Here is a 257,129-nt window from a genome sequence, read left to right on the forward strand (position 1 = left end):
TTCCCGCACCAGCTACATTGGGGAAGGTCAACAGTGAGGGAGGCCAGGGGACACCATGAAAGCCACACTGCTCTTCATGCTCCCATGAGAAAAACAGCTTGGCTGTTCTAAAGAAACTCAAGTACATATTAATCCACTACAAAAACAAACAAACAAACAAACAGTAGGAAAAAAAATCACAAACGCTTTTTATAAAACGAACCAAAGTCAGCAGAAAATGTCACATACACATTTAGGGAGTCTTGTGCGTTTCCCTGACCTAACTGTTGCACCAGGGTCTCCTCAAGCAGGACGGTAGCTACAAAACACTGGGAACCGACAGTGGGTCTGAGGTCACAGGTAGGGATGCGACTCAAACAGCGACGACTGACCCTGTCAGAAGCTCACCTGCTGGTGTCACTCATGCCTTATTGGGGAGAACATAAAACCGACTTGATACTGAGGAACAAATTTTCCAACGTAGAGGGCAATTTGTGACAAAGCAACGGCGCGTGCAGAACGTGCTTCTCAAAGCAGCCGAGCTAGCACAGCCAGCAGGCCCGCCACCTGCCTCGGGGACACCAGTGCACTCTCGACTTCATCCTACCTGTCCCATGGGGTCCAGTTCTACAATATTTCAGATGAGGCCAAGAAGTCAAGTAGAAACAAGTGCATAATCTGTTTCACAAAGGACAAAAACTAATTCTGGATGGAAACCTTTGTAAGATTGCAGTCAGGCTGTGGGACTCTTAATATTGCATTTAAGCAATGGTGTAAATGAGACGGATGGCCTGTGAGTAGGGAATGAATCAATGAAAAACATAGAACAACACAGGTTTTAATGTCTTAATGTGGTTACAAAATGCTAACAGAGATGGGCTTTCCAGTCTGATTTGGTCCAGGACGAAGTCAGGAAACACTGCCACAGCCGAGCCACAGACACTCACACAACCCATGCTGACGGCGCATCCGACAGCTTCACCCCGTAAGGAAACGTGGTGAGGAATGCAATTAAGTGACAACTCAGTAAAAAAACAAAACAATACGGGGCTGAGGAATCAAAACAGTCCCTTTCAATTCTGAGTGTTAAAAAGATTTAATTTTTCCAAATTAAAGACTTTCCTGGTCAAATACCAGGGATACATAAGAAGGGCTGGCTGTACCTCAATATCGTTTTTATGTGTGTGCTTCACAAAATCCACAGAATGAAAAGGTACAACATGGGCCAAGAATTATGACCCAGGTAAAAACGAAAATATACATCAGTGAAATCCGTCTGCTTGACAGTAACTATCATATATTTTCAATAAGAAGCTAAGCCCCTCAGAGAGAGAATTATTATAATATAGATATAATTCCAAACAGAATACTGGTCTGAGCACACTGCTTCTCACATCTGTGACGCCGCAGAACCCAAACCAAATGTTCAACCTGTCCGTCTTGAGTTTGAGAATTAAGTACACTTGTAAAAGAATGTATTTGGATTCTCAGCTGTGCTAGTGTTACATACACTTTATACAAGGGATCCCGTCACTCCCCACATGCAAAGGACAGGTCTACAGAGATTTAGGGCAGGGGAGAAATAGAACAAAACAAGCATGGCTTCCATCCGCTGACGCAGTCACAAAACCACAAACAGTGGGGATGAGCCAGGAACACACTTCCCATCACTGATTGTCTCGTTTTTCTTGCTGCGACCTGAGCACTTCTAGTCTTTTCTATGTGTGGCCCACTGTTGGCCGTGGGGAAGACAAGGGCCTTCCCCTTCTCTCCTCCTGACGAACCTGCGAGCAGGCAGAGCGTGCAACTCGCTCCTTGCTGGGAACCGCAGCTGCAAAGGTCCTGGGGCCCCAGGCAGGGCAGGGCAGGGCAGGGCAGGGCAGGGCCGACTGCTCAGGGTGAGCTCGTGTCTTATCCCTGCCAGCGGGGATCTGCTGTGGGATGAGGGTGTGCGTATCTGGATGACTGCAGTCCGCCAGCCAGGGCAAGTTCCCCCCATCCCCAGACTGGATGCACATGCCTGCCACTGTTTTTAGAACGCAAGAGGAGGAAAAGGCAGGGATGAAAGGGGGCCACGTATAACCCTGAATGGGAATTATACTTGTCGTCATTCTTACTTCACCTTTCCCACCAGCTCTGTCTGTACTCAGGAATCAGAACTGAATACAAATCAAGGGTTTAATCTGTAAGACCAGTTTGTTTCAGCGTTTTCTGGGTGCTGAGCTGGGCACCCGCAGTCCACACATCCTGGTACGCTAACGACGACCCTGGGAGGGAGGGAGGGATCATTCCAGGAAACTGAGGCTCCCAGGTGACCTGTGCCGGCCACGCCGCCCATAACGTGGTAGAATCGGGAACTGGATTCAGGTGTTTTTAACTGCAGCTTCAATCCAAATCTTGGTTCCACTGTTTAGAAAATACAAAAGGTTTGGTCCCAATCCACATGAGTCCTTTAAGTAAGTTTCTGGGTTTGGTTTCCTATCCTCTTTCAAAATAGTCTTTTTTTGAGGTTTGGAAAAATATGCCATAATAAAAAACTAACATTGGTGTCTAGTTTGGAGTTCAGCAAATCAGTACACGTGTTCTGCTGGGTTCAGCTGGAGTCCCCTCCAGCCGAGCTTCCACATGGCAGGAAGGTGCAACCACCTCAGGAGCTTCCGTTTCCTCCTCCGTGGACGGGCCTCCAGCCCACCCGCGACACGAGCACAAAGGAAGACGTGCTCGTGGCAATGCGACAGGCAAAGGAGTCACGGAGGGTGGGTAATCCTCAAACACATGTACATCCTTCTCGTTTTTCTCCCTTGGTCCTCCCTCCCTCCCTGGGACGCGGGCAGCAAAGAGCTTCCCCGACTGGGGAGAGAAGGACTGGCCAGCCCTGCCCTGTGGGGCCCCAGGGGCGACCTTTCTTTTCTAACCGCCCCTCTTAAAGTTGAGGAAACTGAGGCTGAAGGAGGGAAGAGAATCCCCACATCTGCTAGGACTACCAACCCCAAAGGCAGACGAAATCACACGCCCTTGACCACGAGAAACCGGCAAACATGACTCCCCAAGTCACCACACGTGTGGGAGTCAACAAGCAGGCACCGAGATCAGGAATATTCAACATGATCCAGGAAAGGCAGTTCCCTTCGGTTACCAAGAAACTCCAGCATAGGGCCCCGCATCGGCACGGACACCTTTGACACTTTTCCCCATAAACACTCACTCTGGACAAATGTGCCACCAAAGAGAGAGCCCAAGGCCTTGTTCTAGGCGAAGACAAGTAAGAGAACTTTCCAGGTCTGACACAGGTAGGCTTGGGCACGCTAACTCCTCGGGCAAAGGACCATCCTTGCTCTGGGCCCAGCAGACGGTCGTCCTGTCAGATCTGTCACTGTGGATCACATCTCATCAGGGATCCAGGACAGACGTGCCAGAGATTTTAAAGGAAAAGTTGAGTACATTTCACCTTCACCTCTAATAGCACTTCATGTTGCTGCCATAACCGGCGTTTCTAGAGATTTCTGGCACGGTCAGAACTCACTCAAGGCACCTCTTAAATTTAGGCTGTCACCTTAAAGCCACCACTGCATATGCAGCCTGAGGCGCAGGGCCGGACCTGGCAGTTGGGCACTTAGCGCTAAGGTCAACCAAGTCCCTTTCTTTCCCTCCTAAGGGCCACTCAACTGCCGCGTCCAAGATACAAACACAACCTGAAACAGACACCTGACCCCTCTTCTGTCCAGAAACCTGACAAAATAAAGAAGGAGGGCAAATACAATATTTTTGCTTTTTCACCTCTAACCTTAACTGTCACATCCCAAAGACTCGAGAACGGTCTTTCATGCCATTAATGCCCCTCAAATTCCCTTTAAACATGACGTGCATGTGTCTTGGTTTGGAACGTAGAGTTTGAGGTACTGGAGGTTTAAATTCTGTAAAAATGACAAGGGAAGCCAGGCAAATACTGGGTTTGTGAGCACACTCTCTCATCACTTTGCTGAACAATTTCACAAGACTAAATAGGAAAGGCACATGTCATCACCCCATGAAGGCGGGGTTCACAGCCGACTTCGCTCTTGTGTTTCCACCTATCTCGACTACTCCTGACAAGTACGAAGAGCCCGGGACAGACAGTGGCGCTCAAGGTAAAACAACAAGTAGGGACCCATCACATTTTAATTCTGTGCCATGTGGGCACAGAAATAGCTACAACCCTTTCAAAATAAAAAATAAAATAAAATAAAATAACAGTTATTCAACAGGAAGACTAAGTAGAGACCAGACAATTTAATTATACAAAGGAGAACACTGTCCGCTCCGATATTCCGATTTCAAGTTCACTTGCTGTCAGAAGGAAAGGGTTTTAATATCAGAAAGAACCTCTGTCAATACCCACATGGAAAACAAATCCACCACGGAAGAAATCCCAGAATAGTCCAATTTGGAAAGAATTTAATTAACAAAATAAAGCGGAGAACATAGCCCAGGTGGGCGGGGCTCTGGGAGAGGACCCCTCCACCAGGCCGCTGCCGGCCCAGCCCTGGGGGCCCCGGACCTGTCTGAGCAGAACCAGCCTCCGCAGGCAGACCAGCTCTGCACCGCCATGCGCTCATTATATACAGATTGTAAAAACCAGGCGAACGCAGCGTGTTAGGAAGTGGCTCCTAGCTGTCCTATGCTGCCTTGGCACATTAACGCATGCAAAGCAAGGAGGTTTCAAGGGCTTCACCAAACAGTTAGTTTTGGCAAAAAGAGGAAACAAACGAAAAGCTAAAATTCATAAGCAGAATTAAAAGCCACTGAAGTGAAAACCATGTATTTCTCAACAGTAGGGAATGAGACTACAGCTACAATCTTTTTTTTTTTTCTTTTTAAGTCTCTGCCATCCTCTCCCCCAACTCAGGTCCAAGTTCATAGCAGCATAACACAAAGTCCTCTGTCAAGCCAGTGTTCTCTGCTTTGGGGTCAGAGTTCACAGGTCAAGTCAGTCCGTCCGAAGAATCATGGGAGGGTGCTCGCTGTCCTCCTCCAGCCGCAGGGCGCTGGCTTCATTTTCCAGGCAAGTGCCACCTGCTGCACCCAGCTCATCTGTGTAGGCTGCAAAGAGACAGCGGGTCACCTCAGGGGCTGGGAGCGGAGCAGGCAGTCCGGCAGCCAGGCCAGAGGCTGGACTTGGGGTACACGAGGGTGTTTATAAATGGCAGCCCACACGAACACTCTGAATTTTAATCTCTCTTCTGACTAACAAGCTTTCTGCAGCCTTAGGCAGCTCAAGATGAAGTCATGTATTTTCCAAAATTCCTAAGTGTCAAAAAGCTGCCTGCATGTATACACAGAGGGGCTTCCCGATGGACATGCTGTGAATTCTCCTTAGCGAGCAGGGAGAATGGAGGTACTTCTTGAACTGGTTATGTGGGGTGCTCAAAAACGACACGAGCTGCTCGGTGCTTCATCTAACTCAAAGCGTACCGGCGAGCAAGGACAACGTGACATGTGAGCAACTACAGGACCGCCCACTTGAGGTCAAGCCACTTTTTGGGGGTGGGGGGTGCTCAGAAGGAGGCTGACTGGCCAGCTTCTGCAGCAGGCCCCCTGAATGCCGCAGCCCGCCCCCCTCGCAGGGCCCTGGCCAAGGGTGGCCCCTGCATGCTTGCTGGACGATCAGACACGGGGGAGGGTAAGGACCCAGGACAAACACTGGCAGTGGCGGGGCAGGGTCGGGGCAGGGTCGTATTTTAGCCGAGACGCAGCAAGCCAGCCGGCCTTAGCCACGATTACTCTTCTTCAAAAGGAAGAAGAAAGTAAATCTGGCCGTGAGAGGCCAGGCACAGCCCAACTCACGACAGCTTGCCTCTGCCTGGGCCCTGTCACTCCCCTGCCCAATGGAAAGTGGTGGTGGGCAAGGCGAAGGGTGAAAAGCAGAGCATGAGAAGCAGAGCGGGAGGTTCTGGCATCATTTACCTTCTAGGTTTGTGTCACAGCCCTTACCAAGTCTTGTCGGGGACGCAGGCACGTGAGTACCTTTGGCTACAGCTGTGCTGTAGGTCTGAGTCACCAAGGGGCAGTCGTGAGAGGCGGAGTCTAAGATTTCATTGGTTGTCTCCATACTGCCATCCAGCCTGGGAGAAGCGGAGAAAAACCACAACAGTGAGGACAGCCGGGCGCAGGGACTCACGGGTCTGTAGGGCCAGACCTGCAGCAACAAAGGCCAGAGGCCACTCGTATGCATCTGTAACACTACGGTGACTTTAAATAACTCCTGTGTATCTATCTGTTCACTCGGACTTTTACATGGAAAGTCTAATGGAAAAATGTTATACCTAGGGAGACAATATTTCATTTTTATGTTTGAGGATCATAAATAGAATTCGTTATAAAAACATCACCCCTCATTTCCACCCGGATTATGAGAGTATTGTAGTATCGCTGTTATATAACTTTTGGATAATAAAAAAAGCAAAAACAGAACATTAAACTGCACTACTTCCCAATTAACAAATAATTCCTTCTTTTCAAAGAGACAATCTGTATCTCACAGTGAGACAGCAGGCTCTCAAAACGCGGCACTCGCTGGATGGCACTGGGTGCGTCAGCCCTTTCTTGTAAATGCTAAGCTTCATCCTGAGACAATCCCTAGGGGGAGGGCCTGGACCCTCTCCCCCCACAGGAAGGGCAGGTGTAGCACCCGGCCTCTCCTACATCCACCTCGCCCTATTACTGACTGGGGCCCTGGCAGGGGGTGGGGGAATGGGAGTCTGTGCCCACATCCAGGGGAAGCACAGCTCCTAAATAGCATGGGCCACACTGAAATGCAGACACACAACAGGGGCCCAACCGCAGACTGCCCGCCTGTGGAAGGTCCAGGGAGGGGGCGGCAGGTGGGGGCGACTTACTTGTGCTGCTTCATCAGGGTACACTCGCCCCCCTCCTGGGGGTCCAGGTTGTACATGTACAAATACCCGTCGGAAGCGCCCACCAGCAATCGGGGGATCTTTTGAATCCTAGTGAAAACAAAACACAGCTCCATTCTAGGACCACTCCTTCACACGAAGCTCTTAGGAAGTGAGCAGCCCGGCCTTTGGCACAGCCAGGGAAGACCCCTCCGAACGAGCACACTGCTTCCCGTACTCGACATGGTATGTGGTGTACAGGAGGGTAAAATACTGCCTCAAGGCCAAGGCTGCACGGTGTGACTAAAGCCTGGGCGCGGGCATGGGAGCAGAGCCAGTCCATGGTTTCTGACTGCAAAACTGGAGGTATTTTCATAAAACCTTCTCAGCTACTATGCTAGTTGGATAAAAGGATGGAAGCCACTGTTTCTAACATTCACAGGACCATCCACAGCGCTCTCCCCCTGCAGAGCTAAACTCTGCACGATGCCAGTGCAGTTCACAGAGGCCCGTGTGTCCTGCAGCTGCCGTCCAGGGCTAAGTGCAGAGCCTGGAACTGTGAAACTGCCAGTTCTGTAGGCCCAGTGGGTTAAATACTGCCAATCTCACCTGGTTTTGAGTTAATGCCATTTGTTCACTAATACTCTAAATACTCTCAACAAAAACTGAAAGAGGGAGATGTGTGGAATGAGAGCACTGCAGAAAAAGCATTCAGGTCTACCGACAACGAAGGGGAGCTTTACGCTTCCCTCCATTTCCAGGTAACTGTCACTTAGTCAAAGGTCTAAGTCTGCAGATGAGTCGGGTGAGGAGGAACCGAACGGGACCATACCAGCCACCGTCTCGGATGTATGTGGGGCAGAGCAGAGGGAAGCTGCTGCCACCCTACTCACGTGGCCAGGGAGCAGATGTTTTTGTGGCCGCAGAAAGGCAGGCGGACTGTGGCAAAGGCTCTGCCCTGGTTGAACATTTCTGTCACTTGGGAGGGCAAGTAGCTGGTGGACGCCATGAGCACCTTCCCGAAGTACCCTGTCCAGGTGGTGGGCTCCTCCTGAGGTCTAGAAGGAGGGGAGGCATCAGACACACGCTTCTTCACAGACAAATGGCTACGTCCCACCCGCACAGAGACGAGGATCAGCCCTGAAACTTGAAAGAGAGATTTCCCATACTTGAGGAAAAAAGGGGTGCAGAAAACCATGACCTCCTGAGACCCCGGGGACATTAACAGAGTGTGAAGGGTCAGAGAAAGGGGCCTTCCGGGTCACTGAGCCTGGAAGAGCTGCGCTCCTTCCCAGTGGCCACGTTAGATGACGGCACACAACTGGGAGCAAACGAAGGACGTACCAGGCCAAATCCACGATCCACCCTCATCTTTTTAACAGAAAGTCTCTCAGAACCTTGTAAGCACAAACTTCAAATTGCTGGTACATATTTTTAAGTTACCTTCAATACTCTGAATAAGACAGTATAAACTAAACAATACCAATCCTGGTGGGCTATGTTTTTATATTTTAAGGAAAGGGAAGAAGCACCCCTTCATCATGCATATCCATTACAGTAATACCTAATTTCAATCAACTGCTTTAAAGATGAAAAGCATCGATGGGCAGGTGGGAGACACGTGTGCGCGCCAACGGGCAGTGCTTCAGACACGCTCCTGTGCCTAAGGAGCGTGCTGAGAGGCGGATGTATGTACTAACCGAAAGACCACCACCTTCACCCTCACGCTGCACCTTGCCCTGAGCGCACGCTCCATGCTAGAAGACCATCTGACGGGGATAAATCCCTTCTGCTGCTGAGTCTAAATTTGGTGACATTTATTCTCAAGCCAGTGCCAGGGTCTTCACTGGCAAAAATGTCGGAAGGCAGGACAGTGTCTGTTCACGTTTTCATCCAGTCAGTAAGCAGAGAAAGTGCTTTGTAGTTTCGGAAACAAATGTATCTCTGAACTCACTTTTCTTTCACAGTCTCAAGTTTGAAGATGTGCACAGTCTCAGTGTTGCTGGAGGCGGAGAGGAACATGCCGTCCATGCTGAAGGCCAAGGAGCAGATGCTCACACACCTAGGGGACAGGTGAAGGGGCCCACGTTATGCCATCACCCCGAAACCCTGGAGGACTTGTAACTAAACCACAGAGAGGAAAAGTTCGCACAACAGGCATACTTGCATCATTCTCGTCCCTTTGAAACATCTTCTCAAAAACTTTCTTGAGAGAAATATGTTTGAAAGATAACAAGAGCAATTCTTTAATATTCCTTTATAGCCAATTGAATTTAAATTACAGCCATTCTTAACATGCAAGAGGGTAAACTGGCAACTCTGACAATGTTTAAGAGTAAAGCTTCCCACATTCAGCACGCTCTACAGTATGTCTTAAAGATCACTGTAAAAACCCTAAAGCCATGAAACACACCTGCATTTCCTCCAACCCCAGAAAGGCAGTAGCCTGTCAGCAGGAAGGGTCCCAGTCAATTCAGGCGCTTTACGGAGGCTCCGTGCTCCCAGCCCTGTAAGCTCCGGCACAAGCCCCGGAAGGCTCCTGCTGTTCTGGAGCGCTCAGTGAGGTCTGAGTGCAAGTACTACACTAGTGGCCAACAAAGGGGTGCCAGGGCCACAGAAGCACAGACCAAACGGCTACTTCCACTGGGGGGGTCAGGGAGAAGCCTCCTCAAGGGAGCCGGACGCAGACTCAAAGGATTCAGAAGGTGCTGGGTCACTACCACGACAGCCTAAGCGCAGGAGACAGCATATGCAAGACCCCCGTGGAGACAGAGGACTCTTCTGGGGACTGAATGTATAATATGTCTGGGACTGGGCGCGACAAGGGAAGAGAAATAAAACAGCTGCAAAGGAAGGGCCGGAGGAGCTTGAAGTTAATCTACAGGCAAAAGGACGCAGTGAAGGTTCCAGATGTGCTCTAATTATATTCACATCCTCAAAGAACAGCCTGGGCTGAAGTCTGAAGAAAGGACTAAAGGGGCCAAGGGCAGAGACCAAGGTGAGCGCAAAGTCAGAGGGCGATCTGAATGGGGGGGCGGGAGGGAGGAGCGGGGGGGACGGGACACAAGGGGACAGAGGGTCTGGTGGGACCGACCTGGGAGAGCCGCATGCCTGCTGCCTAAGCAGGTGTCCCTAGGCCCCCTGGCTTGGCCCCGGGTGGAGGGATGGTGGTAATATTTACCGAGACATATGAGCAGATGGGGGCACACTCGGGCTGGTTGTGCCCAGCATCCAGTGGGCAGGAGACACATAGGGAACCTCAGGAAAGCAGCCTGGCTACATGTCCATCAGCACGCAGGCAGACAACATGGTTTAGGAGGATGTGTGGCGATAGGTTTAGAAGGGGTGAGAAGAGGTTCCAGGCAGAAACAGATATAGGAGTAAACGGAGCAGGAGCAGCCAAAGAGGAAAAGTCTAGAAAGGTGTGTTGTCGGGAAAACCAAGGGAGAAAAGGGAAAGAAACATAAGGACGAGGTAAGGGGGAGGGGCTGGGCCTCTGGCTTTGGAGATAGGACATTAAAGCTCATCGCGTATCTGTGGGAATGACCCCACGGAGAGGGAGCAATGACAGTGCAGGGTTGGGGGGACAGGACCTGCACTGGGGGATAGGGATGGGAAATGGGATGGACGCACACAGCTACAAGTTCTGGAATACTTCCCAAGTACCAGCACTTCCTGGTCCAATTCCCGACCTTGGGGAGGTGGTTTCTAGCAGATGCCCAACTGGGGTGGGAATCAGAGCCCCAGAGGTCAAGTCAGCTGAGCAAGGTCACACAGCTACAAGTGGGCCCTTGGAATTTGGCCCCAGAGCCCTGCGACAGAGGGTTCAGGACGAAGAGGACGGCTGCTCCTTCCTCCAGAGCGGGTCATGGGAGGGAGGGTCAAGTGCGACCCAGCAAGGTTTGCAGACGGATGGGGCGTGGAGGGAGCTCCATACTGCGGCTTATTTTTTTAAAGACAACACCAAAGCCATTTGTTGGGGTGAGAGGGGAGATGTGGGAGCTGGTGACAGGTTGTCAGAGGAGAGAATAAGGACAGGCATCAGCTCACCAGGTCACAAGTTCTGAGCCTGCCACCTCAGAGCAGGCCGAGGAGCCGCACAGCACAGGGGCCCGATGCTGTGCGTTCCTCCACGCTCTGGGGCCATCTGGCCATCGCTCTACGTTCAGGTGGGATCACGGACCAATAAAATCCAGTGTGCTGTATAAAAATGTCCCTTTATCTCCCACGACCATCCAGCTGGGCCGGGAAAATGCCTGTCATTTACCGGGATGCCCAGTGTTTACGTCTCCACTTTTTGGTCAGAGAGAATGTGAAACAGAAATCCAAACAGGCTCCAGAATCAATTTGGAGATTTATGTACTTTACCTCTTAACTCCTCTCCGGAACTCAAAGAGTTTCTGTCCCTCTGGAATGGAAAATACCCTAATCACGGTCCCCTGTGACAGGGAAAAAAGGGAAGAAAAGAGAATTTCAGCGGAGTAAAAATAGACTTTTTCTATTTCTTTCCCTTCAGACTATAAATGAAACATAGGGCACGTCGTTCAGTGGCAGCGTGCAGCAGGCCGGTACGCGGTGTCGGAGACCCTCTCCCGGCCCACTGCCCAGCGGCCCTTTGCACAACCACCTTCACACTTTCTGCCACGAGCACACCACAACACCCCATTCGCTCACTACTAAATCTCTACGTCAACTTACTACTTATTCTAAACACTAACAGCCTAGAAGTCAAATGTGGAATATAATCGTTTTTTTTTTCTTTTTTCCTAAGTCATTTGAAGTTTAAATGATTAAATCAAATCCCTTTTAAAGCATGTACCCCACCTTGGGAAGGACTCCCTACCCCGATGGTCTGAAGAAGTGTCAGGCCCCACTGACGTCCTTTCTTGCCACTTTGAGTTACTGATCAAGGGAATTGATTAACTGGAAATGTTACTTAACTGCCTAAAAAGGAATAGGTCCAAACTCACAAAATGGTAAGACCTATAAAACTTGTACTAAGATGAAAGGAAACACGAATAAATGGTAAGCTACAGCACCTCCCTGCTTAGAAATAAAATTTTCTAAGGATGTCAGTTTCCCCACCACCCCTCTATTTCCCACCTCCTCACAGGGGTCTGTGGGTAGACAAGACAGAACCCGAACATCTGGGAGAATAAGAAAGAGAAATCAGCCAAGAAAGTGAAACTCAACAGTGCTTTCACCAAGTAGACATTAAAAGAATACCAGCAAACTATTGTAATAAAATAGCACAAGAAACAGACTGATAGAACATGGGATGAGATCAGGTTGTAGATAACATGGGTCCCGTTTTGAGATGTTTTTTTAAAGATAGCAATTCTCCCTGTATGGAAGGACACCAATTGAGTTTGTAATTCTTGAGAATTAGGGGGCTAAAATAATGCATTCATATATAAAAATAACCATGGCAAAAATGTTGTCTTTTGTAGCCTAAACTTTTATTTATATATACAGAGGTTGCCAAAAAAAATGTATACACATTTTGTGAAAGAAAAAAGCTGTATTAAAATTGTAATATGATGAATGACACTGGCATTCATCTGATTAACGCCATCTTTTGAGCATACGTCACGCTACACATTGCTATGTAATTCAGTTCAACTTCGAAAGTAACACATAGGTAACAGCTCTGAAAATGTGTCTACATTCGGCACCCCTGGTATATTTCCTTACTTAGTGGCACTGCCACTGAGTAGTATTAATTAAGTAGTTGTTGGTCACAGCCTGGCTGCAGGTCCCCGACAGCAGGATTACGCCCCATGCATCGTTGCCTTGCTGTGACCGCAGCACCTAAGCACCTAGTACACAGCAGGGCCAAGGTCACTGCTGGTCTAATCCCCCAAACTAAGAGGATTCTGTTTAAAAGTAAATCAAGAGTTGCTCTTTAGAGCCCAGAAAAACACTTCTATTTTTACTGGCTTTGGTATTCCATAAAGTGCTTTAGCGCCCTTCTAAGACATAATAAAAATCATTAAGATAAGACTTTAATTAATCAAGAGGTAATAGGCCATTTCGATGCTCCCAAGGGAGAAGAACAAGGTGATATCGTCAGAGTCCAGCAGGGTTCAAAAGCAAAGTCGGGCTTCGAGTCCAATCTCTGTTTCTGCCAGGCTGTGTGACCCTGGGCATAACCTCTGAGCTCTCAATATAAAACAGAAAAACATTTACCTCGCTGAGGGGATCAAGTGAGGTAATGAATACAAAGGGTCTAGTATTAATGCATGATGTAAGTGGTCTATAAATGGTAGCATCATCATTATAGAAACTGTGTATGAGAGTCAGTAGTAAAGACCCACGCAGGACAGGTTAAAGCAGGTAGCTAACTTTCCGTATCTTACTTGGTTGGCTGGCTCAATGGAAGAGGCGACTTAGGAGGGGAGGCTATTTCAGGTTTTCAGAGAAAGCATCCAAGTAAAACCAGGCAGCAAGCAACTGAAGGGTAGATACCAGAGCTCAGAGGAGAGGAGCAGAGCAGGAGAACAAGTCAGACCCTCTCCAGCCCCGCCAAGAGAAAGAAGACAGAACAGAATTTTAAGACGAGAGGAACAGCAGAGGAAGAAGCAGCAATAGTCCACACGAGGAAGAGAATGAGGACCCTGAGTGCCATGGAGGCCGAGGAGGTTCAAATGGAAGGGACTGCCTAAGCCATTCTGTCCTACGCAGACAGAGCTTTAGGAAAGGCCACATCCCTTATCCCCGAGATCCTCCTCACTGACTCTTTTCATCATTAGAGACGTGTATAAAAGATGTGCGTATGAATTACATACATTATTAGAGTCTAAATATTAGCTAACACATGTTTATATGTCATTAATATATTATTCTAATATGTTCTAAATATAGAAACAATATCAATGTCCCAAAAGGAAGTTTAAGTAAATCAAAACTGAACACTACACAGCCATTAAAAGTGTTGTAACTCAGAGAAATACAGTATTATGCAGAATGGAAAAAAGGAGAAATCATACATATAGTACGATCACAACCTTGTTCAATAAATAGAAAAGGAATGAAAGGAAATACATTCAAATGTGTTCAGATCAGCTCCGGACACAACTGCCTCTTTGCCTTTCACACTGTTTATCATCTTCTCAGCCCTCCACCCCAGCACACGGCGGTGTCGTCATGTTAAAGCGCACTGGGTGAATGCATGGCTATGACGGCACTTTCGCTCTAATCTGTCTCCTGTCACAACTGTCAGGTGAGAGCCGGCTCCCGGCAGCACATCTCACAGCCCGACAGGTGGGTGTCTGTCAATGTTTCTCTGTGAGCTGGTCGATACAGAAACTGTTTGGTAACTTGACTGTGAACGGAACTGAAAAGTTTGCTGAAACCGCTGAACTAGTCTTCCACTGGGTACAGCAGACTTACCTTTTCGGAAGCGGTGGCAAGCTTGGTTCCACTGGCGTCGAAAGCCAGCGCGGCTAAAGGACTGTCGTGAGCCGGGATCATGTTTGCAGCTCTCTGGAAGGTAAAGCAGGCAAACGTGACTGCCACGCAGCCGGGCTACGCTGTGCTACTGGTCATTGGGCTCAACATGCCAACGAGCAGCCTTCCAGGTAATACCCACACCAAGGCCGCCGACTTACTGGGGGCGGGGCCAAGGGATACTGCTCGGAACCTTAAGCAGAGCAGTTCATCCGAGAGTGTGGGCGCCCCCCCATTCTCCGGCGCACACATTGGGGATGAGCACAGTGCCGTATGTGGGGGCAACTCCCCGAGACCTGCTCTGCCATCAGAAGCAGCAGCGAGAACTGTGCTGCTGGACCAAGGACTGTGGGTGTCAGAGGCCCATGGCACCCACTCGAGAACGAAGCCCCCTGGGGAGAGCCGTGCCGCACAGGAGGAGTCTCACCAAGTTAATGGTGTCGAAGACCTGCACCTCGCCGATGGTGGCGCTGCCGGGGTACGCCAGGTAGCAGTTGTCGTTGTTGATGGACAGTGCACACAGGCCTGCGCGGACACAGGAGGACGCGCAGTGTTAAGCCCGAGGGCTGCCTTCGCAGTCCTTTGCTAACAGAGCATTTACTTAACAGAGAGCATGTCAGTCAGAGAGCTGAGCCACCTCGGGCCCTGCACGGTGGGGTTTCTAGGTTCTCCTTTCCAAACCGCCGCCTCAGGTGACAGCGGAATTGTAGAAACGGATTCAAGGCCTCTGGTGGGAAGTGATTAGCAACCTCCAAACCGGAAGCTGACTAAACCGATGATTTATGTGGTCACAAGACCAGCAACATTAGAAGGAAGGGAGCTTGGTTTAAGGTCAACACGTTTGAAACCTGGCTGTATCTGTGGAACCTATGCAGAGGAAAACCCCAGTCATCTTCAAAAGGCAGAACGAGAAAACCCATTAACTTACCTGCCGGGTTCGGGGGCGTCTCCCTGATGGTGTGCAGAACCTTCATGTCCCGGATGTTGTGTATGTACAGAGACTCCTCCAGGCACACGATGAGCCTCTAGGAGACCCGGGGACAGAGAGAACCAGCATAAAGAAAGAGCCACGCTGTGCACTCATCTTTGCTCAGCACAGCTGCATTAGGCCGTTCAGCCTTCCTTCTAGCTCTACGACACCGTGCAGACGAGACGGGCCACCCGTGGCGGACGCCGCCGGCCATCACAGGCGGCCTTCCCGAGCACCACGCCCCTCATCTGAGCCAGTGTGCCCGAGACTATTTCTGTCGCTTGTTCTAGGACTTCCAACTATTCCATTTAACCCGTATCACAGAAACTGGTCAACCACAGCCAAGAAAAGCGTGTTTTGTTTTTCTTCGGCTCTCACCCTCCCCTTGGTGGGTTTGGTAACTAAAATACTGGTGTTGAATTAGGCATGGCAACATCAAAGTGAAGGCCTAGGCATTTCTGAGACGTGTAAAAGTCCACTGTGCACTCAGCTTCTTTTGCAGGTGTCTAAGTGTCTGCTGCATTTGAAAGATGGATGTAGCTGCAGCTGACGCAGCGAGGGGAGGATTTACGCAGGAAGGACAACTTGGCACGCACACGCTCCACATGAGCTGCTACATGAACGTACACATGTATGTTTTAAGTTTAAAACAGGTCAACATGTTAGGTCTTAGAATTCCCATTTTAACCAATGTTTTCAGTTAACGGACCAATTCCCAGTTTCAGCCCCATGTCAGGATCCGTTCCACGTCTGGCTGCTTTCCCAGCCTTTCCCGTACAGAGTACTTCACTGTAAACACAAGTGCTCAAGGGCCGGAGGACAGTGCTAGACTTGTGAGTGAGCAAAGCACGAGGTTGCTGTGAGGTCAACGCAAGTGCTAGTTAACTGGTCCACTCTGTGAGTTGGGGCAAGGTTTAAAAAGCACTAAGTCCTTCATCCTAAAAAGTTAAATTAAAAGTTTAAAATAGGAAAAAGAAGATGCTAACAGATTTTTAAAAGGAGCATTTATAGAAGCAAAAGAAGCTGTGATTCAACTATTCAACTCTAAGGACGCAGTGAGTCCTCACGTGACATCGCCAACAGGTTCTTGGAAACTGCAACATCACACAAACATCAGACACGAAACCCATTCTACCCCAGGCTATCGGACAGCGACAGGAATTAAGTTCCTACCGCAGCCCACCCACATGAGGCCATGTTCAAGGGCCTGTTGTGCCCTTGAACTCAGGTCTTGGAAGGATGAGCAAAACAATCTGGCACAGAGCAGGGGCATCAGGAACGGAGGGTTAGAGCAACGCTGCTGAGAAAACCGGGTCGGGCAGGGTGGTGGGCTGCGGCGAGCAGCGGCATGGACCAGATGGCTGAGGAACCAGAAATGACAGCTAAAGCCCACTGGCTTTGTCTGAGAGGCACTGGAGGATACTGCGATGGCAGTGACCATCAAAGCCATACTGAAAACCCAAGACATGGGACAGGGCACACTTGACAGTCTGATTCCAATTAAGAGTGTCACTTACCTGCCTGTTCAACTTCACAGCCAGGATCGTGTTGGAGTAGCTATAGTTGCAGATCTCAGTTCCTTTCTTAAAGTGGCAAACTTTTAGCTTCCTAGGAGCTTTGAGGCTGACGATGGCCACGAGGCTGCTTGAGAACAATCTTTCTACGATGCACACGTCTTCAGTATCAGCTGAAAGAAGAAAATATGGATCCAGGTCAATAGGCATAATCTGCTCACACACAAGCACGTGTGTACGTGTAGACATATATAAAGCAGAGCAGTATGGGGCTACGATGGTGGGCGCCTAGTGAGGGGGCTGGGCTACAGGGACAGTCCCAGAGCAGCACAGGAAGTGTGACGATGAGTTCTGGGGCAGACAGACCAGGGTTACACTCATCAGTTAGGAGCCACAGACAACCACTCTCAGCGTCTCCCTGCCAGGAAGGCCCCTGCATTCTTCAGGGGGGCCCACCCTCAGCTCAAATGCCACCTCCTTAGAGGCCCGACCCCCACCCCCCACTCTGCCAAAGAGACGTCTCCCAGCTCCTCTCTCACGTTATCCTGTTCACGTCCTTCCTGGCAATCGCCTGTAGTCGCCTGTGCATCCACCCACTGGTCCTCCTTGTACACACTCTGGAGGGTAAGCTCCATGAGGGCAGAGGCTGTATTTCCTGCCCACAGCCGTCTCCCTGGCCATTTCAACGGTACCTGACATACGATGGGCCCCCACATAGTCTTTGAATGACGCCATCTTTCTAAGTCTCGTTTCCTCATATGTGAAGTGGGGATCAACTACTCTACATGGTACCACCGTATTAAGAGGGAATGGCAGACACCAGCTCAGAGTCGGGGCTGTATCCCCCTTAGCTCCCTGCGCCCCACTTACAGAGGGGACGCTCCCTACTCAAAGACTGGACTAAACACCAAGTGCAGACAGCATCTTACACAGAAAGTAGCAGATACAGTGGATCCTCCACAAATATTACTTCACCCCCATTCCTACTGACTACCCTACACCCCAATCGCTCCTTATTCCTCCTTTGTTTTATCAGTAATTACCTGGGGTAAGTTCAGATCTAGAAGCAAAGAGAATTCTGGAATGTAGTTAAATCGCAGAGCAAGAATCTAGATCGTTTCTATATGCAGCCTGTCTACCCGAGCTACAGGAAGTACAGCTGTGCCAGGTGCTTCAAACATGTATTAGTTAATTCATTCATTCATTCTTCTCTTCAAATTGATCTCTTGATCAATGCAATCCCAAGCATAATCCTAGCCGACTCTTTAAAATCAGACAGCAAAGGATCTAGAATAGAATATCCAAGGCTACCTTGAAAAAGAACAAAGCTGAAGGGCTTATACATGTGACTTCAAAACTTGGTGTATAAAGAAACCTATAGTAAACCAGACAGTGTGTTACTGACAGAAAGACTGACAACCAGTGGAAAACAACAAAGAGCAGAAATAGACCCACACTTATAGGATTGTTTTTAAGCAACAAAGCAATCCAGTGAGGGAAGAATAATTTTTTCGAAAATGGTGGAACAACAGGAATCCATTAAGAAAAAAATTAGCCTTGACTCAGACCTCACACCACACACCAAAATTAATTTCAGATGGATCACTAAACTGAACATAAAAGCTAAAACTATAAAGTTTTCAAAAAAAACCAAAAAAAAACACAGTGGAATATATTTTTGTGACTTCATGATAGGCAAAAGTTTCTCAGAAAGGGCACAGAAAGCAAAACCATAAATGAAAAAAAAAAAAAAAGGATAAATCAGACTTCATCAAAATTCAACATATTTGCTCAAAAGACAGGACAAGCCACAGACAGGGAAAAAAACATTCACAAGACATTATCTGACAAAGGACTGGTTCGTATCCAGTGTATCTAGAACTCTGACAACTCAATAATAGAAGACGAATAGTCAAGTTTAAAAAGGGACAAAAGATACAAACAGGCATCTCACAGAAGACCTACAAACAGCCAGCAAAGACATAAAAGTGCCCAACATTAGTCACCAGGGAAATTCAGATTAAAAGCACCACGAGGGCCAGCCCAGTGGCTCAGGTGGTTGGAGCGCCGTACTCCTAACGCTGAAGTTGTCGGTTCGATTCCCACACAGGCCAGTGAGCTATACCCTCCACAGCTAAGATTGTGAACAATGGCTCTCCCTGGAGCTGGGCTGCCATGAGCAGCTGGAGGCTGGTGTGAGCTTCCACCTGGCAGGCAGCGTGGGCTGCTGTGTGCTGCCAGGAGCGGCCAGTGACCCGCAGCCAGTGTGAGCGGCTGGCAGCCAGCGAGAGCTGCCGTGAGCTGCCGACCACCGACCGACTGCCTCAGCCCAGGGGGAGCGCAAGGCTCATAAGACCAGCATGGGCCAGGGAGCTGTGTCCTACACAACTAGACTGAGAAACAACGGCTTGAACTGGAGTGTGTGTGGTGGGGAGGCGGCAGAAAGGAGGGAATAAGTATAAACAAAAGGTTAAAAATTACAAAAACTGCAATTACTTTAAAAAACAAACAAACAAACAAACAAACAAAAACAATAACAAAAAAACCCACCACGAGGTATCATTATACATACATGCACCAGAACGGCTAATATTAAAAAGACTGACAACACCAAGTGGTGGTGAGGATGGAAAGCAACCAGACTGTCACACAGCATCAGAGGGGACATGAAATGGGATAGCCATTTAGGAGCATCTGGTAATTTCTTTTTTTTTAAATTTTTAAAGAGTTTTGGCTCTGTTGATTCTTTTTTTTTTTTTTTACATTGGGGAATATTGGGGAACAGTGTGTTTTTCCAGGGCCCATCAGCTCCAAGTGGTCCTTCAATCTAGACGTGGAGGGCGCAGCTCAGCTCCAAGTCCAGATGCTGTTTCCAATCTTAGTTGCAGGGGGCACAGCCCACTATCCCATGTGGGAATTGAACCGGCAACCTTGTTGAGAGCTCGCGCTCTAACAAACTGAGCCATCCGTCCTCCCCACTGGTAATTTCTTATAAAATGAAACATGTTCTATCCCTAGGTATTTACCTAGAGAAATGAAAATACGGAGGGTGTCAAAAAAATGTATACACATTTTAAGAAAGGAAAACTGTATTAAAATTGTAATACTCAATATTTACCAATAACAAAAGATGAATACAAGTCACGTTTGACTTCTGCAATTACAAGAGGTACTCAAAGTGGTTCCCATCAGCGTCCAGACACTTCTGATGACGGTGAACTGCTTGAGCAACGTTGACCAGTGTCCATGTGTATACATTTTTTTTGGCACCCCCGGTACATATCCACAAAGAGTTGTACAAGAACGTTCACAGCAGCTTTATTCATACTAACTAAAAACTGGAACAAGCCCAGATGTCCACCAACAGGGAATGGCCAAACTGTCATATATTCATATACATCTGACCCTTGAATGAGGTGCTGATCCACCTCGTCGTTGAAAATCCTCATATTTACTTTTGACTCTCTAAAAACTTAACTACCCTTGGTATCCACGGGGGATTGGCTCCAGGACCCCCCCAAAGTCCTCAGATACTCAAGTCTCCTATATAAAATGGCGAGATCAATGCACATAGTCGGCCCTCTGCATCTGCGGACCCCCAACCGCAGACAGAAAACAGCACAGGTATTTACTGAAAAAAACCTGCGTATACATGGGACCCGCAGAGTTCAAACCCGCATTGTTCAAGGGTCGCCTGCCACATGTAACAATATGGATAAATCTGAAAACCTCACACTGCAAGAAACCTTAGAAAAGAGCGCATGCTGCATTTTGATATGTTCTGGGCCAGGCAGACTCAATCTATAGCAGAGAAAGCCCAGAGAGCTGCTTGCCTCTCAGGGGGTGGAAGGGAGTCAAGGCTGACTGGGGGCTGGTATGACGGAACTTTCTGGAGTGATGGTAAACCCCGATAGAGTTCAGGTTATATAGACGTATGCATTTGTCAAAACCCACGGAATGTTTACTTAAGAGCTGCACATTCCACTGTATGCAAATATTACCTCAAAAGAAAAAACTAAAACCTTGAACTCTAGTTAGCAACAATCATGCTGAAGTATTTAAGGGAGTATCTACTGATGTAAAGCAGAGAACTAATGGGTCAGGGTGTTTGGGTATCTCTCCCACCCAAGTACACGTTTGAAAAAATTTTCTGAAATTTTAACGAAAAAAAGCAGATGAGATCTCTTTTAGAATTTTAAAAACAACAGTAGGTGTGTGTGGAGACAGCAAGGCTATTTTTAACTGCAAATATTCATCAGAGGACCTCCATATACCCACCACCTAAATTTAACAAATACGAACTTTCTGCCTTTTAGCTTCAACTAATTTTTTTGTCTGAGGTTCAAAGAGAAGCTCCTCATCCTGACATTTCACCCACAAGTACGTCAGTTAAGCCCCTCTAAACAAATAAGAACATACGAAAAATATTTTCCAGCCTGTGACTAAAAGCGGAAGATACCTTACATCACAGTAAGTTCCAGGTGAATCAAGTATTTCATGTAAAACACCAAGGAACTAGAAGATGACACAGGAGACTGTCCCGTGCAGGCCAGGGACAGGACGAGCCTTTCTAGTGCTCAGAAGCCTTACAAGAGAAGATAAATACATTTAAACATGCAAAAATTCAAGACTTTAGGAGGACAAAAAAAACATAGGAAGGTCAGAAAGCCAACGACAATCCAGAAGAAATATTTGCAACCCGTGTCAAATGACTAATTTGCTTTAAATTAGTAAGAGACAAATAATTCAATAGAAGAGCAGGCAAAGGAAGGAAACAAGTTGTTAAAAAGCAAATGACTACAGGGGTAGCCGGATGGCTCAGCTGGTTAGAGCACAAGCTCTGAAGAACAGAGTTGCTGGTTCGATTCCCACATGGGCCAGTGAGCTGCGCCCTCCACAACTAGACTGAAGACAATGAACTGTCACTGATCTTCCAGAGGGGCAACCAGATGGCTCAGTTGGTTAGAGCGCGAGCTCTCGACAAGGTTGCTGGTTCAATTCCCGCATGGGATGGTGGGCTGCGCCCCCTGCAACTAAAGATTGAACACGGTGACTGGACTTGGAGCGGAGCTGCGCCCTCCACAACTAGATTGAAGGACGACCTGGAGCTGATGGGCTGTGGAGAAACACTGTACTGCAATATACTCCAATAAAATTAATAAAAAAAAAGAAAGGAAAAAAGCAAATGACTACATTAAAAAAAAGAGTTCCATTTCAGTTATGAGTTAAAAAATGTAAAAAAGGCAACGAACACATTTTTTAAAATCTCACACTGGTCTCGCAAGTATTAAAATGTCTAATAATGCCTAGTGTTGTAGGAAGTAAGGAAGACAGGTGCCCATCCCGTTAATAAAAACAGGTTAGTACTACCTCTTTTAAGGGCCCCTTGGCATTATCTACCACCTTTAAAATGCTTTTCTACCTGTTGCTTCTCTCTCCAACAGCTGTACTCATGTGGGGAAAACAAAGCTGCTCCCCAGCAATCCCACTCCCACAGGCAGCTGTCTACTCAAGGGAAATGGAAACGTGCGTCCACACCGTAACTTGTAGGCGAACGCTCACAGCAGCACTACTCACAATAATGGCCCAAAGTGGAAACAACCCAAATGGTGGTCAACAAAACAATGAAATATTGAGCAATAAAAACAAACGAAATGCTGATACGCGCTCCAACACGGATGGACCCTGAGACGTGCTCAGTGAGAGAAGCCAGTCACATATGGTTCCATTTATCTGCAGTGTCCAGAGCCACAATCTACAATGGCAGAAGGTAGATTAGAGCTTGCCCAGGGCTGAGGCGGGTGGGGAAATGGGGAGTGACTGCTAATGGACTCAGGGCTTCTTTTGGGGAATGACAAATGTGTTTTAATATTAGATTATGGTAGGCTGTGTGTATGACTTCGTAAATATACTAAAACCCACTGACTTGTACACTTTAAACAGGTGATTTTACAGCACATAAAGTATGTCTCAAAAAGCTGCTTAAAAAACCCCCACAGGCAGGTTATTGCAAAAATGTGATGTTAAGAATAGGCAGCAGGGACTTTAAATACCAAGTTGAACCCCTGGGAGAAAATGGGCGACAGACACAGGGGCGGAAGTGAGGTGTCAAGGCAGAGCCTCACGGGACCACGAGGGACCACGCGGCCCTGGATCCTAGACACACACTGGCTTCAAGGGGTCGCTTCAACTGCAACTGCCCAGATTATATACTAGGGGAACCACCTGTGACGTCCATCAGCTTTCCAAAGGAGCCAGGAACCAGAAAAAGGCCAGAGCCATTGTCACCTGCAGCTAACACACTTTTGTCACTACTCAGAAAGTAACAACACAAAAGGATTCCTTCAGAGTTCCCCAGTCTTCCGCACCAATGCGCCGAGATCTTTTTAGGAACACACCTTTCATAAAGCAGCCTGTCTTTACACACTGGTAGCAGCTTAGGTCCATTATCTTTCTACTCATTATTTTAAGCTCTTTCACATTTTTCTTACACCTCACTCCCAAGGGAACTTTTAAACGCATGAACATACATAGAACCCACATTTCCAGAGTAGTCACTTCCCCCTAAAACGAAGGACACACAACTCAGCCCTCCCATGAAAAAATGGTGCACGATGAATCAGGCTGATGACTGCAGGGTACTGGCATCAAATGAAAAGAAAGACAAACGAGGCTGCACACGTGTAATCATTCAAGATAGTCCGTCACCAAGACACTCAGAACGTCTGAATGGAAACTGCAGGGACCTCAAGTGTCCATGGCCTTGCTTTCCCAGCCCATTTGAGGTGGCCTCTGCCAGTTTCTGCAAAACTTTCTTCTAGAGGTTACCTCTTCAATACTGAATTTCAGAAACTAATTACCTGATTTAAGAAAGAAGGTGCTTTGCTTCTGCCAGCACTGTGTAGAGCTGACGATGCTAAAACCTCCATGGCGGGAAGAGGGAAGAACAAAGCTATTAAGCAACTGATACAGCCCACTTCCAACAGAGGCCTATCTATCAGATGCCTGGAGCGCTAAAGAGATCCATGTTAAGAGCCTGATCATCCATTACATCAGATTTAGGCAGAGAGAGGCTACTGGAGTTTCTCCCCTGCGTGACCCATTATGGTAAATCTCACTGAAACTAATATTCCATCCAGTGCATGGTCTGCCAAATCAAAACGATGTCAGAAAGTACCATTTCTCAAACCTTACGATGCAGATGATGGCTTGTAAAGGCAATGGCGGTTAGTTTCTTGATAAAAGGTGCTCTATGTCTATGGAGGCATTTCTATCAGGGAAGTAGGCTCTGGTCACTTTTGCTGAGGCAAGGAAGTGTCCACTTATGTTTAATTTCAGAATTTAGTGCTTCATGAGACATGTTTCCCAGCTCAGAAACTTACAAAATACAAGGCTACACAATGTGGAAATGAAAAAGCCAACTTTTCCCTCTAAGCTTCTGTGATATTTCACCAATAATAAATCTACATCCTTTATTTTGCCTAACAGGGTAGGATTTCATTGCAGTAATACTTCAGGGACAAGAGATCACATATTTACCTATTATTTATCTTCAAACCAACAAAGGACAGACAGAGAAAAAGAGAACGACAAACGGGCACACACAAACAATGGGCAAAGATCCATGGGAGTTCTTGCAACTTTCCCTTAAGTTTGAAATTACAACAATATAGTTAAACAAACAAAAAAGACTTCCACTGCTGCTGGGCAAAGGTTTTTCTGTTTAAATAAACAAAAGAAGAACAAGCAGATGTCAGTCTTGTTTTTCCCACGACCAGCTCTGGCTCATTCTTTCTGTAACAGCAAGTAACTAAGTGCAAAGGTCTGATTTTATGATGGATGGTTGAGTTGTGAGGCATGAGCCAATACTGAGCTTGGGCTCAATGCTGAGGCATAAAGTACTATTCTTTGCTCTACCTGTAGAAAAATGCCAGAAAACAATCTTTTCTCTAGGTCAATACAAGTATGGGAAAGAAAGGTGGATAAAGCTCTAGGAGCAAAAAAAGTTCATAGCTTTGGTTTAAAGTATTAACCCTCAAAAAGTTCTATGTTCAGTTCATGACCTACTTTTTAAGGACCAAAGTTCATGAAGAACAAATAAATCTACATACCACCTCACCATGTTGGTCAGTAAATACCCACCCTTTTAACAATGCTATCAAGACATCACATTTTGTTCCATCAAAACCTGTGAAAAATGAGATGCCAAAAACCAGTACATAAGTTTCAAGGAAACAGCCATTAAATTGATTCAATTGAGGAACAGTAATTGAAGGGGTGTATTCTTATACCCTTTCTAAGCTCTGGATCTCCAAACGGTGTGTGTGTGGGGGATTCTGTGGCTTTCCAAACAGATGACTCTAGCCTCCACAGCAACAACTTCAGAGCACACTCCAGGCCCTCGTCTGGGTGCAGACGTAATAAATGTTCAGTCACTGTAAAAGTCCAGAGACTGGGCTACCCCTCTCTGAAAAAATCCCCTACAGGGAGCAATCCTGTGCAGAGTCAAGTGAAAGCAGCCGGTTTGGAGAATTCCAGAAACACTGACACCCACTTGACGTGAGCGAGCACACTAGTTCACAGCTATTTTATCACCCAGATCACACTAGAACAAAGGCTTTTTTTAGACGAGTTAGCAAGCATCAGGGGCAAGTGTGAGGACCCCAGAGTAACAGCTAAGGCAGCCAGCAGGAACCACCAGTCAGGGACACTGTAAGAATCCTGCCTCCCTGCTGTCTCCCTATAAAGGGCCTGGGTGCCTGCCTTCGGGGGAAGCAGCAAACAAGGGACTTGCTGGGGAAAGCAGACATACTTCCTGATGGCGGTGAGGGGGCACCTGAGGGCTCACCTGGAGAGAGCAGGCCAGGGCCTGGGAGGGAGTATGGAAGCCTGTGATCGCCTTCCTGGTGGGTCACGAGAACTCTACCATTTCAAACAACTGGCACAAAGAATCTACTTTTTTCCGGTTGTCTTCATCTTATGTTAATGGTAGTGGGGTGGGGGCTGGTATTTATGTCTGTGTTTGCTTGTCTTTGTGTCCCCCTGCCTAAGATTGGACACCAATATATTTACTTGTTCTTTGTCGTCCTCCATTTAAATGTGTCAAGAGAGCAGGAACTTTGTCACTACTGCATCTCCACAACCAAAACAGGGCTGGGACACAGCAGGGCCTCAATAAACGTTTATGGAGTGAATGGAGCCAAGAACGGGTATGAGAAGTCTATTCACGTTAAACAAATGTTATGCGTGTGGGAAGAGAGCAGAGTTTTCCATCACATTTTCACTGGGCTGTGGGGGTGGCCCTGCATCTACTCCTATTTATCCAGCAGATACTACGTACATACACAAAAGGAAACCAAAGACAGTGAGGGCCAGAGACGCAGCAATCTAACTAAAGTCACACAGTAAGTGACTGAGCGAGAAGTCAGAGCTGACCCTCTGCAATTCTGCATTGCCCTTGAGATGTCGGTTACTCAAATTCCAGAAAATGACAACCGAAGGAAATAAATCATTCCTACGGGGCTGTAAAAATTTCAATTTTCTGGAAGCCCTTCATGACAGAAACCTAAATGGTTTAAATGGCATTGAAAAGGGGGAGAAATCACAGAGTAATAAACACAGTATGATACCGTGTATTAAAAAAACCACCCATCAAACAAGTATTTCTGTAGGTACACTTGTAAGTATGAAAATAAAAAGACCTGGGAGGACACTCACAAATCATTCAGTTGTCGCCTCTCAGTAGACTAAGGTGAAAGAAGAATATTGGTAAAGGGGCATCTGGGCTTTAATCACAGTGTCGAGTTTAAGGATGCATTTCAATTCAAGTATAACTTGTCTCTTTTTTTTTTTTTTTTAAGAAGGGGGAAAAATAAAGCAAACACTTACTGCATTCATAGATCTGTTCCAGCTTATCCACAGAAGAAAGGGAGAAAAATTTATAACCGGACTTACTACCAACAGCTAGGGACCTGCAAAAAAGCCAAATTCAGAAATAAGAGCTGATACATGTAGACAGTGATAATGCACAAACTAGCTCCATGTTACCAAACAGTAACCATCTTCTCTACAAAAATTAGCACAAATAATTACACGTGTCGTTTGTACCAGGTGAGCGGTGGCTGAGCAGAAAAGAGAAGGTGGCAAGGAAGATGACACACCCCACAGACAGCAAAAGGTGAAGGTCAACAAAATAGACAATATTTTTATTTAAAACTTAAAACTTTAAAGATAAGTTTGACATGTAAATGAAAGTAACCAGCCCTAAATTAATGATCCCTTCAGAAAAAGGGGTTTCTCAGGTGATTTGGTATATGTGCGAGTCCAAAAGTGAGCTCACTTTCTGATTAAACAGATACGTACGTATAAACAGCTACCGTTTCCCTGAAAATAAGACCTAGCCAGACAATCAGCTCTAATGCGTCTTTTGGAGCAAAAATCAATATAAGACCCGGTATTATATTATTTTATTATATATTATATTATGTATTATTTTATATTATAGACCCGGTCTTGTATTACAGTAAAATAAGGCTGTGTCTTGTATTAATTTTTACTCCAAAGACACATCAGAGCTGATTGTCCGGCTACGTCTTATTTTCGGGGAAACACGGTATTTACAGCCTACGTGGATGATGACATCTCTGCGTTTCAGTAAGGCTGTAACACATGCCGCTCAATCATTTAGGCTATGGCTGAGCCATGGGATGGAAATAAAACGGACCAGATCAAAAAGCTAACGGAGGGCCTGGAATCGGGGGACTCCACAGCTGGCCTAGAAGGAGAAAGCAAAGGCTCCGTTTTCAGAGCCTCATCCATAAATTCCGCGTTCACCACTCCACACCAACACTGCAGCTTTTGATAAGAGCTTGGAGGGGCCTCAAGAGCTCTCCAGATCCCCTCGCACAGGAAAGCTGTGGCACGAAACAAAGTATTTCCTCATCAGAAGGTCACTACTCTCCAGAACATGACTGACCAAGGGAGAAAATAAGACGAAAACACAACTTTCAGAAACAGGATGAGACTGAAGGAGGAAGAGGTAGGACATGCAAAGAATCAGATACTGGGATCATTTTTGTATTTCATGTCTGGGAAGGCACGAAAACAGGTGGAGGCAGAAGATAAACCAGAAGACTAGAAATAATGAAGACTGACATTTTCTATCATGAATATTAGCACACCAAGACAAAAATCAGGGCTATTTTAATGACCATTTCATCTATTAAAGACTTGAGATTCTCAACCTCTCTTTCACACATACGTAGAATAGACCGTTGACCCTTGAACAATGTGGGGGTTAGGGGAACCCACCCCTGCACACTCAAAAATCTGTATATAACTTCAGACTCTCCAAAAACTCAGTTGTCCCTCAGTAATGGGGGGGGGGATTGGTTCCAGCTCCACCCCACAGATATCAAAATCCACGATGCTCAAGCCCTGTATATAAAATGGCCTAGAATAACAATGCACATATCCATGGGTGTTTGAGTCCGTGGGTGGGAAATCCAGGGATACAGAGGGCCGAGTGTGTACTTACTGTGTTGAAAAAAATCCGCATAAATGGACCTGCATAGTTCAAACCTGTGTTGTTCAAGGGTCAACTGCATTCCAAGAACAGAGCTGCTATAAGCACCCTTAAATATTTAAATTGCAATTGGTTTATCTTAGAAGTATAAACAGAAACAAAACTCTACCAGCTCATATCATTTTTCTGTGCAAAAATACTTCACTATGTTGAATTAATTATATCAATGAAGTGATTAGGTATTTTTGCTTGTAAATATTTTGAAAAGTAATAAGGGAACCAACAAAAATACAAGAATACCTAGGAAGGCTAAAAATAGAACAAAATCTCAGCGATCCGTAACTTTTGGGAAATTGGTGTTCAGGAAAATGTTTTCCAATTAACTAAGGGTTGCTAGTTTAAGCACCAAAACCTTTCCCCCCACCATTTATGATTAAGAAAAAAATCATTCTTGTATTATATGATATGCTTTCCTGTGTTAACACAAGGGGATGGCAAATTCTTAACATTTTCCTAAACTCGCATCATTCAACAACTTACTATACTATCATAAAACAGTAACCCTCTCAGACCACAAGTTCTGGGTTTTGTGGACCCCTATCAAATGGCTAGGCTGTAGTACTGAGCTTATAAAAGTATTTTGCACCTTTTGTTTTGCTGACAGTTGTCACTTTTCTTTGTGATCCTATCATCAACAGCCCCTCTCCCTTTCTTCTTGCTGACTTCAAAACCAAATCACCAAGCTTATTAGTATGTCTAGAGGGGGCTTCCTCCATGGGCAAAATAATGAGCTTTAATTAATTAATGAGAACCTGGATTCTGATATACCCAGGTTTCAGATGTGCTTCAAAAAGGCAGAATTTGTTAAAACTGGGCTTTGTTGATCAAACATCAGAACTTTGATGTTCTTTCAGATATTCAGAAACTCCTTTAGGATATTAAATACCTTAGCTAGAATTTTAACTGCGTGTTTTACAAAACTGATTGTATACCCCAATCAGTAGGAAATGTAAACAAAAATCTTGCAATTATTTTTGATATGTGTATATGGTAGAGTATGAGTACATATTTTACCAATAAAGGCAGACATTTTTAAAGGGTGATATTAAATATAAACAGGTTTAATAGTCTCAGCTCAAAATCAACAATCAGGTTCACACACCCCTCTTTAGAGACTCTGCTTTTAATAATTTCTCATGATTCGCCTGACCATACAGTGGCATTTTAATGGGAGAGGTACAGTAACAGGTTAAGTATGAGATTCCACTAATAATCTTATTCTCCAACAAATGTTCATGTGGTAAGTTTTTTAAAGATAATACAATGAAAATCTTTTACTAACAAAGGAAAAACTAGCAAACCATAACAGAACAAAGGATACACTTACTTAATCCCTCATTTTACTACCACACTCCTGCCTTCAATGTCCGGGGTCAAAAATGCAGAGACCCTGTCGTACCCTGTGGAGGCAGGCCTAAGTGTTTCCTGGGGTGGCAGAGAGTGACTGCTTCTGAAACGTACCTGGAGCCAATCCTCTTTATTTTCACTGCACACCCCCCTTTATTCCACTGCTAGAGCTTCCCTGGACTGCCAATCCTGAGCCTTCTGGGGACTCTGTGGTTTAAACAAAGTTGGTCAGTCCTGTTTTCTCCACTGGCAATTCAGGATCCACTTCCTTTACCACTTGCTAGTTTCCAAAATTTTGTTGCGTGTCCCTCGTCTTTCTCATCCTCCCATCCTATGGGTTTGAGCCCTTTAAAACATCGTTTTGATATTTTATTGATTAACATTTTATTAGGCTTCTGGGAGGGAGCCAAAGTAAAATGCTTGTGTCTGATCCACCACCTTTAACTGCAAGTCTCTGTCACTGAATTTAAACTGAAGTGTTCAATATCTGAAAGACAGTGATTTCTACTGGGGGGAAAAAAAGCAAAAATGTGAATCAGATCTTTTTAACTCACTTTTCTTTACTCTCTTGCCAATGATCAATCTTAAAGGCTTTTCCCTTTTTATTACCTTCCTCATTAAAGAGGTTAGAAATTGTAGGGTTAAGTGGAGACAGCCACACCCATAAAAACAATCAGCCTGGTAGACCTGGAGTCCTACTTAGTAAGTTCATGGCCACAACAGACCCTTCCCTCCAGCTCACTCATGGCCAACCCAGCTTCCGGGGGGGCCGGGGGGGGTCCCCAGGGCCTTTCACACTCAACTGGTATCCAAACCAGAACTCATCATTTGCCCCTAAACCGAATCCTTCTCTGATCATGGATCCCACGGGTCACACCAAGTCCTGACCACTAACCAGTCTCCTTCCCACTGGCCAAGGCTGTTGCACAACCACCTCCTCAAACACCCGCTACACAGCAGGCACAATGGCCTCAATCTTTAAGGTCGGAAGGTCCTTAAAAACCATCTATTCCCAAACCCCTGAATTTACCGATGAGGAAAAGGAGAGAAGTGACCTTCCCAGAACAATTCCTGTCACCTAGAAGAAACTCAGTTGAAGAAAGCAGTAAATTCAGACAAGTGTCTCTTTATTGTCTCTATACCCATCGCTTTTCTGGACACTCACATCAATTCTACAAACAGAAGTCTTGGAAAATCAAGTCCCTTTCTTTATTCCGTCCCTTTTAGAAACGTAGCTTAAATAGACTTTGCCAAATCACTTCCCATAAGCTGACTGGTATCCACTGGAAAAATTCAGTTCCTGATATTTCCATTTGAGGTGCAAGCAATACGCTGGGACTTATTAGTATGTTACCTTCAATTTCAAAAACACCAAAAATTCCTCCAGTATAAGCCTTCCAAAGTGTTACTTTCAGAAACTAGGATTGGAACTAACCAGGCAAGAGCAAGATGACCGAGATCAGCTGTTCTTGGTGACTTTTTCACTGCTCTAGTTAAAAAAAACAGAACAAAACAAAACAAAAACAAACGGTAAAAAATAAACCTTATTCATACTCTTAGGATTAAGAATCACAGAAAAAAATACGATATTTGAAACCATTACTAGTAAAAAAGAAAAGCAGGACTGAGAGAGTTTGGCACGCAAGGAATATTCTGTTGTTAAGTATGACTGTATAATGTACATGTATGCTATTAACTGAAACGGCTTCAGGCTTTCTCACTTAAGTACAGTGAATGCTGATCCTACACCAATATTCTTTGGCGAAAAACTGTGTTCCTCTACTAAAATAAATTCCGGAGATGGGCAAGGGAGGAAAAGGTGTAAACTGTCAACCCTTTTTCCAGGAACTTCGGTATTTCTTTCAAGTATAGATTTTAAACAAATTATAGTCATTTTAATTAATAAACTTTTAGTGCAATCCTAACTTAGTATTCCTTACAATTTATGTTCATGTTATATCAAGGTCTCTTTGGCAAGTCAAAATTACGACACAGAAATCTTCTCTTGACCTAATAACTTCAGGACTCACAGAGGAGTGGGGAAGCACATGATTTCCAAGTGTGAAAAGGTATTTTTTCCAGGCCAGACAGAGGAACATTCTTCTATTACACAGGGAATTTGGTAGCCCATTTGAAATAACAGCAAAAGAGAATGCTTTCTCATTTGATTTCCTTTCAACTAAATGATGGAAAGTGAAAACCTGAAAGAACGGTAGAAAATGTTTTGGAAATTCTCTAATGTATATGAAACATAAAACCCCATCAAGCTACCATTTCTTACTGGTCTCAAAATACTAAGGGCTTAAAAACTAAATCTCGGTTGGTTTGAAATATGCTATTCTCAGTCTATCCCAATTATGACCAGCTGCAACAGGTTGTCCAAATTGTTGTTGCTGTACCAGCCTTTGTTCACATAGACCACTTATGGTATTTGGTTGATGTAATCTTCAAATCGTACTGCTACAGTATGATTTCTAAGTTCACTTCCCTCAAAATCCTACTCCGTAGGTAGGAGAAACAGCGTGGCAGAGTGGAGAGAATTCAGGAAACAGGTTCTAGTGCTGCCCCACGCCATTAACTGACTGTGAGATCCAGGCACAGCTCTGAACCTTTCTGCAGTTCGCTCTCCTCATCTGCAGTTGGAGTGGGGACCTGCCCTCTTCCAGCGCTGAACACCGTCCCACTGCGGGGCCATCTGCACTGGTCGTCTCACTGTGGGAAGGTGCCACTGAGCTCGCGCTGCTCGCCACCCACCCAGGCTGTGCCGTTCTACACCCAAGTTTTCATTTTGAGACACCTCATTTTTCTGCGGTGCTGATTCCATTTGGCCTGCACCAACTCCACCAACTCCAGTGGGAAGCCAGGGACCCAGGCCGCCTCCTCTGACATCACTTCCTCTTACTCACTTCCCAAGATGGCTCTGCTCCCTTCCAGTCCCACAACTCATCCCTGCTCCAGAAACCTCATCTAGTAACTATCCTCACAGGTCACCAAACCGCCTCTGAAGAGTTGGCTGCAAACTGGTGTTTTGCCAAACTGCGTTCCCAACCCGTGGGGCGGCATCAACGGCCCCTGTGCCCCTAAGGACGGCCCATGCCCCGAAGCACCAAGACTCCTCAGGCATTTCTCTGTCACAGCCCCTTTGGCTCAGTTTCTGACCAGGTCGGAGGCCAGGATTAGTGCTAAGTCTGTTTCTCGTCCAGGGAGGACATCAAAGTTTCCTGACAAAAAGAACAGCAAGACATGAAGAAAGAAAAACGGGGAAAGGGGTCCCCAGGTGATGAGACAGAAGGGCCTTAAGAAAAGACTGGGGTAAGAAAGCTGAGGACGAATGGAGGCAGAACATAAGGCAGAAACCCACTCCCACGGCGCTAGCGGGGCCGCGACAACAGGTCACGCCACAAAGTTCAGGCCAACTTGGTGAGAAGTGGGGTCGGAACCAGAAAGCTTTCCAGTCGGTGGGTGACACGCCTCGTCTCCATCCCTGTCCCCGCCCGGGAGCGTCACTCCAGGGCAGCGCCCAGAGGGTCCCTAGGGAGGGCGCCCCTTCCTCTACGCCCCGGCCCACGCTGGGGACGCGCCCGCCCGCCCTGCTCCCGACCCCGGCCCTCACCCCCGGCCCCGACCCCCGGCCCCGACCCCCGGCCAGGCCTTACGTGATGTCCTGGTTGAAGTTGGCGAAGAGCAGCTGGCCGGCGCCGGCCTCGCCGCTCTGACTCGCCAGGTTCATGGTGGTCGCGCGGCGGGCGGCTGAGCCCGACCTGGGGCTCGCGCGCGGGAAGAGGGTCGCGTGCGCTCAGGGTCGGCGCCGGTTCCCGCTCGCCGCCGGGGCCACCGCAGCTCGCCGCCGGAGGATCAACCGCCGCCTCATCCCGACCCCGCTCTTGTTTATGCTCCGGAGCCGGGGCTCCCCGCGCGCCTGCGCAGCCCACCCCTTCGGCACACGGCCTCTCACGGCGCAGGCGTCCTGCGGAGGTCCCGCCCCTTCACCTCTGGCCCGGACTAGAGTTCCGGTTGCGCACGCGCACGCGTGGGGACGCGCGGGGGCGTGATGGGCAGGGTTTGCGGGCTCGTCAAGCGCCGCGCATGCGCAAGGGAAAGAGTAGGCGCTCGGGGACCCCCCCCCAACATTTTATTAATATTAAAAAGGTCGGCTATGTGCCGAGCATTATTCAAAATACTCACGGGCATTATCTTATTTGATGCTATCGTAAGCCTATGCGGAGAATATTGCACACTAGTTTTACAGATTTGAAAATTGAGGCTCAAATACTACCGAGTGTTAGATCTGAAAAGGGAAACACTGTTTCTCCAAGGCTCACGCTTTCTGGGTCGCTAGGAGAGGAGTCCACCTAACATTTATTCATTTGTTCGCTAATATTTAGGAAGCACCTGCAATGTGAGCAGAATGGGCCTCCTTTCCCTCGGAAGTTACGGTGGTGAGATACTTAAACACAATGACAAAGGCGGGAGACCAGGAGAACATAATGAGATCACTTAACCTAAATGAAGGGACAGGGACTGTGCAGTCAGAGAAGGATATGTGGAGTCTCATATAAATGTATAAATATACAAATGTAAATGCCTGGATAGCCAACCACTGAAATCAAGACACTGGACAAGGGCCGTGTCTTTCGTGATTCTATCCGCTGGCACATGTTCCTATGGACAGTTGTTACTGAGCAGAGGCACACGAAGAGGTGCCTGAGTCAATCCCCTGGGTTCTAAGCACACTCCTTGACTTCCTTTTGAAAAGCCACCCAATTTGCTCTTGTTCATCAGAGTCTATTATTCCGCTAGGATAGTAACTGCTTCTCTCTATTGGTTTAGCAAATGAAGATACCGAAATAGCCAAAGGGTAGACTGAGTTTCCAACTTACCAGACCATGACTCTTCCCTGGCGTAACAGGGTACTAGAATCTCAAAATCCAGTGAACCTAGGGTTGTGTGGATAGAAACAAAAATTTCTTAAGTGGATTATTAGATGTAATATGAAAGGAAAACACTACCACTTCCACTCCTAGTTTGTAGGCATGTACTGTCTATCGTCTAATAACACCCCAACCTCACAGGGTGTGATCTCTTAGCTGGTACCACAACTGAGTCTTCAGCAGGCTGTTCTACCATCTCTATGGGTAACAGAGCATATGCTAAGGATGGCGAATTCCAAGGGCATGAGCCCATTGGCAAACGTCCTTCACCTTAATGTAAATTTTTGGTCAGAAGAGAATTGGTATGGACACCTGGATAACCCTATTGAAAATGGTAACCTCCACACTTCCTCTATCCCTTTTCTTGCTTTATATTTCTACCTATCACCTTCCAATAGACCATATAATGTCCCCTCCCAACTATAACACAAGCTCCATGAAGGGAGGATTTTTGTCTGTTTTCCCATTAACTTGAATGATGAGAACTTGGTGCCTGAAGAACAGAACTCTGGGCCTCCATTCTTGGTGGCCAGATGGACTGGGGCTGAGGCCTGCTGCTGCCCACTCATCCAGTTTTTGTTTCACTGCTTTATTATTAGGGTTTTATTAGAAACCATAGACAAGTGTTGTTGGCGAGTAGGCTGGATTTGTGCCAGAGAACTTGACCTGTGTGTGACTCAGTAATGCATCCTTGTGTCCCAGGCCACCTTGAGGACAATCTGAGCTCATACTCCTGATGGTGTGCGGTGCAGGAAGAATGCTCAGGAGCATTCTTTTATCATCACTTCAGAATTCCTCCACGTGATGGCCTGATGCTAATGCCAGAGAGAAGAGCTTCCCTTCCTCCTTATAACGTCTGAGCAGAGCCATCATTTGCAAGTACTTAGAACATTCCTCAAGCATTCTTCTTATGTACAACATTCAGAGATGAGCAATCCTCCCACAGGCAAATTCCTAAATAAACTCGTGGGATAAATGGCATGGAGGAAGGAACTCAGGACTGGAGCGAAAGGGTGGAGGATTGTACTTTGCATGAGGTGAGGCAGTAGGGGAGAGGTAGGAATACAGGGAACACTGAAATCGGATGGGCTTATTAAGGTTCAAATCCTGGCTCAGATTCTCACAAGGTATGTGTTCTTAGATAAATCCCCTAACCTCTCTGAGCATCAGTTTCCTCCATAATAACAAGGGCTAAAATAACTCACCTCCTGAGAATGAAGATTGAATGGATGGGAGGAAGTACTTCTAGGATAGTGGAGCAAGAATCTCTGAAAACCATTCCTCCATGAAAGCAGAGAACAAGGACAAAAATTATCAAAATCAATTGTGTCAGAACTACGGAAATTAACTAAAGGCTTGCAGCAATCTGAGAAGCAGTTTCCAAGTAAAATAGCTAAATCTCAATAAAAACTGAGCTCTGTGGCATTTTAGTTTGCCCTAATCCCATCACTCTCTTCAAGATCTGTGGTAGCCTTGAAAACCAGCAGCCTTGCATCTGTGATAGATGTGAAAACAAGCAGCCTAGCAGCCACTGGAAGGGGCGTAATGGCCTTGGAGTTTCCCAAAAGCCCCATCCCTAGAGAATGGTCACTATTTGACCTGTCTGGCAGTTTGCTGAAAAACTCTGAAAAGGTGTCTTTATTTGATCTAAGAGTTTCCCAATATCTTTGTGGGTAACCCTATCCCCAAGACATTTGTCCAAAACAATCAGTAGCAATTGTTTAATATTGCAACTGCCTGAGGCAGGCTTACCAGGTGGGGCTAACAAGAAACTCATCAAAACAAAACAAAACAAAACAAAACAAAATCTTAAAAGGACTAACTAGAGAATGAGATAAAAGGACTAGCAATGGAATGAGATAGCCATAAGAGGCTTTGAAAAGTTCCTAGCATATTCCTGAGAATCTAGAGGGCTATGTGTATGTACAAGACTGTGCACCTGCCCAAGAAATTCCTGAGAAGACCCTAAAATCTCACCTCTGGCAGACTTTGAGGCCCTGAATAAGTAGGAAGTGAAGACCAAAGCAGAGTTGCAAAATCCTGCTGGAATGTTGAAGCATACCCCAAAGCATTCCTCCGTCCCGTTATTAGCTGACCACTAAGATGACTGAACAAACACTTCAGTGGTTGCCCACGACAAAGAGTACAGACTTTACAGAATTAGTCCACAAAACTCACTAAACAAACAAAAAATAGGAACATCAAACCCCAGGGTGGGAAGGGGAATCTGATTTCCAAAGCTGCTGTATTATATTATTTTAAATGTCAAGTTTTCAGCAGAAACACATGAGACACACAGAAACAGAAAAGCATGGTTCTAACACAGGAAGGAAAGGAACTACTTTTAAAGGGGACCAGATAGTGGATTAGTGGACAAAAGTTTGAAAGCATCTACTATAAATATGTTAAAAGAACTAAAAAACCATATTTACAGAAAAAAAGGAAGGGTATGATAAGACTGTCTCACCAAAGAGAGAACCTCCACAAAGAGATAGAAATCATAAAGTACCTAACGGATAGCTGGAGGTGAAAGATACAATAACCAAAATGAAAAATTCACTAGATGGGCTCAACAGCACATTTGAGTTGGCAGAAGAAAGAATCAGCAAATTTAAAAACAGGTCAATTGAAAATTTCCAGTCTGAGGAGCAGAGATAAAAATGATCGAAGAAAATGAACAGATGTTCTGAGAGCCATGGGACACATCAGACGTACAAGCTTATGCATAATGATTCCCAGGAGGACAGGACAGAGACAAAGGTGCTGAGAGCTGGGGGAATGCAGGGTCGGGGCTCAAAAGCACAGAAGGCTGCTTTTTCAGATTTAGTCGGTTTTCTTGAATGAATGTTTTTGTTTTCTATTTACTGTATGCCCTTATTGTATGCACTTCCAGAGATTCTGAATGATTGTTTTTGAATATTTTCACCAGTTAAATTGTTTTGCTGGAGAGAGGGACTGCTGAGTTTCCTCCTCCATCAAGAGGAACCCTAAAAGGCAGTGGGATCATGGACTCCCCCCACCCTACTTCCCAATAAAATCCGATTCCTCACCATGGTCTACCAAGGACCTGTTCTGTGCAACCCCTACTCACCTGTTCCATCTCACCTGGGACCACCTGCCCTCTACCACCTCTCTCCAGCCCCTTTATTCTTCCAATCTCTCTTTCCTGCCTTGAAGACTTTCCCTTTGCTTAGCATCTGCTCCCACCCCCACCTCCCATCTTTCAGGTCTTGGTTTGAATGGAACCCCTTGGGACCAAGGCCAACCAACCTCCCTGACTATCAGTCAGCAAAGTCTCCATCCAGCTGTCTTCTTGGTTTCCATTTTAGCACTTAATTTTTTAAATTATATGTATTTTCAAACACACCAAAAGCAGAGACAAAAGCACAAACGTCTCTGCACCCGTCAGCCAGCTTCAGTGGTGGTCAGCATTTTGCTGTTCTTCTTCCAGTCATGCTCCCTGACATCTGGTGGGAATATTTGAGAAGTAAATTCCAGACACCATTTAATATGGCCATAATGCCGTTATTTCACCTCCCAAAATGAACGATTATTCCTCAATATCATCTAATACACCCTCGGGGATTCATTTCTCCTGAGGGTCAGGAAAATCTTTTTACAGTCGATCCCTTTGGACAACAGCTCCGCATTGTATGGGTTGAAAATCTCTTTTTAATCAAGAGTCTCCCTACTCCCTGCTTTTATGCCAGGTATTTGTTAAAGAGGCTAGGTCAGTTGTCCTGCGGGTGGCCCCACGTTCTGGGTTTGGCTAATTACTTTCCTGTGGTTTTATTTAACACGAAGATAAGAATGTTCCTCTTACAGGTAAGAAAGTCAATAATATCGTAATAACTATGTACGGTGACAGATGGTTACTAGATTTATTGTGGTGCTGACTCTGTAAGGTATATGAATGTTAAATCAGTATGTTGCACACTTGAGACTAATACAATATTGTATGTTGTATGTCAACTATAATTAAAAATAAAATTTAAAACAACAACAGAAAAAGAATGTTCCTCTTACCTCTTTTACTTAGAACTAGAGGAAATAGGTTTTGGCAGGACTTCATCTGTGATTCCCAGAGGTGAAGTCGATGAGTCAAAGGGCATATGCATTTAAAATTTTGACAAGTAGGTTATTCTGATTTACATTAATCGCTCTCCCTGCCCCCCATGGACGAGCATGCGGGTTCTCCACCTTCAGCCCCATCAGAACTGACTCCCAGATTATGGTATTTTTAACTTGTGGTAATTCTACTTCTGGCCACAAGAGGCCAGCAAGACCCAGCACATTGGACCCATGGGGACCCTTCAAGGCTGGATCCTGGGCTTCGGTTCCTCTCTTGAGGGTGCCGGGATCAGGGGTGTCCAGTAATCAGGAGGTGGGTACGTGGGGCAAATGGGCAAGGGAGGACGAGGGGCTGGGCCTGTGAGAGAAGGGCTGAATGTCAGAGCTGGTGGAGTATGATTACTCCAACTTTGTTCCTCTTTTGGTATTGTTGTATTTCAATTTTACAATTTTAGAGCTGGCTACCTTCATTTTAGAAATGAAAAACCTGAGGCCCAGTGAGAGAGTGTGAGTTGTCTGAGATAACACAACTGTCAGGCTGGACCAGCCCCAGGCCCTCACCTCCTGCTTCTCTATCCAAGTGCTTCCTGGGTTGGGAAAAATTAAGGATCAGTTGTTCCACAGTCGTAAATGTTGAGAAAATCACACTCTAGAAAAGCATTATCCAGCAGTACCCATCTAGATAAACTTTACATTTTGTGTTTCTTAAACGTATGAAACAAAACCAAAAGTTTTGAAACCTACTTACCATATCACACCAGTTTTTATAAATATTTTGAGCATGATATTTTTGTCTTTGCCCCACGTGAAATTTTAAATAAAAATCTGGAGGATTTTCCCAATGTGAAGAAGTCACCTTATCCTCTGGCAAGATGTTTGGTAGTCTTCTTATGACAAGTCAGGTTCCTACTGATACTACCTGCCTGCTTTTTTGTTTTCGTTTTTTAAATCTAAGCTCCCAAGTGGAGAACCTGGATTTGAACTTGGCTTCATCCTGTAAGAAAGTCTCTCTAGCTCCAATGTCCCCTTTGAGAACGAGACTGTTTTGATCTGAATGTTGTCTGTGGGCACTTGGTGAACGCAGACGTGATACCAGTCTCTCCAGCTCCAGGGTTTGGACAGCAACTCCTGAGCACGCAGTTCTGAAATAAGCGGTGTCTAGAAGACAAAAACCAAAGGACCCACGACCTGACCTCACACACCTCCTCACCCAGTTTACTTCCTGCTCTCTGCTGCTCTGGAAGTTCAGGGTTTGGATTCCCGGCTAAGTGAGGAGAGGAGCAGAGGTGAGAAGGGCCTTTTGTTTGGAGGAGGAGGTGGGAGGCTGGAAAGAGAGTCAAAGGGACCCAGGTAGAGCCGGCCAGGCATTTCAGAGCAGTAAGGTCCACATCAGCGGAAGCTCTGATCAGGAATGATGGGCGTCCCTCTAGACTGTCAGCCCTTCAGTGGATTCCTCGCCTTCCTGGGATCCCATTCCTGCAGCTGAACCACTGACTGATGGAAGGGGATATAAAGGCCCAATTCACTAACCCCTGGGGAACCTTTGAAGTGTCTCCCCAGCTTCAGAACTCCCCTTCAAGACTCATTGAGACCACTGTCAAGAGAGCCCTGGAGCCCAGCCTCTCCCTCTGCCTCTTCCTGCCTTCCCCTTCCCCCCTGCCCCTGCTGTGACCCCAAGAATAGCCCCTTAATAAATCTTCTCATGCTAATCTCATCTCACAGCCTGCTTCCTGGGAACCCAGCCAGTGACAAGCTCCTTCCTGGGAGCTGCTTCTCTCCTTCCTGGGAAGACCTGAAACTGGCTGGGGAGGGGGGTGGGGTGGGTCAAGCCTGGAAGAAGGAAGGAGCCTCCCATGGCTTCCCTGGCTGGGCAGCGACTGGACAAGGCCTGGTCCATCAGGCCAGGACCCAGCACACTGCAGGCTGAGCAAAGCATGAAGCTTTGGAGTCCGGCTCTTGGTGAGGACAGAGGGCAGTGGAGCCTGGTTGGACCACCTCCCCAGCAGTTATATATACACATACATAAAATAAAATCGGGACTACATAGGTCACAAAACCTGGAATATATATGTTATAAAATCTGAGATATATATGTATACATATAAACTATTTTTAACATGTACGTGTGTATATATACATACCCACACATATGTAGATAAGATATAGGTATAGATATAGATACTATTTGAAGGTGCAGGAGAGTGACAGGAGCAGACAGAAACGGGAGTGACTCTTGAAAGACTGACATTTGCAAGTTTGTGGCTCTGTGCATGAGGACATTCCCCAAATCCTATAGCATTTCTGGTTTGGAGTGTCAGAGGTTGAAGTGCTCAGCCACTTCAAAAGCTGACAAAAGATCCAGAAAGTTTTTTTGGTGGGGGGGTGATTTTGGAAGGGAAGGAGCCACAGAAGGGTTGAGCTATAGAACCTGCATATGAAATCCACCTAAACCTTGGCTGACCACTAAACTGAGTAGAGATTTCAACTACTGAGGAGGCAGAGTTTTGAGTCGAGTTAACTTCCTGCTAAAACAAAAAGTCAACTCTCTTCAGAGGACCATAACAAAATTCAGAATGTCTACAATGTAACATTTATAATATCCAGGATCCAATAAAAAAAAAAGTCACTAGGTTTGCAAAGAAATAGGAAAATGTGACCCATTACAAGAAAAAAAAAAAAGTCAATAGAAATCAAACCAAAGTGACCCAGATGTTGCAATCAGCAGACAAGGACTTGAAAACAGTGATTGTAAATGTTCAAGAACTGAAAAAAGTGATTACTGAACAGAAAAGTGACTCAGCAGAGAAATGGAAACACAACAAAGAACCACACAGAAATTTTAGAACTGAAAAGTATAATAACTGGAATCAAGAAGAAATGGATTCGTTCATGTTTTAAGCCTCTATGGTTGGTTGTTCTGAGGGTGGTGGGCCAAGAACCTTTATTTATGCTTATGAAGCTGGAAGTGGTTGTGAGCTTGGGTTCTGAGGGCAGATGATCTGGGTTCAAAGCCCAGCTCCATGTTTATTAGCCATGTGTCCCTGAGTAAGTCAACCAGCCTCTCCAAGCCTTGGTTTCCTTACCTCTAACATTGGCTTTATAATATACTTCAGTGCCTCACTGGGAGCCTAGAAGGCCAATGTAACATGTGGCTAAGATTATCCCTAAAAATCCTTTCAATCACCCACAGAGTACAGCAACACACTCACCCTGTATTGTAATTCTCACACCAACTAAGTATTGAGACCCACTTGGTTAAACTCGAGGTTGAAAGCAAAAGGCCACCTCAGTGTATATATCTGAGCTTTCAAATATGTTTGCATTCAAGATACCTGCCACACCCCTACTGGTGAGAAAGGGTGATGGAGGATTTACACATTGCTCACTCAGGCACACTGTGCAGCCCCACCCTCACCTCCAGGGTGGGTGCCTCAGTGGCTGAGCACTGGCCTCCAGACCCAGACTCCCTTGGTTTGACTCCTGACTTCTCTGTTTGCTGGTTGACTTGAGGTAAGCAATTTTAACCTCTTTAGTACCCTCAGTTTCCTCCTTTTGAACACCAGACAAACCACGTTTCACCCAAAACACCTCGGCAATACATCGGAATGAACTGCTGATACACGCAACAACTTGGCTGGACCTCACAGGCATTCTCCTGAACATCAGAGGATATCAAACCAAAGGCATTGTCTTGATTACAGACCGTCTGGTTCCATTTATAGGAAGTTCTAGAACAGGCAAAACCAATCAGTGGTTGCCTCTGGGAGTGGGGTGGGGACTGACTGGCACAGGGCATGAAGGAACTTTCTGGAGTTCTATATCTTGAAAGGGGTTTGGCTTACACACGTGTAGGCATTTACCAAACATTAGCAAGTGTTTGCTTGAGATTTGTATGACTCACTCTTTGTAAATTTCCCCTCAAAAAAGGACCATAGACATATATTCAACCCTAGTTAATGACAAGCATGCTGAAGTGTCTATCAGGATGTCTGCAAGCTCCTTTGAAATGCATCAGAAGAAAAAAGATGCATTGAGGAATAGACACATGATGGGACAAGAGGTTAGCGGTACGTTCTGGGTGGTGGGTATATATGTTCACTGTACAATTCTCTGAACTTTTCTGCATCCTTGAAGAAGTTCAAAAACATGTTGGCAAAATTAATTGCCAGTAATTTGTGTTTCTTAGAGTATGTAAAAGTGCACCTTATAGTGGATGCTAGCTTCACTTTGATGAATATGGCATTGTTGTGAAGAAGCTGGGGCTCAGCCAGAAACGGGGGCACCGCCCCAATGACTACCCTCCCCCCATTTCCTCCTGAAGACATGTGGGTTCTGCCTCACAGAATTTCTATTCTCTGTTCCCTCAGCTCAGCTGGGTCTCCCTGTTCCTGCCCTAAATGATAGCCCCTCTTCCATGAGTACCAATGTCACATCCTCCTGAGCTGTGGCGTGTACTCACTCACTCCCTTGATTACAACTATTTGCTTCTTCCATCGATGTCTAGACGATAGAGTCCAGACCCCCCCACTCAGGTCTCAGGAACCAGCGGACCTCAGTCCACCCTGCTGCTCCATGCCACTGAGCCTTTCCAGATGCTGTTCCCTCTGCCTGGAAGGCACTTTCTCACTGGGCTGCCTCCTGTCCTCTGGCTAACTTCTAGCCATCTTACAAGCTTCAGCTGAGAAGGCCTCCCTGTCTTCCTCCCATCCCGGTCCCCCAGGCAAAGTGGCTTCCCCTGCCTGCCCCCCGCAAGACCTGGCCTGCCCCTTGGTTGTTGCTTCACCAGGTATGGCCTCCCCCATCCACTTGTGTGCCCCAAGCAAGGAGGCTGAGACACTTAAAGATAAATTCTGGAAAAGAGCAGGGGCTTAGGAGTGAGGTCAGCCTGGGTTCGAGACTCCGCCCCAGCCCTTTCTACCTGTCACCAGCTGCCTCTCCAAGTCTCTGCTTGCTTGTCAGTTGGCCGAATGGGAATAATTTTTCTGGTTGTTGGAAGGATTCATGAAATGATGGATGTGAAGAGTCAGGCATGTGGCATTTACTCAAATTCGCTGAGTGAACGAAAAATGATCTGCAATTGTCTCGTATCCCTTCTGTCATACAGACCCTAAGCTCTAGGTGGCCAGGACTGTGCCTTCTAGGTCCCTTCCAGCTCCGAGACACTGCGAGGCACATAGTAGGTGCCCAGCTCATAGCAACTGATAGGAGGCTAAAGTCACCAAGAGAGAGAGGAGGAGGGGAATCAGGTCAGAGGGTGCAGTGGGGTCCCAGGGATAGACAGGCAGCGGAGGCTGGCCTCGTGGGGCGGAGGCTGGTGACGTGGTCAGGGTTCCAGGGAGGGGGAGAGAAGCCTGGGTGGTGGGGAGCACTAGATCTCACCTGCCTGCTTCCCATTCGGCCCCTCTGCAGAGCCGGGAACTCACTAAGGCTTACTCAGTGTCTGCTCAATAATGCAGGGGCTTCAGGGTTAGACAGACATAGGTGTGATTTCCAGTCCAGCAGTGTGGCTTTCCGGTCATGTTTCCTGGTCTGTAAGTTAAAAACAGCAACACCTACCATGTTATGGAGCAGATTCAAGGGGAAACCATGTTTCAGTAACAATGTCGGGCCTGAGACCACAGAGCTAGCAGGAGGCTGGCTTACACTAAAGGGAGAAATCTTCCAGGACCACTCACAGGGCAAGGGGTTCAGCGGTGAGCAGCGGTGGACTTCTAACCCGGAGGCAGACCTGTGCCCTGTGAAAGCCCCATAGGCGGGAGCCCCAGGCGCCCACTTCATCTCCTCCCACGCACACACAGTCCAACCCTGACTCCAGCCTCAGGAGTCAGGCCCTCGGTTGCCATAACAACTGGATCCCGGCAGTAAAAATAGTAAGTTATTTCTTATTCAACTTCTTAGGCGCTCTCGGAGAAAAAGAAAACCGATTTCTAGGCTTGTGTTTCCTTTCAGGGTCTCCTCTGGAGCCCTGCTGAGCCCACTGCCAGGGCCTGCTTGCAGGTCTATCACAGGCAGGGCCAGGAGCCTGGGGAGGCCCAGTCCCAAACCTGTGCCTCCCTCAGCCTCTGGGAAGCTGTGGTTCCCCATGGACGCCCTGGGAAGAGGGGGCCACTGTACGTCAGGCCTCTGGGGGCTTTCACCTTTGCAAAGCCAGCAGGGACCTTTTCGGGAATTGAGGTTGAGGGCTGAGCAGGAGGCATGGCTGGCACCTGGGCACAGGTATCTCCTGCTGCAGCGCTGACGCTGAGGCCTGAGGTAGGGTGGGAGGTCAGAGCAATGGCTACAGAGGTCAAGGTCAGGGAAGAAGCCATGAAACACAGGCCTTCCCTGCTTCAGTTTCACTTTGACCTGTGGAGTCTGAGAAACCATTAGAACAGGAGTTGTGTGTGGGCCACGGGCTCAGAGCCCTGAAAGCTGGGCTCCAGGGCAGGTCCTGCCCCTCATTTTCCCTCCTCCGTACTAGGGGACATGACTCCCAGTAAGAAATACATTTTCCATCCTAACCAAGCACAAAAGGTACATAAACATCTGAAACAAAAGTTCCTGAATGTGACTGCATGATCTGCTGGTGCAGCGCCGTCCCACAGAACCTCCTGCGATGTTGGAAACAGTCCCATGCGATAGCCACTGGCCGTATGTGGTCATTGAGCACTTGAAATGTGGCTCATGGGACCGAGAAACTGCACTGCAAACTTAATTCCATTTTGCTTAACGTAGAAGGCGCATGAAGCTGGTGGCTGTTGAATTGCAAGTTGCAGCTCTACTAGGTCCAGATGGGCAATTTGAAACCCCTGGCTCGGAGCGATCCTTTCAGCTCAGCCCTTCAGCCCCTGCTCACCGACGGGCTTCTCGTCCTGCCAACCCTCTGGCCCACAACACTCTATCCCTTGGCCTTCCACTTATGCCAACCTCAACCTCAAGTTCACCTGGCCAAAGCCCAAGTCACATCTTCCCTCGCCTCCCAGCTGCTCCTCCTCTAGTCTCGTCCCACTCCCCCAAGTGGCACCAGTACCCACCTGGCAGGGCCAGGGGTCACCTAGCGTCTTCTGTGCTCTTCATCCTTCATTTCTAATCCACCAACAGGGGCTGGTGGATTTTACCTGTAAACATCCCTGGATCCGTTCTCTGGTCTCCACCTCCATCCGGCCCTCCCCCGCCACACCCCCAGCCCTGCAGTGGTCTCTGATTGCATCTATCTGCAACCCCTCTGGTCCTCACCAATAACAGGTGTGTGTGCCCACAGGTGCCCAGCACTTGGCGTGCACAGATGAGTTAAATGGAGTCTCTTTGTCTTTCTCCATCTTGTTCCAGCATTTAGGGCAGAGGGTGTGAGTGGGATGATTTTCTGAATGTGCAGTAGGAGCTCAAATAAAGCGTTGTTATAAAAAGTGGCAGGGAGCTGGGGCTTGGGAACCCACCAGACGGGAGGGGAGAAGGGTGCGGTGCGTTCCTGGAAAGGAGCGGCCTACCCTTCCTTCCACGGTGAAGGCTGTTCTGCCTCTAGCAGCCCCCAACGGTGTCACCCCTTCCCGTAGGTGGCCTCCCACAGCCCAGAATCCCGGCCAAGGTCTCCTAAAGGAGAAAGCTGGATTTTGTAGAGGACACAGAGGGCGTGGGCAGGTACTGGGTACCCTGGAATCCTGCGACCAAATGCGTGTGCCTCTGTCTCGGGGTCCTGATGGTCTCTGGAGTGAGAGGGGGCGTTTCCCAGAGACTGCGGCCAGTCGGGGCGGATCTTTTGGGGCCGTCGCGCCTCAAAGGGACCAGGCAGGCGGCGATGGAGGTGGGGAAGCGCGAGCTACAAGTCCACTCGGGGGCCAGCCACGCAGGGGCCGAGGGCGGGTACGCAGGCAGTGCCCGCTCTCTTCCAGCTCAGGGCCAGCCGCCTTCTCGCTCTAAAACCTACGGGCGGAGGAGACACAGGAGAGAAAGAAGAGGGTAGATTCAGGAGACCTCCCCCCGCCCCCCGCCCGACCCGGGCGAGAGCAGGAGGGGTCCACCCCGCACAGGGAGGGCGCTGGGGCCTCGGGGACCAAGGCGATTGGCCCGGAGCCCCCAGCCCCGCCCCGCCACCATCTGCTCGGGATTTACGTCGGCGGCTCCAGGCGCCTGGGCTCCGGCTCCGGTTCGGGCCCCGCGCCCCCCGCCTACCTGCTGCGTTGGAGCCGGGTGCTCGTCTCCCCGAAGCCCCCGCGGGCGGCCAAGTTCCGGTTGTCTGAACGCCCGCTGGACGCCGATGGAACCAGCGCAATGTTCGCCCCCCGGCTACTCGATTTCCAGAAGACCAAGTACGCGAGGTGAGCAGGAGCGCGGAGGGCGTGGGGGGTGCGTGGGGCGCGCGGCCGCGGCTCTGTTTCTGCCCCCGCCGCCTAGAGCATTCCAGTGGATGAAGGGACCCTAAACCGCCGGCAGAAACCAGAAGCCAGACACCACGGTCTTTGTCAGCGTCTCCGCTCTGGGCTTGCGTCCTGGACCCGAAGAGAGTGGGTTCCGGGCGCCCCTCTCTTAGCGGGGTGCCCTGAGTCGCTTCATTTGTCTGCACCTCAATTTCCAGGTCTGGAGTCGGGGATGAGAATTCCCACCCTTGTGGTCCCCGCGATGATGATCCCTGGAAAGCACTTTGCACGGCGCCTGGAGCAGAGCAACCGCTCAATGTCTGATCTGGAGCTTTCGTTAATGATAATAGGCGTTGGCCCGTCCCCACTCCCCCCGCCCCCCAGCGCGCACTGCCCGTCCCCCCACCACCCTTTACCATCCCTGATCTCCTTCATAGCACGCGGAGGAGTGGGTAGGTGCTCTGTTCAGGTGGGGAAACTGAGGCTTAGGGTCCAGGAAGAACTGCCTGTGCATGTTGGCCTTTTCACAGTGTGAGGTCTGCGATCCCCTGAGTCTCACTTTCTTCTCCTAAAATGGTGATGACAGATACTCCCATGGAGTTGCTGAGCGGGAAGCCAAACTCCTGTTGCTTTGTTTCCTAATTAAAAGGAGACAGGGGAAAGGGGGGTACAATTACTAAGTTCCTCTAAGAATCTGAGGGGTGGGCTTGCTTGAAAGCTGGCGTGAAAACCCTTTCCTGACGTTGCACCTCAGTCCTCAGGGGCCTCAGGGAGGACAGGCTGTCCTGGAGTGCAGCCTGGGCCTCTCCTCCTGCCAGGCAGGGAGGGAGCACCAGGCCTGCCCTGCCCCCCTCACCTCTTACCCTCCCCCTCAAGGCTCTTCTCCCGGGACAGTGGCAGGTGGTGAGTTTGAGCCCATCGGTGTCACCTTTGATATCCACATCCATGTGGCTCATTGTTGAGGGTCCCTGGTGCCCCGAAGTTTCTACAAGTCCTGATCACACTGGACACAGCTGACCCCAGAGGCCCTGACTGAGTGTGGCCTGGCATGAGGGCACTGATGCGGGAGGCAGGACTGGCCCTTCCCTCTCAGGCCCCCTCTCCATTCCGGCAGCGGGGGTCGGGGCATTCTGAGTGTCTTTTTCCTAAAGTTGGGGAGTCCCATGAGGAAAGGGGACACTGGGGGAAGGATGTGAGGATGAGTTTTTGCAGATTTTCTGTTGGTCTGAAGGGGGTGGGGGCTAGCTGCACAAATCCGTGGGGTCTTCTAAGGTGTGGTCACTTGGGCTTTCCAAGTTCTCAAGGGTCGTGTGTGCTGTTTTGAAATGTGAGTTTTTGGAGTGTTCACCCAAAGGGAAGAGAGAAGCCCCGGGCTTATTGCTACAGGTAAGACAGGCAGGGAAGGATCTAAGGAGCCTCTACCAGGAGCTTTTGCCTGCCCACACCAGCTGTGTGATCTTGGGTAGGTGTCTCAATGTCTCTGGACCTCAGCTAGTTGATCTGTAAAGACAGGAGGGTTGATCTAAATGACCTCTAGATGTGGACACTGGTGCTGCCCCCTCTGTAACTGGAATAGGGCTCTCTCCAGCTGGGCTGGGGGCTGTACCATGAGCTCCTTTATTCAAGCTCCTTCTGTGAGTGGGGAGACCAGTGAGAAAATGGAACGCCTTGATGAGAACTACTCCCATCCCCCTCTTTATTGTGGGGCCCGTAAAACCATGCAGATCACAAATTAGGTCCTTGATAAAGGCTTTGTGATTTAGTGAATTTAATAGTATAACCCAGTTCTGTATTTTAACTAGATGGACTAAAGATTTAAAAGTGAAATTAAAAAAACTTGAAAACTTTTAGAACATATAAAAGAATATATTTTGGACTTTATGGTAGGTAAAGATTACTGAAGGCACACAAAATGTAAACCATAAAAGAAACGATGGATAAACTAGACTACATTAAAATTAAGAATTTCCATCCATCAAAAAATGCCATGAAGAAAGTAGAAGAAAAGTCACAGAGTTAAAGGACGTATTTGCAACACATTTAGCCAGTGAGTAATTAATATTCAGAATATATAAAGAAAAAGACAAATAACTCAATAGAAAATGCAAAAAGACAGTCATTTTGCAGAAGAAAGAACACAAATGAGCAGTAAACATGCTTTCATTGGTATCAAGGAAATGCAAAATAAGGGCACAGTGGGATACCATTCTCACATTCACTATATGAGAAGTATAACAATATTATTATAAGTACTTTGGAAAACAGCAATTACGTAAACTTGGACACGTGCACATCCTAAGATATGGCTATTCTCTTCTGGGCGGCTACCCTAGAGAAACTGCACAGGTGTGCAAGGGGAAACAGACAAGGATCTTCTTGAGCTTTGCTCAAGGCAGGCGAGAGCTGGAGACACCCCAGATGTCCGTTATTGCTAGAATGGTGTGTATACACACGACGGAGTAGTATCCCACAATGAAAATGGCCTCCCGTTGCAGACAACCATATGGATACATCTCATAGATGTGTTGAGTGATAGCAAAACATAAAAGAAAGTATGACTCCAATAATGTAACACTCAAAAACGGACAAACCAACTGTATTGTTTAGGAATGCAGAGGAAGGTACGTAAAAAGGTTATTGCAAAATCAGGTTACTGGTTACCTCTGAGGGAGGGAGGGAAGAAGATTGGGAAGGATACATAGGGTGCTTCTGGGACCTGGAAATGTTCTAATTCTTGACTTGGGAGGAAAAACAAGCTGAATTCTATGTGCCCTAGAAGATAGCACAGTCTCACCTTCCCTGGGTGAGACCTACTCGTGTGGCCACACCTCCCTGAAAGGGAGGTTGGGAAGTGTAGTCCAGCCATCTGTGTCCACTAGCTATTGGCATCTGAGTAGGTACCAGTCCAAATCTGTTGAATGAGTACGGGCTGTGTGACTTTGGACAAGTGAGTTAACTTCTAAAGACATTGGTCCCTTCTCTTGCTTAATACAATGTTACTTTAGACAAGGATCATTATAAAACATTATGGTTATAAATGCAGCCCGTGTTCCTTGGAGAACATTTTTTAAATCATGGGAAATAGGTATAAAAATGCAAGAAACAGTCACCACCCTCTTGAAATCACCACTGTTAAATGTGTTGGTCTGTTTTCTTCCTGTCTTCTTCCTATACTCTGTAGGTAGCTCTTTATCCTAATTAAAAAAAAACCTGACCTGCTGTAATCCTGTTTCCCTTGTCTTTCATAATTATTTGCAACGTCAGTTTAATGTGCACCTAATATTCTATCTCATCATTGTACTCTGCTTTATTTTACTATTTCCCACTTTTGGACACTTACTTAGGCTATTTCCCAGATTCCACTTCTGTAACTAACACTGCAGGGACATCAAGACACCAGCATTCAGGGAATTCTCTGTGTGGACACATACCTGATCCTTTGTTGGTTCTGGGCATTGGCCAAGTCCCATGGGTCAAAGGTCCGTGTACCTCTCACTGACTGCCCAGTTTACAAAGACCAGGTCAAAGGGCTCCCACTGGGAATGGCCCCCATAGTGCCTTCTTGCCATGGTGCTTGGAGTTGCTCTTCAGGCCACACAAAGGTTGGGTCCCAGCTCATTCCACGTGGGCGGCAGGCATCCTCGGGAAGTGTCAGTAGCTTGGAGCTTGTGCTTTGATTCTGCCCTCCTCTTTGTTGTGTTCTCTTGGGCGAGTGATGTATTCACCAAGCCGTTTTCCTCCCTGTAAACGAGGCTAATATGGGGGTAGTAATGCACAGACGGCCCTGGTAGTCCTTCTTTCAATTTACGTCCTGTCCTACTACCCGCTGTTCCTGCAACGCCACTCAGAACCAGCCCTACTCTAGCCAGGACTCTGAAATTCTGAAGGTTACATGTTCCGTAAATATTTTTTATTCTTAAAGTGGTTAAGATACTGTGTGTGAGGCATCTAACACAGGTATACAGTTGGCGCTGCAAAGTGGTGGCTGTTAATGTCACAGTTATTGTGATTTATAGTCTGTCTCTTTCCAGAGAGGACTCGAGCAGTCTGTAAAAAGTTAGTTTCTTAAGATGCGTGGGGCTGTCGGAGAAATCCTTCCATCTTGCCAAGGCTTTCTCTGACTTCAGTAGGTCTGTGTGGATGAAGAAGGGATGGTGGGGAGGTGGGGTTCACGGGTGCTTCTGCCTGGCTGGCCTCCTGTGGGCCAGGCCGGCACAGGGCTTCATGGAGTTGGGGGAGATGACCCCAAACCACGCATCAGGCTTTGTGCGAAGCACTTTCCATGCATCATCTCATCTAATCCTTGGCAGGCTGGTGAGTACGGACAGTTATCCCTACTGGGTTTGCTCAAGGCTGTAGAGCAAATGCTGGGATTCACACCTAGGGTTGTCTGGACTCTGCTTTTCTGCCTCCCGCACAACCGTGGGAATAATAATAATCACAGTTACCTACAGGTGCAACCTAAGTGTCTCCCAAACCAGATCTCATGCCATTCTCTGCTCCCCACCGGTCGTGGTGATTAGCATTCTGAGCCGTCCCTGCTGCCCACGCCTCGTAGGGACTGGCAGGGCTCTCAGAACGTGCCATCTGCACCTCAGCATCCTTCATCCAATCACTGGTACGCCCACCCCAAACATTTGTGGGGCCAGAGCAAGTGTCCCAGCCGAAGCCCACATACCACATGTCTGAATATTTAAAGTTAAAAGTCAGGCTAATAAGCTTTCAACAAAATGGGCTCTGTCCTGCTTCTCGACAAATATACTTCTACGGTGACATAACTGAACATGGTAAAATGGCGGCATCATAGAATTCAAGACTGGCAAGTATCAAAGATGGCTGAGTTTAGTTGTTTTTTTACATGTGTCTTGGCACTTGTTGCTGTGACAGCAATGCTTGGATGAGTGATAAAATACGGACATAAGTTATTAATTATTATGTATATCATACAGTTTATTTTTTTGACTTCATTGCAGTGAATCATTAATTATGTTACTTATACTCAAGAGTTTTCACCTAAATTTGGGTTCTGTTAACACTAATAATCTAAAGCTGTATTGTCCAGGACTGCAGCACTAGCCACCTGTGGCTATTTAAATTTAAATTCATTAAAATAAAATAAAATGAAAAAGCTTGTCCCCCGGTCACACTAGCCACATTTCCAGTGCTCAGTAGCCACATATGGCTGGTGGTGACCGCATTGGACAACATAGATATATAACATTTCCATAATTGCAGAAAATTCTCTTAAAGAGCTGTAGTCTAAAGGATGAAAATGAACAATGTAATTTAAAAAACCCCACAAATGTAAATTAAAGCAAATGTAAAAAAATTGGAAAAAATAAAATTATTTGTATTTTAAAATGCCAAAAATTTTCTATTAAATTTAAAAGGCAAAATTCGAATTAAGATGAGTAAGTATAAAATTTAAAGTCAAGAAGTATTTAAGTAAAACCAAATGGTTTTATTTTTATTTGATTTTTTTTGCAAATGTGATTGAATCTTATTTTATGAAAACGAAAGCGCTGGCTGACTTCTAGCGTTTAAAGTCCACCTAGATGCCAACGGAAAGAATAGGAATCATGTCTTATGCAAGGTTGGTCTAGCCCTGCACAAATGCAAGTTCAGGAGCGGTATGAAGTTGTTGACCTTGCAGCGTCCCTCAGCTACACCGCAGAGTGTGTGATGGCTTAGGTCACAGGACGTATGAGTGTGGACAGGCCTCACCCTGGCTAAGGGAAGTCACTCCTTAAACAGCAGAGCACCTGCCCCCCTTACAGAATTTAGACTTTAGTGCGTTTAGGGCTCCGTGGGGCCTGGAGCTGGAGGCTCTGCCCGTGTGGGTTGCCGTTGGCATGCCTCAGTGACTCTGGGTGTTTATCCCATTCTCGCTTTTGCCATCTAACTTCCCCTTTGTCTCTGTTGCTTTTCTCTGCCTCCTTCTTGCGGCCGCCTCATAGTTTCTGCTTTATCAGAACCTCAGTTCCTTCATCTCTGTGGCTTGCCATCTCCATCCTGTTCCACTGTATTTTAATGGCCCCAGTGGCTTGTCCCTCCACAAACCTGGGGGCAGTGGGGAGAACAGGTGTGTCTTCTCTGCATTACCTGGAAGTGGACGGCGCATAACAGATACTTTAGGACTGGGAAGTAGGGTTGCATCGAGTGTGGCTTCTGCTGTCAGACCACCTGGGTTGGCCTCAGCCCCCACGCATTGGCTGTGTGATCTCGGGCATGTTACATGGCCTTTCTGGGCCTTGGTTTCCTCTCCTGGAAAATGGGAAATAATAGTAGTACTAACCTCCCTGGGTTGATTGAATCTCTGAGCCTCAGTTTCCTACTCTGTAAAATGGATGGAATAAAATGGACAGAATAAGAATTGTGTAGAGGATCCAAGTGCTTCGCCCACATCCTGGCATGGTGAGTGCTCCAATAGTGCACTGTCTATCCCGGCCCCTGTGGGGGCACCTTGAGCTAGTTACCTAGCTTCCCTGGACACTGGGTCCTTCCCTTCATTGCTGCATGAGGGATGGACCAGGTTCATGCACTTACCAGAGTGTGGGATGTGTCCCTTTGGCCCACAGGGGGCCTGGTGGTCACAGAATGGACAGTGAAAACTCTGAATGAAGCAGAGTCATTGCAGACCCACTGTCCTTAGGATCATAGCAAGAGAAGGACTTATCTTGGGGCTAAGTCCTTGTGCCCTCAGGTCCCGCTTATCAGGAAACGTCCTGCAGCTCTGTCATGTGGGCAGATCTCACCAATCAATTGGCAGGAGCACTGGAAGTCCAGAGGGGCTTGGAGGATTCTGTGGCTCTGATTTTAATAATTACTGCTTTGGTTGAAGTCATTAGTTGGGACTCAGGCAGGAGAGGGAGAGGAGAGAGGTGGGGGCTGTGGCCAGTGTGCTGTCTGATATCCGTGAGGATAACCAAGCAAACATCCATTCCCTCACCATGGACCCTTGGCTGCTCCAGATTTAAATCCATATTCCATTCGTTCATTAATTCAGTCAATAATGGCCCAGGGTCTGTGATGTGTCCTAGGTGCTGGGAGTACAGTGACCAAGACAAATTTCCTGCCCTCAGGGAGCTTGCATCCTAGTGTGAGAAACAGTCAACAAATGGATAATTATATGATAGGACTTCAGCTGCTGATACGGCCAGGTGAGGGCGTGAGGTGTAGGATTAGGCGAAATGGGGGAAATGATGCTTTCCTTCTAGGATTGTTTGGAGGATGATGTGAGGAAATGCATGTACACTGGCATCCAGTGGGTGCCAATTAAGTGATGGGCTGATCCAGTGCAGGATGGGACACTTGTGGCTGGGCATCCGCGATGCCCTGGGGAGCTGTCCTTTCAGCACCAGGCAGGTCTCAGCTTGTTGCTCTCCTTGACTGCAAACCTGAGCTGACAGATATGCAGGAGAAACAGGACATGAGATTTATACAGAAGCCCCACTTCAGCAGCAGAGCAGAAATGCACCTAGAGAGTCATCCAGACACAGTCCACCCTTCCAGGTTTGTCCCAAGTCCCTGGAGTTGAGCAGGGGCGAGCACGGCAGTTCCTGTATCTTTGCTCACCATTCCCCAGCCAGACCAAAAGCCGTTTGGAGCAGTGGTGGGCTGGGGGCTGTTCAAAGCCTCTGTGTCCCCCGAGGGGCCAACAAGATCGGCATGTGGTAGGCACGCCAGACTTGTCTGCTGGGTGGGCAACCACAGTTGGTTAGTTGGTTCATTCAAAACCTTTGCGGAGAGCCAGGGGCTGCAGTGCCAAAATGAATCATAGGCCGAGCCTGCTCATTCCCCTCTAGCAGCTCAAAGTTTAGGGGAGAACTCAGTTTGTTAATAGCTGAGCCATGGGAACCAATGCATAACTGAGATATCGATAAATATGCTTGAAACATGGGTATGGTTTCTGCTTGTGTGCCTGGGTGAGGAGGGGTTGAGTGAGGGTGCATTGGGGACTCTCAGTTACAAGCCTCAACTTGACCTAGCTTAAAGCAAAAAGAAAGACAGGGAGGGAAAGGACAGGAAGAGGGAGAGGCAAGAAAGAAGGGTGAGAAAAGGAGAGAGAGAGGAGGAGGAGGAGAGGAAAGAAAAGAAGCAGGATGAGGACAAGGAAAGGAAAAAACAATATTGCTGGTGTTCAGACATGAACAGCCTGCGGGTTCAGGTACAGCTGGCTCCAGGGTCTCAAAGAGGACCAGGGCTATCTCTCTCCATCTGGACTGCGCACAGCCCTTGTGGATGGGGTTCCCATGCGGGATCACCACAGTCCTGGAATTACATGCCCATCCTTGGACCTGTGAGCAGTGTCACAGGAAAGACAGCCAGGTCCATCACCACCCCTCCTTTGGAGCTTGGGTTTTGGGAATCAGGCAGCTTGGGCTGGGGGTGGGGTGCAGCTTCGCCTGTACCTAATGGAGTGAGAGGAGGAAAGGGGTGGCCAAAAGTGAAAGTGGATGCTGTTATAAGATTGAGTGGGGGATAGATGCTGGGCAGGCAAAAACCACTGGTACCCACCAAGGACAGGAGAAGCCATGGAGAGGTTAGGCATTTGGATGGGTCCTTCAGGATGAACAGGAGTTCTTCAGGGAGGCTGGTGAGTGTGGGAGAGGGAAGGGCAGAGTGTGGGTGAGGGCTTGGAGGGGGAAGTGCGGGATGCCTAGGAAAGAGTAGGTTAGGCTGGGGCTCAGACTGGGGGTAAGGAGGATGCTGGCTCTGGTCCCTTTGTAATCTCTGGGTACAAAGATTGTGGAAGTGGGGCCCCACCCCAGGGTTTCTGGTTCAGAAGGTCTGGGTTCCTGTGAACCTTCTTAACTTTTAGCTTCCGGTGAGGCTGGGAGGATGGGGTGGCTCCTGCTTTAGAGATGTGGACCCTCATTATCACAGTGAGAAGAGGTGCCCCAGGGAGCCCCAGGGAGGGTGCCGGGCTGAGTTAGTACTACCAGGTGCACACCTCCAGGGGGTGCCTTTCACATGGAGCGCCACGTGCAACATGGCTGGAGGCTGTGTTCTCTCCTGCAGACCATGCCCGCATTCCTCAGACCTGGCACCCCGTCCAGCCTCTGCTCTTCCCACCCCTTGCTCAGTTTCCCCTTCCTGTTCCTGGCTCTGTCTCCCCTGGGATTTTGATCACACAGCCATTCCAAGGTGGCACCAGCCCAAGGACTGTTTTTCCTCCCACTCTGTTTCCCAAAGACTGAGCCAAGACGCTGTCTGCCTTCCAGGAGCCGTGAATTCATGAATGGACACCAAGAGTACCCTGGGGCCAAGCTGGAGATGGGGGAGGCTCTGAGCGCTGGGGCCAGCTCTGTCCGGGCTGTCCTTGCCTCTGTGACACAGACACTAGACCCCCTTTGTCTGCACAACTCTCTTTAGCCCTCTGTCCTGGGGATACAGGGCTGCTGTCACTGCCAGGCACCAGCGGCTGCAGCAGCCTTCCTGGGCCTGGGCTCATCTAGGATAGGCAGCCTGCTTCTCTCTGGGGGCTCCAGATCCTGGCCAGGCCCAAGCCAGAGGAGAGGGAGAAATTGCAGAAGCTCTGAGGCTGGGCCTGGCTGCTCCAGGCTGAAGGAGGGAGTGGGAGGGGAGAGCAGCTGGGGTGCACTGAGCCCAGGCCCAGAGGGAGGCCCAGGGGGTGAGGACAGGGATAGACAGGTGGGGTCAGCAAGGCTGGGCCCTGCTTGGGGCAGAAGTGCTGCAGCGGCTGTCTGTAGGGACCCCAGGGCAGTGCTTTAGAAAACACACCTTTACAGACCCCACCCAGACCTAGGCTGGCAGGAGCCTGGGCCTGCTCCGTCTTTAACCTTTTGCTCCTGTGTAACGTCCAGGAGAGTGTGCCTTTCTGTTATAGCTCTCAAACTCAACACACTTGATGAACCAGAACCCTGATCAAGACACTCGGTGTTGCCATTTCCTAGAAACCCCTGCATGTTTCCTCCAGTCTCTGCCTCCGCTCCCAGGATAGCCACGCTCCTGGCTGGATAACCCATTTCTCAGGAGTCTGTTGACTCCAGAAATTTGGAAGTGTTTAAAAGGCTGGACTGTTCCTTACTTGTTATGTGCAGTCTGAACGACTTAATAAATGCTCCAAGATGATGGATTGTTTGCTTATTTACCAGGCATTACCTGTGGCACACCTGGCTCTGCATTTGTATCAGGAAGATGAAGACGAATGAGGGCCAGTCACCTGGTTTGCAGTCTAGGGGTGGAGGTGGACCCAGAACACCCAAGGACATATCGTGTGTTGTGTGACAGGGGTTACATAGGCTGTGGTGGGAGTCCAAGAGAGGGGACGCTCTCTGCTGAGGAGCACTCCAGGGGAGAAAAGAGGGATGAGATTCCAGCCAGGCCACAGCTGTGCCGTGGCCTAGAGGTGAGAGGAGGCACTTTATGATCCAGTCTGCATGGGGGTGTGAGGGGAGGGAGCAAGGAAGCCTTTCAGAGGAGGGACCTTTTGACCTGGGCTTTGAAGGCTGAATAGGAGTTCTTCAGCTGGAGAAGAGGGAAAAGGGACTTTTAAGCAGGAGAAGAGATGTGTGGAAGGCCCAAAGGCATGATGTCTGTGGGCCTTGGGGAGAGTTTTCCTGGGGTGAGGACAAGTTGCGTCGTCTGAATCGGGTTGGAAGCCGAAGAGGCAGGTCCCCTGGAACACAGGATTGCGTAGCCCGTGCAAAGCTGCAGGGTATTTTTGTTCTTGGCCTCGGCACAGGCACTTGTGCTCTGGGTCTCCCAGGGCTTTGCCTTGGCCTGCGAGACGTGGGATTCTTGGTGTGGACTTTCCAAGGTGGAGGGACTGACTGAGTCAGGGTTCAGGGGGACTAGGATTATGGGCAACTTGTGGTCAGGTCTATGCTGACCGTTGGCCAATGAGGTGGTGATTTCAGGAGCTGGGATAGAGCTCTGTCTCTTCCTTTGCCTCCAGATCCACAACCAGTTCTCCATCCTGGAGCGGATGCCCCGATACACTCGTTATACTATGGTGTAAAAGACTGATGGCAGGGCTTTTCCCGTCAGAACCACGGACAGGGCTGAAGGGGAAGTGGGAACCGTGGGAAGTCTAAACCAGGAGTCAGACGGTCTGGGTTCCAATCTTCGCTGCATCCCTTCCTGGTTTGTGGCTTCACTTCTCTGAACCCCTGTATACAATGACATTCATCGTCTCGGCCCTGCTCACGTTGCAGCGTCGTCGTGAGAGTCTGAGAGGAGGCGGGCAGCGAAAGCTTCTGGGTAACTCTTAAACTGGGGAAGCTTCCTCTTGCCGGCCCAGTGCCCATGGCAGACATTGCAAATTCATCACCGTATTCATTCCCCGACAGGCCTAGATTCACTCACAGGATCCTTTGCAACACAGCACTCCAGGCAGCCTCTACCACCCGATCGAACTGGCATGTGAGTTGAATCCTGTTTGCTGCCCCTGCTGAGCCTGGTGTCTATTTTGGGGTCCTGGGGTCCTGTGGCAAATAATATCCTATTGTCTGGATGGACTATGTTTAGTCAATTCATCCATCTGCTTCCCATGTGATTCTTAATGTGCGACCAAGATTGAGAACCACAGGCCTAACCTCCTGTAGCCTCATCTTCACATTGGAATAATAATATCTACGTTGCAAGGCTGTTTGGCCTTAAAATGGGACGCTCTATGTGAAGTACCTGGATGGGTTAAGCACCAGTAAGAACACGGTACCTGGGTTCTTTGGGGGAGCACTCCGGGGATCGGTGAAAAGAGTGCCCATCCTTTAAGTGCTGCTGTGTGTCACGCACCCCACTGTGGACTTACACAGAAGGAAGCTGCAGCTCAGAGATGTTAAGCAATTTCTTGTAGGTCACACAGCAGGTAACTGACCATGTAGGGATTTTTCCACCCAGTTGTGCCTTGCTCCAAAGCCCCTGCTTTGGGGGTTCACCCTCCTGTCCTTGTCTCCGTGCCACCATCTGGCTCCGGGTCCCAGCTAAGTTTGGGAGCCCTCTGCACGGAGTTGCCCTCCTGCCCCCATCAAATGCTGTGGCCACATGGTCATCTAATAAGCAGAGGCTGGCCATAGAATTGGGATTCTGTTCTCCAGAGAGGAGGCGGAGAGGCCTGTTGGCCCGCTGTTAACCAGCAACGGCCTGCTAGAAATGGCAGCACTTTTAGGAGAAATTTCCCACAGTCTTGAAGGCTGCCTATCTGACTGACAGCTCTGTTTTAGAACATTTTAAATTTCATCTATGCATTTCAGCTGTTAAAAATGACTCCATTGTCCCTCTGCTGGGGACTGGATAAACAGGTCGTTCTATGTCCTCACAATGGGATATTCTGACAATATACAGCACAGATGAACCTCACATGCAGTGTGCCGAGTGAAAGAAGCCAGAGGGCCGCACAGAAAAAAAGAAAAAGAAAGAAAAAAAGACAGAAAGAAAGAGGATGGAAGGCTTGAGAATAATTGCCAAGATTGGTAATGTCACATTTAGGAAGGTCTATTTTCTTCTTGTATAAAACAAGTTTGTCTTCGATACGTTTTGAATAGAAAATAAGAAAATCCCTGTGTGGCATTGAAAGCAGTTTCTTTTCACCTAAGAATGCACTTGGACTTCATACAATAAGTTCTCTTCAGACTTTAGAAAAAGGCTTAGGAGTGCTGTGTGACTCCATTTACTATGTGACATTCTGGAAAAGGCAGAACCATAGGGAAGGAGAACAGCGTGGCTGTGGTGATGGTTACACAACTCTCTCCATTTGCAAAACTCATAAAACTGTAGCAAAAAAGGAATTTTACTATATGTAAATTAAAAGGAAAATGAAAACATAATTAATTCACTGTCCTCTTAAAATGCCTGCATAGAGGTTTGTGAAGAAAGAAATTAGGCCACAAGGAGTTAATGAGAAGCTGTTGGTTCTTGCAGGCTGTGGGAACTCGATTTCTTGGGCGTTTGCCTCTGGCCCCAGGGCCCTGTCTCCCAGTCTTGCTTTCTCTCGCTGGCCTTTGTCTCTCCCGGACGTTCAGTAGCTGCCACCGCATGGGTAAGAGACAAGGAAAGTTTTGTAGAGCCCAGAAATAAATGAACAATTGCCCATCCTGAGTTGCCATGGCAACCGTGATATCACCCTCGAACCCATGTGTCTGGCACTGAGGGTGGCGTATGGTATTTGTTAAAGGAGCAGAAGGAGAGAGGGCAGTCAGACTGAGTCTGGCAATAGTGGAGGGTTCCTGGTCAGAGACTGGGTTCCCACCTTGGAGGAAGGCATTAATTGCATCCCAGCCCAGCTGGCGGGAGCATAGATTGGCAGAGCCGCCCTCCAGGGCTTTGGGGCAGAATCTGAACACTGTGTGTGTACCTGTGCTAGTGTCTCTAGGGCTGTGGTAACAAATGACCACACATACTCAGTGGCCTAACACAACAGAAGTTGAATCTCTCCCAGTCCGGAGGCCGGAGGCCAAGATCAAGGTGTGGGCAGGGCGGCTCCTGCTGGAGGCTCAGGGACAGGTAGCTCCAGGCCTGTCCCACTTCTGGTGGCCGCCAGCAGCCCTGGCGTTCCTTGGCTTGTGGCTGCACCAGTCCAAGATCTGCTTTCTCATCACACAGCCTTCTTCTCTGTGTCTTCCCTTTTCTATAAGGGCCCCAGTCATATTGGATTAGGGCCCATCCCCTCCAGGATGACCTCATCTTCATGAATTACACCTGCAACAACTCTGATTCCACATAAGGCCACATTCTCTGGTTCTGGGGGTTCGGACTTTGACATAAGAATTTTTGGGAGGACACAGCCCAACCCATAACACTATTTTTGTTGTCATAACATATTCTTTAATAAGCCACCAACAACTTCCTCCTGGACCACCTGTGAAGAAGGAGGGAGGATGGGCTGGTTGTTTTGGGCTGCAGGGAGGCTGTGCTTCTGTGAGGTTCCCACCCCCAGAGGTGGGTCCTCCATCTTCTCTGGGATCATCTGCCCCTGTATGGATGCTCAGACCCTGTGGGAGATGGAGCCCTGCTGTCTGAACTCCAAGAGCACTGCCACTACCCAGCACGTGGTAGGGGCTCATAAACGTTCCCTGAAAGAATACTGAAAATGCTCAACAAATTTTCGGTCAACTGTACTGGCATGACACCAGCATACAGAGGCACTCAATAAATGCTCTTGCACTGTATCAACATGGGGCCTGCATACAGAAGGCGCTTAATGAGTGCTCTGTGCACTGTATGGCTTCGAGCCCTTTGCTCAGGACCATGCACTCACTCATTTTTGTAGGTCTTCATGGTAATAATTGGGACCTTGGAGGAGAAAGTTTTTGGTGTTTCAGTGGAGTTTAACCGCATCTGGTGGATGATTCTCGGCAAAGTCCTAGGTGAACTGTCCATGTACCTGATTCTGAGCCAGTGTGATCCTGCCTGCTGGTCCAAGAGCCAGGTGTGTGCTGATCTCACCCGCTGTCTGCCCAGCCAGGCGTACCCTCCCAGCCTGATTTAAATCCCCTGCACAGAGTCCTTCCCATCAGGTGTGGCCGAGTCCGGAACCACTGGGCGGTGTGGGGTCCTCACCTCTGCACTGTAGCTCCCCATCCGTAAAACCAGCGTGGTGATAGCTCCCTGTGCCTGTGGAGCTCCAGTCCATAGGATTAAACGAGAGAATGAGAGAACAGAGGGGATGGGGCTTGGGAGAGTCCCCAAAGACACCAAAGCAACAGGAATGTGTATCGTTAAGACAGTCACTGGCAATTCCAGGTGTGCCTCCACGCTGAGCATAAGTGAGTGTCCATGGTAGCCCTGAGCTGGACCGTCCTCCTCCTGTAGATTGGATGAATGGATTGTGATGTGCTCGCCTGGTAGAATACTATACTCTGATGACAACGACCAATCGCTGCCTCCAACATGAAGGAATCTCACAACAGTCACACCGAGCCAAAGACGCCAGACATGGAAGGGTGTGTGCTGTGTGATCCCATTGACGTGAAGGTCAAGAACTTCTGTGATGCCAGCGTCAGAGGGTGGTTTCCTTGGGGGAAGGTACCCACTGGGAAGGGGCATAAGGGCACTTTCTGGGTGCTGAGAAATGAACTCTGGCTCCCTGGGTGCTGGTCACGTGGATGTGTACATGTATCAAAATTCATCAAGCTGTACCCTTGGGGCACTATACTGTGTGTCAGTGATGTGTAAAGAAAATTAAGAAAAAGGAAATGAAGAGAATGCTACATCCTAATATTTAGCAAAGTTCTGTAACCACACTGGGGATTAGGCACAAAATACTGGATAGTCCAAAAAAACGTATCAGAGAGAGGGAGGGGAGAAGGGAGGGGAGGATCCTTCTCTTCCCACCTGTAGGGGCTGAGGCCTTCAGGACATCTGGGAATTCTGTGACTGAGTTTCCAGGAATTGTGCCTCTTGTTTCAGGTTCATGAACCACCGAGTGCCCGCTCACAAGAGGTACCAGCCCACAGAGTACGAACATGCTGCCAACTGTGCCACCCATGCTGTGAGTTGACTCCTGGGAGCCTGGGAGCTGAGAGGGGGACACTTCAGGTTGGGGCTGGGGGAGGCAGCCTCTTCGCCCTTGGAGAGATTCGTCCCACCACGATGTCCCCGCTGGCCTGTTCTTCAAGTCTTTGGTGGCCCTCGGAAGAGCGAGTGGGCGCCTGAGGGAGGGCCACTGGGGCAAACGACTGTGGTGCTGAGCACGCCTCCCTGTGGGAGTTCTCGGATTCTCGGGAAACAATGGATAAACCAAGGGGTGGGAGGGACGATTTTTTCAGAGGGAACCACACGTGCAGCAAATCAGAGACATGACGCAGCACGGTGTGCCTGGGCACCTCCAGGCCAGGGCTATTGGTGGACATGAAGGGTGGGGGAGTGGCCAGAGCTGCTCCTTGGAGGCAGGGGTCTGGGCTTCCTGTTTTACCCCCACGTTCTCTAGGATGGCATCCGCCAATATGGTAGCCCCTGGCCTCGTGTGGCTGTTGACACTGAAATTGAAATTAGTTAAGATGAGAATTAATGAAAATGTCAAGTGCTCAATAGCCACATGTGCCTCGCGGCTCCCAGATTGGACAACACACTTCAGGACATTCCCACCATGGTGGGAAGTTCTGTTGGATCGCGGGGGTCTGGAGAAAAGGGAGGGCGATGTGCCGGGGAAGCCCAGGGGCTCTGCACTGCCCTGGACCCCACGCCAGAGGCTGGCCCTGCAGCTCCTGGCCCCTCCCTGCTTCCAGCTCTGGATCATTCCCAGCATCCTCGGCAGCTCCAACCTCTACTTCCTATCGGACGATGACTGGGAGACCATTTCTGCCTGGATCTACGGCCTCGGCCTCTGTGGGCTCTTCGTGGTGTCCACCGTGTTTCACACAATCTCCTGGAAGAAGAGCCATCTTAGGTACCTGTTGCCCAGCTCATGGGAGGGGGAGGTGTGCCGGGCGGGGGGACCAGGGCCGAGTGATGAGGCAGGATGCGGAGTTTGCCGCGGAATACTCGGCCAACAGCTAACGTTTGTTGAGCACTTTCTGCCCTGCACTGGGCTGAGTACTAACCCAGTCTGCACAGCGACCCTGTGATACTTGCTGATATCCTCCCCATTTTACAGATGAGGGGACTGAGGCCTAGCGAGGGGAAGGAACTTATTCAGGGTCATCGTCCCTAAGTGTTGGGGCTGGGACTCGAACCCAGGCCTCTGGTTCCAGAGCCTGGACCTGAACCACAATGCCGGAACTCAGCAGGTCTTCAGGGGCACATAGTTTAATAGTTTTTGTACCTTTTTTGGTAGTCACAGAGTTATTTCATCATTTGAAATCTTCTGCAAAGCCCAGTGTATGAAGTAGAAATGCAGAAGAAAGGAGAGGGTGGTCCTCAGTGGGACCTCCGAGGCATTTCCATTAAACCCGTAGAGTGATAGTGGGCTTGGTTTGAAAACCACTGCTCTGGTCACTTACATATGGAGAGACTGAAGCCCGATGGGTCACGGCTGGACAGAGGCGGGTCAGCCCAGTCCCAGGCCCTCCCCAGCTGTGGGAAAGCCGTGTCCCAGGGCCAGCAAGGCCGTAACGCGCCCTCTCTGCCCCAGGATGGTGGAGCATTGCCTGCACATGTTCGACCGCATGGTCATCTACTTCTTCATAGCGGCCTCGTACGCGCCCTGGTGAGTACCCGAGTGGTCCCCAGGCAGGGGCTGGCTTCCCTTCTTTTTGTAATGGGCTGGGTAATACGCTAACTTGGCACAAAAAGACGTCCTCCACTCTTCTCCTTCCTAGAAGCAACTAGCACTTAGTACCAGTTGCTTTTATCTTTCCAGAGTTGTTTTATGCACGAAAGAGCAAATGTGTGTGTGTAAACATATACGTATATGAATATCTATTTGTACATGTGCTTTCTTCCTACATTTAATACAACAGGAAGGATACTATATACCAAGTGTTCTGCAGTTTGCTTTTGTTCTCTCTCTCAGTAGTGTAGCTGGGACATCTTTCCGTGTTAGTCCATTGAAGAGTTCCCCATTCTTTTTTACAGCAGCATAATATCCCGGGCCACCCTGCATTTATGGATATTTATGACACTGGGACACTCCATTCCTTTGCTATCATAAATAGCACCGCTGTGAATATCCATTTATTTATCATTTGGCCCATGTGTGTGGATCTATTGATGAAATTGCTAAGAGGCAGCCTTTTTTAATGGAAACAGCAGCTTCAGAAGGTCGAGCCTGACCTTTGTGGGATAAATTCCAAGATTCATTAGGCTTCTGGGTGGCAGGGAGTGGGCTTTAGTAATTTGGCTAATTGTTGCCAAGTCGCTGTCCGCAGATTGTATCAGTTTAACCTCCCCCAGCAAGTCACTCAGGGTTTTCGAAAGTTCTGAAATGAAACACTAAGCTTCAGGTCACACGCTGAAAGCCTGGGGAGCCTGCACAGCCCTGCAAGGTGTGGAGGACCGTTCCACTCATATTTGTTGACTGTTTACTCACTCCGTGGCTGGGTGGTGCTGGGGGTCGGGATGCTGAGGTTCTGTCAGTGGGTGAGGGTCTGTGACAGGACAGTGATGGCTCGGCGAGACGGGCCTGTGTGCACTCAGTCATGGGAGATGAAGGAGGCACTGCCCTGGTGTGGGGCTTCTGGAGGGCTGCCTGGAGGAGGCGTGCTGCTCTGAGAATCTGCACGCTGGCCTCTGAGGAGTGGGGAGCCACAGAAGGTTTATTTCTTTGCCTAGGGAATTCCGAGTTTTGGCTATTCTAAATGGGGCCTTCCTTTTATTATATCAGCCAATAAATGGGTTTCATTTGTATACGTGAAGGCGATTGCTTTTTAAACACGTTTTGTGGAGGTGTACCATTCCTGGAGAATATGCACAGTCATAAGCGTGACTTTTCTCAGTGACTTTTCACACCCTGCAGCCAGCACCAGGTGGAGCAACAGAGTAGCCTCCTCATGTCCCACACCCCCTCTCCAGTCACCACCCCCAGTGGTAACCACAGTCCTGATGTCTGTCTTCACATTACAGTTTGGCCGACATTGACCTTCGTAGTAATGGCATCGTTCTTTTGGGTCTTGCTTCTTTCATGAAACGTTATGTCTGGTGAGGATCACGGAGTCGTGTTGCAGGAGTTGTCCGTCTATTCTCCTTGCTGGACGGTGTCCTGGGGGAAGGTACCTCAGGCATCCATGCTCCTGTGACAGATGTTGGCATGGTTTCCAGTTGTGGGTGATTATGGATCCATGGTCCGCTGGACATTCTTGTACAGGTGGGAGTTTGTTGGGTCTACACTTAGGAGTGGATGGGATTTGGAGCAGGATATTCACATTGTTTTTGTGGACTGAAGGGTGGCTGCCTGGGAGCAGGGAGGTGTGGAGGAGGCTGATGCAAGAACCCAGGGGAGAAAGGGTAGCCTGGTCCCACTAGTAGCCATGGAGGTCAAGAGGAGAGTTTGTATAGAAAAGATATTTACAGGAAATGGAGTGGACTGTGACTGACTGAAGAAGGGGAATGGCAGGGTCCCCGGGAGATGGTGGCTTTCCCTGGAAATCAGTGACCGCCGGGAAGTCGCCCTGCGCTGTTTGCCTGGGCGTCCTCAGACTGAGCCCAGCCTGGGCTTTGAGCAAAGATGGGACTTGCTGCTCTCCCGAAAACCCGCGTGCTTCATGGTGTCAGATGTCAGGTAGACAGGCATACAGAGTCTTCTAGCATAAGCGTAGGTCCTGGGTGAGGGGTGCAGCTTGAGTGGTAGGTGGGTGGCCATGGAAGGGGCCCACTCCACCAGCCTTTTTTGTTGGCCCCAAGCGCTGCAGGCAGCATGTGCCGCGGTCAGCAGACCGGTAATCTCAGGTTTCTTCCTGGATGTTGACGGGAAGACTCAAGCTAAGTTTTGGACTCAGTGGCAGTAGCTATCTGGACAGATTTCTAGAATAATCTTCTGACTATCTGTCTCCCCTTTGCTGATTTGAAGCCTGGGTTTCTATTCTTTCTTCCTGTCTGTGCCCGAGCAGTGGCTCTGTACCGTCCCCTGCTGGTGTCTGAGGATACGGCCGTAAACACAGGCAGAGGCTCTCCTTACAGGACCTGGAGGTATCACAGGGACCACAGCTATTGACTGTCGCAATGCTGACACGCAGCTGCGGTTAGGGCCATGAAGAGAGGTATGAAGCCGAGACGGGGAGATGTGGCCTGGTGTGTGAGCTCCTTAGGAGGAAGCGTTAGCAGAACTCGGGGCTGATTGTATGTGGGGGGATGACAGACAGACAGAGGAGCTCGGTGGTGGTCAGCTTCCTGGTTGGACGCCTGGGTGCATGGTGAAAAGGGGACATAGGACAAGTGGTATAGATTGATCTTTCTTTGTACTGCTCTGGTTTTCCAGCTGTTTTCTGAAGAGCCTGGAGGGTCCCGGGGACTGGGGAGGGGGCGTGTGGATGACTATGCTCCCCCTCCCTGCCTCAATCAGAAAAGCCCCATTTGTTGGTTTGTGCTTATATTTTTGACTTACATATAAGTTTCCTGCATAAAATCTTGACGTAAAGAAAGGGCGTTGTATGGTTTAAAGGTTGAAAGACTCTGGGACAGTAGAAAAAGACTGTGTATGCACAGAAGGTATTGCTCTGGCTGGGCCCTGGGACTGGAACGGCTGGGTCACCGGAGGTGAGCCCTTCAAAGCTGATAAACTGCCAGACTGCCCTCCTAACAGGCTTACCTCATTAGACTCCTGCTAGTCAGATGCCCCTCCCCTTCGTGCTGGGGCTTTATTGGTTTTGCTAATTTTCCTCTAGTGATTGCTTATTGTGTCTGTTTCTCTTTTTGTCTCTCCATGTGTCTTCCCATGAGAGCCCATGTCCCACCTGTGCAGCCACAGGGGCCAGGGCTTCTCTGGGGTCAATTTCCTGTGACGGAGCAGCCATGGAGGGCTCTGTCCCTGGGGGCCCCTCTCAGGCTGTGCCCTCGGCTCTCTCTCCCAGGCTGAACCTTCGGGAACTAGGCCCCTGGGCCTCCCACATGCGTTGGCTGGTCTGGATCATGGCCTCTGTCGGTACCGTCTATGTCTTCTTCTTCCATGAGCGGTGAGCCAGGGCTGGGGGGCTCAGGTGGGCGGTGTCCTCCCTTCCCCTGGTGAGATGAGGCCCCAGGAGGACCCTGAAGTATGAGGGCACAGCTCTGCCTGGCGTGTCTGTATCGAGGCCCTTGGATGGCCACCAGGTCCACAGCCCATAGGGTCAGTCTAAAGAGATTTTAAAAAAGACCTTGTGGGTTCTTAGACCCACTGAACTGTGTCATGTGTTACCTGCCTTTGTAAGCTTTGTTAGCAGATAAGGGGGAAGGCTCTGAGCCCACTGGCCTGCTGAGTGAGGGGATGGGAATAATTAAGTGGGGAAAGAACAGGGCTATAGAAGCAAAAAGGAATGACAGACTCAGCAATAGATGTCAGTTCATGCGTCCACTCAGATCCATGGAGAATGGCTGCTTGGGCCCTGTGGGCAAAAGTGTTGGGATCGAATAGTCAGGTCTGCCCTGGGCTTGAGCGTGGGGAGTGCCCATACACATGCTGTGCCCAGCATTTGCAATCCTCGAATGTCATTTCACGGATGTGGAAACCGAGTCTCGGAGAGGGAAGGAGACCTGCCCATGGTCACCCAACTTTGCCAGTACCTGTTGGGTGCAGTAGGGTGACCTGTGAGCCCAGGAGTGTTCTCACTCTTCCGGTCAGGGTGTCTTCTGCCCAGAACAAGGAGCTGTCCTGAGGCCAAGGTGGCTTGTCTTCCTGCCAGGTACAAGCTTGTGGAGCTGCTGTGCTACGTCGTCATGGGCTTTTTCCCTGCCCTGGTCATCCTTTCAATGGTAAGTCCCACCCACCTGGCGTGGGGCCTCATTTCTGGCTGGAGAGGACCCACACTGACCCTCGAGATTGTCAAGTCGAACCGTCTCCTCTGAGAGAAGGGGAAACTGAGGCCCAGTGTGTCAGCGTGACTTGCCTAAAAAGGCAGAATAGGCAGGTTAATCCTGAGGGCCTTGCTTCTCTGAGCCTCAGTTGCCTCATCTGTCAAATGGACACAGTAACTCAGTGTCTCCCTAGGCCAGAGAACAGTAGTATTTTTAAATTATTATTATTGGGAGGTGTTACAATTTTATGTATTCAGATCTAACAGGTGTTTTTTTCTTTTAATTTTATGGCTTTTAACTTAAGAGTTATGGTTGGGAAGTTCCCTTTCCCAAGTTTATGTATTTACCTCTATTTTCTCCTGTTTATTTTATGGTTTAACTTCTCATTTTTAACTCTTTATTCCCACTGCAGTTTCTCTTGTATGTGGTGATTCCTCCCCAAATGATTAGCCAGTTATTTCATTTTTCTACCATTTAAAATGCTCCTTTTATCATGTTAAATTCATTTATACGTATAAGATGTGGGTCTGTTTCTGAGATTTCAATTCTGTTTCATCGATTGGTCTGTTTTTATACTACTAGTACCAAACTGTTTTACTTATTGTTGTGTTAATTGAATTTTAATACTTGGCAGTGAAGTCTTGTCCCATTAGTCTTTCCTGCTTAACGTTTTCTCCATGATCTATCTTCATTTTTACAGGTTACCTTTCCCCCCAAGTTTATTTTTAATTAAATATGTGCATTAATTAATATGCATATTAATATGCATATTAATATTTAATTAACACAATTAAATATGTATATTTAAGTTAAATCTATTAAATTATATAATATCCACCAAGTTACATATTCTATTTAAATATTATATATTAATAGTACATATGTGTACTTAAATATTATAAATGTATATTTAAGTACTACTCAGTGCAAAAAATAAGTCACGTCTGAAAGTGTATAAAAGAACAGCAGTTTCCTTCACCCTAATACAATACCTCGGCTGCAACCACCGTTCGTTGTTTGTTGTGTGTCTTTTCCATTCCTTTACTTACATGCAAGTCTATGTGGATGTGCAGACATAGTGACTTGTTGGTTTTTCTTTTACAAAAATGAGATCGCACTCCATGTCCCATTCTGCAACATGCTTGTCCTCACTTTGCATGATGGGTAGGCGTGTTTCCATGACTGTCACTTAGAGTAATACCTGCCTCATAAGGTTGGCATGAAAATGGCCTCAGGTGATTCCTGTAAGGCCCTAACACAGTGCCTGGCACATAGGAAGTGCTAAGGAGTACTAGGTAGTCTTCATTTTATTATCATGTAATTAATATCCACGCATTATACTCCTGAGGACCGATGAAGACAATGAAATACTTTGTAGTTGTTCAAAGGACCAAGGTGGGTCTCCTGGTGGGACTGTGCTCTGAGCTCCATCAGCCCAGCTAGTGGAAGATGAAGTTGCCGGCTATGGCATCGTGTGAACCCACTGGTCTCCAGTGTCAGTTCCAATGCACATGTGCATGTTATATGCATATAGAGGCAACTTCTGGAAGGATACTGTAAAACACTGTTAATGGCGGTTACCTGTAGGAAGTGGGCCCCGGAGATGGGGGGACAGCACAGCAGGTTCTTCTAACTCCTCAGTCCACTTGAGTCCCTTTAATAAACAACCACTCAAGTGGCCCTCATCTCCGAGGGCCAGCACCACTACTTTTTTCTTACTAGTTTTTGTGTTTTTTCTCTAAGATTTTTTTGTCATGGGCACGTATGACTTTTCCAAACTTGTGACAAAATGTACATAAATTTATGATTTTAAGCGTTTTTAAGTGTCCAATCAGTGACATTAAGTATATGCACATTGTGCAATCATCACCACCATCCGTCTCCAGAACTTTCTCACCTTCCCAAATTGAAACTCAGTCCTCATTACACACTAACTCACCATCCTTCTTCCCAGCCCCTCGTAATTTCTATTCTGCTTTCTGTCTCAATGAATTTGACTCTTCTAGGGACCTCATAGAAGTGGAATCACACAGCATTTGTCCAGTTGTGACTGGCTTATTTCACTGAGCATAATGTTCTCACAGTCTATCCATGTAATAGCATGTGTCAGAGTTTCCTTCCTTTTTAAGGCTGAATAATATTCCATTATGAAATAGCAGGAATAACATTTTGTTTATCCATTCATTCGTCCACCGATGGATGCTTGGGTTGCCTCCACTTCGGGCTGTTGTGACTAGCGCTGCTGCAAACCTAGGTAGAGCAGTACTTGTCTGAGTCCCTGCTTTCACTTCTTTTGGGTATAGAACCAGATGGATTGCTTTTTAGAAAAGATAAAAAGCTGTAAAACATTCTTTGCGATTTTGATAGAAATGTGTTATGTGTGAGGATTAATGTGGGGAGAACTGGCAGCATCAGGGTGGTGAGACGCCCGACCCGGGAGTTTGGGCTGGCTCACCATCCATGGGTCTTTTCTTTTGGGGTGGTGGGGGACTGGCCGGACGCTCGTGACTTTACTGGCCACTCCTCTGACCTGTGCCCCACCCTTGTCCTTGCTGACAGCCCAACACCGAGGGCCTCTGGGAGCTGGTGGCCGGCGGGGCCTTCTACTGTTTGGGGACGGTGTTCTTCAAGAGTGACGGGAAGATCCCCTTTGCCCACGCCATCTGGCATCTCTTTGTGGCATTTGGTGCTGGTACCCACTACTATGCCATCTGGAGGTACCTCTATCTTCCCAGCACCCTGCAGGCCAAGGTGTCCAAATGAGGTGGCCCAGACTGCACGGACATTTGGGCTGTTGGAGCAGAGCATCATGGGACGTGTTTCTCTGAACTTTAGCCCAGAGCACAGCGCCCAGGCCTGTCTGCCCTCCCACCGGCAGAGCTTTTGATGGATCCGAGGTTACTTCTGGTGACAGCCAGACCGTCCCTTGGATCCCAGGTGAGAAAGAAAGCATTTGGTCATTGTTACAGAGGAGAAATTAACCCTGTAATGCATTTCTATTCTAGACAAGTGTTTCCTAATACAACCGACATTAACATCTTCAGAAAAGGGAGCGGACATTGTCCTGGCAAAGTGGGGAATGATGGGCCAATACGTGCTTCTTAAGGTCCTGAGAAACCCAGCAAGGAGTCCAGTGAGTTGCTTCTACCATGTGGCCAGGGCCTCCTTCTCTGCGACCAAAGTCCTGGCTGGGGAATGGACCCCTGTTCAGGGAAAGTCACCTGGATTGTAGATCAGGCATGGTGGATATCCGTGACCATGGCCGACATCACCAATCAACTGCTGCATGGGTGGTATCAGAATTCTGAAGCCGGTGCTCTGGGCAGCCACCACCAATCGGCTTAGCACTCCTGATGGCACCTCTTTGCTTCACGTGCGGTGTGCCCTGGGGTGGGAATGTGAGCAGTCGGGTTAAATGCCTCTATGTGAGGGAGCATGTTTATCGCCACTGCCTCTCTCTTGTCCCTTTTGGGGAAGCTCCTGGAATGGCAGAGAGGAGAGAGCAGTGGGGGGTGGGGAAGCTGTTACTTGGCCATTTCCTCTCATGCCAGAAACTCCAGAGAGAGTCTGAGAGCCGTTCATTGCAGGGCAAGCAGATCCTGGGAGCTTGTGTGCCTGACCAGGCATGGGGTTTACGATGCCAACATTCCGCTCTCACTTGGCGCCAGTCACTGGCCCTGAGAGGCTCCTCACATGCTGCCCAGAGGGAAGGCCTCGCTCATTGGATGGGGCCCTGGGCCGTGTCCACAACATCCTGACCTCTGGAGCACCTAGTAGGCCCGGGGCAAGGCTTTTGGGGCCTGTCTTCAGCCCCATCCAGGCTGGGCCGGCACACAGACATTTACAGGGGAAGAACCCAGGCCCAGCTCCCGGGTCCGAACTGGAATCACAGGGTCTCTGGATCAAGGCTCAATCTCAAGTTAGATGAGCCTCAGTCTGTGACTCCCCACCAGAGTCAGTGGGCAAAGACAGGATGCCGTATGCTTAGTTCTGGTACAGTCCAGGATATCTCAGGGCTCAGACCTCTGTTGGGAAGTGGGGGGTGTCCCCACACTGGCTTCCTGCACCACAGGTGCTAAGAGGGCAGGGAGAGGTGAAAGGGCTGGGAGATGGGTATACGTAGTGACTTAGTCAAAAAGGCTCTTGTCAAATTTGCCACAACATACTGTGCACCGAGATGCTGCAGTGCAGGCCCCGGAGACAGCATCATGGGGTCCTGAGAGAGCCCGTGACAATCCCAGCAGCCACCTGCAGGTGAGCACACTGATGCAGGGATACGCACAGGAGTGTAGCAGGTGGGAGGGAAAGGAGCAGGAAGCTGGGGCGGCAGAGGCTCCCGTGTGGAGCTCCTCCCGGGCCTGGTCTCTGTGCTCCTGGCTTGATACACGCTCACTCCATTGATTAGTTCCAGTTTCCATAGGTCCAAGCTTGATTGGCACAGAGGCAGGAGGCCTATTTGTGACATCTCTGTCATGTAGCCTCTGGAAAACTACAGGAAAGACTGAGAGGGAAAAAGACAAATGTCGTAGATTATGAGACCAGTTTGACATCAGGAATGCCTCAGAGGGGTCTTGGGGGTCCCTGGGGGCCCAGACCAAATGTTGCTGAGAACCACTGATCTAGAGTGTTCCCTTCATTTGGTAGCTGGCAACATGCCATTAGCCCATTTGGCCGACCCTGGAAACGTGGGCAGCACACGGAGGTAGGAGGGTGTGAAAGTGTCTGGGGGACACTTTCGATGTTGAGGGCAAGCCCTGTGTCTCTATTGGTCATTGTCAATCCCCAGTGCCCAGCACAGTGCTGGCACTTAGTAGGTGCTCATACAAGTCTGTGGGTGAGCTGAGGAGGGTGGGAAGGCTTGGCCAGGGAGCCTTGTGTAAGGGCTGGCCCCTTTGTATCCGGGTCAAAAGAGGCAAGTTCATAGCCATGGTCTGCGTGGGCACGGCCCTGGCCTTTGCTCTGGGAGACTCTGAACGTTGGAAGACAAGTCAGAGTGCTAACGGAGGCTCCCAGGCTAGATTTTCCCAACTCAGGTTTGTAGTGAACAACCTTGAGTCTGCCCTGAGTGGGTCTGCCAGCCTGGAGTTACAGGACGAAGGAGACAGCGCCCCGGGTGAGACCAACAAGCTCGGGGTGGCGGTGAGTGTCACGGTGACCTCTGAGGAGGGGCCCTGAGACTCAGCAAGGCTCATCTGTGGGTTGAGGGAGAACTCATCCACTGGGACGGGGGTGGGTGGTTGTGTTCTTAAATAGAAAGACATTTTTCATTAATATTTGCTTCTTATAAAAATTTCAGAAAATACTAGGAAGGTAGAAAATACGAAACACAATTTCTCTGCCTCAAAGAACCACTCTTACTCTTTTAGTGGCTTTCTTTCTGTGTCTCCCCTACTCAGTGCACAGTTTTTTACCTTGCTGTTTTCTTCTCTTGCCATACACACTTTCGCATCCTACTGTTTTCACTTTTCAAGTATTTCCCCTCATTATTTCAAACCCCTTGTAAACATTATTTTACAAGTCTACCTTAAGTGGATATACCACAATTTATTTAACCATTCTTTTAATTCACAGGCGAGACATACCTGTGGTGAGGATCTTGCGACATAAACTTTCCCCCCAAATCTCATGCACTTTCTTTAGGCCACATTAAGAAGTTAGATGAAACCTGCCTCATGCGGTCTCTGCCACCGAGTCATGGCTGCCATTCTGCCTGCCGTCGTTGGACTGACCCCATCCCTGGGGGAGTCTGGGCATCCAGGAACCTAATGCCTGGGCACTGCCAAAGAGCTGGTTAATCTGGAAGATTTAGGAAGGCAACCCCAGCTTGAGGCATGAGCTGTAGGGAGGAGGGGCTGTGTGCCTGTTCTACAGGTGGTCTGGTTGGTTGACAGGTAGACAAGCCAGGTGCAGTTGTGGGAGAAACGCTGCTGGAGGCATAGCTGTGAGGGTCTTCTGTGATGACAGGACCTCACCCTGTCTGAGGCTGTCCACTGCGGGTGGGAGATGAGATGTCGATGAGGGTATCTGTGGGCTGTGCACGCTTCTGACATCCTGGAGACCGATCATGAATATTCCAGAACTGGGCAAGTTGTTAAACCACCGGTAGTGTGAGATTGGCCATGGTGGATGTATTTGTCAGTGTTTTCCAAACCTGTTTGATTAATAGCCATCATAGGAAATACACTTTATACTGTGATTCCAGTCTCTATATCCATCACTGAGATAGGACCTACTGTGTGCTGCACTGTGAGATTTCAGCCTGACCCTATCCATCCTATTCTACCTTATCCTATCCTGATCTAGGTCATGTTTTCAAGTTGCTGGTTGCAACCCCTAAATTGATTTTATGACCTGCAGGTGGGTCTGAACCTTCAGTTCTGGAAACTGCTCTTGTATTCTTCTAGGAACCCATGGTCATTGGTACTAGGTGCTTAGTGCCTATTGATTGGCAGAGGTCAGCATGGTGCCATCCCTCATGAGCCTGGGTGCCCTAAAGCCATATGGGGACAGTTGAGAAAGAAGTTCAGAGCTTCTGAGGATCTGTTTACTCAGAACCCTGACCCCGCTGAGAGGAATACAAGACCAGATTTGTACGTCTCTTGTGCTGGTGATGGCCCCATGTTCCGGGGGCCTTGGGGCTGGATGGCCATACTGGCTACCATTCGGGTGGGCTGGGAAGGCAGGAGGGAGAGAGTGGGCCAATTCGAAAAAGGAGCGGGCCCAGTTTTGGGAGGGCTGCTGTGCCTCAATGTGCTTTGTCAGATTTCAGGCTCTGACTGTGCCACGCCAATGGCAGCCAGTCCTGTTCCCACTGCCAGGTCTCACCGGGAATCTGCCCACTCCCACGCACAGGGTGCTTGTGAAGGCCTTTTTCTGGGGGGAAATGGGCTCTGATTGTCTTTCGTATTCACTTTTATAGACCTGTCATGTCTACAATGCTTGAGAATGGCATTTGTGGCATGCGTTTTAAAAAAAATGTCCTGCTGGTATTGGACCCTTTCTGTGTTTGTGAAATTGCTATTTTGTATTAACACAGTATTTGATAAACATTTGTATTAAGAATAGTCCTGCCAGTAAATGTTATTGTCTCCAGTGGAGTAGGAAGAACTTAAATAAATAAAAATTCAAGATGCCTCACTCTTGCTCAGTTGTCTTTTTAAAAATAACACTTGGCAATTCTTTTTATAAAAGCAATCTCTGTTCATTGTAGAAAACTTGGGATATTTAGAAAAGCACAAAGTAAATTAAAACCTTGTCTCCTGCTGTATAACAAATTATCCTAAAATACAGCGATGTAAAACAGCAGTAACCATTGTCTCTCGCAGCTTCTGTTGGTCAGGAATTCAGAGCCTGGGCCTCAGCGGGCGGATGTGAAGCCACGTCCACTCACGTGTCTGGTGGCTGATGCTGGCAGCTGGCTAGGCCCCCCCCCCCGCCCCCCCCGGGGGGGGTTGGCCAAACACCCTATTTTAAAATGTCAATTTTATTGTTCTTCAGGTTTGGTGAGGCCAGCAGATGAGATGATTGCCATTGAAAAGACAGTTTGTTACTCACAGTTCCCAAGAGGAGGGGGCGCGGGTGTCACACGGGGCCACACGGGGAAGCTCCTGGGTCCTTAGGAGGCAGAGGGAGAACAGGGACACGAGCCATTACTGTGGTTTCTGTGGTGGGAGCGGACGAGGCAGGGTGAACAGGCTTAGGACTGGCTGCTTGAATAAGTTCAGTGGGCTCTGGGCACAGGGGCTGTTCCTAGTTGTCTGGCATCCTGCCCTGGGTGACAACGGCAGGGTGTTAGTGGCCTAGAGTATAAGAGCCCACAGAGGTGGGGAGGGATGGTCTCCAGATTGGTTGGTTTGCATATGATGGGTGAGCTCACAGGTGCATTGTTTACCCTTTGCAAGAATTGGCTGACCCTGGGAGGGGCAGTCTCCCCATGCTTGGTAAGGCCCCAGATGACAAAACATCAGAAGAAAAGACGGGCTTAAAACACACCCACACGTGACTTCCCCATGTGGCATTGGCTTCCTTACAACATGGTGGCTGGGTCCCAAGAGAAACAGAGAACCAGGCAGGAGACACAGAAGTCATGCATCATCACTTCTGCCACATTGTGATGTTCAACACAGCTAAAGAGGTCCTCCCAAGGTCAAGGAGAGGGCGTGCAGACGTCCTCCCCACCTGATGGAAGGGAGACTGTGTGACAGTGGGAGAAGAGCGTGTGGGATGGAACATGTATTGATGTGGCTATTTTTGGAAATTGTAATCTGCCAAGAACTCCATCACTCAGAAATAATCACTGTTAATATTCTTTATCTATGCTGCTTGCACATCTTTCTAAATGTGGTTTTACAAAAGAGGTAATCTGTCATTAAGGACATTCTGTGATCATGGGCAAGACACCGGGTTAAACTAGGGGCTCTCACACATTCCTTTCTTTTCAAACTAGAAAGAAGATCTCCAGCTGGACAAAGCCTTTCACCCCAAATTTGAAAAATGGCCACTTGTTCCCAATTCTCAGTTTTAAAAAAAAGTTAATACATAGTATTTTCTCAATCTTTATTATTTTTCTCATATATACATCATACACCAAATGGTACTGACAAATGCTCACAGGCAACAAATCAGTAAACAAATAAAAAAATTAATAGTAACGGCAATGTCAGACCCACCCAAGGATATTTGGTTCTTCAACTGTATGTTTTCCTGAGGCCATGTGTTCCTGTTTGGGACTTTATGTTGTGACCATATCACACAGTCATATTTTAGGCCGATGAAGTTGATCCTCATTCCTACAAGGGTTGAAATACAACTTTTCAACATGTTCCCAGTCCCGAGAGCACTACAATTTCCAGAGGCTTCAGCACACAAATAGTTTAATGACCAGCGGGTTAGGTAATTTCTTAAGTCCCACGCAGCCTACAGATTTGACAGTTAAGTAAATATGGCTCAAATTTCTTTAGAACGGACCAAATACTCAAGAGTACAGTAATTTCACGTGCTCTATTTTAATGGTATTGAAACCTTTGTTTCTTTCTTTCAATTGAACAAGTCCACTTCCCCAGCTTCATTTCCTGTCTACATGCGAGTAATGGCTTTGAATTAGTCTTTTCCAGTGAAATGTCTCACCTGAACTCCAGATCCCTACAGCCCATTTCCTACTGGGTATCTACAGAACAGAAACGTCAGACTGAAGGATGTCAGATATCATCACTGTCGTCCTGCTGGTCTCACTCTGGTCCCCACACGTTACCAGCACCAGGAAGTACTAAATTGTTGACTGAAAGTTGCTCAGCATATGGTGCAGGAAGAAAAATAACAATTGCTGTTTTTGGCTGATAAGTCCACACGGAACAACCAAACCCAAAGCACTGCTATTTATAGGCTGTGCTGAGTTCATCCAGAATGGAATCCTGAGGATTAAATCACTTGTTTTGCCAGCCCCTTCTAATGATGCAGATGTAACAATCTCTAAAAGAAAGGCTAGGATCTAAAGCTGTCCCTGTGCCTGCCACCACCCGCCCTTCCTCTCTTTTGGCCCCCCAAAGCCCCATCTTTCTGCCCTTGGACCAGCCATCCCTTGGGAACCTGCACTTTGACCTTATGGAGATGCTTTTCCTGTGGGCTCATTTGGGCCTTTCCGTTATTGAATCTCAGGACTCTGCCGCCCTCTGGTGGCCACAGAGGGTAGCTCAACACTCCACCTTTGCCCCGCGTATTTCCAAAGATACTCAACCCAGAAGTTCAAAAACTTGTTTTGCTTCTGCCCATGAGCCAGGTGTTGGATACCAAGATGCATACAATTCACTTCTTGCCCTTGAGAAGCTTCCAGTTGAGAGAGAGGGTGAGAGGTGAGATGGGTGGAAATCTATTCCTTTGTTTACTCATTGAACAAATATTTACCGAGCACCGGCTTGGTACCAAGCACAACAGTGAAGAAAGCAGATGAGGCGCCTGCCTTTATGGAACACAAACCCTTGTTAAAAACACAAACGGTGATAAATGCCTATCAGTAAATAAAACAGGTAATGAGATAGGGAATGACTGCTGGGGTGACCGTCCAGATAATGGTCCGGAGACAGTAGTGGGCTGTTTTAATGAGAGGAAGATGCCACATGCAAACACGACAGGAAGAGCATTTTAGGAAGAGGAGACAGTAAGGGGAATGGTTTCAGAGGAAGGGATGAGCTTAGAAAGTTTGAAAACAGAAGTCCAGGGGCTGGAGATCCATGGTAGAGGCAGAGAGCAGTTGGAGCGGTCAGCAGGGGCCAGATGGGATAGGGTTTTGCAAGCTCTACTTTATTCTGAGTGCAAACGGGGGTTGTTAGAGGATTATAGGTGAGGGGTGACAACATCTGCTTTGTATTGAAGGAACATAGTTTGCTGTAATGTAGACTTGGTTCAATAAAAAGATAAAAGGCTGTGGCAGCCCATGGGAGAGGTGTGGAGCCAAGTCTGGAGTCAGGGAGAACTTCCTGGATAAGGTGTATTAGCTATCGTTGGATAACAAACCACCCCCAAACGTAGTGGCCTAGATGAGTAAAGAACATGGCTGGCTTGCAGGGATGGCCAGTTGGTGCTGGCTGTTGGCGGGAGGCTTTGCTTTCTCTCTGGGGGTGAGTAGATTCTCCCAGAGCTAGCCATCCAACAGAGAGCAAGGGCGAAGCTATGTCTTTTATAATTTAGCTCTAGAAGTCACACTGTCTTTTGGCAACATCTTATTGGTTGCATAGATCAGCCCTATTTAACATGGGAGGGGACCCCACAGGTGCATGAAAACCAGAAGGTGTGTACCATGGGGACCACCTTCGAGGTTGCCTACCACGTAAGTAACACTTAATCTGAGTCTTACAGGATGAGTAAAAATTGGCCAGATGATGAAGTTGGTGTGATGGGCTGAACTGTGTCTACCTAAAATTCGTATGTCGAAGTCCTAACCCCTCGGACCTCGGAATGTGACTTTTTTTGGAGATAGGGCCTTTAAAGAGAGAATTAAGTTAAAACTGAGGTCACTGGGATAGCCCTAATCCAATATAACTTGTGTCCTTATAAGAAGAGGAGGTTAGGGCACAGGTATGCACAGAGGGACGGCCATGCAAGGACACAGGGAGAAGATGGACATCTACAAGACAAGGAGAAAGGCCTAAGAAGAAACCAAACCTGCTGGCACCTTGATCTTGAACTTCTAGCTTCCAAGACTGTGAAACACTAAATTTCTGTTGTTTAAGCCACCCAGTCTGTGGAATTTTGTTACGGCAGCCTGAACAGACTAATACAGTTGGGAAAGGAGTTTCAGGGCAAGGCACTGGCTGGGCAAAGGCGTAGAGGTGTGAAACAGTGTGGTGGCACCAAATAGTTGGCATTCCCAGATCCTGAAGAGGGGGGCCCGCAAAGTTTGTCTGTAAAGGGCCTAATAGTAAATATTTTAAGCTTTTTGGGCTGTCAGGTCTCTGTTGTATGAAAAAAGTTATAGACAATGTGTAAACAAATAGATGTAGCTGTGCTCCAATAAAACTTTATAAAAACAGCAGATCAGATTTGGCCGAAAGGCTGTAGTTTGCCAACCCCTGCTAAAGAGGGGAGTGGGAAGGAGTGGGAAATACCTTACAAAAAAAACATAGGCCTAAACCCAGGCTCTCCTTCTGGCCCTGATATTTGGCTCTTCAGGGTCAAGGTGAGGGGAGGTTGTATATAGCTATGGGGAGCCCTGTAAAGGTTCCTATGTGTATGTGGGGTGTCCTATAAAAAGAATTATTTAATCACACAGTCCCGGCCTCTAGCTCTAGCTTTCTGACCTCTCTGAGCCTCTATATTTCCTCATTCGAAAAGTGGTAGTAATATCTACCTCGCAAGAGTTGATGTGAACTGTAAATGAGATGACCTAGGTAGAGCTCCTAGCACAGGGTCTGGCATGTAGTAAGTGATCCGTAAATGTCTGTTCCCTCTTCCCATTGGCAAATATGGGGTTCATACTGCAATAGCTATCAACCAACAGGTTCACTCCCAGGGTCAGAATTCTGCATCTTTATATCCGAGGCCATGTGACTCCCCCAGGTCTAGATGTGAACTGTGTGATACAAAGGGACCTACCTGTCTGTGAGAAGCCTTTCTCCAAGGTGAAACCCCAGCCGGGGGACTGGTGCCAAACTGAGCTCTAAGCTTCTTTTAAAACATGTTATCCAAGGAAGGCGGTTAGGCCCGAGCTCCAGAGCTGACCTGGCCCGGTTTTGCATCGTTTTAACAAGAAGAGTGCCATGATCTGATATGTCACTTAAAACTCTGGCTGCTGGGTGGGCAACAGATTGTAGGGGAATTGAAACCTGCCATCCTCATCCCCTTTCCATGTCTCAGATGTTCATATGTCTGGTCTCCCACTTCCAGTAAGCGCTTGCTTGAGCCTGCTCCCTTCTTTCCTTAGTCCTGTCCACTGTAGAACTAATAGGTGGAGACAAAACACAGCTCACTTGTCCCCCAGAGCCTGAGGCCAGCACTTGGTACCCTAGTTTAGCACTGGACCCGCCCCTCCTGCCGAGGCCCCGCCCCTTGAGCTGCGCTGGGGGAGTGCTGCTTAGCTCTGCCTCTCTGCCACCAGCCCCGCCCCAGCCCTGGAGCGCACCCCCTGACTTCAAGGCCACACCCACATCTATTAATTGGCCAGCAGGGGTCGCCGGCACTCAGCCCAACCCGTCACCGGCTCCGCCCTTTCCCTTGAGGCCCCGCCCACTCGAGTCTGGGCCCTGTCCATTGGGTGGCCTGCAGGAAGAACCGGCGCCCTGCCCTCCTCTTTTCGCCGCCTGCCCTCCAAGAGGCTGTGCCCACCTAAGCCCCGCCCCCTGGAGGTCCCGCCCCATCCGTTAAGCTGCCGGCAGGAGGCGCCGCAGAGCTCGGCGCTCGCGGGTCATCTGCTGGGGCTCAGGCTAACGGCGGGTGTCGGAGGCGCGCGAACGCTGCTGTGGCGGCGGCGGCGGCGGTGGGAGCGACGACGGCGGCGGGCTGGGCTGGAGGTGAGTTCAGGGTGCGCGAGGAGAGGCGGCGGAGGCGGGGGCTGCTCGGCGGTGGCCGGGGCTCCGGGGCGTGGAGGCCGCAGGACGCGCGCTCGGACAGCGGGGCCCTCACGGGGCATCACCCGGGCTGCCCAGGCCAGGTTATTCTGGTTGCCATGGAAACCGGCCAGCTTTAGGGGCCCCGACGTGGCCCTGGGGGGGCGGAACCCGAAGGGTAGCCACGCGAGCGAGGGCAACCCAGCCTTCGCGTTCCAGGGTGTCGAGTGCGGCCACTGTCTCCTGCGACCCTTGGACCTTGGCCCTCCAATCCAGGGGATCCCCGGGCCTTAGACTCCCTGGTGTTCCCCTTGGACGGTGTCTGGCAGCGGGGGCGCCGCGGGAAAGCAGTGCGCAGGGGTCCACACCCTCCTTCCAGTGTCGGCGTGACATCCCCCCACCCCGCCCACAGCCCGTCCGGGTTTTCCTGTTCACACAGCAGCTCCTTCCCCACTCATGCCAGCTGAAAAGCATTGTCTCCCAGCTATTTCTGTACCACTTCCAGCCCCTAGACAAATACTGCATCTAAGAAAACAGATGCTCAGCTGGAGCTCCTGGGGAGTCGGAGCAAGAAACTGGCTTATTTCCCATCAGGGAGCCGGTTGGTGGGGCCCTTTGGAGCTGCAGACCCGCTGGCACAGGCCCCAGCACCCTGCCAAGTGTTTGGTTAATCTGAATTGCCGAAAAGAATTTTCCAAGTCGCCAGTGATTACAGGTGTCTCCTGTTAGCACGGGCCACCTCTTGTGCATTCCAGAGAGGAGCCAGTCCTTAATCCCATTGGCAGAAAAAGTCAGTCCCCTCTCAAGAAGCTGGCATGTCAGAATTAAGTCTGATTAAATTATTTTGTATTTAAAAGCATGGCTCTGGCTGGAGCTATCAAGATAGGATGGAATAAAGCAGAGCCTGTGAGTCTACCCTCTTCCTTTCCTGTCCTGGTGGAAACTCGAATGGATTCCACATTGCAGTGCTGGAATGGCCATGTCCTCCGCCCATTTTGTCAGCCTCACACTGACCTCACTCACTGCACTCACTGGTGTGACTTGAGCTTGTTTTCATCAGAACTTGGACTCTTCCCTGAGAACAAGAGAAAAACATTCTCTAAGAGAAGCAACAGCCAGCGTCCTACACCCTTGGGACCGTGTTCCCCCAAATATTTGTGTGAAAGAGGAGAGAACTGAGCAGAAAAGGGAAAGGCGGGTCCTGCCTCCTCCAAACCAGGTCTGGTTACCCAGGGCATGCCCCGCTCTGTAGGATAGTCCTGCACGCTTGCCCATTCTAAAAACGAGTCTGTCCCATTTTGACAAACAGGCTGTACTCTGCCTTGTGAAGGAAGGTGACGAGTGAACAAGTGACTGTCAGTGGTTACCCTCTCAAAATGGTCACAGAGAGAATGACCATAAGGAGAAAAAAAGCTTCCTGGTGAAACAGATCAGGGTCAGTGTTTACTGGGACTTCTTGGGACTTAAGAAGGCACAAATCACGTTATTCCCCCCTTGTTTTCTGCCCTCCTGTTGACGTTGCTAACTTTGCCTCAATCCAACACCAGGGACTGCTGGCGAGGACGGAGGGGAACTCACTGCTCAGGCCCTGGGAGGGGACTAGCAGTTGTGCATTTGTAATTTTTTTTTATTAGAGCCGAGTTGTATAAGCTTCAGACCTTACAGACCTGGACTCACCCTGGGTGCAAAATAGCAATTCACTTCCCAATGTATCTGGGGCATTTTAGGCCCCTGTGTTTGCTTCATGGCTTTTCTGTGACATGGGGTTTTTCTGCTTAGATACGGATTCCGCAGTTTTCCACGTCGTATTTAAATTTGCATTCAGACATCATCTTGAAAGGCAGAGGCTTCTGAGCCACAGCTGCCTGCCACTTTGGGTTTGGGTCGGGACCCTGGGGCTCTGCTTGAAGGAGGCAAGGTAAGGGGAGCATTTATGGTGGGGCGGGTCCTCTGAGCGAGGGGTGTCCTGAGAGGCACATGTTGGCAGTTTCAGAGGAAGGCTGTGTGCCTTTCAGAAGGCTCGGGTTGGAACTGGCAGTGGTTTGAAGCGGCTGGTGTGGTGTGCGAGGCCTGCACTTGTCATGGGCCTACTCTCTGAAATGCTTTGCTGTAAATTAAATCGAGGCCTTTCTGTCCAAGGCCCACCAGGGGAAGCCATAGCCAGCTCTGGCCTCCCTAGGATTTGACACGGAGACTTGTCACACATGCCTCAGTGGTGGAGAAATGAAGTCTTTGACATATTAACTCCTTTACAGTTTCCCTCACTTGAGGCCAAAGAGAGCCTCGTTCTGCTTAGGACACTTCAGGTCTCCAGAAAGCCAGTTGACAATAAAGGCTTTGCAGTGGTAAGGCATGAGCAGTCGGAACAGGGGGGATGTCCCCACCCCCAAAAAGGCAAAGGTCAGTGTTCAGAACCCAGTCTGGTGCGTGAAGCTATCAGAAGCGTTTGGAAGAGTTTAGGGTCCTCTGACAGACGAGAGCTGGTTCTAGAGGAATTGAAGGGCGGGTCTGCTTTTCAAGCTTCGGTCATGACAGCCTTGGAGGGAGTGAGAGACTTGAGAGGATACGACTAGGCCTGGGTAGATTTCTAGAAGGAAACACAGGTCAGTGTCAGTGCGGGCAGCCTGGATGATTTCACTGTTTGGGTGCCTTGGGTTCAGTGTGGGCCCTATTCTCTGGGGGCTCCCTAATTGCCTTCTCCTGCCTTCAGCAGTCACCTTCACTCCCCAGAAAGCCTTTTTCAGTGCCTGCGGAGCCACAAGGGAGTCGCGACTGAAAGTGTTGACGTCAGCTGAGTTTAGTGCTGACATTTGTCACAGTGGCAGGTGTCCAGTGCTGCCAGGTCCTCACTGGGACCTGGGCACTGTTTCCAGAGGCTTCTAAAAAATGGGCTTGTCTTCTTTGGTCTGTCTGCTTTTGTCTCTGGTGAAGACGCAAGCATAGAAGTGGGGTGCCATAGGCAATGTGTGCAGTTTTTAGCCCTCAGTCAACTTGGTGTAGAGTTTCTGTGTTTAAGAAGCAGAGACACCTTCCCTTGGCCATGCCCTCCTGCTCCCACAGAATCTGGGGGTGCCTGATAAACTGTCTCTTTAGAATCTGGGTGCTCGGAGCACCAAGAGCACTAGAATGATGATTGTATGACACCCTGAAGCGTCTGGGAGCTGTTCCCTAATTTCCCCACCAAGACGGCGTCTGTGGCCTGGACAGGGCCCGAATACCAGGCAGGACGCGGTGGGCGGAATGCATACATTCCAGTCATGCCTCCCCGGTTCTGGAAGAGCCCTGTTGTGTCCACTATGGTTGTGTGGACACTGTAGTGCTGCCGTCCGAGGGACACAGCTCCTCCAAGCCAGGCTCGGTGACCTAGGAGCAGAGTGCTGGGGGTTTCTGTTTGGAATGTCTGGCCGCTTTTCACTGTTCATGGGGCTGCAACTTGGCCCGCTTTCCTCGTTCCACTTGTTTGCGCTGAATTTCCCGTGTCACAGGCTGTGGTGCAGAAGCGATTGCGGTCAGGGAGATTGGCACGTTGTACTCTCCATTGTTTGTTACTTTTCTTTGGGTGCGATGTGGCGAAGGAGCCTACAAGTCCCGCCCTGCAAGTGCAGCTCGTGCCCACGGGCCGCCACTGTTTGTCTCTTGGCTGCCCACCGCGGCCTGCCTGTGCCCAGCGCTTCCCACACGTCGGAACCCTGCAGTAGAGTGTGTCTTACCTTTTGGTGACTGCATCATGTTTCCTAGTGGTGGCTTTCCTTGAAGGGCACTTTAGCCCATTCACACCTGCTTTGTCCTCTGTGGTCCCCACCGGCTTCAGCCATATCCTCACTCAGGTGCTCTGTGGGGACTCAGCAGAGGGTGGCATGCCTGCTGCCTCTGTTGGGGCACTGGCCCTAGATGGTCTATGAAGTCTGCTAACGGTCATGTGCGCCTCATTGGCGCTGGCGGCTCCTGATGGCCAGTGCTGATCCACCTGCCATTTCCTCTCAGGAGACGGCCTTTTCCTCACCGCTGGCTGAGCCTGCAGTCCTCGCCCATGAAGACTGGCCCACCATGTTTTATGGGACCCACTTCGTCATGTCTCCACCCACCAAGAGCAAGCTGAAGCGGCAGAGCCAGCTGCTGTCCAGCGTGCTGTCCCGGACGCTGAGCCACAAGTACCGTGACCTGGACACCACCTTCGCCAACCTGGGCGCCAGCGACGACCCTGCGGAGCTCTCCACCCAGCTCTCAGCACCTGGGGTCCTGAAGGTGTTTGGGGACAGCGTCTGCACGGGCACCCACTACAAGAGTGTCCTGGCTACCGGCACGTCCAGCGCCCACGAGCTGGTGAAAGAGGCCCTGGAACGCTATGCTCTGAGCCCCGAGTGCGCCAGCCAGTACGTGCTGTGCGACGTGGTGGGCCAGGCCAGTGGCCACGGGCAGCAGTGGCAGGCCGAATGCTTTCGGGTGTTTGGGGACAACGAGAAACCCCTTTTGATCCAGGAATTATGGAAACCCCGAGAAGGCTTGTCCCGGAGATTTGAGCTGAGAAAGAGGTCGGACGTGGAAGAGCTGGCAGCCAAGGACGTGGACACTATGACGGCAGGTGAGGAGGGGGGCGATGAGGAGAAGCAGGGGGCGGGCTAGCGAGAGACGATGGAAAGGCAAGAGGCAGGCTCTTCCCGGGGGACAAATGGGAAGGTGTGTTTGCTCTGGAGGAGGACAGGCATAGCCTCTGGCACACGTCTGAGGACTTCCTCTTAAATCCACCCCTTTCACTGTGGCCGTCTTCAGACTGCAGGACGCCTGCCGGCTTCTCTGTGGCTCCTGGGCAGTCGCACAGTGTTGGGATGACAGAGTCTTCCTTTTGTGTGAGGACCGTTGTCCACGTCTCTGGCCATCGTGTCATTAGCTGCAGAGAGCAATGTGTCCAGTGCAGGCGCAGGCGCATTACGGGAGCCCCGCGTGCCCGAGGCGCGATGCACTGGAGAGGTGAAGGAAGCTGTGTCTGCAGAGGTGCAGGTGTGTTTGGGGATGCACAGGCTGGGGGCTCTGGGCAGCGGGAGGCCATGCTGGTGACAGCCCCGCCGAGAAGGTTATTGTCCACCTGAGGACTGCCAGGAGCAGCGGGCAGCTCCGAGCCCCTGCCCTAGGGCTGGGGGCTCCGTGGCCTGTGGGACACTGCTCTGTGGTTGCCTATGATTCAATTGGTGGGAAGAACTGATTATCTTAATAGGCAAGTGAAACAAAACATAAGTTTTTTCTAAATGTCAAAAGACTTAAATGTAGCTCAGAAGATCATATTTGACTTTATCATAGTTTCCTGTAGAAAACCGTGGCTTTACATGAACTTTACATGGCTTTACATGGCTTTACATGAACTTTATCTTATGTGGCCCAGGGTGGGAGGGGCCTTGGAGCCCTTGCAGATGAGTTGTGTGCATCCCCGGGGAGCCCACCTTGCACCTTTGGTGTGTGAAGTAGGTGGTTTCGGGGGAGGGGTGGAACTCCCAGGCGTTGGGGTCCCTTGGGCCTGAGCGGGACCGCCATGTCTCACAGTGACAGTGGTGTCAAGGTGGGGATTGGGCGGCAGCAAACCTCTGTTGCTTTAGGCAAATTGCTTCAGCTCTTTGGGCTTCAGTTCCCACATCTGGAGAACGGGGGCACGACTCTCCCAGTCACGGGGGTTCAGGACATGATGTGTACGCCGCACTTAGCACAGAGCTGGCACGGTGCTCAGGAAATCCCGGCTGTGCGGTATTATTATTACGATGACCACTTCCTGTACATGAGCAGCCAGGGGTGCGCCCAGGACGGGGTGCGGAGCGTCCTTGGACATGGAGCTGGGTTTGTCACTCACGTTGTTAGGGCTGGAACCTGGGGCAACAAAAAGCAGGCCAATGTGTAGTGAAGTTGCTGTTGTTGAGTCTCCTCGGCCCAGCGCCCCTGCGTCCCCCACTCCCCGGCCCCGCTTCAGGGCTTTGGTGTCTCCTCCTGACCCTCCTGGCCATGCCCCAGGGGACTCTGGGCCCTTCCTCTCCTCGTTCTAGAAGATGTCCCTGAGGCCAGGCCCACTTGTAAGGGGCCCGGGTGTGGGTGAAGCTTAAGGCTTTTGTTCTGTTCATTGTTTTCTTTGCTGAATGGGAGCAAAAAGCACTTGGGCTGGGGGCCAGCCCTGCCTGTCCTGAAGGTCCCTGAGCCCTGGAAAGCCTGCTCTGTGTCGCACCGGTGATGCCTGGAGGGGGACCGTGGGGGCCAGATGCCACCTATGGGAAGTGAGACTGTCTTCTGTTTACCAGCCCCTTTTAGACCCGTTGCTTTTACAGTAGTTGAGGCAAGAGAAGGCCCGTTGTGCACAGCCTATTCAACTTGGTGGAGGTTTTGCGAAATCTTCCCAATAAAGAGCCTATTGAACCAGCTGGTCTCACTGACACACTTCTCTGGCGGGAAGTGGCTTGTGTTACCTGCCCGGAGCAGGCTTCCCGGACCCCAGGGAGGCAGCCTTCCTTGCAGGCCTCCCACTTTGGGTGAGGTTTGAGCACTCTGTGCCCCCGGCCTTGTTGTCTGCCTCACTGGCGACACTGACCATCATGACGGCGTCCCAGGCAGGCACACTTGCTTCTGTTGTTAGAAACATGAAGGGGCCAGCTGAGGGCGGCCCGGGGACAGACGCACACGGCTCGGAGAGGCCTGCTCCAAAGCTGACCAGAGACCAGAACCTTTGAGTTAGCGTCTTGGCTTGGTCATTCTGATGACGCATGGGTCTGTGGACACAGAAGTGTATGCACACTCCCACACGCGCACACACTGAGCTGCTCGCCTGTGCAGACTGCTGCGTGTCTGTGGACCTGCAGGTGGCCTCCCTCACAGCCCTTTACCCCACTTCTGAGATCGTCTCACCACCTCTCCTCAGTGTGACCTGTCCACGCTTCCTGAGACCTGCTTGGTGGCCGACGAAGTGGCCCAGAGTCTCCCCTGCTGTCCTCACCAACAGTGGGAACCATGGAGAGACTCAAAGGGGCTGGGACTCAGAAGTGAGGAAGGAAGGGGTGTCGGTCGATGGTTGGTGACTGCACGTTAAGTTTGATGAGAGGATCCTGGGGTCATCTGTCTGCCCTCTGCTCACGTCCACTGCCTCACATACCTCCAGGGAGGGGAAGGAGGCTCCTTACCGCCTTCCTGTGATGAGGTCCCAGGATGCTGATGGTGCCACAGTGCCTGCCTGTCCTCTAGAAAGGGGCGCCCAGCACCGGCCTGTGTGTCACCGTGAGGCTGTGCAGTGGCTTTTGCTGTGGTGGAACCAATGGCTGTGGAGGTGGGGGCTTCAGTGTTGAGAGCGCTGAGTACGTAACCTGCTCCAGGCACCCAAGTCCCTTCATTCTTTCCCCAAAGAACAGGTGGGGTCGTCCTCCTCCCTCAGTGAGCACACAGTCTACATCTTCTGGAAAAAGTGGTGGGAAAGGGAAGGGACTGCCTGTGTGTGTGCATGGAATTAATGCTGGCCTTCCCGGGCGTCAGGCTCCTGAACACCATCCCAGGGATGTCCACGCGCCCAGTTATTCACCGCACAGTGAAAGACTCACCTGCTTGCTAGTGAGTTGGGCTCCCTGGCTGTGACGGTTTCAGAGTGAGCCCTTACCCAGAGCCACAGCGCACATCTGCTGGGCGTGGGCATGCGTGCTGGGAGCTCACCCCAGGCTGGTCTCCTGCACATTCACTGGGATTCCCCAGGGACTCAAGTAGGGACAGTAGGTGTGCCAGACGCTTCCCTGAGGGTACTGAAATCAGAATCCACCCCTCCTTCTTCACTACTGGGCCACTGTCACGCACCCATAGTAATGTGCTCGGGCACTCTGGCGTTTTGTTTTCCATAAATACTGCCTTTCACAGCTGCCAGCTTCCCCCTGATTTCCAGAGTATCAAAATATTGCGTATCAGTTCTGGGAGCGAGGCGGCTGGTGTAGGTGGGGCTGCAAAGCGGCTCTCGCTGTATTTTGCCAGCAGGCTGGTATTTAGGACCAGTGCCACGTGGAGAGGGCTCTGGGTCCTGTCACTGAGATAGAGACAATAATCACTTATGCTCCCTTTGGGGAGGGCTGCTGCCGGGCCATGTGGTTTTTGTCAACGGCTTGGGAAAGGCAAGAGAAAGGTTTGTTTGTGTTTCCAGGATGGAAAAGTGGATTCAGCTGATTTCTCAACCTCAGTTCCATGGACATTTTGGGCCGATAGTGGTATAGGGTATTTAGCAGCGTCCTGGACTTCCACCTACTAGATGTTAGTCGCACCCCTACCAGCTGTGGTAACCAGAAGTGTCTGTGGGCACTGCCAGTGCCCTGGGGGCAAACTGGCCCTGGATTGGGAACCACGGAATGGACTTAGCAGCCTGGACTCAGTTTGGTTGAGCTCAGTTTATCAGTCACAGCCAGCACCTCACTGTTGGGACCAGTGGCTGTGTGCCCTGTGACTATTAGGTGACATTGCCTCTCCTGGGGCATTCTGAGGGACTTGAGATACCACGAAAAGCCAGTGTCTTGAGGAGGGTGACGAGTGGAGCTTCCTTTTGGGCCTGTGGACGCCTTTCTATGTGGCCTTCGTGGCCCTCAGAGGCGAGGCACAGTCTGCTCCTGGGAAGCAGGGCCTGCTTTGCTTTGGGTCCCCTCTTTAGAGAAGGGGCAGCTTAGAGCATTTCTAAAGCCATTTTTAAAGCCACTGCAACTTCTGGTTCTCGCTGCAGGCCAGGCAGAGACCTCTCTGCATGAGCCATTGGGCTGTGACTCACTGCCCTTCAAGTGTCTGTGCGGCATCTGGCATACAGTAGGTGCTCGTTAAATGTCTGGTGAGGGACTGATGCAGGTTAGAGGAGTAAGCTCCTCTGTATGTCCCGGCTTCCCTGTCATGCAGGACTCCAGAGCTGCAGTCCATTTTCTTTGCAGAGGGAATGGGGACAGGGAGGTGGGAGGGTGGTATGCCGACGGCACACTGTCTACTTGTGCAAGTGGTGGCTTCAGCGATTAGGAATGCGCGGCTCTGCTACCTGCCAGCGCGACGTGCCAGCTCCTCCTCTCCTCCAAGCCCAGCTGGAGTGGCCAGCAGTGGCAGATGCGTTATCTCTGAGCACCCCAGGCTGTGTGTCGTCTTCCCACCTTGTCGCCCATGGACAGGCAGACGGGGCCTGAACACCTGGTGACAGAGGGATGATCGGGCTCCACCTGCAAGTTGTGTGACTCAAATCCTGGCCTCACGTCCTTTAACCTCGCTGTGGTCGTTTTCTTTTGGCATTGTTTTCTTCCACTATGAATCTGATTTTTAATAACTCTTATCTCAGGATGGAGGAGGAGATCTGGGTTTTTATCTGGATTGTAACTGCCTCCTGAGTCTTGAGTGAGACTTCCTTTGAGCATATTCTCAATGATAGAATCATTGTGGGATATGTTTATTTTATGTAGTTTGGTAAAAGGTAAAACAACCCCAACTATTTTTCATCAGTCTAAAACTAGAAAATTGAACTGAAAATGAATTTTTGAGGATTTTTAATTCAAAGAGGACAAAGTTGAATGATTAGTTGCTCACAGCCAGTTTCATCCTTTGACTCACTGCTTAGATTGAAAAAAAAAATAGCCTATTCTCTTGAGCTGGTGGTGCCCACCTGCGGCCTCCCTACTCCTGGGAGACTTCCGGTCATGGTATATAAAGGAGCCTCTGAAGGGAGATGCTCAGTGCTTAACACAGAAAACACAGGGAGAGAGCGTAACTGGAGGCATTTTCTGGTCTTTGTAACCAAGAAACTTAAGTTTAAGTTTCTGCCCAAGAAAGAGACATAGAGCCTTGGACCTGTAGAGGTAGGAAGTTGGAACTGAGACCCACTTCCCCCAAATATAGTTGGAACTCTTGAAGTGTGATGCATTGAATGAAAAGATGGAATCTGCCACCTGGTAAAAGGAGCTGACAAAGACTTATCTTTCTTTACCTGGGCTCTGCTGGGGAAAACTAAAGACTCTTGCTTAGAATTGAAAACCACTCATCCTCTCATGTGTTTGGGGTTGAAAACTGCACTACTTATATGGTCTGGATAGTCCCTGGATAAGACATTACAGTGTACATAATTTGACAGTGTCCAAGGACAACTGAGAGAAACAAAACAAATCCTCTTTGGAAGGACACGCCCTTCACACATGCATCCCAAGCCTTACCAGAGATGAGCTCACAACCCAAAATTACAAGACACATGAAGTGATGCCACTCTAAATGAGCCAGTAGGAAACAAGATGTAGAATCAGATCCTCAAGAACATTAGGAATTAAGACCATTTGTTATAGAATGTTGAGTAAATATGTTTAAAATGTTTAAAGCAATATAAAAGGCAGAAAGAAAACAGGTAAGAACAGAATGTCATCCAAAAAGGCAGGGAAGATTTGGAAAAGAACAAGATAATGCTTCTAGTATAATAATAAAAATATAAGCATTTCAATGGACACTTTAGTGATGGCTTAGACAGCAGACTGAATGCCAGTGAAGAGAGAATTAGAGAACTGAGAGGTGGATCTGTCATCACCTAGAAAGAAACAAGGTTTGAGACACGGAGAACAGAATGAGAAGGTCTATCACATGTCTACATGAAGAGAATCGAGAGAATGGTGGGGAACACATATTGCAAGAATATGCCTGAGAATGAAATATGCATTTCATTCTTCTGGAAGTCATGAAATGAAAAGCATGAGATTTAGGAATCACAGGGTATCCTGTGTAAGATAAAAAGGAATTTACCCCTAGCTACCTAGTGGTGGTATTGCAGGTGTGAAAATAAAGGAAAGCTCATTTAAAATGGAGTTGGGAAGCCCTGAAGTGGGCTCTACCCCACTACCACTCACCATATTTTACAGCCTACAACAGAAAGAAGCTTCCCTTACACATCTGGACAGCAAGAAGCTTACTTTGCTACTCCAGCAGGGCGAAGGAAGATTTTTCTCCTTGGCTAGCAACAGACCCAGCCAATGAGAAACTGCCATGACTCAGCCAATGGGAAGCCACTACACTTCCAGCTCCTGAACTCCTTCCTGGTTTCCTCCAGTGGACATTTTGCTTATAACATTCCCTCCCAACTCGCTCCTTTTTCTCTCCTAAAGTTCCCCTTCTTTGTTCTCCAGATTTGCGTGTGGTTTGCCATAGCTTGCATGTCCGGAATTGTAATTCCTCTGCCATTCCTGAATGAACTCATTGTTGCTGGTAAAATAACTGGCTATTTTATTTTTAATGTTGATACAGGACACTAGGACAGACATGATTTTTACAGCTGCCAAAAAGGAAAGACAGGCAAGCAGCAGGTTAGCCTGACTGAAGACTTCTTAACAGGAACCGTAGAAACCAGCACACAGCAAACAGGCCCTTTAAAGTATTAAGAAAACAGAACCGTCAGCCTGGAGTTGCAGTCCTGACTAAAGCATCATCCAGGCACTGGGCCACGAAGGACCCAGCGGGCGCTGCTTCCCACCGCAGACCCTTACTGTAAAGGGATTTTTAAAGAATGGGTCTTAGGTGGAAGGCCACCTGAAGATGCCCCTGGAGAGGAAGTAGATCTGAGATGTAAGAAGAAATGGCGAGCAAGGAAACAGATGGTAAGTCAGGGTAAACGTATACAACAGTGAAAAACAAGGCCCCAAACCAAGGCCCACACCTACCAGCCTGAAGCCCGCAGTGGACGCCTGGAAACTACAATCCCCGTGAGGCTCTGCGCAGCGCGCATGCGCCCTGACGTGTGCGGCGCGCGTGGTTCTAGAACGTCAGCGCCAGGGCCTGGGCGCCATGTTGGGGCCCAGGGGACAGTGGAGAGGCGCTTGAAGCGGCGGGAGAGACGCGGGAAAGGGTCAGACCTGGGCTGGTAGGAGCCCCGCCCCTCCCACCTCAGCGGATCATGACCTGGGCGGTGGTCACGGAGGTCGCGGTGGCGGGGTACGTGGCTTGGCGGGGCCAGCGCTAGAGATGATGCCATTGCCGGTGACAACCCCAGGAACACAACAGACCCCGTCGCCACCCAAGCACTGTGGCATCTCCTCCTCTATCAGTTTAGCAGCCCCCAAGGAGACAGACTGCATACTTACTCAGAAATTAATTGAAACCCTGAAGCCCTTTGGGGTTTTGGAAGAGGAAGAACTGCAGCGCAGGATTTTAATTTTGGAAAAATTAAATAATCTGGTAAAGGAATGGATACGAGAAATCAGTGAAAGCAAGAGTCTTCCACCAGCTGTAATTGAAAATGTTGGAGGCAAAATCTTTACATTCGGCTCTTACAGGTTAGGCGTGCACACGAAAGGTACGGACATAGATGCCTTGTGCGTTGCACCAAGACACGTCGACCGAAGCGACTTTTTCACCTCCTTCTATGAAAAACTGAAACTACATGAAGAAGTAAAAGATTTAAGGGCTGTTGAGGAGGCATTTGTACCAGTTATCAAACTGTGTTTTGGGGGTATAGAGATTGATATTTTGTTTGCAAGATTAGCACTGCAGACTATTCCAGAAGATTTGGACCTAAGAGATGACAGTCTGCTTAAAAATTTAGATATTAGATGCATAAGAAGCCTTAACGGTTGCCGGGTAACCGATGAAATCTTACATCTAGTACCAAACATTGACAACTTCAGGTTAACTCTCAGAGCTATCAGATTGTGGGCTAAGTGCCACAATATCTATTCCAATATATTAGGTTTCCTAGGAGGTGTTTCCTGGGCTATGCTAGTAGCAAGAACTTGCCAGCTTTATCCAAATGCAGTTGCGTCAACTCTTGTACGTAAGTTTTTCTTGGTATTTTCTGAATGGGAATGGCCAAATCCAGTACTACTGAAAGAGCCTGAAGAACGAAACCTTAATTTGCCTGTATGGGACCCAAGAGTAAATCCCAGTGATAGATACCATCTTATGCCTATAATTACACCAGCATACCCACAGCAGAACTCCACCTACAACGTGTCTGTCTCAACAAGGATGGTCATGATCGAGGAGTTTAAACAAGGGCTTGCTATCACACATGAGATTTTGCTGAGTAAGGCAGAGTGGCCCAAACTTTTTGAAGCTCCAAGCTTCTTTCAAAAATACAAGCATTATATTGTACTTCTAGCAAGTGCACCAACAGAAAAACAACATCTGGAATGGGTAGGCTTGGTGGAATCAAAAATCCGAATCCTGGTCGGAAGCTTGGAGAAGAATGAATTTATTACACTGGCACATGTGAATCCTCAGTCATTTCCAGCACCCAGAGAGAATCCTGACAAGGAAGAATTTTGTACAATGTGGGTCATTGGGTTAGTGTTAAAAAAGCCAGAAGATTCTGAAGTTCTCAGTATTGATCTCACCTATGATATCCAGTCTTTCAAAGATACAGTTTATAGGCAAGCAATAAATAGTAAGATGTTTGAGATGGACATGAAAATTGCTGCAGTGCATTTAAGAAGAAAGGAACTTCATCAGCTACTACCTAATCATGTGCTTCAGACAAAGAAAACACATTCAACAGAGGATGTCAGATTGACAACTTTGAATGATGGCAGCCTCGACTTGTCTGCAGACATTGAAAATGGCATGTCTGTGCCTTCACCTGCTAGGGCTGTGAAGACTGGCCCAGTGACTGGCAACGCTCAGGGCAGAAACAGTCCTGCCCCAGCTGTAATGGCAGCATCTGTGACCAACGTGCAGATTACTGAAGTTTCCTCACAACAAGTGAACCCCGGTGAAAGCTCAGGGGGTGCGTCAAGGGAAAGCATCTCTCAGACTGTCTCACAGCCAGCCAAGTCTCTGCCACCAAAGCCCACCATCACCAGAGTTGTTTCTTCAACACTTTTGGTAAATCATCCACCCAGGCCTTCAGGGAGCACAGCAACAAACATAGCTAATCCTATAGTAGGAGTCTAGAGGACAATTGTCACCTCATACAGAAGAAGGGACCAAGGAAGCCAAAACAGAAGAGGAACAGACAACCTCAAAAGAGACGGGTACAACTCAGGAACTAGTCAGACAGCAGCTTCTCTGTTGGCCTCACGGAAACATCCAGTGCAGACCTTTCCAATATCCCTGCTCTCCCTGGAAATCCTATTCCTGTTATCAAGAATTCAATAAAACAGATTGACTTGATAAAAACAAACTTAAGGGTCCATAAATAATGTCTGCCAACTCAGTCTGTTGTCGTCAGATGCTAAAGGAGGAGAATAAAGGTACCAAACGAGATACAACTCAAAATACGTAGGCTTATTTGGTAACGTCTTTTACTGGGCTAATCTTGAACAGAAGTCCAGGTTAGTACAAGAGGCTAGAAGTACTGTTATTCATATCAGATTATTAATGTCCACAACCACTGTATTAAGTATTTCAAAGGATGACTTACAGAGAAAACGGGAGAAAAAAGCCTCCCATTATATTGGTACCCATGACTCACATCTGGACTGGAGTTATGTTTGATGCACTATTGGGGGAAATTGGCAGCACAAATTGGTATCAGATCTCCTTATATTGATGCTGCACTTTATGTGTAGTATTATTATTAGAAAAGTAGAACTCATTTTAGAGTTTCCAGCTTGATGAATTTTGTTTTTTTTCCTGAAGCGTTTTCTTCATTATTAAGCTTCAAATTGGATACCATTGTGCAGTGGTGCACTCTACTTCAGAAAAAGCATAAAAGTACACCTAGCTCAGTCCCCGTGAGGTAGCCATAACTCTTCAAAATGAAATGTCAACTCATTGAAACAATAATTAGTAATCCTTTGGTTTTGATGGGACGTGATTAAGAAATGGCATATGGTTTTATCGGTAGAATGTTTTATAGTGCATACGATCACGATCAAACAGCAGACATTGTCTTGGAGCTAACAAAGCTCCATATTCTCATGTTCTTAATCATTTGTCCTAAAACAAAAAAGCTTTTTGTCTCCCCACCTCTTCTCTTTGCTTGTATGCACAAGGTATATGCGTGTTTCTTAAAATGTGAATGCTAATGTTTTCTTAACCATGATGTAAATGAATGAAAAAGTCTTTTTAAATCTGGACACAGCAAACCTAACAGGTTTTCCAGTTAGTGGGGTTCTGATTCCTCCCCTCCCCCAACTGTGTTCCTTTCTACCACATGTGCATTTTTCATGCTAAACTATAATTTCTTAAATCCCTTCTCTATACTTCCAGATTAATTTCCCCAAAGTTGGAATATAACCATTTTCCTTTGGGGCTATGCAGTAATTGACTTTTCCATCATTACTTTCTGATGTCTAGTACACAAGTTCCTGTTTCCCACATCTTTTCCCTGTGCAATCACCTTACCCTTCCACCACAGTCATAAATCAGGTGACGTGTACACAGTACCTGTGAATCTCCAGTAGCTGTGGTGTCAGGTTGAAATTGCCAGGCATAAATTTAGTCTTGTCATTGGGGAAAATTAGTTTATTAAATGTTTTGTGTTACTGTACTTGTTTTACTAAGCTGGAAACTTGGAACTTTTTAATTCTAGTTTTTATTACCTGAATATCAGAATTTTTTTCACATGATGTATGAAGTGTCTCCTGAATGGAGCTTGCTTTGTTTTGTAATATCTGTACTCTGTATTTTTCAAACACTATTTTGAAAACATATGTATTTCTCCACTAAAAACACAATAAAAACAAACAGTAAAGAAGTAAGCAAAGGGATTTAAATCTGACATTAACAGTTCAGATGTTCTTCCATTGTTCTGGAGGAGGGTAAAGACACTGATGAACTTTTTGACTTTGTTAAATTTAGAATTCATGTTACATTAGGAGAAAATGTGAAAGGTTGAAACTTCAAATCAATAAAGGTAAAACAGTGGAGTTAAAAAATCTAATCCAAAAGAAGGCAGGAAAGAAAGAAGGGAGGGTAAAGCATAGAAAATACCATGTAAAAGAAAATACAATCTAAGATGGTGGAAATGAAACCAAATATATCTGTCACTATATATAATAAATGGACCAAACTTCCTGACTAAAAGACAGAGATTGTCAGATTCCATAGAAAAACTAAGTCCAGCTGTATGCTATTTTATTTATGAGAGACACACTCAAAATGTAAGACATAAAAGAACGGAAAAAAGATACACTAATGAAAGGAAGCTGTTATGTAACAAGATCATCCAAACAGATTTCAAAGCAAAAATAATTTCTAGGAACGAAAGGGACCACTGCAATACTAATTGAAGAAATAATGCACCAGGAAAATGAAACAATTTAAAACTGGTTTGCACCTAGTCTCAACATAAAATAACAAAGCAAAGATGAAAAGAAATTGCCCAAATTGTCATTGTCGTAGAAGAGTTTAAAACAGCTTTTTCATTCATGATACCAAAAAGACAAAAAATAGAAGGGAAACAGTTTGGAGCACAACAGGGGTTGGCAGACTGTTTCTATAAAGGGCCAGATAGTGAATACTTTCTGCTTTGTGAGGCTATAGCGTCTCTGTCTTTACTACTTAAGTGCCCTTGTGGAGTGAAAGCAGCCCTAGACAATACGGAAACAGATGGCCAGGGTTGGATTTGTCACCCATCCCTCCCAGCTGGTGTTTGTCAGCCCTGACGTGTTAGACATTTATTGTAGAACCCTTCACCCAGCAATTAGAAAATGTGTATTTTCTTAAATAAGCATTGGGCATGTACACAAATTAACCCCATGGTGGGTCAGAAAGTAAGACAACATGTCGAAGTATCCGGTGCATAGAGCATGTTCTCTGACTACGGAACAGTGAGTTAGAAATCAGTAACAAATAGCATAGGGAAGAATTGCCTAAAGAAGATACAAAGAAGCCCAAACCATAGAGAGAGATTGATGGACAAAAGCGCTTAATTGTATTAAATAATGCATAGTGAAAGGTGAAAATGGAAAACAGGTCGTAAGTGGGGAGAAGATTTCATAACACGTAAAACTGACATGACTGCTCTCCAGACTATGTTAAGGGTGACAAAAGCAGCCTGTGTAGAAAGATCACACACCCAACACAAAATGGGAAAAAGAAGGGCATTTCACAGCAGAGGAACTAGGAATGGGCAACGAACAGGAAAAGACGCTCGACCTCGTTAGTAGTACGGAGACTAGGAATTAAGGCCGCAGAGGTATTTTTTTCAAAAATAAAGTATAACAATAATCAGGTCGGGAGGATGGGAGCGCTAATACAGAGCCGTTTAGAGTGCACACTGTTTTGGTCCCTTTGGGAGACAGTTCGGTCTTTTCTAGCAATGTTGACATGCCCACACCGTGTGTTCATTTATTCTACTTGCAGGTCTCTGCCACCATGCTGTGGGGCAGTGATGTGCTTGATGTAATTGGTTGCTTTATCCCTCCAGGTGGCCAGAGTCTGTGGGTCACCTATACAGCCGTGTGCAGAACGCCACACACCTTCTAGTTTATGTCCAGTGCCATGTCATTATCATAATTCTCTCTATATGTCATTGTGTCAGAAAAGTCAGGAAGAGACTTTGTTCCTTGGGTCACCAGGAGACAAGTACATCGATGTTTGTAGCAGTGTTCTGTAATAGCCTAAAGCTCGAAGTGAGCCACATATCCGTAAATGGGGGAACGGATAGATCGTGGTGTGTTCATGCAGTAAATAATACGAAGCTGTGAGATTAAATGGACCATAGCTACGTGCATCAATGTAGATCCATCTTGTAATGTTGAGGGAACAAGAAAATGGCAGAGAACCACACAGTGTGATATAATTTATGTAGGGTTTAAGAACAAGCAAAGTAGGACAGTATAATTGAGGGTTATAAAAATGAGTCGTATAACTGAAAGTGAAAAACAAGGGGATGTGAAACACAGAATCCAGAATAGCATTTCCCTTTGGTGGGGTGGGTGGGGGGTAGGGGGCGGGAGGGTGGCTGTGAGAACGCAGCGAGACTGGAAATAACCCACTTTTTTCAGGTTGGGTGGTAGATGAAACGGTGGTCGTGTTATCCTTAGTCTGAGTTCCAAGTGGTTCATATGTGTGAAATACTTTATAATTAAACAACTCAACACCAAAGTGATATCTTAAAAACCCGTTTATCAGTTAGGAATCACATTTGGCCAGGATACAATACAGGCAAATTTTCTTTCACATTACAGAGGTAGTAAGGTCAGGCTGATAGGGTGGCCTTCCTGGTCCCCAGGGACCCAGGCTGCTTCCACCTGCAGCCCCATCATTCTAGTTCATGCCTTCCATTTTCAAGGTCACCTCAAGGTGCAGGATGATTGTGGGGCCACTGCCATCACATCTCCATTTAAGGCAGGAAGAAGGGAGGAAGGGAGAGGAAGGGGGAGGAAAGGTATCCCTGCAAACTATGTCGTCCTTCCCTGGAGCTTTCTTAGAAGTCCCAGCAGTGACATTCCCTCATCTTTCACTGACCGGAACTTAGTCATGTGACTGTGAGACTGGCAAATGCACTTTTTAATCAGCTGGATACATTACATCATTCCTCACCATCATGCCATTAGGAAGAAGGAGAGAATGGATATTGAAAGGCAGTGACAGCAGTGTCTTAACACAGCACTCATATTTACATGTTCACACATTTCCAAATAACTCAGGGGTCAAAAAAGAGACTTTAATGAGGTGAATCAGAACAGAACAGTAATGAAAATGCAACGTGTGTGTGTGTGTTTGTGGGGAGAGAGGTGCAGCTAATGTGGAATTAGGAGGAGGGTCATAACTTTAAATGTGTGTCCTAGAAAATAATAAAGACTGGAAATCAGTGAGCTACCTGTCTACATAATTAGGTAAAAAAAGAATACAATAAATCCAACGACAGAAGAAAAGAAATAATATAGTTCAGGAAGTAAAGAAATGGAAAATAAATGTGCAGTAGAGAGGAGCAATAAGGGGAAGAGGAGGGTCTTTGAAGAGACTAATAAAATAGTCAAAACTGGGAAGATTGTTGAGGGAAAATAAAGATGGTACATAGACAATTAGGAATTTAAAAGGGGATATAGCTGCAAATACAGTAGAGATTTTTTAAAAGGATCTTATAGATAGCTTGATGCCAGTAAATTTGAAAACTTAGATATCGACTGGCCACTCCAGATAATCCACCAAAAGAAAACAGTTTATTTGGGAAAACAAAAAGAAACAGAACGACCAAGGAGTGCGTGCACACTTGCCAGCCCGTCTGCCCACTGGCCACCCACGTGGGAAAAAGGTTAAAAGCCCAACATGGCACCCCCTTTATTCACATCCCTTCCCTGGAGGTCACCACAGAGTTCAATAGGAAGTCAACACTAGAGAGTTAGCAAGGTGCCCAGCTCCACCTATAATCCTCCCAGCTCTATGGTTAAGCATCGTAAGATGCCAGTTCACTTTTATCAATGAAATGGATAATCTCCTAGAAAAAGATAACCTCCCAAAACTCACTCAAGAATTGAATAGACTTATAACCTTGAAAGAAAGTGCATGAGTAGGTTGAAAATGTACCCACCAAAACCAAAGTAAAACCACAAACACATAGACTAAGAAGGTTGTATGGGCCAATTCTTTCTAATATTCTAGGACATGATTATTCCATTATTACACATCAGACTGTTCCAGAGAACAGAAAAAGAAGACACATCTTAGGAAACAAATATAATCTTAATACCAGAACCAGAGAGGGGAAGTATAATAAAGAATCATCAGCCAAATTCACTTATGAATGCAGGTATGAAAACCAAACCAGAAATGTATGTAGGCCACCTCACGACCAGGCTGGAGGAATCCCTGGAATGCTAGCGTGCTTTATCACCTGAGATGTTGGCTGGCAAGCAAGTTGGGTGCTGGCAGGAGGCCTCAGCTCCCCTCCTGAGGGCTGGCTGAGTGTGCTCACGACGTGGCTGCCGGCTGCACCCTGGGATAGCAAAGCGCCAGCCACAACGTCTTTCCTGACTAACCATGGACGTCACGCATCACCCTTCCCATGATGTTCTTGTGGTTAAACTGGCTCCATTCACTGGGGGGAGTGTGGGGGAGACTATACAGGGGCTTGACAACCAGGACATGGGGTCATTAGGGGCCAACCTGGAGACTGACTTCCTCATCGATCAACAGGAAAAATGGGTACATTTTAACATATTACGATGCAATACCATACAGCCGTGAAAAGGGATGAGCCAGAGAAACACATAGCAAATGGGTGGATCCCACTAATGTGATGCTGAGGGAAAAAAGCAAGCCAGATAAGGATACATATCACGTGCAACCATGTCATTAAAGTTTTAAAACAATTGCAAAATGAAAAGATATTTTTCAGAGATACTTAATGTGTGGATATACTAGCCATCCTTACCATATGATAAAAATATAAATAGATGGGGAATTAGGACCCCAAATCAGCATCACTGTTTTTTTCTGGGTAGGAGACAGTGCTCATCCATATCTGTAAAATTTTCTTACTTCCCCGGCTGGGGAGTGGGTACATTCACACTCATTATTTTGTCTGGTTTGTACCCTTGTATGTGCCCGGAATGTCTCATAGCTATACTGAAGGGTGAGCAGGAGCCAAGAGGGTCAGAAGTATGTGGACAGACAATTTTTCAGGAAGTGTAGCTGCTGAGGAGAGTTGGAGGGGGAGCCTGGAGCTCATGGACTGGGATCAAGGCAGGGCTGGGGACACTGTCACTAGAGAGAATTCACGGCGGAAGCCGGGGACAGCTCTGCCGCCCACACCAGAATAGCGTTGTCACTCTCTCTCCTGGTTATATAACAATATATGTTCATCTTAAGGAACTTGAACCACACATAAAAATAGAGAGAAAAGAGGTCACTGAAATCCCATCTCGCATTAGACCACAACAAACCATTTCCCTGTTTGTAGAATAGGGTATAACATGTATATGAACGTTGATCAAACCGGGACAGAGCAAACCCCTGAGGAATGCCACTGGGCCCAGAGGACGCACAACCAGCCGGCCAGAAGCCCCTCTGCCGTCATCCCTGTCTCTCTTCCAGAGCTAAGCCGACATCCTGACCGTAACAACGTGCCTGCTGTTCTCCATACGATGGATGCACGCACTCTCCCCTCCCCCACTGTGGTTGGTGCCAAAGCAGCTCTTCCCACAGCCCCTGGGGTGGGGGTGGGGCTACGTCTGCTTCACATTCTCTTCTGCGCTTTCCTCTCTGTGTGGCGAGGGTCTCCTTTAGCTTCTCCAACGTGGGGAAGCCCAGGGCTTGACTTCTGTCAACACCACTATTTTTCCCCAGAACCAGCCAACGTTTTCAGGCCAGAAATGCTCAACATACTCCTACCTCTGGGGTCTTTGTCTTGACTGTGGCCTAACAGTTTCGTTCTCTGTTGTTCATGCCTCCCCCCAACCAGTTTCAGTTGTCATCAGTGAGCTTGGCCTTGTCCAAAGTCGACTGATTAGTCCTGGCTGGACCACCATGTCTTAGGGATGGGCCACCTCTCTCCCTGCTGACACTGAATGAACATAAATGGGTTCCCATGATAGGAACTCAGTTATCACGGAATCCTCCTGCCTCCCACATCAGTGCTGACTCCTCCTCCTCCGTGCCTGCATTAGTTCTCTGTTGCTACATAACCAACTAGCACAAATTTAGCCGCTTAAAAGCACATCCATTAACTTACAGTTCTGCGCGTCAGAAGTCCGGCGTGTTGTGGCTGGAATCTCAGGGTCTCACGGGGTTGAAACCAAGATGTCAGCCAGGCCGAGTTCTAGTCAGGAGGCGCTGGGGAAGGATCCAGGTCCCTGCTCACCCTTGCTGTTGGCAGACTGCAGTTCCTTGCGGTCATAGGACTTAGGTTCCGGTCCCCTGCTGGCTGCCGTCTTGGGGCTACTGCTCCCCTTCCTTCTCGTGGCCCCTGCACCTCCAGGCCGGCAGCGCTGCGTCACTACGCACTGGTGCTTAGAATCAGACTTCCTGTTTGTTCGTCTGTTTAGATTAGGCCCACCTGGATAGTGGCGAGCCCAAAGTGCGCCGATGAGTAAAATTAATTACATCTGCAAGAGCCCCTTTGCCATATAACAGAACACAATCACGGCGAGGGCTCTCACACCCATTCCCAGGGCCCACGTGCACTCCGGGAGGGGACTGTACGAGGGCCAGGTCACCGGGGCATCTTAGAACCCCGGCCCCGCACAGCACAGCCCGCTCTCCGGGCCCATGGGTCACAGCTGCACCCACATGCAAAATGCGCTAACCTGTCTGCAGGTTCCCGAGTCTCATCCCATTGGAGGGTCAGTTCAAGTCCAAAACCTCGTCGTCCAAATCATGTAGGTCAGGTGTGGAGGGGCCCCTGAGTCTGTGCAGCTCCACAGTGGAGGGCACAGTCCTCTCCTCCACCTGTGGGCCGCCGACCCAGGGACAGCATGTCTGCCCAGCTCCCAGCATGCAGTGGTGGGCAGCACAGATGACGGTCACAGACATTCTGGTCGAAAGGGGAAACAGGTGGTGAGAAGGAGTCGCTGGGCCAAGGCTACTTTCAACTCCAGCCAGACTCACCCGGGTGGGCCTCTGGTTAAGTTTCAGGCCCAGGGAACACACTCCCGGCGGGCGCCCTCGGGCTCTGAGCCTCCCTTATGTTAATTTTTGCTCCACAAGATGCATTAGAGCTGATTGTCCGGCTAGGTCTTATTTTCGGGGACACAGGGTAGGTACTGCATCCCACTGCAGGCAGCAAGAAACCAGGCAGCTGCTCAGTGCTCTCCCCAGCTGAGTCCAGGTTCATCCTGAAGGGGCTGCAGGGCGCCTCCAGTGAGCGGTCTGCCCCACAAGCAGCACCCTCCTCCCCCAGCCTCCAACAGGCGTCCCTCATTCCCCTGTATTGGAGTTGTGCGCGTAAAAAGGTAAGTATGAGTGAAAAAAATCAAAGTCTAATTCTTCTCATCTCGGAGCCGTCAGTTTGGACAACTCACACCATTGTTTTCTGTGCCCTCAAGAACACCTGTGATGCAGCATTTCTAAAAGGAGCGTTCCACTGTCATCTCTGGGATTTTCTTCCACGCTGCTGGCATGAAATTCTGCAAGTTTGCACACAAAAACCAGAACTCACATTCATCTTCAAATGGTCCTTAAATGACTGAAATATTGCAGAATCTTCCCCCCACTCTCCCTGCCGCCCCAATAACAGCCAACGTCTCACATCTCAGCTGCTGCCTGGCTGACATTCTACATGAATATAAGATGCTTTCCAGTTTCAAATCTGTTAAAATGTGAAAAATAGTGTGTCTAAGATTGATGAAATATACACCACAAATGTGTGCTTTCATTCATTCATTCAGTAGATTGAAAAGTGTGTACATTTAAAAACTAACTTATTTTCACCAAAGTTATATATGTGCACAGGCAAAGCTATATTTTCTTAACGCTAATTAAAAGCAAAAACAAACAAAGCACAAACCCTGGCTCCCTGCGTCAGCCTTCCCTCTTCCCGATTTTGTACTCCCCAGAGGAAATCACTTTCAATTGTGAACTGTTTCTTTTTTGGCATTTCATTCCACATCTTAAAATAACATTTATCCTGCCAGTACTTGCTTTTTCAAATTTCAGGCATTATCTAGTGATGTCCTTCCATGAAGTTGAGGATGTAGTAGCTCTTTTCACCGTCCCTCCCTCTTTTAAAACGCCCAGCCCCCATTGCCCTGTCCTCCCAGTGGTCATAGTTTTGGTAAGGTTACATTTTTATGACCGGGGATAGCTTTTCACAACTCAAGACTAGTATATACAAAGGTTACACTTCTTGTCCAACTTTCAGTTTCTTTGAAATTAATTCTTGTCAGATTATTTGCTCACTCTTTTTCTTGGCACTTTTCACTAATTCAGTATTCCCCAACTCTCTGCCAATTATCTTACCTCTTTTCAAGAGATACATGGTGTCTTTTATCAACTTCAGTGTTTTGGAGCCTTCTGCCTGCTTCCGTCAGCTGGCTGCTCTCAAAGCTGCTCTTAGCTGTCATTCCCTTTGAATCGCCCTGAGTAGTCCCCCATTTCTCGCTCTTGTTCCCTCTTTCTTGTTCCAGGTTATGCCCTCATTTTGGTGGAGTATCTCCTCCACGGGCTTCCTGAGAAAGTGTACCTGAGAGCTAAAATTGCTTAAAGTACTGTGTGTCTAAAAAGATATGGATTCTACTTGAACGCTGGATTAGTCATTTAGCTGGGTATTCGAATGAAAAGAATTTTCTTTCCTAGAATTTTGAAGGCGTGGATCCATTTCTTGTAACTTCCAGCACCCCTGTGAGAACTTGCAACGCATTCTGTCTGTCCTGTTTGTACTAAATCTCTTTCTTCTCTGGAAACACACCTGGCTTCTTCACTCTTTTTCCTCCCCGCCTCATTCTGAAAATTCACGATATGTGTCTTGGTGTGTTTTCACCCTAGTGTTAGGCTTTCACTTTTTTATTAAAAAAATTATGGTTGTATCCATTAATGTATTTATGTTTTCCATAATTCTATTTTATTGCGGTCATTAAAATATATCCATTTGCATAGTTACACCCTTTATGCATTTTTAACCTCTATGGTGTGTTAGACTTTTAATGGACCATTTTATTCTGAAACTCTTGTTTTTCAGTTCTGAAAAATTGTTATTATTCCTTTGATGATTTCTCCGGGCTCTTTTTGACTGACCACATGGTGTCTGATTTTTCTGTCTCCTAGTTTCTCTTTTTTGTCTTTTTGCTCTACTTCCAAGGCAATTTCCTCAACTCTCCCTCCTGACCTGAGATGGGCGTGGGGCGCTCCTCTCAGAACAGTGGGATGTGAACTGTGGTGTAAGCGTCGTCAGGATGTCGTCTGGATGCAGAGGCAGCACAGGGCAGGGGTGGGCGGGGAGCCAAGCCACCTACGAAAAGGTGGAGAATCGGTGGGCTCTGGGACAGAGGAGCTGGTTCTCCCACTGGGTCCAGGGAACGCACATCTGGTGGCGTCAGCGATGAAAACGGTCCTCGTGGTGATAGGTGGTTAGTGTCTGTAGGAGCGCCACCAGGCCTGTTAGTTGTTACTGTGTTTCCATGATCCTCTGTGAGAAAGGGTTTAGAGTCATCTCAGGGATCAGACATGGCCTTCGGTTTCAGCTACAGAGAATTCCTGCTTATGCCACACTGCTCTCTCTCTGGCACAGCTCTGGAAGGCTCCATTTCCACTGTGGCTAACAAATGGCTTAAGCATTTTATCTACTCAGTTACCCATTATCTTAATTAGGTTATTACCTAGTTCCTTCTAGAGAGGGGATGCGATTCCCTGATCAAGCCTCTAATTAGTATGAGAAGTCCCAAGTTTTACCATGGAAAAATACTCGTATTTTTTTTCTTTAAATTTTTAAAAATTAAAATATGGCTAACATACAATATTATATTAGTTTCAAATGTACACCATAGTTATTCAGCCTTTATATACCTAAAGAAGTGCTCACCATAAGTCCAGCAACCATCTGACACCGTCCCACTGTCACAATATTATTGACTATGTTCCCTGTGCTGTACGTACATCCCCATGGCTTACTTGTATATCTGGCAATTTGGACCTTTTATTCCCCTTCACATTTTTTTTTTTTGGCTCCTTGGTACTTTAAAATGTAATTTCTCCCCACGTTAAATAACAAGACCTATCCGTTGTTGAAAAGTTGGAAAATAAGGGAAAGTATAAAGAAGAGAATAAAAATCATCTGCAAAGGCCCTGCCTAGTGCCTTTTATTCCACTCTCTTCTCAGTATTGCGTTTATTTTCTTAAGTAATTTAAATCAACCTACCAATGTACATAGTTATATATCCTCTGTTTTTTAACTTATTGCTTATCTCCTCATATTGTGAGGAATGTCGTTTGTAGTGCCAGTGGGTGACTCCGTGCCTAACCGTGTCCCTGTTGGATTTTTAGACGGTTTCCCCTTTTCTGTTTGTAAGTAATGCTTATATAAACATTCTTGTACTGAAATGTTTGATTCCTTTCTGATTATTTCTGCAGGATAGCTACTTAAAAGTGGAATTCCTTTGTGGAAGGATGGACACAGTTTTAGACATAGACATATTTATATCTAATTTGATGTGGTTGGCAATATCTGGATAGCTATTTTTAAAATTTGGGAGGATCAGGGCCAGTTTATATTCCCACCAGCAGTTTCTGAGAACGTTTGTCTCTCCTTAGCCTTGCTATCATATGATACTGTCATTAAAAATCTGATAATTTGGGGTGACCGGTTAGCTCAGTTGGTTAGAGCATCGTACTAATAACACCAAGGTTGCCGGTTCGATACCCACATGGTATCTGTGACCTGCGCCGCTGTGACCTGCGCCCTCTTTAAAAAACACACAAACATCTGACCATTTGACAGGGGAGAAACATATCTCTTTGCTTTAGTTTGTGTCTCCTTCAGTGTTTGTGAGGCTAAACAGCTTCATCGCTCCCCTCTGTGCCTGTCTCTCACTGCTTCCTCGTCTTCATTTCGAAACGCATCAAGCCCAGCAAAAGCAGAAACTGGGTGTCTGCCTTTTCCACATGGATTCTGATGGTCCTGCAAACATCTCTTTGCACTTTGCTGTTCGCCTTTACGTTCTTTTGCAGAGAAGTTTCTAATATAATTACTGTGTCCATCAGGGCCCAGCCCCATGAGGGTCCTGTGGCGGGTTCGGAGACCGCCTTGCACAAATGTCCATGCTTGTGTGAGGGTCCACCTGGACGTACTGCCAAGCGCGTGTGCATGGGGTCGTGTCTGCTCGACTATGTGGATTGCTCTGTACACTGGCCATGCTGACCTTGGGGGTCCAGGGCCGTGGTCAGGAGCTGTTGCTGCTTCACCCCTGGCAGCGCAGGGAGCCAGAGCTCCCCAGCCCCGGCCTTTCACACTGGCACAGGGGCCGTCTCGGGGTCTGTGGCTGCCTGGGAGACCCAGGACTTCTGGAAGTTGGTTCTGAGGCACACCCTCTCCTGCAGTCCCGTCCTAGAGGGAGGAAAAGCTCGGGCGCTAGAACGTCATTTTGGACTGGTTTTTAACATTTTCTTCTTTCAGGTGTGGTCCCACGTTTGTGCAATGATGTCACAAGCCCTGGGGTCTGGCATTCATAGGAGAGTGGAAGTGGGACAGGGCTGCCCCTACCTGCTCCCCCGGCCCCCACCTACTCCTCCTGTGCCCTCCTCCTGCCTGCTCCCCCTGCCCCTCCTGCCCACCCCCTTCCCTGTGCCCTCCTGCCCAGGCCTGCTCCCTTCCTGCCAGTCGCTGGCTTAGCTCTGCTGCTGTCGGGAGCGCTGACAGCCTCGCACTGCGCAGTGGCTGGGCTTGGCTCTGCAGCCTTGCCTCCCCTCCCCTCCCGTCCTCTCCCCTCCCCTCCCGTCCTCTCCCCTCCCCTCCTGCAGCCCCGGCCCCCTGCGGGCTGCGGAGGAGCAGGCTTCCTTCTGGAAGGGCAGGGCGGTCAGTACGCTTGGCTTCAGCTCCGGTAAGAAAGCGCCCTTGGCCCCAGCTCGCTCCCCCACCTGCCACACTTCCGCTGGCTTTGTCTGGTTTGGTTTGGAGTGGTTTTTGGAAGGGTTGCTGCGTATGGGGGCTGATGGAGGGGGCTCAGGAAGAAAGTGCTGGGATTGGCAGGGGCCCTGGTGATAGGAGACTGGTGTGTCCGGGTTCCATGTGGCTTCTCAGCTTATCGACAGCATTAGTTTAAAAGGGCCCTTTCTGGATGTGTAAGACTGTTTGTGTGCACATGTAGGTGTGTGTGTGTGTGTGTGTGTGTGTGTGTGTGTACGTGCACGCTCTGACCTGGGGTGTGGGAGCAGACTGGGGAAGGAGCAGCCATGCTGTCCTAGGAGACCAGCTGGCCCAGAGGGTTGGGTGATGTGGGCAAGTTGGCTGTTTCCTGCTTGTAAATTTGGGGGGAAGATGAGCGGTTCCCATCTCTTCAGTCAGCACACATGCACGCACAGGTGGGCTGGCAGGACAGGACAGGTGGATGGCAGAGCTTTGGAGTGGGGAGGTGCCCCACAGGACCCCCTTGGTGACTCCAGGTGGGTTTGGCCTCCTGAGGGGAGGCCCCGGAGGTGCCTGGCCTGGCGAGGATGTGGTCAGTGGGCGGAGTCCTTAGCCTCCTCCAGATGGTCCTGCAGCGCAGGGGCCGGTGTTAGGAGCAGTGGTTCGTGAGAAGGGCCTGGAGGGGCCTCCACGGCGCTGCCTGGTTACCCTGTGTGGCTTCTGTTTCAGGGATAAACGCCCAAGCCCGGAGGCTGCAGCGGAACCGCGCCAAGGGGACCCCAGCCCTGGCCTCGGGGGGCTCCTGGAGCCCCCCCCCAGCCCGGCTGCGCCGCACAGTGAGCGAGACCAGCCTGAGCCCTGCTGCCACCCAGGGCCCTGAGGAGCCGGGCCGCAACGCCATGCGCTGCTCCCTCTACGAGTCCCCGCACCTGCTGCTTCTGCAGGGCTACAGCCAGCAGCACGTGAGCCGCCAGCCCCGCGGGCTGCCCTGCCGTTAGCTAAGTCAGCCGTCAGTCCTGCGACTGCAGTCGCGCCGACCGTGACAGGGCTGTAGGAATGGGGTGGGTGGGTAGGGACCACCACATTGGACCCATCCTAGACTCTGGGGGTGGGTGAGGCCCCCTGTCCTCTGCTTCCAGGGCATTCTCTGCCCAGGTTACAGGAGGAGCAGCAGGGGAGAGGGCCCTGCGAGGAGGGTCGCCCAGCTCCTCACTTACTGACCCCAGTGTGGTACCAGGTGCCCAGCACGGGACTGTCTACCAGCTTTCAGACTGCGTCTCAGGCCTCTTCCTGCCCTGGCTTTGGGGAAGGACACAGGCAGGTGACCAGGGCACAGGTGCGCAGTGTCCTCCAGGTGATGGCAGAGGCCTGGTGAACGGCTCACATGGCCTCCATGTGCTGCAGGGGTGCATTCTCTGGGTGACACAGCGAAAGGCTGCCTGTCGCCCCCACCCCGCAGAGCCAGCATTTCCCACCACTTCTGTTGCCCAGTACAGCATTCCCGCCCACACTCTTAGGGACCATGGACAGGGACACTGCGCTGGCCCCTGAGGTCTGGCGTTTGCGTTTCAGGACAGCTTGGTATACGTGCTCAACAGGGAGCGGCACACGGTGGGCCAGAGGACGCCCTCCAGCAAGCCCAGCATCAGCCTGTCGGCCCCCGACATCCTGCCCCTGCACTGCACCCTCCGCCAGTGCCAGCCCTCGGGCCCAGAGCGGGCGGGCAGTCGGCTGGTCCTGGAGCCAATCCCTGGGGCGCCCGTCGCGGTCAACTTCTCAGAGGTGGGGGGCCGGACTGTGGTGCTGCGTCATGGGGACCTGCTGTCCCTGGGCCTCTACTACTTGCTGCTGTTCAAGGACCCAGCACAGGCCCAGCCCCTGCCTGCCCAGGCCCTGGCTCGCCTGCGGGCCGTGCCGCACAGCTGCAGGTTGTGTGGGGCCCTGCTCCCGGCGGCCCGGGGCACCGCCGCCTCCACAGCCGCCGCCCTCCCCCGGCCGCGCCCGCTCTACCTGGAGTTCGAGCCTGCCGTGGAGGACACACTGCTGCAGCGTATCATGACGCTGATCGAGCCGGGCGGCGATGACCACAAGCTGACCCCCGCCTTCCTCCTCTGCCTCTGTGTCCAGCACTCGGCCACCCGCCTGGAGCCAGGCTCGTTCGGGCAGCTCCTGCTCAAGATGGCCAGGATAATCCGTGACACAGTCTGGGTCAGTCTCTGCCAGCCAGGAGCTTGGCTGTCTGGGCCCTGGGGCCGTGGTGGAGCTTGGGGGCGCTGTGGCCACAGGGTGGAAGTCCTGGGTACCTCCTCAGGCCGAAGGCCAGCCTTCTCTGCCCGTCCACACCGCCCAGCCTGGCGCATCCGCTGTGGCACTTCACCCTCGTGGGGACGGTCATGTCTCATGAGCTCTGGTCCTGTGTCCTCCCCTCGGCCCAGCCCTGCTACAGGCCTGGGAATGTGGTGCCTGTAGCCCCAAGCCTGCGTGTCCTGTGTCCCACCCGCCCAGCGAGTTGAGCCCCTGCCAACACCCACTGCAGAGCCCTTGTCAACTTGGTGGTGGGGACACAGGACCGGTCAACTTAGGTACATGGAAAACCCCTCCGGGACTGAGTCCCTAGACCATGGCACCAAGCATGTTTGGCAGAATTCTGAGCCATGGGGCTGACCTGGGCACTGCAGGATGTCCAGAGGCATCCCTGCCCCCTTGTCCCCCCGACACTTCATGCCGCTAGCACCCTCCCCAAAAAAGTCCCAGTGGGGAAGTTTAAATACATTGTAAATACTTGAGCACCTTCATCTGTTTATCATCACGATGTGGCTGACATTTAAAAGTGTACATATTAAGCTTAACAAGAAGAGTGTTAGAACTTTGTTCTGGTGTTTGTGGGACATGTGGCCTGTCTTTACTCCTTCTGAAATGGCCAGTTGTTATGGAAGCTGGATGGGTGTGAAATATTTCCGATGTAGGAAGTATGCAGTTCATATTCAATAATGGACTGGGAAGCGACCAAACCAAATGGAAAAATGTCCTTTCCCACATAGCTTGGAGTGGCTCGTCAGCAGAGTGCGGCATGTCTGCATCAGCGACGGCACGTGTTTACCTAGGTGGTGTCACATGTGTTTGGTCGTGTTGTCATTGAACACATGCCTGGTATCCTGTTTTCCTCATGCTTGTTTGTTTTCCTTTATAATTGTAGGAGAAAACCAAAGAACTGGCAGAGCAGCAGACGCACCTGTAAGTATTTCTGTCATTGTACCCGCCCCTGGGCAGCTAGTTCCCCAGAGACCTCCACTTCCCGTGGCAGCGGGACCCAAGGGGGCCCCCCAACGCCTCTGGGGTCAGCTCTGTGCTTCCGTCAAACAGTCCTTACAGCTCAGAGTGGCTGTTTTTATTTCTTTAATCACCACCCTGGGAAGCTCTGTGGAAGATTTCTAGAACGCTGTCCACAGAGTGAGAGGGCAAGACCCTCGGATGCCTTCTCCTGCCTCCCACTCTGTCGGAGCGAGCTGACTTCTCTAGGAAAACGTACAGAGGGCAGCACGTCTCCAATGTCCAACGTCAGCCTCCACAGAGAGCGCCATTTCCACACGTGCACAGCACCAGGGGCTGGGAGCTCGATCCTGCAGGGATTGTCCTCCTGCAGGGGCTCATTGCGGTTACTGGCATCGTGTCTTCAGGGTTTGTCCCTGTTGTCGAGTATTGCAGGATTTCCTTGTGGTTTTAAGACTGAATAATACTGCACTGTATCCTATGCCAGACTTGCTTCATCCAGTCACCTGTGGATGGACGTTTAGTTTGATTCCTCCTCTTGGCTGTTGTGAATAGTGCTGCAGTGAACATGGGGTGCTTATATCTCTTGAAGCTCTTGATTTCAATTCTTTTGGATAAATACCCATAAATGGGATAGCTGGATCATATGGTAGTTTTATTTTTAATTTTTGAGGCCCCTCCATACTGATTTCCACAGCAGTTGCGCCAGTTCACATTCCCACCAGCAGGGCATGAGGGCTCCCTTTTCTCCACGTCCTCACCAGCACTTGGTACCCTTGTCTTGATGGTCTTCCTTCTGACAGGTGACATCGCATCGTGGTTTTGATTTGCATTTCCCTGGTGATTAGTGGTGCTGAGCACCTTTTCACATCCCGGGAGCCATCTGTGTGTCCTCTTTGGAGACGTCTACTCAGGTCCTCTGCCCATTGTTTTTTCCCCTGCCCATTTTTGAATTGGGTTATTCGTTTTTTTTGCTTTTGAGTTGTAGGAGTTCCTTTATGTTTTGGAAATGAACCCCTTATCTGCTATGTGGTTTGCAAATCCTTTTGCTGCTCCATAAGTGCCTTTCCACTCTGCTGTTCCCTTTGCCGAGCAGAAGCTTTCAGTCTGCGTAGTCCCCCTTGTCTGGTTTTGCTTTTGCGGCCTGTGCCTTTGGTGTCAGACCCATGAAATTATGTCCCCACTCCGTGCTCACCTGCACCTTGTTTGTGCCCCACAGTGTGTGGCCGGGGCTGCACTCATGTTGACCTCGCTGGGATTGACCCCGAAACTCCAGCTGGCAATCCTGGTGGTTTAGTTTTCAGGAGAGGCCTATCTGTGCCTTTGAGTTCTGGGTGAAATTGAGAAGGGCAATAAATGTTGAAAACAAAATGGAATTAGACTCTAAAGAGCCAAATGAATCCTTTGTTAATGACATGAACTCTTGATGCTGTGTGCACATACGTGTGTCATTCAAACCAGAAGGGACGGAAAGGAGCAGGACTTTGAGGTACGCAAGACAAGCGCAGGCCTGCGCAGCCGTAAACACAGGAGACGGGTCTGAAGCCGGTCCCTTCACTCCCCAGGAGGAGGACAGAAGGTCACACTGTGGACAAAAGTGAAGTGACAGCAGAGAGAGCAAAACTGCCAGCACAAGAGGAACGTGGGGAAGGGAGCCTGAGGTCGCCCTTCAGCCCACGTTGGCTGCTCAGCAGGGACAGACATGGAGGAAGACAGCCTCAGCTCTCCCCCGACACTTCCCCAGGGGCCCTGTCACAGATACGGCCCCAGTGGCTTTCCCGTGGGCCTGATTCTCCAGGACCGCTGGGTCACGCTGATACCCGCGAGTCCCTGAGCTGCTCTGGGTACAACAGGCAGAATTAAAGACCATCTCCCCCGGCCCCAGGCACACAGACACACATACACACACACACTGACATTCACAGCTACCTAACTGTCTAATTCCAAAGGAGAAGATAGGAAAATGGTTTATTTACCAGAGTCCTTTACCAACGGCTGTGGTCACTGGCTTCCTACTGAGGTTTGTAGATGTGCGTCTGGCTGTCAAGTGTCAAACAGGTTATGTATTTATATCTCATTTCCCAGCCTGACCTTGGGAGGTTGACAAATCATAGTTTTTGTTAGTGTCCCATTGAAACGAACGTCTGTATGTGCAGTGATGGTCCAAGTGTCATTCTCCGTCTTTCTGTCTTGGTAGCCAGGAGCCCATCTCCTCAGCCAGCAGTACCCTGGCCAGCCTGCTTCCCGGCCTGCAGCACCTTCTTTTCTGGATGTCCAACTCCATCGAGCTGCTGTACTTTATCCAGCAGAAGTGCCCACTGTACATGCAGAGCTTGGAAGAGGAGCTGGATGTCACAGGTAGGGTTCGTGCTGGCGCTCCCAGGCCAGGTGAGCGTGGTCAGCGTGGTGTCACTGTGCTGTCTCCACGTAGGGCTGGCCACTAGAACAGAGACGGATCCCCTGAGATGGAAGGGACGCTAACAGCTGGCCTAATCTGGCACCTCTCGTCCACGGCACGTTGGCACACTGCCCTCGTCGTTTCATGTGTTGTCCCGCTGTGTTCTGCCTGGGGAAGGCCCAGGGGGATACAGGGCACTCAGCATGCACAGGTGGAAGGACTGCAGTACACGGGCCCCAAGCCATCGTCCCTTACGAGATGCTCCACTATTTCAGAAGTGAGGCATGTCGCCAGTGACAGTTGTAGAATTGTATAATGCACGTCAATTTCAGAGACTGAAATGTGGGACAATGTGCATCTTAGCATTTGTGTAAAGTGCAGAAAACACTAACTGAGAGAGCGACTCTGACGGGGCAGTCTGGGAAGGCTTCATGGGGGAGGTGGCATTTGGCTGCACCCTGAGGCCGGCGTGGGATTCCAGCTGGTGTATGTCTGACGAGGACTATGTGGGGCCTGGAGAGGCATGATGGGTCCTGGGATGGAGCAGAGAAGGAGCAGCAGGACCGTACTTTGCTGGACAGGATGTGACAGCTGGGCACCCAGGGGCTGAGGAGACAGCCTCATGTGGATGAGCTTGGTTTAGCCTGCAGAGCTGTGTTGAAAACAAAGCCGCTCAGGTCCGGTCTGTAGGATTTTGGCCTGTTCCCGGACTGTTCCAGAAGCTGCAGGGGTCCGGAGCAGGCCTGGCTGGCAGCCTCTGGGGCCCAGGCTGCAGTAGTGGGAGGTGCGCTAGGAGGTGGGAGGGGGCCCGGCAGGCAGGACGTGGTCTGGCAGGGTCTGCCGGATGCTGTACGTCTCCATGTGCGCAGCCATGTCTCCTGGGAGGGGCCGTGGGCTCCACGGGAAAGAGCCTGAATAAATACCCTGGACCTCACCCGGTGAGGTGCCAACTGTCCCACTCTGTGCTTCGTGAGGCCTGTGTGGAGGCGGCGGCCAGGAGCTGGGCTGTGGACATGGGCTGGCCTGAGAGCCGCGGCTGGGAAGCCTGGCCAGGCCCATCGCGTGGAGGGGCCGGGCTCCCAGGGCCTCGGCGTCTGGGCTTCCATGGGTATGTGGAGGGAAGTGCTGGATCCATGTGCATCCCAGAGGGCATTCCGGGGCTGCGGCCTGCTGCCTCCGTGCCTTAGTCCCCTTGGGTGGACACTGTTAGACCTCCCAGGACGGGCCGCTGCCCTCTCTGTCCACAGACCTGGCCCTGTCTTGCCTGCAAGGCTTGTGGTCACCTCTCCCCCCAAGCCCCACTAGTCTCCTCGGAGGCTTCTGGCCGCCCAGGACCACAGTGGGATCTGAGTGGGGAGGCTCTACTGGGCTTGGTGTTGGCCAGCAAGCATCTGGGCCTCTGGCCTGTCTCCAAGCGCACGTTGTCCTTCTGTGCGATTCCAGGAGCTGGGGTGTGTTCACAGGGAGCCCCATTTATTCTGGCTCTAGCAGAAGGAGTCAGCTGGGACAGCCCCCCGCCCCCCTGACCTTTAGGCACAGCGTTCAGTGACAAGTCCCACTGATGCCTTCTTGTCGCCTTATTGAGGCTGCAGTTCCGGGGGCCCCTCTGGGCCGGCCCCGCCCAGGCTGGGAGGGACCTGCGTCTGGCTGGTTTTCACAGGAAAAGCTGCTTGGGGGCGACCGGAGCACCTCTGCCTCGCTGCTTCCTCGCTGCTGGAAGGTAGTTTTGGTTGGGGCCTGGATGTTGTGTAGTGGGTGTGAGCACGTGGGCGGCCCAAAGCCCTGCCTCTGCCGGGGAAGCCACAGCAAAACCAGAGACAGTGTCCTGGGCGGTGCAGGCGCTGGAGAGCTCAGAGGAAAAACAGCATCAGCAGAGGTTACAGCCGGTGCCTCGGCCTCCTGACCTTTGGCAGAAGGATCTGTGGGAAGAATTCTAACAACAGAGATGTCATGTCCTGAAAGCTGGAAAAATTGCCTTTTCATCCCCCAAACAGTCTTTATTGTCTGAAGCTCTTATCCAGGCGGCCTCATCTGCACAGGCAGATGAAAGAGTAGCCCCTCGAGGGGGGTGGCGTTATTTTATTCATGTAAAACGGTCCTGTGAGTCTTGTGGCTCTGCCTCAGTGCCCATAGACTGCGGGTGGGGAGGGTTCTTCGGTGCCCAGAGGACGGCCTCTGTCCTGGGCCTCCAGGAAGCCTTGTGTGCTTCTGTAGGCCTGGAGCCTTCTGGAAGAAAGCTGTGTTGCAGCTGGCAGCCTGTTAAGAGCCTCTTGCTCCCCTAGACGTAGGGCCCCAGTGAGGCTTCAGGGAGCATCCAGACTCTGCCAGGAGACCCCGCAGCCAGGCCCTGGGTGGCTGTGTGGCAGACCTCTGGTTCCTGGGAGGTGAGCCCTTGGGGGCTCTGTGGGCCGAGGGGCAGGAGAGCCAGGCACTTGAAGGAGAAGCACCATGAGCAGCAAAACCTCAGTGACAGCAGCGTCCAGATGTGGCAGGGGGGGTGGGCCTCTGATGGCCGGCACGCTGCTTCCCGCCATGTCCAGCAGCAGGACGGCCCCATCCCTGTGCTCCTGGGAGGCCAGCTTCATGCTGGGGGTGATTCTTGGCTCCAGTAGACCGGTGACACCCTCCAGCCCTGGCAGAGACTTCCGGCAGTGGGGCCCCGCTGTGTGGTAATCGGGTAATCAGAGGGCCACTGTGGGTGACCGGGCAGTGAGGAGAGCCGCTGGGCTGGCTAGGCTGTGGCTCGGTCCCGTTGGCACTGGACACAACACCATAGCCGCTGGCCTGCAGCTCCTCATACAGAAGTGAGGATCGCAGAGAGTGCAGGACAGATGGGGGTCCAGTGTCTATTTGCCCCAAATGCTGGTAGAACACAGGTGCTGTGACACCACATGCCTCCCCACATTCTGGAAGGTTCCTGTTAGGAACCCCTGTTAGGGCCTCTGGTTTTGGGGACCCTGTCGCCAGTTTGGCCTCTTGCCTTTCCAGGAACCCCTCCCCAGAAGGAAGGAATCCCCTGGCATCCGCTGGCACCCTCTCTGCCCCTGCAGGGCAGGTCCCCTGCCCAGGCCCCCGCTACTGCCCCCGCCTGGGGAGGCCTACCCAGGGGTGGTTCCAAGTGCCTCGCTCTCCCTCCCTGAGGATAAAGACACCAGTGTCTTCCCTGTGGCCCCTCCCGCATCTGGGGACCCCTTGGGGCTGTGGGGAGGGGTGGCAGGCAGGGCTAAGGTTGGCCTGGCTGCCTCTGTGCCTTTGGCTTATCACATTTTCCAAACCTAAGATGGGAGCGTTGGGCAAGTGCACTCAGGAGGAAGGCGGACGTCTGAAGTCGCTGCCATTCTGGAAGGTTCCTGCACATGCGCTGAGGCCCAGCCGTCCCTACTCAGTCACCCCTGCACTGCTATGTCACTGCAGGCTCGAAGGAGTCACTGTTCTCCTGTGCGCTCTCGGCCAGCGAGGAGGCCATGGCAGTCCTGGAGGAGGTCATCCTGTACGTGTTCCAGCAGTGTGTGTACTATGTCTCCAAGGTGAGCCCGCAGCGCCCGCAGGGGGAGCGCTGCGTCCTCCGGCTCTCCGAGCGGCTATTTCGGGGAACCTGAAAGGAATTGTCTGCTTTTCCCACCTGTCATGGGAAAATGCTTAGAGCCCAAGCATTTTGAGCTCTAACTGGCAGCCACTCCCAACCTGAGTGCCAGCTTCCAGTTCCTCTCCCTCCTCGCTCAGTGTCACTCTTGTCCCATGAACCATCCAGGCCCAACTCTGGAGGCCAGCAGTGCAGTGTGGGAGGCAGAGGGGCGGCCGCTCTGGGGAAACCATTTGAAAGGTGGAATGGGTGTGCGGTGGTGCCAGGCTGCAGGGGCCCTGGCTCCTCCCCGGACACGCTGTCCCAGCAGTCTGAGGGGTGGTCAGCAGCTTGTGGCCCCAGACCAGTCTGCCCATTGCCCCGGCGTCAGGAGTCTCCAAGCTGAGCAGAGGTCAGTCCTGGATGCGAGCCAGGCACGTCTGGTGCCTCTGCAGCCTCCTGACCTTGGCTTTGGCCTTTCTGAGGCCTGGTTCCCTCGGGACAACAGGGTTCTGCTGTGTCCTTGGCCAAGCAGGTTGAGGGTCCACGGGATGCAGTCCAGTGGCCCAGAGCACACGTCCACCAGTTCAGCCATCACTAGGGAGCGCCTGCTTGTCCAGTCTATTCAGGGGCCAAATGGGACTGTTACCCTACATTCTAAAGAGAGTCCCCCAATTGTGGGAACCCCCTTCAGGTGGCCCTACCTGCCACTCTTCCATCCAGTGAAACTTTTGATAAAACAAGAGGGCTGAGCTTTTGCCCCCTCAAGACCCTCAGGGTTGCTGGAGCCCCTGGGTGCCTCCCAGTGCCGTCGGCACCTTTAACAGGAGCTTGTACTGACCCCCGCACCCCCAGGCAGCCCCTGTGGGAGACCATTACTCACTGCCCAGCTGAAACCCCCCGGGCTGTACGTCACAAGGGCCGTCTGCCGAGGCAGGAGCTCGTTAGGCCAGGGGCCCCTGCCAACGGCTGTGGTGTCTTCCTCTCGCCCCCAGTCCCTATACGTCTGCCTGCCGGCCCTGCTGGAGTGCCCCCCTTTCCAGACGGAGTGCCGGGACAGCTGGTGCTCGGCCCCCCAGCTGCCCGAGGAGCTGCGCCGCGTGGTGTCTGTGTACCAGGCCGCCCTGGACCTGCTGCGGCAGTCCCAGGTGCACCCTGAGATTGCTGCCCAGGTGCTGGCCTACCTCTTCTTCTTCTCCAGCACTCTGCTCTTCAATCAGCTCCTGGACAAGGGTGAGGGGCCGGGCTGGGCCCTGGAGACGGCTCCTGAGGACGTTGTGCCACGGTCGGGGCGTCTTGATCCATGGGGGTCCAGGCTGGTGCTGTGGGGGCGGCAGGTAGAAGCTCAGGAGAGTAGGAGATGTTACAGAGCGTGTCCCCATAGGAGCAGGAGCCTGTCAGTGGCTGCAGAGAGGCCCCGGGAAAAGGGGGTTGTGGCCTGCACAGGCCCCTCAGGCCTTTCCTGGTTCCCTTTATTCCCACACAGGGCCACAGCCTCTGTGACAGAGGGAACAGGCTCAGGGAAGTGATGTGACCTTTGATCCTGCCTCCCTGCTACCCAAACTCCTCACTGCAGACGTTCCTCTGTCACCCTGCCCAGGGCTCAGGGGCACTGCTGGGACACAGGGACATGAGCACAGGGACGAGTCCCCAGCACACGGGTGTCACCAGTGTGGATTTCCCAGGCTGGTGTGGGGTCCAAAAGGCAGGATTGGGGTTGGGAGCAAGGGGTCTCACTGTACGTCCCTTTGTACTTGGGATTCAGTGGCTGTCACAGCCCATCCCTGCTCACCCTAGCCCCTCCCAGAGAGGGGCCCACAAGCAGGTTAGTTGCCTTGGAAACCGGTATAAGGTCTTACCTCTGTCCTCTGAAGCCTGGAGTGGGGCAAGGACAGACACAGGGGGCCAGCTGGGGCCTGACTCCCCTGGGGAGGGAGGGCCCGGGGCCTCACCTTTCCTCCCTCCCTCCCCAGGCCCCTCTCTGAGTTGCTTCCACTGGCCCAGAGGCGTCCAGGCCTGTGCCCGCCTGCAGCAGCTCCTGGAGTGGACGCGGAGCGCCGGCTTTGGGGAGGCCGGAGAACGCTTCTTCCGGAAGCTTTCCTGCACACTCAACCTGCTGGCCACTCCCCGTGCCCAGCTCATCCAGGTAGGAGGGGTGGGGTGGGGACCATGTGTTGTCACTCTTGGGTCACCGACAACAGACCAAGCCGAGGGCCACGGACCTGGCAGAGTTGCTTCAGTTCCACAACTGTTCCCACCTGTAGGCAGGCTAATGGCCCCAAAGATGTCTGTGTCTGGTCCCTGGCTGGCAACTATGTGACCCCATATGGCAGAGGGGGCTCTGCAGAGGTGATTAAGGCTAAGGACTCTACGATGGGGAGATTGCCCTGCGTTATCCTGTGGCCCAATCTAATCACATGAGTCCTTCACAGTGGGAGAGAGAGGTGGAAGAGAGGGTCAGAGAGACAGGACAGAATGGAAAAGAGGGACTCGACCCGCCATTGCTGGCTCTGAAGATCGAGGGAGGGGCCACGGGCCAAGCAGTGCAGAGGCCTCCAGGAGCCCAGGACTGCCCTCACCCAAGGCCAGCACGGAAACGGGGACCTCGGCCCTACACCTGCAAGGAAGCGAATTCTGACAACTCAGATGAGCAAGGAGACGGACCCTGGCCTGGAGCCTCCAGAAGGAAACAGCCCTACTGACACCTGGATCTTAGCTTAGTGCGACTGCTCGATGTCTGACCCCTGATCTGTAAGAGTGGACATTGTGTTGCTCTGCTGTGTGTGTGGTCATCTGTTACAACAACAACCAGAGACTAATACACCACCTCCCCCTTCCTTCCCCAGCTGCCTGACAGTTGTCACAGATAATCAGTGAAAGCAGACCAATGGTGCTCCCTTCCTGCCTGGCATAAACCCCGAAGGTGCCCCAGCAATGATGGCGAGAGTCGCCAGGGCAGTCTGGGGAGGGAACTGTTTGCACCAAGTGGGTAATGTGGCTGCTTTGTCATCTCCAGGCAAAGCCCTGAGCTGACTCCAGCATAGACAGTGTAGCATGATGCTCGTGAGGGGACAGTGGACCTTTCAGTTTGATATTAAAAAAGGAGCAATCCACGTCTACCCAAGGATAAAAACCCAGAAAATCTCATGTGTGCATCCGTCACCACTGTTACTAGCTGCTGCCTGTTGAGAGCATCTGTGAAGTGTGGACGGCTGTGCATGTGCCCCTCATTTATGCCATTTATGCCGGCCTCGCAGCACACCTCTGCAGGAGGCCTGGCTGTGACTGCTTCATGAGGCCAGGCTGAGGTCACACAGCCAGTACATCATCGAGCCGAGACTCCATGCCAGTTCTGGGGGCCACTGATCATTCACCAGATACTGAGAACCTCCCACATTAGGAACTGTATGTCTTAAGAATCTTTTCTAAAAGTTATTTAATTCTTTTATTATAAAAGTGAAGCATAGATTCACTTGAGAAAATTCAGAAAACGGGGATATCTGGGTATGGATTGCAGATTGAACATGTGAATTTAGTTTCTTTCCTCCCAAAATATCACTGAACAAAAGCCAAGCGATGCTTTTCAATGGCCTAAGCCCATAAAGAGAAAGAAAATGTAGAGGAGATGAAAACATTTTGGAAGCAGGAAAGCGGAAGGTGAGTAGCAACCACCTTAGCAGAGCTGAGAAAGCTGACTCCTGAGAAGCAATCCAGTTCACCATGAAGCCATCAACAGGCTCTGAAACTGCTGGCACCAGTGCCTCTGGAAGCTGAGTAAAGATGGAGGAAGAACAGCATGGTCTGTCCAGTGGATGCAGTAGCTTGGGGTAAGCCTACCTTGTGCTGAGAACAACACACAAAAGCATCTGTTTAAAGGCACCAGAGAGCTCCTGAAGCAATGCGGACTGAGGGAAAACAGATCCACAGAGGGGGAACCCCAGAACTGTTCCACTGCAGCTTTTCCTCTGGGGGCATTTGCCTCATCTGGGAGCAGGATCTGTGTAAAGCCAAGAGTCCAGGCTTCATCCAGGCAGGGGGCCAGAGCTGGGAAGAGTGACTCAAACAGCCTCGGCCATCTCACAGGCTAGGGAGACAAACATAAGATACTTGAGGGGCCTGACATACTTGGTGTTTTCCCCCTCATGACATTTGACAAAATCCTGAAGCTTCAGGATGTGGGATGGGAAGGGCTTTAAAACTAAGCAAAAAGCTCTGAAAAGCAGAGTGGAATTGATGGAAGTTTGACCCCCACTAGGTCAGGATGGTCAGTGACAATGAAAATACACAAAGCAAACCCGTGGATGCAGTTAAAGCAGTGCTAAGGGGCAAAGTTATAGCTTTAAGTGTATATGTTAGAAAACAAGGGAAGCTGAGAATGATTGTGAAGCAAGGAAAAGAACAGCAAATCAAACCCAAAGAAAGTGGAAGGAAGGGAATACTAGAGATGAGCCAAAATCAATGGAACAGTAGGTACGCATGTAATAAGAAAAGCAAAAAGTCAAGACTTCGTTCTTTGAAAAGTTATTTGAACAGTTGAATAAATGTTTAATAAAACCAAAAGCAATAGGGTGAGGAATTGATTCTTTGAAAAGTTTAATGAAAGTGGGGAAATGCAAATTGACAACATAAAAAATGAATAGGATAGCACCAGTCAGATAACACATTAAAATTGATAGTAATAATATCTCAGTAAAACTGGGGAGATTTTTAAAAGATGAATAGTAAGAGGCTATTATAACCAACTTTATGTTGATAAATTTGACAACGCGAGAAAGAAATACAGGAAAAAGAAAAATTAAAGGACCAATGTCCAAACGGGAGTCCAGAAAGAGCAGGGAAAACAGCAGGGGAGTAAAGATAAACCAAGACAACACCCAGATCCCACGGCGGTGAGTTTCTAGACTGAAAGTGTGGCCAGCAGATAAAACAGCACAGTGCTGAAGCAGCCTCACACCCAGACCCACAGAACAGTGGGCACAGACAAACCAAGAGGAATGAAAATGACACACGCGAAGACTGGTCCCCAGAGTGCTTTCCAATGTCTCAAGAGCAGCGCGGGCAGCTAGAGGACAGCGGAGCCACAGAGCAGCCAAACTACTATCGTGTGAAAGTACAGGAAAGACACTTGCCGCTGGGCCAGGCCAACCATGTTTCCCCAGTGCAGCCTTTTTTGGGAGCTACGAGAAGATCTGTCTCAGAAACGACGGGTAGCCGGGCGAGCAGAGGAAAGGGGTTCCAGGAACCAGGAAAGGAGAGGGGCTCCACAATGAAGGGGACAAAGGGCTTATGGGGAGTGCGAAGGTTGTTTCGTGAGACGAATCCAGCCCTGTCCTCTGGGCCTGTGCCGTTTGTCTTGTTTAAGGGAGCTTGCCCTACCCGAGCTCATAAAGCTGGTCTCGTGTGTCACTTGAATGATGTCGCTTGGGCTTTTATGCCTGTCTTTCTCCTGCTTGAATTCTTTTATGTCGTATGACACAGGGACCCTATTTCATTTTCCCGTTTCCCAGTGATCGTGTGATGATGGGCATGTTCAGTGGACCAGGCACGGGCCTCTCTGGGAATGGCCACCCACTCGGCTCTCAGCCTGGGTGCCCACGAGGCAGCTTGGGGTGAGCTGCCCACTGTGGGGCGGCCATGCTGCGCCGGCCTGTGACCCTGCCCCCACTGACCTCGCCATCCCGCATGGACAGCGGGGGTCTGCGTGCTGGCTTGGGACGTGTGGCCAGGAGCCCTGGCCCTCTGCCTCTGCCCCCAGAGCACTCAGAAGGCAGACCCTCCCTGGGGATGGGCTGTGCAATCCTGCGGCCTTGACCTTGAGCTTGTTCTTGTCACCCAGATGAGCTGGGCGAACCTGCGGGCCGCCTTCCCCGCCCTGAGCCCCGCGCAGCTGCACCGGCTGCTGACTCAGTACCAGCTGGCCTCGGCCATTGGCCCCATGAGTGCCTGGGAGCCGGTCGCCCAGGACTGCCCTGACGCCTTCAAGTCAGGTAAGCACCGTCCCTGGGCAGGTCTGAGGGGCCCTGTGGGCTGTGCTGGGGGCAGGGGAGCTCCTGGGAGGGCCTTCCCTGGAGGAGCCTGCACAGCATCTGGCACCTCCACCCTGGGCCGTCTTCTTCCTCGGTACCCTGCCCTGTGCACCCCTGGGGACCTCCACAGTTGGGAGTCAAGGAGCCCACGGTCAATGGCCAAGTTCCAAGCTTCGGGCGCAAGTCAGATCCGCCCTGGCCCTCAGGGAGCCTGAGGATGGGGTCTTGGCTGGTGCACAGCCCACCAGGCAGAGAGCAGGGACTCCACGCTGGGCGCCACTGTGCTGCCTGTTGGGCACACCCGTGCCATGTATGTACACGCATGTGCACACACAACATACATACGGATATGTACGCACGCAAGTACGTACCTTTTATAGATCAGACAGCACGTATAACAAACAAAATCAGAAATCTGTGTCCTCATACAGATACAGTAGGGCTTTCAACACCATCCGCCCACGCCCTTGTCACCTAGGGGCTAGGCCTGGACAGAGACCAGCTCTGAGCAGGACTCCAGGCTGCAAATGGACAGCATTTGCCCCTCCCACTTACTTGCTCACTGCTGCGGTCTCAGAGGGCGGGCTCTGTGTGGGGAGTGGAGCCTCCCTGCCGACTGCAAGGTGCTCATCATGTTCTAGACCAACACGCAAACGGGCCGTCAGGGTCCCGGGTGCCATGGGAGGCATCAGCTCAGGGCTGCAGACTTGGGCTGACCAGGCTCAGCTCCCAGTGTGGGCAGGCAGTGGGCGCAGGCAGGCGCTGGGGGTGGGGACAGCTCCTGCCCTCTTCTCCATCCTGGGTGGTCACAGGGATCTAAAAGGGACCAGAGTGCAGTTTGGGCTGGTCAACCTGGCCTGGCTCCACCCTCTCCATTGTCCCTGGCAGGTCAGTCTGCTTGTCCCTGGGTCCCCCAGTGTCGGGAGGGGCGGGCAGCCTCCTCCTGGCCAGGAGGTCAAGCAGTCCTTGCCCCGCCCGCAGAGGACGTCCTGGAGTCCTACGAGAACCCCCCACCCATCGTTTTGCCAAGTGAGGGCTTCCAAGTGGACTTGGAGGCAGACGGCCTCGATGACAGCATCTACCAGCACCTTCTCTACGTGCGCCACTTCCTGTGGGGCCTGCGGAGCAAGCCCAGCCCTAGTGGTGGCCCCCCCCAGCCTGAGGGCCTCGAGGTACCTGCGAGTCACTGGTCCGTGGCTCTGGCTTTGACAGCGGGGTGGATACAGCGCCTGGCTGCTGGCCCTGGGGAAGAGTGGGAGTGAGAGCTGGGCCCCCCTTGGTTCTCCCACCGCGGCAGGAGCTTGGTGCCTGAGCGCTTTCTCTCTCCTCCAGGGCCCAAACCACCCCACCCCTGAGGGACACCCCGAGGGCCAGAGCTGTCCCCTGGCTCCCAGGGACCCCAGCAGGGGAATTCGTGAAGCTGGCCCAGCACACGCTCTTCCTTCCGCGGGGGCTCCCCGGGCACTGGGCCCTTCAGGAAGGCAGGCTGGCCGCGGGAGCCGCGGGGGCCCCCAGGCCGGCTCTCTGCACACAGACTCCTCCTGCCTGCTCACCCCTCCCAGCACCCCCCTCGAGCCCACTGTTCCTGACTGGCCCGACCCTGGCGGGCCCTGTGGGAAAGCATTCCTGGAAGGGAAGAGGAATGGACCAAGTGGCCCCCGGGGGGCAACTCCAGAAGGTGAGGCCTGTTCACGCCTGCACCTCAGCCCCCAGGCCCCGCTGGTACCTGGGCAGGTCCCTTTGGGTCATTCCACCTACAGGGACCTGGGCTTTCAGGACCTGCCCATGAACGCCTGCAGGCTCCAGGGGCAGACGGGGAGGGCCAAGGCACAGGGCAGCCGGGCCAGGGGTAGCCTTCTGGGGGACTAAGAGAGTCACATAGGAAGGGGTGGCTCAGGTGATGTGTGCTCAGCAGCAGGGATCGGAGGACGGGGAGGAGGGGGGAGGGGGGCAGGGAGGCAAGGCGTGTGTGTGGGGGTGTGTGCACCTGGATGCACGTGACTGGACGGGCTGGAAGGGCAGAGCGGCCCCAGCCCGGCCCCAGGCGGGAGCTCAGCAGTGCCGACCTGAGTCCTCAGTCTCCTGTGGAGTATGGAGTGTGCCTTGAGGGCAGGGGTCCCCTGGGCCCCTGCTGTTCCTGAGGCCAGTCACCTGTGTGTGGGGGGAACAGGTGGGCACCACAACTGACCTCGTGGAGAAAGCACGGGACCCTCAGGGTGGGGAGGGGAGGCTGCAAAGATGAGAAGAACCCTAGCTCTGGAGGGGGGCAGGCTCCCTGGGGACCTCGTGCTGGGCTGGGCCCCAGGAGCAGGGAGCCGTCCATTAGCAGGGTCAGATGCTTGGGAGGGACAGAGGTAGTCACCACTTAGAGGCGCAGTGGGAGAGGAAAGGGGGCTCAGGGGGGTCCTGTGGAGTGAGGAGGGAGGGCTGAGGGAGAGGGGACTTGGGCATGAGCCTGAGCAGAGCGCCCTTCTCAGTGCCCTGGAACAGCCGGCCAGTGTCCTGGGGCAGCCACGGGGAGGCCCCAGGTGCCCCTTCCGGGCACACGGGGGTGTCGAACACAGATGGGCCCAGATCTCTGTCTTCCTGGAGGAGGTTGGGCACTTACTGTTCATGGTCTTTCCAAACGGCATCTCGCTGGAGCTCCGGGAGCACTTGTCCTCTGGAGAAGCAGCCGAGCCAACATCCCTGGGTCCTGGACTCTGGAGACAGGTACTTGCACCTTCTCTTGCCCTCCTAGGAGACTGTGTGGCCCCGGAGGACCAGCCCCCTCCGGCCCCCTCCAGCCAAAGCTCCAGCACTGACGACTTCTGCTATGTCTTCCTGGTGGAACTGGAACGAGGCCCCTCTGGGCTGGGGATGGGCCTGATCGATGGGATGGTGAGTGGCCCCTGGGCAACTTCTGTTCAGTGCCAGTGTCCTGTTTACCAAAGATGGGCCCACAGTACAGCGTGTGTGGTCACTGGGGGAAGAGGTCGGGTTGGCCCAGCAAGGGCTTAGGCCAAGGGGCTTGGTGGGGGCATGTCTGGAATTTGAGAGAAATGAAAGGGCCTCGTACAGGAGCCACCTCCCCGACCTGCTGTCATTTCTGTCCTCAGACTTGGGGCATCTGTCCTGGGCCTGTGGGGACAGTGTTGGTATCTACTGCTGTCCTCGCAGACACAATGATGACCTGGGCCAGGCCGGGCATCTTGGCTGAGGGTGGTGCTGAGGTGGCCTTTGCTAGGGCCACCTGAGTGTTGCGGCCCACAGAGCCCTGAGGCCTCTGCGTCCCCCCTCCCCCCAGCACACACCCCTGGGCACCCCTGGCCTCTACATCCAGACCCTGCTCCCCGGCAGCCCTGCAGCGGCTGACGGCCGGCTGTCGTTAGGAGACCAAATCCTGGAGGTGAACGGCAGCAGTCTGCTGGGCGTCAGCTACCTGAGGTACCCCATCCCCCGCACCCCCAAACACACACACACCCCTGCCTGTGTGAGCCAGGCCCACCTGCAGGACAAGCCTCGCTCACGCCGATCCTCTGACCGACCAGGTCCTGTCATCAGCCCACTTTAGAGATGAGGAAGTGGAGGCTCAGCCCCTCAGCCCAGCTGCCTGTGGTCACCTCCACCCTACCCTCCCTCGTGTGACCTCTGATGACCACCAGCCCCACCAGGGGTTGAGCACCTCCAGGGTGGGGTGGGTAGCGTGAGCCCAGGTGCTGCCTCATAGCCAGGCCATCACACAGCCCCGTCCATTGGGGGAGCCCTGGGGGTGAAGGCTTGGGCCCCCCTCCTGGGCACCTCCTGGAAGCCCCGCCCACCCTATGGATGGGTGGCAGTGAGTCGTCACCGTCACTGTGCAAGCTGGTCATGCCGTCCTCACCCCCCGCCTGGGTTTCAGAGCCGTGGACCTAATCCGACATGGGGGAAAGAAGATGCGGTTTCTGGTTGCCAAGTCTGACGTGGAAACAGCCAAGAAGATCCGCTTCCGCTCGCCCCCTCCCTAGGAGGCGGGAAGGATGCCGGGGACCTAGCCCTGAGGTTGGCCACACTGCTCCCAGGACACTGGCCACACCTCCCCCTGTGGATAATGTACTTAGTGTATATTTTATTTATGACAGATAACACTAAGCTGTGATGTTTGTTACAGAGCTTTTATGTTTGAAGATTTGAATGGAGACGTATAGATTCAGTAAACTATCTTTCGTATTCTTGGAGAGTGGAAGTGTGTGGAGTCAGGGTAGGCGCCGTTCTAGGCTCCCCCGGGACCCAGGGGGCTGCTGGGAGCTCCACAGGACCCAATGCCCCCCTCCCCACCAGTGTGAGAGACCCTGAGGGGATGGGGCGGGGGTGAATGGTGATGGTGGAATGGTTTTAACTAACTCTTGGACTGCCCTCCACCCTGCCCAGAAACAAGGAGTGACGGGCACGCGGGGCAGCCCTCACCCCCAGGGAAAGGCTAGAGCCGCCAATCAGAGCAGGTTGCTCCTGGTCACCACATGCTCAGCATAACCCCCAAGAAAGGGTCTAGGCCCCCCAGAAGGTGATACAGTGAGTTGACCCACCCTGGTACCCGGGCCTGTACCCCAGGGACCCAGGTCCCACCGGATTTCTGTTCTGATCACTAAAGCCTGGGCTTGGCCCTAATACCAGGCTCTTAATCTGCGCCCCGGCTGGTGGCCACCTGGTCACTGTCCCTTCACCCTGGAAGGAGGCCCGCCTCCTGCTCCACCAGCCGACTGACCATGCACAGTGCCAGGAGCAGGGCGTTGTGGTGTAGGGGGGCTGGGACACCTCCACACGGCTGGCCATCTTCAGCAGCTTGGTAGCTGTGTCCTCACAGTGCAGGGAACCCATAGCCAGGCTCTGGACCAGGGTCCTCATCGTTAACAGGAACAGAGAGACCATGGGGACAAGGGGACCCGGCCAGTCAGCTGCAGACACAGCCCTCACGTGGAAAGGGGTCCGATGGAGGGGGCCGCAAGAACCCAAGAACGGTGTCCTTGGTAGGTCCCAAGCCGTGGGCCTCGTTCGCTCTACGCCGCCCCCTGGCGAACGCAGGAGAGAAGCGCAGGTGCAGCTGGCCCGGCCTCGCGGCTGCAAGACCCATCTGCCAGCCTGAAGACGGCAGCCCACCGCCCGCTCCCCAAATGCGGGATCAATGGGCGTGGCCGGAACCGCCGAGGAGGGACGGGGCGGCCTCCAGGTTCGCGGAGCAGCAGCGTCACCTGGTGGCCCGGGAGCTGGTCCATAGGCCAGGCTGCTGAGTTCAACAGAATGGTGGGAAGTGCTGGGGCTGGGGGACGTTTCTTGCCCCACCACACTCCCTGCTTGGGATAAGGCTCCCGGCAGCAGGTGTCAGGGTCACTGGGCGCCCTGCTGCTGGGAGACCCCACCTTGGAGGGCACTGCTCTCCCCTGTAATGGCAAGAGGCTGCAGGCCTGTAAAGGCGACAGCACCTCCAGCCCACCCGGCAGAGGCCTGGGCGCCCCAGCCTCAGCATCTTTAAGTGATTCAGGAGCATAAGAAGATGCACTGGAAACGCACCCAGACCAAACGCGTTTCTCCAGGGGCTGCTACCACCTCTGGAAGCGTCGCACCTCTTCCTTCCTGACTGCGTGTATCTGATGTTATCCTGGGGCACCTGTGACATTGGAGCTGAGTAGCACTTGGCCCTTACACATTGGGAAGAAGTGGGAAGGAACAGCCCAGGTGCCTGGCCCGGCCAGGTGGGGCCCTTCCATCCCCAGGGCCAGCTCTCCCAGCCCAGCAGCACTGGAAAGTGCCCTTGGGCTCAGAAGCAGGGCTCCCTGTACATGATCCTCTTCCCTGCGTGCACGGAAAGGGAACAACCCTGCCTTGTTCACGCAGAAACTTTCAACGGAAGTTTATTTTTGCTGAATCTCTTCTTGCCCCAAACTACCCCCAAAAAGGAACAGCAGGGCACTGACCAAGCAGCTCCGATCCAGCCCCCAAGGGGGCTAGAGGCACAAATCAGAGCTGCTTCACCATGCACCTCAGGATGGTCACGGGGAGGGGGTTTAGAGACAAGCCCCGCAGGGTGGGACTGCGACAGCCCTGACCAGCCCTGAGAGACCGAGACCCACCGGGACCCCCCTCCCAGGAGCCAGGCCCCTCCTGATGTCCGTTCTGACCTCTAAAGCCTGGGCTTGGCCCTAATACCAGGCTCTTAATCTGCGCCCCGGCTGGCGTCCACCTGGTCACTGTCCCTTCACCCTGGCAGGAGGCCCGCCTCTTTCTCCACCAGCCGACTGACCATGCACAGTGCCAGGGGCAGGGCCGTGTTGGTGTCGCGGTGATAGCGGGGCTCGGACACGTCCACGCTGGGTGTGAACACAAACTGGGCCACGCTGGGCATCTTTAACAGGTGCAGCAGCTCGGTGGCCCGCCTGCGCACGGCTCCCACGCCCTCCTCACAGTGCACGGAGCTCGCGGCTGGGCTCAGGGCCAGGGTCCTCATCTTTGACAGGAACAGAGAGACCCTGGGGACAAGGGGACCTGGCCAGTCAGCTGCAGACACAGGCCTCACATGGCCAGGAGCCTAGGGGAGGCGACTCAGCCAGAGTCACCCAGCTAGTGTGGCTGTAGCTCGGAGAAGTGGTGTCAGCTGCCATATTGCATACCGCCTGCAGCGACCCAAACCCTCGTGCTGCTGTCGCTGTGTCCCGGCCTCCAAAGCCCCTTTCCTTCCTCCCCGCTGCCCCTCAGGTCCCCTCTGCCCACTCCTACCCAGTACCTGGGGATCAGGTCTTGGCTCCGGGAGGCCAGCTTGGTCAGTGTGGTCATCAGTGTGGTGACGACCTGAGGAGGGCACTTGGGAAGCGTGGCAGAGGGGCGGGACTGCGCGAGCTCGAACAGCAGGGCTTCCAGGGCTTCGAAGAGCTTGTTGATCTGTTCCACGGTGCAGCGCCGGTCCCAGCACACTGACAGGTACTCGCCGACGGCCCACACCTAGGCGGGGACAGCGCCTCAGCGCACGCCCAGGCTCCCCCACGCCAGCAGGGGGACGGGCACGGCCTGGCTTACCACGGAGCTGAGCATACGTGCACCGCTGCGTAAGCCGCCGGTGCCGCCCAGGAATTCCAGGAGCTCTTTCGCCAGCTCGACCACCAGGGAGGGGTGCCGCGCGCACAGGGCCAGGAACTCGGAGCTCAGCACCCTGCTCGGAAAGGACGCTCGCAGGCTGCTGCACGCCCCTCGCGACCCCAGACCCACAGTCCCCATCCCGAACAAGGGCCAGGAGGCGGACAGGAGAGCGCTGAGCACCAGGTGGACCTGTCGCCCCACTGGGGAGGACGCTGGGACCGGCTCTGTCCTCGGGCCTGGGCTTGGGAGTGGAGTGCGGCCAAGCCTGCAAGTATCAGGCCTTCAGACAGGGGACAAGGACAGATGGTCTGGAAGGCCCTGCGCAAGAGGGACTTGGGCCAGCGCTAAAGATAACAGGCTCGCGGAAGGGGAGGACGTGGGAACATTCTGGATTTGGGATGGAGGGGTCTGTGCAGCACCTGGGCTGGGCCTGAGGATGATGACGGCAGTGGCAGTGCTGGAGCAGCCAGGGCGGTAAGTGGGGGATGGCAGCTGTGACAAGCTAAGTGTAAGGGGTCAGTGAAACCAGGAGGGGTGAAGCCTCACAGGTGACCGACAGGAAGGACCCACCTGTGCACGCTGGCTTCGTACCCTGGGACCTGGTAAAGCGAGTCACTTCTCTCTAGGAGCAGCAGTGCCAGCTGGTTGGTCAGCGCCTTGTCGGTAAACTGGGGGTCAAGTGCAAGAGACAGACTCAGTCCCACCTCCCAAGCTGTTTCTGTGGCCTGGGGGCCACTCGAGTGTCCTCTGTCCTGGGGAGGACGGGCTGGGTGGGAGGGACAGCACCCTGGCTGGGGCTAGAAGTGCTGGCCTTTCCTCTATGACACACTGATCCTCAGCTGAAGCTCTGCAAAGGGCAAGGGCAGGCCATTGTCCAGGCCAGCCTGTGCCCTGGGTGCGTGAGGCCCATGGCAGTGGGGACCCGGGCAGCAGGCTCACCTGGCTCACTGCTGAGAAGAACACCCGGAGCAGGGTGGGCACAGCCTCGGCGCACTGGACCACCCGGGCGCAGCTGGCCATGGGCTGCAGCAGCTGGTGGAGTGGTGCCAACCTAGGGGACACACGGCGTGGCCCACTGAGTGCTGCCCGCACCCCCACCCTACCTGGGGCCCGAAGACACGCCTTATAACCCCACAGACCAACGCCTGTGAGAAGAGAGGAGGGTCCGAGTGCTGTGGCCTTAACCAAGTTCTGAAACCACCTGCACTGCCCTCATCAAAGGAGGTCACTGTCACCCTGTCACCATGCACATCTGTGCTCTCAAGTCCCACTCCTGTCAGACACTCACTCCTCAGGATGGCCCTGCTCCCACGGAATCCAGGGAGGGCTGGTGTGGGGCTGGGTCAAGGTGTCTGGGGTGAGGAGGTCTCGTTCTAGTCCTGGGCCTCCTGCTCCTAGGGGGTGCTAAGCCTCAGTTTCTCCATCTGTAGAATGGAGTCACCACAGTGCCTACCTCGCAGGGTTACGAGGACTGACTTGCAGACCTGAAGGAGCCGAGCACTGGGTGCCGTGGCTGGTGCCTGCTGTGGTGGGGGTGATGGCAGCTACCTCTTCAGGTCAGAAGGTGCTAGGCCTGGGGGTGGCCGCCAGGGCCCAGCTGCCCTGGGACTGGGCTGCTGCCACACATAGCCCTGCCCCAGTGGCTCCCCAGCCTGAGGGACCCCTACCTCTCTGTGGTTCCGCTGGCTTTGGCACGCAGCAGGTACTGGAAGAGACCCTGGAACTGCGGGTCCCGGAAGGCCTCCAGGCAGCTGGGGGTCCGGAGGGAGGTGTCCCAGAGCGGTCTCTCGGATGCAGCTGGCGATGACCTGTGTGTGGTCACCCGCCCAAGGCCGGGCTCAGACATGGGCTCTGGGCACAGGCTAATCGAGACCCGACAGCCCCAGCCCTCACAGGCACCCACTGGTCAGGGAGACATCACAGTGTCCTGGCTGTGATGAGCCTCAGGGTGAACAGAAAGGGCCTGGCGGCCCGGCATGTGCAGGGGGCGCAGCGGCCCTGGCGGGAGCAGGGGCAGCTCCAGGGCTGAGTGGAAGGTAGGCTGAGGGCCCTGGGCTGCCATCAGTGTGTGTGTGGCCGGAGCACAGAAGGAGCTGTGCCTCACAGGCAGCTCACTTTGCAGAGCACAGGGCAGTCAGGGAAGAATGGACCCCAGAGGAGGGTCCCATGCTGGAGGGACAGGGGCACGGTGGGGACCGCAAGGAGACGGGCCGGGCATGCGTGACCAGGTGGCACCCCTCAGGCTTACCTGAGCTGCAGGTCCAAGGCCGCGGTCAGACACGGCAGGTCCAACAGTGCATGGAGCATCTCCACGGCCGTGCTGGCATCGACCAGCGACGGGAGGAACGCCACAAACTCAGAGGTCAGGGGCGGGCTGTTCCAGGCCAGGAACTGCAGGGACAAGCAGGGCAGCTCAGACGGGAACCAGGAAGCTGCGTGTGGGTCTCGAAGCCTAGTAGTGGGGCCAGCGGCTGGGAGCCCACAGGGCACCACAAAGCAGGCCAGGACCTCGTCACTGCTGCCACTGATGTGCTGCCATTGGGCAGGGCTGTCTGCATTGGTCCCCTCACCTTCCCATACATCACTGTGACCCAGAGCTCTGAAAACTCCCTCCAACTTTTCTCTCACTATTCTTTTTTCTTCTACATTCACTTTTGTACCAACAATTAAACCACTTGCCACTTGTCACGTTGTCTTTTTCTCTAATTAAAGGCCTAAGTCTCCAGCTGACTTTGAAAAGGCCATGCAGTGACTGCCAGTTACAGAAGACACATCCAAAGGCAATGGCACCAAAGGACTGAACACACCAGGCAAGGCTGCCAGGATGGAGGCGAAGATCTGTACAAATTATGTGAAAACCACAAAACCACACAGTCAGGCCTTCCCAAGAGGGTCAGAACAAGGCTTTGCCTGACAGTGAAGCTGTTTATCTGTGGCATGTGGAAACCCCAGGACACCCCACCTCGCCCTCTGCCCTGCACCCCAGGCCACCGGCCCCGAGCCCTGTGATCACGGCCAGGACGCGCCCAAGGGCCCCATGGCAGAAGGGAGAGCCTGGGGACTCTGTGCCGCCCTGCTCAGGCACCCAGCCCCCCACTCTGGCCCAGGCACCAGCGAGCATGCCTTAAAGAGGTTGGGGAAGCTCAATTTGAGAACGCTGAGGTTTCTGCCAAACTGGGGGAGGTTGTCTCTGCAGAACTGGATGAACTCGAAGGCCAGTGTCGGGCTGTGGAAGAGCTCAGAAGGGGTCCTGGTGAACAGGTGCTGGCACACGGCTTCCGAGTCCACTGCAACTGCCTCCCCTGAAAGGTACGAGGTCCGTGAGGGCTGACGGCCAGCAGAAGCGTCTACACCTCATTGTGGGAACACCTCTGTTGCGGGCTAGGGCCCCTCAGAGTCTCAGACTAAGTCCCCATGGCCACACGGGTCCCGAGGACACCAAAGGCTCTGGGCTATCCATTGTGCACAAGGAAAACTGGCTGAGCTGTATTCAGCTCTTCCCAAGTGGCTCTGGCCACAGACCAAGCCCGCTGAGTAACTGAGGTGGAACATTCTTTGGAAGCTGCTGATTTCAGGGCACCTTCCATGAAGCTCTCATAAATGCTCAGGGCAAAGGGAGTTCTAAGAGCGACAGCAAGTCGGGAACATTTTAATTTCCTATGTAAATCTGTTACAAACTACCGCCATCTAGTGCTCATAGTCCATTGGCGCAATGACATCATTCAAGCAAAGAAGGAGGGCAGCAGGAAGAGCAAAGCCCTTGACCAGGAAGGGACTGCTCTCCCTCAGGGCCCCACTGAGCACCCGCAGCCCTGGAGACCATGTGTGAGATGGAGCTCACCGTGGTTCAGGAAGAACTGGGCGAGGGGCAGCAGCGCTCGCACGCTGGTGGGGTCCCCGCACAGCCGTGCATGCAGGCCCTTCAGGCAGGAGAGGGTGCGGTACAGGAAGGAGGGGTCCTGCCTGCAGAGCACGTCCAGCACCAGCACGGCCTCCACCAGGCACTGTGGAGACCCAAGGCGCGCTCAGATGGAGAACGTGAGCCCCCAGCTGCCCCCCCGGCCCCGCCGGGCACTCACAGCTTTCTGCAGGTCTGCGTCCCCCTTCCTCAGGGCTCCTGGGGAAGGAAGGCAGTCAGCTGGTCTCTGTGCCAGCATCAAGACAGCCAAACGAGAAGGCGCACTGTGTTCTGGAAGCTCAAGGAGTGGGCGGAGGGACAGGGCAGAGCTTGGCAGAGAGCTGCCCCCCAGGGCAGACGTGAGGTGGGGACTGAGGCTGGCACACGCAGCCCTGAAGAGCCTGGGGTAGGTTCTGTCAGTGCTCAGCTCCCTGGGGGTGATGCCTGAAAACCAAAAGCCCCCTGGGAAAAAGGAGCAGCCCGAGGCATGACACTGCGGGAGGGGGCCAGCGCCCAGGGCACTCACGCCGGTTACTCTGCTCGATGAGGCGCTGGCAGTACTCGAAGGCCTTGTCCCTCAGCCGCTCCTGGGGGGGCAGCAGGCGGCTGGTGGAGGTGGCGGCAGAGAGCACAGACAGGGTGGAGCCCTCCAGCTCTGATCTGTCATCTGGAAGAGAGGACGGATGGGCGCAATGGGACGAGTCGACTCCATATGTGGCTGCTGTCTGTCCAGAGGGTGTGAAGAGCCGCCACTGCAGACGCCCAAGGCCCTGGGCCAGATGCCCAGTCTCGCCCCAGCCACCTTCCCCCTCACTGGCCACCCTCAGTGTACTTGGTTCTCCCCGGGAAGTCCTCAGTGTGCCGAGGACAAGTTCAGTGAGGAGGCCTGGACAATCCTGCAGCCGTGTGCCCCAGTGTCTGGGAAGGGCCTGCGGGTGTCACCGAGGCTCAGCCAAGGCGGCCAAGTCTCCCAGGGCACAGCACGTCCCACCATGTCCCACCTGTGTCCGCGGGGCCTGTGCCCTCGGGGCTGCTGTGCAGCAGCCACGCCCGAAGCATGGAGAAGGCCTGCACGTTCAGCCATTGGTCCTCTGTGAAGTGCTGGCCCGTGGACAGCACTGTGAAGAAGTCTGTGGCCATAGCCCCGTCCACCTCGGTGACAGGACCTGGCTGTGGGAGGCAAGGAAGGACAGGCAGCTCTGCAGGGTCCGCGGGGCTGTGGAGGGTGGGGGCTGGCACTGGGAAAGGCCAACGGGCTCATCCACACTCTTCTAGAACTAGAGGGGCCCACCCTTCGTCAGATGTATAAACACTGGCACTGGAGGTAAGAACACGGCCCTTCACCAGATGAGTAACCCCCAGCAGGTTCTGGGGGCACAGAGCGTCACGGGCTGAGTGTTCATGACCCAAAGTTTCCCTCCCCACCACCGAGTGGAGACAGGAAAGAGGGATCATTATGGAAGCAGAGCAGGCGGGAGGACAGGAAGACACAACGGGACCCTGCAGGCAAGGCTGGTCGAGGTGGCCCAGACACAGGGAGGTTCTGCGAGTCTGTCCAGCCTCACCTGCCGGGCCCTGGGCGTGGAGAAGAAGCCTCCGGAAGAATGTACAAGGCCCTGCTGGACACTGGCGTAGCGGAGCCAGTCCACCAGCCTCTTATTGAGCACGTTGGTCTGGTCTGCAGAGGGGGTGGGGACAACGCTGTGGGAAACGAGTTAAACCCCACACTCAGGCTGCACAGGGCACTGGTGGGTCTTTCTGGAAAATAAGCAGCTCCCGACAGCCCCAGGCTCTCAGGCCACCTGACACCCACACAGACGCAGCGACGTCCTGTCCCACCTTCTTCCCAGGGTGGGCTCATCTCTATTCTGTGCTGGCGGCACAGGCCTCTCAGGAAGGGTGGGTACCTTGGTGGAGGGTGCCCGGGGCGAGGCTGGTGACCTTGGACAGGACTGGGAGGAGGGGCCGCAGGCTGGGCCCCTCGGGCTGCCGGCTCTCAAGGACTTTGAAGACACGCAGGCCCACATTTCTGACCTCTTGCTTTTTGTCACCCTGCAAATCAAACACAAGTCACAAGTGGAACATGAAAGCTGACTTGCCCAAGTGCCTGACGACAAGTCATTTTGTCTGAAGACATCTGGAAAGGGGACTGTCAAATTCTGAAGGCTGCCACTCTTTTAGCACCATTGATTCCATCGTGCCACCGCTTATGGGCACCTAGGAATGTCGCCAGAGCAGCCCGAGCCCTGCAGCCTAATTAGCCTGCACGGAGTCCTGGCTACTTCCTTAGGAACAGGGGGAAGAAGGGAAGATGGGGAGAGGCAGGGGGCAGGTGTTTCTGCCCGCTCCAGATGCATCCAAGTGCTGGCACACCTGAGGCAGCCATAGAAACTGGTGCATGGAGGGAAGCCAAGCTGAGCCTGCGCTCAGGGACTGCACGCCGGCCTGCTGCTTCTCTCGGGGCCCCAGGGGCACTAAGGGCAGGGTGGCCAACCTGAGTGGTGACAGTTGTGCTACCTGGGCCAAGAGCACAGAGGCCACCAGGCTCAGCTGCCGCGTATTCTGGATGTGGTCACAGCAGAGGCTCAGGCTGTCACAGGGTGACATCTCTCTCAGGATGGCGGCACAGAGAAGCTGGAGCTGCTCAGGGCACGTGGGCAGACACAGGGTTGTCTGTAGCAGGTCCACACACGTCTTCTCCAGCCTGGGACGGCAAGACCACAGCGGGTGGGTGGCATGTCAGGCCGCCACAAGAGTGCCTGGCTCCCAGAGCTCGGTCACTCGCCTCCCACCCCAGAGAGGTGGCCCGGGTCCCTTGGGCAAGTGGACAGAACTTTTATATTTGAGGACCTTTAGCACTGGTTTAAGTGGACACAGGTCAAACGCCAAAGGTTTTGTACCTGTGGGGGCCCGGCCCCGGCCTGCCATACCCAAAGCTGACTTCACTCACTTCCTGTTATATTTTGTGGCCGAGACGATGAGGAAAAGCCGCCGGAGGGTGTCGGCGGCATCGGGCCCTAAGTCCTCCTTCTGCAGCAGCTTACTGACCCGGAAACAGAACTTTTTCAGTTCCTCGTCCTGTATCTCCCTAAACAAAGAAGACGTTGTCAGCAGCCTGGCATCGACAGACCTTGTCAAGGGACCCAGAAATGCTGCCCTGAGCTGGGAGCTGCAACAGGATGACTCGTGCAGATGCAGGGACACTCCCGACTGAGCAGAGAACCCTGGGTCTCAAGGGAAGAAGGTGATTACACCACCCACGATGCGCCTCTCGTGACAAATCAGCTGGACCTGGTTCTTCTCCTCGGGACTCAGCAATCCACAGGCGGTGGTACTCCTCATCCCAGATGAACCCCTTCCCATATATTCTCCACATCACAGGATTCTTTCCAAAAGGCCAATCTGCTCAGACCTTTCCCTAGCTCCCCAGTGCTGTCACACCCAAACTCCTACAGACGTGAACAGTGCACACAGGCCCTAACCCCGCCCTGCTCCCCCAGAGCCTTGAGTCGTTTTCTCTTGCTCCTGACCCCTCGCACAGGCCCTCTACCTGAAAGACTCTTGACTTCTTCCCTTGCTGGTTAACTCCTCACTCACTCTGAGCTGCTGATCAGGTGTCTTGTTCTTCTGCTTCCCTGACCTTGCTGCACCCACCCATCCATCCACCCCCCCGTCCGAATCCCACTTTCTTCACCTCTTCTTCAGCTTACAAGAGAAGTCTTTGATAACTTTTTTCACTCTTGCTTTCCATTTCTGAAAAATTTGAAAAGTAAAATTCACTCCAAATCCTGACTCCCAACTCTTAGCAATATAAAGTGCCACCAAAAATCACAGTGTTAATTAAAGTAAAACATATAGTGAAAGTTAGCACGACCTCACTGATAGTTATTCACTTTCCTCAAATTCTAGCCGCGAGGAATTGTACAACTCACACATTTTACTTACGGCTATTTCAGCATACATTGCCCTCAATCCTCCCGCCCACCCAAGACAGAGAGATGGAGAAACATGAACTTAAATAGTGAGGGCTATTCCTTCTGCTGTTCAGTCCACGAATTAATGACCTTAAGTATAAGGTGAGTTGCAGAGGTAAACCAACGACGTTCTGAGTGGGTCTCACCTCTGCCATGTCTCTCAGCAAGACCTTCAGGGTGAACATGTTGAGTGAAATGCTACTATTTAAAGATATCTATTATCATTTAGTACAGCCCCTAAATTCAAGTGAACTTGAATTAGAATATTAGAACTTGAATGAGGATATTGGGATATCTGTCCAATATTGAAGGAAATACAGGCTCTTCTGGACTTATTGGGAGATGGTGCTGCAAACCCATGAAGCACTGCCTTGTAGATTTTCAAGGGTTATTTTGACCATCTATTTTTGTCCTGTTCACAGGCGTTAGAACCTAACCTGCACTCAAGGTCACGCTTCACCTTAATCACAGCAGCCTCAACCACCCTAATCTTTCCCAAGTGGCCCAGCTCAGATTCCAGGTTTTCGTTTTTTTAAGTTTACCATGAGCTTGTGGTTCGGATTGCGTTTTCTTCTTTTAAACACGTAGCATCGAGTCTTAGACTACCTGACGGACGGTGGGGTTTCAGTCCCGGCCTACATTCTGCTTTCTCCCATGACTGGTTAGCTGGTGAGGAAGGGGCTACCGACCACTTAGTGGGAGTCCAGAGCCCGTTTGAGGCCAGAAGACGGTGGGTAATTTCTCAACCCACCCAATCACGTAGGAGGTACCATCTTTCTAAATCACAACATGCAGGCTGCCCCACGTCCTCAGACGCATCCACTCCCGAGTCGCCATGGCTCACCCGATACCAACAGGCTGTCTGGCCTCTGTGGCTTTGCGCTCTTGACCCTGGAGCAACTGACAGCTTCTGGCCACCCCCCTCCGGCCGGCCGTGGGGGTCTCACCGCCAAGCCTTTGGCCACACAGGCAGCGGGGGCCCATCCCACGTTCCACTCATCCTCCTCCGTGGACCAGCTCCACTCTCCCCGGGCCTGGCGGCGTGGCCTCCCCGTCCCCCCGCCTCTAACGCGGGTCTAGACCGGCTCCGCCAAGCCGCCGGCCCAGGCCCCGCGCTGAGCCCCACCACCGGGCCCTCGGAAGCAAAGGCGCGGGCACCTGGCCTGGCGGAGCAGCCTCTCCGCCCCCGCCGAGAACATCCCGCCGCCGGCGCGCGCCAGGCGCTCGCACCTCCGGGCAGCCCAGGTCCGCGGCACCGCCGGCTTCCGGGTCGCGTCACGTGCCGCGTCACGCAGGGACCGCCGACCAATGAGCTTTGGCGGAGCTTCTGGGGGCGGAGCCGTCTGCGTTGGAGCCGCGGGTCCGGATCGGCTCCCGGGCGCCTTCGCGGGCTGGGGAGCCCGGGATTTGGCACCTCGGCCTCCCGGGACCCGGGACCCGGGCGCCGCGGCGCCGTTGCTCTAGTTCAGGGTTGTTTCATAAACACAACGCCGTTGGATGTGTGTCCAGCGGTTGGCAAGAAACAGCTGCGGTTCTTGGCAGTTTTTTTCTTTTTTAAGCTTCCATTTGTTTAGCACCTATCATAGGCTGTACGTGCAGATGTTAAACATCTTCTTCAATCCCCACCATAACCACAGGCTGTCGGTATCTCTATTTTACAGATGAGACAACAGGCTCAGAGAGAAAGTCAATTTCTAGTCATTCTAAAGGCTGTTTCGGCCAGTGTTTCCACCCTGCAGACTGCGTGGGGCACAGTCCCGGCAGTGACGATCCAGGGTGACAAATGCCGAGACAGCCTAAACTCGGCAGGTCCTATAGAAGGGAGGCTTCTGGAGCCTAAGACGAGCCCAGAGCGTGTCAGACCAAGGCGAGCGAGCGGAAGGACCAGCTGCAGGTGCTGACGGTGTCCTGTGGCTTGAACCTGAGGTCTGGCAGCAGGATGCGAATGGATGGTGAAGAGGGGTTGGGGGAAGGCGGAGAAGACACTGGCTGTGCAGTCAGTGGTCCAGGAGAGACGGAGGTTGTCTGAGCTGGTAAAGGCCACGAGGATGGAGAAGTGGGTAATTCAGTAACCACTCAGGGGTAGGATTTCTAGGACCTGGGGATTGATGGATTTGGAGGCGGGAGGAGGGACAGGGAAAAATCAAAGGCAACGGCAGGGTTCTGGTTTACCAAGTGTTGCCCTTCACTTGGCATTGGGGCAGGAGGGGACGAGGCCGTTTGTGGACTCATTCATGCAACGAACAAACAATGATTGAGTCCCCAGGTTGTGTCAGGCAGCGTTTTTGGTTCTGGGGAATAGTGAACGGGAGAGGCCAAGTCCCTGCCCTCATGGAATTTACAGCCAACAAAGACAATCATCAAATATACAAACATATACATATGTCTGGTAGTGAGAAATGCTAGGAATGGGAAGATGAAACAGACAGATAATTGTGCAGTGGGAAAGTTGGATGTCCTTTGCATAGGGTGGGTCAGGGAGGCCTGGGAGGGATAAGCAGTGACAAGACACCTCAATGGAGGGACAGAAGCGCATGGACTAGGCTTTCATGTGTGTGAATTCTGAACTTGGTGGTTTTGAGATGCCCTTATGGTGTCCATGTGGAGATGCTGAGGGCGACTGGTGCTGAGGATGAGGAGGTGGGAGCCAGTGGGGGGGGGCAGAGTGTTACCCAGGGAGCACAGTGAGTGAGTGGGCACCCCCAGACCCCTGAGCAGCCACTGGAAGGAAGCAAGCAAAGGCAGCCCAGTTCCAGGCAGTCTTTATAGAAAGCCTGCTGCGTGCTGAGCTCTGGACATCAGTGGTCTCAGCTAACCTGAGGGACAACTCTGAGGAGTGTCAGTGCCACTATGTGAAGGATGAGTGTCTGAAGCTGAAAAACTGGTTAGGGTGCCCAAGGGCACACCCTGTACATGGAGGAGGGATCTGATCCCACAGGTGGATTGCAGGTCAATGTCTGTAGCTACGCCGTCCACTGCCAGCTGAGGACTGGCCAGAGAAGTGGGAAGAAACCTAAGAAGGTGGTGTCTCAGACAGAGACGCAGAGGTTAAGTTTCAAGCCCTGCTGAGAACCTTGGCAAATGGTGTATTTGTGACACTCATTTTTATTAAATCCCAAATCAGAGGTAGTCTGCAGGAAAAACACTCAAGCATCTTACAGTGATTTAATTGTGAATCTGGCAGGCACTGAAAAGAGGCTGATTTCACTGCAGCTGACATGCACTATGTCACTGAATCCACAGAACATTCTGTGAGGTGAGGGTGCCCATTCTGCACGTGAAATGGAGCTTCTCGCCCTCCACTAACCACCCCATCTGCCCATGCGTCTGTCTGTCCCGCAGCAGCCACTCATCTACAAGGACCAGAAAGAGTCCTGGTGTCATTTCTTTAATATATAATTTTATTTCTGGTTATAGAAACAAATGCTAAGAGGAGAAACAAAACTTCCCCATCCACATACAACAATTTAATAGATAAAAGGACAGTTAAAATAAATGAAAAAACAAAAAGTAGAAATTTTAAACTTTGTTATAGCTTTAAAACATTAACGTCTGATACAATTAGAAATCACATTCAGATCTCAAACTTTTAAAAAAAAGTATGGCTCCTTATTAAAAAAATACTGTATCCCATTTGAAATGGAAACGCAGGTCGGCCCTGCTGCTGTGGGTCTCGCCTTCCTACCACCAGGCCGGGGTGTCTGCAAGCCTTCCTGGGTTTCCCACACTACATTTTACTTATAGGTGGTGAAACACTGCAATATGACCTCCATTTCACATCCAAGGCTCTAGAACCTAAATTTCCACTTTGTAGGATACCACTGCTTTTTAAAGCACTGATTATGGAACATATTGTAAAAAACACTTTAGACAGCCACTGTAAAAAAAATTCCACACTCGCTCACACACACATACATACACACACCCCCAACAGCACCCACCCACCCCCAATTATCTTTACAGGAGAATCATGGGTCAGATAAGAAAAAAAAACTCTCAGTATTGGGTTCAATCCTCCCTCATGTGCACTGAGCCGCTAGGTCTGAACTCTGCTGATCTGAGTGAGAATCTGGGAGAGGATCTGTCCACCCCTCCCCTCACCCCCACCTTCCATCCTGACAGAACCTGAGCATGTAAATTAAGGTGTACCAGGAAGAAGGGAAGGGCAAGGCTTAAAATGTTTGACTTTCAATCCCATTTTTACTGATTAAAAACAAATATCTAGACCAGTTAACCCCTAAACGTAGAACGTAAGAGGCCACAGGCTCAGTTTAATATCCTTTAGGCCATGTTAGGGGACAAAATCCACTGCAGAGCCACAGACCTCATTCCGGCTTAGCCACATGGTTCAGGGGACAGGCCATGACTCTGGGAACCACTTAAACACCGACTGGGCCATGCTGAAGGGCTAAGTGGCCACGCTCCTCTCGAGCCTGGCCTCCCCAACACTTTATTGTTCCTGACACAGAGTAAACCAATGAACATTTGGATGCGCCAAATCAGCAAACTATTCCAGAACAAGATTCCCGCATAAAGAATGAGCCAGAATTCTTCCAATTCTCTTTGGGCAGAGAGGTGACAGTAACCCTTCTCACCCTTGGAGGCAACTGGGTGACTAAAACCTGGAGAATGTGACCTGAAGACGCCAGTTAAGGGGGTCTGGCGGGGGCTGTCAGGGTCCAGGGCAGCCAGCATTCACCTGGTCAACCAAAGAAACATGTTTGCTCCTTCCCGCTGGCCCCAGAAGTTTTCTTCTCATTTTCCCAGTTGCTACCAGGACAAGCAGGTGGCCAAGAATGAATGAAATCCTTTGAGAGGGGTTTCTCCCTGGGGAGAAAAATGCCCAGAACTAAAGCGACCGCTCCCTTAACTCTCTTCTAAAACCATGAACAGACCAAACCAGCCACTCGGATGACACCCCCCGCCCACGGCTCGTGAATTCAGACCTTCATTTCAGTCCTGTGTAAAAGTGCTATGCAGACGCTTGCCCCTGGTGAATGCTTAGCCCTTCCTGATAACGTCCCCCTGCAGAAGGGCCTCCTGTCATGGACCTGCTGGGGCTGGATATCCTGGGGACATTTTCCACCCAGGAGCTTGGCCTCCCACAAGAAGCTGCTACAGACGTTCACTGATAGGACGGAGGCATGCTGAGGTTCGTCAGACTTAATGAATCCTGCTGCCCTCTCACCTATTGAGTTACCTTGCGCCCCCCAACCTTCTCACCACCCCTGGAGGAAGCCAGCACAACCCCACAGCAGGCAGCACCTTGGGTTATGCACGGTGACTGCACTCAGCTGGCTTGGCCAGTCAGGTGGCAGCCTGGCTCCTGGCCCCTCCATGCTGACCTTCTTCCAGACATGGTTCTGCAGGCAGATGGAGGAGGAATGGCCTCCAGCAGCAGAGCTGAGCTGGGGCCCGAACCTGGGAGACGGGGGCTAGGACTGGCCCGGAAAGACACCCCCAAACAGGCCTGCAAAGCCTGCAGGATAAGGACAGCTCAGCAAGTGACCTTCCTCTCTTTTTAACATAAAACTATTTTCCCTCACCACAGTCAGTGAAATGGGCTTATTTCTTAGTTTGGAGGAAACGCTCAGGGTTGTATCCCCAAATCCCACGCTATGCAGCAGCTGTAACTCCCAGGGTCGGGTGACAGGGATGACAGAGGAAACAGCAGTTCCGAGCAGGACGGCGGTGCTCTGGACCCTCACGCAAACCGAATGCCCGCACAACCAGGCAGACCCCAACCCATAGGCCAAGGGGGACAGTGCGGCTTGACACCACGCAGGGGCTGCAGTGCCACCAAGACGTGCCACAAGCACCGATTCCAGGCCCTCTCTTGGATACTGAAGGTAGCAGCTTTTGGTGTGAAAAGGCAAGTAGCAGAAGTGCAGCACTAACCTTGGGGCTGTGAGCATGCGGGTGGAAAGCCGCGTCCTGAGCGCTTTTAAAACCCTAACGTGGAAAACAAGACCTCAAGAAAGGAATTTATAAAATGAAAGGATTTTGGAAAACATAGGAACATGATCTGAAAATAACGGACAGAAACTGAGCAAGAGACCATCGTTGTGGGTAAATCCTGCCCTTGCCTCAGAGCTGCCGTCATGTCGGCCCGTCTGAAGGTCAATCCCATCTTCATAGCAGCACATGTGAATAATTTAAGTTATTCTATTAAATAACATTGCTTCTGGGCAGAGGTATCGTGAAGGAGGCAGAGAGGCTGCGGGCCACCGGGAGCACGCCAGCCGCTCGGCGGCCCAGACGAGGGCCCTGACCCTGACCTGTGGCCGATGTGCAGCCAGGAGTGGACAGGGCTCTCTTTACAGACAGAGCCTCACCGTCGTTTTTGGCAAATGATTCTAGAACAAGTAGTGCAGTCTACCCAGCATGGAAACAGAGGCAGCAAGTGTGCAGGGTGCCCAGGCGCCCTCCCCGGGTGCTGTGTTCTCTCAGGCTGGGCAGCGGTGTGGACCCCGAGACCGTGACAGTCCATTGCTGACGTCGCTCCAGGGCAAGCAGAATTTGAGGGTTTTGGAGAAAAACAGGTCACTCGCCTGCATCCACTGTATTTATTTCTACACTAAAAGCTCTGGGAAAAATCCTTTCTTCGTCTCTGACACATTCTCACATTCCACTTTGTTTACATTTTTTAAGTTAGGATGGCTCTTTTTCTCTAGAAAGTAAGACACTGACCCCAAAGCCAAAGAAAAGCTTTCGCCTCTGTTTGGACTCTGCATTACCAACAAGGGGTTTCGGTCCACACAGATCTCACAGCAGGCCCTCTGCAGACCTTTTTTTTTTAGGGGAAATAAGAGCATCAGCTGAACGATACCTGTGATCTCAAACCAATCTTTCTCCAGGACCAGGGAGGTAGAGAAAAGGGACCAGGAGCCGAGTGGCCGATACACAGGTGGCTTGGGGGGCAGGGAGGCCTCCACCCTCTGGCCACGGCAAAGCTCCAGCAAACCCATTTCTTCCCAGCTGAGAATCCTGAAGCCTCATTTTGGCGACTCAGAAATCTGTTCTCACCTTTTTCATTTGGCTTGGTTCTTACACAGAGGAAAAAGAAAACACAAATAAACAGCAAATCCCAAACATGAACAAGCCAGACTCCGGGAGGCAATCTGCAGGCAGGACCATGGGTGCCCGAGCGGCCCGCCAGAAGGGGAAAAGGGGTGGTGTGAGTCTCAGAGGAGCTGTGCTGCAGACTGTCTGCCTTTAACTGTGGCCAAACACTACCAACTACCAACCGTTAGCTGGGAGAGCTTTGGTGTGGAGGAAGCTGCAGAGCTCGTGGCGGTGGCAGGAGCTGTGCCCCCTGCGTGCGTGGTATCGGCGGTCCTAGGAGGGGTGAGCTCTCGGCACAACGCTTCTCATTTCCAACGTTATACTAAACTGTCTTGGTGGAAAACGCTCAACTACTGAAAAATAGTTATTTTTGTGACTTCCTTCCCATGCAGATAGTGTGGTTTCTGCACTGGGTGCTGGTAAGTGTGAGGACAGGTTAGGCAGGGCACGGATGGAGGGAGCTGTAACAGCAGGGCCCATGGGCCTTGCCCAAAGCCAGTGCCCCTTCGGCCTGGTTCACCTCTTTAGGTGGACTCAAGACCCCAGGGGACAAAAATAAAAAGGTTCTCGGACCCCTGAGGCTGCAGTGACACCAGGATCATGCCAGAATTGACTTATTTTCGCTTTCCCCAACCTTGCTTGGGTTGGCCCACCCTCTACAATCCAGGCTGTGGCGGGTCACCAGCTGCCAGACTGAGGACCACCGTTCACCAGCCACTTCCAGCCTGGCACTCCTGATTCCAGGGACGAGTCTGGGGAATACCATTGCTTGGTCAGCTCTGAGGGTACCGGGGGACCTTTCCAGCTGCAACGTGCACCTCCCGGGGAGGCTGGCTCTCCTCGGCCTCTGGCTACCAGTCCTAAGCCAAGGGCTGGCATGGGGCCGGCATGCAGCCTGGCCAGTGACCGAAAGCCCATCCAGAACTGTCTGTGAGCCCAGTGGCAGTCCCCCAAGGCCCCGCCCTCCTCTCCCGGCCCTGCCTGGAGTCTCAGCTGACCCCGCAGGGTCCCTTCTTCTCAGTTCCAGCAGGAGCTAAAAAGGCACGAGCTCTCTAGGTGGCAGAATGTCACTGATTAACCTTCTGTCCTCTCCCGCTCCCTGTTCCAGTCTCCACTCCCTTCTCCTTGACCCTCAGCCCGTGTGGTGGGATCATCACTGAAAACGGACAGAAAACCGAAACACCTCCAAAGTCAGGAGAAGGGTCTGAGCAGGACCCATCAGATTGGGTAAAACCTGACAGCATCCTGTGGCCAACTGTCCTGTCTGGGCAGACGCCGCCGCTTTCCCAAGGGGCAGCCTGTGCGGTCATGCTGGGCCACGAGCAAACGCTCCTCCTCTGGAGCATAGCACACGATAATGAAGGAAGGGAAAGAAGCAACACGTGACCTCAAAAGTCCCTCGTTACAGACCCTCGATGGTGAGGCCTGGGGGTAGGAGACGTGAGACCTGCCTCAGCCCAGCTCGCTCACTCACTCCCACCCATGCACACACCAGACACTTTGTAAAGACCAAGTTCACATAAAATAACAATGTCTATGTGGAATGCAGTGTGATTTCTCATCACTGACGGCGACTGCATCTGAGGACGGCACACCTGCTGCTTTCGTCCCACCCCTTCCTGTGAAATCTCCCCGAAGGCAAGAGGTGCGGACTTCACAAAGAGCTTATTTCCCATTTAACGTTTAGTGCCATAAAAACAACCAGTTTGGGGCTTAGAGAACATAGAACAGGTACTTCCCCAGTCCAGGCAGGAGGAGAGGGGCTGGAGGAGGCTCTGCACTTGTCCCCAGTGACTGACGAGGATGGCTGCGCGTGGGGACAGTGGTAGCAGTGAGACGGAGCTGGTCACTTCCACGCTGCCCTCCAGCCAGCTCAGCTCAGCATGTAAGCCAACCTTGCCTGCACTGCCTCAGAATCACATCCCACGTTTCCCCTTCTTTCTGAGCCAGCTCCTGTCCAGCCAGGTCCCAGGCCTGGAAGACGGCCGCTCTTGCTCTCGCTGACCACAGAAGCTGTGAGTCTCTTGGTGGCACTGCCATCAGGGCTCAGGGAAGAGCAGGCAGCTTTGCTTCTGAAGGACTAATGCTGAGGATAGGCTGCGTGTGGGGAAAAACCGTTTTGGCAGGGCCTGTGCAGCTCCATGCAGTTGGTTGTTTCCAGCTGTCCACCACCAGAAGAACCAACACCGGGGGTCTAGAGGACTTCAAAAGTCACTTTGCACAGGGACGCGCTTACCGTTTCCTGAGACTGTTCTCTAAGAGAAGCTGAAGGACTACAGTCTGACCCCACACCGGGCTGGGATAGGGCAGGCAGCTCAGGCTCACTTCCTGCTCCAGTGACAGCTCCAAGCTGGTGCAGGGTGTCTGCAAGTACAGGGGTCCCTCTCAGGGGAGCCGGTGCCACCTGCTGGAGCGTACTGCCCTCGGCACTCACCGTGTCACACACAAGACTAACCGAGTCAGCAAGAGCTGGGCCCAGTGGCTGAGTGAACCCACAGTTCCTACAGGTGTGGGCAGAAGAGACAGTTCCGATTTAGAAGAGCAGCTAAGCCTTGGGGTGGAGCGAGAACTCGGTGAAGAAGCACTGAGTGGCTATACTCAGTGCTGCATGTGCCGCTGGGTGCCGGGGCATCAGAACCACAGAGAAACAGGGCTCGCCACTGGTTTTTGGAGCAACATGTCCGTGAACGTCCATCTGTCCAGTTGGTGACCTCCTTCCACCTGGAGCCCCAGCTGCCCCGATTTTTCCAGGCCCTGCGAGGCAGGTGCAGCCAGCAGCATGGGCAGGACGCTGCAGTCCACTGGCTCTGACCTGTCACCCACACAGCTTTATGCCTCCAAAACCAATCCAGGAAGCCGACGGCCTCTCCTGAAGGTAGAGATGTGGTGGCAGGTTTCCTCTTCCAGGGGCTGCAATTGTGACACCATCTACAGATGAAACCTCACAGATGATCCTCTTGTGTCTGTCTCAGATTTATGATTAAGCCGGAATTCCACGTTTCAACAAAACAGGAACTATTTGGGATCCAAAGCCAAACCGGACCCCTCCCCTCCCCAATTAATGCCACTCTTGTACTTTCTGTGTCACCACTGTACGGAGAAAACATCATCGCACAGTCCACAATGTGGCAGTTCTTGCCTCTCTCTTGACTATTCCCAATGGACGACAAGCAGGAATGCATCCGTCCTCGTCCCGTCCCTCGGAAGGCCTGTGTCCTAGGCTGCGTTTCTGTCCAGTCCTCCCGGGCATGAAGGCTGCTCTGGGAGCCTGGTTTTTGCTCATGGCCGGGTCTGCCTGGGATCCAGTCCTTGAGACGCTGGGCCACAACCTTCTCTCTCGTGCCCTTGACAAAAGGCCTGGGGAGAAAAGATGGTGCAAAGGAAGAAGGAAATAAAAACAAACAATTCCCGGAATCTTACAGTCAGCTGTCTGAGCCTGTTGACGTGTGTCTGTCTTAACGAAAGCAGGGGCGGGAGGTAAAGGACAAGCAGGATGAGCGTGTCCAGGCGCAGGCAGATGCTGTCCTGTCCGTTTGGCACCGCGCTTCGCTCAGCGTGAAGCTTTGTCATCGCGGCCCGAGTGGCGGCGATGCCAGCGCCGAGTTCCCTTCGGTGTGCGTTCCACTCCACCTCCACGCGGGCGACTTCACTCCCCGGTTCCAGGCCCCTGTGGGCCGGCTGCTGTGATCACCCCGGCCTGCGTGGTGACAGTCCCACTGGGCTCCTCCAACCGGGACCTTTTGACTTCGGGCTCCCCAGTGGAAGAGGCAGAGGTGGCAGCAGGGGCAGCGGTGGCTGGGGTGGCAGTGCTGGTGGCTGCTGCTGGCTCCTCGGGCCCCACCTCGCACAGCCGGGTGACCACCACTGGAGTGGACGAGCTAGCCTGGGCGGCGAGGAGCTGCAGGGGGCTCGTGAGGGCTGGGAGTGGAGGAAGAGAGATTGACATTGGAAACTGATCAGGACCAGCAGGACCAAGTCGCTCTGCCAGGACTAAGTAATCACACAGGAACCAACCCCCACACCCTTGGTACCTCTGACAAAAGCAACCAGCAGCCCTGGGGTGCCAGTCCCCGCCAGCCCCTACCTCAGCCAGCTTTCTCTCCCCGGCTGGACTCCCGTGAGCCATTCCCTCTCTGACTCTGTCCCCTCTCCACCCAAGGGGCATACTGTCCCTGGTCCCTTTCAGCGTCCTCCACTCATTCTTACTGCTCAGTGTGGAACCTTCTAAATAGCCCGAAGCCTCATGCCCTCACCTCCAGTAACAAGTGCCACCTGCCCTGAACCATCTGGCTGAAAATTGAAACCACCCCCAGCCCTGCCCCCGATAGGTGCTGTCTGCCTGACGTCCCGCCTGGACCTCTGTCTCGCCCAGCAGCGTATGAGCTCTGTGACGTGGGGACTCCATTCCTTAGTGTCATCACAGTGCCTGAGCATAACAGATGCTCAAAAAACTGACTACACCGACTGGCCGACTGGACTAACTGGAAAAACGTTCTCTGGATGCACTGACTATAGACTAAACCACGAGCTTAAGACAGGGGCTCGGAGGTCGGCAGGGCTGACTCACCGTAAGCACTGCTGGCTAAGCTATTGGTGGGAACCGCGTGCTTTCCATTCTGAGTGACGGCCCGGACAGGAAGGTGGTGCTGCCCAATGGTCACCGGGGTGGCTGGCTGCAGGATGGTGACCGTGTGTCCGGGGACCCCTGGGGCCATTTGGCTGGCCACCGTCTGGATGACCCGGCTAGCAGCAGGGATGGTGGCAAATGCAATGGTGGGCTTCTCTTCCAAGCCTGCGGGAAGAAAGTACGTGAGCACCCACGTCGCCATCCGTTTTCATGTCTGCCGCAGCAGGACAGCCACTACTGGGGAAAGTGCATTGTGGTTTTGAGGCACTGACACTGAGGAAAAAAGTGGTTCTCAAAAGAAAAATCCTACTGATGAGGTAAGATTTGAAACAAAAGAAAAACAATTAACAGGGTTTTAGAAAAAAATGTAAATGCCTTGAACTTTAACCAACCCCAACGTAATCTAAGAAGGAAAATGGATTCCCTGAAATGAAGTGATTTGCATGCGGAGCCGTAACTTAGCATTCTTTATCAGGTGCGTCTGTCACGTGACAGTGCTAGGAACAGTGCCGCTGAGATCACCTGTATGAGGTCGGGGGACGCTGCCTCGCCCCCAGTGACACCTGCAAGGGCCTTTCCAGGTCCCGGCTGCATCCTCACTATTTGCCCCATCAGTTCCCAGGTTTCTAACCCAGAACATTGTCACTACTTTTTACTTTAAGTGACTTCCAAGGGGTCCTCCCTGGGGGCTTGAGTGCACTTGTCCTCCAGGTTCCAGTTTCGGGCAGCCCCGGGGCTCCGTGCACCCCAAGGCAGTGTCACATGAGGACGAACACATTCTGGAGAACGACTAGAGTTGATTTAGAAGGACATACTCCCTGAAAATCACATGGAGGGGAGAGGAGCAGCTGCCTGCGAGCCCCCCCCCAACACTGGGGCCCAGGTCCCAAGGCCCAGGCTGCCGGCTAGACCTGCTGGAGACTTAGCAAGTGACCACATGGCTACGTTACCTCTTGCTTCACTGCCCAGGTCCAACACAGCTGTGCCCGCCGCTTCGTGGGCGCCCCCTGCTGAGGCCTGGCTGGCGAGGATGTACCCGTTGGCAGAGCTGGCGGAGGAGGTGACCACCCTGAGCATGGTGACAGGGGGAGCCTGCTGTACGACGTGGATTGCGTGGCCGGAGGGCTGCTGTGCCGTCACTATGGATGCTGGCATGTAGGCCACGGGCTTGGCCACTAAACTGGGAGGTCGGGAAGGCACGGCCATGATCACGGGCTGGGCACTGACAGGGGAGCCTGCACAGACAGGGGACACGAGGTCAGCACGCACGCCGGACACGCCCCACCGGGGCCTGATTCTGGTGCTGCCACAGCAGACGAAGGACAAACCTGCTCTTACCGGGTGCACTTTGGGAATACCGGTACTCGGGAACAGAAGCTAACTTTGAACCAAAGTCAGGGTCGTGTGGAATGGGGGAGCCCTCCCGAGACAGGCACTCTGGAGTCTGCAGTCCGCTGGAACGAGGGGACATGAGCCCCGGGTGAGTGGGTGAAGCTGGAGCACTCCTAGAAACAGGGGAGAGGGGACCGCGGTGGTAAGCAAGCAAACACGATGAGACAGGACAGGCTCCTCAGCAAAGCATGACACGGGCACACCCCCACCCACGTCTGCCCGGGCCCAGCTTCTCAGCTCACAGGCATTTCCAACACTAACACTCCTGCAGTGACAACCTGCCACCTGACAGTCGTGACAGCAGCCCGGCACCAAAAGCCCAGCACATGGAGGGGTTTCCAGCTCCAGCAAAAGCCTAATCCATAAGAGACGAGCTGGTCTCCTGGGACCATGGCTCTCTCTTCTGCTATAAACATCAGCTTTGTGAGACAGGCACAAATTCCCCAGCAGAACACGTCTACAATGGACAGAACAAAGCACGCTGCCCCAGGAGGAGCTCCCGGTGGAAGCCTGCCGCCCCGGCACTGCTCGTCCTCGCCCGCTCCCACCAGCTGGCGCTTGCCCAGGACAAGCTGTGCAGCATTGGGCCTTTCTGCTCAGGGAACTGTCAGATAAGCACGAGTAACACAAGGGCACATGGGTCCCCTGTGCCCCCGAACACGCATGGGAGCAATACAAACCCACAGAGGAAGGAAGCTGGGGCTCCCTAGACGTGCCCGGGGGAACGGCTTTCATTTTGCATCTATGACCCGTGTATACACACCCCTGTCTTCCCAATGACAAGGGGGTACTGCGTCTTCACGGTCCCCACAGGCAGAGACCCAGCTCCCTCTCTCTCCTCCAGTCCAGCCCGTTGCTTTTCCCACCTCCCTCAGCTCGCTGGTCTGTGCTCCACCCAGGAGTGGGGTCCTTGTCTGAGGATTCCCACGCTCAGGCTGGGAGTGACCGGGTCACTCCCTCCCTCGAGTCTGTGATGGCACTCATTGTTACAAACTCCTGTTGGGTCCCTCTGATTGGCCTTTCCTCCACCAAGCTAATCCCGTTTCCTGCCAGCCCTCTGCCGTCAACACACATCTAGGCCACAGCCCCCACCAAAGCTTCTGTTGCCCCATCCTCCTGCACCAAAGGTCCCCCTCCTCGATTCCCTGTGCAAGTCCTACATGAGCTCGGGGGTCCCCAGCGTGCAGTGTGACCTCGATGACGGGTCCACCTGGATAGATGCTCCTTATACAGGGTTTCCTGAGCAGTGCCAGGCACACAAAGAAGCCCCAGGAAGGATTCCCCTAGCTGGTCATGGGCTGATCTACAAGGGAAAAACTGCCAGCACTGCTATGGTTTGAACTGTCCCCCAAAAGATATGTGGGGGTCCTAACCTCTAGTGCCTCGGAAGGGGGCCTTCCTGGAGACAGGGGTTTTACAGGGGCTCCTCACAGAGGTGATCAGGTTAGCTGAGGTCCGGAGGGTGGGCCCTAATCCAGTGACCAGAGTCCCCATCCAAAGGGGAACACGATGTGAGGATGAAGGCAGAGGTCGGGGTGATGCGCCCTCAGCCACAGAACACCACAGATGGCCAGCAAACCCCCAGGAGCTGGGCAGGCCCGGAGCAGGACCCCCTCCCAGCCTCAGAGGGAACCAGCCCTGCCCACACCTGACCTCACACCTCAGCCTCCAGACCTGGGAGAGATTAAATTTCTGCTGTTTAAGCTGTCAGATTTGTGGTACTTTGTTGTGGCAGCCCCAGGAAACTAACAGGTAAAATTCTCCACATTCCTAGCTAGTTAAGCAATGTGGTGCTTTGGAAAATCTGAGCTCAGCTGAAACATCCCAAATGTTATTAAAATACTTTTTTGAATCCCTACCTTACCTATATGACCAACTCACCTTTGTCCAATTTCTACTTTGATAAGACAAGTGAAAATGATGACAGACCCTGTACCAGAAATTAATTTCTGAATATTGAAGCAGTTTTCCGTATACTCATGTTTGAAATACAATCTTGAAATGGAAAGCATCAGATGATAATATTTCCTTCCATGTGAGAATTTCTGTGAGCCTCTCCATCTCTGCCCACACTTTTCCCGGACTGGTGATCACTGCAAGATCATGGGCCTGTCTACACCAGCCTGTGCCCCTCTGGACCGTGCTGGCCACGCACAGGTGCAGCAGGACATGCCTGGGCCTGGGGACAGGCCGAGGGAGACAGGGGCCCCAACCTTACATCTGCTTTCCTGCTGACAGTCTGCTTGAGCTCTGCTTCCGTCTGTCCTTCTTAGGACGCAGCGCTCCGTCCATCAGTGAAGAGGGTGGTGGTTCACTGTTTCCCTCCAACAGAAAAGCCGAGCACCACTGCAGCCCCCCCCCCCCCCGCCATTTTCAGATGCCATTCCCACCGCTGTGCACAGCTCAGCTTCTGAGAACTGACACATTACATGTGCAATGAGCAGTTCAGTGACTTTAAAACAGGTTTCACTGGCCCGAGATATTCTCTCTCAGAAAAAGAACACGTGATGGTTTTCAAGTGCCCCAAATACCAATGTGAACATGAACCCCTGGGGAAGCTGGGCTCCCGACACAGCAAAGCAGAGGCTCACCTGGACGACAGAGGCCCAAAGGGGGTGCGGAAGCAGGAGACGCCCCTTTGCCTCCGTTTCCGGAAGGCCTGTTCCACGAGCTTGGCTTCCGAGGCAGGGTCTATTCGCCAAAAAGAGCCCTTCCCAGGCTCCTCCTGGGAACGCGGGACTTTGATGAAGTAGCGGTTCAGGGAGAGGTTGTGCCGGATGGAGTTCTGCAGGCAGAGCAGAGAGTCGGCCTCAGCAGTGGGTCAGGAAACGGGCCCCGACCTGCCCACCTGAGAACCGACACACGCGAGACCACAGCTGACAGCAGCCTGGTAACTGTTTCATAGGGAAGGCATGAAACATGTGCAAAGAAAGGCACAGGGAGTTTTTCCCATGAAAATTCAGCACAGTGTCATGACTGTGCTTTATAGAAAAAGCAAGACAGAAAGGTAAGCCGGGGTCAACACTCGTACTGAATCCACTAGCAAACGGGAAAGACAACTATGGAGAAATATAAAGAAGTGTGACATGGTGGTCATGCCCAGTGTAGACAAAGCTCTTATGGTCCCACACAAAGAAAAACACACAATTTATACACATGGATGGCTGTTAAGTAACGTGTACGGTATCGTTCCAAGTTAGCACAGGACTGTAATGCATACAGCACACAAATAACGGCAGATGCACCGATCTCCACGTGTCTGGACCTCAGAGGGAGGGAAGCCTGTCCTGGACTCACTGGGGTGCGAGTCTTGTCGCTACACTGCGGGTCCCCAAGGACAGCATCCCTGTCCCCTCCTGCTTCTCTGGAAGAGTTCCGGTTCTGAGAAAGCTGGCTCAGGCCTCACCTGCCAGCCCTTGTCGGCCGTCCGGTAGTACGGATAATGCTTGGTGATGTGGGCGTAGATGCCGCTGAGCGTCAGCTGCCTGTCCTGCGCAGAGGAGATGGCTTGCACGATGAGCTGGGCATAGGAATACGGCGGCTTCGACTCATCCTGAGGGAAAGAGACAGCATGGGGTGAGCCCGAGGAGTGTTCCCAAGTCCAACTGACGCACCTGTCACCTCGGAGTGGAGAGGACCTTCTGGAAGGGACAGGAGGTCGACAGCGTGTCTCCTGGGACCAGCCCCAGAAACCTGAGCCTATTCCACCAACGTGCTTGCTTCAGTCTAGGAAGAGCCTTTCCCACCTCAGGGAAGGAAAAATTAGGTTTTCCTCATCATTTACCCTGGAATTTCTTACCTCCTCTACAAATTGATGTTAAAAGTTATCAGATGGGAATGAACTAACATGTAATGTTGTAGGGCAAAAAAACCCTGTTGTTTTTCTCAGACTGTTCCGTCAACATTGGGTGGGACAGGAAACGGGAGGGAGCGCGGTCCGTGGCGCCAGCACATGAGCAAAGTGCACGACGTGGGCCGCGAAGGGCAGTGGCCCCCACAGCGTCACTGAGCCCCCGCCCCGCGCCCCGCCCGCTGAGACCTTGGGGCTGTCCCCTCCGGACGCGTCGGCCTGCTGCTCCGAGGCGGCCTTCGCAGCAAACTCTGCCGCCAGCTGCAGGTCCGAGGTCACGTTCTGCACAAAGCGGTAGCCGGAGGACCCAGCTCCGCGGGGGCTGGCTGGGCAGGAGTTGGGGACACTGTGGAGAGAAAGGACACGTCCTAAGTTCACGATCCTCAGGAGGACTTCATGTAGGAAACAGGACTTGGCACCTCCCTGGATGACTGGGGCGGGGGTACAGAAATTCGCGACACTATGTTACCATGACACGGCACCAACACTTGAGAAAGGACAGCCAAGTGCAGCCAGTCACACTACCGTGTCCACGACCAGGACTGCCGGCAGAGGGCGCTGCGGGCCCGGCAGGCAGGCGTATGACCGCAGGACGGCCCACACGATGGCGCTGTGAGCAGGGGCAGGGAACCCTGACTTCAGCGGAGGCGCCGGGACGTGTACCTGCTGGATGAAAGCCTCCCGGGCCCTCCGGGACCCTCGGGGCCACAGGACTCTCTCCCAGGCTGCAGTGACAAAGTAGGTGGAAAGTGCAACCAAACACGTGGCTGGAAACCTGTTGGGCTCCCCCTCCGAGGCCGTGCCCATCTGGAGCCCAGTCCTGGCACCCCTGCAGCCAGCCCGCCCGTTTCGCTCCCCAGCCACAGGCTTAGGGCTATTTCTTCTTAGTTACACCGTGGATTTTGCTTATCAAACCACGCCAAAATATTGATTCGGAAAATTCTGTTACAAAATATTCAGAGAAAACCAATGAACTCACTAAAAGTGGGTAACAAACCCAGGTAAAAAGTGCCCCTGCTGGGAGCTGGCCAGAGTCCCACGGTCACCTGCCTCCATGGAACCACAGGTCCCCCTCCTCCCACTTATCAATCATGGGGCCAGGAGGCCCTGCCTACACAAATGTCCCCAAGGCCAGTGCCCCACCCAGGGCACGGCCCATGCGCTTGTGTGCCCTCCGTGTCTGCCCCCCAACATGTCCAAACAAGATACTGCCCAACCCCCCACAGCTGCAGCTTAAATGTTACCCCCGCCCTCTTTCCGGGACGCTGGAACCTTCCTCCTCTCACAGGTCCAAGGTGACCCCGGTTTACATATGTGCCTCTCTCAGGGGGGGAGGGGGCTGTCTGGCACATGGCAGGTGGGAGAGCTCAAGAAATCGCTACTGAGGGAGGAAGGGTGAACAAAAGAATAAAACGCTGCGACTGAGAACTGCTTGGCGACTGATATGACGATAAATTCAAGTACGGTCAGTATCCCCACCTGGTAATGAATCTGCCAGGTAAGCCAAATACAATTGTAAGGACCCTTATTTGGAGATTCTTGGTCTCTTCTCTACCGGAGTCCCCAAATATGGCAGAGACAGGCACGTGCTGTGAGGACAGAAACTTTACCCAACAACAGTGAATGAGCTTTTTAGAGGCAGGAAGCAAGGATAAAGGCAGTTTTTGAATTTAATTCTGAACCAAACACACAAAACCCAAGCTTATAAAGTTAGGCAGGAGGGGGAAAGAAAGGATCGTACTAGTGATATCACACACTCAAAACCAGGCTTTTCAAATGTGTCCACCTGGGAACCAAGCGCTTGGTGGACACGCAGCCTGACGTGGGGGCTTTTCCTGAAGATTCTCTGGGCTGCCTTCTGCCAGGCACTGCGGACTGCTCCCTTGCTCCCAAACATGAGGCCTTACTCTGGACCACGGGGCGGAGAACTGTCAGAAACACACCACCCTCCTGGAGAGAGACTTGTGTCCAACCTGGTGGCAGGCAGCTGTGACCCTGCGTGAGATGGACAGGGCACCCTTACCAGTGGAGGGGACACAGCAACTCCTGGGCTTAGGCACGTGGGCCATGCTGCCTGTTGCAGATACTAGTTTATAAAGGATCACAGGGAAGTTACATCTAACCTCAGAGGCAAAACCCAGAGCGGTGGCTGTGCTTCCCCACAGAACGACTTCAAATGGAGTGACAGGCAGTCAAAGCTGTCACTCATAGGAACAGGCCAGCCTCTGCCCCACACTGGACTGCTGCGCGGCTTGTGCTGACAGACCGTCTCTGGCGAAGCTTTTGTAAACAGGGACAGCTGGGCAGTTCCTGCCCGATCCCCAGAGCCCGCCCAGCAGGCCGAGCCGGGGGAACGTGCGTTTGCACACACGGCCTTTCCGGCCTCAGAGCCGCTAGCGTCTCAATGAGCCCCATTCAGCTGTCCCCACAGGCTGGCCTCCCCCAAGGGCTGCGCCTGGTACCCGGGCACCCTGACATCACAGCTCCTGAGGGGGAGGGACAGGCGAAGTGCCACGTAAGGGGAGCGAGGCAGGGCTGTAAAATGCTCAGTTCAGAGCTGGCCTCAGGGGAGATGGGCCAAGGGATGGGGGCACTGGGCTCTGGGGACACTGACCAAGACAGTCAGTGTCCAACATGAGAACTTGATCCTACTCCACTGAAAAGCTCCCTGTCAATTAGCAAAACCTGACAACAATTATCTTAAAGTACAAACACACACGTGTATTTCTTGAGGGGATGGGAGAGAGAAGACATGCTGGGCCTCCCTGGGACGCCAGGCTTAGGCAAAGACCCGCTCACTTCATTGGCTCCCCCAATAGCCCAGGTGTGTGGGAAGTCTGAATTCGGGGTACGGTAAAGCATCACCAGATGTCACCTGACAGAGCGCCTGTCTCCCAACTTCAGACTAAAGGTGGACATGGAGCTGAACAAGCACTTCAGATTGTCAGTCACCGAGTCCCCTTTGATGGAAAACAATTCCGAACTGAATTTCCATTTCAGGTAGAGTTAGAGTGGTGACTCCTCGAGGTTGGCCTGTCATGCCAGCAGCTGCTCTGGACTTGGGCCACTGTCTCGCCAGGACAAACCCACACTGGCCCCGTGACAACCCAGGTCTAACACGTGACTTCTGTGACCATATGAGACAAACCTGGCAATGTTTACATCCTTTGTTTACAATATTGGAAAAAAATGGACAGCATGACAGGAGAAAGTGTTTCCAGGTCTTACTATGGTGATAAGAATTCAAGCTGAGAAAAGCAAATTTGACAAAAGGCCCAAAGCCACTGCTGGGACCAGCCAACAGATGTCCACCCCTGGAACCAGCAATGAACCTTCTCTGTGGTACCCCAATTCTCAACAGGCCCACGACATGGACTCACACACCTGCTGGCTCTGCCTGGAACTGTGAGCTGGAGCTGGAAAGCACCCGGGAGCTGCAGGAAAACTGTGCAGGTGGCAGGTCCTCCCAGGCCAGCCTCCTGGGATATGGACCTCTGTGGGGACAGAGCCGAGTGCAGTTTCCAGGCTCTCACCCTCATGTGGAAAGGTGCTGGCTCAGGTAGTAAATGGCCATCAACTGTGATCGGATGGCCATCAGCTGTGGCTAGTTGGCCGTCAGCTGTAACCAGTGAGCCATTGGCCACTAATACAACTGCCTTGGCTACGCTAGGAGAAAATGGGGGCTAGCGAGAAGATGGTGGCTGAGCTAGCAAGAGCAGCGGATTGCAGTTAGCAGGGCGGATTGCAGCTAGCTAGCGAGGTTTGTTGGCAGAGACAAATGGACTGTGGGTAGCGGATTGTGTGGCTCCTGCTTCCTGTGTCTCCAACCCAGCCGCCAGCGAGAGTATAGTGGTGTGACTCCCCTATCTATGGCTCCATGGGTGTTCCTTTTTGGCCTCACCATATCCTGGTTCTTATGTGGGGAGTGGGAGCAGAGACCCCGCAGGCTGCCCCGCACGACAACCTCACAGCTCTGAAACTCTCATGGGAATGTGGGGCCGCCCAGCTGTGGGTGCAGTGTTGCCAGAGAGAAAAGTCCAGGCTGAAGACTGTCAGACGCACCCAGGTCCGCTCCGCCCTGCACATCAGGATGGAGGGGGCCTGCGGACTCCTGGGGAGGGAGGTGCTACGGGAACAGGCCAAGGCCAAGTCTACACCCTGAACTACACCCTAAACATCTACCCGGAAGGCGGTGTGGGGGCGGGGTCTCTGTGCTCCACGACTCCCATCCCTGCCCCCCAAAGTCGTCCTGGCAGGATCCACAGGAGGGGCCACTCAGACTCCCGGAGCCCAGGCCCACATTAACATTTCAGACACCCTCCAAGCAGCTTTCTAGCACCTCAGCTGGTTGGTTTTTTTTGAAGGGTACAGAGATTTTAGGTTATTAATTTTTAGTTTAAAAATATAATTAGCTCCTTGATAGGACAGCCGTTGAGCTGATAGAGACTTCTCAGGTGGAAGGTCACACTTTTAATGAATACAGCGGTAAGTGGTAATTCTGCTTTTCATTAATGCCTTTTGAAGATTTTTGAAAATTAGGAATTTTTTAATTCTAGAAAACAGATGCTTCAACTAAAGTATACAGGATTTCTTATTCAAAACACCAATTAAGTAAACTTACAGGTTCACCCCCTAACTCTTTCCAGCTTCCTGGAGGTGTATAGTTGCTCATCCTGAGTAGTAACAGCTGGCCGAGGGACACCTGCTGTGTGAGGGGCTGGGCTACCAGACAGGACACAGAGCCCAAGAAGACACGGAGAAGGGCTCCGGAGACAGGAGACAGGACGGGCCAGGGCGAAGATGGCAAAGCAGAAGAGAACAGGGTTAACACCCCAGAGAAGGAGGAAGACTGTGCAGGAGATGGTGAGGACACTACTAGAAGCACATTCAGAGAACCAGGAAATACATGCTCTTCAGCTTTATTTAAAAAGAGGACAAATAAAAGTTTAATGAAGGGTGGAAGGAGAGACACGAGGAAATCGCCCTGAAAGCGGGTAAAAGAGAGAACAGGAGAGAAAAGGGGACAAAAGAACAAGGACATGCAGGGGAAAAAATGACACAAGTAGTGAAAACATTTCCTAGAGTTGTAGGAATGAGTCTTCACGTTAAAAGGCCCCACTACACATCCAGCCCAGCGGATGGAAACAAGCCCTCGCGAGCAGTGGGCTGCAGACACGCGGAGAGCCAAGCACGTCCGGGGACACCGTGCGTGAAAGGACAGAGTCAGAAGCGCGTTAACAGCAACGCTCCAAGCGATTAGGAGCAGTAATAAAACGGAAACTTACTGCTATACACGCCAGGACTGTGCTGAGGCTGGATACACAGTATCCTTCAACCTCTGCAACAGAAATTCGGGGAAAAGATGTTTCCAATCTAGACTTCTATGCACAGTGAAACCATCTGGTGTAAATGGAGAACAATAATTTTCAGGCATGGGAGACTTTTTTGTTATTAATTTACGGCTCCTGTCCCCTCTTCCAGGAAGTGACTAGAGGACATCTCGCCACTAAAATGAAGCAGGAGATGGGGAAAGGGAGACAGTCAGGGAAGAGGGACTTCCCAGGATGACGGGAAGATCACGTCAGAGTCAGAGGTGCCCCGACCTGGGTTGGTGGGGGGGGTGGAGGTGGGACTGGGCTCCAGAGCAAGGTCTTTCAGTGAAGGTGTGAGCGACGGACACTGACACTGGGCTGAGGGTGGGATGGGCGCCGATCCCGGGTACATGGAGATCCAAGCAAGCTCAGAAAGGGCACCATACAAGTCCTGGGGAGGACCAGCGAGAGAAAGCACCAGAAGGGAAAAGGCTGTAACTATTAGAACGTTACTGAGGAAATGTAACAGTAATTAAACCAACAGTTCCTGCTACACTGTTACACTGAGGAAAACGCAACAGTAACTAAACCAACAGTTCTTAGTACACTAGACAGTTATGCTGAGGAAAATGCAACTTGAATTAAAGCAACACTTCTGATGGAATCTTACTGGGAGGCTGGGGTAGGGAGGAAAGGTTAAATCCTTAACTTCCGCAATGGAAGTCAATCTACAACATGTCCAAACCGGAGAAACTGAGAGTTGTGTAAGAAATCGAGACAGGGGGACTGTCTTGGGCGGGCCGTGACTGACAGGGACGTGGCCAGGGCGCTGCTATTCTACCGTCAGGACCGTCTGAATTCTTACACCATGTGCACGTATTGCTTTGATAAAAATAAGCTTTTACAAAACATGAATGAAATAAATCAGTACTGCCAGGATCCCTGCGGGCACCACCTAAACAGCACTCCACCATTCTGCAGTCTGCTGGCAGTCTTATTCTCTGGGTGCCTCAGTTTCCTCATCTGTAAAGTGGGGACGGCAATGCCCACGCCTCGCAGGGTGAATGCAGAGCTTAAAGGATGTGCTGTGCTTCCAGTCTCAATACGGGCCTGGCATGTACTGCAGTAACGGTTTTCATTTTTATGATTGTTCTGAAATTCCTGTGGCCTGACGTAAAGAGCATATTTTTAACGATATAACAAAATCTGAACATTCAGTAGCCTCGGTAGAAAATATTTAGACGTTTCTGAAAGGCATTTCAGACAACTGACGTGCCACTGACCTGTGAGAAGGTGATCACAGCACTGTGACAGGAGGATCTGGGAGTGGCCACACGTCCCTCAGTAGGACCCACATTACGGCACAGCCGTGAGATAGGCCATTCTGCAGCCACTGAGATGCAGTGACGCGGGAAGGTGCCAAGACAGTGTGAAAGGAGGGAACTATGAGGCTGCGGGACCACGGGAACACCACAGGTCTTTTGCGGGGTGGATAACAGATAATGACACCTGTTGATAAGCTCTGCAGAATGTTGAGAGGAAGATGCACCCCATGGACTTATCTCTGAGAATGTCACTGTGGGAACAGTTCATGTTCTGAAATGTTTGAATTCTGTATAATGCATATATAGTATTTCTGTGATCTGAAAAAAAATAAGGAGAGAACATTCACAGAGGCCAGTTTCTTGTCTTAAAGAAAGTTTGTGTTCCCTGCAGGTAAAGTCAATGCTGTGAAAGCCTGGGAAGCGATTTTAAAAGACGGACTAGTTTCTGACATGTGTTTTGCAACAGTGAAAACCAATCAGCAAGCAGCCCATCTACCTTCAGCCCAGACGCAACCAAGCTCACGCTCACTCTGCGGAGCGGCCCACCCTTGTGCAGATGGGGGGTGGTGGTGGTGGGGGTGGCTCGTGTCCCCCTCAGCTCCTGCCCTCCAGGTTCTTCCTGCTTCCCAAATCCCAGAGGGTGGAATCTGGGCAGGGCTCTGTGGCCACCATGTACCCACACGGGCCGGGTGTTGCCCAGCAGGCACACCTAAGAAAATATTAACCATGATCCTTCAAAGGGCCCCCTGAGATATACCAGAGAACCAGGAAAGGCCACTCCCAGCAGCTCTCCAACAGAGACAGGAACTTAGGTACAAGCTTCATTCAACTTTCTCTCATCAGTTGAGAGCCAAAAAACTCCCTGGTAGGGATTTGAGCAGAAGGGACCATATGCAGCGTGTTCCTCCTTCCTGTGTGAATGAACCAATTTTATTCCTCCAAGGTTTTCAGAATAGGAAAGGGACCAGGTGGGTGTGGGTGGGGCAAGGGGGTGCGGAAAAGGAAAATGGGCCTCTAGGTGACCCACAAGTGGTAAGTCTCCTGCAGCAGCCAGCAAGGAGCCCTGCTGTGCGTAGTTTAAAGCCCCAAAGAACCACACTGCTCTGGAGATCAGGCTGAGAACGGAGGAAAGGCTGCAGCTAGACACCTGAAGCAGGATAAATCACTCTTAAGGAAAGATCCAGAGTTCGTCAGAAAAACAAAAGCACTTCTAATGTAAACCTGATAACCTCCCAAACTGAGAGCTATCTAACATCGCAGAACCAAACAAACAGCTGGGGCTGAATTTTATCTAGCAATAACACTGCTTGAAGGTCACGATTAAGAGTGGTTTAGATTTTGAAGTCAGTTGCTTTTTGTTTTATATCACGTTCTGCTAACCTCTGCCAAACTTCAGTAAACAAATTACTTTCGTTTTTGATCTTTGTATTAGAAAATCAAGAAAAGCCTTCCTAAAGAAATAGCTTCTAAAGTCTTGCTCTTAAGAGTAAAATTTAGTTATTCTGTACTGTGTCTTTTTCTGGTTTAATTTTGGCAGTTTTCTTAAAACTAACTCAAAGCAGCACTTTTTAGACTGTTTTTGCAATACCCGGAAAATGATTAACCAATTTCTTCTTTCCTAAAAACACCACTTCTTTGCAAAACAAAACAAACAAAAACTCAACAAAATACTGCTTAAGATAGCAAAATTTATTTCAAAGAGTGTTCATTCATTTTCTGGGTGGAGTACTTCAGGGTGGAAAAAAAGAAGAAAAAAAACACCCCAAACACACACACATACACACGCACACATCCTGGTAAGCACACACCCTAGTAACGCAGGGGAAGCGAAAAAGGCAAAACAGGCAGCCGGGTCAGGAGGGCAGGGTAGGGGCTGTTTACTGGGGAGAAGGTTCCTACAGGTACAGCCACTCCCAAAATCTCGCAGAGGGCAGGGGCTCAGGGCAAGGTGCAGGAGAAACCCGGTTCCAGGGAGAAAAATCAATCCAACCAAGGTCTCGGAACTGCAGGGACCGAGCTGGCCAATGGGGCCAGCCGGGCGCAGTCACACCAAATTAGGAAAACAGACGGAAGGAGGGAGGGCGCCCTGGGCTCAGCCTGCATTCTTAGAAAGGGCCCCGGCTGCCAGGGTGCCAGGGCCCTCCCCCAGGGCCAGCTTCTCTGGGAAGCCGCTCCGTTCCGCTCCACTCCCACACCACGCGAGAGGGGCGCAGCCTGCCTCGGTCTCTTGGGGAGGGTCCCAGGGAGGAGAGAGAGGGCGGGCCAGGGCTGTTTGTAAATAGGCGGGCTCCTCCCCTACAACGACAAGGATCTTGGCAGCAAAACCTCAATGGCGTCTAAAACACCCCGCTGCATTCCACAGCACTAAGATAAACGGATGTAAACAGAAACCCTTTTGGTGACAAAGGCCAAAAAGTGAGAAAGCCTGTCCCAAAGTTATTACTTTCTCCGCAAATATTTCACCAAATTAAAACAAGAAGCTGTCCCTCCTGGGCAGCCCTCAAATAAAAGGACAGAGAGGGGACAGAGCCACCCCCACCTGACCGACTCCAGCCCCAAGAGCAAGTTAAATATAAACGAGGCTGAGCGGCTGCCTCAGCAGTCACACCACTGCCTGACTCTCAGAGCAATAGCTTAATTCTGCTTTCTTAAAAATATCTCCTTAACTCCTTTAAGAACCACGGCCTCCCTTCTAACACAGCAGCAACTTCAATACCCAGAGCTCTGCTTCAATATCTTAACCAGTTGGTTACTATTTTGATTTGGAATATGACTGGGAAATAAATATATTTACATTATGAAGCCCTCCAGGTACAAGCCCAAACATTTTTCCCCTTCAAAAGTGTCTACTTGGTTGGGTTACAAACTGATTATTAATAATCCAGTGCTGGGGCCGGCCCAGTGGCTCAGGCGGTTGGAGCTCTGTGCTCCTAACTCCGAAGGCTGCCGGTTCGATTCCCACATGGGCCAGTGGGCTCTCAGCTGCAAGGTTGCTGGTTCAACTCCTCGAGTCCCACAAGGGATGGTGGGCTCCGCCCCCTGCAACTAAGATTGAACACGGCACCTTGAGCTGAGCTGCCTCCCAGATGGCTCAGTTGGTGGGAGCACGTCCTCTCAACCACAAGGTTGCCAGTTCAATTCCTCGACTCCTGTAAGGGATGGTGGGGAGCGCCTCCTGCAACTAAAATTGAACATGGCACCTTGAGCTGAGCTGCCACTGAGCTCCCGGATGGCTCAGTTGGTTGGAGTGCGTCCTCTCAACCACAAGGTTGCCGGTTCGACTCCCGCAAGGGATGGTGGGCTGTGCCCCCTGCAACTAGCAACGGCTATAGAACCTGGAGCTAAGCTGCGCCCTCCACAACTAAGACTGAAAGGACAACAACTTGACTTGGAAAAAAGGCCCGGAAGTACACACTGTTACCCAATAAAGTCCTGTTCCCCTTCCTCAATAAAAATCTTAAAAGAATTTGTAAATAAATAAATAAATAAATAAATAAATAAATAAATAAATAAATAACCAACCAACCCAGTGCTTTCCGCTGGATGTGGAAGGAAGGCCCTTCACTGCCCAACCGACAGAACACAGCGCATGTTTCTCACAAGCCCTCGGCTCCCAGCAGCTGCTCCCAGCAGCACGGGAAACACTGTTGAATGTTCCTGCAGCAGCTTTAAGGTGCTACTGGATAAAGTGTCAGTACGTGTTTTTATCAGCTTCACTGAGATAGAATTCATGTGGTACACCATGCACCCCTTTCGATTGCACAACTCAGTGGTTTTTAGTGTATTCACAGAGTTGTGGAACCATCACCAGGTGTCTAATTCCAGAACACTGTCAGCACCCCAGAGAAACCTGCTAACAGTCAGCAGTCACGCCCTTTTCTCACCCCAGCCCCAGCAGCCACTCACCCACTTTCTTTCTCTACAGACGTGCCTGTTCTGCACATTCCATATGGAGGAAATCCTACAATGTGTGGTCTTTTGTGCCTTAGCTTCTTCCATTCAGCAAGTTTTCAAGGACCATCCATATTGAAGCAGGTATCAGTACATTCATGCCTTTTTATGGCCGAGCAGGATTCCATTGTAAGAGCCCACATGAGCTGACAGACATGACTTGTTTCCACTTGTGGCCATTATGAATAGCGTAACGTTGATGAACCCCTGTGTACGTGAGTCGCATGGACCTTAGGACCAGTGAGCTGCCGGCTCCTGTGGTAACCCTCTGTTTAATCTTTGGAGGAACTGCCAGACTACTTTCCAAAGTGGCTACATCCTTTTAGTGCATTTAACTTTTTTTTACCTATGTATAAGTTATACACGTATAAGTAAATGTAAGAGCATTTTCATAGCACAACTTAATCGTGAACTCAAATGGAGTTCTCATGTTTTACATGAGATTCAAGTTAGGTGTCTGAAAAACCAATGAGATCGCAAGCTAAATTTTGGGTTTTAGAACGGCTACTGCTAGAAATCTGAACTGAGCTTAAGAAAAGAGTCCATCTCGTAAAGCTGCAGAGACCGAGTCAAGTCACGTGTGCACTGACACACGAGGTTTTCAGCACTTAGGACTCATCGTCATCGTCACAGACAACGGCGATGCAATGATGAGTGTTGGCCACAGAGAAACAGAGCGCGGGCTTCACCGACGAGGAAACAAGGCCCAGGGAGGCTGCAGGGACCTGCCCCCTGGGTAGCTCTCCCAGCACCAGCACTTAGGCCCCGACTGGTGTCCTAGGCCATGCCACTGTGACTGCTGTCGTGTCCCCACTCTGCAGGACAAAGACGCAGCCATCACTGGCTCTGGAGAAGCCGACTCCAAGCAACTCAACGCAAACAATTCCCATGTGTAACCAGCGTGTCCGGGAGGAAACAAAGGGCACGGCGACGCCCTGGTTATTACACAGGGAGCAACCAGCACTTGACTCCACAGGGGAACCTCTAAGGGAGAGACATGGGCCACCAAGGGTGGGCGGGAGCAAGACGAGGGCATGTGCCTGGTGACAGGGAGGGGCTGCAAAACTCCAGCTGTTAGAGCAGTGGGTTTTCCGAGTGGGGTTCACAGAAGTGCCCAAGAACCCCCGAGACCCTTTCATGGGGTGTGTGAGATCGAAGCCATTTTCACAGCCATAGTAAGACCCGGTTTGCTTTCTCCACCGGGCTGACCTGGGCACGACAATGCACAACCCGATGCTACGGCAGCAACCGAGACTCCAGCACCGAATGCACTCGCGGTCACAGCCCCTTGAGGTCACACACGCAGGAAAGGGAGACAGCCAGCTTCATTTTGAAACATCCTTAGTGAAGCAGTAAACTGTTTTTAAAAAGTATTAAATCATGACCCTCCAACAGGTCTTTTCACTATGCTTTATGACAAAATGGGAAGAAGACAGAAGGACAATGGCTGTCACAAGAAATACCTGTGGCACTGAGAAAGCTGACAGCTCAACGTGTCACCCTTTACACGGACCTCTGGTTACAGGTTTCCCCCTGCAACCTTCCCCCATGTCTGTAATATGCCAAGGATGAGAAAGTTTAGGGATTTTCCTTTCTTCAAAATCTAGATTAATTTCTAAAACTTTGCAAAGAATTTCCACAAAGTTTAGAAAAACAAAGTTCACCAAATCCTGGTATACAAAAATATTTCTTTAAAATATTTTCGATGTCTTAAAAAACAACAACAACCATGCCTGTGCTTGCTTTAAAAGGCTCTCGTATACAAACTTTCAAACTGGCAAAGTGATGAATCAGGGGAGGACGCTTCCCTTTACAGGAGAAGTCTCCAGAGACTCACTTAAGGAGTCAGGTCCCCTGACGCTCTCAAAACAGTTTCAAAATTTCCATTCACATGCAATTTTCCAGAAGCATAGGTAATACTGTACACAACGCAGAACATCTGTGCCATTTTCCTCTGTCAGACACACTGCTAGAGCACAGGGACCCAGTTTTGGAGCGGCTCCCTGTGGCGAGCACGCCTAGTGGGCGGGGCCAGGGCTGCATACCTGATGGTGCCGGTGGGGGAAGGGACAGGGCTGACCAAGCCCCGGAGGTCCGGCTCCGGAATGTGGATCCTCAGCGGGGAGATCTGTGGGTAGAGCGGCCGGAGGGGCGATGCCGGGGCCTCTTCTTGGTGGTACAGCGACGTGAACTGGATCTTGATAGCCGTGCTGGGGAACCGAAAAGTGCACCTGCAATAGGAGGAGAGCAGGATGTGAGGCACGGGAAGCAATGAGGGCAGAAAGCCAGGCCTCAGTCTGGAATGTTCCCGTCCATCCAAGGAACAGTAACTTCCGTCACTCGTCTCTCGTCATCACTCCATGGTTCACGTGCTCCAATCGTATTTCTTATGCTTTCGTCAGGACATGAGCACTGACATCAGTTTTCTTTCTACTGCGCATGTGAACAGAAGAGACAGAAATAGCCCCAGACAAATACCTATGATGTCATCTCCAACAGAGGCTCCAGACAGACAGAGCCACTTCCTGTCTGCTGTGATCACGGCTGTCACTCTGTGGGACTCTCTGCCCCACAGAGAGCGCTCGTTGGGAAACTGACACCATGAACACCATTTGTGTAGCGAGTTTAAAGACTGAGAAGATCTGGAGCAAATGGTGCATGACCAGCTAGCAGCAATGCCACCCATCAGCACGCCCAGGAGCTTGAGAGTGATGGCACGAGGGGCACAGTTTAACGGGCTGGCTTCACAATTAGTTCTGGGCTTATGAGCCGAGACCTGCCCTTTGCTGCCGGCAGATGGTCGCACACGCACAAACCCAGCGCACATATCACGTGTGTATGTGAACCCAAGGGCATCTACCGCTAAGAAACTTGTACCTACAAAATCTAGGCCTTATTTATTCAGCACACCTTCCAGAAGTCTGAATTGACATATTACCAACCAGCTGCTAACTGCATGACTTAGTTCAAGACAAGAACCCAGATTTGAAAGCAGGCTGCCCACAGAGATGAGCGACACAGCGTACCTGTAGCAACTGCTTAGAAAAGGCTCTTTGTAAAAACTACCGTACGTAAACATCCACGTTCAGCGCACTTTTAATGGTTTCAGAAAGGCGTTCAGATCATGCCAAGTGATTTAACACGAGAAGCACTGTAGCCTTTCACAGTGTCAGGCTGCTTGGTCCACGTCTGCCCGCTTTTTAAATTCAGTGGCAATGTTTAAACAGCCAGTCTACCGCCAGCCTCCCATGGACACGGCAAACACCCCCTTCATCTGAATTCTCTTTCTTAGTAAAATCGTATTTAAAAAACAAGATTTAAGAATAGGTCACATAGGTTCTGAGATCAGGAAAGGTGGACAACGGGCGCCCTGCCAGCCTCCGGGCACCCCTGCGCCTTCCCACCAGGGAGACCCACTTCTCGCGACACGACTCAGCACTATATGCACCTGCTCTGAAAGCCACCTGTGTCTCAGTGAAGGGCAGTAACTCAAACTGGCTCCACTGGCCAGTACTGATTCTTCCCGATACCACGCAGAGGGGCTGCCATGTTGTCACAAAGGTGGAGCCCGGCAGTGGGCGTGGAGCAGCAGGATGGAGTTTGACCTACGGGCCCTCGCTTTATATTTCCAAACCTAAAATCAGAACAAAGGGATCTTGATACTGTTTTCCGAAACTGCGGTCTTGACTTGGGGAGACGGGAGAAGGGGGGGTAGCTGTAGTGTGCAGTCCCCATCACCCTATGGTTCCGCTAAAAGGGCTACCCAAAGCTATCCAAAAGGATTCCGCAATTTTCTTCTCGTAAGGCATAGTGAAACGACTGATGTCCTTTCCACTTTCCTCAGTTTCCCCACAACCCAACAGAACTTTTCTCCATCAGTATTTGGGCTAGAAAGTTACATCACACATTTTCCTAAGACGCTTTCTGTGGCCCATGGTCTCTCCAGGCCTGAAGGCCTGTCAGCTTTGGGTAAGTCACGGAGCCACCACCCATCCCAGCTCATGTCCAAGGATGGGCCAGGAGTCCCCACACCGGAGAAGGAAGGAGAGTTTGGAGCCAGGAATCTGGCTGGGGGCACCACACAGGTGAGCTGAGACAGGCCAAGGTGAGCTCCGCTTCTGCACGACAGGACGGAATGAACAGTGGGGGTGTACGCGCACATACACACCTCTGCTACAGTGTTAGACATGAAGGCAGTGATAATGACAAGTACTTAAAGACAGTTTCTATTGCTCTTTACCATTTGTCTCTCCTTCAGCTGCTGCAAATGAACGAAACAAGCCTCATTTTACCAACTGCCCAAAGGGCCACAGTTCCAGTCCCTGTGTTACTATGAGATCATTCCCTACCACTATCATCCAGGCCCCTCGAAAGAGGATGTGGCTTTGAGCCTATGCCACAGGCCACCAGGCAGACAGGGAATCTTAGAAAATGGTTTAGGGTGAAGACAAGACGCGCAGCATCCAGACGGAAGTGCTGCAGCCCAGGCACCTGCAAATCCAGTTCGTCACAGCCTGTGTGACCTTGCGCGACGTGGGGAGAGAAGCCGGGGAGCTCGCCATCTGAGACTGTCTCTAGTCCCTGCCCTGCACGGCTTAGCCTGACCTCTGCCTTCAAGTCCTAGCTAAGAGCCCCCCACTTGTGAGTGCAGTGAGGCGTGGGGACGCGCTCCCCACTCAGGCAGCTATCATGAAGGAACCTCCTCGCGGGTCTGCGGTCTTAGCTGACAAAAGGGGGTGCTCTGAACAGAAGAGACCCTCTCTAAGGTCCATTCCAGTTCCCTAAACTAAGGCCGTAGATAACACACGCCCACAGGTTAGAGCTTTCAGTCAAATCAAGCAGCATTAGGTCAGGGCTGTGGGCACAGACCACCAGGAAAATCCAATACCACCAATCACGGGTACTAGCGGGACCAGTTCCTACTACTATATAACAGTAATTTTCCAATTAAGGCTCAACAATGAACGTTGTCATATTATTTATTGCAATAGCTATTTCAAAAGCATCTCCTGACTCACTCTTCCAAAATTATCCTGAGGCAGGCTTTCTCCTACCTAGGAGGAGGAGAAAACGCCAGGAAGCTACTTAATTTTGAATAGGTGTCTCCCCAGGGTGCCGGCAGCCTTTGCCAATTATTCTCCCTGTAAGACTTTCATTCTGGTTTGGGGCCCTCGCTGCAGTTTTAATGAGCATGTTTTGCAATTGCAGCTGTTCTCTTGAAGGTGCTCCATATTCGCCCTAACCCCAGCCACGCACCTGCCTTCACCGTAGAATCCCTGTGTGGCGGGCAGAGTGCATACGCTGGGGGCCGCCCTGCACCGGGAGGCACAAGCGGGGCCCTCAGAAGGCCATCCCGTCAGCTCTCTATGGAGTTCTCGGCCTGATTTCCAGGCAGAAAGTCGTTGGTGGTTGTATGGGCTGGGGCTGGCAGGGAGGGGGCGGCTGGGGGGTGCAGACCCACTGAGCGCCGACGGGTGCGGGGTTTCTTTCGGGGGTGACGCACGGTCTCCAATCGACTGTGGTGACTGCACAACTCCAAGAATAGTCTAAAAACCACTGGCTCGAACGATGCAGACGGGTTAGTTGTAGGGTATGTGAATCATATCTCAGGTAAGCTGTTTTTAAAGAACATTCTCACCCTAAAGCTGCCACGCTGGGGTCTGCTCCAGGCTTGGACATTTCCCAAAGGCTCCTGGAAGTGGGGCCGAACTGGTACAGCCTCGGGCAGTGTGGGGCTGCGGTGTTCAGCCCCGGGTCAGAGGTCACCACATGAAAGGCTGGGTCTGGCCCTGCTCAGCCAGTAAGGAGACTAAGGGGCTCGGGCGCACATCCCTTCCCTTCCATCTCGTCCTTAAATACTGATCCCACCCCTTGCCTTACCAGCTGGGAAGCTGTCAGAGAATGAAACAGCTCATTCATTCCTCACTGATATAAATACAAACGCAAAAGGAACCACTTCATCCTTGTCATTTTGACCTTTGTTATAAACCCAGACCCGAATCCTAACTCTAAACTGCTAAAGAGCTCCCTGCGGGGAATGAACTATGGTGCATACTCCAATGGAGGCACATTATACGGCCATTTAAAAGGACACTTCTCAGCGCTGTGTATCTTTGGGCAAATCTCTTAATGCATCAGCCCTGTTTTCCTCCTCAGGACAATTGGGGTAATTACAGTAGATGCTTCACAGGTTTCCTGTGAGTATTCAATGAAACAGTCAAAGCGAAGACACTAGAAGCACACACAGTATCGGTATCTAACACACTAAATGCTCACTAAACTGGTCCATGGAGGAACGTGAAAAATGATGGCGCAGTGACACATGAAAATGGCAGAGACCAGATGGGCCGGGTCGCAGCAAAAGGCGCAGGATTTGAAGTCAGACAGCTGTGGTCTGAGAATGCGTTGCAGGGACAGCACGGGGAGGGGAGGTGGGGCCTGCGGCAAGTCACTGAGTCTCAGGCCCCTGGCTGGCTTCCGTGCAGCAGGAGCCCAGAGGCAGTGACAGCAGACTGAGCGCAGGCCTGACACACAGCAAGTGGCAATGGCATGTGTTCCAGTTGTTCATGTTATTAAGCAACACAGGACGAGGAAATGAAAATAGCCCCAGGGTCTGGGCAGTGTTACCGGAGACCTCTCTTTTTCCCAAAATGTTCTTTAAATGTTGTTACCATGTCCTTTAAGACATGAAAGACTCAAGAATAGAAAAAAAAAAAGTAGTTATATCTTACGGGGTGCGTCTTTTAGAACCCCCGTAAGTGTTAAACCTGGCCCAGTTCTGCTGTGCGGCCCGGCTCCAAGGGAGGGAGAAAGCCCATGGGGCCCAGTCCCAACCTAAGTGGTAGAAAATGCTCCCCAGGCCTCTAAGATGCTGAAGGAAAGGCTGGGGAGCCAGCGAGCATGACTCACAGACGGCCAGCAGAGTCCTTCACGGCCCTCCCTTCCTGCCGCCCTCCAGCGGCCTGCGATCAAGCGGCTTTCCTGGGGTGGGCCCTGGGCCACAGGCAGCTCTCACGTATGTAAGGTCTGAACTTAAAAACGCCTGGAGGCACTAGCGACTCCGATTTTGTAAGAACTCCAAAGACAAATAAGACTGTTCAGGAAATGGTTTTGAAAAGAAAACTTTTACATATCAAATCCCCAAATCAAAGGATTCTTAAATGTTTTAACCTAAAACTTCTATTTCTATTAAAAATTAATATATTTTTCTAGAACACGTAAAGAAATGAGCAAAGGAGGCTGCCGCTGTGGAGGGGTCTGTTATAGTGCAGAGACGACACTTCACCAGCTAAGAAGTGGTGCAAAACAGCGAGGGGACGCAAGTCCAGATGACCGACACAGCAAGAAGGTTTGAGGAGGACCCGTGGTCACCTCTACAGTGTCACTGGGAGGATTCGAGGTCACCACCCCGGTGTCACTCAGCCGAGGCTAAGAGACCGTGAGTCATCGGGACTGGGGAAGACTCGGATTGGGGACTTTAGTGAGCACTCACCAAGAGAAGCTTACCCCGGAAAGCCTTGCTCTCAGGCGCCATGTGGGAAGCTGCCAAAGACCCTCATAAGTTCAAGGTGAAGGGCCAGCCGTCCTGGCACACCTGCTCTGCTCACCGGCCCCAGAAGGAACGATTGTAAAATGAGCCCCCCACCCCATGTGCCACTGTGGTTCCTCCAGCAGCGGTATCTGTCTCACCATAATGAAGGAAGCCAGCCCAGGGCCTGGACCGTGGACACTGAGCGTCCCTGAAGAGCTGCAGGCCACTCAGGGGCAGGGACCACAGGACACCACCCCCCCCAAAGCCATCTTCCCAGGGACATTTTTATCCTTCTGTGGGGACGCAGCAGATTTAAAACAAACCAAAAAAAAAAAAAAAAAAGTGTACGTCAAGCTCCCAAATTTTACAGTTTGGAAAATCAAATAGGGAAGAAAGTCTTATACATGTGGAAAAGCAAATACTTTCCAGATTTGCCTGAAAAACACCCAAGATCATCCAGCTGCGTGAGTAGAGGAGCTACAAAGGTCAGAATGACCATTCCAAATGCCCTGGCTTCCTAAAGTGCAATGCCTGTGAGCAGGCAAGCCCCTCAGGGGGCCTGCCCGCACTGGGCGCTTACATGTGGACGGCAAGGCTGGACCCTCTACAGACGGAGGTCACAGAAACAACACGATGGCTCTTTGGGACAGACGCAGGGCAGAGAGGAGCTCGCACGAGACGAGCAATTCCAGCTGTCTTTCATCTTTTCCCTCCATGCTGATTTAAAGAAACGACAGAGTCCAGGTGGCTGAATGTGCAGACCTTACAGTGTAGTCCACAGTAACAGTCACCACTCGTCACCAGGTACCTGACTGACACGAAGTACAAGACACAGCCTTGTACCAGTGGACGTAAGTTCTCCCACATTCGGTTCCCAAAGGCCCCTTCTCCAGGCAGCCTTCCTTGAATCCCCTTGTTCGTCCCCCGTGTGGAGCTCAGGGTTACCGTGTGGGGCAGGTTTTGTCCTCCAGACTGCAAGCTCCTTAAGGGTAAAGGTCCCTCCTGCTGCTGGTCTGTTCTCCCCACACAGACTGGCGGGCAGTCCACACACATGGCACATGCGTGTTTGTGCACATGAATAAGAGGTCACTACATGTATTTCCTTCTATCACTTACAAAGTCTATCAGGAGGTAAACGCATATAGACCAGTGAACGGGTATGAGGCAGAATGAGAGAAATTCTAGCTAGGGGCGTGGCAACATGCCATGGCAACACGGAGGGGTGAGGGCCTCTGTGGAGCTTCCCAAACCACAGACACATTATTACACTTCTCTGATCCTCCGTGTTTAGGAGAATCAATCAGGCAAAGAATGGAGGGCGCTCAGCAGGCAGGAAAGTGCCACTGCTGTCACACAGAGAGGGCCAGGTGCTGCAGGTCTAATCGCTCAAATCCACGTCCCAGTTTTTAAAAGAGAGACTCATGTGAAAATGGAAATGTCTGAGCTGGGCCCAACTGTCTCTTTCCACCTGCAGAACCGCGGTAGTCCTCTGCTGTCCTGTGGGCCAGGCTGCCACGAGGTCAAGGTGTCATTAAAATGGAGGCGGGGGGGGGGGGTTGGAGTAGTCTGTGCAGTGACCAATCTGTTCTAACACTGAAGAAGACTGCTGGGAAGCCCAGGACAGAATCTGGGGTGGCAAGAAGGGACATGAGTATAAAATAGGTAGTAATCACATTTACACTTAAAAACCCTATCAGAGAGCACTGGTAATGTACTTCCTCAGGTCACGGACCCCACCCCACCCAGAGGATGTGCACGTGACATTGATGAGTCAGGACTGGTCGGGAAGAACACTGTCAGCTGCTGGGACACGGTTCCAAGGGGAGACATTCCGCTTCAGAGCAATTTGTAAAATCAAGAGAGTATTAATTAACATGAAATTCAGTAATAACAACATAATAATAGTTAAAAACTAGTACCTGTTATTACTGTGTGTGCCAGGTAACCGTGCCCTGAGCACGCGAGGCTCATTAACCACCTGAAAGACCTTGTCTCCCTGGGCTGTTAAGTGATATTCAAATACAGTGAGTCCTCGCTTAGTGTTGGCAATAGGTTCTGTGACTGTAAGTGAAATGACATATAACAAAACCAGTTTTACCCTAGGCTAACGGATATAAACAAGACTTAAGTTCCTGCCGCATCTCATCAACGTCATCACAAAATGACACTGAACAAAACATTACAGGAGGCCTTGCTGTGTGTGTATTTTGAGGCTATTACAGAAAAGGCTCTGTTATCACCCCCCCTATAAACAGAGGGGCACAAAGAGAAGACCTCGGGACACAGCAGCTGCTGAACCGCAGGGGGAGGAGAAACAAAAGAAAACAAAGCAGAAATCAGCTCCATCAGAGATTTCCTGGGTTCTGGTGATTCAAAAAGGCCCAGGTTCAATTTTGTTCAACTTGGCTGAGGAAATGCTTTCGGAAGTGGAGGGCAGAGCCCGGAAAGAGCCGCCAGAAAGGTGGACACGCGTCACCAGCACAACCGCCCAAACGGAGGGCCTGGAGCAAGTCTCATCCTTTCCAAATGGAAGCGTGAGTCTGCCAGGAACAGGTTAGCCCAGGAGCAGCTCCGGCCCCCACCCCGCACGCACAGCTGTCCGAACCCTAAGTTATGTTTCCAGACCCGGCTTTGGTGCCATCTCAGGGGAGCTCCCAATACATACCTCACTAAACCTCCATAAAGCACATACAGTCTAGTTTCTGCTGTTAAACAAAAAAAGTTCTGTTTGTCAAAACAGAACAGGGACAGTGTGTGAATGCTTTGACCAATCGCATCTCTGCTGGGTCACTGAGCCGAGCCGAGCTCAGCTCAGCTTACCTTCCTCATTTGGAAACTCCAACCAGACTCAAACCGAAACCTGGACGGAACGCCCCACTGCAGTCAGAGGCCAGGGAGGGCAGGGCACGTGGCACCCCTGTACCTGAGAACCACACGTGGCACCCAGCCCACTTTCCTGAAGAACTGAAACCCCGAGAGAGCCCAGGAAGTGATCACAGTTGACAGAGGTTGGGAAAACCTTTGCAAACTAAAGGACACCGACCACCAGCCTGGGGGCAGTGGAGGCTGGGCGTGCTGGCCACCAAGTGACTGCTCCCAGTGCCCTGCACGCACCCAGAGGGGACAGGACGGGACACGTCGGAACCTAACTGCACTGCCCGAGAGTGAAAGAGAAAGCGAAGCCCTGGTCCTCCCTGCCCTCTCTCATCAGGGCGGCTGGTCTCCTGGGGTAACTGAGTCGGGCTTCCCTGAGCACAGCCGTGAAAGCATCCGGAGCCCAGTCCGTCACAACCTTACAGCCGCACCCTGAGTTGATGTAAGGAACGTCTGCTGCCACGCTCTCTCTTCCCTGCTCTGCTACCGCAGATGGAAAGGGGGGGTCTCCTCAGGGTGTTTCTGCCGGTGGGCAGGAGCTGGGGAATATTATTTAAAAGCAGCAGCCCTCGCCTTACAAAGGAATCCCAGCTTTAAATGGGGGGAAGTCGATTCACAGAGCCGAGGCCCACGGGAAAAGATAGTGAATGGTGCTCCCGGAGGAGTCCAGGTGAAGGGGACACTGGGCAGTGGGCATGCACGTGAGGGTGGGCCTGGGCAAGCTTCCGCTGGGGAAGAAGTACCGCAGGCAGGCGCCCACCCAGAACCCACTCCCCTTCCCCCTCCCTCCATGTCCCCAGCTAAAAGACACCATTTCCCAGCCTCCCCGGCAGTCGGGGATGAACAATGAAAAGTGAGCGGAACTTCACGGGCAGGCCTGGAAGGCAGTCCCTGAAGAGGTGGATGGACAGCTAACAAGTGAGTATTACTGCCCGTCATGCCTTCCTCCCACTTCTCGCCTGGAGCTGAAATGTGAGGACTGGTGCAGCAGCAGCCACTCTGCACAAGGAGGTCACCTTGAGGGTGGAAGCCCCATGCTAAGAATGGTGGGACAGAGAAACAAAGCAGCCTAGAGAGCGCGCACACACACACACACACACACAGCCACCCACCCAAGGCGCAGAACTCTTATCCTTTACACATTTTGGACAAAACAAAACTGTTTGGCTTTAGAAAGGAAAATAAGTTGGAGATAAGTTTATTTCGGTTGAAGGAAAAACAAAGCACCAGCACAGCCCCACTCGCTCGGCACCCGGGGAGCACCCTGGCAATGCCATCATCATTTTCACTCACACAAATTAACAATTCAAAATATCTAAGGCCCTCAACAAATTAAGAATCTGAAAATCAAGCTCACTATGTTTCTTAAAAATTAATGGTAATTATTTTGAACATCTGTTTGAAAGAAAGAACAGGAGAAAGAAGATGCTTCCTGCTTCCTACAGGAACTCACTGTGTGCTGTCCCCATGGTGACGTGGCCATGGCAGCAAGGCCTGGTCTGCAGGGAGCAGGGGCAGATTCACAGACACTGGACAGGGAACAACAGGCCACCGTCGCCTACAGGTGTTACCATCTCTAGCGTGTTTCTAACTGGCAAGATTATTCAAAGACGGTCCTTGAAAAGAGTCAGCTCTGCACATGCAAAAAACCAAAACCAGAACAGCTTGGAGAAGACAAATGAAGCTGACGATCAACGTTGGCTCTTCCACGGAACCTGGGTGGGGCAGCACCGACGTCCTGTCCGAATCGGGCTCACGTGCTTCAGCCCCAGCTCGCTGGCTTTCCACAGCACCGCCGCCATACAGACCCCACTGTGACCGCCTTTCTCCTGATAGATGAGGAAACGAGGCTGAGAGAGAGTATGGTTTTATTCAGCATCAGCAGGCTGAGAAGCAGGGGTGAGGGGTGTGCACCCAGAGCTCCTCTTGCCGACACCGCACGGTCTCAGGGGGCCTGTGCCTGCCACCCCTCTGGGGTCCTTCACGCAAAGACTGCCATGCTTCCGACCACACGACCTCCGGTAGAGAGCTGTACGCAAAGCAAAGGGACAAGGCGCAGGGACAATGGAGCGCTAGGCTGAGGGCTTGTGGCCAGCGGGCAGAGGGACGGGGTCCCTAAGCCGGGCGAACCACGTTCCCCGCCCATTCTTGTCCACCGCGTTTTGGAGGCAGCCCACAGAAAACCTCCGGAATGTGCAGGAGGGCACACCGCTGTGCAATAAGCGAGCCCAGGGCAGTGTCTGCGGACCCCACAGAACAGCCAGTCTGCCCACAGCCGGGACGGGGTGCCGCTCACCCAGCACGGCATTCCGCACCTCCTCCGGCCAAGACCTCAGGGGAAACCTAGTACAGAACTCCAGCTAAGGAAATGCCACCAACAAACACCAGAGGCTAAAAGGACAACCTGGGCACATCCTTTGAGAGATTCTAGAACAGATTCTGGACGGTCGCTGGAGCAGGGACACTTGGGAAGCTGAGAGGAAACAGAGCGCAGCCCCTTCTCACTGGTGTTTGTCTTCAGGCAGCAATGGAAGTGACATCAAACAGTCATCAAGACACACACCCCTCCTATTCTCTCATCCACTCAATCAGGGCCGGGCACGCCAACCCCCCAAACCCGGGGCCTAGCCCAAGCCACCTTGTCATCAAGGTCCCCACAGGCAAGGACGGGGACTCTGCACAGGATGGGGCACAGGGGCAGAGCAGGGCCTCTCCCGAACTCAGGGCGGTCACCCTGCTCAGAGACAGCTCATCTGTCCCGGGGAGGGGCCCGGGGCACAGGGGCTCCTGCAGGATAAAGGGCTGCATTGAAATGTAAGGCTAACTTTGAAATGAAAACTGTGCGGACATCTCATATTCCTTGCTTTTTATTTGTTCCACACTTTGCTGGGCTCCTTCACTAACAATCCTGGGGATCACCTAGTCCGTTTCTCCCACACAGGCTGTGATGCGCTGTGTTGCCTTTTAAACTCAATTACCTTTATTACATTGAGCTTCCGTCACTAATCAGAGAAAAAGGAAACAACAAATGACACCAAGAAGCATTCTAGCTTGGGCACAGACGCAGGAGTGACGGAGGAAAGTCACCCTGCAAAGGTTTCACAACACTCGAAGATAGTGCTGAGTACGTTTTTTTCTCTTTTTTTCAGGGCTAATTTAGGGAACATGTAAATATTTACAGGCTTTTTTTGTTTTAGTCCAACCCCCCTCCAGTCATGGGCTGCTGGGCTGCAGCATGCAGTCTGCCTGTGGGTCAAGATTTCGCGCCACTAGACATCTTAGCATCAGGTATATTCGCTCATTTATTTACAAATTACGTACATGCGCTCCAGTAACACACACGTGATAAAGCATGACAAACACGCTTTAAAGGGAGAAGACCAAAAATAAAAAATAAGCAAGGGGAGTTCTCGTGTCTCTTGCACCCCACAGGCTCTGCCCCCGGGGGTGACTAGATAGTCCCCAGGGCGCCCTGTGGCCACTCCATCCCCACGCCAGCAGGACAGTCTCTGTGACAAATCAGGTCCTTCTTCTGCTCAAAAATGGTCCACAACTTCTAGAAGAAAATGCAAACTTCCGAGCCCTGCGTGACCGCCCCACCATGCCCTCCTGCTCTCGCCCGTGGCCCCCTGGCCCCAGGGCTGCCCCACTGGGAATGCTGTCGCCCACCTCTGCTCTGTCAAGGCCCACTCGGCATCAGTGTGACACCCTGACAGGTCTGCCTCCTCGACCGCGGTCCCTCGCCCAGCACCTCGGTCTCCCTGAGGCACGTGGTGGGGCATCTTTTTCACCTCTGCCTGGCCTACTGGATGGCCACCTCCAAGGGCAGGCACCAGGCCTTTCCTTTCACTGTCACACCCCAGGGCCTGGCACAGGAGAGACACAGCAGCCCCGGGGAGACGGCAAGACGAGGAGCTGCCCTGGAGCCGTCGCTGTGGATTTCACGGGGGGGAGGGCTGGGACTACCCTCACTTGCCACGTTTCAGAAAAATCTTGATGTAATTCAGATGAATGACTGCAGACAGCTCAAGTTAGGAGTACGGCCCTTTTCTAGAACCACCACCTGCCTACAGGAAACAGGCCTGGCTGTCACAGGGAATGCCACCTTCTCATCAAGTCTGTTGGAGGGGGTTATACCATTGTCAGAGGCCACAAAGCCACAGGGGCTGGCCGGCTGGGGAATTCTGGTGGGGTTTTCCATCCAGTTTAACTGTAACGCACAATACAAAGCCTGCACCACACCCAGGGTCCCGCTTCCTAATACCCACAACTGGCTGTGGCAGAACCCTACCTCCCGGCAGCAGTGAACAGCACCTGGCGTTTCCTAGCAAAGGTTAGTAAGTAAATGGAAAACTCTAACAGCAATGATGACAATAGAGAAAAAGAAAGTCCCAGAGATATTCAAGACCTTTAAGGAGAAAAACTATAAAATGTAATTGAAGGACAAAAAAGACCTACCTGAATGGGAAGATATGCCACACAGTTTATCAGACAGACCTGATCAGATACTCAGGTAGCATTTGGCTGTTGAGGGAAGAAGGACACTGAAACAAGTGACAGGGTGAGACGGCACGACGGACAGCAAGGCTGGAGATCCACAAGGCCTCGTCTGCTGGGCCTGAGAATCAGCCACGGCCCCGCGGTGGAACCAGCCCCTGCAAAACACACCACGCGCAGCAAGGACCAGGGGGTTCACACCATCCCCATCAAACACCAGGGGGCACAAGCTGTTCCCACACTCCGGACAGTGCAGTTGCCCGTGTGTCCCCAGTCCTAGGCCGGCCTGGGTGGGAGCAACGGGTGTGCGCCTGGGCAGCCTTCAGCATCTGTGGAGGCCACGCGTGCAGTAACAGAGGCTGTCCCCCTTGCACCCATCAGAGCAGCGTCAAGAAGGCTAATAAAACACAAGATTTAAATAAGATCCAAAGTCTTCGAACATTATACCCAAGTGTCCAGGTAACAATATTAAACCACTCATACCAAGAAGGAGGAAGATCTCAAATTAAATGAGACAAGGTGCCAACAGACCCAACACAGAGTGACACTGACGTCAGAATTTGCTGATGAAGATTTTCAAGCAGCCGCCATAAAACCTTTACTGAGCAATCGCAAGAAATAGGCAGTCTCAGGAAAGAGCCAGAAGACGCAGAGTCCCACGCACCAGGGGGGCCACTGCAAAGGCCTAACAGTCACGTCATCCGCACCCCAGAAGGAGACTAGAAAATGGGTGGGGTGAAGAAGTATTTAAAGAAGAAAATGGCTGAACATGTCCCAAATTTGGCAACAAAGCTAAACCTACAGATTTAAGAAGCTGAGTGAACCCCAGAGAGGGTAAGCCTAAGGAAATCCATGCCAACCTTTTGAAACTGAAGACAAACAAAATGTCTTAAGAGCAGCCACAGAGAAAGGAGGAAAATAGTTCAAAATTCAGAAACAATTTTTGGGACCTAGGGTTTGGTGAAGAGATCTTAGACATGTGACCAAAAGCATGATCCGTAAAAGAAAAACAAACAAACAAACAAACAAACTGGACTTCATCAACTGTTAAATCTCTTGCTGTACAAAGATACAAAGAGCCTATTAGTGGGTGGAGAGCAGCTGCAGGCCAGAAGAAGATGTGTGCAAACCGCACGTGGGACAAAGGACCCATCTAGAACATGCTAGAGAAAGAATTCCAGTTCTAGAGAAAGAACTCTCAAAACGCAATAGTCGAAAAACCAAACAGCTCAATTAGCCAGAGGACAAAAGACATGAAGAGGCATGTCACTGAGGAGGACACAGAGGCAACACACACGAAAAGACAGGCAACCTCACTCGCCATCAGGGAAACACAGTGAAGGCACCACTGAGCCGCTGCCACACACCTATCGGAATGGCCAAAATGAGAAACAGTGACACCACAAAATGGAAAATGGCAGTTTCTTAAAGTAAACATAGGCTGATGATCCAACTCAGCAACCATGCTCCTGGGCATCTATCCTGGAGAAGTGAAAACGTATGTCCACTCAAACCCCGTACGTGACTGTTCACGGCAGCTGGACTCGTAAGAGGCCACACTGGGCTCAACCACAATGTCTGCCACTGGGTGAAGGCTAATCCAAGGCTAAACCAAGGGGGACCTCCACTCAGTGGAGCACTGGTTCCTCAGCGGTATAACAGAGCAAACTGCTGGGCGCACAGCAACTGGATGAGGGCAGGATACTGAGTCTGAAAAAAGCCAACTCAAAAGGGATGTATGACTGCACTTACACGACATTCTCAAGATGACAAATTATAGAGATGGAGACCAGACTTGTGGTTGCCAGGGCTTGGGTGGGGCTTAGGTGTGACTGCAACGGGCAACATGAGGGAAAGCTTTGTGGTGGGGGGACAGTTGCATATCCTGGTGGAGATGGTGGTTACACAGATCTACACGTGTGGTTAACAAGACAGAACCACACACGTTGGACCAATGTTAGCTTCCTGGCTTTAATGTTGTCCTGTAATCACCTAAGATGTAACTAGTGGGGGGAGCTGGGGAAAGGATATAGGGGACCTCTCCCAATGTATTTGCAACTTTCTGTGAATCTGTAATTATTTCAAAATAAAAAGTGTGCCGTGGAGCTGGAACCCACAGTGGAAAGCCAATGTAACAACAGGGTCTCATGTGGGGAGTGACCCACACTCCACCTTATACTATAACACGTGTAGGGGGCATCCACCCTCCTTTATTTCAAAACTGAAATACTACATAGAGACAAAAGCACAGCTTACAGCTGCTTCATCCACATAACAGTATCTGTAGACATTTATCAGGAAGAGAAGGTGAGAAGGTAAAAATGCTTAAAAGTTTACTGCACTTACAACAGAAAACAAAATTCTGGCATACTTGACAAAACCTGAGATCAAAACTCAAACACATTATCAACTCAAGGAATTTCACATCCTTTAGGAATTTTAGTTATTCTATAGAGAACACGGACAGGCCTGCTGTAACTGAAAATACAGTGGCATAACATCACTTTAGAATTAGCAGTATTTAAACACAGTTCAAATTCTTCCTTTAATAGATGGAAAAAACAGATCCCCAGAGAGATGAGGGGCCACCCAGGCCCAGCGGGCGGTGGGGTGAGGTGTAGTGCAGCTCCCCTTCCCCTGGAGAGGTGCTTCACCAAAAAACCTGACACAAACCAACAATCAGTATGAACTTCTATAAAAAAAGAAAAAAAAGAAAAACCAAGTAATCAGCTTCAAATGACTCACAAAATCACAGTGTGCAGATGTCCACTGACTAAATGACCCCAAATCTCAACGTGCAGACTCCACTGCACCTAAATGACCCCAAATCCCAGCGTGCAGACTCCACTGCACCTAAATGACCCCAAATCCCAGCGTGCAGACTCCACTGCACCTAAATGACCCCGAATCCCAGCGTGCAGACATCCCCTGCACCCACCTTTGTAAGCCAGCTCCACATCTATGAGCTGGAGGTCCCCCCCGGAGGGGCTGCTGCAGGACCAGGCCCATTCTCCAGATCTGAGCTGGGATGAGAAGGAACCTGCCCTGCCTGCAGAGCACCCTGCTCCAAAGACACGGTGGGCTCTCTGGGGGACGCTGCCTCCCTTCCTCTTGCCCTGCCCCACCCCATCAGAACCAGGGCGACTAGACTAAGCGTGTGGTTATCTGTGCATTCTTATAAAGAGGACGGCCACTGCCCGCCTGTTCCACGGGGAATGTAGGATTTCACGCCACTCACACACAGACCACAGTGGCTTCCCACAAACTCTGCAGAGAGGCACCCCATTTTGCCAGTCCTCACCTTGGTCCTCTAATTGTGGATTCCAGATGGTGGGGTCTGTGTGGAAGTTGGCAACCCCACCCTGTGCCCAGCCACTGCAAGGCCTGTTTCTGCTTGTGTTGCTTTTCCTACTTTTCTTTATCTGCGCAGAGCCAGCTGCGGGTGGGAGCACCCTTTTTGGTGGGATCGCAGTGAGAGAGCCTTAGAGTGCATAGCTGCGAGCTGGCCATGAACGCCCAACTTAATAACACGCGCAGGCACAGCTGCTCGGCGAGACCGGTTCCCATCAGTCAGTTACAGTGAGAAACAAAGAACTTGGGAAGTTTCGTGTTGCACAACTCCAGAGTATTTCCAAACATCCTACTCATTCATTCCAAACTTGGCTCTGTTCAAGGCAAAAGCTGACTGCTGATAAACAGAAGGCTGCTCATAGGTTCGGTGGGCATTCCCGCCTGTGCCACCGGCCAGAGGAGGCCCAAGGCCCAGCCAGCCTGTTGGAGAAGAGGAGGGCCAGGCAGAGCGGGAGCGTACAGTCTCCCTGGAGGCTGGACCTGGGCGCTGCGCCCCGCGGCCTCCGCCCACGGCCTCCGCACCTCGCCCAGGTCACAGGTAAGCCTGACACTAACAGCGTCCCTACAAGACACACTTTGCTGGCACATCGAAGCCACTCCTTGGGATCTCTCCTTCAAGGGAAACACCCGAACCAACGGCACAATTCCATCTACACTCCCTGACCAGAAGCTCAGCTGACCAGACAAGCAACCCTCCCCGCCACGTAAAGCCTGACTACTGCTGCAGTGGTTTTCCTTCTGCACCAAGGAAAGGAAGACGCGGGGCAGCATCACGCTCCACGTGCACACAGACACCCTGGAAGGTGTGAAAACACGACGCTGGTCATGGCTCTGGAGGAATGGAGTCAGGATGGAAAGGAGACTTCTTTTAAGTTTAAGCTCCTCCTGTGCAAGAAACCAGAAATGCAGACCTGGGAGGGAAGCTGGGGGAGAGAAAGAGAAAGGCTGTTGACCTCACACCCTTTGAGTTTTAAAATGCGGGCAGGTATCACATCTTCAGAAAATATGTAAATCAAAATTTGACGATGTGCCTTAAAAAAGAAAACAAATGAAGAAAGCACCCCTATTTTTAGAAAATGATGTAAGAAGATGTGGATCTTATCTTTAAGCCTGGGCGGTCCAGAAGAGAGAAGGTAACGAGGGCAAGTTTTTCTCCTCAGCTACAGTAAAGGTAACAAAAATGACCGCATCTCCCCGACCTGCCCGACGACGTGAAAGTGACAGATCAGGGCGTCATGTTTCAGTGCTCAAAAACAGAAGACTGAAAACATCTTAAAGATGAGTAAGAAACCAGAGGCCAGTGGCTACGAGCATCGCTGTTGAGGAAAGCGAACCTCTCATGGGCCACTGACCTTCGATTCTTTCTCTGCCTTGTCTACCTGGTATACGGAGCGTTGTGAAGGCAGGGGCCCTGACCCTCCCAAGCCCAGGGCTTGACTTATTTCGGCACAGCACACACAGCAGGGCCGGAATGATGCAGGAAGGAAACATCCCCCCTTTTCTTTTTAAGCGTACACATGGGCTACGAATGATTATGAACGTTCTCTGTTGACCATTTAAAAATCTAAGTAACTGGCAAATTAAGGGGGCAGGGAGATATATTATTTTTAAGCTACAAATTTACTTGGATAAATGACCTGAATGAGGTATCTGATTATGAATCTAGACGTGAAGTTTATCAAGTGAAGGGGGACCAGGGAGTATCTGCTGCTCAGGAGTAGTCATCGTTTTCCCCTTTCTCACCATAATTGAAAAGTGCAATCTTGTTTGGAGTTCTGCAGAAGTCACAGAGCTCTGAGCACAACTTAAAAATAAATGTCATCTCTTGTCAACTGGAAATAAACAGAACAGAGAGAAATGATTCACACCCCCTCAAACCCACGTACCAGACGCTCTGTCCACATCAGCTCTGCTCTGTGTCAATACATCTCAGCCTGGCTGTTTGAGCAGTGTTTAATCATAAATGACTTTGAAAGCACTCAGGAGTGTGCACACAACTAGTATCACCTAAGACAGTAACAGATTAGCAAGGTAAGAGGACAGAAGACCCAGCTTGTAACATGAGAAGCCAGGTGGCCGGCACATGCAAGCCAAACACAGACAGGACCATTTTCAAGATTACAAGAGTCGACCCAGCATCCACAGAGCAGCGGTTTGGTTTTGTCCACTCCCAGCGTTCTTTCCCAGGGAGGCATGGAGGCAGAATGGCTTCCACCACTGCTTAGGAGCACTTACTCCTTGATGGTAAGTAACCAAGCTGAAACAAACATGTCACCCCATCCTTTGCAATTACTGGTCTCGGGGTAAAAGGTAACGACGCGAGAAAGCGTGCACTCTGCTCCCCAGAGGAATGGCTCCGTCCTCAGTTTGGGCTCTTCAAAACCACCCATGGTCAACACCACACGCAGAGTCGCCACCAGCTTCCAGCACTCCTGCCATTTCCACTGAGAGCAGCCACGTTTCTGAGACAGGGACCAAGTGCCAGAGCGGCCTGGCGGGGCAGGGAGCACCGCGCAGTGACGGCCGCACACGCAGGCGGAGCTCGGTGAGAAGTCTGGACGTCCTCCCTCTTCTCCTCACCTGTCTTACGGAGAAGGGCAAGTAAACCCAGGAGCTGGTAACAAGTGAGCAGACAGCCCACCTCGAACAGCGAAGGATGGAATGCCCAGTTTCAGCTGGAAGAGAACTCCTGAGCTGCCCCGGTCCCCAACGTCCTCTCTCTCGTGTCCTCTCGCACTGGCCCTCCGGCTCCAGGCTCAGCGCCCCGCCTCCCTCCAAACGCACATCTTGTTCCCTGGTGTCCAGGGTCCGTCGGCCACCGCCTGGAGTCCCTGCCCCTTTCCCAGCCTCAGTTCTTCTTAAACCAAGTGGGACTTCATCCAAGGCCCCGCGCGCAGGCCCTGAGCCCTCCTCTCCGAGGTCACAGCACTTCTCCTGGTCTGCACATCTACCTTCCTCGTGACCCTGCGCGGGAACTAGCCCTGCCTGGCAATCCAGAGCTGTGTGACCTCCTTTGGAAGGTGTGGTCACACCACCCCTCCCTCACGGCATTGTGGCGGTAACTGCACCACAGTGCGGGGGACGGTAAGTGCCGGTAAGTACACGCAGTTACCGTCACCGTCATCATCATTCCCCGGCAGCGCTGTGGGCTCAGGTCTTCTCTCCCAAAGTGGCGCCTCACTGCAGTCCACGTGCAGGCTGCTGCTGACTCATGTCCCTAAAGTGAGGTGCCAGGCGCCACTTGCCTACTCAAAAACCCTCCAGCGGTTTCCCACTGGCCGTGGAATTAAGCACACCTTCCCACCCACTTCACTTGCCTAGCTGTCTGAGGTCCACTGAGAGTACCCTATCTTCCTTTACCCAAGGTCCCACCTTCTTCAATATCCAGGTCGATTTTCTCTTGCTCAAGTGACTACTAGCTGCTCGCCAAAATCCATCTCTTTCCTGGGGGCACATGGCTAATTGGCATTTACCAGCATCCCATGCAGTTACGTGTGCCCGAGATGAGCTCTCACTGAGGGAACGTGAGTGGTGGGACAGAAACCTTTGAAGCAGGGCATGTGCCCACCCCCTCCACAGGCTGGGCGCAGCTGACCTACGGCCCCTCGGGAAGGTGTTGCTCCCCCATCACCACAGGAGCTGGCTACTGTCACTTCCTGTGTGTCTGAGCCACTGCACGTTCACTGGGTGCACTCGTTACTACAGCCTAGCTGACTGCTACATCGCACCGTGACACATCGCGGGGCAATCTGCCTTGACATCTGCTTGACTGCAGCTGCCCAGTGCCAAAGCCTCCCGGTGCAGGGACTTACTGCCCCGCGTTTCTGGTAGTGCCTGCAGGATGAACTGAACTGGAACAAACTGTCCAGGAAGAAACATCCTGTTTTAGTGGAAAAAGCAATGAAGGCTAAGGGAAGAGAGACATGGCAAGGAGTCCCAGCCTTGCCACCTGTAACCAATTCATCAGGTTCTCGGCGGCTTCTGCTCTAAAAGTTCTCTAGAGCCTTCCACAGCGCTGAAGCTCTCTCAGGCTTATGAACTATGTCCTGGTTTCCCGAGCCCCCAACAGCCAGGACAGCACCTAACAGGTGGTCCGATGGTAACACCATCCAATGCACATCCCTACCAAGAAGGAAGCACCACGCAGAACAGGAAGAAGTGAGTAACATACAGTGGAAAGTAACAACAATAAAGTGAAGACCACGAATGGGAGAAATTGAAGTGGTGAGGATGAGAGGCTCTAAGTTCAGTTTCTAGTAAAAGTGGCCTCGCCGGCCACACCATGCGTGCAGACACCAGGGCCTGGCCCCCGCCCACCGCAGAGTGGCTGGCCACCCTCTCCCCACAGCAAGGACGAGACATCCTGCTGGAGCAGAAACAACAGATCATAAACCTGGCCACAGGAACTTCTCTGAAGCCCACCGTCATTTTTTTGTGACAACTAAAGGCAGTCCTTTACATAAATCCCCAGCACTCCCTCCCTAACTCAGACGCTAACTAAAAGACTGGTGGACAGCACTGGATCTGAAGCCATTTAAAATCAACGCCAGTCAAGTATGCTGATCCTAAGGCAGGAAACTCACTTTATCCAGCCCTTTCTGTGAGGCATCCCTTATCTCAGAGAGGAAGCAGGCATCTGCATTGTTTAACAGATGAGGAAACTGAGGCTTAGAAGCGATAAGTCACTTTTTTGATTTATTGTCCAAAGTCATCAAAACAGTAAACGCCTTCTATTTCAGCTCTCACCTCCTAACTCAGAATAGAAAACAAAGAAACTGAATTTTACTATGCTTTTCCTGACAATAAAAACCATAAAACTGCTGCTGACTCAACTTATCACCACACACTTTAACTTGCAAACGTCATTCTCTTGCTGGTTGCTCTCTCCTCGTGCACGAGACTCACACTGGCCGCCACCGCAAGCGCCCGCGCACCAGGCCGACACACGTGCCGCTCTCGAGCTCATTCACTCCCTGCCACGTGGACGCACGGAGCCGTGACAGGACGCGCAGGGCAGCTCGAGTTACTGTTACACTGTGCGATTTCACTGCCCAAATGTTCAAACCCAGGGCATAATACGCCATCTGAAATTTTTTATCATGCGAATTACACTTTATTGTGGCAAAATTAGTTCACAATTTCACCAAAGTTAAATACGGAAACGTCTCCCTTTCGATGCCTCGCAGGCCACACGCGCTGCCACCACCACCGGAGGCTTTGCAGGAGAGGGTCTGTGCTCACGGGTGGAAGCTGAGTTCCCGGATAAGGTCCACGCTGGTGCGTGGGGTCAAGCTCTGGGACAAGGCCCACGCCGGCAGAGAGGGCTGGCGCTCACCAGGGCGGGGCCAGCAGAGGCGAGCCCACCGCGCTGCCCTGACGGCCTCGTCCACTGGGTGCCCGCCGGCCGTCAATGCAGCAACAGTCATTAAGCGCTTGTTGAGTGCCTGGCCCTGCACAGGCCTAAGAAGAAAAATGAAAGCTTCTCCTAGAAGACAGAGCCTACGACCTAGTCCAGGAGGCAAATAAACAGCAGTGTCATCGATGCTGCGAGAGAGAAGTAAAGGTGGTAAGCAGCCCCAGGAAGGGCCCAAGCTTGACCTGGGAAACAGGCCCGGAAGGTTCTCCAGGAAGAAAGGCCTGGGGAGGGCATTCGAGGCCACACACGCACCAACAAGGGGCCGGGGCCTCAGGCTCCAGTGTGAACGGCCACCGTGTTCCTCAGCCGCTTTCAGGAGTCAATGTTTCCCACTGGCTTCTTTTCCAGAAACAGCATTTGACTGCCACCTACCCCCACACTCCCCAAGAAGGAGAAGCCTGGAGGAGCAGGGGCCACCCCAGGCGAGGAGCCCGGAGTGGGGCGGCCACACCTCCACTGTCCGCTGGCGCTGCCTGCTGTGGCTTTACACGGAGTTACTCAGGAGAAAAGTCTTTTCCAGATCACACCAAACTGAATACCATTTGGGGCAAATTGCTGTGTTTTTATTATACCAATTTATTAACTCATTCTGTCACATAAAATTCCATACTAAACTGAAAAAATTACAGTGGATAATTTAAGGTCAGCTTCTACTTTAACTTCTTCAACATGTCCCAAGGGAGTGGTCTTTCCCACTTCGCTTTACCTGCAGGCTAATCTCCCCCAATTAGCCGCCATCCATAAAACAGAAGCTGGGTCAGAGCCAGGAAGTGTGGCCAGTTTTCCCAAGGGAGGCAGTGACAATCGCTGGCAACCAAGTGATGTTTACAAAGCCTGGGGACTCAGTTTAGAGACCTCTATGCCATCCTGGATAAAACCCAAAACAAAACACAGGAGAGCAGAATCAGCACCAGGCAGAATTTGAAAAGGCCTTTATTTGGCTTAAGACTCAGGCCCTTCAAAGTAGCATTGCTCACATCCAGGAAAGCAAAACAGAGCGGGCGGGAGGGACCGCCCTCAGCTAATCCTCCGATCGGGGCAAGCTCTTCCTCCATTCACTCAGAATTGGAAGAATATGCGAAAAATTGAGCACCGAGGGCAAAACAGGCTTCCACACACGTAAATCAGAGAAACACCGTGGCACTTGGGGACATAAAACTGGAAAGACAGAGCGAGGCGGCCTTTCCCAAGCAAAGAGCCAGAGGGAGGGAGAAGAAGCAATTCCACGGACCGCTCTTAAAACCACTGCTCGCTACTACAGATTCCCAAGTCTCTGACTGTATTTTAGTACCAGGGAGAAGAAATTATCCATTTGGGGAAACTGGGTCATAAAACAGATTAACAACAGTGAATAATGGCGCAGGGAGAAGCCTGGTTTCAGCAGCGCCTGGGACACTAAACTAGTTTAATTGTTATGTAAATTGCACTGTCAGTCCCACAGATTTCTCCCGAAGGCCTATTCATCAGGACAGTTTTCTCTGAAATAAAAACCGAGCCAGCCAGACACTCTCTAGCAGTCGGTACCCACCCTCCCTGGCAACCAGCCCTTGTGCCCTAAATTCTCAAGGACTCTTCTCTCCCTCCACGTTTGCATAGCGCCATCTCCATCCATAGTGCCGGTGTACGTGATAAAAAACTGCACCCCAGGAAACGGAAGGGGGAACCATCCTTCGCTCCCTAGATGTAAAGTAGCTAAGTTATCTCCTCGTGAGATTTTTTTTCACGAGCTACTGTGTTCTTTGTTCACTTCAATAAAATTATTTGTAGAGCCTGCAAAAGAAGTGCTAAGAACAGCGGGAAGTCTCTGTAGCCACCGCCCTCCCCCGCCAAGGAGCTGTCTGGAAGACGGGGGCTGCAAAGAAGAGGTGTCGGGTGGGGTGTCAGGCCGACCGCGCAGTCAGACACGACCTCAGCCTCACTCACACACTCCCCAACACTCCACCCCTGCGACTGGCTGAACGGGGTGCATCAGGACGTCTCTGACACGTCTCCAGTCTGGACACAATTCAAAACCACTAGAGATCACATTTTGTGTGTGGACAGCATAGCATATTCTGATCCAGCCCACGGAATTCGGGCCCATGATGATGAAGACGGGTGCAGAGGTTGCTTCCTGAGGAGAGGGAGTCACAGAGTCCAAGCACTGATCAGGCGGGAGCCCACACCTGTCAGTGCCCAGCAGCCTCGGCCTGCCCGGTGACCACCTGTGTTTGTGGAGCCCTGCTGTGTCCCCTCCCTTCTGTTGACACAGGCAGCCCCGAGGAGTGCCACTTCGGTGAACTCCTACTGTGGGTAGGCAAGGCGAGCCTAACCTAGTCCTCTAAACAGACATTAACATAAAAATGGTGCCTTAAGGTCCCTGACCAACAGCTCAAGTCGCCAGCAGCTGAGAAATCCCAAATGGGCAGTTTTAGCAAAGTGCTTGCTCGGCTCTTTTTTAAAAAGGAAACTGACAAGGAAAACCCGCGGTCATCTCCGTGCAGAGGAGTTACACGTGGCTTTTCTCCCTTCCCCATTTCTGTGTTTTCCAAATGTTCTATAGGCATGGATTTGCGTCTATAATACCAAAAGTCTGAAATAACAAAGGTTATTATAGATATATAATATAAAAGCTAAAGCATACTTTTTTCGCTTTCTTTTAAAATCTGGCTCCTCCAAAAAGAAATGACACTGAATATTTCTGAATTTTAAGAAAATTAGAGAATGCAGACTGATAAAATAAGCTCCCAAGTAAGCTTTAGATTTCAAGACTTGTGACTTCCTGCTAAGTACCATATTAGTAACCTGGAATCCTCTGGAAAAAAAAAGTCATTTTGGATAGACGAGTTCGTCAGAGATAATCAATCCTCTTCTCCTTTAAAAAGTTACTGACTTAAAAAATTTACCCTTTTTTTTTTTTTTTTTTTTACAGTTATCTTGTTAAAAACACATCAGACCTCCCTGTCTTCTTGGATGACAGTGAACAAAATGAAATCACAATTTTGAAAATTGTCGAAGATGAAAGCTTAAAAGATACAGGCTACAAGGAGTTATGATAAAATTTAATAAATTTATTGATTAGAGAAAGTGAAAATGAACGTGAGCATCGAATCCCCAAATGTTGGAATTATGGCTCAATCCCTCCAAGGTTAGAGATCTATCAGAAGGTAAGAAACTTGAACAAATTATCCCCAAATATGGGCTGAACGTGTTATGAGGGTTCCGTGTACTTGCCAATGACACTCATAAAAGACGAAGATGACAGAACCAGACAAGGCAGAGATCTAAGCCACACGCACAGGGATGAGGGGACTGGGCACTCCTGGAAGAGCCCCGCCTGGTGCTGGCTCTTCAGAAAGGCCTGGGAGTGGGTACGGTGCAGGTTCTGAGAACCGCCCGCCCATCTCACCTCCGGGTCCTCAAAAGCCGGGAGGGATGCTCAGGCGCTCCTCTTCCCAGGCCGGCTGCTGCACGGTCTGGCTGGGGGCGAGCCCTGGGGTGGGGGGCAGTGGGGCTCCGTCTGAGATGTGGCACGAGGCCACGCCTGGTGCTAAGAAAGCCACTGTGGTCAGAGCTGCGAGGACAGGGACTGGGAGGAAGCAAAGCGGCCCCGCAGCATCTGGGCCTGACAGCATCACCTGTGAAGCAATCTTTTTGGAGAAGTAGAAAATACACACAACACAGTACAATGAAAAGACTGTACGACACCATTTATGTCCACCCCCCCACCCCCCACACGCAGACAATGTATTATTCGTAGACATCTGTGTGTTTGGAAAGTATGAGAAAGGACAGCTAAATTCCTAAGGGTTGCTGCCTCTGGAGAAGTGAGAGAAACGGGTGGGAAGGGAACCACAGGAGGCCCCAGCATCATCTGCAAAGTGTTGCTTTAAAAAAAAAAAAAAAAAAAAAGGCTTGAAAAAATATGACAAAATGTAAACAAGTATCACTTCCTGGTGGGTACACAAGTATGTGGTGAATTATCCTTTGTAATTTCTGTATTGAAATGCATATGAATTATTTAACATGTTCTGGGCTTCCAGCTCCAACTCATAACTTTTCCTTTGCAAAATGTCGTGTCCCAGCTCGTGGTGGTCAAAACACTGTGATGCAACTGACAAAGTGGGGGCACATGGGACCGAGGCCCTCTGCCCTGCTTATCTCGCAGCGTCCGGTCCGAGCTGTAGCCAGTCTCTGTACCCTACAAAGGTTATTCAAACGGATTCAAGGTAAAACTGGAGTTTGTCTTTTCAAACCCCTGTACTTTGAGCTCCCATTCTTTGGGCAAGCAGTTCAGAGAAACACAAGAAAACAAACCCTACGATCTGCTCTAATCACACCACCTTAGGAGCCGGGAGGGTCCTGGAGATGATGCCCAGGAAAATATCATCCTCTACGGCACCCGTTGGTCATCGGCACCTTGCTCGGAGGCAGAGGCCCGTCTGCTCCACTCGAGGCACTGCAACTGTTTCCAGACCAACGAATCGGATCTCAGCTCCGACACCAGCTGCCCTGTGAAGCGAACACATTCCAACTTGGTAAGAATGACGGCGGCAGTGATGACAGAGATGATGTGGGCATGTGTGAGTGTATGTGCACACCAGCACGGAGGTGAGTGCTGCGACACACCACCTTCAGTGTGTTCGTGTCTCATAATTACCCAGGAAGCAGGCAGCGTGCCCATCCTACAGATGAGGAGATGGGAGCTTGAAGTTTGGTCACTTGCCCAAGGGTGCCCAGATGGGAGGTGATGAAGCCAGACCTTTCAAAGCTGTGCTGTTGTAGTGTCCGATCACTGCCTTCAGCCAGATTGTTTTGCATTCAGATCTGGCCTATTTGTTTGTTTATTATGACAACAGTTATGAAAAGCCCACTATGTGCCAAGCATACTGGCAGGCAGGTACTGGGGTTACAGGAGTAAAACCAGAAAAGCACAGTGCCATCCTCACAACACTCAGAGTGCATCATATAAACACAACTACCAGCCACTAGAGTAACCATGAGTTGGCACAATGGGGAGCCCTGGTGCCCTGGTGCTGAGGGGGTGCTGCCCACAGGACCTCACCCGGCAGGTCTCCTGGAGAAAGTGGCTTTTAAGCAGCAAAGCTGTATTTGCTCTGAAATGCCTCATGAGCATTCTTGGTCAGGCGAAAAACAAGAAAGCAGCCCATTATCATGGTATTTCTTCAGCGTTATTTGGAGGTTCTAGGCAATTTGACAGGACAAGAAAAAGAAATGAGACATGGAATAGTGGAAGAGACAAAATAACCATTATCTGCAGATGAAGATTATAATCTTGAAAACACGTGTGAGAAGTAAATTTAAAAAACTTACTAGAAACAGTCAATGTGACTTGATAAAAAATAATACTTTAGTCCAATACTGAACCTCAAAAATTACTTTTTAATTACAAAGGAAAAACAGTAACTATTCGGTGGAGAAGCCAGGCAACACCTGAAACCCGATGCCACGCGCCTGGTGACGCCACGCGCCTGGTGACGCCACGAGGAGGGCGCACATCCCCTTTGCAGCAGTTCAGTCAAAGATGCTGACCCCGAATCTAATCAAGATTTTTTTCAAATGAGACAAATATACATCGAAAGACATCCGATAAAATAACTGTTCTGTCTTCTTTTCAAAATGTCAAGGTCAATCAAGACAAAGAAAGGCTGAGGAGCTGTTCCAGGGTTAGTGAGGAGACTAAAGAGACAGGACAACTGAATGCAGGGCTCCATCCTGGGCTGGACCCAGGCAGGGGTGGAACTGCTACAAAGGACGCTATCAGGACAACCGACAAAATTGGTCTTCGGGCCTCAGGTCAGATAAGAGTACCACAGTAATGGTAACTTCCCTGAATTTAACAAGACTGTGGCTATAGAAAATATCATTCTTCTTAGGAAATACGTATTGTAGTACTAAGGAAAACCGGGCTCAATACCTAACTTACTCTCAAATAACATACACATATACAGAGAAAAAACACTAAAGCGACTGGCAGAATGTTAAAAATTGATGAATCTGGACAGAAGATGTATAGGAATTATTTGTACTACTCTTGCAACTTTTCTGGAAGCTTGACATTTTTTCACAATGTAAAATTTTAAAAAATGAATTAGGATTTATAAAGCCTATACAAAAAAAAAAGAAAAAGAAAGAAACAAAGAAAGGAAGAAAGAAGCAGACATGACAGACATACACACAGGGCCCACCTTTCCTACATGTAAGCACCGACCATTTAGAAAATAGAAAACAAGAAGGGAAACAAAGATCCCATTCATATTCACCATCCCCAGAACACAAATAATATAAAACACCTACGATTAAACAGAACACACTAAGAAATACAAGGGCTCTCTACAGAGAAACCAGTAATATGAAGGCACTGATTAATCTCGGGAACATGTACCCGCCTGGAACGCGGTGTATGGTCCAGATGGAGGTGTGCACACCGTTTCTGTAAATATTTTAGGTTTTCAGGCCACATGGTCTCTGTCTCAATTAAGCAGCCGGACAGCATATAAACATGGCTGCGTTCTGATAAAACTTTATAAAAACAAGACTCGGGCAGGATTGGCCCACAGACTGTAGTTTGCTGACCAGATCTAAATGTGGCCGACATCAGCTAGTTGTCCTCCCTGGGCACATGGCCCTCTCCTGCAGTGGCCCTCGCCACGAGCAGAGCATGAGCTGCCATCAACACTCCCCCACATGGCCCTCCCGTAGGCCTGTGCAGACCCACTGCAGCCCAGAGAGTCGAGCTAACAAGGGACAGGGTGGGGGGACTGTCACCAGATGGTGCCAGCCTGGGTCCCTGATTCGCCACATTAAGGACTTTCTGACCACTGATCAGAAACCTGTCTTGGACTTTCCATGAGAAGATGTTGGGATTTCTCTTAGAACAGCCAGCAGCCTGCAGCAGATTACACGTGTATATATTCACTCTACAGATGCTGAGTGACTTCCAAGTGCCAAGACCGTGCTGGCACCAGAACCCAATGCTGTGAGAGACCTCGGCCGCGCCCTCAGCTTCCTGAGGGGCAGACACTGTCCAATATTCACACTGTCATCCAATGAGTGACCAGCCACACTGACAAGCACCGCGTGCTACGAATAGGTGTCCATGCAGACGGCAGACAGGGACAGGCAGACACACACAACATGCACACGTTTTTTATACAGGATTTTATAAGTCTGCAAGCACATACATAAGCCACAGTACTACCGTCACGGGGCTGGGCTGCCACGCGGTCCCCAGATAACAAGTACACACGTTAAGCCCAGGGCTACAGGGCGCCATGGAGAGCTTTGTAAATTTCCCCCAACACCAGCAAATCCGTCTCTTCTCTTTGTCTACACCCACAGGAACCACCTTACTTCAGGTCACTTTAATTCTTCCTTCTGGCTTCAAGACCTAGGGCGATCAAGGGACATGGAAGCCGTGTTCTTACTTATCTGCGTCCGGAGTGGCAGAAACCGGGAAGGATGGTCAACGTCGTCAGCACTAAGGAGTCCTTAAGAAAGGGCTGGACTGCAGGTTCCCCCCCACACGCTGTAACCACAGACAACTATTTAGTGGGTCTGCCTGGGTCCCGCAGCCCAGACCACACCTGCTGGGTCTTTCCCACCTGGAACAAACTGCGAAACAATCTTGTGCCTTGGAGGTGAACGGGGTAAACTGAGGCAGTGGCCATACACAGGGGCCTGGGGACCACAGACCTGCGACCTCTTCAAGGACACCAGCAGGCGGCAGCACATGTGGCTACTTACACTTAATGGAAAACCTAAACAAATGAAAAACTCAGCCCTTCAGTCACATTAGCCCGTTTCCAGGGCTCAGTGGCCGCACAGGAACAGGCCGCCATACTGGACAGCACAGATACAGACCACGGCTATCACTGCAGAAAGTTCGAGACTCTCCACGGAATCTCTGTGGGCCAATTCAAGAGTTAGCAGGCCTAGAAAATCTGTTCACACCACAATTCACAGAACAATATCCTCGCTAAGAAAGCTGAATATCCTTGCAGGCCGGGAGCCAAGTCGGGGCTATAAATGTTCCTGGTTAATGTGGAGCCCCGTCAAAGGGAGGTGGACATTCTTGAGGAACGATGTTTTCCTCAGCTGTGGTGAGTCACTGTTCCCAGCTTCAGGGGATATACCTGCCAAGCAGACCGGATATTTATGTCCCCAAGGGGAGAGGGGGAGCAACACAAACTTCAACTGTGCAATTTTCTTTTCCACACAACCTCACAGCCTCCAACCTGTCTGCTCTGTCATCAGCATCAGCAGATTTCACTTCAACAACCTTTCCAAGTCAGCTCAGAAGAGTTCCTGGGCTTCTGGACTATTTGTCACTAACTCTATTTCCAGTCACAGCTTCCTGGTAGCATATAGGAGGGTCCTTAATTTCATCAGCCAACGGTACCCAAAGCTCATGGGGGGAGGGGCGACCTCTGGGAAGGTTTTCTGTGGACAGCTGGCCCCACCCACTGCGCGTTCATGTGTCTGAGCGTAAACCACACGTGAGAGCCGGGCATGCATCGGCCTCCAGCTGCCAGCCTCCCTGCAGTTGTCAGCAGCTAACCACCATGGATGCCCCACATCAGATCCATGACCTGTCTTACATAAAGACTGGCACAAATTTCCCACTGTAAACTATAAAATTATTTTTGAATCCCACATGCTGCCCCTCAAACCCAGAATACCCTGTTTCCCCAAAACTAAGACCTAGCCGGACAATCAGCTCTAATACATCTTTTGGAGCCAAAATAATATAAGACCCAATATTATATTATATTACATAAGACCCGGTCTTATTTTACTATAGTACTTATTATACTATAGTATATTTATACTATAGTATATTTTTACTATAGTATATTTACTTATTATACTATAGTAAAATAAGACCGGGTCTTATATTATAGTAAAATAAAACCGGGTCTTATATTAATTTTTGCTCCAAAAGACGCATTAGAGCTGACTGTCCGGCTAGGTCTTATTTTCGGGGAAACACGGTAGCTGTGAGACACAGCAGTGCGAGTCTGTGGGACGGGCAAGGGAAGCACCTGGGCACATCCGACATTACAAGTTACAACTGTCCATTTGGAAAAAGAGTGATACAAATCACAGAAAGCAAAGCTTTTTCAGAATAGACAGAAGATCAGTTTTATCCTCTGTGTAATACTGATGTACTGTGAGGAGGGAAGAAAGCGAAAGCCATCCATGAGAAGAATACCAGACTGGAGAGGGAGAGGATGAATGTGTTTGTCAAAAGCGGCACCACTCTTTAGAGGCGTGCTTAGAAAGACTGCAGGAAAAATCCCACACGAGGAATCTTTCCAGGGAAACACTTCTGTACACTGACATCCCTTGAGGATTCACATAGTTCCAAGCTCACACCCCCACTCTGCCTTTCTCTTGGTGGCCCCACACCTGTGCCCGAAGTGAAAAAGCAGGGGTGTCACCCAGGAACCAGCTCAGAAGAGGGAAAAGGCCACAGCGTGCTACCTGGTTATGGGAAAATAACAGAAATAACTGACAAGATGGATAGTTCCATGAGAAATAACCAAGAACCGACGTACAAAAAATACTAAATTTAAGCCAAATTATATACGAGGTGCTGGCTAACAAGGTCAGTGACTAAATTATATGATTTTTTATTTCCATAAAAATATACTGTGTCACTCAGCTGTTAAAGCAAATTTAAAAATTAAACTACATCTACAAGCTTGATCTTTTCAAAGATTTGTTTTCAAAAACACTATTTGTTGGGTTCAAGAGAACAAATTTAACGATCAATTGAACTTAAGGGTAAACCATACTTTTCTTTGTATAATAAGACAAATCAACATTAGAAGAGCTGCAAAACTCACTCAATATTTTGCCCAATGACCAACGTATGAAGTTACAAAACCGTGCATGAGCAATAGGTATATTCAAAACGCAAGCGAGAGCCATAGATGTTCACATGGCAGACTCCAGAAAGTCCGCTGGTGATATTTCAGATCCCACACTGCAAGGAACCTGTAAGAAACGACCACCCATCATGTTCTGGTGAGGTATCAAACAACACCCACATTACGGGAAAGGCCGCGGAAATGTCGGGGGGCTTGACTTTCTCCCCACACTTGTCTGCAACAACACAGCACAACGGACTAAGAGCAGAAACTGCTATGAGATGCCAGCTACCTTCCAGTCAGCTAGACATTCAAGACTTTTACAAAAAATGAACACCTCCATTCTAAATTATTTTGTTTTGGAAAACATAGTTATTTTCTTTCATAAAAAGTTACTTTTGAAATAGGTTTATAATTGCTATTTTTGAATAGCTTAATGAATATACATGTTTTAATCTACCAGTTCTAATCTCTAACATGGTAAGAGTCATAGACAAATCCCTCAACAAAAACTCTGTGGGTACAAAAGGGCCCTGGACCAACACCTCGAGAACGGCTGGAATAAACACAGGAATGGGACGCCCGGAGGGAACCATGCACCTTGAAAGGCAGCGGGCAGGTTAGGGGAAGACCTTGGGAACCTCAGGCCTCTGCTACCGGAAAGCCAGAGATTTCGAGCAGGGCGGCCAAGTGGTCAGGGCTTGGCTGTGCACACATATCGGGGAGCGCCCGCTGAGGAAATACATGGAAAATGGCGCGGTTAAACAGGGTACAGACGACTAAGGGCACAGTTTTCTTAATCAAATCGTGTATAAAATATCCATCTCCCTTCTGTGCATCTACTGAAAATGATTCCCAGGAGAGAGAAGCCACACGGACAACCAGCTCATGACCAAATGCGGGAAGTGTGACATCTAAACCCGCTCAGCTCACCCTCATCACCGCCAAGGAAAGGCCACACTGCCAATGTCCTAGGAGTGGGCTAAGTGAGGCCCGCGGGGCAGGCCCCAGCCAACCAGCCGGGACACACGGCTCCCACAGGCTCACAGCCCGCCCTGCTGGCCTCCCCTTTACACATTCACAAGGTTCACACACACACATCCCATTGTTCTTTCTTTCTAATCAACAAGCAACCTTTTACCAGAAAACTAGAAACTCCTGAAAAATGAGAGTAGCAATGAAAATTAACTTCAAAATCTCCTAATGAGTCACAATGCAAGGGCCTATTTCCAGGAAACCAAAGCAAAAGCATTTTATAGAATCCTCTCATTTTAATATGAAATGCTTTAAATGTATGGTAATTATGGAAATGAGGCACTGCTGTAATTCGAGTTGTCATTAATTTAGCAAGTCTATCCCCTGACATTCATGAGATGGGAAAACAGCAAAGAGTAAATTACCGTGTGTCCAAACCAGAGGCTTTCGTTTCGCTTCAGCACATAATTTTAAACATAGCAGTGTCTTTTTCCAAAGGATTCACTAGGAAAACCATTAAAACTCCACACAACACCCTTTCAGCGCCAACCAGGCCTGTTCCTTCATCAGTGACAAAGGCTTTCATAAATGTGTTATAAATTCAACACATATTACATGATAAATAACATGCTTCTCATAGGCTGATTTTAAAAATACAACATCAATTTTCTCATATGGGTGAGCAGCCCCCAGAACTCCATGTAAACTACATGCGAGAGAGTGGCACCCATTCTATTAACACAGATTCAAGGGACTCGCTCCCAATTTGCCACCCTCCCCGCAATGCTTTTAAAGTAAGTTTTGAACAAGGTGACAGCCTAACTTTGAATAAATATATATGACACGCAGTAATGTCAACTAGTAAGAAAAGCAGGATAAAGCATTTCTTTAGAGAAAATGCCACATTCATACTGTGACTCTACCATCCAGAGACAATACGACTGAATCGAATGCTTCGTTTCCCTGCGCTAACAGGTTCCTGCCTCCAGTCCCTCAACCTGAATTCTGGAGCAGTTAGCACTCTTCCAGCTTCCAGGCTTCCAGACTCAAAGTGTCTTCTATCCAAACAATCAGCATCTCGGAACACTCCTTCCTTCAGAGGCTTTCGACACAATCCCTTCCTCTCCACACCCGGGACCACGCTGTCCAGGTCTTAATGAGTCAGGCCTGAGTGCCCATCTCCCACGTGGTCTCCGTGGCCCTTCCAGCTCCACACATGTCCACACCCTGCACAGCAACTCTTCCTCCCTCATCACAGCTCTTGTCTCCACGTGGAAACCGCCAGCACAGCCTGTTTTCACATCTTCCAGTTTCAGCCACTGGAAGCAGACTGATCTTGTTCCAAGTGCAAACTCCTGGACCAACCCCCCATAACCAAAGCATCAGGTCACGTAAGGACCAGGGGCAGGCAGTGACCAGGGTGAAGGAGGAAAGGACCGCAGTTATTGTGTCCCGGGACGCCAGGAGCGAGCATGTGGCCAATACCACCTGCTGTCCTCACAAGTGCAGGTCACTTTCCAGTCAATTTCAATCTGATAACTACTTGTATGATGGCTGGTAACTAATTCAATCTTCTTCAAGTGACCAGTTGCAATAGCAATGAGAAACTATGTTCTGTATATTTTCATCGGTTCTAAAACAATTATGTAGTGAAATGCTTTGGTGGTTACAATTAATTACTTTTTATCCTGGTTCACTGTGGAAGCTGTGATCTGTAACACCTGCCATTCACGATATGACCTTCAGAGGATAGAGTATGTCAGCCCGGCAAATTATGAGCCACAATGAACTACAATAGTATAGGTGACAATAAATTTACGGACCTAGGCTATGACCAAAAAGCCACTATGGGAGACTGTTTCCTTCAGACACACGTACCACTGCCTAGGAGGCAGTTCTGGCAAAAAAAAGAAAAAAGAAAAAAATCAAACCTGAGTCTGATCAAATCTCTAGGTCCAACAACCAATTCACAGGAGTGACAGAGGAGAGGACATACTAAATGGACACCACGGGAATCCAATCTGTAAAGACAGACTGTGGGAAACTGTACAGGACAAATGACCTGGGTTCTTGAGCGAGACGGAGCATAGAGATTAAAAGAGATGTAAGAGACACACCAACCAATCAAAATGCCTGCACCTGATCTGCTTCCTGATTCAAAGAAATACACTGTAAGAAAAGAATTTATGAGACAGTAAGGGAAATCCAAACACTGACTAGATGCTCGATGATAGTAAGAAATTACTGTTAATTTTAAGTGTGATAAGGACATTGTGGTTGGGTTTTTAAAAAAAGAATCTTTATCTTTTATTGAAGTATTTACAGACAGAGTGATATGACATTTGTGATTTGCTTCCGAATAACTGTGGGAAAGAGAAAGATGAATGGAGACAAAGATAAAACAAGCTTGGCCTTAACATGAGAATTGTTGAAGCTGGGTGACGGTGTGTCAGGAAAGGGTGTGCATGACAGTACAACACACACACACACACACACACACACACGGCACAGGTCTCATGCAACTGCAGCCCATGAAACCCAAGCACAGACGAGTCAACAAAATTCTAACACAATAAGAATTTCCAATTTATAGTAAAGAAATTCATAACATCAAATATTAATGGCAAAACCATGTTCCTGAGAGGAAATAGATAATAATTACAACCACTCTTTGAAAATCAGTAATGAATTTCCTGTTTCAGAATGACAAAAATGTACACATTCAAATTTCCTTGCTCTGAATTCATTAAAATTTGATTTTTTTCAATGTGACAGGCTAACAATCCTTGACCTAACTCTAAAAAGAAGTTTACAACAGCCGGTTCTATCTACATAATAACTTTTCTAAAGTAAAAAATAAAAAATGCTCAAACTGCTAAACATACTTGTCAAAAGGATGTGGCAGTTTTCAAAGGCACACAGCCCTCCAGGATGGCACACACGGAAGTCCACTTAATGCCCCTCCTTCTGCATACTTGCTCTGTCCTTGTAAATTCTACTACATCCCTGCCTACACGGATACTGCTCAGAAGCACAGCTGCCGTCAAACAGGCCGGCAGACGCAGTGGGGCAAAGCACCAAGTCAGAGGGTGGTGGAATGTTCAGGCTGCCAGCTACACCCCAGCTCCGGGATGCTAAGAACAAGGCCAGGTCCTAGAGTGTAAACCTGCAAGGCACGGTGAACACAACCCCCTTTCACGGACAATGGACTTCATCTGGCCTATTCAGCAGATGATCTGAAGACTCCCCGTGCTGAAATTTCTTCCCCTTGAGTTAAAGAAAATACTAGTGTATTCAAGATCCAGTTAGCTAGGCCCTGGCCAGGCATGCACCTATCCAACAAGCAGGCAGGGAACTCTGAAAACAACTGCTTGCTTAACGCAGGCAGCTACGGAACCTGAGTCATATAAAATGCATCAGCAGAAACAGGCCTCTAAGAGCCACAGGGCAGGGAGGGGAGGGAGCTGTTTACCTGTGTGCTTCCTCACAAGAGGAGTGGCTGGCCCTGAAATGCATGTAATGGCCCGGAATGGAGAGGGAGTGAAGGTTAGAGAAACACAGAACAGAGCAATAGCAACCGCCCGGTAGAACAACTCTGACATTCACCACGTCCTGATTTTCACAAATACAGAACTTTCATGTTTGAACAATGAGGATACACTCTCCCTCAGACTCCCTAAGCAGAAGTGACTCACTGTTGATGTTGCACTTGAAGATTATTCAATACAGTGTTTACAACCCAACATGCCAAGACCCTAGAAAGGGAGAAGTTTACAACACAAGCTTTGGGCCCTGGGAATTACCCCAGCAAAATTCCCTGCACTCAGGGAGCTCATAACAGAGCGTAATTAGACGGTCACAGCGAACTCTGGGACACGAGGCACACTCAAGACATAAACACTAGTGAGGGATTAAAAGCAATTACTGCGCAGAAAAAGAAAGTGTCTAAAGAGGAAATGAGTAATTAGACGTGCTTTCTCCTGATCAACAGATCTCGAGAAAGCAAGGATCTCGGGGGGAGAGAAGTGTACGTGGGAACCGGAAGAGGGGAAAGTGAGAGAGGAGCGGAAGGGATGGCAGGGACACCAGACGTGGTAAAGCCGGGTCCGCCTTCTCCCGGCGCTGCCCCCAGACCCGCGGTCCCCTCCTGCCCAGGCCCCTCACTGTGTCCTGGGTACCACGGCCCCACGGGGAGCCGCGCGCTCCTGACCTTCGTGTTCAGGCTCACTGAGGAAAGGGCGCTTTCTGACCTGTCCCCTGCCCTCGGATGGGAACGTCCCCTCCGCGCCACTCGTGCGGGTCCAGACCCGGCCCCCACTGCCGGGGGCTCCAGCCTTACAAGGGGGAGCCCCGCACCTCCCGGGGCGACACCGCCTGACGCAACCGCGTGCGGGGGCGACCCCGGGACCCAGATCGGGGTGGGGACGAGGGCGACCCTCAGGGAGCAGGCCAGGCGGGGTCAGGAGCGACGCCGTGTCCGGGTCGGGCGGGGAACGGCCGGGGTCGGGGGCACCCCGAGGGGCGGGCGGCCGCACTCACTGTTTGGGCAGCTGCAGGGCGGGCGCGCCGCGCCGCTGGAAGGCCCCGTCCACGAAGACGCCGTTCTTGCCGAGGCAGCGCAGGTAGAAGTACGGCTCTTGGAAGGTGAGCTGCAGGTGGCGCCTCGAGATGAAGCTCGACAGGCCCATGCTCAGGTCCACCGAGCCCTGCGACGAGTTGCGGCCGATGGTGACGCTGGGCTGCCGCATGAGGAACTCGAACTCGCGGCCCTCGAGGCGCGCCAGCGCGGGCCCCGGACTCCGACGCACCGAGGCGGCCGCCGCGGCCACCAGGGCCTCGCCCGCGCCCCCCGCGCCCCCCGCGCCCCCCGCGATCGCGCCGCCCGCGCCCCAGCGATCGCGCCGCCGGCGCCCCCGCGCTCCCGGCGATAGTGCCCGGCAGCGGCGGCGGCGGCGGCGGCGGCGGCGGCGGCTGGGCGGGCGGCGGCGGCGACGGGGCGGCGGGCCTGGGGGCGCGGGGACCGCGGCGGCCGGGAAGGCGGCGGCGCACAGCACGGGGCTGCAGGGCGCCGAGCGCAGCGCCAGCAGGGCGCGGGCCCCGCTGTCCTCGCCGACTTCGGCCATGTTCGCGCAGCTCCGAGCGGCCTCCGGCGGCGGCGCGGCGGCGGGGGGCGGGGCTCCGCGGGGCTTCGGCTGGCGCGGGATCCCGGGCAGGATCTCACCACAGCGGAGCGGAGCCGGGAGGCCGCAGGCCCCGCCCGCCCGCCCGCCCGCCGAGGCTCGCCGGGGTTCGCGGGGGCTCGCCGGGACTCCCTGGGGTGGCGTCTCCACCCGGCCGGCCCGCCTCGCTTGCCCTGGAGCTAACCCTCCGCCCACTGCCTCCGGCTATGAGCTGTCCTTTCCTTCATCCTAGGGACCCGAGGAGGGGAACCCCAAAACTGTCTACAAGTTTTGATCCTCTGTCTGTGGTAAAGGAACCAATGACCTCAGCAGTCTACTGGGCCCGAGCCGCTCCATCTGCCAATCTCAAAGGGCGATCATACTTAAGCACCCAAATTGAAAGTTTTCATACTGTAGCAAATTTGCATAAAGGCGCTTGCCATCTCTGATGCCCTGTGTTCCTTTTTGGAGTCACCCGTTCCCTCAATCTATAGCTCCATCAAATACCCCAAGATCCATGCCAGCCAGGCACCTGTGAAAACGAGGCGGACACTGCCTGCCCTTCAGACCCCTCATAATCCAATCAGGGGAGGTAGATGCCTGTGGGGCGAGATCTTAGCTGCAAACACGGAAATGGCCAATTGGGGCATCGTTGGGATCCCTTTAGCACTTCAATGTCCTGGTCATGCATTCCTAATTCGGCCAGGTCCCCTTAGGAAAGGTGGCAGTGTTTCCATACTTCTGTCATTGAGTCACAGAGCATGGGAAAATACCTCCTTGGCTGAGCTTACAGTGTAGGGAGAGATGCAGACATGCACACAGACTAATAAGTATCAAATTATGACTGTCACAAGTCCTGGGAGGCATTGCTATGTGGTGACGCGAGGGTGTGGTGGGAGATGTGGGTGGGAAGCCTGTCTCCTTACCCACTTTCCAGCCAGGGGCTGAAATCAATTGTCACATGATTGAATGCATAGGTGCAAATAGAGATAAGTGTTGGGAGGCAAGTAACACATTTTTGTGTGAGGCTGTGACAAGAGAACCTACCTGAGGTAGGGAGGAGGACAGTAAACACAGGGTCAGGGATCTCGTCCCTAAGGAATGACACTTGGACTGAAGTCCACGGATGAGTTGGAGCCATTAGGTTAGGGGCTGGGGTTGGGAGATGAAGTCCAGCCCAGGAAGGGAGCATGGCACCTTCCAGGGATTGACGGGTCATTGTGGGTGAAGAGTGACCACTCAGCAGAACCAGATTGGGCTAAAGAGGACAGGGGCCACACTAGGTCATATGAGGATTTGGGTCTGATCTCAAAGCAGAAGGGGTTTTAGGCAGAAGGACAGCATGCAGACCCACATATTTGAAATGGAATCACAGACTGTCCTGTGGAGCTTGGATGGGAAAGGGGTCAGAGTGACTGTGGGAGGTTAGTAAGGAGCTAGCAGACCAGGCAAGGAGGGACATGGAGAGAAGTTGGGGACTTCAAGCAATGTTTATCTCATACAAAGAAGTTTACATACACACTGGTGGTGCGAATGTAAAATGGTGCAGCTGCTATGGAAAACGGTGTGGTGTTTCCTCAAAAAATTAAAACACAGAATAACCGTATGATCCAGCATTTCCACTTCTAGGTAAGAATTGAAAGCAGGGTCTTGAAATCTTATTTGTACACTCATGTTCAGAGCAGCATTATTCATGATAGCCAAGAGGTGGAACAACCCAAGTGTCTATCAACACATGAATGGAGAAAAAAGATGTCATCCATCCGTACCATGGACTATCATTCAGCCTTAAAAAGAAAGGAAATTCTGACACGTGCTCTAAGATGGATGAAAAGTCTTTCAGGACTTTACACTAAGGGAAATCAACTGGTCCTAAAAAGACAAATACGGTATGATCCCACTCCTATGAGGTCCCTAGAGGAGTCAAATTCCTAGAGACAGAAAGTAGAAGGGTGGTTATTAGCACTGGGGGAGGGGAATGAATGGGGAGTTAGTATTTAACCGGGACAGAGTGTCAGTTTTGCAAGATGAGAAAGTTCTGGAGATGGACGGTGGTGATGGTTGCACAATGTGAATAAAGTTAACACCCCTGAACTGTACACTTGAAACAGTTAAGATGGTCAATTTTATGTGATGTGTATTTAACCACGATTTTTTTTAATAAAGAGAGAGAGATGTATATACAACCTCCAAGGTTCTTTTTTCTGGCTCATCTGAGGTGACTTTTTACTTTTTAGTGACAGGTCTGTTTGATGACAACAGATATACTGTAGATGTGCTTCCAGGCTTCTTGGGCCTAACTTAATATTAAATATAAAGAGTTACGCACAAAATGACAAGCCTAGATGGTTCTTTTCCCAAGGAGCAAGAACCTGTACGATAATAATGCCAGGAGCTCACAGGGTTGACTCTCGATGACCTTGCCAAGTCTGGATACCCATTTAATCGGTTGCAATTCCTTTCTCCTAAACAGCAAGAGTTGAATATATTGACAGCTTCAACAGAGAGGGCAAGAGAAGTGGCAATAAAAAGCCATTAAAGAATGAAAATAGGAGATACTGAATTCCTGTCTCACTCTTTCCAGGTCGAGAGGGCATGCTAAAGCTGTTCCACAAAGCATTCACTCAAAAACGGAAAAATAAAAATCTGGCCAGGGAGAACCCAGTCAACCTTTTGGAGCCCCCGACACCCAGTCTCTTACCTGACAGAAGCCCCCGAGAGCTGGCGGCAGAAACAAAAAGGAACAGAATTAACTCCAAGGCAATAAACCATTGAGAAGAAAAGTATACTGTATTGGGAGGTGATAATTAGAGACGTGTTAAAAAGAAGCAATGAATTATCCAGAGAAACAATCCATTAAAAATAAAAGGCAAAACATGGGAACAGATCCTTCACAAAGGAAGATATATGCATGACAAACAAGTACACATGTTCACAACACGAAAAGCTGCTCAATGTCATTAATTGTTAGAAAGCAAATTAAACCCACGATGCAATATCTATTAAAATTGCTTGAAGAAAATGACAAACCAACTGCCCCTGAGAATGCAGAACAGCCTGCGCTCTCTTCCACTGCTTGCGGAAGGTAAGGTGGCTCTGTCACTTTGGTAAACAGCTTGGCAGTGTCCTGTAAAGTTCAACTAACTTACCAGATGACCACAAGCAGATCACTAGGTATTTTCCCAAGGGAAATGAAAATGTATCAACACAAAAACTTGTACATGAATATTTATAGTGGATTTATTCATAATCACTCCAAACTGGAAACAACCTGACAAAGCAAGTGGACCTCAGCTGAGGAATGGATAACAAATGCCAGAATATTACGCAGCCATACAAAGGAGCAAGATACCCATAAACAGAGCAGCACGAATGAATCCCGAATGCTTTCATATATGGGACATTCTGGGAAAAGCAAAACTATAGAGACGGAAACAGAGGAGTGGTTGCCAGGGGCTGGAGGTCTGGGGAGAGATTGACCACAAAAATGACATATGGGAAACTTTTTTGGAGGGGTGATGATTGTGGTGGTGACTCTATGACTCTATGTATTTGTTTAATGAGCAGAACTGGTCATTAAAAAGAGTGAATTTCACTCTATGTTAATCTACCTTTGTTTAAAATTTTTAAAAAATCTCTAGAGAGATTGTGTTTATAGACCTAAAACAAGAATTAAGAGCCATGCTATACAACTCAGAAGCCACTAGTTACACCTAGCTATTTAAACCTATGCTCTAATTAAAATGAAATCACATTCGGCATTCTGTGCCTCAGTGTCACAAGCCACACTTCGAGGGCTGGACCTGGAGACACATATGACCAACGCGGTGCAGGTAAGGACATCCCCGTCCCTGCAGGAAGTTAGCTCTGCTGGACTGCTCTGTCCTGAGGGTGGTGGCCGGGCACCGCTGCCCCCTCCTCTCTTTATCTTCCCAAGTCAGGGAAGCACGCCAAGCAGCAAGACCCACAACGAAGCACTGATGGGTCACCCCCGTGCCCTGAGCCCGAGGTCCTCGCCTGCTCTCTTGTTCCCAGTGGGTATGGTCAAGGCCGCAAAGCAGAGCCCCGCACAAGAAGACAGGATCCTCATGGAAATCTGTCAGCGCTGCTCCTGCCTCAGTGTGAAGGCAGGTGGCTACGTCTGCAAGCTGCTGGTCCACACGGGCATCCACACACAGAAGCATCTTCGATGGCCTGGAGCTCAATAAATATTTGTTGAATGACTGGAGACCCAGACCCTTCTCTGTCTTCGCATCATCCCCTTCCTTTTCCTGTCTGCTGAATGTCACTTCCTGCTGCTGCTATCTCTTTCTCGGGTCCTTCCTGTGTCCTCAATACTGCTTCCTGCCTGTTCACTGAGTCCCTAGGGTTTCACATCACACAGTGATGACACCTGTAACAATTACTGAAAAGGACTGCCTATTTGCATCACTGCAAAAGACAGTGGGAGGTGGGGAGAGACAGACAGACAGACACAGAGTAATCCTCCATGAAAATACTTCCTTACCCATTTGAGACCTAAAATATCTGAGAGAGATGAACCCTGTTTTCTCTGCTCACTTGGAACAGGCTGACTGGTTTTCGTTTGACAGCCTACCCCCAACCACCCTGTTACTTAGAACTCAGACATATTGCTGAAACACCAGTTCAGGAAAGGATGTGTCTGACTTCGACACCACGGGAAACTTGTTCCACCTAGAGCGTGGGTGAGAACTTCTCCTGATAGAATGCACCGCTGTTGGCACTTAGAAAGAGATAGACGGGCTGTATGACAAATGGCTCCAAACACTGTGGCTTACAATGATCCACATGTATCATCATATAGTTTCGGTGGGTCAAGGCCTTGGGAGTGACTCAGCTGGTGGTTCTGGCTTTGGGTCTCTTGCAAGGTCGTGTCAAGATGTTGGCTGGGGCTGCGTCTTCTGGAAGGTTCCCTGAGCCTGGAGGATCCGTCAAAGCAGCATAAGGTACAGTGGAAGGGGCACAGCCCGCTCCACTGCTAACCAGCAGTGTGACCTTGGGCAAGTTATTTGGCCTCTCTGGGCCTCAGTTTCGTCTGCTGTAAAATGGGTTTAGAGTTGCTGGAGGCTTAAAAGAGATGATGTGAATGGGGCTATGGACACTGAGAAACTTATTCACGTTACCTCCAGAAATGCAGAGTGTTTTGTAAGAATAGACTTGAAAGTAACAAAAGCAAGACTCTTGGCCCTGTGGGCCAGCTCCACAGAAACCCTCCAAAACCTGCTCAGCTGGGCAGGCCTTGCAAAGAATAGAATGCTCTAGACGTATTGCAAAATGGCTGCTCTCCTCCCCTGATGGAAGGTCGAGGGAACTGGGGAACTGTTTTTTTTTAATCTTCACCGTGAAAACCTGGCAGGGCTCACAAAAGTGTGGGCGCGCGAGTACGGGCCCCCAGGAGCTTTAACTCTGAGACTTGTCCTCAGTGATCCCCTGGTAATTCGGTAATTCGTCCAGTGCAGGGGAGACTCCCTGGTGTTTCGCGTCCCTGGGCTTCTGCTGGATAAGTTGTGATGCGCTATGACGAAGCGCCTCTCCCCAGTTTGGGCTGCGGCTTGCCCTGTGACCTTCCTTCTTGGAAGGAAGGATCTAAGGAGAGTTGTTGATTCCCAGCTTGCTCAGCTTTTTCCTGGTTATGTGGATGGGAGCAGTGACTTCTCAGCTACTGGAAACCATTGACAAGAAAGGCAGGGCTGGAAACTGGCCGTGATTGTAAGTGGTAATGCAGCAGCTCCATTTGTTTCCCTGCACAGGGTTTTGCCCACCACGGCTGCTCAGTTCTCTAAGAGCTCTAGTGCTGGCTCCTCCCGAGAGAAGTTCCACGGGCCCCCTGAGGCACCTTCATACCTGGTTAACGGGTCGCGCCAGGTTTCCTGTCTTTAATCAGCCCCTTGGGGTCAGGCTCTGCGAGTGCCCCGTCTAGGGCATCATTACCGGGTGGGGTCCCCCAACAGACAAAACCTGCTCACAATCCATGAGCCATCAAGGGTGTCCCACCGAGGGCGGGAGCCCCTGGGATGCAGGGGGGCAGAACGGTGACCATTCTAAGAACTCAGGCAGAAATGCGGCGGGGGGGGGGGGGGGGGGTGTGACAGGTTAGAGCCCCTGCCTTTCCCACATGGTAGCCAGAGGCCACATGCAGCCGTAGTGGCTGGTCCAAATTGAAATGTAAGTGTAAAATACATTGTACATTGGGTTTCAAAGACCTAGTTTTAAAAAAAAGCAAAATCTCATTAATAGTTTTTATATGGGTTACAGTTTGAAATGATAATATTTTGGGTCTATTGGGTTAAATAAAATGTATTACTAAAATTAATTTCTATTTCTTTTTACTGCTTTAATGTAGCCATGAGAAAATTTAAAATTACACCTGGGCCTCACATTTTGCCATGCATTACGTTTCCGTCGGTCGTTAGGCACCGGCAGAGCTTTTTGTCCCAGTAGGTGCTTCTGTGTTAGTGGCGATGCTTTGACTTTGCATTTTGGCAGAGCATGGAGTCATAGCTGTCAATCTGGTGTTTTTGTGTCCTATGCATCCCTTCCTTTTAGTTGTCAGATCACCCCGTGTAAGTTTTAATGTCCAGGGTTGTCTGCGCGTGTAGCTGAGTCAGCCTGGGGAGACAGATACATGAGAGGGCTCGAGGCATATTTGCTGAGCTGCGCCGTCTCCGCCACAGGGTGCTTTGGTTTTCGGCCACGGGAACCAACTCTGGCCAACTTAAACAAAGAGGGAATTTATTGGCATGGTATTAGGAAGTTCACAGAACCGAAGACCGCCGAGATCCAGGTTTCAGAAAGGGCTGGGTCAGAGCTGCCCTCAGGACTCAGCAGCAAAAACCCCAAGGCCAGTGTCTCAGGATGCCCCCCCCCCCCCCCCGGATTAATCAGCTCTAAGCTTCTCCCCTTCTTGCATCATTCTCTGTGAGACTGGAATCCCCGGGAGAGAGCAGCTGACGGGCTTAGCAGAGGCTGTGGGCCCAGGCCCAGGCCTGGGCCAAAGGTGGGCAGGCGCCACGCCGGGGCAGCCCTGGAAGACGGCATGCTCAGGCCTGGCTGTTCCTCAAAGCAGAGCCTGGTTGCTGTTAGCAGGAGGGGAGGGAACACTGAGCAGGCAGAACAATAGATGTCCACTACCTCATTCCAAGCAGATTTCGTCAGGGACCAGCAGAAAACTCAGCCAACTCAGCCTTTTTAAAGACTCTGAAGTTCTCCTTTTTTAAACTTTAAATGATGGAAGTGTACACCAAAGAAGGAAGACTAATAAAACAAACCTCCATGTTACCCATCACCCAACTTCAACAATGATTCATTTATGGTCAATCTTGTTTCATCTATAAGCCAGCGAAATCCTCCCATATTCCTTTGAAGCACATCTCAGGCACTATATCATTTCCTATAATTCAGTGTGTATAGCTCTAAAAGATAAGAGCTCTTTCTCAAAAACATAACCACAATGTTATCACCTATAAGGGAATCCTAGCAACGCCTGAATATTTTCACATTTCTGACCAGTGTTTAGATATTCAACAACTTGACTGAGCTCTAATTTACATACTATACAACTCACACAATGTTAGTGTACAGTTTGGTCTAGTTTAGCGGCTTTATACAGCCTTATACAGTTGTCCAATAATCACCTCCATCCAGTTTTAGAATATTTCCATCTCCTGAAAAGTTTCTTCGTGCCCATCTGCAGTCAATCCTCACTCGGGAAAATCGTCTAGTAATTTCTTTAAAAAGTCGAACTTCCCCTCAGCGTGTAACCCAGCAATTCCTCCACTAGGAATACGCTCGGGAGAAATGAAAACACATGTCAAAGACGAGTCTGTGAATGTTTGCAGCAGAATTATTCATAAACCCCAAACTGGAAACAATCCATGTCTATCGACTAGTGGATTGATTTTGAAGAACTGTGGTGTAATCATGCACTCAGGCCCCATCCGCTACGACAACGGATGAACTGGGGGTACGTGCGACACGATGGATAAAGCTCCAACCTCGTACTTAATGAGAGAAGTCAGACACAAAAGGCCGCATCCTGTGTGACTCTGTGTATGAGAAAGGGGTAGAAAAGTGAACACTACCGGGGAGTAAGCAGTCAGTGGTTGCCTGAACCACCCCCTCTGGGAACTTCTCCCTCTCTCTCCCTCTCGGAGGCCCTGGTAGAACCCCCTCACTGAAAACTTCAGCTTTCAGTGCTGTACTCCCAGCTCCCCTAAAACGAGGGCATATGAGGCCCTGCTACTTCCAGAAATAAATACAGACAGAACAGAATACAAATTTACATACCAGGAAATATCCTGCTGCATATATTTTAAGGAGCATGCCTTCACGTTTTATAATAATAATACTTTGCTTTTCTCATTTTCAAAGTTTTTTTGAAGGTGGTTTGAGAGACTGTGGGGATCCTGGTTCGGCAGCTGAGAAGGTGTATTCTTAGACTTCAAGTGTCTCGTCCACGCTCAGGGAAGCTCCTGGTGAAGAGTTAACCAGACTCGTCCCAAAAGCAGGTCTCCCTGCCCAACCCCAGCTCTTCCTTTGCAACAACAACAACAACAACAACAAATGGCTGCGCCATAATTTATTTGCGTTAACGTTTATTGAGCACTTACAGCGTCCTGTGTGGAAAGGGCTTGATATGGCGCCTGGTAGGCAGGCAAGCTCTCAACAGATGCTGCTTATTCACAAATGGTCCTAAATTTCATATGGTTCAACCTAAAATTATACACAAACTTAAGTTTAAAAAGTAGACCCAAGTGTAGGAGCTGAACTAGAAATCTTCAAAGCTCAGAATGGGGAAGAAAATAGAATTAAATAAAGGTAACAGGAGAACATACAGTTGGACTTCAGTGAATTACATGCTGTAGGTAGGAACTACTTGTTTCTCATTCGACTCTAAGTGCATATTCACACAGTCTCTGTTTTGAAGTGGGAGAAACGGACAAGGCAAACGTAGTTCCCCCCATCTATGGAGAAATTTGTACCCTAGAGGAGGAAATGGAATTTGAGAACCCCTGGCTTCCAGCCCGACTCTTGGCCAGTTGTGTAAAGGATGGTTGTACCAAACACACAGGGGCGGGGCTAATTGGAAGCAGACAAGTTGCGGCTCCCGTTCTGCATGGCCCTTGCAGATAGGCAGCCCCCAGCGGTGGTGTAGGGTGGGGAGGCCCCAAAATGCATGTGGAGGTACAGTCCAGCATCCCTCGGTTGTCCAATACCTATCGATCATTCCTTCTACCGTTTAGTGCACTAACTCTTCAAAGGAAAAACACCAACTGGCTTAGAGAGTCTTTCAGACTTTAAGTTAATCAAAAAGATTAAATCTCGAAGGTATAATTTTACCACCCTCTTTTCATGTTTATTATTTCCATAAAGGACAAGCAGTTAACTGATGAAAGTAAAGTGAGTCAGCATACTGACTTAGTAGATTTGAAACCCTCCCTGGCAAATGTTTTCCTACCAAGCCAACAGCAGTAAATGCAGGTACCAAGGATATTTAGAAGAGACCTAGGACACAATGATAATTCACGTCTGAGAAAAGCACCAAATAAATACAAGCTGAAAAAAGAGTTCAGGACCCAAGATTCCTGGACCCCCCTCAAAACTCAGAACTTAAGCCTGGATCCCCATTCAGATAGAGCCACACTTGACTGTAAACACAGAAGACAAGTGGGGCTTACGTAACACTGCCAGGTTTTCCGGGGTCACTCAGCAAATCCCCACCACAGGACGGGAAAGTTTACTGCCCAAGCCCTCACCTGCAGAGTTTAATTAGCCATCGAAGACTGAAAACGCTAAAGACGGGGGTGGTTCTCCTCTCGAGGCTGCCAAAAGGAATCACTGTTTGAACGAGGAAAACAGGCAGCAGGTTCTAAGGGAGACCGCCGTCAGAAGACCTGGCTTCTGGTCACTACTCTGGGGACAGCCATGTGTTCTCAAGGCGGTCAGTGGCTACGGTCTGGAGTTAAAAGGGCAGAACACCTGGCGGCCTCCCCTGCGTCCACTCTGCTCTTCCTCCTGAATTCACACAACTCTGATTTTTCCTGGGATGCAATTGAGCCTAAAAATGGCATTTCTAAGAAATGACATTTCTTAGTCTTCCTTGAAGCCAAGGGTTTCGTATGAAGCCTGTCATATGACCTAACTATGCTAAATGTGTTTAGGCAGAGGTCACAGGGCTTAGGGTGATGACCTCTCCCAGTTTGCCTAGACTTTCTCAGCTTCAGCAATGAGCATCCTACGTCCTGGGGGACTCCTTGGTCCCAAACGGACTGGGAGAAGGCTCTCTGAAAGGGGTAGACGCAGCTGAGAAGTGCCATGTTCTCTTTGCTGTCCCCACTGGCTGCATGGCATGTGGGCTCAATACTAGTGGTGACCATGAAACCCATGCAAGGACAAGAGTCACCAACTCATTTGAACAGAAAGAACTTGATATAGAGAACTGTTAACTAGGTGTAAAGTCGTTAACTGGGTAACTGAAGGGTGAAAGAGAACTCTAAGAGGTAAAAGTAAATGAAGTGGAAACTATCCCTAGGACTGGGGCTGGGGACAAAGTGAAGAGGCTGGAACGTTGCCACTTAGGAGTTTAGAGGAAATGAAACTCCAATTTATGAGGAGAGGGCTGGCTGGTGCTGGGGACCTGAGGGTTCATGAGTTGTTTCTGTGTTAGAAAAATAGCAGACAAGAAGCTGCTACTACCGAAAGGAACTGATGGCACAGGGGTAAAGAAGCTTTGCCAGAACAGAGCTTACAGAAGCACGAGGCAGGTGGAGACCCCAAGGGAAGAAACCCAGGGAGTCCTTCCTTCCTCTCCCAGCCTTGCAGGCTTTGTCTAGCGCCACCTACTGGCAGATCCTAAACGGGAGCCAGTTGGCTAAACAAACGTGGAGTGCGGGTCCCACCCAGCCCATCACCAGAAAGCTGATTCATAGGGTGGGTTTGGAGCCAAGGGGAGAGGCCATACCTTCAATAACAGAGAGCACACTCCCTACACACATCACTCTCCGTTTCCCCTCGAGGAAACCACTACACCTACTTTTGTGTTGTTTTCTTGCTTTTATCACCTATATGTGCAAACCTGAACAATATGGTTTGATGTTACCTGTTTTTAAACTTTTAATGATTGGAATTATACTGTACACAGTCTATTGTGTCTGGCTTTTTACATTCAAATTGTTGGGGAGGTGCACCCATATTTTGCGAGTGGCAGTTTGTTCACTTCCATGCTTTATAGTGTCCCAGTGTACGAACGTGCCACAGTTCATTCAATGGCTGGTGGACATTTTTAGCTTCTACACTAAGAACATTTCCTGTACATGTGTCCTGGAGTACATAAAGTTCACCAGACAGCTCTTGAAGTGTCGTCCCCAGCTCAGCAGCAGCAGCGTTACCTAGGAACTTGTTAGAAACGCAGGTTCTAATCTCAGACCCCCTGACTCAAACTCCGGGGGTGGGGCCCAGAAACCCTCCAGGAGATTCCGATGCGTGCTAAAGTTCAAGAACCACTGTTCTAGGTTACACATCTAGAAGTAGGTTTGTGAGTCACAGGATATGCAAAGTTTAGCACTGGCTCAGTTGGAAGGCTTTGATTGCAAAGAAAAGGAAACCCAACTCAGCATGGCTCCCACCCTGACAGGATTTATGATCTTACACACAGGAACCAGGGAAAGCTGTGCTAGGCCTCAGTGACGCCATCGGGACTCAGTTTCTGTCCAGCACGTGGCTCCTCCATCCTGGATGGAGTGACTCCCGTGATTCTGAAGTGGCTTCCGGGTTCTGATGCCACCCCCTACCCTCTTCACAAACCACCTTTGGAGACTATTTTTGCTTCATGTACCCTTTTTAGGAACAAAAACACTTTTCTCAGGAGCTCCCCACCCCCCACCCACTTCCCCTTATGTTTCATTGCCCCAAAATACACATATTTGCCCAACCACTTCCTGGCAAGAGGTTGGAGACCACCATGCTTTTTAGCCCAATCATGATTCTCTTATGAGGAGCTGGGTCCACCTCTCCTGAAGCTGATAGAAAGTGGATATGTGGACAAAATCTGGGTCCTCTTGGCAGGGAAAGGAGAGGGGTGGGAAAGGGGCTGCAAGGTAGGCAGCCAAAGCACATCTCTTACAACAGGGCGAAGAATTCTGGAGACCAGCAGGCACGGGTAGAAACAGAGATTTTTATGGCTGGGTGGAAGCAAAAACAAGGAACCACAAATCCTCAAGGTGTTATTCTTTCTACTACATTTATTAAATGTAATGTTTTGGGAAGTTGGTGTCAGTACTCATGTCTCATAAGGTGTGATAATTGAGGTCAGATAGTTTTGTTTATTGCCCTGGTCTGAAATTATTTCACACTAGATTGCTCTGCAAATGCAGCCTTACTAACGAGAAAAGCAATCATTAAAAATCATTGTTATCAAGCAACAAGCTAGCATAGCAAGAAGTGAATAAAAGAAATTTCAATGGACCACAAAAATCACAAAAAAGATAGCATAGGAGAAAAAAATATTAGAGAGTTGTTCCAATTTCTGTTAAATTCTGTTTTGAAAATTACACTTCTGATTAGAAATGCAACATACGCTCATTGTATAAAATTAGGAAAATATATATAAAAAAGAACCTAATAGCATACATAATTCACCACTGACTACTTTTAATAGTTTGGTGTATTTCCTTCAGACACACACCCTCTGTCTCACATCTTGTTTTTTTCCACTTCACATTATGTGGTATTGCCCCATGTTATTAAAAATCCTTAGTGGACATCATTTTAAATAACTGTGCAGCACATGCATTGAGCAATTTCTCTTTGAAAAACACTACAATTTTGTGCTTTGGAAGGACTATCACAGGGGAGAGGAAGTGAGTTGAGAACCCGAGCTCCAACCTTCCTTACTCTTCTCATTTGGTGAATTTTGAAGTTAGCACAAAGGTTTCACATCGTTCTAACCTCTTCTTCAGTAGGGAAAATTAAAGCCTGTGTTGAGGCTAGTGTAGGAGGAACATCTCTGAATTGTTTTGTGCGTTGATTTGTGCTGCAAACCATACAGCGAAACACAAAACGTCCCAATGATTAGGGGCATTTCTTTTCAAGACCAGCCACTGAGTGCCCGAGCACTTCCTGGAATCACAGCTGTGCCTTCAATTTTCTACCTTAACTGGTGTGATGGATCCTTAGGAAGCTCTGCAGAACCATTATTAGAAGCATCTCTCCTATTAGAGTGTCTTTTTTTTTTTTTTTTTTTTTTTTTAAATTAAAAAACACCCTCCCAATAGCAAAGCTGCAGAATGTCCTGACAGCCACGCTAGGGTTACCCCTCTGTTCGGTCACCGGCAAGCCTGGCTGGACTATCTGCAGCTAATGTGGGTGAGGTCCGGTGATTTAGGGCATAAGGAGGCCGGTCACAAATCAGGTCTCATGACTTGTTTCTCAAGTTTATTTCCTTTGTGAGAAGAGCATCTGTCCTCTTGGGTGGCAGCAGTGTAGTGGTCATCTAAGGTGATGATGCCACTCGGTCCCCAGCCTCCCTGTTGTGCCATCTCTGTTTCATAGATCCACGAGACGAGCGCTGTACCGAGGCTGGCCAAGTCCGTGCTGCGAAGCAAGACTACCTTGCTAGGCCAAGGACCATGCCTTTACAATGACTCTGATTTTCCAAGTAAATGCTTTGACTGGCTTCAGATGCACTTCTGCTCTCCAATGTGAATGGTTGGCACCGAAAATGCTCTTTAAGCCAGCTTTTTTCCTTTCTTTAAAATTAAATTTTAATGAGAGAATGGGCTTCTACTTAGAGGTGTAAAAATCATGCCTGAAGGAGCCACAGCTTCTGGATAAAAGGGCTGTTTCTCTCTCTAACAAGACAATCCAAACAGGCCGACAGGTAACAGGCCTGGTCCCCGGGGTGGGGGGCTGAGGACCTGCAGGGGAAACCATGGCTTGGTGTTTTGGCCTGTGTCTTCTGTTTAAAAAACAAGCCAAATTTCCTATTTATAGATGAATGAATAATACGCTATCAGTTATCGGTTAATGCGAACTAGCAACGTGGTGGGGGGGAGAGACAAAGGAGTTGAGATTCAAGGTTAAGTCTGAGGGGGAAGGGAAATAGGCTTTTTGTTTTTCTCTCCCATCCTCCTAGTATGAGTCTACTTTTAAAACATCATTTAATTGGGTCTTTGGTTTCTAAAATAAAACAAGAAAGGGCTGCAAGCAGGAGAGCCCCCTCTCACCCGCCCTGCTTCCTGCATGGGGCCTTTGGAGCCCACAGCGGAACCGGTCACATTCCAAATCCCCCTCCAGGCGGCCAGGCAGCTATTCTTATTTGTGCTTGTGAGTCTGGGAGGCCCCAGCATCTTGTTAGAGTTATGCTGGCGAGAGGGGTTGTGGGGATCTTTCTGCTCAGGCCTCTGGAACCCTCTTCCTGCTTAGAAAAGAGGTTTTGTTTGACTCCTTTTTTGGCCTCTGAGGCACCAAAGGGAGTGATTAATAGGGAACCACGTTGAGATTTCAATAGAGCAGCAGCGTGAGCTCCGGGGCCGGCCAGGCTTTTGTTCAGCAGAAAACGGCTGCTGGCTGGGAATCTACCCCTCATGCCTGCGCGGTTTCGTCTTTGCCAGGCCAACCTCACGACCTGAGCCGGTCTGGGAACATCCGTCTGCCTGCACACTGGGCAGTGATTAGCAGGAGCTTTCCTTGGGGTAGGCAGAGGGGGCAGCTGGGCCTGCAAAGCGCTAGCTAGGGGCTGGGACTGGGGCCAAGGCCCCTGTTTTCTTTTGTGACATCTCACAGATAAAAGCAAAGGCGCCAGGGGCAGGGCCAGTGAAGTGTACACTTCCCAGGAAGGGGTGCAGGGAGGGCTCTTTCCTGGGGGGCCAAGGCTCTGGGCCTGCAGGCCTCTGTGGCCGGGAGAAGAATGCAGTCCTGGGAACAGGGACACGGCTGTCAGCCTTGGCTAAACTTTGGGCAGGCTGAGTGGGGCTCCTATGACCACAGCAGAAGCCAGGGCAGGCTTGGGAAGTGAGAGGAAGGTGACAAGGCACAGAGGAGTTAAAATGGGAAGGAAATCAACAGAGAGCAAGCCTGGGCCTGAAACCTGGGCCTGTGTGGATCCACATGAGCTCACATTACTGATGAATAAAGACCTATGTCTTTTCTGGCTTCATTTTTGTCTTACTCGTTGGTTTTATCAACCAACGTTCATATCACATACTACATTCAATGACAATACATTTATTGGAAAAACAGTGGGTTGGGAATAACACAATCTGACAGATCGCAGTTGAATTTCCATCAGGTTGGCTATGGATGCAAGAGTTCAACAAAAATCAGCGAAAGAGTCCGTAAGGGTATCTGAGAACCGACTGGCTCTAGGGGATTTACAAGCGCGAGCATGTTTTCTCACTTTTTTGGACCTAGTGTGCTGCACATGCTCTGCAGCAGTAAAACCTACAATAAATGTAGGTATGAACACGTGCATTCCTCCCCCAGCCAGTTGTCAAACCGCCGGGTCTTTGGAGTAAGTACTTCCCGGATCTCCTTCGTAATTCAACCGCTTTATGTCCTCTTACCCAGATGGGACCCACGTCCCTTAGAGCCTGGATCAGTGTCTGGCACACAGTAGGTATTTAAAAAATGTTGCTGAAGGGAGTAAACGTCTGGGGACCACTAATTTTACAGAACACCCAGCAGTGGCAACGCAATTGTGAGCCTTTCCAATAAAACAGCAGAAACACTCAGGTAAGTCTGTTTGCTTTTTCATCTCTGTAAGCACCGTCCAATCGTTTTTGACTTCATGGTATAAAGTCTAAGAGAAAAAAAGCAACAGCCACCCTACCTACTACAGACTCAGCAGTGTTTTTCATGTAGAATCTGATTATCTCTAGAGTAGGTGATATAATAAAACAAAACAAAACCGGAAACACCACTTCTTGACTATTTAAACGATTAACTGATTCACCACGCGCTCACGTATTTACTAAACATGCACCGAGCATTTCACGGCGCACTGACGTAAGAACAGAAGCTGAAACTGAGGCTGGGGAGGGCGGCCACAGGCCCCGGCCCCTCCGGCCCGACCGGAGAACGCGGATCCGTTCAGGGTGCACCCCCCCCAACCCCCCACCGCGCGCGGAACACGTCCGGTCTCGGGACACACGTGGACTGCGGGGAGCCCCTCCTGGGGCCCTACGGCCGCCGCCAGCCCGCTCGTGTGACCTTGACGGGTCGCCCCACCCTGCCGGGACCCCGGACCCGGCTGACGCGAGCTGTCACGAGGACGCAGCCGACCCACGCCCAGCTCCCAGGCAAACCGGAAGACGCGTCGTGAGGCGTTGTGCGCAAGCGCGACGTGCAGCGTGGCGCACCAGGCCACCGCCAGGGGGCGCTGCGGCCAGCCGGCGCCGTGGGGGAGGGGAGGCCGCCGCGCCGGGAGTGGACCACGTGCGCACCACGTGGCGCCCTCAGCACCGCTGATCGCGGTAGGACGGCTGGGTTGGGCCCGGCACGCAGTCTGCAGCTTGTGAAGGTGAATGGATGGGTCTCCCCGCCGGCGCCCCTGCTGACCTCTGACCTCCGACCCCACTACCTTTAGGGTTACCCCTCGCCGGTGGCCTCGCGGTGTGTTTATAAACAGTTCTCGGCGGGGCCAAAACCCCGGATCGCGGATCACACCCGAGGGAGCGGAGCCTTCCGCGCCGGGCACCTTCTGCGCATGCACCGTGCTGTCCTCGTGCAGCGCTTGCGCGTTCGCAGTCGGGGCGGGCCGCGGTGCCAGGGTGGGGTCGGCGGCCGCTAGCGAAGGGCGGGGACCGGGGAGAGCCAGACCCGGTGGGGGCCGGGCAGCGGTGCCGCGGCCCTGGCCTGTCCTGTGCCGGGTGCGTGTCCCGGGCAGGCGGCCTAGCTGCTCGGCGCCCGCGGCCCTCGCTTGTGAGCTGGGGCTGAGATGTGTGGTCGCGAAAATTAAGTGCTGACCTGCCCCAGCTGCTCGCCCAGGCCCGTGCTGCCCCCTGGGGACAGTCGCCACCTGGCCGCCGAAGGGAGACCCTTTAAACACATCAGTCCGCCCGTGCTAATGAATGAGTGAATAATGTGTGTTTACACAAGGTGTCAATACTATTGAGCCTTAAACAGCTGCAAAGTAACCTTTGTGTTATATATATTTTAACACAATACAAGACGTGCTGTAACATGGATGGCCCTGGAAGACATGGTGCGAGTGAAATAATCCAGAGAGAAGGAAAAGTCCTGTGTGACTCCTTCTGTGAGGTCCCTAGAGGAGTCAGAAAGCAGGAGGGTGGGGGCCAGGGCCTGGGGGAGGGGTGGGGCTGCGTGTTTAACGGGGATGGAGTCACAGTGTGGGAAGATGAGAAAGTTCTGGAGACGGCAGAGGTGATGGCTGCACAGCAATATGAGTGTTCAGGGCCACTGAACTGGACGCTTAAAAATGGTGAATTGTATGTTATGTGTATGTCACCCTGTCCTCCATTACATCAGGTTGGGCCTGACTATCTCGCCCATGTTCTAGAAGGCCCCGACCTCGCTCACCCCTGCCTGTGTCATTGTGAACCCCTCCAGCCCCAGCTGCCTTTCTTCCCTAGAATGCACCTGCCTCGTGGCTTTTCCTCGCTGTTCCCTCTGACAGAAATGCTTGTCCCTCTCATTTTCTCATGGTTGTTTCCTTCTCATGACTTAATAAACATGGGGGGCGTTACACAAGGAGCAGGGAATATACAGGTGATGGGAACAGGGAAGGGCTCTCTCCTCTCACAGACTTAATATTCTGGCGGAGGGCAGTCAGTCAACAAACAGCAGTATCAGGTGGTGGAAATGCTGTAAAAACATGGCAAGCGGGTGTGGGGATCTACTCCAGATGAGGCGATGCTGAAAGACTCCCTGAGGGGTGACCGTTGAGCCGAGACACACTTGCTAAGGAGACAGCCGTGGAAGATTGGGAGTAGGGGACGGGGGAATTCCCCAGAGAGAGAGGACAAAACGCCCTCTCTCTGGAGGCCAGAGCCATTCCAGAATGTTTGAGGAACAGAAAAAAGTCAAGGTGGTGGGAGCACGTGAGTAAGGCAGAGGTTTCAGAATGAAGGCAGAGAGATAGGTGGTCCCATTACTCTAACTGTGGAACAAATTACCCTCCCGCTAGTTTAAAACCATCGTTTCATCTGGCTTGCAATGTGATGGTCAGGAGTTTGTTTAGGGCTCAGCTAGGCAGTTCCTGCTTGGTACCATCGGATGTGGGTGGTCGCTGCGGGCACCTGGGGGCTGCACAGGGCTGGACATCCAAGTTGGCTCACCTACCTGGCTGGCAGGTGATGCCGGCTGTCATCGGCAGTGCCCACCTGGGGCTTCTTCAGCGTGGTGGCCTCAGGGTGGTTGGGCTTCTTACACAGCACAGCTCCCAAGAGAAGCAGGCCTTTGAGGGCTTACCCTCAGAAGCCACCTAGGAGTCTCTCTTATGCTTCGTTGGTTGCAGCAATCAGAAACCTGCCCAGATTCAAGGAGAGGGGACAGAGACCCCACCTCTCAATGGAGGCGTGTCACAGATTTTTGAAGCCATGTTTTCAAATCACTACACAGGTGCTCTTGGCACTTTTTAAAGATGGAGAAAATGGTGCTTCAAGGCAAAGTGACTCAGCCCAGGTCCCAGAGTGGAACGACCTGGGACTGAGTGACCGCGTCCCTCCCCTCCCCCATCTTTGCTACCCTCCTTGCTCCAGTCACATGGAAGGGGGCTTCGGGACTACAGTCCTCATGACCTAGTTTTGGCTCAGATGTCTCTCGGAGAGGCCTTCTGGAACAATCCCTCCTAAAGTAGCATGCAGCCCTCTATTTCAGGATCCTGTTTTAGTGTCTCAACAGCCCTCGCCACGGGCTCAGATTATGGTTTACTGTCTGTCTCGCCCACTCCTGAGCCTTGTTCCTCTCCTTCGAAGCTGTGTTTGCAGCATCCCTCTGGCTCAGCCCACAGGAGGCGTCTGATAAATCCCGCAGTGTGAAACTGGATTTACTCAGTTCGCTAGGCAGGGTGCTCTGAGGCTTCCTAACTGCCGTGCGTGAGGCCCCTGTGACACTCCAGACACCTTACAGACCTGAACACCTTCCTCACACGACCCTTCAGGCCCATTTCACAGGTACGAGGTAGAGCGTGGATTCAAGTTGTGGACGGGATTTCCAACATAAAGCAAAGCTCTCAGACTTTGTTTTCTATTAGGGTCACTGGGGAGTTAAAAAGTCCCTGACCAGCAGGTTGCACCCAACACAGACTAAATCGGGTCTCTAGGGATCCCCATGTCAATAATTTCTTTTTTTTAAAGATTTTATTGGGGAAGGGGAACAGGACTTTATTGGGTAAGTCAAGTTGTTGTCCTTTCAGTCTTAGTTGTGGAGGGCGCAGCTCAGCTCCAGGTCCAGCTGCCGTTACTAGTTGCAGGGGGCACAGCCCACCATCCCTTGCAGGACTTGAACCGGCAACCTTGTGGTTGAGAGGACCCGCTCCAACCAACTGAGCCATCCGGGAGGCAGCTCAGCTCAAGGTGCCGCGTTCAATCTTAGTTGCAGGGGGCGGAGCCCACCATCCCTTGTGGGACTCGAAGAGTTGAACTGGCAACCTTGTGGCTGAGAGCCCACTGGCCCATGTGGGAATCGAACCGGCAGCCTTTGGAGTTAGGAGCACAGAGCTCCAACTGCCTGAGCCATCAGGCCGGCCCCCCACGTCAATAATTTTTAAAGACCCTGCAGGTGGTGTCAACCTGCGGAGGGGCTTGAGGACCAGAGTTCCAGAGCAGTGTCAGACTTTCCTGGGTCTGAGTCGCCCGGGAGCTGGTACAGAGGCTGAGCCTGATCCCGGAGGCCAAAGGTAGGGCCTGAGGCTCTGTATTTCTGACAAGCTCCCGGGTGATGCTGAGGCTGCATCGTGAGTAGCAAAAATGGGGTCCTGGGGCCCCATTTTGAATGTCGTGGTCGACGGTAGCATCAGACCAGCAGGACCAGCACCTGGAGGTTGCTAGACAGGCAGACACTCAGGCCCCACCCAGCCTCCTGGGTCCTTGCCAGGCACATTGTCCTGGGATAAGCGCTGGTCTATAGCACTCCCCGTCGCAGCCCTGTGGTCCTGCCAGCTCCTAGCCTAGGAGATGAGCACTGGGTGTCACCCCTGCATAGCAAAGGCAATATGATGACGAGCAAATGCTTCTCGAGCTTGCTGACCTTTCTCGGATTAAAAGCCCTGATTACCAGGGTGGTTTCGCATTTCCCAGCCAAGTGTGCTGCCCTTTGATCAGCCTGGAGAGTGCCCTGCTGCCCTGGAGATGGCAGTGCAGGACGGGAACTGAACCAGACCGAGTTGGGAAAACCACAGCCGTTCCTCCCTGACTCACCGCCATTAGTCCTGTGATGGCCAGGGCTGGCCTGGGGGTCTCCCAGGAGCTCCTAGCCTGAGCTCTGGTTTCCTGGATTAATCAGGAGTGGCAGTCAGCCCGGCACCCCGCCCTGAGCGATCCTCTGACAGGACAACTCAGATGGATACTGGTGGGAGGTTCATGTCATCGGCTAGAATTGGAGAGCAGTCATTCAGTCATTTGATTAGCATTTATTAATTGCCTGCGGTGTGACAGGCAGCCTGCTAGGTGCTGGGGACACAGACCCCATACAAAGAAAAGAAGGGTGATTAAGCATCACCCAAATACTCGTACGTGTGAGCTGTGAGTCCGTGCTGCCGAGGAGAGCTTCCTGCTGTTCAGAATAGATACTAGAAGGGTTTTCGACCTCATCTGGGAGGCGAGATCTAAGGGATAAATAAGTAGCTTGGCAGAGCGGGTTGGACAGGAAGCATGCTTAGTCACTTTAAGATGACAACATAGCTATGCATGCCTGCACAAATGACAGGTTTCCTTATAGTTTCCCCTTCTCCCTGGTGACAAACTAGTCTTAGCCAATCAAAGCTAGAGTTTACAGGACATCGTGTCACTCAAAGTGCCCTAAGCTTTTTTGCATGGGTGGCCCCAAATGATGGGCCCTCAAAATAATCAGCAGATGTTCTCTGAGTGTGTATCACGTGCAGGAAGTAGCTCTGGGTCACGCTGACAAGCAATAGCCGGGCTCTTATCTGCAAAGAACCACTGATTTTACTGGAAAGATTGGATACCACCCATGAGAAGGAAAAGAACAGGGCAATGTGCTTTACAAATGAGAGCCAGAGGGCAGGGGAAACAGTGGGAGTTCAAAGGACAGAAGGTGGGTGCTAGGGACGAGTGGGGGTGGTCTAGTGGGGTGGGGGGAGGGTGGGCCAGGTAGCAGTGCACTGTGGACAAGAGGACTGGGGGGGCAAGTCTGTCACTTACGGAGCCACCCTACCTCGGCACCCCAAGGGTCAAGGCAAAGAAGGCTTCCAGGGCCCATCTAGCTGAAATCCCGCATTTCCTTAAAAGTGCTCTTACATTATGCATTCTTCTCCATGTTAGATGCATATTTAGCGTAAAAATAATGTTTTGAATTGCTGGCTAAAGTATTGGAATTTTCCCCCTTAACTCTTCAAGACAAATTGAGGCTTTAGGAAGAGACAGGTGTTTCAGGCACATCACTGACCAGTCCTCAGCTAGACAGATGGGCTGGGCAGGGTTCTTTCCTGGGGCCATTGGGACCCTGCGGCCTGGATTCAGATCCCAGCATGACCTTCCCATGTGACCTGGTGGTGGGGGATCCTTCATCAGTGCCTGTGCTCGCTGGGTGGGGATGAATCACAGGACCCATCTCACAGGAGTTGGTGAGTGATGAGGGAGTGAATACCCTTAAAATACTTAGCTGCACAAAGTTGATGTTAGATGTTATGCTATTCCCTTAGTCAGTAAATGATAGCTGTTATGCTTATCAGCCTCATTGATAGGGCACGGAGGGTCTTGAATGGTTCACACTTCAAAAAGTGTGTCCAGGTCCCGGTGTGTGTGTGGTGTCGAGGTCCTAAGAGTTAAATTGTTGTCAATCTGGGGGCTGGCGGGGGTGAAAGGCTTGTCCTGGCTGCCATTGGCCCTTAGAGAATAGTGGAGGGGACGCCGTGCCATGCCAGCCGGTTCACCACCTGGGAAGACGGGGCGGCGGGGGGGCACTGGTGAAGGAGGCCCAGGGGTGGCAGCTGGCTCATGTGAGAGGCAGGTGCCTACCGGTTATACACTGAATGTTTGCGTCCATCCAAAGTTCTTGTGTTGGACCCTGACCCTCCGTGTGGCTGTATTTGGGGGGGGGGGGGCTCGGAGGAATTAACTGAGGTCAAATGAAGGCCAAGGCTGGGGCCCTGACCCCATAGGGTTAGTGTCCTTGTAAGACAGCTTGCTGTCTGTCTGTCTCTGTGATGTGAGTCATGGTGAGAAGGTGGCCTTCTATAAGCCAGGAAATGCACTTACACCAGAAACATACTCTGCTGGGCTTTGTGGGACGTCCAGCCTCTAGGACTGAGAAAATCAGCTCCTGTTGTTTAAGCTGCCCTGTCCGTGGTCCTTTGTTATCGCAGTCTGAGCAGACTGACAACCATAGCTGGTGGCATCAAAAGGGATCGTCATTTATCAGAGGCCAGGCCTGAAAGCCTCTGCATGCATGATTTTTTCTTTTCTTTTCTTTTTTAGCTCAGAGAGGCATGTTCTGACCCTCCTTTTCCCAAGGCCTCTCCCTCACTTTGTAATTATATGTTTTCTGGCTTACCTGCCCATTGTAATTGTATGTTTGCCATCCTTTTCCTGTATACCAGCCTCTTGGAGAGGACTGGGCACTACAGGTAGGTGCTCAGTGGCTGTTTGTCCTTGTGCTGATGGATCCAGGTACCGAGGTACACGGTATGTCCTTATGGAACCTTCGCAGTTCTGCCAGGTAGGTGTCATCTGTCTTCTACAGATGAAGACCTGAGGCTGAGAGAGGAGTGCCTTGTCTCGAATGTGCGCACCTGGTGGCTGCGGATGGGAACCCCGGTATCACTGGCTGCAAAGTCCCCATGCGGTCCCCAGAAGAACCACCTGCCTTTAGAGGATGAGCTGAGTTGTACATGTTGAGTTTTCCAAGATGGTGGACTTCCAGGTGGGTATGTCCAAAGGGCACGAATAGGTGCCAAGGATCTCAGAGTTGGAAAGGATTGTCGGACATCACTACACACTTTCATCCAGAACTGGACTCTGGTCTTCATGTTCATGGGAGGCGGCCATGCCCAGCGAGGGGTCCCCACCACAAAGGGGCTGTTTGATGGCATTTCGAGATGTTTGATGGCTGAAGTTCTTCTTTATCCTGAGCCAGTAGCTATTTCCCTGGTTTTAAAAAAATGATAAACAGGAGAAAGCTGAGAGGAGAACTGTGAGGTCTCAAGAAACTTTTTCTGGCCTGACAACAGCCCGTTAATCAAAACTTTGCATTTGGTCCTTCAGACGCTTCTAAATCTGTCACTTGACTACTCTCAGCCCATCTAACCCACCTGTAGGAGCATCACAAAGACCTCTGTCATATGTTTGGCTGAAACCCAGACACACAGTCTCTTAGTCTTTTCCTCCCAGGAAGGGAAATGAGCTGCCTTTGGTATGAATGGGCTCTGTGGGTCCAGGCGGTGACCTGAGGACCACCCATATGTTCCTTCTTCTCCCGGGGCTCACAAGAGTTTAGCTTTGTGTGCCCAGCCAGACGTCGAGCTCTGCAACTTCTAGAATCTGCCCTTTCTTGCTTTTTTGCAATGTGCAACATCTGTTCATCCCTCCTGTCTTGGCCCCTTCCTGCTCCTTGGGGCTCTCTGAAGATGGGGACTCTATCTGTCACGGTCACTGTCCTGTTTGCCACAGTGCCCCAGGAGCCTGGCAAGGAGGAACCGCCCAGGTACTGTTGATCTGCACTGAACCGACTCCAACCCTGTGTCTCATTCTCAGGGTCCGCGGTGTCTGGTCCTCCTGGTTTCCCGCATCTCCACCTGTCTCCTGCTTTCGTTCTTCTTACAAAACAGGACATTGTTTTGTGTAACTGTGAAAGGAACGCGTGCCTATTAAGGACCCTAGCAGTAACCAAACAACAATTACCCACAATTCAGTGCTGAGGTAACGACTCCCATGTTTGTCCTGAGTTTTTGACACAGATTTTCAGCTGCCTGTGGGACACTGACATCAGGGTGTCCCTGAAACATCTCAAGCTCTGCCTCTTCTGTCATCTTCCCCCTTCACGCTGCTCCAGAGTTTCCTAGATTGGTTAATAGCATCACCAGTCACCAGATCACCCAAGACAGAAATCTTATATTATCTTCCTTTTGACCCCAACACCCAATTAGTCACCAAGACTTGCTCAGTCTTGCTCCTTGGAATGTTTTTCATCATGACCCTGGCTTTCTAGGGCTCTAAAGCGGACCCTTATCATTTCTTGTCTGAATTATTGCAACAACATTCTTAACTGGTTTCCTAACCTTTAACCTCTCCTGTTGGGCAATCTAATCTCTACATTGCTGCTGAGACAAGACCCTATTATCCCTGTGCTCAGAAACCTTCAATGACAGACCATTGTCCAGAGAAAAATTCAGCGTGACGTTCAAAGATCCACATCCTTTGGTCCAAATCTTCGTCTTCATCTTCATCTTCTGTTCAAATATCGCCTCCTCCAGGAAGCCTCCTCTGATCTTTAGGGTCAAAATGAACAACTCCCTTTCTTTGTTCTCCCATGATGCTTTGGTTGGGTACTTTTAGCAGGTCTTACCAATCGTTTTATGATTTGTCACGTATCTTGCTTCCCCTCTAGACTGGGAACTCATTGATGCTCCATTGATCCTTGTGTGACCCAAGAAAAGCACAGAGTTGTTCAGGCTGATTTCAGCACAGAGGTCGCCCGGGCACAGAAATGGGAATCTTAAAGCAGTTGTGCTGTCACGTGTCACCTTACTTCCCTGGAACTTCGGTTTTCTCTTTTAAAAAGTTTCAAATGATTTTTTTCTATTTTAAATTTTATATATTTAAAAGTAAAAAAATGTATTCACCAGTTATCCATTTCCTCCGATTTTGCTTGAGGACTTGCCGCTCGCGTCCCCATTGGGTGCAGTCCAGTGAAGGTGGGGTGGGGTTTACAGCCAGGAGTCTCCCTCCCCATGTCAAAGGGAGTCATATGACCCAAGTCAGACCCGACTGGATGCTGCTTCCTCTGGAAATGGAATCTGAGGCAAAAGAAGAAAGAGGTGACACGTGAGTAGAGCGCTGTCTGTCCTGCCCAGTTCCCCCGTGGCACCTTTTGTGTTAGGGTGCTCCAAAATTAGGACCCCACTCCTTGTGGAGTTAGGCTATACTTAGGTTTTTGAAAATGACAGGGAGATGGAAATCCCAGAACTCCAGAAGGCTTTGCTACCCTTTCATTCCCTGTCAAACACTATGTTAGGTCATATTCAGATGTGCCCCATAGTACGTCCAGCTCTCAGCTAGGTAACAGGCTTCATCACTTGCCTAAACCTCCTGGACCTCTGAGTGGGCAAGGCTTACCAGGTGCAAGCGACCTCCCACAGTCTGCAATTCAGTATGCTGAAGAGACCCTTCATGATGGAGAAGTGTGCGCACGTCTATTCACAACTCTTGTTTTTATTTAAGACACTAAGAGGGTAAGTTTCTCTCTGGAAACATCATAACAATAAGCAAGCAAAATCTCCAAAGAAGGATTTTTAGACGGCAAATGTGTAGACTCATCTGTTCTCCCAACCTGTAGCTTAGCTTCCAGAAAGGGTGTGTGGTTTGTTTTCAGGTACCAGTGACTGTTTATTAACCCAAGAATGAGAATCATCATGCGATTTGCATTTCTCCAGTGGCTAATGATTTGAAGTCTTCATGTATTAATTTTCCATCTGCCTATCTTTTCCAGTGTAATGTCTCTTCATTTGCCCATTTTCTAATTAAATTGTCTTTTTACTATTGATTTGTGAGAGTTCGCGTGCACGCACGTGTGAGTGTGTGAGTGTGTGTGTATTCTAAATACATGTCTTTTGGTAAATAAATGGTTTGCAAATATTTTCTCCCAGTTTGTAGCTTGTTTTCTCATCCTTTTCACAGGGTCTTTTTTTCTATTGAGATACAATTGGCAGACCATAAATTCACCCTCTTAAAGTGTACAATTCAGTCGTTTTTAGCATCTTCAGAGTCATACAGCTGTCGCCACTATTTCATTCCTGAACATTTCCACCCCCCCAAGTAAACTCCACGGCCACGAGCAGTCACTCCTCATTCTTCTCCTCCCTCCGGCCTCTACAACGGCCTTTGGACTCTAGGATTTGCCTGTTCTGGGTATTTCATTTGAATGGAATCTTATACTACGCGACCTTTGGTGTTCGGCTGCTTTCACTTAGCATCGTTTTCAGGTGTTACATGTTGCGTGGAGCATGTATCAGCGTCCCCTTCCCTTTTGTGGCTGAGTAAGACCCCAGTAGGTGGGCGGGCCACATTCTGTCCATTGTAATGAGTTGAACTCCTAGCCCCCAGTGCCTGAGCATGTGACTTTATTTGGAAATAGGTTGGTAATGGCTAAAGTAAGGCTCACTGTGGAGTGATCTTCATATGACTGGTGTCCTCATATGAAGCACAGAGAGAAGGCAGCCGTGGGACAACGGACGCAGAAATAGGCGTGATATAGCCACAAGCCAAGGAACACTAAGGGTGGCCGGCCACCCTGCAGGTTTCAGAGGGCGCGTGGCCCTGCCAAAGCTTCCATGGACAGTGAGACAATACATTTCTGTGGTTTCAGCCGCCCTAGGAAACTAAAGCATCCATTCATCACTTGATGGACATTTGGGTTGTTTCCACCTTTGGACTATCATGAATCATGCTGCTATGAACATTCATGGGCAGGTTTTTGTGTGGATATGTTTTCAGTTCTCTTGGGGTGTATACTTGGAGTGGAATTGCTGGGTCATGTGGTAGCTCTATTTTTAACTATTTTTGTGTGTGGCAAAATACACATAATGTAAAATCTATCATTTTGACCATTTTAAAGTGTAAGTTCAGTGGCATTAAGCAATTCACAATGTTGTGCTACCATCACCGCTGTTAGTTCCAGAACTTTTGCACCCCTCGCCCCCCCACAAACTGAAATGCCATCCTTATTAAGCACTCACTTCCCATTCCCCTCCCCCAGCCCCTGGAAACCCCAAATCTGCTTTTTGTCTCTATGGATTTGCGCTTCTGGGTATTTTGTATAAATGAAATCGTATCATATATGTCCTTTTGTGTTTGGCCTCTTACACTTAGCATAATATTTTCAAGTTCAACCACATTCGATTAATAGCATGTCCCAGTACTTTATTCCTTTTATGGAGGAATAATGTCCTACTGTATAGATTGACCATATCGCGTTCATCCGTCCATTAAATGATGGACACAGGTGAGCTCCACCTTTTGGCTATCGTGAGCAGTGCTGCTGTGAACCTCTGTGTACATGTTTTTGGTGGAACTGTTTTCAGTTCTTTGGGTATATACCTCGGAGTGGAATTGCTGGGCCATTCTATGTACAGGTATCCGCAGCCTGGAAAAGGGTCACCAGAACCCTGCCATACCAGCACCCCGATTCTGGACTTCCAGCATCCAGAACTGAGAAACAAATTTCTATTACATATAAGCCTCTTAGTTGATGGTACTTGGTTACAACAGACTGAACTCAGTTAGTTTTGCCAGTCTTTGAACTTGATCTAAATGGAATATATAGTACATTCACTTTCACTGTATGGCTTCTGTCTGTGAGTTTTGCATCTGTTGCTTGGGGGGGGGGTTGATTCATTTTCATGGCTGTATTGCATTCCATCATCAGAGTATCCCACACGCTACACACCCCGCTCTCTGTCGATAGATGTTTGGGTTGTTTCCAGCTTCTGCCTGTCATAAGAAAAGCTGCAGTGGACATTCCTGAACCTGTGTTGTGTGGATCCACACCCTTATTTCTCACGGGAATGAGTGAGCTTGCTGGGCTGTGTGTAAATTTAGCTCTAGCAGCCACTACCAGATACATTTGCCAAGTAGTCATACCACGTCGTGCCTCCACACAATGAGATTTACTGCCGCCCAACTTGGTACTGCGTGGCGATGTTTCTTTGCATTTCTTTGACGGTTAATGCTGGGGGGTACCTCTTGGTATGCTTATTTCCCATTTAGTATTGTCTTTGAATAACACTGTGATCCTGAGAGGTTGACATTCCTGTGTCTAGTGGACAGTTGGGAAATTTGGAGGACAGAGAGGACCAGCGACCTGTCTGAGGGTGAGCGGTGGTAAGTGGCAGGTCTGGGTCTGTTTCGATTGCAGAGAGAGCACTCTTACTTCACTGTACCATAGAGGAGCCTGGATTCTGGGACAGGAAACACTTCTTTACCCCTCAAACTGGAGGAAGTCTTAGACTACTAGACTCAGATTAGCCCTTTTTAAAATTCGGCAACACATGGGTTAAGAAGGCCTTTTTGGGAATGGGCTCTGTCTGTGATGGCACTATACTGATATTATGGTCACTGTTGTTTTTACGGGAAAGTGCATTCTGAGTTCCAAGCCAGGGACTTAGGAATGAGGCCTGGTGAATCGCCTGTGGGAGCAGGTCTGTGTTCCCAAAGAAAACATTACAACTTGAGTAATAGCAAATCCTGGAAATGATGACAGCCGTTTGCAAGCTTGTTGCAAGCCACTTGCTCACACTGGCAGAAACCTGATACACAGGCATGTGTGTGGGAGGCAGGAGACCGGCCACGACCCGTCTCAGGTTTCGAAATCTCCAAGATGCTAGAACGACTTTCCCTTCTGTTTTAGGTCAGGGGCCCTAGAAGCAAACTCTGAGATGAAGATTTGTGTGCGACTCATTTATTAAGGTCGTGCCCCAGAGATTTCTGCAAGGGAGAACAAGAAGCCAAGGCCAGGGTTTTTTGGCAAAGTCTCCAAGAGGGTTTGTCCAGGTTGGGCAAGGTAACTGGGCTTCCATATTCTCGCACCTGCAGTCATCGGCCAACGGCCCACCTGGGGATGCAAACCCCAGGGTCCCCTCAGTTTCGGCGTGAGTAGGCAAACAGGTCTCCAGGTGAAGCCATTGGGAGTGGGACCTTGGAGGAGCTCGGGTGGAGTTCACAGTCGTCTGACTAGGACGTGGGGAACACTAAGTCTAGACTTTGACCTCATGATCTTTCCTGCCTGGGTGTCACCATTTTGAAACTGGGGAGGGGTGGTGGTGGAATAGGTAGCTGCCGGTCTCGCTGGAATCACAAGTCAACTTCATTAGGCTCCGCTGTGATGATAAATTGTTAAATGATGTGCTGACAACTTGCAGCATTTCCTCCAGAAAACAAGAGGCCAACAATCCTTTTGAATCGCAATGATGTTTGCAGCAGCCAGAAGCAAGGAATCCTGGGAGGTCGGTCTGTTGACACGGCCGATTTAGGGAAGCTGGTTTACCTCTGCAGCTACGCAATGTCTAAGGTTCTGGGTGGCTCCGGAATGGAAGTGCGAGGCAGGAAGCTGGTGAGTTTCTCTCCCTCTCCTCCTTCGAAGCCCTTCCCTGCCCGCTCATGTGGGTGCTGTACCGTGACATTACTTATTAGGCTATAGCGTGCCTGTGGACAAGTGCACAAAGCGCGCACTCAGTTTCCCCAAAGTAAACTTACCCATGTGACCGCCACCCAGGTGGATACAACCACCCAGCACCCTTGCACCCTTCTAGCCACCACCCACATGCCCCTAAGGGAAACTGCCATCCCGCCTGCCCTCTGGCACCACAGAAAAGCTTTGCCTGCTGTTTACGTTCATGCAAATGACAACACACGGGTGGGCTGTCTTCTGTGGTGGCTTCATTTACCTAATGTTACTTTTACCACATTCCTCCATGCTGTGGTCACAGCAGCAGTTTGTCTGTTTGCGTTGCTGTCTAGTGTTCGCTGTGTGAATAGACTACAACTTGTTTATCCTTCTGATTACTGGCAGGCATCGGAGCTCTTCCCAGGGTTGGCTGTTACCAGTGGTGTGCCTGTGGGTGGACTAGACTCTGTCTCTGGGTGCGTGTATGTGTCCACGCTGGTGGGTGTACACCTCTTGGGATGGCTGGGTCATGAGTATTTGGAGGGTGAGCTGCCAAACTTTCCAAAGGAGGGTGTACCGAGTTACACCTCTCCCAGCAGTACAGCTATTCCGGGTCCTGCATAACTTCAACCCAATCAGAATGGGTGGGATCGCTCACTTCAGTATTCTCCACCCACGAGGCTGCTCCTGGTTCTTATAGCATCTTTGTGGGAATTAGGAAAAGGCTGTCCCTGCCTTAAGACACTTTATTTCCATCTGTTGACCATTTTTGTGACAGGCTGACTTTGTTAGAGTATGACACAGTACTGCCCTCTGCTGGAAAACCGTTGAAATTCATAGTACAGATCTCATGCCAGTGATAAAACAACATCCTCTGAGATGTGGTATCCTTGGGCAGTGCACATCCTGGACAACCACACCTGGCGGCCGTGGGCACTCTCCAGTCTTGTCCACACACACTGGAGGTGATGGAGGACTGGGTAGAAGAGACTCAATGGAAGCTCACAAAATGATGGCCCAGGGGCCGAGTCTGGTCTGTACTTTGACCCACAGTCAAAAAAAAATAAAAATAAAAAAGCCAATATTTTAAAGCTTGGGGATTGTACTTAAAAATCTGAAGAATCAGAGAAATAATAAATTGGGCTTTCAGCCCCAAATTATAACATGGAATCTGATCTGCATTTGTCTTCAGTGAACCTCAGATTCTGCCATCCTCGATTGTCCCTCAACCCCACGGCCTCGGTCAACGACAGCAGAAAAACTGCTGACGCGGTGCCAGCTTCCTTCCCCAAGTATCTTCACTTACGTGTGGCAACTGGCTACTGCTGTAGGCATGTAAGTTTGTGGTCCCTTAGCCTTGACAAGGGGAAAGCCTCCCAAGCAGATCATTGGAATGTGAGATAAAATAACTCCCATCTTCTTCGTGCTGCCGTGAAGACCCTGTCTGCCGAGGTTTCTGTGGGATGGTAGGCTCATAGCCTGGAGCTCACTGGCAGGCCCAGCCCCAGGGGGCTGGTGCTGCATGAAAGGCTGGCTAAGAAATGGGGAAGCCGAGAGGATGTGGCAGGGGGGCTGGGATGAGCAGGTGAGGGCGAGCAGGCTGTGTCTAGAGCTTGCTCAGGGACCGAGGTGTCCCAGGGACCGAGGCTGGGGTGGCAGCCTATCACCTTATGGGGCTGAGGCTGCATGGGACATTCTAAACCTTTATGTTACATCGTTCTAACCTAGTCTCCTGATTAGCTCAAGAAATTGTCACTTATCTATATAACAATTTTTATTTTTGCATCTAGTGGCTAAAACAACTAACTTCGAAGTAATTGTCTTTATTGTTTTGTTAATGTGAAGGATCGTAATGTTACCTGTGTTTATTAAGCACTTACAGGATGCCTGGTGATGTGTCATCTCCTTTAATCTTCACCATGACGCTCTCTGCCCTAATGTACATACTATTATTAGCTCTGTTTTGTGGACTTATTTTACAGGTAAGCAAACTGAAGCCTGAAATGGTTAAAGAATGTGCCCAGGGTCACACTGGGGTGGGGGTAGGGGGTTGAACCCAGGTCTTCCCGATTGCAAGCCTCAAGCTTTGGGCACCTCTGCTCTTCTGCTCAGAACCTCTTCACTGGTGGCACCAGATAAAATGCTTTGTCAGAATCACAAATGCGTTGGTACGGTACCCTGCACATGCATGCCTTTCTTGGGAATGTGGGTCTTTTTGATCTTTGATGGCATGAGCTTTGAGACCCTACAGGCTAAAAATCACTGATGTCGTGCCCATCTCCTGCTTTCAGGGCCCCTCAGGGTGACCTGACGCTTTGCACAAGGTCACATCTCCGGCCAGTGGCAGAACTGGAAATGGGAGTCTGGGTCCTGATTCATGGGGTCTCTGAGTTCCCCGCTCCGACAGGCTCCAGAGCACGCTGCTCGTTAGGAAGGATGAGCCAGTTTACATTCTCACCAGCAGGATGGGCTGTCCCCTCTCCTGGAGAGGCTTTTCTCAGATCTGCGGATGGCAGCAGCCTTCGTCCGCGCGTGGCTTTTCCACGTGGCTCTCTTGCCCTCGTCTGTGGTTCCAGCCACAGCATGGAGGCAGCCTCTGCCCCCACTTTTGCTCGAATAACTTCAGTTTTGCCTTTGCTGCTCGGGCCCAGCCGGGACTCAGGGGATAACCAGACCTGCAGTCCTCCCTCTCAGGTGTGGTAGGTTCAGGAGATACGGTTTGAAAGGCTTTGGAACAACCAGTGAAAGGCTGGGTGAACACAGGGCATTGTGAGTACAGTGGAGGAGGAGCCGGCAGGGGAGCGGGCAGGGGAGCGGGCAGGGGGAGGGTGTTGCGGCTTTCCCTCTGGAGGCCAGCGGAGAGCTCACTGGTCCCCTGCTCAGTCCTCTGACGTTGCAGGCTCACAATGTTCTGTGCCCGCAAGTAAAGACAGAGCCTGAGCTCCCTGACATTTTCGCTCTGCACTTCCATTTGCACTAGAGCCTTCCATTGAAGAATCTGCCAGCTAAACTAAATAAAAGCTTTTCTTAGGCCACGAACAGGTGAGTATTTGTATTATGTGGGAGTAGCCACCCATGAGAATGTGAGCTTTCCCTCTCAGAAGAGAATAAAGAGAGGCTGCCGGGATCCTGTCAATGCTACAGCTTAGTGAGAGGTCTGTGTCTTTAGAGGGGGGAAGGGTATTGCGAATGGGTGTGTGTGGGGGTTTTGTGTGTGAAATCCTGCCGGGGGCAGAAGTCAGCACAGGCTGGATGTGTGCATTCATTTATTTCCTCATTGAAAAATCATTTATTGAATACACGCCTTGTCTTATGTATTATACTTGGGGTACAATACCCAAACTATAGGCAGAAATGGATACCCACATGAGTGACAAAGTACAGTAGGGCCCCAGGTATGAGAAAAGTCAGTGCTGCTTATTAGTAGGTATCAGGAAATTTTCCAGAAATGAGGCAACATTTCCATCAGGTCTTAGAGGATGCATAACATTTTTTTGATTAGACAAAGAAAGGATAGGTATTTATGGTGGAGGAACAGCATGTGCAAAGGTCCTGGGGCTGGAAAGTGCAGGGAGTTTTGGGGCATAACAATCACCTGAGGTGGTTAGAGCTTAGGGAGCTTGGGGAAAAGGGGGGAGCCAAGATCAGGCTGCAAAGAGCCTCCGATGCTGTGGGGTGATTCTTATTGTTCCTTTCCTCGTATTTCCATAGAAAGGAGGGCTCTCTGTCTCCAGGAGGGAAAAACACTGAATGGGGGACTTCCTCTGTCCCCCTTGTAGAAGGAGATGCCTCTTCTGATTGGTAGGCTGGGTTACAGTCATGTGAACATGTGCTTCCCTCTTTCCCTGTGGGTCCTGTTTGCCCATCACGAACGTGTCCCCACGATGCAGCCCTCGCACGCTTCAGCAACAGAAATTCACTTCCTCATGGCAGCCCCAGCAGGCTTTATATTCTGTCTTGTATCCTGTTGATGCCCAGTCTTGTTCCCCACCCCACAGGTCGGCTTGGGCTGACTCTAGATTCTCCCCGGCTTGGAGGGAGTAGAGGAGGGTGCAGTGGTGGTGGGGCCACACCTTTTGCGATATGAAGCCCTGAGCTGAGCTTTGGCCGACCTTCAGTGCCATCTTCTGTGAGCAGCACACCACACAGCATTTTGTGCCTCTGTTTTTCCATCTGCAAAATCACCTTTCCTTTCTTAACTACCTCACAGCCATGTAAAACGCCTGCAAAGTACTTTTTTTTGTTGTTGTTGGTCAGACAAAAAGAGTGAAAAGGGCACTACTGAAATAGAAAATATTATTAACACTGTCCGATTGTAAAAATGGTGATTGGGGAACTGAGAACTAAAGGCATTATGGGGCAGCCACGGTAGTGAATATTCTAGAAATAAAGCGTACGCATAAAAGACTTATCGGAGCAGACTAATTACAGAACGGGGGCTGTTAAGGGAGGGGAGGAAGCTTTATGCTGAGGGAAAATGAGGAAAATTGGTGAACAGAGAGTGGAAATGGAGCAGGAGAGAAATATTTACGTTCGTTGTCTTTTACATTCGTGGCGCCTGAAATGTGATGTGTGGAATGAAAAGGCATTGTCTGAAGAGGCAAGTGCTCATTGTTGCATAAGAATGACTTATTTTATATCGAAGTAAGTTTCAGTGAGGTCTAATTTACATCTAGTGCAATTAAACCTTTTGGTGTACAGTTCAATGACTGCTGACAAACGCAGATAGCCTGTGGGACCTTCCCCGCAATGAAGCTCGGGTCCATTCCAGCGTCCCCCAAAGCTCCGTCTTCCTCCTTTCCCTCACTCCTCCGTTTCCCACAGTCTGTCTGATGCCACCATCACACCCCTGAAAGTGTTCTGACAAAGGTCGGGAATGACTTCTTGACCCAATCCAGTAGGTGTATGTGAGATGTCTTCGATGTGTGCTCAGCTTAGTGGGGTCAGGGAGAAGTTGCGATGGAGGCACAGGGGTAGGTGCGGGGTAGAGGAGACATGGGAGGATGCAGACCGGACGTCTTCAATCATCTTGCAGTGAGAGGCTGGGCTGCCTCATCAGAGTGCGGAGCTTGGGGATCTGGGTAACCCTCTGAGGAGAGCGAGGCAACCTGGGAAGTGTGAGCAGAAGGAAGAGGGGCGGTCGCTGCTGGAGGCTGGGAACTCGTCCCCAGGTCCCTTCACTACCCTCACGGAGAAGGGGAAGATGAAGAGAAAGAGTGGGAGGTCAGATGACGAGCAGTGAGAAGGTGAGGTACCAGGTCAGCTTTGCCCACACGTCCCTTGCCATCAGAGACTCTAAGTACAGTGGGGAAGAGCAGGAATGGGACTCTGATTTCCAAATGCACCTGTCAACAGCCTCTTTTAGTTCCTGTTTCAATTCACCTTGAGCAAATGGTCCAGTTAACCATTCCCTTGGCACCTGTCTCATACCTTTAGATGAATGGACAGGTGCACTCAGCTCTGACAAGGGGACTTCGAGTGCTTTCTGTTTCCAGATCTGAGCACGCTCTTACACTCCAGGATGACTCATGACAAGCCTGAGTGGCAGAAGTCAGCCTCGTACCTTGATATTCTGATGAATTGAGGCTCTAGCTCATCCATCATTTTCTGAACTGTCAGGAGAACTCCCACATTTGGAAGGTCTGTTTTTCTTCTGCAGTATTAGAAGGAAAAAAAAAATCCCCCTGGCATCTGGCGCTCGCCCTGAACCTGCTAGGAAAATGGAATGTGAGAGACGGTGGAAATCAGTGTCCTAGGATGGAACAGAGCTCAGGTGAAGAGTGAATGACCAAGTGTTCCAGGTGCAGCCCTGGAGGGACCTCGGTGACAGGCTGCCTTTGAGTGTAAAGCTGGGAGCACATTGGAGGTGCTGACTTGCCTGGGAACCAGGCAGCGTAAGGGTAGAAACATTCAGCAGGAAGCAGCCTCAGACGTGCCTTCCCACAGTAGCGTCCTGCTCTTACACGAACAATACACTACTGACCCACTGAGATGCTGTAAGCATTCGGGAGTTGCTGGGAGGTACTGGCCTGTCCAGAAGAAATGGACATTGAGAGCAGTGAGATGGCCCTTTGACAACAGAGCACCATGCTCAGGTGGCAGAGGAGAAAATCAGCCATGGGCGAGCACGCAGAGCTCCAGGACGGCAGGGCGGGAGCTAATCCTTGGGGTCCTCTCCGTCTGCTTCTCAGCCGGGGTACGGTGCCATGTGACGCTGTGCTGGGGGTGTGCCCAGCCGCAGTGTGAACCCGCTGCACACTCTCGGAGCCCCACCTTGACCTGGTGGTGAAGCACGTTGGAGGAGCGTCTTCATGTGAACACACGGGTCATGGATGCGAATGGTCAGTTTCCACCCATTTTAAAGACAAAGTTCCCTGTTCCATTTCTCATCACGGTGACTGCTTTGCACCAGAACCCCGCAATTCCTGGGAGTTCGCACTCACCCTCGTCTGCTCTTGGGGTATTTTAATGAAGGTGTTTGAGGACAGGTGTTTAACAGAGGCAGAGGGGAGCCTCGCAGAGGCTGCAATGGACACTGCTGATCCCTTGGGGTCCCAATTACAGGCTTGGCGGGTCCCTCCAGATTTGATGCATTTAGTGTCTTAAGAGTTCGCACCCTGGGCTGCCAGCAGAGCGTCACCCCTACCTTCGCTGGGCTCTTTCCCCTTCTCTGTCTGCTCCCCCTCATTCCCTGTGGGTTTCCCCTGGGAGACAGTCCTGATGTGCCCTCCCGCCTGACTGAGCTCTTTGCTGGTCCCACTTCATGCCTGTGACCACAGAAGACTGGCGTTTCTCAGGGCCCTGCCTTGCCCTTGCTTCCTTTGATCTACACTCACTTCCTTGGTGATTCGGAGCAGGGGCAGTGCCGGCCGAGCAGTTCCTGAGGCCGTCCTCTGCGAGCCGCTGTGCTCACGGCTCCCACCCATGCCCAGTGTGCCCTCCCTGACACTTTCACACTGACCACTCCTACCTGTGGCCCCTCCATGACGATTCCACACCTGTACCCCCACCCCCGCCTGGACCCAGGTCTTCTCCTGAGTCAGTCACACCTGCCCACCTCTACTTGTGGTCCATCCATGACACTTTCGTACCTGTCCACTCCCCACCCACATCCAGGCCACCTTCCATGGCACTTCCACACCTGTTTACCACCCACCTGAGCCCAGGTCTTCTCCAGTGGCTGTCACACCTGTGTACCATCCCCTTCCAGGCGGGACTGTGCTGACATGTGCACGTGTCTCAGCTATTGGGTGCCCTCCTGTCCAGCTCAGCAGAGAGAATTTACCACATGTCCATGGAGCTAGTCAGGTCAAACATCCAAGGTCAAGGCAGAGCTGTCACGTTGGGCCTCATTCAAACTAGGTCAGGCCAGACTGAGCCTAACTGACGAGCCAAAAAAGCCACTTCCTGCAAAGCAGACTTAGTGAGTGACAACTTCTCACCATTCCTTGACTGTATATGTCTGTTAATATCTATCAGTTTTGTTTTCACCACTTTTCACAGCAGCATGATTTAATCTAGAAAAGCTTCTTGTTCAGTTTCAAACAGATTGTTCAGTTTATATATAATTCAGAACACTAAACTGCAAACTAGGTTTCACAGATTCAAGAATACTGACTTAGGGGAACGAGCGTTTTCACTACCTAATTACAAACGGTGCGTACTCAATGCAAAAGATTGAAAAAATAAATTAAAAAAATGACCCACAAAAAACACAGCGAGTAAGTATCTCTTGTGTGTCCTGCTCCCCAGAGATAGCCACTGCTAATATTTTGATAATGGTCTTGTGGTTTTAAAAATATGTGCACACCCACACATGCCCACATAAATTATACATACTTACAGGTTGTCAATGATTTATGTATAATTACAAAATTAAATATTTGTATAAAATTACAAAGTGCATGTATTTACCAAATTAGTGGCGTGCTCACCAGCATAATTTGGTCTCCTTTTTTCGCGCTACAATATATTATGAGTCTTTTTACATCATAAATATTCTTCTTCAGCATCAATTTTTATAGCTGTACCTATTATATGAATTATCCTTTTTTTTTGGTAAAGTGTTATTTTTCTTGTGTGTTTTTTCTATCCTTGGGCCTGTTCCCAATTCCTAACTCATTTAGTTCTCACAGCAACTGGTAATATTGTAGGAAATATGGCTACCAGAGGCTTGGAGACACTACGTTTCTTGTACCTGGAGTTAGAATCCCTACCCAGGTCTTCTGACATTAACAAACACACGCTTTCGCTGTAGCCCAGCTGCCTTGATGCTCAGATAAATTAGAATTCTCCAGAAGTTATCTCCAAGGCTATTTTCACTTCTAAAGTGATCTTTTAATAGATTTGAAGAGCCTAAGCTAGCTCTTCAGACTTTAATATACATTTTATATGCAAACGATGCCGGAATTCACAAAGAAGGGTGCCGTCCTACAAAGGATTCTGGCCAAAACAGCCACCTCCCCAAGAACAGGGTCTCGGTTGACAGAGCGGCCTCTGGCCCCGTCTAGAACTCCACTTCCATTTCATTTCATTCTCTTCTCAGTTTACTTTGCTTTTCAGATCAATTTCCTTATGTTTTTAATTAATTTAGAGCTTAATTAGTTTGATTTTTAAAGGGCGTGCAATGGTTCCAAAGGGTCTCTCGGGACAAAGACAAATGAAGGCTCAACCTAATAAAACTAAACCATTTACAGCAGCCGTCTGCACAGGCTGCCTCGTCCAAAGAAGGCAGAGAGAACATGAAGCTTCAGTAGGGAGGCCAAGGGGCATCTCAGAAATAAACGGGTCTGTGGACCCCCAATATGTAAAATCACAGATCCAAGATGGAGGTGCCCTCATGCCTGAATTCTGGGGAAGGCCCTCTTCCTGCTTTGTAGCTGGCACCTTCTCCCTGTGTCCTCACACAGTGGAAAGGGGAAGGATCTCTTGGGGTCTGTTTCACAAGAACACCAATCCCATTTTATAAGAACACATGCCTCCAAAGGCCCCAGCTTCTAACACTATCATCTTTGGAGGTTAGGCTTTCAACGTGAATTCTGGGGGTCCGCATTCAGCCCACAGCTAGGACTCATGTTCTTTCTGCTCTGCCATCCTTTCACTGAGGCACTACAGGCTCGAGGGAAATACCAGCTGTGAGGAAAGCACCAGTCAGGTTTTGAAATTTGATAGGGATGATGGTTGTGCAACATGAGGAAGGCATCCGATGCTGTGGAATCGTACCCTTTACAAAGTTTATGTTATGTGATTTCACCCCAATTAAAAACAAGACCAAAAGGCATTAGTTCGTGTTTGAAAAACATTGTCACAGTTCATTACAGCCGGGTGGGGAGAGCGAACTAGTCACCTTTAAGTCTATCTGCTCATCGCAGTGAGTGCAGAATTCAGGCAAGCAGACTTGATGTGATTAATTTAGCAAATGTCATGGTCACGGGGACAAGCTTTGGAGCAGACTGGCAGGGGTCTGAGGCCTGGCTCTGCCCCTTAGGAGCTATGTGACCTTGGTGAGATTTTTAATTTTAAAAAATTATTCATTTATTATTAGCAGCCCCGAAGGAAACGTGTTGCGATTATCCAGTATTCTATGTTTAACTTTTAATGTCTCACCAACTTTCACCGGAGGAAATGTCAAATCTAGCCAAGAAACATCCAAGAGGAAAGAGGGTAATCAGAAGTCATAACGTCCCCAAATGTTTCCAAATGTTAAAAAAATTAATCATCGACTAAAAACACGTCTGGGAGCCACACAGATCCTTACATGCTTTGTGCTCCGGTTTCTTTATTGGTGATTCGGGAATAATAATACAACCTATCTCTGCAAGGGTCGATGGGATAGTGTGTAACACCCAACTCAGCAGATGTCAGCTTTGCTGCTGTTGTAATTATTATTAACTCACCTATGAGTTCTGTGCAAATTCTGTGAGGGCAGGACTTTGTCCCTCTGTAGTCTCAGCTTTGAGTAGAGTGCTGCACTCACTGACTAGTTTAATGAGTAATTGAGTGAGTGATATTAATACTGAAGATCCAGAAAGCCTATGCTTTATCTGCGGAGTTTGAGATTGAGTCACCCTCTTGCTGCCATTCGAGCTCTCGAATTCTTTGTAACCCCCTCGTGGTGCCCAACAGAGGAGGCTCTAAGAACACATTTGAATGGCCACATCGCAGAAACTTGTTTGGGCTCTTGGAAGGTAGAGAGCGGTCCTGTCATGAGTGGAAAGAAATATCTCCTGAAAGCTGAGCCTGGTGCCGTAGAGCCAGCGACTCTCGGGGTAACTCCAGAAAGCTTGGGGCCCAGTGGCATCTGGCCAGCTTTGGTCGGTAGCAGCTCGAGGATATTAACAATTCTACCTGCCATCAGCCAGAGCTGGCAGGAGTTAGGACCTGGATGAATCTTTAAGGGGACACCACAACACTCACGTTGCCCAGAACAAGAAAGGCCCTTGAGCGGACTCTTCTTTTGGTGTCTGGCAGGTAGCTGGGGTGTGTGGGCAGGAAAAGTGGGGTTACATAGACTCCAAACTTCTACGTAGTTTGTCAGCAAATGTGGTCTTCTTCCCAACCTTGATCGTCCTATTTATAAACTTACATACACCTTTTCAGAGAAACTTCCAAAGGTTTAGCTCTGAGCTCCCAGCTGGAAATTGGGTGGTTGGAGAGCCCATGACCTGGACTAGTATGTGATGTTGGGTTGGGTTGTATCCAGTACCTGGAAGCGTGTGTTGGGGTCCTATATGCAGTTGGCATGCACTAAATTCTTACAGATGACTCTGATAATATTATTAAAAACACAACCTCCCCAGGAGGTCGAGGGTTTCTTTCAGCCATACCATGGAGAACTATCTGGAACGGATAAAGAAATGGTGGAGGACGTGTGTCTAGGAAGGAGAGAAAGCCTGGGGCGGATGGTTGGAAGAAGAGATATTTATCAATTCTTTTCTCTAGCGGAAGCTAAATGGATAGAAATCAAGAGATCCCTTACTTGTTTGCCTCCTCCTATGTCGTAGTGATTTTCATGTTTATGTCTCAGCAACAGCTTTGATTCTTTATGATACATTGTTCATCAAATTAGATAAACTGACTTGGTTATGTAGGGAGGACCTCTGTCTGTTAGTGAAATTTATCCCTCCTTGCATTTCATTTGGAATTTGGAAGACTGGGTAGGTCACAAGCTACCTGATTCTGCCTTTTCAGGCTTGAATTTGCTGTCAGATGCAGAAACAGAAAATGTGGGCTGCAAATCCCGGCACTTAGCCCCAAGGCTCTGCAGAAAAGTCCTCAAAATTCTTTATCAAAAATCAAATTCAGTCATCACCGCTTATTCAAGGACAGTGACCCTGAGCAAGCTTGTCACCTGGTTTTGTAAGGCTGTATCCAAACTCAGACTCGGTGGGATAGTTTTCAGATTATAAATCTAAAACTATGCTTAGTATGAAAATACTACATTCTTTACATCAATATATTAGAAATATTTGCCGTTATTTTCCAATCCCCAGCCATCACTCCCCTTTCCCTCAGAGCCCACAGCTGTTTGGTTATTTGTTAGGATTACATCAGAGCAGCTCACATTTGGTCTCCCGCTCGTTTCCTTTCTCTCATGTTGCGGCCTGTTATGTGTGTGGTTCTACTCTCGAGTCTTCTGCGTCCACACGTGCTTCCTCTTGGCTTCTAGCCGTGACGCTCCGAGCACTCTTCCTTGTCCTTCCTTTGGGTAAGGCCCCTGAAACTTTTGTAGACATGACTTGACTACTCTTTCTTCCTTGTAATTTTTACCAGTGCCTCCCAAGCCACTCATTGTGACGCACGCTGACATCATGTGACTCGTGACCCTTTCTGTTATGGTGTAAGAGCTGGTGCTGAGGATGGACTCTGGTCTGTTCACACAGTGGTGTGGGCTCTGCACTCTGCCTCTGTGTCGGTCACCTCCGGCTGCCGTAACAGGACACCACAGACTGGCGGGCTCATAAACAACGGAAATCTATGTCTCACAGCTCTGGAGGCTGGACATCCAAGATCATGGCCAAGATTGGGTGTCTGGTGAGGGTCCACTTCCTGGTTCATAGATGGCCATCTTCGCACTGTAACACTGAGTGGCTGAAGGAGCGAGGGCACTCTCTGGGGTCTCTTTTCTAAGGGCGCAAATCCCAGTCACTTCCAAAGGCCTCACCTTCTTATATCATCACATGAGGGGTGAGGATTTCAACATATGAATTTTTGGGGGACCCAAACACTTACACAAGAGCCCCGACTGAATTAGGAAGATGGTCTGCAAGGTGGAGGTGGTTTCTTCATTCGCGTGTTTGTTAGGAGTGGTCCTGCCTGCCGTGGTCCGCTCAGACCCCAGGAATACAGCAATGGAGAGACTGCAGTTCCTCATCAGAAGGTTCTCAGTTTAATGGGAGACACAGAAACACAATTATTGTACAATCACTGTGACACTTGTCACCCTAGGGACCTTCATGACACGCCACCAGGAGCTCAGAGGAGGAAGTCAGGAGAGGCTTCTCAGAGAAGGGGGCGGGAGGTGTCCCCCTGCAGGCGCAGGCCACTTGGGTGGAAAGCGCCCACATCATCTTCTAATGGTACTTCCTGCCCAAATGTTTGGCCTGTGGGATTTGCCTGTGGACAGTGATAGAATGAACAAAATATCCTTTGTCACAAACTATGGTGTCTCAGTGTTTTGAAGGAGTTTTTGAAATATCAGAAAACATAAAGAAAAGGTAACCAGCACCCATACCATTATTACTCAGAATCCAGAATTTAGACCACTAATATGTTGTCATTTTTATTTCAGATCAATGTTTTTTAATATTTAAGGGAGCTAGAATAATATAACAAAGATTAAATACCCTTTGTAGCGTTCCTCAGTTTCAATCATTTTTCTCAGCAGAAGCAACATTATCATAAATTTGGTATGTGTTTGTCTACTCTATTTAAAATGGTTTCATCTGGTCTCAATGAATATCTATCTCTATACCATATTGCAGAGATCGTTTTATGCATTTCAAACTTTTACACAAGTTCTGTGTTACGCATAACATAACATCCTAAAGCTTGATTTTTTTATTCAACATTATGTTTTACAAGATACGGCCTTCTTGATCCACACATTAGCTTATTTATTTTAAATGCTGTGTAGCATTCTTCGATTGAATGACTATTCCATGATTTATTTATAAATCTTCTTACTGATGGACATTTAGGTAGTTTCCTTTTTTTTTTTTCTTCTCTTCTAACAAACTGAAACAGTACTGTTGACACATCTCCTGGAGAAAATTGCAAACATTTTTGGATTGTAGATTATGTACATTACCAGATAATGCCACACCGCTCTCCAAATGGCTGTACCATTTTACATTCCCACCAACAGTGCCCAAGGGCTCCGATTTCTTTACGTCCTGGCCAACACTTGTCATTTATTTATTTATTTTTGTGACTAGCCATCCTAACGAGTATGTTCACTTCACTTTTGAAAAGAGAATGTTTACCTCTGAGTCACTAGATTATAAAGACTGGCTCCAGTGAGTGAGTGATTGATTTTCTTTTTTTTTTAAATGAGTAGGGACTCCACTGAGGTCAGTCAATTTGATTCTTTGATGTCAGGATATCAGCAAGTCAGGGAGGGCCACCTCTGGATGCTCAGCTCTTAGGTGGTATTTTTGTCCACGTCTTGCCGGCTGTGTTTCTATTTCACAGGCCAGGGTTCTGACTCCTGCTGCCAGGCCCTCCTAGATGAGCACTCTCCTCCTGGCTATGCAGCCACAGAATGAGAGCGTGGCACAGGGAGGATGAGAGACAGCACATGAAAGCAGGGAAAAACGAACGTATTGCAGCGCTTTCCCCTGAAATGTGGGGCCTCCTGTTCCCTTTCGGTCTCTCCTCTTTCTTTCCATTAAGTGAAATTGTGTGAGTCCTTTTGTCCCTTTCATTGGGTGAGAGTGTTGGATGTTCTTGGCAAGCCCATGGGGCTGTGAGAAGGATCAGATGAGATTATAGATGAGCACGCACTCAACTTTGAAGTGTTGCATCAATGTGCAGGGTTATTATTAATCTCCCATTGATCTCTTAATACAGAAAAAACATAAGCCTTCCCCCATGAGGTTTCCATGGCAAAAAGATGGCAGTGGCTGTCGTCTCCTCAGCCCCATCTTCCTCCCTCTGCTGAGTCCAAAGCTTTGGCCCTGGAAATTTAATCGCCCTTGTGAAAAGACCTGCCCATGCCAGGACCACCCATCTACCTGCTAGCCAGGGTCTTTTTTACACCTGCCCAGCTCTCTCTGGGGTTTGAATTGCGACGCTGATGTGAACAAAGAACCTTTTATGAGGGTGGTAGGAGTCTAACCCGCCAACAATCTGTTTTGGGAATTTGTGAGCAACTGAATGGATTTGGGGAAAGTTTGATTTTGGGGTGTGTGTGTGTGTGTGTGTGTGCTTGTGTCCCCTTCCTGGGGTCTGTAAAACCATTATCCCATGGATGTGGTTATCACCCCCACCTCCTGGTGAATTAAATCCCTCCAAAATGCTGAGAGGGAAAGTCCGCTCGTGGGTAACCGTATCAAGACTTAGAGAGATTTGGCAAAACTGTGATTCTCAGTGTAAGCCTACATGAGTGTTCTAAGAGGAAAAATCCCGGGTAAACTTGAAGTGTAATCAGGTAAGAGGATCCAGCACAATGAGAGGGTCTAGAAACCATGAATGAAATAAACAATCCAGTGGTGATGTCAACCAGACTGCCGAATAAGACATCCCTTTTCCATCCCCTCCCTCAGCAACAGCAATCTGGCCTCCGTCCTGGGACAAAGTGCTTTGGTGGGAGCTGTGGGAGGCAGGTAGGAGGCCGTCTGAAAACCCAGGAATGCATTTTGAGAAGGCAGTCTCGTACCCAGGTGGCTGACTCACTGACTGTGGTCCCAGCAGCAGATGCAGAAGCAACTCCTCACCCCTGAGAACTGGGGTACAGCTCTGTCTGGCATGGTCCTGTCAGCGGCACCATATGCCAGGGTCATGCCCACCTATGTATCAGGTAATGGACATACAGACCGTGGCCTGGGAGCCGCTGAAGGTAAGTCCACCAAACTTAGACTGTAGATTCTGAGAGGGCCCCGTACCTGGGCCCCAGAAGTAGAAAACACAAGGTTAAAATTTGTATGGAACCACAAAAGACCCCGAATAGCCAAAGTAATCTTGAGATCTAATATTCCTCATGGTGAATATTAGCCCTTTGCATTTCCACATAAATTTAGAAGCAGATTGTTAATTTCTACAAAAATTGTAATTTTGATTGGGATTAAATTGAATCCATTGATTTATGGAGAACCATCATCTTTACAGTGTTGAATTTTTCAGTCCATGAACATAATATTTCAGTTTTTTCTTTACTTTTTCTCAATAATGTTTTTTAGTTTTCTTTAGATATGTCCCATAACACCTTTATCAGATGCATATCTAGGTGTTTGAATTTTCCATGTTATTAAATGGTATCTTTTTGCAGATTTTATTTATTTACTTTTTTGTTGCTGGTATGCGTAAATAGATTTTTATGTATTGGCCTTGTTTTCAGCAACCTGATTAAACTCATTTACTGGTTGTACTTATGGTCTGTAGATTCTTTTGGATTTCTACAAACCAGTAATATCCCCTGTGGATAACGACTATTGTATTTCTCTCTTTACGATTCTCTGCATTTTGTTTCCTTTTCTGGCTTCACTATTTAGACTTACAGGATCTTCAGTCCGATGTTTAATAGAAGTAGCCACAGGCATTCTTGCTCCTGGTGTCAAAAGAAAAGCTTTCAAAATTCATTAAGTATTTGGTGTAGCTTTGGTATTGCTGTATTTTTTTTTCTTTTTGATATACAGTATATCCTTTATCATATGGAGGGAGTTCCTTTCTATTTCTAGTTTGCTAAGAGTTTTTCAAATCACAAATGAATGATAACTTTTGTAAAACTTTCTGCATTTATTGAGATGATACTATAATGTCATTCACTGATTTTTGAATAGTAAATCCACATGTGTTCCTGGGATAAACCAGCTTGGTCATTAAATGTTATCGTTTTCATTTACTGCTGGAATCAACTTGGATGCTTTGCTTAGGCATTTTGCATTTGTGGTCATAAATGTGATTGGTTTTGTCAGGATTTGGTGTAGTGGCCTAAGAGAAGGAGGTTGGAGCATTCCTGCTTTTCCTGTTTCTCTATATGAGTTTGTATAAAATTTGCACTAGTATTTATGCTCTAAGTATTAAATAGAACTTTCCAGCGAGGACAATCTAGGCCTGGATTTTACTTTGTGGGGTGTTTAAAAATCATGGGTTCAGTTTATTGAATGGTTATATAGAGCTATGCAGATTTTCTATTTCCCCTTGTGTCATTTTTGGTGCATTGTATTTTCCTAGGTATTTGTAAACTTCATCTAAATTTGCAAATTCATCAGTATAAATTTGCTCACATTAGCCCCTTGTTTTCATTTTAATATCTAAATATCTGCAGAGATGTTACTTTTTTCTTTCCAGATATTTATTTATTTATTTATTCCTATTCTTTCTCTTGTCCAGGAGTCATTAATTTTATTAGTCTATTCAAAGACACAACTTTTGGCTTTTTGAGCCTACGTTTGTTTTTTATTTTTAATTTCTGCTCTTTAATATTTCTTTCCTGTCTATTTTCTTTAGTTTAATTTGCAGTTTTTTTTTTAAATTTCTTGAGATGAATGCTGAGCTCATTGATTTGTCTTTTCTTTTTGTACTAACCTGAACAGCTTTTAAAATTAAGTGATGCTAAATTAAGTTGTGAATTGGAAAGATTTTCATCTTACTGCACATCTTGCTTAAACAACATAGTAATTACTTGTTCTTTTAAAGGTTAACTAGAAGTCATTTTCTTATCATTTCTTTATTTTGAAACTTTCTGTGTCATTTAGTTTCAGATAATTAGTTTTAAGTATATGTAGTTGAACATTATTTGATAGATTCTGCATTTTTTTTCTCTTGTTAGGACAATTTAACCAGTTCTTATTATTGTGACTATCAATATGTTTTAATATATTACTGTATCTTATTTTATATTTTATTTTCTCTTTTGAGAATTGATCATTTCATTGTTTTATTATTTTTTCCTCCAGTAGTTTGAGATTAAGAAGTTATACACCTATTTGTATTTTTCTAGTAATTACCCTTAATTTTTTTCAATGTCTAGAATTAATCATTTTTATTTTCTCCTGAATAAGACATTTCATATAATTTTATTTCCCTCATTTCCTACCAGACTTCCTTCCCACTCTGCACACTAACACCGCCCAAGTTGAAATCTTGGAATATTCTTAGCTTGAAGTTTTCAATATACATTTTTAAATATTATGCATTCTGAATTATTTAGACAGGTAATTTTTTTCTCCCCTGCATGCTATCAGTTTTCTACACGTGAGACTCATGAGATGATTGTGTTATTTTTTTCTCATTAGGGTCACTTACATCTTATGTTGTCTACTTAAATTCATTATTTTAGTTTGTTTTTATAGAGTAAATCCTTAACTAATTTGTTCAAAAAAGACTTATGGACGATAAGCTCTTTGAGTCCTAGTATGTCTGAAAGTGTCTTTATTTTTATCTCACACTTGTCTATATCAAATGCTAGGTTCTAAATCATTTTTATCCTCTGACTTCAGAGGTTATTGCTCTATTGTTTTCTAGCATTGTTGCCAATGAGAAGGCAGAACCCAATTTGATTTTTTCCCCTTTGTAGGCAATCTGTTTTCTTTCCTCTTGTTTTTTGCTTTGTAATCTTTTGTTTTGAAATTTCCCAATGGTGCCTGTAGGTGCTTACCTGTTTCATTCATTCTGATCAACTTTCAGTTAATTCATTCAACCCCAATATTTGTGCCTCTATTTAACTCCGGATAATTTTATTAGGATGTTTTTATCTCCTCTATTTTCTCAATTCTCTGCATTTGAAATTCATATTAGATGGCTTTTGGAGTGGTTGGATTATTCAGGAAAAATTCATTTTTAGCTGCACCAATCTGCTATTCATCTGATATGGTGAGTTCTAAATTTTAACTATTGTATTTTAAATTTCTAAGACGCTTACTTGGTCCTTTTTCTATATTCATGTTCTTTTCCTCAAATCTCCTGTGTTCTCTCTAGGCCTGGCTTTATCTGTGGCAACAAAATACTTCGTGAAAAAACAGAAATCTTATCAGTTCTATTCGTATTGCAAATAGCTTGAAAATTATGCAGTCGTACTTGACCTTAACCTTGGTCATGTGCTGGCAGACCTGAAGAAAGTAACACAGCCAGAAAGGACACTATTTAAAACAGTAACTCCTGAGAAGGGTGAAATGACCAATCTTGAGAGTCACTTTAAGCTGAAGCAATGTGGGACTTACTCTATTGTCAAAGAAGGGACAAGTAAGTTAAATAGACATTGTCCGAAATACTTTAAGAACGCTCCATCGTTATTCTGGTTTGTCACACAGCTCTATCTGTAACCTAAATTTAGATTGCTCCTTGTTATGAAACCAGGACGTTCCATTTTCGTTCAGAAAGAAATGACACAGAAGTCAATTCAGCTGCTTTTAATTCATGGAACAGATTTCAATTTATCTGAGGAACTAAAGATATTAATTGCAGTATTATTTATAAAAGCACAAATTGGAAACAACCCAAATGGTCAAAAAGGAGAGAAGAAAATAAATCATGGTACATTCAATCAAAGCGTATTATGTAGATGTTAAAAATAATAGCTACAAAGATTCAGTGGCAAGATGGGAAGTACTTATATAAGGTTAAATGGAAAAACAGGATATAAGATTGCCCGCGTGCTACCATTACAACAGTGCATGTGTAAACTATACTTGACAACAGGAAAATGGAAATGTTTGTGATAATGAATTGGGATACTTTTTATGGGAGACTTTTTTGCTGGCTTTTCAAAGCCAAAGTTTTGTAATTTGAGCTTACTTTTAAAATATTCACTTATTTAGGCAACTGTTTAGCAGAGATGCAGTCGTGGGCAGTCAGAGCCAGGAGTCCTGTGTTCAAGTCACGACTCTGCTCTGGGCTTAGAGCGTCCCTGGGCTACTTCAGCTTCTGCATGTGTTTTGGACTTTTGTTGCCTTTTTGCCTTTCATAGATCATATCCTGTATGCTTTCTATACTTCAAAAAATCTTCTAAATTTCTGGTCTAGTACTATTATGGATTTATTGTCTTTAAAATTATAATTGCTGCCATTTTATGGGATTGGCATCAAAAGCAAGTGATTCTTTGTACATCATTTTGTTATGTCTCTGTTGTTTATGTTTTTGTTAACTAATCAACAATTATAAAGGCATACTTATTCATGATCTTTATTCTCCTGTTATTTCTCCCATAAATCTTTGTTTTTAACCATGAAGTCCAGTCCAGTTGTGTTTAGAAATTTAACCCATGAGGCTGGGCACAGACTATTGTATGTTATTTCTAACTAGCCTTTATTTGAAGATTTATTTCAGTCTTTAATAATTTCTTGCCTCTTTGTGTTAAATAAATGTCATATTACTGATGGTATTGATTATGGCTCTAGAATCTTACTTTTTGCCCTATATAGCTTGGGTGGGAGGAAATGTTTAGCATCTATTATATGACTTAATAGTGAAAGTCAAAACTCATGGGCTCTGCTTTCAGCTGAGGCTCCAGCTTGTGGACCAACTTAATCTGTTAGATTTTACTTGACGCATATTTCATGACGACCACCACCACTGGCCAGCCTAGATCCATTTACTATGAAAACAGTACCAGTGGGTAGGTAGTCATGATTGACTAGATTATGGGTTATTAAGATGGTAGTCCAGTAGCTGTCCACCTTTTAAAATGTGGCTGCTAAAAAATTTAAAATTACATACATATGTAGCTTCCTTTTATAGCTTGTATTCTATTTCTGATGGACTGTTCTAGAATAGAGTCCAGAAATAGAGCCATACGTATATGAGTAATTAATTTTTGACAAAGAAGCCCAGGCAAATCAGTGGGGAAAAAAGCTTTGTCTCCCACCCAGCTGCCTGAAGCGAACATAAGTTGTTGGCTCTTTGGGGTCATTCATTCACAAGAGTTCCCCTGAACGCCTGACCCTGGCTAAGCTAACACTGCGTGGTGTCCACTAAGGCCATCCAAGCTCAGTATTGACTATGCAGGGATGTGAGCAGATAGGGCCACTCCACTCAGCCGGGGCGCTTGGACTTTCAGACCAGGCAGGTCACGGACACCCCTTTTGGAGCTGTGAACTGCGGATACAGATGGTGGTTGCTGATTAAATCTAGTCACTCATGTAGATGGTCATGACAAAGGCTTTGACAGAGGAGGGCTAGGCAGAAGGGCTGCATTCAGTGGGTGCTTACTGTATTCTCTATGAGACCCATGGGAAGCAGGCGGCTGATGGAATCTGAGACTCGTTTGCGAGTTTTCACAAACAAAGTGGCTGTGAGTATCTGGGTGCCTGTCTTGTGCACGAGCAGTGGTGCAGATCCAGACAGACAGACTCTTGGACTGGAGGTTATGAGAATTTAAACTGTTTACAGACGCCGATAAATTGCCTTCCAAATTGAGGTATACGTGTTTCCATTTCCCTATACCTTTTAATATAGAGTTTAAAAAACATCTCACTAAAATATAGAGCATCTGGCTTATGTTTCTAATCCTATTATTATTTCAGAAGCTCTAGTTTTCTCCAGCACCTGATGCATTACTTTTCACTCAGAAACGTTTACTGAGCACGTAAAATGTGCCAGGCGCTGTCCTGGGTGCTGAACACACAGCGCGAAGCCAAAGGCGTGGAGCCTCAGTGAGCACTGGGTGAGTCAGAGCAAACAGGCACACGGATAACAGGGTAACAGGCAGTGATGGAGTGGGGGATGGGGTGTGACCTTAGGACAATAAGGAAAGCCTCTCTAACACAGTGACATGTGAGCAAAGATCAGAATGAAGTGGTCAATATCAGAGGATCAATACATGTTGACTAAGTGAATTTATTTTGTATACAACACATTTCCATGTATGAGTATAGCACATGTCCAGGAAATAACATACCTGGCTCTTGTGTTCCACACAACTGGCTCCAGCCATCTGCAAAGGATGGAGGACCAAGCGTTTGGACTGACTCCAGGCCCCGACTGGACCAAACTGAAGGCGTTTTCCACACCAACGAACAATAAGGAACCAGCTGTGCACACAGCTGTGTGTTTACTCTGCTCCCACAGCTGTCGTTGTCAGCCCTTGGTTAGCACAACCACCAGGGGCCCCGTCCAGAATTTAAACCGTCCAGTTCTGCTCAGTGCATTTCTTCATGGGCACATGAGCCTCTGCCTGAGTTTGAATAGACTCAGTGTTGTACGTTTTGTTTGAGCTCTGGTGGTCTTGTTTTATTC

General features: G+C 50.2%; 6 protein-coding genes and 2 long non-coding RNA genes across 21 annotated transcripts; 4 read left to right on the plus strand and 4 right to left on the minus strand.

The window, feature by feature from the left end:
• Window positions 1-4,233: 4,233 nt before the first annotated feature.
• Window positions 4,234-33,660, minus strand: WIPI2 (WD repeat domain, phosphoinositide interacting 2). 4 transcript variants are annotated; one of them, XM_019753648.2, is made up of 12 exons: window positions 33,372-33,651; window positions 26,673-26,755; window positions 16,788-16,957; window positions 15,229-15,325; window positions 14,728-14,825; window positions 14,244-14,336; window positions 11,220-11,290; window positions 8,806-8,913; window positions 7,745-7,909; window positions 6,855-6,962; window positions 5,923-6,080; window positions 4,234-5,058 (listed from the first exon to the last, which is right to left on the minus strand). In XM_019753648.2, the coding sequence occupies exons 1-12, from the start codon at window positions 33,443-33,445 to the stop codon at window positions 4,946-4,948; spliced, it is 1,338 nt and encodes a 445-aa protein (XP_019609207.1). In that variant the 5' UTR covers window positions 33,446-33,651; the 3' UTR covers window positions 4,234-4,945. The 4 variants fall into 4 exon arrangements, with proteins under 4 accessions (XP_019609207.1, XP_019609208.1, XP_019609209.1 ...); XM_019753649.2 differs by having other exon boundaries at window positions 5,950-6,080; window positions 33,372-33,650; XM_019753650.2 differs by having other exon boundaries at window positions 4,397-5,058; window positions 5,983-6,080; window positions 33,372-33,660.
• Window positions 33,661-46,876: 13,216 nt separating this feature from the next.
• MMD2 (monocyte to macrophage differentiation associated 2) lies at window positions 46,877-75,514 on the plus strand. Of its 8 annotated transcripts, XR_012489926.1 has the most exons (10): window positions 46,877-47,011; window positions 61,284-61,442; window positions 61,757-61,956; window positions 62,423-62,504; window positions 63,241-63,401; window positions 64,086-64,160; window positions 67,459-67,560; window positions 68,266-68,335; window positions 70,937-71,314; window positions 71,383-75,514. XR_012489926.1 is itself a non-coding variant. In XM_019753657.2 (9 exons), exons 3-9 carry the CDS (start codon window positions 61,904-61,906, stop codon window positions 71,138-71,140), a joined length of 747 nt encoding a protein of 248 aa, XP_019609216.2. In that variant the 5' UTR covers window positions 46,877-47,011; window positions 61,284-61,442; window positions 61,757-61,903; the 3' UTR covers window positions 71,141-75,514. The 8 variants fall into 8 exon arrangements, 6 of the variants coding, with proteins under 6 accessions (XP_019609216.2, XP_074170084.1, XP_019609215.2 ...); XM_019753657.2 differs by having other exon boundaries at window positions 70,937-75,514; XM_074313983.1 differs by lacking the exon at window positions 70,937-71,314.
• Window positions 63,308-128,239, plus strand: RADIL (Rap associating with DIL domain). Of its 2 annotated transcripts, none has more exons than XM_074313977.1 (15): window positions 63,308-63,401; window positions 85,399-85,996; window positions 109,517-109,749; window positions 110,360-110,995; window positions 111,984-112,021; window positions 114,255-114,415; window positions 117,870-117,982; window positions 119,013-119,250; window positions 119,991-120,163; window positions 123,854-124,004; window positions 125,025-125,215; window positions 125,376-125,721; window positions 126,784-126,923; window positions 127,330-127,469; window positions 127,924-128,239. In XM_074313977.1, exons 2-15 carry the CDS (start codon window positions 85,462-85,464, stop codon window positions 128,027-128,029), a joined length of 3,201 nt encoding a protein of 1,066 aa, XP_074170078.1. In that variant the 5' UTR covers window positions 63,308-63,401; window positions 85,399-85,461; the 3' UTR covers window positions 128,030-128,239. The 2 variants fall into 2 exon arrangements, with proteins under 2 accessions (XP_074170078.1, XP_019609190.2); XM_019753631.2 differs by lacking the exon at window positions 63,308-63,401 and adding an exon at window positions 81,208-81,378.
• On the plus strand, window positions 86,025-97,044 carry PAPOLB (poly(A) polymerase beta). Its single transcript, XM_074313980.1, has one exon. The coding sequence runs from the start codon at window positions 93,367-93,369 to the stop codon at window positions 95,290-95,292; it is 1,926 nt and encodes a 641-aa protein (XP_074170081.1). The 5' UTR covers window positions 86,025-93,366; the 3' UTR covers window positions 95,293-97,044.
• LOC109459287 (uncharacterized) lies at window positions 114,009-126,785 on the minus strand. Its single transcript, XR_012489928.1, has 5 exons — window positions 125,770-126,785; window positions 125,220-125,285; window positions 124,599-124,859; window positions 119,202-119,339; window positions 114,009-114,497 (listed from the first exon to the last, which is right to left on the minus strand). It is a non-coding gene; the product is annotated as an uncharacterized LOC109459287 (long non-coding RNA).
• Window positions 128,240-129,892: 1,653 nt separating the features above from the next.
• AP5Z1 (adaptor related protein complex 5 subunit zeta 1) lies at window positions 129,893-140,275 on the minus strand. 3 transcript variants are annotated; one of them, XM_019753632.2, is made up of 17 exons: window positions 140,160-140,275; window positions 137,978-138,115; window positions 137,545-137,731; window positions 136,935-137,079; window positions 136,593-136,705; window positions 136,029-136,197; window positions 135,554-135,694; window positions 135,209-135,246; window positions 134,971-135,133; window positions 134,253-134,431; window positions 133,378-133,520; window positions 132,797-132,937; window positions 132,069-132,180; window positions 131,700-131,797; window positions 131,070-131,202; window positions 130,780-130,994; window positions 129,893-130,525 (listed from the first exon to the last, which is right to left on the minus strand). In XM_019753632.2, exons 1-17 carry the CDS (start codon window positions 140,198-140,200, stop codon window positions 130,255-130,257), a joined length of 2,427 nt encoding a protein of 808 aa, XP_019609191.2. In that variant the 5' UTR covers window positions 140,201-140,275; the 3' UTR covers window positions 129,893-130,254. The 3 variants fall into 3 exon arrangements, with proteins under 3 accessions (XP_019609191.2, XP_074170080.1, XP_074170079.1); XM_074313979.1 differs by having other exon boundaries at window positions 139,949-140,268; XM_074313978.1 differs by having other exon boundaries at window positions 139,846-140,250.
• Window positions 140,276-142,381: 2,106 nt separating this feature from the next.
• On the minus strand, window positions 142,382-206,195 carry FOXK1 (forkhead box K1). Its single transcript, XM_019753637.2, has 9 exons — window positions 205,582-206,195; window positions 168,569-168,754; window positions 156,125-156,281; window positions 155,492-155,638; window positions 154,677-154,870; window positions 152,032-152,198; window positions 151,644-151,928; window positions 150,634-150,858; window positions 142,382-149,984 (listed from the first exon to the last, which is right to left on the minus strand). Exons 1-9 carry the CDS (start codon window positions 206,163-206,165, stop codon window positions 149,713-149,715), a joined length of 2,217 nt encoding a protein of 738 aa, XP_019609196.2. The 5' UTR covers window positions 206,166-206,195; the 3' UTR covers window positions 142,382-149,712.
• Window positions 206,196-227,292: 21,097 nt separating this feature from the next.
• Window positions 227,293-232,083, plus strand: LOC141567135 (uncharacterized). The gene is made up of 3 exons (XR_012489531.1): window positions 227,293-227,453; window positions 229,101-229,280; window positions 230,964-232,083. It is a non-coding gene; the product is annotated as an uncharacterized LOC141567135 (long non-coding RNA).
• Window positions 232,084-257,129: the final 25,046 nt, after the last annotated feature.

Source organism: Rhinolophus sinicus, linkage group LG10, assembly GCF_036562045.2.
Source record: "Rhinolophus sinicus isolate RSC01 linkage group LG10, ASM3656204v1, whole genome shotgun sequence".
Lineage (NCBI taxonomy): Eukaryota > Metazoa > Chordata > Mammalia > Chiroptera > Rhinolophidae > Rhinolophus > Rhinolophus sinicus.

What these genes read in the sequence shown, in the direction of transcription:
- WIPI2 (XM_019753648.2), bottom strand. Translation starts at nt 33,445, where the DNA reads ATGAACCTGGCGAGTCAGAGCGGCGAGGCCGGCGCCGGCCAGCTGCTC. An exon ending in TCTTCGACACCATTAACTTG is followed by an intron (nt 14,337 to 14,727) that starts GTGAGACTCCTC and finishes TTTACCTTCCAG; the next exon opens with AGAGCTGCAAACATGATCCC. An exon ending in TTCCGGAGAGGAGTTAAGAG is followed by an intron (nt 8,914 to 11,219) that starts GTAAAGTACATA and finishes CCTGTCCCCTAG; the next exon opens with GTGTGTGAGCATCTGCTCCT.
- MMD2 (XM_019753657.2), top strand. Translation starts at nt 61,904, where the DNA reads ATGAAGGAATCTCACAACAGTCACACCGAGCCAAAGACGCCAGACATG. An exon ending in AAGACGCCAGACATGGAAGG is followed by an intron (nt 61,957 to 62,422) that starts GTGTGTGCTGTG and finishes CTCTTGTTTCAG; the next exon opens with GTTCATGAACCACCGAGTGC. An exon ending in TGGAAGAAGAGCCATCTTAG is followed by an intron (nt 63,402 to 64,085) that starts GTACCTGTTGCC and finishes TCTCTGCCCCAG; the next exon opens with GATGGTGGAGCATTGCCTGC.
- RADIL (XM_074313977.1), top strand. Translation starts at nt 85,462, where the DNA reads ATGTTTTATGGGACCCACTTCGTCATGTCTCCACCCACCAAGAGCAAG. An exon ending in AGAGGAGCTGGATGTCACAG is followed by an intron (nt 114,416 to 117,869) that starts GTAGGGTTCGTG and finishes ATGTCACTGCAG; the next exon opens with GCTCGAAGGAGTCACTGTTC. An exon ending in GTGTGTACTATGTCTCCAAG is followed by an intron (nt 117,983 to 119,012) that starts GTGAGCCCGCAG and finishes TCTCGCCCCCAG; the next exon opens with TCCCTATACGTCTGCCTGCC.
- PAPOLB (XM_074313980.1), top strand. Translation starts at nt 93,367, where the DNA reads ATGATGCCATTGCCGGTGACAACCCCAGGAACACAACAGACCCCGTCG.
- AP5Z1 (XM_074313978.1), bottom strand. Translation starts at nt 139,985, where the DNA reads ATGGGCCCCCGCTGCCTGTGTGGCCAAAGGCTTGGCGGTGAGACCCCC. An exon ending in CACAGGCCCCGCGGACACAG is followed by an intron (nt 135,695 to 136,028) that starts GTGGGACATGGT and finishes CCTCTCTTCCAG; the next exon opens with ATGACAGATCAGAGCTGGAG. An exon ending in GCCAGCGGAACCACAGAGAG is followed by an intron (nt 132,181 to 132,796) that starts GTAGGGGTCCCT and finishes TGTGTCCCCTAG; the next exon opens with GTTGGCACCACTCCACCAGC.
- FOXK1 (XM_019753637.2), bottom strand. Translation starts at nt 206,165, where the DNA reads ATGGCCGAAGTCGGCGAGGACAGCGGGGCCCGCGCCCTGCTGGCGCTG. An exon ending in GTATTCCCAAAGTGCACCCG is followed by an intron (nt 151,929 to 152,031) that starts GTAAGAGCAGGT and finishes CTGTCTGTGCAG; the next exon opens with GCTCCCCTGTCAGTGCCCAG. An exon ending in CTTAGCCAGCAGTGCTTACG is followed by an intron (nt 149,985 to 150,633) that starts GTGAGTCAGCCC and finishes CTCCACTCCCAG; the next exon opens with CCCTCACGAGCCCCCTGCAG.